The sequence below is a fragment of the Mesocricetus auratus genome, unplaced genomic scaffold, assembly GCF_017639785.1.
Source record: "Mesocricetus auratus isolate SY011 unplaced genomic scaffold, BCM_Maur_2.0 Super-Scaffold_100676, whole genome shotgun sequence".
In the NCBI taxonomy this organism is placed as follows: domain Eukaryota; kingdom Metazoa; phylum Chordata; class Mammalia; order Rodentia; family Cricetidae; genus Mesocricetus; species Mesocricetus auratus.
Genome location: NW_024429266.1, coordinates 172,575,936 through 172,836,910, shown reverse-complemented (window position 1 = coordinate 172,836,910; position 260,975 = coordinate 172,575,936). Strand labels below are relative to the sequence as shown.

Below are 260,975 nucleotides of genomic sequence, written 5' to 3'. Positions count from 1 at the left end.
TTTTCCTTAGATTAATGACTGGCTATGGTGGTCAAAACTGTGTATTTGTTGTTTCATTATTAAAAAATTTAAAATTACACACACACACTCTCTCTCTCTCCCTTTCTGTGCATGTGTGTGTGTACACGTAGGGTAGAGGACAACCCTAGGGAATCTGTTCTCTCCTGCCATGTGGGTCTTGGGGACTGAATTAAGGTCATCAGACTTGGTGGCAAGCACCTATACTTGCTGAATCATCTCACCAGACCATATATATATATATATATATATATATATATATATATATATTTCATCCTGGGGGACGGAGCGCAGGTCCTCACACTTGTACAGCAAGCCCTTTATAGACAAAGGCATCTCCCCGCTCCCAGTTCATCTTGATTGTCAGTTTAACTGGACTGAGACACTAAGGGGATTCTGAGAGCACTACCCTGGAACTGACAGTGAGGGCATTTCTACAGATGAAGCCACTGATGAATTCAAACGTGCAGCAGATGATCTGAAGGTGTTAGGACCATGGAGGGCGGGGTCTAGTTGCAGGAAGTGGGTCCCTGGGAGCTGTATGTCTTTGAAGGGCAGACCTTGTCCTGGGCCCTTCCTGTACTCACCTCTCCTGTGATGTGAGCTGCTTTGCTCTGCCATGATGATTTCTCATAGATTGGGAAATCCTCCTGCATTCCTCTAACCCCGACAGCCAAAACAATCTTGCTTTTTTGTGTGCTGGAAGGAGGAATTCACACCAGGTCACAGGTAGGACCAGCAGGTGATCAAGGTTGATTTTCAGCACCCTAGGTGCTAACAAAGATACGTGCACCCTGCAGAGTGGCAGGAGACTCTAGTGTCAGGACTTGTAAGTCTTGGCCTACCATTCCTCCTCCTCTTGCTTAGCCCTGGAGTGCTCCAGGTGGTTCCTTTCCCAGAATCTATGGAGGCTTTCTAGCTATTCTTACCCTCACTCCAACCTGTTACAGGGAAATCAGACTGTGTATAAAGGGGTAAGTGCCTGTATGGTTGAGAAGTCTACAAGGACATCAGTGTCTGTCACATGCTCCTCAGGGGAGGCGTTGAACACTGGCTGGAGCCTGCCTGAGGTCAGCTTGGTTTGTTTTCTCAGGGCCTCTTTCCTCTTCTTTAGTTAGCTTGGTCGCTGTGGACGTCTCCTTTATCGTCCCCAGTGTTCCTGCCCTTGCCATTGTAGCAGGCATTTTCACTCTAACATTTGCTTAAGTGTAACAGCAAGTTAACACTTATCTTTGCTACCCAAAGCTGTCTTTGTAGACAGTGACACAGAAGAGACTAACATCCCAGCCCTGGTCTTCATGCGCTGGAGCAGGCCTGTGGTTTTGTCTGAAAGGGGAGTCAATGGACTACAGGGTGGGGTGGGCTTGGGGATGAGACAGGAAGAGGAGAACACTGGATGGGGGTGTTGTTCAATTCTTTATGTGCCAGGATTGCCACCTTCACATGGCCCTGGTTCCAACCTCCATGCTCTCCATCCACCAGAGGGGTGCCGCTTTCCAACACTTTCTCATGCTATCTTGCTATTTAGCTGTTTCAAAACTCCAGCATGTGGAGGGCGACAATTTTGAATCCTGGAGGCCAAGGGCTATGTGTTTGTTTATCCAGTCATCTACAAGTTCATTCAGGGTTTTAGAGCTGGGGATAAAGTGGTAGATCAAGTTTTGACCCTACCTCAAGGGCTGGGTCTAGGACACAATGATTGGAAGCTGATGGACTCCTTGACAGCATGGCAAGTGATATGTTAGATGTGGTTTATAGACAAGTCTGTGGGAAGCAATGTTTGCCCTGTTGCCCCCTGGAAAGTCTTCCTGGCAGGTGGCTGTAGAGTTAGGCACTGGAAGATGAGTAGGAGTCCAACACAGGAAACCCTTTAAACAGAACAACCATAGCTTCAGAGGGGTGTGAGGTGGCACATTGAAAAGCATGGAGTGACTATATAACAGGATATTTGGGACCTGGGGTGGGTAGGGGATAGGGGATAGGGACAGGCTGTAGTCTTAGTGTGAAGCATCCCAGATGCCATGCAGAAGAACACACTTTTATCTAGAGGTGGATTACGGGTTGGATATGAATCAGCCCCTGTGAAAGTCCACGTGTAGAGGTCTGGTCCCCAACTGTTGGTTCTATTGGGAGACATTAGATCACAAGGGTTCTAGGTCCATTAATGGGTTCATCACTTGATGAATTCTTAAGCTACTAGTAGGTGGGGCTTGGTGAGAGGAAGTGGGCTACTGAGGGGGACATGCTTTTGAAAGGTACATCTTGCCCCTAGAGCTGGCCTCCCACTCTTTCTGCTTCCTGGCTGCCATGGAGTGAGCAGTGCTATTGCACAGAGCTCTTCCATCCTGATGTCTGTCTTATATGCAGGCCAAGAAGCAATGCAGTCAAGTGACCATGGGTTGAAACTAAATGAGTTGAAATAAATCTTCCCTCCCTTAAAATGTTCCCCTTTGGCATTTTGTCACAGCATTGAAAACTGACTGACACGGAGTGTTGGAAAACCACTAATGACACTGTGGTGGCAGAGGAATATTATCTGGCTTATGTGTGAGGAAGGTCACTGGTGCCCACATATAGGATAGGGTAGATGGGAACTGAGTGAGGTTTGAGGTAAGAGGATTGGTCAGATAGCTGGAATGGGGGGGCACTGAGGGTGTAGCTCACTGCATGGTGGCTCAGGCTGCAATTCAAGCGCTTAGGAGTTGGCAGGTGGACTATCAGGAGTTCAAGGTCATCTTTGCTACATAGGAAAAAAAATTGAGGTCAGCCTGGGTTACATGAGACTCTTGTTTTTAGAAAAGTAAAGAAAACAGTAAAACTAGAGACAGCAAGGCTCTATCTACTGCTAGTAATGAAGATGTGGAAATCATGTGGCTTCAACAACATAGGGATAGCTCTCTCCTTTACTACGATAGGTAGTTTAAGACTGCTTTGGCTGCTTCATGAATGAGATATCCAAATTGTCACTATTCTTTTCTGCTCCATCTCAAAGTTACCTCATAGGTAGAGGTGGAGGCTCTTCCTCCAGTCATCACATCTGGGTCTAGATAAGAAATGGCAAGGAGGAGGGGCATGTTGTCACTGGAGTTAGTCCCATTAGAGATTTTATTAGAAGCTCCACTCAGGGTTTTAATTTATTTTTTATGTCTACCATTGGTGATCTTTCTTGGCCACATAAGATGGGATTATAGATTTGAGCTTAGCACATTGTCACTTCCATAAAGACAAATGCTATATAATTAGAAGAACTCTATATCCTTTAGCAGTTAGTGGGGTCTTTTTCATGGCCCTGAATAAGATCTTCAGTCCTAGGAATGTACAGTTCATTTTGCAGAGGATTGGGAGAAAGAGAGAATGCTATAACTTATCTACATGTGGACTATGGCAGCCATCTGAGCCTAGCTTGGGTTATATTCACTGAATCATTGGTGAAAGTAACAGGCTCTACTAGCTGTGGATTGACACCTCTAAAGTGAGCCAAAACAAGCCTTTCCTCTTTTCAAGTCAATGACCTCAGGTAGTTTGCTGTAGTAGTGGAAAGCTGACTGACACAGACGTAACAAGATGATGATAGAGAGGGTGGAGCTTGCCTTTCCCAAGGATGGTTGTGTCTGTTCTCTTTCAGTGGGATGGACAGTCCTCCTACTAGGAGGTGGCTATTTCAAGGATTATGAGGCTGGAATTATTTTCAGGGAAGAAAGGCTTTTGTTTTTCATTGGATCATTAGAATGAGGCAAAGGCTTCTGATGTCTTCCCTGGCTTTGAGGTCTGTATTTCAAAAAGTAACCACAGTATTCAAGGGCTGGAGAGACTCAGCTTTCCCATTATGTAGATAAAGAAACCAAGGTCCTTAAAAGCCTTGGCTGGTGGAGAGAACATGGGATTTGGAGACACAACTTCTATGTGCTTATGAGCAGTTCCCAAACTCACTGGCGTCATGACTACTGAATATCCTACCTTCCTACCAAGAGAAAAACTGAAAACACTTGAATTGTTTTCCCAATAAGACAATGAAGTCCCTAGAGGCATCAACAGGAATCTACTGCTAAGACACTGAGTTCAGTCTTGCTCTGGAAGAATCCATTCTTCTATTAGAATCCCTTTTCAGCTTGGAGGACCAACTGTGAAACACCAGGTTCAGAAGGCGTCAAGGAGGAGTTGGCTTCTGGGAGGGCAATGCGGGTGAGCCTGCCTTTATTGCTCAGACTGAGACCAGCCTCCATCTCTAAGTAGCTAGTAGAGCACTGGCATTCAGCATGCCAGCAACGCACAGACACAGGGAGATGAAACCAAGAAAGGGTTCTGCAGATTTCTTGGAGAGCATAGTGGCTGACCCAGAACCCGTTAATTTCCTAAGGCTGTGCACTTGGTTATCCCCTGCTCTGGCCTGTCAGAAGCCTCATGCTGTCATGAGGAGTGAGGATGGGTGGGGGTGGCTGCCTACTTCTTCTGTCTATGTTCATCCAGATCCCTAAAGGGCCTTAGGCTCTGTTTAAAAAAATCAACAACATCAGTTTCACTCCACCAGACCTATGGGCAGGAACTACGCAGGGAGTCCCATGACTGAGTCCACCATCCATACAGCAGACCTTGTTCTGAGTCAGGCAGGAACTCCTCTGTGTGGAGGGAAGCATTGCCAGGGCCACATTCTCCTTCAGCTTTCTTTGACTTCATACTGGAATTTGTTCTCAGCTCTATGGGTGAGAAAGAAAAATGAATAATACATTATTTCAACAAACAATGGGGCCAAGGAGATAATTCTGTAGATTGCTTGTCTGCCATAACCCTTGGTTCCATTATCAGTGCTACATAAACCAGGCATGGTTGTGCTTGCCTGCAATTCTAGCACCCAGGAGGTAAGGGCAGGAGGACAAGGAGTTCAAAGTCACCCTCTTTGAGATCCTGTCTCAAAAAAAAGAACAAAAGAAAAGAGAATCAACAAAGATTTCCTGGATGTAGTATAGAGAAGGCACTGAGCATAACATGGTGAAGATGTAAAACCCAACTTGCTAGGCAGGGTAAAAGAAAGAGAGAGGGGGAGAGAGAGGGGCGTAGAGAGGGGGGGATAAGGAGGGAAGGAAGGAGGAATGAAAGAAGGAAGGAGGAAGGAAAGAAGGAAGAAAGGAAGATAAAGCTCCTGGAACACTGCATAAACAGAGAGGTTCAGTCCTTGGAAATCTGCCTCAGGATTCAGACAACCATGGCTCCTGCCTGAGGAACCTCATGGTCTTTTTTACCCCCTAGTTATGGAAAGCATTGGACCAATGTCCTCAAGCCTAAACTCTCTACCACTGAACTATTCTCCCAACCGTCTTTTCACTTATTTCATGACAGCATCTAACTAAGCAGTCCAGGCTAGCTTTGAATCCTCTCTGCAGTCGAGGCGCCTTGAACTTGCAATGCCCATGTTTCAGCCTCCTGAGTAGATGGGTCACAGGTGTGTGGCGGTAAGTGTGGTTACCTCACAGTTCTGTAGGGATAAGTGGGTCTTGCGGAATTAAGTCTCCGAAGAAAGTCCTGAAGTCCCAGTAAGCTAGTGAGAAGCAGCCTTCCCACAGCTTTGGACATTAGTTTCTTGGGCCCCTGGTAATGATGGGGAAGAGAGGGCAGGAGCAGATCACATGCTTCCCAGGGTTACTCTGTTCCCTAGGCTTTGTAAGGAAGACCAGCTATGAACAATGGCATGCTAGGGCTGGGGACTGAAACCCTAGTGCCTCTGAAGGAGATCTTATTGGAAAGGGTGATTTTTATATTAGAACAGTCAACAGGGTGGATTCTAGTCCAAAATGACTGGCACTAAAATATATAATACTTTCATTAATTATTTGAGAATAGTATGCATGCATACAATGTATGATCATATTCACGGCACACATCATAATTCCTCCAGTAGTAAAGGAGCTTCCTCCATGGCACCTTCAATGGCATCATGACCCTGTCTACACTCTATCCTCCGTCTTCACACCTCCTTAACTATGAGGTGCTAAAGGCCTCTTCTGGGCCTCACAAGCCCTAAAGTCAAAGTGTCAGCAATCCAGCATTGCTTTGGGGAGGAATTGCTTTCCTTGCTTCTTGCATCTTCTGGAAGCCTTCTGCATTCCTTGCTTCATGGCACCCCTTCCATCATCAAAGCACAACTTAGCTCTAAATCAAGGGCTGTGAGCCAGATGTTTGCCTCCTCTCTGTCCTTCCTTTTCTTGCCCAGGTCCACTGTTACGGTGCCCAAGGGTTCTCAGCCTTCTTTTCCATTTGCTTGTAAGCATTTAGCTTCTCCTCACTCATGGCTTCTGACTCTGGAGGGATTCCCAAGCCTCTCTAAGGTTAGCTTTCCCAATGGTCATGATGCCACCCAAGCAGAACCTGCTGGTCAGTCAAAGGTATATGGCTGTAGACTCTTTCCCTCCCTCTCTTCTTATGTGATGCTATAGGTGGATGAAGAGCCACGGGCTTCCTGCCAGGAGGGCCTTTCCAACTGCCAGAGCTGTGTGAATCAAACAGGGTGGGTACCTGGAGCTCACCCAGAGAAGGTAGTATCCTCCTCCCATGGCATCTAGACCTTGAAGGTTTGGGTTTCTGAGACAATCTTGACAATGAGCTTCAGTCTTGCCACCTGTGAAACATGACAGGTGACAGCAGGAATGGAGTGAGGTCTATGCAGGTTTGCAAGCAGCCATAAAGGAGTGAAGCAGGCCAGGTGAAAGAAAACCCTGGCCTTGATACCTATTGCTTTTGATAGACCTGGAGCCAAGGAACCCTCTCTTGTCAGCTACAACAGAATTCCTGGTTGAGAACTCAAACATTAGTAACCTTTAAAGCTCCTTCCACCATCATGATTGAGCTTTAGAGCCCTGTCTGGTAGTGTAGGGGTGAAGGTTGAGGCTATATGTCAGGTTTTCCTGGGGGATGGGGTGGATGGAGAGGAGTAGGGGTACAGATATGGGAGTGATAGTCCAGCTGCCATATAATGCAACCCTGATAAAAATCCCCTCATTATCTTTATAAAGCTTCACATATCTCAGCATGGCTGTTGTCACTGGATGTGACAAAGGGCTGAGTCTAGCATCAAAGTGATCCTCACTGGGGATAAATCCTGAGAGGTGTATTATGTCATGTAGAATTTGGTCAATGTGTGAGCATCATATATGACATTTAAACAGACTTTGAAGGCCCAGTCTACTCCACATCATGGCATGTGCTACTATCCTTGTGACCTGTCGTTGATAGAAATAACATGTGAAACATGATTGTATCTCTCCTGAGAAGTTAACCCGGCAGCTGGCAAGAGGAGAAATGGAACTGTGGGGAGTAAGTGACCAACATTAAGATTAGGTGTGGGGTCAGTCACTGCTAGGAACCAAAGGAAATAAAATATCCCAACCACCATGGAGAGCTTGGCAAACACTAGCTAAAACTGAACCTTGCCTCAAAGGAGAAGAGAGTGCTAGATGTGTAGGAAAGGACTGTTAGAAGTTTAATAATGTGTTAAAAAAATGGGACTTTGATCGTCTCCAGAAAAAATTCCCAAGACACTGAATGGGATCATTAAAAAGTCTGTGAGGAGGGCAATTAATCAGGCTGTGTTTATCTTGCAAACATGCTGCTCCTGTCAGGTTATTATAAATTCTTATTGCAGAGGGCTTTTGTAGTTTGTGATGGGCCACTGTTTTGTTCTGAGGCAGGAGCTCTTTATTTTACCCAACTGTACAAGGGTATCACTGTGCTACTTCATTTCAACATAGAAGGTTGGCATAAGATTGAGAGGAAAAACTTGAACTCTTGCCCACATATGTAACGAACACTCTTCCCTCCAGCCTGGTCCCACAGATGAATCAGCCCCAAATAAACACACAGTTGCTATATTAACTATAAAACTATTGGTCAGTAGCTTGGGCTTTTTATTGGCTAGCTCTAGCTTAATTATTAACCCACAAATACTAATCTATGTATTTCTACATAGTTTTATCTTACCTGAGAATGCCTGACTTGAGTTTTCTCGTCCCAGACTCACAACTCCTCTCTTCCTACATTTCCCAGGATTCTCCTTATCTGGTAGCCCCACCTATCCTTCCTGCCTGACCACTAGCCAAACAGTTTTATTCATCAACCAATTAGACAAACATATATACAGAATGACATCTCCCATCACATACAGCTTTGTTGCTATTGTATATTTATGGCCTCTAGCAAGCAAGTGTGTGTGTGTGTGTGTGTGTGTGTGTGTGTTTGCAGGTGCCAACGTGTGCACATACAGAGCTCAGAGGTTACCATAGGATGTCTTCCTCTATAATTCTCTAATCTTTTGGAGATAGGATTGCTTACTGAAGACCGAGCTTGCTGTTTTGGCTAGACTGTCTAGCCTGTGATCTCTGAGATCCTCCTGTCTCTGCCTTCCCCAGCAATGGTGCTACAGTCATGTGCCAACACCTAGTTTTTATATGGGTGTTATGGGATGTCAAGTCCTCATGCTGGTACAACTGCGACTTTACCCATTGATCACTCTTCCTAGGATCTCATTTTAAGATGCTGCATCTTTATGTTTGTGTAGATGTTAAGAGAAGCTTTTCCTTTGCTAGCCGCTTTGGTTTATCACCCGCCAGTCGCCTGGGCTCTGCCACGTTGTAGTCCCCAAATAACACACAAGACGCTGTATTAATTATGAAGCTGTTGGCCTTTGCTTGTTTCTTACTGGCTAGTTCTGACTTAAGTAATTACCCCATAATTGTTAATCTAAGTATGTCTCTTACCAGAGAAATTTCTGGGCCTTCTACCGCATGGCGTTACATCTCGAACTCTCTTGTGTTTCTCCTTCCCAGAATCCTCCTGGACTCCTAGCCCCACCTATCTAGATTCCTATTGGCCAGCAGTGCTTTATTGACATATACACAGGACTTCCCCAACATGTAGATATGTGTGTAGAGGTCACAGGATGATACTGGATATCTTCCCTAGTAACTCTCCCATAAATTTTGAGGGAACAAGGTCTCTTACTGTCTTAGTCAGTGTCCTATTGCTGTGAAAAGATGTCCCTACCAAGGCAGCTCTTACAAAGACAATAATTTAATTGGAGTTTGCATACATTTCAGAGGTCTGGTCACTTGCTGCCATGGCAGGAAACATTGCAGCATGCAGGTAGACATGGTGCTGGAGAAATAGCTGAGAGTTCTACATCTGGATCAACAGGCAGAGAGAGACACTGGGCTTGAACATTTGAAACCCCAAAGGCCACCCTCAATGACACACTTCCTCCAACAATCCTTGTCATGTGTGACTATTCCCTAATGACGAAACATGCAAATATAAGAGCCTATGAGGCCATTCCTATTCAAACCACTATGGTCACTGAACCTAGAACTTAATGATTCTGCTAGGTTAGCTGACCAACAAGTCCCAGGGATTCTTCTCATCCTGGGATTCTTGGCACACATGGTCACATTCAACTTTTATGTGGGTGCTGGGAACCAATAGGTCCTCATTCTTGCACTTTACTGTCTGAGTCATCTCTCCAGCCCCCAAGCATTCATTTTGTATTAAGGGAACTGGGCTGCTGTTCTGGGAGGCCTCTATTTTATCTTTTTTTGTGTGTGTACAAGGCAGAGTGGCCCACTGGTTGTTTTCCTGCAGTTCAGAAGGGTAGGGAGGGAGATAGCAGTGATGTGGGGAAAGGACCAAGTATTAAGCAGGTGCAGATATTGGAGGTTCCATAGCTACTGTTCCATTGTTGTGAAAAGACACCAAGGTAACTCTTTAAAAGAAAGAGAAAATTTAATTGGAGCTTGCTTGGAGTTTTAGGGCATTAGTCCATGATCATTATGATAGGGAGCAGGCATAGTGCTGGATCAGTAGCTCAGAACTTTACATCCTGATCCTCAGGCAGAGAGAGAGAGAGAGACAGAGACAGAGACAGACAGAGAGACAGAGAGACAGAGAGAGACAGCGACAGAGAGAGACAGAGACACAGAGAGACAGACACAGAGAGAGACAAATACAGAGAGAGAGACAGCAGAGACAGACAGACACGACCTGGCATGGGCTTTTGAAACCTCAAAGCCAACCCCCAGTTATATACAACAAGGCCACATCTCCCAATCCTTCCCAAACAGTTTCACTAGCTGGGGACCAAGCACTAAAAAGTTGAACTGGGGGGTGGGAATCCTTATATGAATTACCACAGGGGAAAAAAGCAGATTTAGAGTTGTGAAGGTTACTATTTTCATCTTGATACCGGTTCCTGCTTCTGTTCCTTCTTGATGTTCTGCCCTGACTTCCCTCAGTGATGGACTGTGGTTGGAGCATATAAACCAAACAATCCCTTCCCTTCTAAGTTGCTTTTGGTCACGGTGTTCACCATGGCAATAGAAAACAAACTAATAAGGGAGCTAGGCAGGAGACATGGATGTGAAAAGAAGAAAGCTTTGCAAACTGAGTCAGAGGGCAAGTGGTGCAGCCTTCAAATGCTGCCAGGCAGACATGGGGGAGGAGTGGGTGGGTTTGAATAACACAGCATAGGAACAGGACAGTCTCTCCCTTCATAAATGTCCCGTGAGTCTAAAAGATATTCAAGGTTTCTAGCTATATGTACAGAGGAATTATCTGTACTGGCCTTTCAGATCAGAAGGAACTCCCACTGGCTGATGGGAAACAGTGAGAAGTTCTGAAAGTTAGAATTGAGCTTCCTGGAGGACAGGTCCCCAGGAGCTGTAGTGTAACCAGTCTTTTTCTGTCCCACCAGCCAGCTCCCAGTTTAATGACATGGAGACTTATATTAATTATGAAACTAGTCTTTGTCTTAAGCTTGTCTCAACTAGTTCTTGCAACTTAAATTAACCCATATATATATACATATATATATATATATATTTGGCTTTACGAGACAGGGTTTCTCTGTATTGTTTTGGAGGCTGTTGGTCCAGCCTGGCCTTGAACTCACAGAGATCCGCCTGCCTCTGCCTCCCGAGTGCTGGAATTAAAGGCGTGCGCCACCACTGCCCGGCAATTAACCCATTTATATTAATCTACGTTCTATCCCATTACCTCTCTTCTATCCTTCTTCACCATTGCATTTCTGTGCCTCCTGGTTTCTCCTGCGCCTTGATTCCTCCTCCTCTTTCTTTCTCCCTAAACCTCCTGTCTAGTTATTGGTTGTTCAACTCTTTATTAAACCAACTACAGCAACGTATCTTCACACAGTGTACAAATATCTCACGACACTACAGGGACATATGGAGAGAATACATTCAGGCAACAGTGTGCAGAGGAAGCCAGAAAAATCTGTGAAAGAAGGAGTCTGAGGGAAAAACAAATCATGTGAATAGTACAGCATCCACGTGAGCTATTGAGCTAGGATGATAGTTTCTGTGCTTGTTTCCCATGACGCTTCAGCAGGGAACCTTTAGATAACGATGTCTATGTACAGACAGTAAGACATGTCAGAGCAAATTGAGAGTAGGGGCTGCTCCCAGCTGGACTCTGAATGCTCTTAAAGGACATTGATGGCTACCAAGCTTAGACCCAGAACATCCGGAGCCTTGTGGTTTTGAAAAGACAAAGTGTAAATGGTGTTGTATAAGCTCATATTCACCCTGGCTCCTCTGTGCACCTGGTGTGTATTTAGGCAAGTCACTGTCCCTCACTTTAGCCTCCTCTTCTGTACATGGGGTAGTCATTTCCTCTCTTGTAGTGTCGAGTGAGTAAAACCGTGATTTATGTGGGTAAAGCACACAATTCATGTCCCATGGAAACAGCTGGAAGTAATATTATTGCTATTATTAATCAATAACAAGAGCAGAGGGAGTAGTATAATATATATTACTGATGTTTGCTCAGTGAATGACTTTTGAAGATTGGATAGCAGGCAATACAGTAGGCATTCTGTAGTCACTTTTATTGGACCTCACAAGGTAGGTGCTCCTGAGGCTCAGGAAAGTGCAGTAACATCTCTCTCTCTCTCTCTCTTTCTCTCTCTCTCTCTCTCTCTCTCTCTCTCTCTCTCTCTCTCTCTCTCTCTCACACACACACACACACACACCACACCACACCACTCTACACATCACATGACTGCCAACTACCAAGTGTTTATGCTGGGATGGCTCTTAGTGGTGCCACTAATCTCAGAGCCCTGGGATGGTCCTTTCAGGGTTCAGGACGACCAGTGGTTCACAACTGAGGATGGCCTTTTGAACAGAGCTGGGGACCCACTTTTAGAGATGCCTCATCTGGATTCTAGAGCTATTGTTTTTCACAGGGTGCTGGAAGGTTTCTTGCTTGGTTTGAGATTGAGGATAGTGGGTCTACAAGCATGGGTCTAGACAAGCAGTTCTCAATCTGTGGCTCACAGCCTCTTTGGGGGTCAAATGACCCTTTCACAGGGGTTGTGTAAGACCCTCCTGTATATCAGATATTTACATTATAATTAATAATAGTAGCAATATTATAGTTATGAAGTTGCAATAAAAATAATTTTATGGTTGGAGGTCACCACAACATGAGGAACTGTATTAAAGGGTTGCTGTAATAGGAAGGTTAAAAACCACTGTTCTTTTTTTTTTTGTTTGTTTGTTTTTGTTTTTACGAGACAGGGTTTCTCTGTATTGTTTTGGAGGTTGTCGGTCCAGCCTGGCCTCGAACTCACAAAGATCCGCCTGCCTCTGCCTCCCGAGTGCTGGGATTAAAGGCATGCGCCACCACCGCCCAGCCCAAAACCACTGTTCTATAAGCTGCCTTGGTTGTAGTGTTTTATTACAACCACAGAAGTGCAACCAATACAACTTGCCTCCAGTCACTCTGGTAGGAGAGCCTGCTCCATTGAAGTCAAGCCCTGTTTTCTTTCCACCTCTCTTGAGTTGGCAGGAGGTGCCTTCAACTCAGATTCATGTGTGTATCCGAGAAGTGTGGAGGTGGTTCCTTATAAAATGGAGGGTTACAGTGTCACACACTGCTACGGTCTTCAGCAAGGCACCCGAGAGCTTCAGCAGGACAGGGAAGTGATATCTAGGACTCGGGAGATTGAATGCTCAAATCTTCCTTCTATCTCCCAAGGGGTAGTGAGGTACAGAGGGCACGTGGCTCCCCCACAGAAGTTCATGGCCTGGGTAACTTACAGACAGCAGACACTGATTTAGCTCATGGCTGTAGAGGCTTGCTAGGCCAGGGCTGTAGGGCAGGGCTATGTCTGATGAGGGTGGGCCTCAGGAAACATGGTGACATGGAGGGAAATTGGCAGAGTAAGGGTGTGTGTGAAGGAGACAGAAGGGAATTGCACAGAGCTGCTTGACACCCGTGTTTATTAAAGCACTATCCATAACAGTTAGCTACAGGACTAATGGAGTTATCCAACAGAGGAAGGGATGACAGAAATGCACTTTATATACACAATGGGACTCTTCTCAGCTATAACAAGGAAGGAAGTTATATTGTTTGTAGGAAAAACAGATGCATCTAGAGATAATTCTATCAAATGGATTAAGTCAGTCTCAGAAAACAAATATTGTGTATTTTCTCTCATTCATGGGTCCTAGACTTCACAGGTCCATGAAAGCATATATGTACTGATGACTGGGGAACAGGAGTGACTTATGGAGGAGGAGGAATAAGGAGGAAAAGACTGTAGGAGATAGGAGGGTATGCTCAAAATATGTATGTGCATGAAAATGGCTTTACACCTAACCCTTGTTTGACTATAAACCATTATGACTTTAGTAATCTTAATAATAATTTTTAGAAAAGCCGATTTTGATGATGATGACACCTATTTGTTGATGAGGGCAGAGTCTCCTGACCCAGTCATGTCTGTTCAGGTGAGGCTCAGGAATATGAAGAGTATTGGGCAGACTGGCCGGCAGGCACACTTGGATCAAGGGCTGACATCAGCACATTCCTCTCAGACAGGCTCTCCATTTCTCTAAATGATGGAAAGAACCAGCATATTCTTCCCAAGCCCAGAGGGAAGATAACACTCATCTCCCGGTGCAGTGTCTTCCAGCAGGGTATAAAGGCAGTCCCGACCAGCCTGTTTCACATCCTGGACCCTTCACAGTGACTGGGAGAAGAGGAAGATAAGAGAGATCAGTCTCCTGTAGTCCACACAACCAGTGACCCACGAGGAGGTTGGTTAATACAAAAGATGGGAGGGGGAGCACAGAAAACCCAGTTCACCAGTCTGGAGGGTTCTGGCAAGATGAGCTAGTGGTTGGAGTCTCTTGAGTGACAGACATGTTCAAGACCATGTAGCTCTCACCCACAGGAGCCACCCTGTCTGGAGGAAGAATTCCAGCCAGGGATGGGGTAGGGGGCAGACAGTCTTCAATTGAAGGAAAGGGTTCTAAGGCAAGCCAGAAAGGCCTACTGCCTACCTGGAGAGACTTGATGAATTAACTTGCAAGGCATTTGCCAGCAGCACAGCAGAAAGGATTTTTGCTGCAATCACTCTTCCTTGTGCTGAGTAACAAGATGAATGAACACTGGTCCTCGAAGCTCAGCTTCTGGAGGAGCGCACTATCATTTTCAAAGCAGGTAGCTGAATCTGGGCAAGGAGCCAGGTATGTTCACCACAGGTGGGATCCTGTTTAAGTACAAAGCTAGGTGAGATATCTGGGTCCCAATTTGCCTCATCTCAAGGTATCAGGCCCAATGTATTTGACCGTGAGGTCAAGGGTCAAGGGTCATAGGTTAGCAGGTGATTTAGCATTTGCAAACTTACTTCTGAGGAGCTCCAGAAGTTTAATAAGGTTGCCTATTGGTAGAGGGTGGGCTGAGGGGGCTCTGGTCATTCACCTCTGTTTCTTCTCTGCGGTCCCTTCAGTCATCCAGAATGACACTCCTCTATGCTTTATTAGGCATTGCACTTACTTTTAAGACTATGTTTAAAGAAACATTCCAACCTTAAGTTGAAGACCAAGGCAGTAAAGAACATCCATGGGAGATGAGACCTGGGCACTGACAGGTGTAAATAAATGTCAGGCCCAATAGGCCCAGAGAGCCGACATATTTGACAGCATCAAATACTGTGGTGCTCTGCCATGCCAAGGTGCACGGATGGTTGACTCCCTGTTCCTAGCTCTCTCCTTTCCTGCTGGAGGCATCCCTTGTCCCTGGGGTTTGCTTTGGGGAAACATCACCCCACATGAGTAGCCTGTAATCATTAGCTGATGGGAATTGGTGTGTAAATGCCCCTGCCCCTCAGGCTAGAGATAACTCTCAAGTGTGTGGTTTTCAATGCTGCTACCTTAAGGTTTCCATGAGCTTTATACTCTAGACATCAGCAATCAATGACTGGCTGACAGGATAACCCATGGCTGACAATGCCCTTTGCCTGCATCCATTCCTTCCCTGATGCAAACTTTCCTTGTACTTTCCATACAAGTAACATATTTAACATACTCTCAGAATCATCTCAGAACCCAAACTCAGACTCCCTCTATATCTCAGGACCTGGCCACAGATTCACGTCTATATTCTCTTTGAGACAGTAGGCATGCTGCAACTTCCCATGTCTGGCTTGGAGACTTGGGTCATTCATTCCTGAGCATTCCTGCTCCCAGGCCATGCTAGTTTCCTCTGGAAGTGTAGCAGGGGAGGCATCAGCCATACATCTAAATGGTGACTGTCACCCAGATACACCAGGGAAAGTTGGCTGTATCTAGGTCCTGGGGATGCTCTTGGCATCCAGATTGGTCAAGATGTCTTACTGCTGAACACTCTGGATGTTACAAAGGAAGGCCCAGCCATGAAGTCAGTAGTCTGAATGTGAGACTTCTGGCTAGATGGAGAAAGTCAGTCATCCCTGCATGGCTGATTGGCAGGAGTCCCATGCCCAAGGACACACTGCCCAGAGAAGAAACATGCCTGGAGACTCATCCACTGACACACTACAGGGCATCTCAGATCCATTTCTTGTTGAGGACATTCCAGCATCTTTAAGACAGTCCGTAGTGGGAAGCACCCTGAGAAAGATGCCATCAGAACCTGGGGTTTCTGGTGCCTGACTGTCCAGACTGAAGGAGGAAACTCATGGACTTACAAGGTATAGCAAGGGAACAGTGTTCTCACCAGCAGTGCAGGGAGTAAAGCAGAGTTGGAGCAGCACCAGCTGGGCTGGTCTAGCCCCAGCTCCATACACCAAGCACCTCCACCATTTGTGTGTTTTTTAGGGATTTGGCCATGCAAGTAGCCCTACACAGAAGGTTCCTAGCACTGTGTCTGTACTCTGGTCAAGAGTCAAGACAAGAAGCTGGGTTGCCAATCTGGAGAACTGGAATTTTAATGTTGTTTGATAGCAAACTGGTATTCATCTTGGTATTGGGGGCTTGGGTCACTAAGGGCAATGCTGTCCTAGTCTCCTTTGCGCTCAGGGAGTCTGGAAAGCCAGAATCTTCAGCATAAGGGTCCAGTCTAAGTTGGAGTGTGTGTATTGGTGGCAAGCACAGGAGAGAGATGTTACAAAGGGAAGATGGGGGTCCAAGTAGTCTGTGCTCAAGGCTGACTGGAAGCATGCCTTGTTAATAGATTTCAAAGGAGTAGAGAATTGGAGAAGTTTCTTGGCCCCAATGAATTCATTTCTAGGCTCCTGAGGCCTCTGTCACATGGAACATTATTTAGAGTCTTGCTTGAGATAATTTTGTAGCTGTGTGAAATGTAAAGCCATGTATTTTCATTGCCTGTTTGGGAGGTGCCAACAGCACATTCAAGTCATTAGGGGCAGTGGTTTGAAGCCCTGAGTCTAGACTTGACACTGGGCCTAAAATCAACTTCTGTCACTTAACAAGGGATGTGTGTTAGACTTTCTGTCACCATGATGAGCACCCAAGGAGAACCACCTAAAGGTTTTAGAGGTGTCAGTTCATCATTCCTGGGAGGGTGTGGTAGAGTAAAGGGGCTGCCATCATAGGGTGCAGGAAGCAGAGAGGCAGGAAGGGTCTGGGGATCAAGTACAACTTTCAAAGTACAATCTTAGGGATGTACTTCCTCCAACTAGAACCACCCCTAAAGTTTCCAGACCCTTCAAAAATAGTATCAACAGCTAGAGACCAAGAGAGTATTCAATACATGAATCCACGAGAGGCATTTCATATTCAAACTATTACAGCTATGCAAGCATTCCTTTATTTAAAAGAAGACCAACTGGATATTTAACTGTCAAACCCATTATGTATTGTCACTTATTTGAAGGAAGGCTGAGATATTCAGAGGGAATATATTGTAGGGGTGGGTGCTGTGGGAGAGAGGAGAGGAGCCACCACTCAGTAGTCTTCTTAGATGGACCCAGGGGGAGCATTTGGGTAGTAGAGGAGGAGGGCCTAGTTGTCCCTCTCTGTCTGGGTTTCTGTTGAGCCATATCTTCTCTAAAGCCCCCTAAGCATAAATGAGGTTAAGGGAGTCCTTGATATCTCTAGGGCAGTCCGAGGCTTTGTCATACCAGGGCCAGTCGCCTGGAGCAGCTCATGGTGTTGGATAGGGAGCGGGCATGGCAGTCTGCTCACACAGTAGGCCCAGCTCTGTGGCTGGCCTGTGTTCCATATATCCATAGGCTAAAGTTTTCTCAGTGTATTGAGACTGAAGTGGTAATTAAGGTTCAGTGAGACAGGAGGGTGGGACCTGACATACTAGGATCAGTGTCGTCCTAAGAAGAGGCACACACTCTCACCATTAACTCCTTTGTTACTGAACTTGGGGTTACAGTCTGTATCCCAAGAAGCTAGATTCAGTTATTCTCTCTAATGCACTTAAAATAGACAAATTGAGAATAAAAAGCAGTAAAAAGGGATTTATTCAATGTGACCACACTGGAAAGAGGGACAAACAGAGCCAGCGACTCTCTCAAGTCCATTGTTGGGGGTCCTGAAATGAGACTGACATTTAGGTAGCAATGCACAATTAAGCAGTCCTGGTCAAGGTGTGGTCCCACCCACCATTGACCCATCCTTGCTGCAAGGTATTAGAACTATGTGACATCTCTTTCTGGGAGACAAGTTCCCCCTTGGCTGATGCAAGGACTCTGCTCTTTCCTCCCCCATTAGGAGACTCCTGGGGAAAATGCAGTTTCTTGGAGTCCATGTTTCAACAGTCTGATAGTCAGGTGAGAGACACATCAATACCTTTAGAATACATTCATTCCCAAACTGGGGTGGTGGCACATACTTTCAATTCCAGCAGGTGAGAGGCAGAGGCAGGTGGATCTCTGAGTTTGAGGCCAGCCTGGTCTACATAGTAGATTTCAGACTAGCTGGGCCTAGTGAGACCCATCTCCAGAAAAAAATTAAGCATCATTTCTGCCGGGCTAGTTACACTTTCTTGCAGCATTTTTAGTTCAGGCAAGCCCAGGCCATGGAATACTGGTATGTGGAAGGCTGGGCAACGGGAGCTCACTAGGTGACCTGCAGTCTTCCCCCAACAGCGTTCCTGTGGTCCTTTTCCAATCTTTTGTACAAATCACAGGCAGCCTGTTAACCAGAACAGCTTTGAGGTGCTGGGTCTTCTGAGAAACATTTCTAAGTCAGAAACTACCGTGTGAACAGCACCCTCCCATGTTACCTAGAAGGAGACAGTTGTCCAGTCATACCTGGTCACAGTCCCCTGGAGCTCCGTGTGAAAGGAAAGGAGACATGGCTCAGCCCATTCCATGTAGGAGTTTCCCCTTGTATGTTATTTCATTTATAGCCTTAAACTGGGGAGGGAGGTTGATAGACGACAGACAGACAGACATATAGAGGCAGGCAGACAGACAAACAGTCAGACAGAGAGAAAGAATGATCCCACAGGCCCAGTTTGCTTGATAAGGAAACTAAGGCTGAAAACCACTGCCCTACAGCTCTGCATCCCCACAAATACCATTTATCCTTGTTCCTGTGCCTGTGAAATTTCCATCACTCTAAACTTTTCCTTTTCATTAGTCATATTAAAATATTTTCTAGTGCTGGTCATAGGGGTGCAGACCCATACTCCTAGTACCTCTCCAGCCTAAGGTTATGCGACTTTTTGTTAATTTAATAGCATTCACTTACTTACCACGTCCTTGCTTTCATATCTTGGTAGCTGGCAATGACACACATTTATTTTCTATAATATTTTGCTATTTTCTTTTTCTCCTGGAGAACTTTTCTTCTCTTCTCTTTTTCATACTGCCTGAAGGTTTTAATTGTTTGTCTAAGCTCTTTATATAGAGATGAGCTCTGACAGGTGTTCTTTCTTGCTGATTTATGGTTGCGTTTCTTCCCTTCTTCCTGTCAAGTCATTGTAGCTTTAAAACTGAGAGCTGCTCTCTCATCACCCTGTGTACGCCTAGCTTAGGAAGCCTGAGAAGTTCATGGTGTTGCTAGCGGCTGATCTCTTGGGATATTGAAGGTTTAATTTGCAATGAAATGAATTGGCTTAAGCTTCCGTCGGCTTTCTAGGCAGCAACAAGTTTTTGTGTACTTCCTGTCTCAAGCCCACTGCCAAGTGTGCAGTCTGGCATACTCTCCTCCTTCGCTCTGACTTCTCCCTTTCCTTTCCATCCCTCTGACTGAATTAGCTGAAGAGAAACCCTTCAGGTCAACGGGGAAACTGGCAGTGCCATCAGTCACTGCAAAAGAAATGGCCCTTGGGACTGGATTCCCTTCATCTGTTCAGCACCCTACCCTTGCCAAGGCATTCTTGGTTCTCCTGAGGACCAGGTAAGGCCAACTGTTTACAGCTTCCATTTGGGCCAAGGAACCGACTGAGTCCCAAAAATAGCTTGCAAACATTTGCTCATTGATTTCTACCTCTTACCTTTTTGTTAGTTTCCTTTTCCTCTCACATGGAAATGTCACTTGGGCGTCCCTTTCTTTCTATATGTCTGTACTAGAACAGAAAGAGCCCCAGATTTTGAGTTTATGGACACTGGTGAGGCCAAAGTGCCCAGGCTTTTCGGGATCATGGAGGGCTGAACAGAAAGTTTAGTGGAGAAAGTCCCTGCTGCACCAGCGTGAAGACTTGAGTTCAAGCCCATGAACTATGTAGAAGCTGGGCATGGGGGTGAGTGCTTGTAGTTTCAGTATTGGGAAGATTGAAACTGGGGCTTGCTGGCAGTCAGTCTGGCATAACTGGTAAGCCCCAGGTCCCAGTGAGAGACCCTGCTTCAAAGAAACAAAGCAAACACCGGAGGTTAACTTCTGGCTTCCACGTGTACCTACTGCACAGGCACCTCACCATCGATAACCCCCAAACACACACATAAAGGGTTGGGATTCTATTTAGCAGTCATGGTGTGTGCAGCTGGAGGGACTTGCCTTGTGTCATCCCCAGGGAGCTACAGAGAAGCCCGTGTTCTCTCTACATCTATGTCTCATAGTGGGTGACTCTGGTGTGTGAGGTTAAGGAGGTCCATCTGAATGGCAGAGTTTTGCACACTGTTTGGGTGCTGGCCATCCCTGCAAGTGACATGGTTACATTAGCAACTTGCAGAGTAGAGCCATTCTGGCCATTGGTTGCTGGACACCCTACATAGTTACAGCCTGCATGCTAGCTCAGGGCTTCATGAGAGGGAAGCAAGGTTCCCTTGTGGGCTTATCTGGCCATAGAGGTATAAGAGAAGCTCACAGGAGGATGGGACAGGCAGCCGAAGCAAGCAGGACAGGTGCTTTCCCTTTCTCCCTCTCCAAGTCTCCCCTCTCCATCTCTCAGACCCCTAACAGTTTCCAAAGGACTCTTCCTTCTAGCCATCAACAGACCTTATCATTGGCAGGAAAGTGGCTTCTCTCTTTCTAGCTTCCTTCATTTTCTTATGCACCAGGGCACAGCTTTAAGTTGTATACTCCCGAGGGAGGGCTTGACTAGCCTGGATTGGATCAGAGTGTGAGTTAGGGCAATGAAAGTCCATGGTTGGCCAAATTGGGGTCACATGCTTACTTTTTAGCAGATGGGCCATGAAGGGGCTAGAGGAAGATTAGGAAGGTTTTATGGTGAGTCCCACAATTCATCTCTTGTTGCTCATGGTGATATCTTCAGGAAGTTGGAATTAGAGACTCCAGGAAGAATTGTAAGGTGCAATGTATTTCTCAGGAAATGATTTTCTTTGTTTCTGAATCACTTTATCTATCCCAATGGAATGGGAAATGGCAGTGAGTTTTGGGCTCTTACTAACCTTGTTTTATTTAACTACAGCAGAGGTAGAGATCATCCATAAATGTTCTGTCTCATTCCTCTAGCCTTTGGAAAGACTGATAGACCACTGGAAAGAATCATGGCTTTGTGGCATTAAAAAACCCTGGTACTGCAGAACTCTACAATCTGGTATCTGCAAGAAAGCTTACGGGTTCACTTAACCTGTTGGGAAGGTCTCTGTTTCTTTTTCCTTTGAAGTCATTAGGATCTTTGACTTCTTTTGGAGACTATCTATGATGGTCATGGCATTCTGTCATGGGTACCTGCAAACTGAACTGCCTTCCTTGGTCTGATGCCTCATCCCCTACGTTAAGAATCAGAGCCCATCTCATACTGATCAGGTAGCTACCATGGTGTTCTTGGAACCTGGATGGGGTGCTTCTAGTATTTGGAACAGTCAGAATGAGTTGTATTCTATATTAATAATGTCAGTCGCTCACTTCTCAGCCTCCCTTGCAGCTAAGGGTGGTCATATGGCCCATTATCCTTCAGTAAAGTACAGATATACTTGATTCCAGAGGATGGTGACTGGAGGAGATGGAAGGGGCTTGTATAGTGTCTACTATCCCCTCACCTGTAGAAGACTCAGGATGCAGGAAAGTCACTCATCACAGGAGATGAAATCTAGTGTATGTTAGGTAAGAACTCTACTATAAGTTACATCCCCAACCCAAACCCTTTCTTTTTACTTATCACTTGAACACTGCAAACTTCGTGTCTACCAGGAGACAGAAGATTCTGGAGATTCAGCAACCCAGTGCTTCTTGTCACAACAAAACATCATGCTGCAAGTTGTCTATGGTGGCCCAAACCTGTCATCTCAGCACTTGAGGATTAGACAGGAAAAAAGAAAAGAAATAAGCTAAAAATTAGCCATCACCTGCATTTCTATGGTTGGATTTCATGTCTTTATGATATCCCCCAATTAAACATGCCACCCTGAGCTGTTTAGAATTACAAGTCTGACAAGTAACTATTCTAAAATCTTTTGTGAACTTGCTGCACATACCTTCTGAAGTGCATTGTTGAGAAGGCCATATTTTAGGTTTGTCCATTAGTGATTCACTGAACCTCAGTTGTACCATCCATGAGATATAGAGACACCTCCTTGATAAATGGGGTGAGGGAAGAATCAAAAGTAATGGGCAATAATATTAACGACCTGTTCTAGTTTTATTTCTCTTGTGGTTGTCAATTATCTTAACAAAAAGCAACTTGAGGAAGAAAGTTTCTTCTCTTCTCCTTCTTTTGCTTACAATTTCAGGTTACAGTCCATTGTTGTGGGGATTGCATAATTACAGTGCGGCCCTGATCATGATATTCTTTGTTGTAATATATTTACATAACACTGTAATCTGGAGTCAGACTTCTGGATTCAGATATTTGGTGTGAAACCTAGTGACAACATGACTTGAGTACTTCCCTCAGTTTTCTCATTTGCAAAATGGGAGTAATAATCATGATGCTGCTATTTTTGAACTGTTGGGGAACTCAAGAGAGAATGTACAGGACTTGTTTTCTTTGATTGTGTGTGTGTGTGTGTGTGTGTGTGTGTGTGTGTGTGTGCATGTGTGTGGAGGTCAGAGGGAAACCCATCAGAGTCAGATGCATGTGAATCCTAGGGATTAGACTGGTGTGGTCAGACTTAGCAACAGACACTTTAACCTGATGAGCCATTTTGCCAGTCCTATGGGACATTTTTTTAAGCAGTGAGTGTCACACATATGCATTCAGGCACCCTCATTGTCATCCTTCTCCATAATATTTTTTTAATTATTTATTTTTAAATTTAAATTTAGATTAGAAACAATGTTGCTTCACAAGTCAGTTCCAGGTCCCTCATATTTTTTATAAGCCCTGCTTGAGTATGTCACTTAACATCATATTATGTCTATACTTGGAACCATGGGAGACACTGAGAACAAAAGTTTAGGATTCTTTCCTTCCATTTTAGCTACCAAGTTGAGGCAAGCAGGCTGGGCAAGGTTTTCATATCTACAGCCCAACTGCTACCCCCGGGAAGGGACCCCCGACCCGCGGGGGTGAGGTGATGAGGGTCGCTACTAATTTGGTGGGCCTTCACGAGCAGATCCGATCTGGAAAGTGAACTTCAAGAGGTTAATGGAATCAGGCTCAAGACAACGTTCGCTGATCAAGAGCCTTTATTTTTTGGAGCGCCCTGGAACTTATAGAGGAAGGACCTCAGGGGGTGGTACAAGCATGTCAATCAAGTCTCAATTCAAATATACACCAAATACGGTAAAGACAAAGCTGTAATTTTCCATCAGTCATTAGTTGCATTCCACAAATGCTTGTCAGCGTAAGTCAGGTGCAGGAATTAGGGAGGGGTAGGGAGTGTTTAACAAAGACAATTACTCTGTAAGGATACTTCCCTCTGGTTAGGCGGGTGGGCTGCCCTGTGTAAATTTAACTTTTATGGTTAGCCTTTTCCTTTGTCTCAAGGGCATGTGTGCTCGTAGTCACATAGTCAGAAGGCCAAGAAACGGTTGACAGACTCCATTTTGTTCAAGGTTCTAGCAGTCCCCAACACCCAACTTCACTTTTGAATTTAGTATAGAGAGAGTAGATGTCTTTGTATGTATTTCATAGAAGAGAAAGCAGAAATCGAATAAGAACCCAGAAGTTGGTAGCTAACCAATATTGGTCTGGACCACATACTGATTATCCTAAAGTCTTTTTACTTTCTGCCTTAAGAAGCCCTGCTTCCATCGATCCTCTTTATGGAGGCTATGTAGTCACTAGCCCCAGGGATCTGGATGGTAAGATTCAATTTTCTTAGCTACCACTCTTAAATTTCTGTTCTTATTGATGGTATAATATTTATTTAGAATTGTTTTTCATTTATGGTCTTCAAACCATATGTGTCTGTCAAGGTGGCAAGCTAGAATCCAGGGTGGAGAACTTCTTAGAGGACAGTGCTTGCTCAACTGAAGAGGAGTCATGTTGTTTGGATGCCTGGGGAATGAAGGATGGCTAGGGAGATGATTGGACTTGGTCCTTTATGTGTTGGCTCATCCACTATATCTTGGAATCATCTAGAGATTTTTGTCATACCCTTTGCAATTGGCCTCATGCCCAGATGTGGAATGATGTCCTGGCTTTTGTCATGGAGACAATATTGACTTGGCATGACATTGCCTTTCTCTGAGGAAGTTTAAGTCCACCTCTCTGTCCCTGTTCTTATGCATTCCCAAGAGAGATTCTTCCCTGTGCTAATTTTTTATATATGTTCATATTTTATTTCTCCAGGGATGGTTTTTACAATTGAGCATAAGTTAAAGGCCTGCTTGCACACCAAATCCAGGTCCTTTGAGTGGTTCAGTATGTTTCATGACTCTGACATCACACTGAAGACCCTTCAGAGAAAGCTTGGTATAAAAGTTGGAGAGACTACATCTGACAAACTTTTCACTCTTATAGAAGTGGAATGTTGGTGGGTCTGTGTAAAAGCACCAATGGTTCAAATCAATGACAACTACTATGAGGACCTAACACCCAAGGATATTGAAGAAATTATTGATGAACTCAAAGCTGGGAAAGTTCCAAAACCTGGACCAAGAAGTAGGCGATTCAGTTGTGGCCCTGTGCTGATTTTTAACTTAGAGTTTATACTTTAACTCCGTCCAAAGTTTTCTCTGTCTTTCTCCTACATTCTAGATGCCAAGTTGGAGGCAAGTTGGCTGGGTATACTTTCTAAGCCTGCCTTGAAATGCCACCATTTCACACACAAGCTTCCTTCTTTCTCTAGTTGCTTTTGCTGGATGTGTGGTTAGTGTTACTCAAATTGACAAAATCTAGAATCATCTGTGAGCCAGGGCCTGGGCATACGTGTGAGAGATTATGACTGTGTTAGTTGAGGTGGGAAAACTCACCCACCATGGGTGGCATCATTCCCTGGCTGGGGTCCTGGACTGAGAAAGTGGAAAAAGGGATCAAGCAGCAGTGTGGTTTGTTCATTCCCTGCTTCTTGACTGCTGGTGCAATGTGCCCAGCACCTCAGGCTCCTGCCATTGCGATTTCCTCACCACGGTAAACTGTAACCAAAACTGTGAGTCAGAACAAACCCTTTCTCCCTTAAGTTGCTTTTGTCAAGGGTATTCTGTCATAGCAGCAAAACAGAGAATTGAAACAAAGCTTTCATTTTTCCCTGGATCAAAATCCCATTCACACGTGGCACTTAGTGAACATAGTTGACTTTCCCTGGTGAAGATGTAGAAGGAAAATAGTTTTAGCCCTGGTTTGCAACTGTGATTAGGCAGTAGGCATCCCCATGTGAGTCCTCATTACCCTCTCCAGGCCTCTTATGATGCAGCATGAACTGTCATTTGAGATTCCCCAATATCAGGCCATCTCTTTCCTATTTATTTCTTCCTTTCATCCTCCTTGGTGTCCTAGGGCAATTCCCATTAATATCAGCAGTTATGTTTTTTGTTTGTTTTTTATGTTTACCCTGAACTTTCCCCCCAAATCTCCTAGGACAGTGGTTCTCAACCTTCCTAATGCTGTGACCCTTTAACACAGTTCCCCATGTTGTGGTGACCCCCAACCAGAAAATTATTTCATTGCTACTTCATAATTGTAATTTTGCTTACTGTTATGAATTGTAATGTAAATATCTGATATGCTGGATATCTGACATGCAGTTCCCAAACGAGTCATGACCCACAGTTGAAAACCACTGTCCTAAGAGAATTTCCCCAAATAAAGATGATCCATTATCAAAAAGAGGACCTTTCCACCTGCTTCTGACATGCCCCAGTTTTCAGTTGTGACTTTTCACAGCCTGCTGTGGTTTGGTTAAGCATTGCTAAAGTGCTTGTATGTGGCACTTGTGGTCACCAGCCTGTGGTACTACTGGGGTGATGACTTAAGGGTTACTAGGAGTAGTTAGGCTATTGGGGGGCAGGTCATGAAGGGAACTGATGGGTCATCTCTCTTGCCTCTCCTTTTGCTTCCCAGCTGCCATAAAGTAAAGAGGTCCCTTTCCCCATATGCTCCCACCATGACATACTGTGGCCCCACAGGCCCAAACAAACATGGACCTCTGTGATCCTGGGCCAAAATTAACTGCTCCCTTTTGGTTATAGAGTGATTTCCCCTCAACTGAAATACTCCCTCCCAGAGGGAAGAGGTAGGCTCAGGAGACTCAGCGAACTACTGAAGCTCACATAGGAGGCTCGAGAACTCACAAAAGCTGCAAGAGTCTCAAGACCCCTCTCCAAGGCTATAAAAACAAATGATTTCTTGGGGGATAGAGGAGACTCTTTGGTGGGGCTGCCCGCATGTTGGGCTGGGAGCTTCAGGGATTCAGCCTGTGTGAGTCTTCACCCATTCTGGGCGGGACTTCCGGTGCCACTGCTAGCTTTTGAGTCACCCATGCTCTTGTGAGTGGCTTCTAACCAACCACGTTCTTCTAAGTAACCTGCCCACACCAAAGCCCCTGGTTCACTGAGCTACAATTGGGTACAACTGTATCTTTGATTTGCCTTTTGTGAAGTGATTAGACATTTCTTTACGTCTCCCCAGAAAAGGCCAACGAACACCTTTGAAGCCCATTCTCTCAGGTGTCCTGCTTCTGGGTCATAAGGAACACCTTCAGACATAAAGCCTTAGAAAGAAAGAGGTTTGAGTTTGAACTTTTGCCCCTCATTTGCCTGCTTGGTGTCTCCTCTGTGGCATTTGGACCTACCCAGTGTTCCTATTCAGTGAAGTTCCTGTCGACCTGCAGATAGGGTATGATTCACGGCTGATCTCAATTAGGATCCAGACAAAAGCTGCCTCAACAGGACACATTGACTTCACATAAGATAGGGGAGGGGGCGGGAGTCAACCAACTGCCAACAGATTTTCCAAGTGTAAAATAATAAAATCATATTATAAAAGTTACCTGACAAACAAAAATCTTTAACTTCAGGATTTCCTAGTTTGTGGGAGGAACCTGTTAGCACCTGAGTTCCATTCAAGTTTTTCTTTCACTCCATTTTAGAACAAAGCTTCTCTGACATAAATTGTCATCCAGAAAACTTTGCACATGATTTCATGAGCAGACAAGGTGGTTAGATGCAAGGCAGAGCATTGCCCTGTTTTTCAGCAGGCTTTCAGGTCCGCCCTCCCTTTCTCAGACAATCTCTCTTCCCACACAGCTATAACAGTTTCTATGCTTGCTCACTGAAAACGTTTAATCACAAAGGTTGCCAGCCTGGTGGGTAGGAGGATCATGAGCTCCAGTGTGTGGCTGGGCTGGGTGAGTGTCCCTGGATCATCCAGCTGCAGTGGGCACAGGACTGGCTGAGGAGGAGGAGTCCCTGGCTGCCTCACAGCCTTGGCCATGTTCTGTCCCTGTGGAAGCTCTCTGGCCCCAGGTCACAGAGTCATCCGACTTGAATATCATCTGCTGACCCCAGGTGTTTCTTTTTCTGGAGCTGTCCCAGCCCTTATGTATCCCAGAGCTCGTCATGCTCATGAGGTGGGGGAGGTATTGAGTCCTTCAGATGGTGGCTGAGAACTTAGGTCATTTTTTTCAGTCCTGGGTGGTTGAGGTTCAGGATTCTTAAGCTTAATGAAGAAGAGCTGTGGCTCCACTACTGGTGGCCTTCACCTCTTTTGACGTTTGTTCCATCCCGCCCCATCCAGATTTTTCCTGAGTTATCACTGCCCAAGCTTGCTGTGCCATTTGAATCTTACAGATGATTTAGATGCAACCCCCCACCCATATTTCTTCCCTGTCTGTCAACTGTTACTTTGCATTTCTATCAGCTGCTTCTTGACTCTCTGCCCTTCCCACATTTGTTTTTATTCATTATCTGCAGTGATTTAGGGTATCAGATAACCAACCTTGTTAAAATTCTGTCTGGAATGTGAGTCACAGCCATGAATGAGGACCTGGGCTCATGCACTGGGTCATGGCAATATATTTGACTTTGTCAAAGGTCCTTTGGCTTTTTCCTGTATTCTGAGTCATACTCTGAAAGGTGACATTCCCACATGAAGTGATGTCTGACCACAGTGGGTAGAATGTGAAAAGATGGAAGCATAGGTGGGTCACTGTGAGTGCCCTGCACTGGGGTGAGTGTGACAGGTGGGTAATCACAGCCCCAAGGGACAACTGTGGTTTTCTTGTGACTAGCTCTAGGTCTAGATGATTCCTCCTTGCATCCCTGGCAGCAAAGGAACACCTTGATCCTCGATACTGCACTGGGAATGGATCCGGAGAACAAGCATGATGATTTATAAAGAAGTAAATGTGGGCAAGATTATAGTTCAGTTCATGCATGAAACTGGAAGGGGCCATTGGGCGAGCCCAACACTGGGGACTCTAAAGGTTAATATTCCAATCATCTGAGGCTCACATATGTGAATAAAAGATCTAATAATCTAAAAGGCCACTGCAGTTTTACATATAGTTAAAAACCAGAAATAAGGGGAAATGCCATGGTTTAGGTCTCTTCAGAGGACCTGAGTTTGACTCTCAGAGTTCACATTGGGCAGCTCACAATAGCCTGTAACTCTAGCCTCTGGCCTCTGTAGACACTGCATTCATGTGCACCTCTCCCCATTCAGGCACATAATAAAAAAATACATCTTTAAAACAATAAAAAATTTGAAGATCCCCAATGGAAGGCCTCACCCTCCCTGGGAAACAGAAAGAGGATGGGATAGGGTGTTAGTGGGTGACAGGGGAGGAGGGGAGGGAGAGGGAACTGGATTGACATGTAAAACAAGCTTGTTTCTAATTTAAATAAAAAATAAGAAAAACAATAAAAATAAAAAGGAATAAGTCAAAATACACATTTGTTTGGACTGGAACATTATACAAAATATACAATATTCATAAAAATTTATTGAAATATGCAAGTCAAAAATTATTAACATCATGCTGTATGAAGTACATACAAATTATTTGCACAGATAAAGGACTGGGGTGGCATGATCAGTGATTCTAACTACAGGTTCAGATTTGGTGGTCAATACAAATGGCTTAGACTAGGTTGACACAATAGAGAGTGCTGAGGACTGCAGCAAATGTGGAAAACTTGCCTCATACAAAGGGGGCACCTCGCCAGTGACATTGAGGATGCACTGTTGCTTCATCAAAAAAGTCTGATGGGAAATGATAAATCATAATACTTATGTAAAATGTCACAACTATAAAATCTTGGTATTCATTCATTTGTTTGTTTGTTCCTTCCTTCCTGTATGTAGTAAATGTGTGCTTTAATGTGTAGAGACCAGATGTCCTGCTTGGTCACTTTCTACATTATTCTCTTTAGATAATGTCTGTCACTGAACCTATACATGTATTGGGGCTAGAGAGATGGTTAAGTGGGTAAGAGAGCTTTGTGTGTATGCATGAGAACCTGAGTTCAGATCATTGCCTTCCACATACAAACTTGGGTGTGCCTGGGTGCACCTGTAAGCTAAGTGCTGTGCATAGTGGAGACAGGAGGATTTCTGGGACTTGCTGACCATCAGCATACCTCCAGGAACACACAGATAATGAAGTACCACCGGGGATAAAGATGGATTTGGTGCTTAAAACGTAATTTCCATGTGAATGAAGGGACAAGGGGGTGAGTGTAGCAGGCTTTCTTTGGGCTGCCAGCTCATACAAAATGACATGGAGATTTATTATTAATTATGAAAGCTCAGCCTATGGCTTAGACATGTCCCACTAGCTCTCATGACTTAAATTAACCCTTTTATATTAATTTAAAAATTTGCCTCATTGCTTTTACCTCCCTTCCATCTTGAACCTCTTGTTTCCTCTCTGTATCCTCTGCCTTCTCTCTCACACCTAGATTCATCTCTTTTCTTCTCTCTCTCTTCCTGGAAGTCATGCCTAACTTCTCTCTGTCTAGCTATTTGTCATTAAGCTCTTTATTAAACCAGTCAGAAGGCACCCTTGCAAAGATACATCTTCACAGTATACAAAAAGAGTATTCCATAACATTTCTCCCTTTTTGTCTAAATAAATAAGATTTTAACTATAATACAGTGAAACTATATACAATAAGAACAATTGTCTAAATAAAAAGGGAAGGTTTTAATGCTATATACAATTATCAGATAAGAATTATATTCAAAATGTCCAGTCCATTTGCATTTGGAAAATTCAGAGAAAATACTCCATTATCTATCCTATCTTGGTGAGTCCAAAGTTTTGTACCTGATTCACCTTCTATCCTAACTTGTATTGCAAACACAAAACTATCTTTTTAAACCCAAAACATTTTCTTATATAAACAGTTTAAACATTTATGTCTCTCAACATTATACACTTTACACCCTTTTTATGAACTTCTTTTTTGAAGTTGGTAACAAGGAAAATTGTAACCATAACTACCTAGTCTTCAACTCCATCAGAGACCTGAGAAGGATATAATATTACCTGAATAAACAGGAAGTGCAAAGTAAACAACTTCCAAATGTAGAAATGACCAAAACAGCCAACTGCCTGGGCAGTCACCCATGGTTCCTCTGAAATATTGGGGCATCTATCTTCAGCCTACAAGCCTAGACTATCTATATTAACACAGTATGGGATATGCAGTGTACACAAGTCAGTTAAAGCTAATTTTTTGTTTTATGTTTGAGAAGGTAAAATATATGTCACCTGTCTTGTAGTTTTTCTAGGTATTTCTTTATGCCTGTAGATGGGATTTTCAGGGTGTCTCCAATTAATCCTGATCTCTTTTAACCTTGAATGAATCCACACCCTTTTGTTTTCTGTGGAAACAAAAGCATAACTTCTTCCCCAAAGCAGTACATTTTCTGACTTCCATTTTAAAGTTAAGTCATTCCTAAAGTATCTAGGCTGGTTTAATTCAACAGTCCCTCTTACAATCCCATGTCTCTCAGCAGCTGTCGATTTCTTATCAACAATCAAAAAATTCAAACTCAACAGGGCACCATACAGGATCCTGACTGCCTATGTATTTTCCATCTTTACATGGCTTATCCTCTTTTTTATAGTATTCTCTCTTTAAAAACTACTTATTTTTTTCTATGGCTGTCTGTACCCATCTTCTTTTCTTTTTTAATCCTATGCACATGTTTTTTCAAACACACTGTAACTGTTTAGAGGTTTTTTTTTTATCCCCCAGTGTGGATCTGTCTTTACTGAGCTTCTGCAGTGTTCTCTGACTGTGTGAGACAAATTTTAAACTGTCATGTCAACCACCTCAGGCTTAACTCAGCATGTGGTGCTGGCACATGATGCTGGTGGTGGCTGGTTCCAGGCTGCAGGCAGCTGCCCGTAGCTTGCCTCTGTATGCTGAACATTGCCCACCTGAGAGACTGCAGGGCTAGGAAGTCACATATGGTTCTTTGTCCAGAACTTTTCTTAGCTTTCTCAGGCCATGTGTCTGGATATTCAAGGCCCCACATTGGATTCCATATGTATATGGATTTTTTCTTTGTGCCACCAGCTCACAAAATATGACACAAGAACTTATTAATTATGAAAGCTAAGCCTATAGCTAAGGCTTGTCTCACTAGCTCTTATAACTTAAATTAATCCATTTGTATTAATCTATGTTTTGCCTTGTGGCTGTTTATCTCTCTTCCATCTTGTACCTCATGTTTCCTCTCTGTGCCCTCTGGCATCTCTCTCAATTCATCTCTATTCTTCTCTCTGCCTAGAAGTCCCACCTAACATCTTCCTGCCTAGCTATTGGCCATTTAGCTCTTCATTAAACCAATTAGAAGTCGCCTTGCCAAAGACATATCTTCACAGTATACAAAGAGATGATTCCACAACATTTTGCTCCTTCTGTCTGAATAAAAAAGAAAGGTTTTTAACTCTAACACAGCAAAACTATGTATGCCAAGAAGTCCCTGTGGTATTCTGGACAGCTGTGGGAGTCACCTGTGTGTCTTCACAGTATCCTAGCTCTCTGCCCTTCACTAGCTGTGGCACAGTGCTAAGTGGTGACAGATAATTATAACTGTCACTCTGCTATGCCACACGTTCCCTGGGTGCTAATACTCTGCTGAACACTTTGTATGCAGGTTGCCTCTCTGAGCCCCATTCCTCATAAAACCAGGATAATCACGATGTTTGTCTCAGAGTGTCCTTGTTCAGACACCAAGCCTCTGGAGAAAAAAGTGGAGACAGTCCAAGTCTACAACAGAACTCCCTTGCAGTTCTGACCAGCTGAACCATTGCAGATAGAAGCTACCTAATTTTCTCTGCTCTTCAGACTTGAGACAGGCCTGTGGGTGTGTAGCTAGAAAGGCAGCTGATGACTTATTCAAAATGTGTCATTCTTTCTCCCTTTTCCAGCACTTATGTAAAGCACACAATTTTTTGTTTTTGTCAGTTCCTTACACAAAATTGGCTGTTCTACTCAGTGGCTTCATAAACACAGACTAAATCTAATTCATAGTCTATCTTTGGAATGTTGATTAGGTGTATCTGGAGAACATTCCAGGCCCACCTGCAGCAGCTGTGAGAGCCTGCCTCACACTGACAGTGTTAGCTTGTTTATGTGGCAGAACTGGGTAAGAGTTGTCATGTCAATGACCTTGTCACAACACAAATCCACTCTGCTGCCAAAAATGCACTCACACTTGTATTGAAGTTAGACGCATTGTATCTTTGCTTTAGTTTGGAATGTTCTTCAGAGGCTTGGCTTGTTCAAGGCTTGGTTCAAGGCTTGGTACCTCTAGTGCTGTTTGCAGGTTGTAGAAACTAGGAGGTGGAGTCTATTAAGAGAAAGTTGAGTCATTACAAGTGTGCCCTTGGGAGGGGGCCCTGGCTTGTCTGTCTCCCTCCTTCCAACCTCTCTCTCACTCTCTGTCTCTCTATTTCTCTGTCTCTGTCTGTCTGTCTCTGTCTCTCTCTGTCTGTCTCTCTTTCTCTCTCTCATATCCTGGCTGTCAAGAAGTGACCATTTTACCCATCTACAGTCCCCCCCACAAAGTGACAGACCATCCCTGGGCTGAAACATAAGCAAAAGTCAATTTTTTCCTCTTTTAAGCTTGCCTTTCTCAGGTGTTTGGTCACCAGGACTGGAAGGAAGTTGATTAGCGTATATCATATTTATAGTTGCCTGTTAAATGATTTGTGCAATTTATCATTTTAGAATAGAGTTCATTTCTAAACTGTAGTTTATGATTTCTACTTTTTAATCTTTCATTATATACATTTATAAGGAACATTATGACATCATAATACCTGTATATAATGTGTGCTGACCAAATCAAAGTAGTTATCATTCCCATATCTTAACATTTCTTTATGTTTAAAGGCTTTAAACTCCATTGTTTTTGGCTGCAAGTGACAGGACATCATTCCTTTTATGGGTGTATAATATTTCACATTATCTTTGTCTGTCTACTGACTGATGAATATATAGGCTGATCTCACATCTTGGCTTTTCCACACATTATTGTGATAGTCAGGAACAAATGGGTGTCTCTTTGGGACTCTGATGTCGTTTTTGATGTATATATATATCTAGAACTGACACAGTTGGATCATGTAGTAATCCCATTTCTACCTTTACAGGGATTCTTTGGGCTATTCTTCACCATGGTTACACTAATTGACATCCCCACTATTTATAAGACTTCCCTACCCTCACTTCAAATTCTCACTTGCATTTGTTTTCTGCCCTTTTCTAAAATGCCAATCTGACCAGAGTGAGAGAATGTCCCAAGGTTTAATTGCAGTTCTCAGGCAAACATTTTTCATATAATTATTGGTCATTTGTATTTGTCCTGGTTGATTTTTACAGACTTGACATGAACCTAGACATGCCTAAGAGGATGGAATCTTAACTGAGAAAATGCCTCCATCAGATTAGCCTGCAAACAAGTGAGTATGCCATTTTATTGATTAATGATTGAGGTGGGAGGGCCCAGCCCCCTGTGGCCATTGCCACCCCTGGGAAGATGTTCTTGGATGATCCGAGAAACACGGCTGAAGAAGCCAAGAGGAGCAAGACAGTAAGCAGCATTGCTCTGTGGTTTCTGCTTCATTTTCTGTCTTGAGTTCCTGCCCTGACATCCCCTGGTGATGAAATGTGACCTGAGAGCTGTAAGCTGAAATAAACTCTTTCTCCCCAAATTACTTTTGGTCATGGGTGCTTTATCACAGCAACAAAAACCCTAACTTTAAAGATCTATTTCTTCTTTTGAGCAATCCAGTCAGACTATTTGTCCATTAAAAATGGGGTTTTGTCATTGAGTTTTTTTTTACTTTATTGTATAGTGTGGACGTCAGTGTTCTCTCTGTTGACGACTTTCTTTGCTGTAGAGGTAGAGGAGCTTAATGGCTTTGTGAAATCTCAATTGTCTCTTTTTTGCTTGTGTTGAACATGCTTTTTAGAGTCTTATCCAGAATACCATTGTCACTCTTGTTCCCTGTTTCCATATAGTCATTGAAGAGTGTCAGGCCATACAGTCAGACTTTGGGTTCACTTTGAATTGGTAGTTGTACAAGCTGAAAGGGCATGAATTCACTCTTCTGCATGTGGACATGCCCCTCGGTTTTTTGTGTTGCCTGTTGTCTTCTCATGATTTAGAGAACTGAGGTGTCAGACACATGGTAAGAGTGTTACACAGGTGACACACATGATGATGCTACATCTACTACTGGTGATGTTGGCCTTGGTCTCTTGGTGAAGGTCGTGTCTGTCTGCTTACCTACTGCCAAGCTTCTGTTTCTCTTTAGTAAATAATAAATACTGGAGAAGGAAATTCTTTGAAACCATCAAGTAGCATTTCTCCCTTAAGCTTTTCACTACTGAGTTTAGTCATTTTTGGTGGTTTCCACAGCAGTTATCTGTGTAGTGCTATTGGAGTGATTCCCAGTTTTCCCCATTTCTTCACCACTTGTTAATTGGAGTTCTTCTACAGAGAGGCTTTACCATATCCCTCTCAGTTATTATTTATTCAATCTTTTTAATGCCTGTATGGGCTTATGATTATTTATTTTATTCTCTGGGTTATAATTTGTTATTATTATTACTTGTTTTATTGCTTGGGTTGTTCCACTTTTCACCACTGGGGGCTCTTTCAGGTTGGTCCTTGGATTCTGTAGAGGTAATCCAAGTTTAAAAATACAACAAAGTACAGATAACTAAAATTGCTACTTTTCTTTTATCAGGCTGAGCTAGTATTTTCCTTTTAGTACATTTATTTATTATCTCTCTCTTTCTCCCCCCCCCCGTGTGTGTGCATATATATGCATGTATGTGCTGGGACCAGAGAGAGTCAGTCCTCTCCTTCCGTTATGTAGGTCACAGGGATTAAATGTAGCTCAACAGCAAATGCTGAGGTACTGCGCCTGCTTCTGGTATTTCACTTTGTCAGAGTGTATTGTCCCATTGAACAACTTGGATTTATTTGAGTTTCAGAAGCTTTCAATGGATAGTCTGTAGTTCTTTTCCTCCTTCCCTCCCTCCTGTCTTTTCTCCATTGTGCCTTCCTCCCTTTCTTTAATGAAGTGCAGTTGTCTTTTTATATGAGGCTGATAAAACTGGAAGAGTAAATGAAGAATGCACCTATGTCATGGCAACAGTCTGAAATAGTACTTTTATCAAAAAAATAATGAGAAATTGATGATGCTGAGGAGATTTGTGAAGTCCATGAACCTGTGTATTGCCAAACTTCAACTGAGGGGAAAATTATAAACATTGTGGGATCTCATTTCACAGCTAAGGACTGAAAAGATGACTTCACTGAAAATATCAAATTTCAAGGTTCATTTATCACCAGTGTGGGAAAATTGTGCTCATGGCTTGTGTTTATGTCTGCTGCATTGAAGGAGCAGCTGTGTCCCCAGAGTCCCAGAACCCACACCTGCTGAAGGGAAGCACTGTCAAAACCTCAAGAATAATGAGAAAGATTGGGTGGCTTCCAATTCTGTCTGATCAATGCTGGGTTCAAGATCAAAACTTTGAATAAAAAACTAAGAAAGGACACCTATGTCTTGTCTTCATCCAGCACTGGAGTGGAGAACAGCACCGGTGGTACCCTGTTCCTGTAGAGGTCATGTGTGGGAACCCCAGCCTGTTGATCCTGGATACTCAGGTGTCTTTATTGCTAGCAGAACTGCGAACCTGGCTGGAGCTGACAGAGGCCACAGTCACTTAAATTTTGGAGTATCCAGGTGTTTAAGTAAGTGACTTCTGGGGCTGGAGAGTTAAGAGCACACACTGCTCTTGCAGATAGCCAGAGTTCAGTTCCCAGCACCCATAACTACCTGCAACTCCAGCTCTAGGGGATCCTACCCACTCTGCCAGCTTCTAAGGATACTAAACTCTTGTGCACAAACCCATACTCATACCCACACTCATCTCTCTGTGCCTGTTGGCTTCACATCTACATATTCAACAAACTATTGATTGTAATTATTCCAAAAATTTTGCATCAGTGGTGAACATACATAGCCTATTTTCCTTGTCATTCCCCCCCATAAACAATGTAGTAGGGTGACTCTTCTAATGCACTTACACTGAAATAGGTGTGATAAATAATAAACAAGTGATTTAAAACTCAGCCTTTTATGCTATGGGTCACCACTCCATGTGGGTTAATAGAACTGAATGAGGGGGTTATGAAAAATTGGGTAACAGTGAAAGGTTTCTGAGTGTTCCATGATCTAACTTAGTTCAGAACCAAATGGGTAATAAGTTCCTGTTGCTTCTGGTGGTACTTGCTCATGCTGCATAATTGAGACTTGATTACACCTTGATTCTTTTCACACAACATGCACATTTTATGACACACACCATATATCACCAAGTAGCTCCTGATAACTTGGCTCAGAATCAGAACCATCATAACTCAAGAATTGCAGTGTTCTTACTATGCATACAAACATTTTGTCCTTATAAAACATGATGGTTTATTTATAGAAAAATCTTTAAAAAATTCATGTCTGAATCATTGGCTTGATTTCATGAATTTTGACCTAGGATTTTTCAAGAATTTGCAACAATTTCAATGGACTTCTACCAATTCCTGTCATTTAGTACTAATGCATTAAATTTTGGTTGTTCTGAATGAGAGATCTCCTGAACATAAACAAGCATTTCCTGTTTGTTTCTCCTTTTTGTCACTGTAAAACAAACTATCTGCAGCCTCATTGCTGAAGATGATCTTGAGGATACTTCTACTTTAAAAAAGAATTACTTATACTAGTTTTGTTTATGTGTTTCTTTGTCCCTTCCCTGTGTGTGTGTGTGTGTGTGTGTGTGAGAGAGAGAGAGAGAGAGAGAGAGAGAGAGAGAGAGAGAGAGAGAGAGAGAGAGAGAGAGAGAGAGAGAGAGAGAGAGAGAGCCAGTGTTTGTGGAAGCCAGAAGAGGTTATCTGAGCCCTTGGAGCTGGAGTTAGAGGTGGTTGTGAGCTGCCTTGTGTAGGTGCTGGCAACTGAACTCAGGTCTTCTGGAAGAGCATCTATTAACTGTCCTCTGTCTCTCAGGCATCCCCCACCCCCAGTGACCACTTTGACGAAAGAGAGCAAATCCTGGCACACACAAAGTTTCTCTTGTAAGGAGAACAAGTATTTTTCTTCTGGAATTGTCACAGCTTAGCATTTTGTTAACTGGTGACATTTTGTTTGCCTGAATTTTTCCAGTGACATTAAAAGAGGCAGGTGCTGTTTGTTTGGGCTTGATGATTCAGCAAGCGCCCTTTGTGATCTCTGCATTTTTCCCAGATCATATGGTCTTTGATAACGAGATTCATTTTATTTTCTTATTTAAGATTCATGTCTGAGTCAGACTGTCCTTTTCCTAATTAAGGAGGTTGAGATAACTGTGTTAAATTGGTTTCTCTACAGATGTTGATTTCAGCAGACTGTGCTACTATTGATCCTTAGGGTGGGGAAATGATAGATGACCCACAACCCTTTGTGGCCCAGCATTTTACTCTCCTCCCATCACTCCCTTCTTTCTTCCTTTCCCCCTTTTCTTTCTTTAGCTCTCCATTTCATTTTTTTTAAGGTTTTGAGATAGGTCCTCATGTATCTCAGGCTGGCCTCAAACTTTCTGTGTAGTGTGGAATAACTTTGAATTCCTGATCTTGCCTCTACTGAGTGCTGGGGTTTGAGTTAAGGTGTGCATCACGTCCTCCTGGTTTATGTAGTACTGAGGATCAAACCCAGGGCCTTGTGCATGTTAGGCAAGCCATTACCAACCAAGCTACATCTCCAGCCTTCATTTTTTGTGTGTTTTCTCTTCCTTTTCCCCATTCTCTTGTGGTATCTGAAACACACCAGCTCCAACTACTCCCAATCAGTGTCTCCCTTTATATACACTGCTCCAGCATGTGATTGTGTACAGTGCCTCCTGCAGAGCACCCTGCTCAGCAGACACTGCATTGACTTGGGCCAGGAGTCTTCACTGAAAGCCTTTAAGCCCATCCAAGAGACTCTGGAATTAAAAAAATAATCAAATACAAGGGAGAACTCTTGGAATCCCTGCTGATGGCTGGGAGGCCAGCATGGGACTGATCCAGACCCCCTGAACGTGGTTGTAAGCAAGGAGGCCTGGACAATCTATGGGGCCTTGGGCAGCAGATCAGTATTTATCCCTGGCATACAAATGAACTTTGTGTGCCCCTTCCACAATGAGGGATGCTCTCTCAGCCTGCACTCTTAAGGAAGGGCCTAGGTCCTGCCCTGAATGAAATGATAGACTCTTGATATTCCCAAGGAGAGCCTCACCCTCCCTGGGGAATGGAGTGGGGATTAGATGGGGGGATGGAGGTGGATAGGGGACTGGGGGGGGTAAGTGGGGCGGTGGGAGAGGAGGGGAGGGAGAGGAAGCTGGGATTGATAGGTGAAGCAAGCTTGTTGCTAATTTAAATAAAAAATAAGAAAATATGTAAGAGTAACAAAAAATAATCAAAGAATCCCTCCATCTATAACTAAGGAAAATATGTTTCTTCCTTGGGCAGAAAGCAAATCACTTATTTGTTCTAGAAAATGAAGAAAACAAAAATTTTAGATGATGTATTATTAATTTAAAGACATTAATAAGTTGATATGTGTGTTTCTTATTGGCACCATGTAGGTCCTCAGTGGTACTCTTGGAAACTGCTTACCTTGAGACCCTATGTGAGGAATGGATGACTTTGGATTGAGATGGCCTAATCGGTTAGTGACTTCCCAGCACCCCCTGGTGGACAGCACTGCTTGTATTTGATCATGGAATTCTTGGCCTTGATTGAAGTGGAAACCACATTCCCAGCCAGATATTATCTGTCTGGGACAGGTGGTTCCCATCCATGTCCTATTCCCAACCACAACTCCTTAATTTTCTTCTGTGTCTTCATGGAATTTTGTGTTTATTTCTCTCTATTGTGTGTACATGCATCTTCATGGGATGTATGCATGTGTGCCGCTGTGTGCATGTGTGTGGAGTCCTCAGGTCCACACTGGGATGTCTTTCTCTATTATGCTCCACCGTATTTTTGAGACAGGGTTTCTTACTCAATATGGAGTTCATACTAACTAGTTAGGTTAGCTAGCCAGAAAGCCCCAGGGATCCTCTTGCCTCTGCCTGCCCAGCTTAGGGATCATGACCCACACCACTACATGTTTACTTGGGTGCTGGGGATCCAAGCTCAAGTCCCCATGATTGTGTGGCAAATTCTTTACCCACTGAGCCATTGCCACAGCTCAGTAGTTCTAACAGAGTCCCACTGATGCTGTGATACAACAAAGACTGGGGGATGGCAGGCTGAGCTTAGTGTTAGGATTTTGGGTCCCAGGCTCTTCCTGGGACTGAGCACACACATTGTACTTCTCCCAGCCTCTGGCCCCTGGTGTGTCACCTGCCTGTGGAATGGGATGACTGGTGATTCCCAAGGTTCCTTGCAGCAGGATCATGTGGTGTTGGAATACTTGGTCTTTGGGTTAGAGTTGGCTTGACATCTGAGCTTAGAACTTGAGACAAAGTTGTTTTGCCTTTGTGAACTTCAGTTTTCAGTCTGTAAGACAGAGACAGTGCTTAACTGATGGTCTGTCCTTAAGGGGGATTAGGTAGGACTTCCTATGTAAAGTCCAGGCTCAGTGTCTGGCATGTGAACCGCCAAGCTAAGGCACTGGAGAGACTGCTTTATTTGTTTGTTTGTTTTGTGAGGATGCATCTCGGAGAGCCTCCCCCATTTCTACCCCGCAGCAGGAATCATAGTTTGACAATGACCCTGGTACTCATTTTACATTTGGAAAGAAAGAGTCCGACAGTGACTCATTCACCTCAGGTTTTAGTGGACAATGATTAATCCCAACTGGAGCCTTGGGCCATGTTCAGCCACATGGATGTCACCCCATCCCTTCTATGACTTGGCATGGGGACCAGAGTCAGTGGTGCAGAAAATGACATCGACCTATGTGGTCTATGGAACTGAGGAGAAGGCAATGATGCCATCTGACCTCACAGCTAGAATCCTGTTGGCCACCCCTGACAGGGCAGCCCCTCCTCATCTGTGCTCCAATTTTCCACTCTGCTCCCGGCATGGTTTCCTTCCTTCCTTCTTTTTTCTTCCTTCTCTGTTGCTCATGTGTGCAGTACTTGCCGTGTGCTTGCTCAAGTTACTCACCGGGGTGAACACAGTACACTTCCCTGATCACCTCATGCCAATGGCTCCTTCTATTGTCAGGGACAACAGTGCTACATCAGTGGGTGGCAACAGCCTCTGGAAGGCAGACCTTAGGAGGGACTTCCCCAGGGCATCCTTCATTCTCAGTGTTGATGCTGCATTGCAGGAGGGCGGAGCCAGACCCATGGTGTCTCTCAACAAGTTCTGTCAGGAGGACAGATCTCCAGGTATTTCATTTCTCATGAGTGAAGACACTTTCTGCCCTTTGTCCTACACTGTGCATCGAAAACGTCCTTAGGTGATGGGTTCAGATGGACTGACCTCCATTTAGGAACTATTTGGATCCCTGACACTCAGCATTGCTCTCCAGCAACAAGCGGCATTGTGCGTAAGTTGCTTCCTGGCCTTCTTCATGTGGTCCTGTGGACTCAGGGAACTGGCATCCAAATGCCGAAGATTTGGCTCCTGCTGTTTTCACGAGTGATGAAGTCCTCCATATTGGTTGGATGATCTTGGGTGTTTACACCCACGAACCTGGCTGGGGACTGTGTGAGCTTGTATTGGATGCAGGCACCTCTTCACAGTGCTGACAGGTTCTGTGACTGTGACTTAAAGGACACAGCTCCTCAGGCTTTTAAAGACGAATCAGCTGTATCCACACAGCCTTAAATTGCTGTAAGATGAGAGTAGAGAGATGGGAGTAAAGAGATGGGAGGAGAGGGGATGAAGGCAGAGAGGAGGTGAGGAAATACAGGGGCCACAGAGATCCGTGCTCTCTGGGCAGGGGAGGAAAGGGGAGGTTCCGAGTTTGGCTCTCAGATGCATGAGGCTGTGATGGATGGGAGGCTGGGCAAAGGAGATCCAGAGAGAAAGGGAACAAAGCACAGACACAGAAGTGTGGAGGCCAAGGGTAGATTCAGGGACAGTAGTTAGTCCAGGAACACAGGAGCCAGGGATGCATGGCAGCTGATCTGGACAGCTTGGCCTGCCCCTTCTTGAACCACCCCTCATCCTTCCTACCCTGACCTGCCTGGGATGTTCAGTGTGAGAAGCTCTTGGGAAGGCTGGAAGAAGGTGATGTCAGGGTAGGATGGGCCAAAGCGGAGCTGTCTGTCCTAGGACAGAAAGTCCCTCCTTCCTCCAGGGGCTTCCCCTGCTCTCCTGCTTTGTAATAATTCTCTTTCGCTCTTTCAGAGCCAGCGGCTCTATCGTAACCAGCCAGATAACTACAGTGTGTTGTATCCCTCCACTCCCTGTGTATGACTGTCCATATGAAAGCAGATGCTTTAAAAAAATAATTAAATTTTATTTATTTATTTTTGTGTGTGCATGCCCATGCACACATAGGAGCCCCTGTGCATACAAAAGCCAGAGCAGGGAGTCAGATCCCTGAGAACTGGAGTTACAGTCAGTAATTGTAGGTTACCCAGTGTGGGTGCTGGGATGCAGCCTTCGGTCCTCTGATAAAGCAGTAAACACCTCTGAAATACTTTGTTGACTGGATATCAACTTTCCTTGTGGCACCTGACCGGCCCAGACCTGATGCAGATGAGGAGGAGAGGGGGCAAGCCAGACCTTCGGGGGCTATCTTCCTACTTGAAGAATGTTTCCTACTGTCACCTGTTAGCCTCCATCCTGTCATTAAGACTGAGTGCTGATATTGCCTCTCTTGGGATGAAGCCTATGACCCCAGTACCTTTTCTTCCATACTGTTTATTGGCTGTTGTAAAAAAAAATCTCCCCTTCTTTTCCCTCTTCTGACTGCATGAATCTGTTTTTTATATGACTCTTTCCTCTGGACATAATATGATCATCTCATTGACCCCTTGGGGTAGAAATCACCTTGACTTGGTAGCCATGGCAACACAATAAAAAGGGAAGTGCATTGATAGCCAGGTCTATGGCAATGATAATGAGGATGTCAAGACTCTCTAAAGAAAGAAGGAAGGAGAGGCCACAGAACCTTCACTTGGGATTCCAGCCACGACTCCCTTCTGCCTTATACATGCCAGCTGCACGTTATCTTGGGAGAAGCTGGAGCATATAGGAACTGGAAGACTCTCTGAAAGGGGGAACTCCATGTCGTGGCTTCCATGAGGTCATCATAAGAGGATGAGGCTTACAGTAATGCCTTGGGGTTACCCACCTTGCTCTAAGTAAGCACTCATCTGTGCTATATAAGCAAGTCCTGTAAACTCATTGCTTTATCAGGTTGGACATGAGTGGACTTAGTTCATCACTGATACCCCATTTGGAGCAAAGACATGTTTTTTTCAAGTCTCCCCAGAAAAAGTAAATGCAACAGTGTCTGATCAACTTCTGTATCTCTTCACTGCAGAAACTTGTACGATAACTCAATATGCTGATGCATGGATGCGTAGCTCATGAGTAGACAGATGAATCCTGTGGCTAAGGGATGTGGAACAGAGAAGCCTGAAGAATGAATACAGAGGAGGCTGAGAGCAACCGTTGTCTCAGAAAGCATGGAACCATTAAACTGAGATGAGACAGCATCGACATCACCATCTCTGTCCCACAAGGTCACCTGTGCTGAGGTGTCCCATGTTCATGTACTCTGGGAATGACAGAAGGCTGGATAGGAGAGAACTACTCTACTTTGGGTAAGGGGAGATTGAAGAAAACTTGCTGGAGGAGGGATGTGTGGGTAGGGGGAGTTAGATGGGTAGAGAGGAGGTGGGAATGAAGGCTGAGGTACCAATGGACCAGAGCAAGAACAGATCGAGAAGCCCCGGCATGACATAAGGGATGAGGAGTTGTCAAGAGTGATGGGCCCCTGAGGCTGGAGTAGGGGCAGTAGGAAGTCAGTGAAAGTATCTCAGAACAATTTGTTATTGTTATTGTTACTATGACGACCCTGGCCTTTGTGGTTTTGTTTTACTTATGGGAATATGACATTTGAGTGTCCCGTCACGGGCATTGTCAGCTGAAATTGTGGGGGACACAAGGACTGGTCAGCCTTAGCATTCTGCTTCCTTTCTTTTCTTTCTGGTCAGAGAGAATGAGATAGTGGGTTATTAATACCACTCTCTGGGGGCCTGAGGTCGGGGCTTGGCGGAGGCTTGTTTTTGCAGCCAAAAATAACCCACCGTTTGCCTGTCCAGTGGGCATGCCGCCAGTCCAGTGAGTGTGTGTGAACAAAGAAAAGCTATTTTTACCCCGGGGAGCCCAAGAATGCGTCACAGAGTCTCAGAGCCTGCCCTACCCACTCCACACCCAGACTAGTGGCTAGTCCCAGTGGACATGGGTCTCCTGGAGGCGTCAGTGGGTGGAGAAGCCACATGTCCTCCTCTTTGTCTCCCAGCTGGAGACTTGGAGAGCATATAAACTGCTCAAGCAAGGATCAGGAAGGATTTAGTTTTATCCCCTAATATTACAAGGATAAAAGCTAACCTGCAATAGCCGTGGTCCCTGTTCACAGATGTCAGGCTCTGTGTTGACCAACTACTTTCCATTACTTGTCTCTTACCCTAAGATGTCTCTATGAGGGTCAACCCCACCTTCCACTTATGAAGCTGAAGCTCAGAGAGGTTAAGTGACTTGTCCAGGGTTACCCAGCTAAGGAGTGGTTTGGCCACTTACCACAGAGTCCATGCCATTCTTGCCACTTTTAGTGCCTTCCCTGAAGGGGGGGGGTGGAAGCGAGAAGTGGTCAGGAAGCCTCATAGCAGTGACCTTGACCCTAGCCATGACCTTGCCTCTTGAGGCTTCCGTATAGCTAAGTCATTATGGGGGTGTCTGGGTTTGTGGCCACCTCCTGTTGGCAGCTGGGAAGAGATGAGTAGAGCCCCCACAGTGTGAGGGTGACTGTAGGTAGTGCCAGGGTTCCCTAGGGTGAGGGAGGGTGTCACTGAACCTACCCTTTATGAAAAAGGGGAATGTAGAGTATCAGGAACCCGTAGAACAGAAGCATAAAGCCTGCCCTCACCTTGGTGGGATACACTGGGCAGATCATAGTCTTTGTGATTAGCTCCCCCACCCCCCACCCCACCCCTGCATTCATCTAATCCCTGCTATGCTTCAGTGTCTGCTCTAGCTGTAGCCTCTCTAGGCTGCCTCCCAACCTCTTTCCCCCCTAGCACATAGGGCCATCCTTCTATTTGGCATTTGTCACAGTCACAACCTGTCTGTATAAGTGACATTTCAGGACTAGGGATGTTTTATGTATCAAATGAAGTCACTTTTTGACTAGGCTGAGAGCTTCTTGAGGGATGGTCCTAGTCTGTGCTTCTTTATGGCACTCTGTGTCAGTCTCTTTCTTTCAAGTCTTCAGTGCTTTCTTATTGCCCATAGGGTTAATTATCTACCCATACATCTGTCCATCTGTCTGTCCATATGTCCATCCATATATTTACTCACCCACTCACCCATCTATCCATCCTTCTACATATATGTCCATCCCATCCACCTACCAGTCTACCTATCCATCCACCCTTCCATTTGTCCACCCACCTATATATGCCTATACAGTTATCTGTCTTCCCAGAAGTCCATTTATCCACCCTCCTATCCACCCATCTATCCAGCAGACATTGAGAGTAATGTGAGGGATAAAGGGGACCACTAGACACTTTCTTGGAGTTTAAAGGCAAGAAATGAAGAGGTACTTTATGGATTCTGTTATCATTAAGATGGTACATTCTGTGAAAGAGGAGTTGGAGAAATTGGGGAGGCCAAGGGAACACATACTCCAATCATGGTTCTACCATTTTTCTACTGGAAGATCTGGGTATAGTTATTTCCCTCCTGTGCCTCAGTCCTGACCTTTGAACTGAGCATGGCTTACAGTCTCATCCCAAGATGTAGTGAGAGTTGAATGAGATATGTGTGAAGCTTATAGTCCCTTCTCCTTCCTAACACAGTAAAGACCACATCTTCCTTGTTCTTCATGGTGTTTCATGGTCTCAAGGACTATTGTGGTATCAGGAATGGAATGGCTGTCTCTCATCCTTCTTCAGTTAGCCATGGACTGCTGGACCATCGAGCCCTGGTGCAAGCTCTGTCAGAACCAATCTTATGTCTCTCTAGGTCCATGTTTTGGGGTCTGGAGAAGAGAGTTTCTAGAACTCTCCCTTCCATGGCCTATTCTTAGTCTCATAATAAAAGCAGGAAAGCTGAATCCTGGAGGGAGTTTGAAATCACTGGAGTCATGCTTAAAGTTTAGATTCAAGTGGTTCACCATTTGCTTTTGCTGAAAGATGAGGGTGAAACTTCCAGAGGGTTCAACTGACTGCATTTCCATACCCTCATCCCAGTTTCCAAGAGGACACTGAACCCCATCATGGTCTGGACACACAGTCCACAGCTCCCGGATTTCTTTCCTATTCCTTGGGTAGTTTTATACTTGACAAATTATACTTGACAAATGAAGGGAAGGGAAATAAATTCCTTATGATCCTGGGGTCTAGGAGACGTGGAAGACTCAGCTCAGGCTACCGAGGAGACAGGGAATATCCAGTGGAAGGCTGCAGTATGACTCTGGAAGGTCACAGGTCCTGGAAAGTCCTCTTCTTAGGTTATCTTGCTCCTGGGAAGGCCAGATGCTTAGAAAGAAATGCAGCAGGGAGTGGGGACCATGGGGACCATCTGTCCATAGAGGTTGAAGTTTTTCCATTGCGAACTCAAACCTGAGTCATTTTGAGCTGTGTATTGTTTGAATATTGCACAAGCCTGATAGATCCCTCTCTTCTTGATCATTGTTAAAGTGGGGCATATGGTGTTAAAAACCAAAACAATGCAGGTCCTTGTTTTCTAGCAGCACAATCTTGTGTTTAATTGGAATAATCTTTTGAAAACCAATTTCCCCTGAGCCAAAGTTGCACATGGGCAAAGAAGAAAGAGCGTGGGAGTAGGGGCTTGTTCTTGAAAATTCTCCAGTACCCTGAAAAGAACAACATACAGTTTTAAAATCATCGTCTGTGTGTGTCTGCCCGGGCAGTCCCTGTTAACTAGAACCCAGGGGCCTCATGCTTCAAACCCACTGAGAGCTTTTGGGGGACTGAAGCTGAATGGTGATGAGACCACGTGATTAGGCTGCCAGACTTGCTGTAAACAGGTAGAATGGAGTGGCCTTTGCAGAAGCCGGCAGCTCCAATGCCTGTTAGAAACTGTCTGCACACATGCCTGGGGTTCCAAATGAAGATGTACATTTAATTCCAGGCTAGCATTTTCAATAGGACAGAGCAGAGAAGGGTGTGTGCATCAGACTGGCAGGGTTAGAAATCAGGGTCCTGTGTTGCCAGTACTGTGCTTTTGGGTGTGGCCTTGAGGAGTTTGCCCACTTAGTTTATCATATCCCCCTTGCTCCCCAGGCATCAGAATCTGTCTGTAAAATATGCCAGTTGTTCCTAACTTGTCTGCCCTAAGGAAAGGCACATATGTTCATGGTTTATTAAAAAGATCACAACACTAATTGGAAATAACAGGAAACAAGGTGGATATCCATCAAGAGGGGAAGAGCTAAATACATCATGGCACATTTCTAAGATTCATGAGGCCCATCTCAGAATACCAACTAACCAGTTAACCAATCAGCCAAGCAAACAATTAACCATCTTACCAACTAACAAACCAACTATCCAGCCAGCTAGCCAATCAACTAACCAAACAATCGAACAACCAAATGAAACAAATAAGAAGAAAGCAAGCAGAGACACTATAGAAGACTCTCACATTTATTAGGTCAAGGGCGTCACTCAGAGGTCCTGATAGAGCTGAATCTGTCTCCCAGTTCAAGCAGTGAAGCCCTAATCCTCAAGGTGTTGAGAGGCCATAAAGGTCTTCTGGTAGTATTAGTACCCTTAATCTGTGGCTGTGTATGTGTCTCTCTCTGCTTGGCTGGAGGACACAGCAAGCAGACAGCTTCTTGCATGCCAGAATTTTTGTCTAAACTAGACCCCACCCACACTGGTTCCTTATTTCTCACTGGTCTCCAAAGCTGAGAAAAAGAAAATCAGGAGAAAGTTATCCTTGGATAGGCAGGCTTTGGGAAGAGGCTTTTCTGTATCTGAGTGTTGGTCACACGAGTGTGAAGACTAATCAAGTTAAATTCTTAGGACTTGTTTGTTTTCAGGGTCTGTGTTATATATAATATAATATAATAAAGTTTTTGAAGAATAAAAAGTAAAAAGAATAGGAAACAATAATTATGAGTAAGAAATTGTTTGTAAACTAGATTTATTTATTTATTATTGGGATCTAACACAGGACTTTATGAAATTATGCGCTAGAGGTAAAAAAGGAACTGCTACAAAATCAACAAGCCTATGTATAATGCATATAGTATGGTATATTATTATATATTATAGACACTGATATAGAAACATGTTCATAACATATTTTGATTTTACAACAAATGATTCTGACCAGTATTTTTCATGTGACCTCATTTATGCTTTACAGAAATTCTAATTTACATAAAAATCTGCATATGGATTTATATGCATTGGAGGTTTGGTGGACAGAATTAGTGAGAAGCAGATTTGAGTTTCAGGTCACTAAATCTCCACTGTGGTTCTTTGGTATGTGTTACACATGCATGTATACATGTGGAGGTTGATGCTAATTGAATTCCTCAGTCCTTCATCTATTTTTATTTTTTGAGACACTGAATTTGAATTTGGAGCTACTGACTATTATTATTTGAGACAGAGTCTTACTATGTAGCCTTGATCCTCTACTTCTGCTCCTGGAGTGCTGGGATTGTAGGAGTTGAACACTGAGCAAGTTCCAGAGGTGAGGTGTCATAGACTGGCATAGCCACACAAGTAGCTGGTTCTCAAGAGAGGGAATCATCACTATCATAACCAGAGCAGGGAAGTAATGGAGGAAACTGTACTTTAGCTGGCTGTTCTCTGCCAGGTGACCAGGCAAGCCCTCCTCTTCTCTTATGTGCACAATAAGAAGGTAGGCTAGACTAGAGTTTTCTGAGATCCCCAGAGAATATGGTGAGTTTCTACTTTCGCACAGACATGATCTAAATACTGATTTTGAGACAGGAGATTTATTTTAGTCCATAATCTCAGATATTAAAGTCTATGATCTTTGGCTCTATTGATTTGGGGCCCTGTGGTGAGAAAAGGCAGCATGGTGGCAGAAGCATGTGGAGTGTGCATATTCACCCCATGACAGACAGGAAGCAGACAGAGGAAATACAAGAAGGGACCAGGGCAGGATGCAGTCCCCAAGGATGCACCCAGACATTTGAGTTCTGCCTCCCTAAGTTTCTACCATCCTACAAAAATAATGTCACCTTCTGTGGATGGGGCAGACATTCAACCAAGCTTGGTGGGGGGCATTTCATATTTAACCATCCCAGTGCACAGCAGCAATGGCTCCCCAGGTCAGAACTGAAGCTTTTATGTTGGAACCCCCTGTGCAGATTCAAGGCTGGCTGGTGATGTCTGTGAAGGTTGATGGCGCCTTGCAAAGCAAATTGAATTTGAGTTTGGAAATTTCAGCAATCAAATAGCCTGGCCTTTTAAAATTCTGAATTGGTTTTGGAGGAAAAAAATGGATCTGATTAGTAGGAAGGGAGAGAGAAATGGAGGGACAGGGGGACGTGGGTGGAATGACTGCCAGGAAGCCTTCTGCCTTATGAGATTAGCCTTTCTGACTTGCTGATGACAAGCACTCTGTCCTCTTCGCCACCATGAACCCCCACATGAGATCCTGTCCCATTTTATAGCGTAGAGAAGACCGTAGCCAGAGTTGTAGAAGCTAGATCCAGTGGGTTTAGCCTGGAGAACTCAGGCTGGATTTCTGCAGTGACCTGCTGGAAAGCCATGTGAGAAATGGCCATGGATGGAGCCAGAGCCATTGTGGTTATCTTTCAGACCATACAGGGAAGAGCTTGCACTATTCCCAGGTGAGCCTTGGCCATTCCTCACTTCCCCTGCCTCTCTGTACACGGCAACTCTGAGACCCCACTGCAGTGTTGAAAATGATAATCTCTAGAGACATCAATTTATGGATGCTTAGCATGATTGGTGGTCTTTCTTCTTTCCTTTGCTCTGTTGAAGTACAAAGCTTGTCCATGTAGAAGACAGCTCAGAAGTCCAGGGTGCCAAGAAGACACGGTCCCTGTATTATAATATTGAAAGTGTTCTTTGTTCATCACTGATTTGTAGAGTGGCTGATATTTGCTGGGTTCTGCTCAGGGTGCTAAATGTGCAATAAGAAACTAAGTGGATACACATAAAATCTGGTTCCATACAGATCGCAGGGTGTTGAGAGGTATTGAACAAAATAACAGTAAGATAGATAAATGTGTTCTGTGAATAAAAGTGAGATGAGGGAAGGGGGTAAGAGATGGGGTGGTGGGCAACTTTAAACACCATGGAGTTTGAGGGCATTCTGTGATGGGAAATAAGCTAGAAACAGGGAAATACTGCACACATTGTCATTATGTGGAAACTAAACATATTGACTTTCTTTTGTGAGGGAAAGAGAGGGAGACCCATGTAGTTGAGCTACAACTGGGACAGCAGACACTGAAATACCATTAAATGGGAGGGGGAATTCTGTCTCCACTGTTTACAATGATTTGTATATTTTATGATGATCTAGAAGAGACCAAAGCCTTGAAACACAAAGATGATAGAAGGGACAACACAGCCACCCTGGCTGGAGCAGGACATACTGTGTACATGCACTGAAATGTGTATACCATAGATAGCCCATACCATATGCACATGTGTATGTTGTATGCACCTCATAAATATGTACAAACGTTATCTATGAAATAAAAAGAAACCACGGAGCTAAAAGAAGGTAGGGGCAGCCCATTGGGCAGGTGATATCTGAACAATGACTTGCCTGAGGTGAGAGAGTGCCTTCTAGGTAAAGGCACTGTGGCTGCAGTGTGCTTGCTGCGGCCCAGGCACACAGGCTGCCAGCGATGAAGTCAAGAGTAGGAGAGAGATGAAGTCAGAGTTGCCATAGGGGAAGATGCAGCTTGTCCCTGGAGCCCACGACAAGAGCTTGACTTCCTTTCCCTGGAGGTGGCAGTCAGGCTGGGAGTGAGGCAGAGCACAGTCCCTACACAAGTTTTAGTGTTAAAGTGCTCAGTGCAGGGTTGTGTAGAGCAGGGAGCCTCTGGGATACCGTTGAGGACATCCCACAGTTATCCAGGGCAGACAGGGCACCCAGGGAACATCGTAGTCACTGTTCCGTTGCTGTGAAGCGACACGGTGACCACGGCAGTTATTAGAAAATATTTGCTTGAAATTTCAGAGGGTCAGCCCCTTATCACCACGGCAGGGGGCAAAGTAGCACGCATGGCCCTGAAGCAGTAACTGAGAGCCTCAACCTGATCTTCATCTCCAAAGAGAGCAACGTCTTCCTCACAGGGTTGTTGTGCTTAGATTAGAACCACCTCTGGGGGCATTTGCCTTTATCTCTGTCGCGTAGGGGACATGGGGAGGTCCCTGGCCCTCTTCCTCCTGTGCACTGACGAGCTTGCAACCTGGGCCTGCGGGATGTGCCAGGCTCCCTGGCTCCAGAGAGATGGGGTATTGAGAAGCCGTGTGGCAGGGATTCTCCACTTAGATCCACTTCTTATTTGTGCCAGAAGCATTTTCCTGCGTGCCAGCCTTGGTTCTGCCCCAGGCACTGTGGTCTCCATGCGCCAGCCTGCAGATAAGCCAACAACAATGTTATCGTGGATTCCAGGCCTAAGCAGAAATCATTTTATGGGCATTGTTGGCCCCTGTCTGGTTCTGGGTGGATCTAGGTTTAGATGGATGCCGAAAGGGTATGGGTCAGAGCCTAGACATTCAGTAACTGCCCCGGAAGAAGAGGTGTGTGGAGAGATGCGGGGATGGTGGTGTGTGGGAGTGGGTGTGAGACTGGTGTTCACAGCAAGTGGCCGAGTTACACCAGACCCCAGAGGCTCCATCTGGGCTTTTTGCTGTGTGACTCTGGGCAAGGTACCCAACCTCTCTGAGCTTTTTATATGTCAAGTGGACACAATGGGAATTTGTAAGTTGCAGGGTGCTATATAAACAGAAGGTAGTAAGGGATGGTGGCAATGCAGAAATGCTACTAACACTACCAGTGAGAATGTGCACTGCTGTTGAAGAAGACAGCATGTGCAAAAAAATCAACATGATGTTAGCGCATGACCTCCAGGATCACTTCTGGGTCCCTACCCTGGGGCATGGAAAACAGGACCTTAGAGATCTGTGGTGGACTTGTGTTCCTCATAGCTCCTCACAGTAGCCTGAAGGAGGAAGTCATGTGAGCATCCATCTGTGGGCAAGTGACCAAATAGCACAGTCCATGCCTTCAGTTGGATATTAGCCTTCAAAACAAGGAAATTCAGATACATGGATGAACTTCGAGATACATGGATGAACTTCGAGATACATGCTAGTGAACTAAACCAATCATAGGAGCGCAAATAGCAGACGATTCCATGCATATGAGGTCCTCAGAGTTCTTACACACATAGAGACAGAAGGTGGGCCAGAATGCCTGAGGTGGGATGGGGAGAGTTGGGGCTCATGGTTCAGAATCTCAGTTTTGCGTGTGTGTGCGTACACATGTGTGTGTGCGTGCATCTATGTGTGAGCTCACTGATTGTCTAGGCTGGCTGCTCAACAAGCCCTCCCTTTGTCTCCTTTCCAAATGCTGGAATTAAAAGCGTACTCTGCCGTGCCCACCTTTTCCTTGGGTGTTGGGGACTTGAACTTGGCTCCTCAGACTTGCACAGCACACACTTTGCCCTTTGAGCCATCTTCCTAGCCCCCAGAATGTTGGTTGGATACTAGATTGTATCCATAAAATTCTAAAATGGGAAATGTTACATGTGTTTTTAGTGACTTAAAAAAATAAACACATTTATGTAACCACAGTCACCATCTTCCTGTACACAGTTCATTGTTATAAGAATTGAGTCCTTCCCCTGTCCACACAGGAGGTCAACAACTGAACCCTGAGTAATGGAAATTCTAGGTAAATCCTCCGGTAGTCATGGAGACCACCATGGGGTCAGAAGAGATGAGGCAGAAAATGATGTGTCTTTGTTTGAAAGTCCTGGAATTGCTCAAGTTTCACCTGTCCCTGGCTGACACAGCAGTGGAGGAGATGTTCTATGATTGCAAAATGACCCATTCTCAGCCCTGCTGTAAAGATGATTGGCTTGTTGGATCTGTGCCTTTGGGGGGGTGTGGAAAGTGAGGATGAGCCCTGGGGCTGGAAGCTGGGGATCTCATTAAGCTCCTAGTTTTCTGTGAGTTTTCATCAGAGCAGAAGAAAGTCCCACTTAGAGTGAGCTAGCCTCCCATTTAGAGTGAGCTAGCCTCCCACTTAGAGTGAGTTAGCCTCAGGTAAAAGCTTCTGATTCCACTGACTCATTTTGTTTGTTGTGAGACAAGGTCTTTGCTTTGTAGACCTGACGAGTATAGAACTGAGTTGTAGACCAGGCTATCCTTGAACTTGTAGTGATCCTCCTACCTCAGTTTCTGGAGTGGTTATAGGCATGTGCTTATAGCTTATATAGTCAAGTGACTCTTTTAAGCAGTGAAAGACCAGTGAGTGCATTAGACCAGTCTGGCTGCTTGCATCTAGTGTTTTTAGTATAGATTACCCAAGCTGGAGTCACCTGCAGGCTTGTAAAACCATCTACACTCAGCGTTCTGCCTCATGTGGGCTTGATCCGGGCTCATGTGGGCTTGACTAGGGCTCCCTGGAAGGAGCTTGGATTCACATATTTGACACCTGTTCACCTGCAGAGAAATGAGAACCTGGGACCACCTCCAAGGAAGTGGATTAAGTGGGGATTCCAGGCAGATGTGGTGGCCACCACTTGAATGGAGAGAGCTAGTGCCTGTCGATTACCTGGAGAGGTTTTAGTTACAGGCAGGAAATGGGCAGTGGTGGCAGTGGTGGAGGAGAATGGTAAGTCAGCTCAGGCAGAAAGTGAAGCTGAACACGCATACTCTGTCCTTCAGGTCCTGCTCCCACACCAGTGTTCATAGCTGGACTGTGAGCACTGTCTGCCTGACTCTGAAGCCACAAGCTCCTGTGTTCTGCTACTGGGTTAGCAGTGCTGCATTAGACAGCTGGGGGCAGGAGGAGACAATGACCCCTTCAGATTACCTCCCATCAGCACGTCCCAAGATTCACTCTATCTCAGGACAGCCTTTAAAACACGTATAGCCGCCTTTAGATGGCCTCCCCTGTCCCCTGTGCTTCTGGGCATTCCCTTCCCATCATATTCAAAGACTGTCACATGAGATGGTTTCTAGGCTTATCCTAATACTCCCTGCCACCATGACATCCTGAGATCCACAGTTTGAGCAGAGGATGCTACACGGAGTTGATTTCTAGGAACAAGGTGCCCAGATGCCAGCCTGTGGGAGGAGGCAGCTCTTGAGGCTTGTTTTTCAGGTGCTTAGTGTGAGACATCAGGGAGAACTCAGCAGGGTCTGGGTACTTAGGGGGGTGTGGTACTGGAAGAATGGCAGCGCCTGGGCCTTGTGGAGGAGTTTTAAGGAGCTGCCTTAAATCCCAGGGATATGAAAAGAATGCAGATTGCCTGGTACCATGCTGGAAGAGATCTTCCCCACCCTGCCCACCCTGAGACACTGTCGGGAGACGGTACAGTTTTAACCTCACACTTGTCTGAGCTCTCGAATGGGTAGTATTTTCTTTTGCTCACAGCATAGAAACAACATGGTGATGGATGTGATCGATCCCAACTCACTCAGACATGCTATTGCACACAGTATCCTCTGTTAATGCCTAAGCAAGATTAGAAGGTTCTAGAAGCTTTTCCCCCTGTGCATGCTAGGCTAGAGGTTTACTACTGAGCTACATCCCTATTTGTCCATGTATTTTAAGAGCTATTATGAATTCTTAAATTTGACAGGGTTAGGGGGGCTATAGCAAAGGACCATTACTTTGGATGTCCAGTACTTCCTGGTTTCTGAGAGGCAGTGGTTACCATCAGATTTCTGTCACTCCTAATACTCAGCTCTACTTAATATTCTGTTCCTTCCTGCTTGCTGCTGAAATCACTCCCTACGGCTTCTTCTTTCAAATGCCAAAGGAGTTTGGGCAAGCATGGTTTGCCAAATGAAACACCCCAGATAAGTGGTGAGGCACTATAACTAAGCTCCTGCTATGCTGTTATTGATCCGTCTGTCATCAGTATACCTGTCTGTTGATCTGCCATTCATCAGGTTTAAAGGCAAACATGCTCACACACATACACAGAGATATAAGCACAAGCATCCATGGTCATTCTGTAACCATTGATGCCATTTCCCTGGCTCAGAACCCTGACCAGTGCATACAAGTACCCAAAGACTGAGTACCTTCCTCAGGGAGCTGTTCCTACTCCTGTGTCTGCAGAGATAAAGCACAGTGAGGAATTTCAGCACTGCCACCCATAATAAAAACCCATGTGAGAAGACTGAGTTGTCTGTAATTTCGTTTGTTTGTTTTTGTTTTCCAAGTCAGGGTTTCTCTGCATAGCCCTTGTTGTCCTGGAACTAACTCTATAGACCAGGATAGCCTTGAACTCAGAGATCCGCCTGCTTCTGCCTCCCAAGTTTTGGGATTAAAGGCGTGCACCACCACTTCTGGGCGAATTGTCTGCTTTTTAAGTCAAGCCTGTGTGGCATTTCTGCTTCGGATCCCTGGCATCCTCTTGAGGGTGGTGATGAGGAAGGAGGGCGAAGGCAGCAGAGAGAAGGCAGCTTGCACAGCAGGGAGCTGCCTCTTATGCACTGTGGCCACCCAGGGTAGGCTTTCCAGAGAGACCACAGCCCTGTCTTGGTTAAGGAGTGTCATGATACATCTCCTTGAGTACTGGTGGGCTAAGAAAGTCAGGTCCAACCTGAGCAGCATGACCTTAGTTAGGTACCCTCCCAGTCTCAGAGAAATCCCTGCCAAGGTCACTGGGGAGTATAGGACCAACTTGCAAGCCTTCTAAATTTATCAGTGGGAGACAAGCTTTGGTGGTCAGCATTTAAACTCGTCTGGCGGAGAGATGGGGGGTGAGGGATGAAGAATTTTCTGCCTCCCTGCCCAAGGCTTGTAGAGACCTTTCCATGTCTTCAGAGGCACTGGAGAGATGGCTCAGCCAGGAAAGCACTTGCTATGTAAGTTTGAAGACCAGAGTTCGATCCCCAGATGTGGTGGTATGGGCTTGTAACTCTAGTGATGGTGATTTGGGAGGCAGAGAGAGCATCCTTGGCCAGCCAGGCTATCCTGCATGGTGACATTCTAGGCCGATGACAAACAGTCTCAAGCAAAAGATGGAGCATGTGAGCATACATGCACATACGCACATACCTACACCCACCCACTCACAAACTTAGACATACGTACACAATTCAGAGAGACATAGGACTCAGTACAGTGGTAGACAATGCCTCAAAATGCTTGAGGTCCTTGCTTCCAACACCCCAGACTTCCACAAACAACCCCACAGGGGAGTGGTAGCAGGATGGGCCACACACCCTGGATGGGGTCCCAGTTTTGGCTGTGATATGCTCTGTTCTCTCCTGCTCCGAGCTTTTGAGGACACAAGAGACTGCTGACCAGACTTCAGGGATCCCAGCACCTATGTGATCTCTCCCATGAGGGGCAGTTCCCTTGTGCTCCCTTAGGACTTAGAAGCCTGCCCTGACTGGGGCATGACGTAGCATTGTGGTCTGGCACTTGGGTTTATGTCAGACAGAGGAGGGTTTGAGTCGTAGCTGGGGACAATGGCAGGATGTGAGTACCCTGCAGAGAATGCAGCAGGGACCCAGGTCTCTAGCTTGGCAAGTGAAAGGCTCTTGTGGGACACTCAAGGACCTGGGGCATAGGGCGGGGCTCTACTCTGATGGACATATGGTGGCTTTGCCTCTGTTATGTGTAGAATGGTAACAATGGGCTGGGAGGGGCCGAGGGTAGTCCCTCAGATTGGAACCTCAGCCCTCGGGAACTCAGACACCCACTTGGCTGGACGTCTTGACCATGGACAGGGACCCGAGTGAGGATGACAGTGAGTAGAGCCTGGGGTGGAATCTGCCCCCTCTGCAGCCAGCACTGAGCGAGGTCTGGCTCCACATTACCTGCCTTCTGTTAGCAATCTCTGTCCTGATCATCTCTTCCTTCGTTTTTTCTTTGCTCGGGAAAGACAGTTGGTGGCAAACAACATATTCTCTATTATGTGCTCTGGGGCAATGGACAGGACATCACAGCTACCTCTAGGGCATCTCCCTTCCTACTGTGCCCTGTCCATATTTGTCCTTTTTATCCTTTCCTTTCTCCATGTGGCAGTGACCCTCTCTCATCCAGCCTAATAGAAGCCTGAACCTCAGGATTCTTCTCTCTCATTCTTAGATGCAGCTAATGAACAGCGTCGCTGCCAAAATCTTCACAGCTTGCTTGTCACAGACCTGGTGACCCCAGTCTATCATTAGTAGGACAGAAATACAATGGGATCAAAGGACTTCTTAGAACCCAAGAAAGTAAACAGATCTCAGAGGAAATGAACTATGTTTACATAGAGGAAAGTTTTCTTCCTGAGTTGGAGTAGGCAATGCGGTGGTGGTTGGGGCAGCAGCAGATGGAAAACTGGGGTATATCATTCAAGTCCTGGCTCTGGTTTGGTTTGACTGTGTGGTCTTGGGCCAAGACACTTAATGCCTCTAAGCCTCCATTTTTCCATGTGTAAAAGGAAATTGGATCAGGAGGTAAGAATGTGAGAACCAGGAGGGTGTGGGTACAGTGTCATTGACATGCTTTCTAGGTGTGCAATGAGGGGCTTGCTACTTTTATAGGAATTCTAGAGACTTGTGAACCAAGCAGATCTTCATGGACCCTGGGACTGAAGGTCTTTGCATACCCAGTGTCATCCTTTCCCCTTAAGTTGTAACTCCTTAGAAGACTTGGAATTTACAGATGGCTCGTCCCTCCCCACTAGTTCGGCGGATAACTCAGATCTGGATTCAGATCCAAGCTCTGCCTCTGGATTGCTGGGCGACTCAACTCAGCTCACTCAAACTCTCTGGACTTCATTTTCTAAGGCTATATGGAGTGAAGCAGAGAGCTGCAGGGCCCAGAGGCAGGGGTTTGATGGGAGATCTGGAGGTAGAGAGGTCTGAATGTCTCTTGTATATGCAAAAGTAAGTTCTGGTCACACACACCCATGCACATATGGGGTGCTTTGCACACCTAACATGCATATGTGCCTACAGAATGCCTGCTCTTTCTCCCACAATCCCAGAGGAGCACTCATGCATTGAAAGGGATGAGGTGTGGAATGTGATGCAATGGGCTAATTGCATTGAGATCCTTGGCTCTGGAGAGGATCACACCAGGCTCCTGTTAAGACAGAGAAGGTCAGAGAGAATGGCATTGGGAAAGATAAAAGATAGAGGCCTTCTCTTTTAACTGTGCTTTGCTCCACAAGAACAATTCTTTTTGTACAAAAGAAAATTAGTTTGTGGCTGGCAAGCAGAGACCCCACCTCTCCATCTGTCTTTGCAAGGCAGATCTTGGCAGCAGATTACTTGGGGACTTGGAGACAGGTTCAGAGGCCCTGGGGACATGGAGGCAGGGTTTGAGCTATGAGCCCTTCTTTCTGTTATGCCTGTCTGGCCTGGTGACCTCGAGTTGAGTCTCTGGGCCTCATTTTGCTGTTGTATGAATGGGGAGGCTACTCCTGTGTGAGCTTAGATGGTACCATGTGTGACAGGGTGAGGTACTCAGTCAGACAGTCCCGAAAGTCCCGGAGGCAGTGTGATACAATGCAGGTGACCTTCATGGTCCTGTGCTCCTCCTGTGGCACAGGAAATGTGTGGGGGGTCGGCCTGGAGTCCTTTCTTGTTTGGGTAGAATGGCAACATAAATTTAGCACTGAGGTCCTGGGACTGCCCCAGAGGTCAGGGTAGCTCCAGGGTGATGGATGGGGCTCAGGTCACCTGCCTTCCATTATAACCATCATCCTGTCCCTTTTATTTGATCTCTAGGAGACTACTACAGTCACATGGCCTTCCTTTGTCATCCCTTCAAGGGATGGAGTTTGGTGCCCTAGCTGACCCAGGGCTGCCTAACAACCAGGGCTATCCCAGGAGAGAAAAGTGGCCTTTCTTTCCACACTTGACATTTTCATTGTTGGTTTTCTAGTTTAAAGGAACACACACAAGTTCAGCACAGGGAAGGAGTGGTTTTTTTTTATATGCCATGCTCAGGGCTGGAGGCTGTCACACATAGTCCCATTATGTGGGTACCAATAGGGTGGGGGATAAGTTGTACAGATCTGTGTGACACCTGGGAGGGCATGGCATGATGGAGATCCCAGACCCATAGCTACACACAGCCGTGATGACCCTTGATCCCTCTGACTCTGGAACTTGGATAGACTCAGCCCTGACCTTGACCTCTACTGAGGTCTTGGGAACTACAGTGGATGGATACATGTGGACCCTGGCTCAGAAAGACCCCCATTCCAGCCTCTACCTTCCTGGCTCCCCAGTCCTTCACTGCAGGTGAGCATTTCCCTGAACTGGGATGTGAGGGTCTGAGACAGGCAGCAAGATACAGCTTAGGAGTCAACCCCGACTCCCACTTCATTCCCTACAGAACACTGGAGTGGTACAAAATCACACTTATTCAGCAGGGTGTGGCTGCTTTCATGCCAGCAACGACACTCAGTAAGGGAGACTGGGATTGTTAAACCTACACAGTCCAAATACCTCTCACCTACCTCTTTACAGAAGACACTGGCTAGCCCTGGTAGCCAAGCATTTTAAATCAGCAAATGTGTTCAAAGCAAAACCATTGAGAGACCTTGGGACTCTGTCACTTTGTATCATAGTCATCCCTCTTCCCACTAAGAAGGGTGCCCCCTCTAACTACAAACCTACTCCTGTATGTTTTCTACCTTGAAAAAAAAAGAGGCTGACACCCACAGTTAAAACACTGAACTGAACTCCTGGAATCCAGTCACAGAAAGGGAAAACTGATGAGCAAAGGAGTTAAGACTGGGCTGGTTTAACCCACAGAAACAGTTGACCTGAACAAGGGGGAGCTCTTGGACTCCAAATTGATGGCTGTGTGGAAAGCATGGGACTGACTGAGATCTCTTGAATGTGGGTGTCAGTGAGGAGGCCTAGGTAATCTATGGGGCCTTGGGTAGTATTTATCCCTGGCGTACAAATAGACAATGAGGGAGGATCTCTCAGCCTGGACTCTTGTGGGAGGGCCTAGGCCCTGCCCTGAATGAAATGACAGACTCTGGAAATCCACCATGGAGGGCCTCACACTCCCTGGGGATCAGAGTGGAGACTGAATGGGGGAATGGGAGAGCTGGGAAGGAGGGGTGGGAGAGGGAGCTGAGATTGACATATGAAACAAGCTTGTTTCTAACTTAAATTTTAAAAAAAGGAAGAGAGAGAGAGAGAAATAAAGAAGTACAGGTAGCTCGTGTCACCGCTAGGGAAGGACATTCTAACTTGAGGGTGGCAGGGAGGAAGTGTCAGTCCTCATAACATTCACTTTCTCCCTCCACTGTCCCCAGCAGCACTTGGCAATCTTCAGCAACCCTCAGCCCTGTCTTCCATGTCAGCCTGGCTGTTCTCCTGGAGAGCAAGGCCTGCTTAGCATTCTGCTCACCTCTCATATTAACCTAGAAGGAATGGGCCATATAATTTAATTTTGATGTGAGTAAAAAATCTAGAAGGTTCTCTGACATTTGTCCTACAGTGGGGATCAGACTTGTGTGCACACAGGAAGATCTCTATCACTAGGCCATACCCTCAGCCCAGTCTAGGGGTTGGAAGAGGCGCTTTCCCCAAAGCACGAGGGGCTTCGTGTGTACCCAGCCTTGTTTTTCAGCTTCCTCTGAAGTCACTGCTGATTCTGCCCCATCTCCTTGGCTGCTGCAAAATTTGGCACTGCTCCTTTTGTGTCTTTATGGCAGGTGTGGCTGATCTCAGTTTTGAGGCTGAAAGTCCTGTGATGCCCCCCAATGAGCTCCTGGAGGAACTGCCAAGCTATGATTGGCTTCTTCAAGGGCGCGGTGAGTCCGAGTGGCCATGCTTCCCTCAGCTTCTTCCAGGGGCTCTTGCTGCTTGTGAGGGCAGGGGTGGATAGGTCGTGCTGAGATAGCTCCCTTTCCTCCTGGGATTTTGAGAAGTGGGAGGTGGGATGGGATAGAGAGTGGGCAGTGTTCTGTGGCCCTGAACATTCTGCTACCCAAGCGATGCTGGCCTTAACATCTCTATTCTGTTTGCTGGAGCTACATTAAGTACATCATTTTTAAAAATGTGATTTTGGCCTTCGGATGTACTGGGAATTAAATATAGGGTCTGGCGGATGTTAGGTGTAGCATGAATAATAAAAACCCAGAGACAGATACTGGGGTTCAAGCTGAAGATCAGATAAGAAAAGCAGCCTAGCCACCAGAGAGTTCTCTCCTCTATCAATGCTCAGACAGAAGAGGCCATCCACTGAACTTCAGATTGAGTCTCCAGTCTGCACTGCTCCTCACCAAATCTCAACTGCACTGAACTCCTTATATTCTCTCTAGTGCTGGGATTAAAGGTGTGAGCTCTGTTTCTCTTTAGACTGATTCACTCTCATGTAGCCTTGGGTGGTCTTGAACTCACAGAGATCCATCTGCCTCTGTCTCCTGAGCTCTGGGATTAGAAGTGTGTGCCACCACTGCCCAGCTTCTATGGATGTGGCTAGCTTTGCACTCTGATCTTCAGGCAAGATTTATTAGATCATAAGCAATGTATCAGCACAGTTAGGCAAGGCAAGTCCTCTACCACTGGGCTATAACCCCAGCCCTCCTTACTTTTCTTCCTCCTCCTCCTCCTCCTCCTCCTTTTTTCTCTTTAATAATACAAATTGGCCTTGAACTCACTCTGTAGTCCAGGCTGGCCTTGAACTAGCACCAGACCAGCCTTTCTTTCACTGCACCAGCACCTGCTTTTTTAAGCCAGGATGATAGCTTCCCTCTCTCTCCTCTAGGAAGGCGGGTCTTCTTTCCATCCTTGGAGGTCCTGGAAAGGCCCCAGGAGCCTGCATCTTGGTCCTCAGTCCTGGAGCACAGGTAAATGTGCATTTCCACATGTGCCTGTTACCCATGGGATCTCTCTTTGGGAGTGCTCAGCTCTGACACTGCCTCAACCACTGAAAAACCCTCTGGGAACACCCTCTCCATCTCAGACCCATTGAACCAGATCTCCCGGGAGAATGCGGCCTGGGAATCTTCAGGGTATCATGCTATCCAGTTATGGAGACCACAGACCATATCAGGGCTTTGCAAACTCTGGCTTTTGAGCCAAACCCAGCGTCTAGGCTGTTGCTGTAAATTCTGTGATACGGGTATCTGGCAGTAGTCGTGTGTGTGTGTGTGTGTGTGTGTGTGTGTGTGTGTGTGTGTGTGTATTGTCCATGGCAGCCCTTGCCCTGCCACTGTAGAGCTCAGTAGACACATTCTGTCTAGCTCATGCTGCTCAAACATTGACTCTGGTTCTCGGTTGCTGAAGTCCTTCACCCCCAAATTTCTATCTGGGGGGCATGTACACTCTCTTTGTTTTGAAAAGATTTGTCATAGAGCTCTGGGTTCCAGCCATCTCCGTGCAGAAGGGATATGGTAAGTTCCCTTCCTAAACACCCTTTGTGGCTGAGCATGTGGCCTGCCTAGAGGAGTCTCCCGAGGGTCCCTGTCACTCTGTGTGCATACACTTCTGTTCTGTGTCAGCTTACCGGTCCCGGCATGAACCCATGTGGCACTGGTTGGCTGGTTCTGTTGCCCACCTGGGACACTATACCAGGGCTGGCCATGTTGGTAGCCCCAGGATTTAGGAATGGGGGTGTATGGCCTTCTGGGCATTGGGGAAACTGTGCACATGGGGAGGAGGGAGGCAGAGGACAAAAGGTACCTTACTGAGGTGTTTTGGGGGAAAGGCATCAGCAAGGATTCACTTGAATGTCAGGGAGAAAGCTTTTCCAGAGAGGGGGCTGATGAGGACCTCCTCCATCACACTCAGCTGTGGCCACTGCAGCAGCCCCCAGCTAGTTATCTTTTATGCTCACAGTTCTTCTGGCCAAGATCCAGTTCCCCAAGGGAGCAGACCTCATCTAGTCTGCTTCTGTCTCCTTATGACAAAGTGACATCATCTCTAGACCTCGGGTTCCCCCACCTGTGGAAGCAGTGCCATTCATCTGCTACATTTTGGAGATGAGATAGCCTGGAGGATCCTGTGCCAGAGACTTGATCTTCCCCATTCCCTGTCACTGAAGGGTTTTGAGTAGTGATGGATCCTGAGGGCACCGACCTCATCATTGGATTCACCCTGGCTAGCCACAGCTGAATGGACTGTTGGGAGGGGGTGGAGACAGTTGAGGGTGGGTGTTGTTGGCAGAAGTAGGTCCCTGGCTCCTTCCTGTGTTCTCTGCTTTCTGATCTCTGGGGCAGCTTCTCTGCACCCCTACACGTCCCCACCATGGTGCTCTGCCTCACCCTGAACTCAGAAGGATGGAGTCAAGTGACCATGGAAACCGTCAGCCCTAACTCACCTGTGACCATGGAAACCATCATCCCTAACTCACCTGTGACCATGGAAACTGTCAGCCCTAACTCATCACCTTCCTCCCTTTAAGTTGTTTTTCTCATGAGATTACTTTTTTTTAAGCTCACAATTTAGCCCCTTTCCTTAGCTCCATACTTGGACTAATATTGGTTTCAAGCCTTCTAGAATGCCCTACCTGGGCATCCTGTCACATGGTCCCTTGCACTGACTCTTCAGCACAGTCAGACCTTGGATCCTTTCTTCTTTGGACCTCAGTGTCCCCTACACACTAAGGGACCAGTTGTGGTGAGCACACAGGTCCCTCCCAGACTTTGTTCCTTTGCCCTCTTCCCAGCAGAGTCCCTGTGGTGACCGAGGAGGTGGCCCGGGAGGCCCTGCTCAGCTTTGTCAACTCCCAGTGCTGTTATAGCAGTGCAGCCGCTGGCAACCTCATCATCCAGGAGCTGAGGCAGCAAACCCTCTGCAGGGTAGGGAGACCATACCTGGGACCTGGGGACGCTGGGCCATGGGAGCATTGGTCCTAGGGGTGCATGCAAGCAGTCTCTTCCATAACCTCCCTATTCTGTATCTAGTGATCTCATCATGATTGACAACCTCACATGCATTGTGGAAAGCAGATGACACCATGTCATACCCACCTTCCCACTGTCTATCACAATGCAGTATTGTCCAGAGTGTCTGGAACCAGTACTGGGGGGTCAGGATGGTTAGATGCAGTAGATCAAGTGTTCAAAGTCAGGTTTGTTGACCAGAGACCTGGGCCTCCTTACACCCTTCCATGAGTCACAGGCTGAGGAAGGGACCTCTGTTCCCCTGACCCTGGCTAGCTTCTGAGTCTTCCAAGCCATGTCCCCTTTGAATTGGGGGACTGTCACCTCTGACACTCAGACAGTAGAAGACGCTGCAGTCTCCTCCATCGACAGGGCCCAAGGACAGAATCTCAGGTCACACTTACTAGTGTCAAAATTTTCTTCAACAAGACACAATCAAATGGAAGTCAGCCCATGAGAGTGGATAGGTTTTGGGTATAGAGGAAGAAGAGGCCAGCTTGCAGATGTGTGACTTAGGCAAAGCAGCTGGCGACTGTAAGCCTTCATTTTCTCCCACATAAGAGAGAAGGGAGGTGAGAAGGGAGAAAGGAGGAGGGAGGGGAGGAGGGAGGGGGAGGGGAGAGGGGATAGTTTAGTTAGAAAACGTGTGTTACACATGCATGATGATGAGTTCAGTCCTCTGAACCCACATTAAAAACCCGAATGTGGTGTTGTTGTGTGTACCTGTAACTCCAGCACCGTTGAGGCAGAGACAGGAGGATCTTTGGGATTTGGTGGCTGGTCATCCCAGTACATTAGCAAGTTCCAGGACAGATGCTGCATCAAAACAAAACAAAACAAAACAAAACAAAAACAAGGTAGACAGTGCCTGAGGAACAACAACTAAAGCTGTCCTCTGACCTCCACAAGCACGCACATGCACACATGAACACATGCACACACACATAAAGAGAGAGAGATACTCAGGTGAGGACTGAGGTCCCTTCTCACCCTAGATCTGTGCATAAGGATTAAGAAGGGCCTTGTCATGAGTCAGGGGGCTTTTAGGTCAGGGAACCTGGGGCTTCCATGCACCATGGGCAAGCACCACCCTGAACAGGATTTGTCCTGTAGCTGATTCCCCTGTGGAACTTCATGGGGAGTTGGGATGGCAGGGGTAGTCACACTGTTATTCCCAGCAACCCATTCCGGTGGAAGTGTCATCCTTTTGTAGCATAATAGTGCCATCAGGAATGACACAGCTTGTGATGCAGTGGTGTTCTCATCTGCAGTATCGGCTGGAGACCTTCAGTGAATCCAGAGTCAGCGAGTGGACATTTCAACCAGTCACCAGTGAGTGAACTGTCTGGAGTCAGTTTGCCTGGAAGGGACAAGGCTGGGCTGGGGGGACCATCTCAGGACTGATGCTTGTCTTATGGGGAAGACAGTGGGCTGACTTCCATCTCAGAGACCCCCCAGTGCTGACCGTGGGAGGTGATCCTGCCTGGAAAGCAGCTTGCTTGGACTGAAAAGACAGCATTGTGCTTACACATTCACCCAACACCCCTAAATTTCTAGACCCTCAGATTACCCACCTACTGTGACACCCCACCTTCTCAGGAGTGCTCTAGAGGCTTCTTTTTGTCCTCTGCTGTCCATCTCTATCTAGTCCATTCTTCAAAACCCATCCTGGTGTCGCCTTCTCTATGAAGCTTCCTAGGATTTCTTTTTCTCCTCTCTCCCAAGCAGGATACACGAGACTTTTGAGTTTTCCAGGTCCTTTATGCTCACTTTCAGTGTGTGAGAGAGAGCATGCTGTCTGGGAGAGGAGGATGAGGGTACAGTGGTCATGGTTCCTGCTCATTGATCCTTCAGTGTAACCATCCTGTGCTGGACATCTGCTATACATTCTTCAATTTAATTGTCACTGCAATACTACATACTAGGTTCTCATTATTTATCCCCATGTTAGAGATGAGATGATTAAATTCCAGAAAGGTTAAATCACTTTCCTAGAGTCACACAGCTGGGAAGTAGAGGTGCCGGGATTCAAACCCAGGTCCAAAGTGTTTGTAGGGAAAGGGGGCCCTGTACACACTCTTCTGCAGCCCCAGCTCGGGATGTGAGCTGAGGAGGGTGACATGCTGTTTGGTAGATACACAAAAGTTTATGTCTGATGCCTTTTACTGCCCTCATGATGACCCCTTCTGTGTCAGACCACCAGGTAGATGGCCCTCAGAGAGGTACTTCTCCAAGACTTTGGGATATGAAGGTCCAGGTGCCTCCTATGTTTCAGGAAGACACCAGAAAGTTACAAGTGCCTCACTCTTCTCTGGTCAAGGTAATGGCTGATTAGATCATCTGTATTGCTCTCCAAGTCTTTTTCTCACGTTCTCCATGCTTCACCACACTTTCTCCCAAGTCCAGTCTGGTGGGTCATGCCTGCGGTAAAAATAAAACCCAACTTAAGAAAAGCATGCCTCTTAGGGAGGCACCATTCATACAGTAAGAGGACCATCATCAGCTGGAAATAGCAAGTGACAGCATTCCTAGGGCAGCTGTGTGCATGCATGCTGCCTTGCTTGGTTTTTGCTCGGGAGCAAGGTAGGTGGAGGACTCAATGAAATTGATGTAAACTAAAATCTGAAACACAATGGGTAACTAGCTTTCTGAGAAAGCCCAGGGCATGAGTTTTTCATCCCTAGCACATATATAAAAATCTGGGTGTGGGGGCTTGCACCTGTAACCCCATCATTGGGGAAACAGAGACAGGAGGACCTCTGGGGTTCACTGGCCATCCAGCCTAGCCAGATTGGTGAGATGCAGGTTCAAGAGAGATCTTGTCTAAAATAGTAAGGTCGGGAGTGACTGAAGAAGACACTTAATAAAGACACCCTGACACCCACACCCACTCCATTGAGCTTTTCCTTGGATGTGGTAAGAGAATAGGTTTGATGTCTATGTGTTGTATAGAAATCTGTCTTAGCAGGAAGTGTGGGAAACCTGGTGGTTTACTAACCCCCTCATTCTATTCTTATCTGACAATTGTCTATTTTCTCATTAACACTTGATCTAAGAATATAATTTGACTCGTGAATCCTCGTAGTTACCAGATGTGGAGGAGCTGAAGAGGTCACCAAAGCATATTTGGGGGGGGGGCTATGCAAAAACTGCTTTGATTCAATGACAGAGTCTAGCAGCTAGCTTCTTGCCTTTCACGAAAACATTGTCCTTTTTGTGTGTTCTCAAGGCCCCTATGAATGGGCTGCTGATGCAGCTGCCATCAGCCTTCCTGGTTTAGTCTGACAGGAGGCTATAGTGTGAGCTAGCTGAGGGCTGCAGAGTCCTTATTAGCATGTGGGAAAGCCTGAGCTGGGTTTTGGGGACATTCTAATATGAAACCTTGGAGTACATTCAAAGCCCGTCTGTGTCTCCAGCTCCCTAAAAGGACCATTTTCCCTTATATTTCCCCATGGTATTCTAGGGTTGGGAGAATGAGGACTTTTTTTTTTGGTTTTACGAGACAGGGTTTCTCTGTATTGTTTTGGAGGCTGTCGGTCCAGCCCGGCCTCGATTTCACAGAGGTCCACCTGCCTCTGCCTCCCGAGTGCTGGGATTAAAGGCATGCGCCACCACCGCCCAGCGAGAATGAGGACTTCTAGGATTTCTTTTCCTCCTCTCTCCCAAGCACGAGCCTTTTGCGTTTTTCCAGGCCCATTGTGTATATTTTCAGTGTGAGAGCATGAGGTCTGGATCTGCTCAGGAACCTCCACCCAAGGAGAACTCTTCCCTTTCAGGAATGTCACAAATGCCACGGGCGTGGCCGCTACAAGTGCAGTGGCTGTCATGGGGCCGGCGTGGTGAGTCATGGGTTGGTCTCATGAATAAGTAAGGGACCCTGTGTGAGTGTTGGGGTGGGCACAGGGATGGCAGGGTAGGTTAGGGCCTAGAGACTCCCTGCACCAACAGTGTCACCTCAGGTGGGCCACCTTCCCTTTCTAAGTCTCCAACTTCCTATCTGTGACTGGAACATTTAGAATGGATGCCCCCAGTGACCCTCACACTTTGATGGTTCAGTTTAGGAGTTTCTCACCTTCCTCCTCACAGGCATTGAGGATGGGTCCTAGGGCCACACTAAAATGCCTTCCCAAGGAAAGATGGAAACAATGTCTGTCCCTTCTCCTAAGGCCCCAACCACAGACCCAGGCACAGTTCCATCAAAGTTCATTCTGAAGAACCAATGGGTGTATTGGGGTTCTGGGGGTTACTTACAGGGGTGTGGATGCTCCTCCTTCAGCATGCTGGACCTGAAATGTGTTCCCCAGCAGGTGGCAACTGTCTGCATAGATGCAGTGCCCCTTCCCTACTCTTCCCAGACCTATGTACTCTAGTGCCTCCTTGAGGCAGAGTGGCATATAGCAGGTGGTGGAGAGTGGCTGGATGCTGAGGTGAGAATCTTGTGACTCTCCCCACCTCTCCATCAACAATCCCAGCTTGGATGAGCTTTTACAAGAGGGTGCCGCTGAATGCCCCAAGATGGTTGGTGGTTGTTGGACTGCCAGGCCAGCCACTCATGACAGACCCCTCGGTGGAGGATGGCCATGGGCCCAGGGAAATGGACACAGAGAGGTGGCGTTCAGAAGGCTTGGGAGGTGACATAGAAGTGGCTTGAGTTATCTGTCCAGGCTTCTGCAGCACACCAAGACATCCTGGGTTTGCAAAGGACAGAATCTGTTGGCTCTGGAGGCTAGAAGTTCAAGCCTAGGCTCCCAATTTGAGTCTGCTCAATTGTGATCACTGGCTGTCCCACCCCATGCCTCTCCCTCCATCCAGGGGCCTGCCGGGCACACACCTCTGACCTGCTCACTGTGAGGCCCAGTGGGATGTATTTGGTTCTGCTTTCCTCTCCACATCTCCTCCTGCCATTTGCCTTCTGTGGGCCTACAGCTCTCCTGCCCTGCCTCCCTGTGATCTCTGTGTTCTCCCCTCCTCCCTGGCTCCCCTCTCCTTCTCCCTGAGCTTGCTTTCAATGTCAGGAGTGCACCCCTTCACCTGCCCTCACCCTGGTCTTCAGTCACTATGCTCCTGGCTCTTTCCAGAGACTTGTTTGGAAGCAGGTCTTGGGGCTTTGGGGTGGGGTTAAATCTATAGACGTGAAGTCTTGGAACCCTGTGCCCAGTAGGGCACAAAGCCATCAATCCTCAATCCTCAAGCCACAAACCACAAACCACAAACCCAGGGGAGGAAGAGACCTGGGTCAGGGTCGTGGGCTGGAGGCTGGACTCAGGGTGACCTGGGAACTGCTTCTGGGAGATAGCTGATGAGTCTGGGTGTGTCCACAGGTGAGGTGCTCATCATGCAGTGGTACCAAGCGAAAGGCCAGGCAGCCCCGGAGATGCCACATGTGTTCTGGCTCTGGCAGGCGCAGGTAGGAGTGGGCGCACAGTGGGTCGGGGAAGGCTGTCTATTCTTCAGTTTCTTTTACTGTGCAGTCAAAAAGGGCATGAATCTAGGACTGTCTCACCGCCGTACCAGAGTCTGTGCATATCTAATGCTCTTGGGCTTTGTATGTGGGTGAGCTTGTCTCAAGGCTTGGCATGCTAGAGAGTGGGGCAGGTGTGAGGAGTGGGGCGGGGCTCCAAGAAACAAAACACCTGCAAGGGCAACTTTAAACTCCGAGCACAGGCTCTGGGTAAAGTCTTTTTGTTTATTTACTTTTTATTTAAATTAGAAACAAGCTTGTTTTATGTCAATCACAGTTCCCTCTCCCTTCCCTCCTCCCCTGCCCCCAACTAGCCCCCTATACCATTCCCTATCTGCTCCCCAGGGAGGGTGAGGCCTTCCATGGGGGATCTTCAAAGTCTGTCCTATCCTTTGGAGCAGGGCCTAGGCCCACCCCGGTGTGTCTAGGCTGAGAGAGTATCTCTTTATGTGGAATAGGCTCCCAAAGCCCATTCATACACTAGGGATAAATACTGATCCACTGCTGGAGGCCCCATAGATTGCCCAGGCCTCCTCACTGACATCCACGATCAGGGGGTCTGGATCTGTCCTATGTTGGTTTCCCAGCTATCATTCTGGGGTCCATGAGCTCCACTTGTTCAGGTCAGCAAAGCCTTCTTTATACAACTCAGAGCAGAACCTAGTTGGAGGAACTGCTTAGCAAGTTGGTTGACTGACTATACAACCCAAAACATGCCATCTCTGCTCTTGGGGCTTAGTGTGCAGTGGGCAGTGACATCTTGTGACTCACGTCTTCTCACTATAAGTCCTTAAAGGGAAGCAGAAAACTACAAGGAGTGAAAATGTTCTAAATTAGAGCCTTACTGTACCTTCTTCCATGACTAGTGAGGAATGTTTTTGGGTTAGAACATTAGTTTATTTTATTTTTCAAGTAAAAACACCAAATTCAAATTTGGCTGTGGCAAAAAAGTGTCTGTGCAACTGTACAATCTAAGAAGATATTTCTGTTATGGCATCAGGTCCCAATGGTCCCAGGTGCTTAAACAGTGTCACCAAGCTGGAGTGGTAGGGGGCCAGGTTAAGCAGCCTGGTGGGAAAGGACACTCTTCTGAGGAGTACCAAGGATGCCCTAAGGTGGTTCTTATTGCATGGATTTGGGTCCATGTTTGTGTTGGCTTATTGTTGCCAGAGACGCAGAGTGAGGTAACCAGCCAGGCTGAAATCCCAAGCTGGTCACAGAGGGTGGGAACAAAAAGCCAAGGAATCAAGAGGGCTGGGCATGGGAGGGTAGGCTCCTAAGGGGTACGGGATCCCAGCTGTCAGAGGAGGCAGGGTGACGGTGATCAGCTGATGTCACCACAGTAAGGGAGTTGTCTATTGAAGTGCGTTAGGGGCAGGGGTCTCTGAGAGCCGCAGGGATCCTGAGCCTTGTGTCCTGTGGCACAGGTGCAGCACGTGTTCTGGGAGGGGCAACAAGACGTGTGCCACCTGCAAGGGGGAAAGGAAGCTGGAGCACTTTGTCCAGCTGGTCATCATGTGGTAAGTGGCACCGAGGGGGCAGACCCACAGGAGGCGGGGGGGACGGGACGTTGAAGGTACTGAGAACCTCTTCCTCACAGGCTTCCGCCTGGTCCAGGAGGGGGCAACTATGAGGGCAGACAATGCAGACTGGCTTTGACTCTGAGTTTGTTTGTATTCTCATTTTTCAAGTGTTTTTTCCTTTGTGTGAGTGTGAGCAGGCTCAAATGGGAAGGTGCGTGTGTCCACGTGCAGGCCCTCGAGTGCTGTGGCCCTCGTGTGGAGTTCAGAGGACAACCTGTAGGAGTTGGCTCTCTTTCTACATATAGTATCCAGATATTGAACTCAGTTTGTCAGGCTTGGCAACAATCGCCTTCACCCCTGCGTCCTCACACCTGCTCTAGCTTTGGGTTTACATCCTGTCATCATCACCTGCCAGGGCAGCAGTCACTGGGTCCCTGAACACTGATGTCTGGGATAAAACTGTGTGTATGCACCCCCTCGGTCAGCCATGGATGTGTTCCTATCATGAAGCCCTTGACCTGTCCGTGGCCAGGATAAATGCTAGGCAAGCAAATGTATATGGGAACTGGTTCCTTCCAGGTCAGGGCACTGAGCTTCGAGAGGCTGCTCACTCATTCCAGCCGCCGCCCCCAGTCCCCACACGACTTAGATTGATGATCAATGATTTGAAGCTGGCGCTCTACTTCCCTCCTCCCAGGAAGAACAGCCTGTTTGAGTTCGTGTCTCCACACCACCTCCACTGCCCCGGAGAGCTGCTCGCCAAAGCCAGAGGGGAAAACCTCTTCAGAGACGAGAATGCCATGGTAAGGAGGTGCCTTCACACACAGGTGGCAAGGAAGTTGACGTCCTGAAGAGTAGATGGGCATGGTGGGGACAGGGATGCCCAGTCAGAGATGAGGCCCTGGGTTGTAATGAGATTCTTTCCGCCAGCCTGGTTCCAGAGCTGCGTCAGTCCCAGATGAACATGCAGGACGATGTATTAATCATGAAGCTGTTGGCCATTTGTTATGGTTTCTTGTTGGCTAGTTCTGACTTAATTAGTAGCCCATAACTGCTAATCTGAGTATTTCCACGTGGTGGCCTTCTCTTACTGGAGAAAGGGTCTGGACCTCTTACTCCTCTGGCATCCTACATGGTGACTGAAAGTGCCTCTCTTTCCCAGAATCCTCCTTGACTCCTAGTCCCACCTATCTTGCTTCCCTTTTGACCAAGAGTGCTTTATTTATCAACCAATAAGATAAACATATACACAGAAGGACTTCCCCATCACTGGGTGACTCTGAGTGGAGCTGGTGTCAGGGCCATGAGGTCATCAGCCCATGCCCAAGTGGATGGGATGCTGAGTGGACATGGGAAAGGGCATTGAGCTGCCAATGTTATGAGCTAAAGAGGGGCTTTCAGGGAGGCAGAGCTTGTCTCTACATGGGAGAAGATTTCATTTGGCAGTCCCAGGGACTGAGTTGATGCCCTCATGTCCAGGCTGTATGAAGCTACCAGCCTGCTACTTGGGGTTCTGTACCCTTCATTTTGTTCCTGCTGAACACACAGTGGGCATTTTCAACATTGGTATGATACATGACCCACTTGCTTTAGTCCTGGCTTTATCTCAGGACTTAGCATGATGCTCAGCACACAGTAGGACCACAGAAAGGGTCTCCTGGGAAGCGTGAGCTGCAGGTGGGAATGTAGGCTCTCTGCACCCTTCCCTTTTGTCCTGCACTCCCTGAGCCAATAAGGGGGGGGGGATAATGTCTAAAGGGCTTCTCTCTGCTTGCTGTATGGCCTCGAAGCCTTTTTCCCATCACTCTCTGGGCTTCCTCTTCAGTCTAATGGAGTCAGCCCTGGCATCTTCCATAGCCCTATGTGGGGGTGCTCTGCTTATCTCTCCCCAGGTGTACCCCATTGTGGACTTCCCGCTGCGGGATATCTCTCTGGCTTCTCAGAGGGGCATTGAGGAGCACAATACTGCTCTGGCCTCCCGTGCTCGCATCCTTCAGCAGGTGAGGCTGGGGAATTGAGGATGAGGGCTTGGCTTGGGGATGCTTGTCTTCTCCCTCAAATGGGGGTGAGGGTGGGAATGAGGCTTTATCTTAAGCAATGAGGGTGCAGGAGATCAAGGGCTTGGGAAATGCACAGCTCGGGAAGCTTCAGGGTTGAGGCAGTGTGACTGGAGTTGAGGGCCAGCATAAGACACTGAAGGGGGAGGAGGGACCATCGATCACTGGGAGAGAGGACTGGAGATTCATCCACAGGAAATGAGTCCTAGTGTGATTTTGACTCTAGCTCCTTCGTGTTCAGAGAACAGGAAGGAAATCCAGTCAGTACCCTTAGGCGGGTGCAGTGTTATATCTGGGGAGTTCCTCTGGTGGCCACCAGGTGGCAGTAGTATGTGACAGGGTACAAGCAGAGCTTTTTCTTTCTTTTTTAATTAGGGAAAAGGATCATATAAAGGGGAAAGGGGAGGGGGAAGACTGGCCTCCGGGGACAGGAGCAGCAGGAGAGAGGCAAGAGGAAAGAGAGGCACACACGCACACACATACACACACACACACACACACAGAGAAAGAGAGACAGAGACAGAGACAGAGACAGAGAGAGGGGGCAGAGAAAGAAAGAGAATGAAAGGTGGGCAGGACCCTTTTAAAAGGGAACATAGTGAATGTGTACAGCTGGTGCTCTTAGTGGCTGCAGCTGAGGGCATACCCTGTCAGAACCCCAAGGAGAGACCAGCACAGGTGCCTGAATACTAACATTTGGGGCTTGCTGCCTAGGTTATCTGACTCAGTGAGAAACTGTGTCTCAAAGAAAAAGAAATAAAAATCAGAGAGAGACAGAAAAAGATTCCCAGTATTGACTTCAGGGAGCAGCCTGTGCTTGAGGTGGTGGTGGGGAACCTGGGTCTTTCAGGTAAGGCTTAGATTCTGGGGCTCCTGCACCCTCATGCGACCTGGGGCAGCTGCTTCATATGCCTTGCTGGCTGGTTTCTTCCCTGACTGCTGTGAGGAGGAATGGTTTATGGGCGCTAACCTGTGGCACAACCTGCTTTCTTTCCTGTCTTTTCCAATGAGTCCTGCTCCCTTTTCTCTGAACGTCTCTCCTGGAAGGAGAGAGAAGGAAAGATGCCTGCTTTAAAATGAACTGGGACCATCTGGGATCCGGACGGGGCTTTAGGAAGTGAGCTGCAGATACTGCAAACTCCATTGCCTCCCAGGGTCACCCTGAAGGCTGTCTCCACTCAGCTCTGAGTCTGCACATAGCAGGGAGGCCTCAGACTTTCTAGCATCCAGACATTTACATGGAAGCTTTCAGCTTTTCTATAGCATAACAAAACTCTAGAAAGGCAACAATCTGGTCTGATAATCTCCATGCTGTGCCCTGGTCCATCCTGAGTCCCTGGGCTAGTCTCATAAATGGAAGCCCAGAGAGTGGAAGTAATTTATGAGGGGCAGCAGTTCTTTTGTTAGCAATTCTGGACATTAGTATAGGCTTTTGGAGTTCTGGGGTGTAGGACATGGGGCCTTGTCAGTAGTCCAGACACGGCAGAACATGCCTAGTTAGCACCTGTTTCTCAGTTCTGGCACTCGAGGTTTGGATGCAACACTGACCCCCACCCCTGCACTGAACCTCAGTGTTTGTAAAGTGGTGGGGTTAGTTTTAGCTCAGGTTGGGCTCTACAGAGCAGCCCCAAGAATGCCTATGTTAGTGTCACTTACTGAGGAAGGGGTGCTTGAAGGATTGGGGAAGGGCTGAGAGGGAAGCTAAGCCAGTTACACGCCAGCCTTAGTCTGATCCCAGAGTGGCTCTGAGCTCCCGTCATGCTCCAGTGACTGTAGGTGGGACAGGGAGGAAATTAAGCTAGGTGATATGTCAACCTCAGTCTGATCCCAGAGTGGCTCCCAGCTTCAGTCATGCCCCAGTGACCACCTACCTGGAAGCCAGGAGGCTGGGCTGCAGGCTTCTTGGTATCATCAGCCCTGGATATGGAAGGTAGGCGCTATAGCCCTCAGAGTTCTCTGCAGAGAATTGGGCTATGGGGGTTGGTGCTTTATCTGGCGTGGGGGCAGCAGCAGTCAGGAAATGGGACTGTGTGGGAACAGATCACCCGGGGAGCTGGCTTTGGCATGGGTGGAGTGTTACAGTTGTTACTGGAGTAGTTAGTGGTAGAACCTGGCCCCTGGCAGCCCAGTCTGGGCTTGGCCACCTGCTCCCAATATGTGAACTACGGAGATGAGGAATAGGCAAAAGCAACGAGAGCCACTGGAAGCACACTGAGAAGAGGCAATGTCCTATGTTCCTAGCTCCTCCTCCATGGCTCTGCTCTGCCCTGATTTTCCTGGAGAACTCACAGGCAGTTAGGAGAGAAATCTCAGTAGCCATCTGGTTTCGGTTGCTTCTTCTCTCAGGGCCTCTGGATGACCAAGTGCCACAAAAAGCTGGGATATTTCTGATGGGAAAGGCTTTCAACAAGTGAGGTGGCTTTGGCTCCTAACTATCATACCATTTTCTTGGGTTTGGGATCCTATGCCCAAGAGTGGGGTGTGGAACCAGCATGAGCAAAAGGCTCAGGGACATGTCATTCAGCATCAGGAGGAGTCACAATTGTGTACCAGATATGGGTTGCCCTTGCCAACAGCCAAATAGTACCAGGAACTAAAGGTGACAGGGAACCTTCCTCTCCCCACCCCAGGAGCCCCACTTCCTTCTTCAGCAGAACTGGGGCTTGGGAAGGTTTTGAACTAACTACTCAGAAAAGGGACTGGAGAGGAGGGACTGAGGCAGACTCTTTGGGAGATAGAGAATTCTACTTCCTCTTCTGGGGGAAGTTGTTTAGGAAGAGGAGATCTGAGCTTGACACAGGGACTGGTAAGGTGAGGAGTCCAGACTTGCAGTGTTTGCTGTTAAGAACCAGTAGTCTCGTGAACCTCTTGTTTTCACATCTGCAAAAAGGAGAGCATTTGAGAAAGACTCCTCTGAGGCCATGCTGACATACAACTGTGCTGGTGGCTGAGGGACATCTGAGCAGTTAAGCCTGATAGAATCCACCAAATGTTGGCATTTCTTTGACATTTATCTTAAAGCCAAAATCAAAATCAGTAAGCCACTCCAGACATGTCTGTGCTGTTTGGATATGAAAGTGTTGAAAACAGCTTTGCTCTTCACCCCATCCAGTACTTCATGGAGACATTTATGCTTCTGGAAGTGTCATGGAGCTTCTTTGAAGTCCCCCTGGGGTGCCCATGCCTCACTTCTACCATCAGACAGTGGCTGAAGATAAATTAGTTCTCCCCAGGACTGAGAGCATGGGAAAGAGCAGCGATGGGTCGTTGGTTGTGAACTTGACATACTCTAGGATCAGCTGGGAAGAGTCTCTTCCGATGAGGTTTTGTTTAGACCAGGTTGTCCTGTGGGCATGGCTGTGTTCGTTGAGGTGGTAGGACCCATCCACTGTAGGCAGCGCCATTCTGTAGGGTTGAGTCCTGGACTGTGTGATGTGGAGATAGTTGATGAAGATGAGGAGGCATGCATGCATTCCTTCTCTCTATGCTCTGGACTTTGGTCATGACAAGCTAGTTCAAGCTCCTGCATCAGCTTCCCTTAGAGATGGACAGTAACATGGAGTTATGAGCCCAAATAAACCCTCTTTTCCCTGACTTGTTTTTGGTCTGGATATTTTATCACAGCAACAGAAATAGGACTAACTCAGGGACATAGCAAGAGGTGCATTTGATGGTTAGATCCTGTGCACCCAGCTCTACACATTATCCCACAAGCCATGGGGAACTGATGCTGCTTTGTAAACAAATGAGTGACTTGAATGCAACTGTGTGTATGGCCATTTGTTTCCTCAGCGCCAGACCATCGAGCTGATCCCCATCACAGAAGTTCACTACTGGTACCAAGGAAAGACTTCCGTCTACTACATCTATGGCACCGACCACCAGGTGTACGTGGCTGACTACCCCAAGCGGTACTGCTGTGGATGCACCATCCTCTGATAGACACTGCTGTCCCCAGAGTCCACCAGTCACATTCGACAAGGGGACAGCAGTGTTCTTTGAGTTTAGTTATGTTGGCGATTTTGGATAATCCCTTGCAAACTCCAGAAGTCTTTCTGAACAATTGGTTAATCATCTGTCAAGACTCAACCCCATTGGGGCTCGTCTGGTAGGGCCCATGTTTAACTTATAGGAATTCTCCTAAGCAAGTTTCTGTAGAATATTAAGAGAGATGTGATATAAATGGTGGGGGTTCCACCTCCCCTCCAATCTAATGTCCCTGTTGTGTATGGGGTCTTGTATTGCTAATCCCTATTTTAGTCTGAATTCTGCTATGAACCTTGGTCGATGCTTAGCATTATAGGAGTGTTGAAAGATATTCACAGGTCGACTTCCACCCAGCATCTTTGCTTCCTAACCTCTGGGTTAGAAACACTGACTTCATCACTGATGGAATGGTTCAATTGTACTGTGCAAGGTTTAAAGCCTCACTTGGAGGTTAGAAGGCCGGGGTGGTTCAAGGATGGGCACTCTAGTCATCTTAAGGCTAGTTTTTAAAATGTCTGCTGGTTGATGGGAAGCTGCTCTCCAGGCTACCTGTATACAGTCTGGGTTTCCTCACTACATGGAGGCTGTAGTGGCTGCCATTCATGGGTACTGTGATGGCTAACGTTGATCATGAAGTTGCCAGGATGTAGAACCACCCAGGAACCAAACCTTTGTCTATGAGAGAGTTTCCAGATTAGGTAAATTTAGGTGACATATCCTGTCTTGACTGTGAACAGCACTATTTTACGGACTGGGGTCTTGCACTGAATGAAAAGAGAGAGTGAGCTGAGCACCAGCGTTCATCTCCTTCTGCTTCTGGACCACAGAGGCAATAAAACCAGCTGCATCATGCTCCTACTGCTATGCCTTCCTTACTGTGACAGACTGTACCCTTGAATTGTGAGTAAAAATCCAATAAACCCTTCCTTCCTTCAGTTGTTTATGTCTGGCATTTTGTTGCAGAGGACATGAAAAGTCAACAATACATGTGCTCAACTGGAAAACTTCCCAAACTTGAGAAATTCAAAAACCAAAACCAAACCAAACCAAACCAAACCAAAAAAAACCCCACAACTATGATGGAAGGATGGGGGTTGGGCTGTTGATCCCTGTTGTGGGCTCATGGGAGGGGTTTCACAGAGTGTTTTTGAGTAGATGTGGTTTGGGATCAGAGGATGTGAACCAGGTCCTACTGGAGAAGCTGGGCATGCAGAGGGAACTCCCTGTAGACCCAAATTCTGGCTCACCTCTGGGAAGGTGTTATTGGGTCCAGAAGGCCACCATGTTCTGGATGTGAGGAATCAGAGGACTGTTATCCTGTGATACCTGCCCTTGACTCAGGATATATGCTGTACAGAAACAGTGGCCACTGGACATGCTCTTATATGCACCGTCTGGAACTCTCTTGCAGTCTGTCTTACCTGTATCGTTTATCCCTGCTCTGCTCTTTTAGGATATGGACCTGGGAGGCTGGACTGGGAGGAGTGTGGAGGAGACAGATGCAGAGCATTTATGCTCTCTCTGCTACTGTTTGAGCTCTGGATTTCTCCACACGTGTTTGGCTATTTCTTTATTTCCTGGGCTTGGTGAGTCATACCTTGGGAGGTCTGGATAGACAACCTGGTAACGCTGATGAGAGCAGCAGAATTCACTGTGAGCTGGGTAAAGTGTCTCCAGTTCTCTCAGGACTGGGACTGCAGAGCCTAGGGGGACCTGGGCTGGGAAGTCAAGGCGACGGTAGTCTGGTGGCTGAGCTGAGATTGAATCCAATGCTTTCCACATCCAGACTTTGGCTCCTGCACTGGCTCCCTGCTGCCAAGTCTGTGGGCTCTACATGGCTGGAGGGACACACTCTTAGATTGAAGTGCAGCAGGGCATGGGCAGCAGCTGCTCCCTAGGGACAGAGCCTTGTGGTGGCATGGGAAAGAAAGAAGTCCCCAGGGCAGGTCTCACGTGTGTCTTCCGGAGTACCACTATGCTCTAGTGTGGAATGCAGTTGGCTTTTGGTAGGTGGAAGGCAGGCAAGCAAAACTTCAGTTGCTAATTCCCTGGCAAAGCCAGCCATACGTATGTCATACAGCTTTATGTCATATGTATCCCACTGATACTGAAGCTGAATATAAGTAAATGCAGAAATCTCACCAGCTAATTCTTTACAGAATACTCATTTGTACACAGTGCTCAGCTCTGTTCTCTTGATTTCCCTCATAACTTGTCTGAAATATCAGATCTTTTACCTCATTTCAAATATGTGCATGTCCATGGGTACAACTGATTTCATTCCTACACCCTCTGTTATGCCTAAGCATTTACATGCTAAAATGCATGTATGTTTATAAGGGGATATCCTCTAAGCTCTCCTTTGTATTCAACATTGCATGCAAGTGGGCTGTTGTGTTTCTTTTTTCCTTGCTCTGAGAAGATACCTAACAAGCTGCGTCTTCAGGGAAGAGAGAGTTATTCTGACTCCCAGTTTGAGAGGATACAGTCTACCACAGTGGGGAAGACATTGTGGCTGGAACAGCCAGAGGGTGATATGATTGGTTATATCATCTATTGGTCAGGAAGTAGAGGCAGCTCTAGCCTTTAAGATCCATTCCTGATTCCTACTTCCTCCAGTGAGAGCCCACATCCCTAAAAGTCCTACAACCTCCAAAACCAGCACCCCTAGCTGGGGACCAACACTTCAGACACACAATCCTGTGTGGGATGTTTCACACTCAAAGCATAATGGCTATGGGGGCATATTTGGGGGTTAGAAGGAAGCATCAGCTGTTTAAGGCTGATAGCCAGTGGTTCAACTATGCTGTTGGTGTGGGAACTCAATAAGAACATTTCATCTGGAAGGAAGTGGGTTCAGAGGGACACTCAGCTGGAGAGAGACAGAGAGAGAGAGAGAGACAGACAGACAGAGAGACAGAGAGAGACACTATAGACACACATACACACAGAGGGAGAGGGAGAGACATACAGAGACCACACACACACACACACACACACACACACACACACACAGAGGGAAAGACAGACAGACACAGCCTACACACACACACACATACACACACACACATACATACACACACACACAGCGAGCTAGTGAGTGAAAGAGAGAGAGAGGCAGAGAGACAGAAACAGAGACTACAGACACACATACAAAGGGAGAGACAGACAGAGACATACAGATACTATACACACACACACACACACACACACACACACAGACAGAGACTACACATCCACACACACACACACACAGAGGCCTAGCTTGCTACGAGGTCAGAAATGAAGGGATAGACCATCAAGCACATGTTGTGGAGCAGAAGCTGGTGTCTAGGCACAGGCAGAAGTTTCCAAAAGTCTATCAAAACACTGGGACCTCTTAGGGCGAGTGTCAATTACAGTTTGTCATAATGCAGCTCTGCTGCCCCCTGGTGGGTCATATTTCTAGATATTTTTTAGTGATAGTGGATGGAATTCTGTAGAGTTGGCCAGTGTCTTCGGGGGACTAATGTACTTTTAGTTTGCAATTAAACCAGGAAATTAGTTAAAGTTGTTGAGCTTTTAAACACACACACACACACACACACACACACATTTAATTTTGTTTCATTTTACATACCAATCCCAGTTTCCCCTTCTCCTACCCCTTACTTCCCCCATCAACTCCTCAGAGGGGTGAGGCCTCCCTTGGTGAGTCAACAATGTCTGGCATAACAAGTTGAGGTAGGACCAAGCCCCTCCCTGTTGTATCAAGGCTGAGCAAGGTATCTCACCATGGGGATTGGGCTCCAAAAAGCCAGTTCATGCACCTGGGTTAAGTCCTGATCCCACTGTCAGGGACCCCACTAACAGATCACTAACTGGGGCCCCACATAACTGTCACCCAAATTCAGAGGGCCTAGTTCAGTCCCATGCAGGTTCCCATGTCAGTCCAGAGTCCATGAGCTCCTACTAGCTTAGATTAGCTGTCTTTGTGGGTTTCCCCATTGTGATCTTGACCCCCCCCCTTACTTGATCCCTTCTTCCTCTCTTCAACTGAACTCCAGGAGCTCAGTCCAGTGCTTGGCTGTGGATCACTGCATCTGTTCCATCAGTTACTGGATGTAGGTTCTATGATGACAATTAGGGTAGTCACCAATCTGATTGTAGGGGAAGGCCTCTCCATTATTGCTAGGAATCTTAGCTGGGGTAATTGTTGTGGATTAAACATATATATGTATATATTTAAATTTATTTTTGACAGTTTCATATATGTGTGTAATGTTATCTTTGACCATATGTGTTCATTCCAACTCCCCCTCCCATTCCCTTCAGATACCCTCAACACATCCCTGTCACTTGTGTGTCTTCTCTTTTGTGTGTGTGTGTAACTTGCTGAGTTCAGTTAGTGCTGCCTGCTGGAATATTGACTGATTTGTTGACCTGATCTTGTGGAGGTCACAATAGCTGCTGTGAGTTCGAGAGTTCAATGGCCTTGTCATTTCCAGAAGACAGCATTTCATTCCAGGTTGACCTTGAACTTGTGTTGTGGAATATTAGTTGAAGTTGTTTAAACTGTGAAATATTTGCTTAATGATGCAAGGGTACATTGCATTCTTTTGTTTTGCATTTAACTCAGTAAAGCTGTGTTACTTTGCCTGACTAAAACTTCTTATTGGTCTAATAAGGAGCTGAATGGTCAATAGCTAGGCAGGAAAGAGAATAGGCAGGTCTGGCAGGCAGAGAGAATAAACAGGAGAAAAAGAGAAGAGAGATCAAGGAAGGAGAAAAGGAGGAGATGAGGACATCAGGGGCTAACCACCCAGCTGCATAGCCAGCCACAGAGTAAAAGGTAAACAAAGGTATATAGAGTAGAGAAATGTAAAGGCCCAGAGGCAAACGGTAGATGATATAATTTAAGTTAAGGAAAGCTGGCAAGAAACAAGCCAAGCTAAGGCCAGGCATTCATCAGAAAGACTAAGACTCGGTGTGATTTATTTGGGATCTGGGTAGTGGGACCCCACAAAGAACAAAGAGTTAAACAACCAACTACAAACTGGTACTGCCTCTGCCTCTTCAGCATGTTCTACCATCTTGCAACACCACAACTGTCTGTGTGCATGTTAAAATAACAACTCTCAGCTTGTCGTGGCTTTGTGTGACTGTAACAAAATATTGGAGGCAACTAACTTTGGAAGGAGATAGGTTTATTAATTTTCAGTTTGGAGATTCAAGGTTCAAGACTGGGTAGGAGGTTAGTGGTGCATTTATTTGGATACAGGGAGGGAGTAGCTTTATGACTTCAAAAGAAGGAGAAGGGGGGAGAAAGCAAAGTCCCACAATCCACTTCAAGGTTATACTTCTTTTTTATATTTTATTTTTAAATTTAAATTTAAATTAGTAACAAGGTTGCTTCACATGTCAATTCCAGGTACCTCTCCTTTTCCCTCCCCTACTCCTGCACCCACTCACCAACCCCCCCCAATATCCCCTCATTTCCCCAGGGAGAGTGAGGCCCTCCATGGGGGTGTCCATAGTCTGTCATTTCATCCAGGGCAGGGCCTAGACCCTCCCCCAAGAGTCCAGGGTGAGAGTGCATCTCACATTGTTGGATGGGAGCCCAAAGTCCATTTGTATACCCAGGATAAATACTGATCTACTACCCAAGGCTCAATAGATTACCTAGGCCTCCTCACTGACACCCACATTCAGGGGGTCTTGATCAGTCCCATGCTGGGTTCCCAGGCATCAGTCTGGGATTCAAGAGCTAACCCTTGTTAGGTCAGCTGTTTCTGGGGGTTAAACCAGCCCAGTCTTAACTCCTTTGGTCATCAGTCCTCCCTCTCTGTCACTGGATTTCTTGAGTTCAGCTCAGTGCTTAGCCGTAGGAGTCCGCCTCTGCTTCTATCAGCCACTGAATGAAGGTTATACTTCTAATGGCCTGAGAATCTCTACCTCCTAAAGGTCCTACAATGTCTGTGTAGCATCACCCTGGGGGTCAATCTTTTGGTGCTGGTTTTGTGCCACAATAGCACAGTGTTAAGCCTCAGTGCCAGCTCCTCATGTCCAGCCTCTCTAAGCCTCCCTCCCTCCCTCCCTCCCTCCCTCCCTCCCTCCCTCCCTCCCTCCCTCCCTCCCTACCCCCCTCCCTCCCTCCCTCCCTCCCTCCCTCTGTTCATCACTCCCTCCCTCCACAGTTTCCTATATGCCTACAAGTGGCTACACTGCCGAGACAAATGAGTCCTCTTCCTCCAGCAACTATCAACTATTAATAGTTGCTCAGGGAGGGACAGGGTCTCATGATCCCTTTCCTATCCATGATGACATCCCAGTTTTGTGCAGGTCTTGTGTGGGTAACCACAGAAACAGTGAGTTCATGGGTGCAATGGCTGTGTCCTGGACAGACACAGCTTCTGGTAGCACGTCTCCCATTGTCCTACTCTTACATTCTTCCCCTCTCATCTTCTGCGATGTTCCCTGAGCTGGAGGAGATGACATCGATGTCACTGTTTAGGGAGGAGCTCTTCACCATCATTTAGCCTTGGCACTTCAAATAGTCTGAGCTGCTGTCTTAAGCTGTTCATAGTAAGAAGTTCCTCTGGGGGAGGCTGACAGCAGCAGGGGTGTTTGGAAGGCAGCTGGATAACATGTCCATTTAGCGAAAACAATAGTATTAGGCTCCTTTCTATGGCTTATGACCTCCCCATTCATGAGCTCTTCACCAGATTTTAAGTACCAGGTATAGGTGTCTTCATGTAAAATGGGCTTCATGTCCAATTAGAAAGTAGTTGGTTTCTCCCATCATAGCCATGCCACTGGTCACCAGTGGGAGCGTCTTGCCTGGTGGGTCAGTATTGTTTCCTGAGGGTTGGGTAGGGCTGTTGTTGGCTTTCCTCCTTCAGCGGTGTGTGTAGTGCCTTCTGGCACTATGAAAGTCAGCCAGTGGGGAGGGAGCTCCTGGCTCAGTGCTGACTTGATGTCTTTGTGTTCTGTATTCAAAGAGTGTGACTAGTGTCTTCAGGAAAAGGATCTTATCATCAAGTTCTGGTGGGCTACTGAAATCAATTTCAATCAGTCTGCATCCTTTTAGGGGACACTGGTTCCTCCTTGACCAACAGAACTTAGAGAAGTGTTTTCATTAATGACCTATGGCTTCTTAGAGAAGTATTGTCCACCCATAAGAGCACTTCTTCTCAAATTATTGTTTTGCTTTTAAAATTACATTTTAAATAAAGGTATAAAATAGTGTGTTTCCAATGTTTCAGGCATCCCTCCCCTCCAGCCCTTCCACCCTGAGTCTTCCAGCCCTCTTCTTCCATATTATGTGCTTTTTCCAATCCATCCTCAGTTTCTTTGTCTGTGGAATAGGAAATGACTTTACTCTAGATGTCTATCAGGGTATTATTATTATTATTATTATTATTATTATTATTATTATTCAGGGAGACTCACACAAGACCTCAAAATCAGGACTGTAGGAAACATTGCAAATCCAAGCAGTGAGGCCACAAGTGAGGCCACAGCTTTGCCCACCAGGGGGCAGCAGATGCACACACATGAAATCCACCCAGTGCTTCTCCTGTTTTCATATTCCAGTGGATAAATATGACAAGTTTACTGTACCCACAGTCTCCCAAGTGCCACTAGGACCGTGGCACTTCAAGCTTTACCATGCCTTCTGGCTTCAGGGACGGTGTTATCCCCATTTCACAGAACAGAAGGAGGAAAATCCAAAATTTCCCTCCATTATGACCGAACTACTTCTAGCCAATAGCTGCCAGCCAAGGTCTCCTAACAACCACCACTGCTCCTAATGACCCCAGGGGAGACACACTTGTCTCTGCACATGCTTCACCCACCGAGCATTGGGTTGAAGTTGGGGCCTGGGTAAGTTTTCAAGACTCTCTGCCTCCACCCTCCTTCTGGAAGGTTATGGAAACTTTGGAAAGTATGACCCTGTTATCAGAAGTTGGTGACTGGGGGTAGGTCTTGAAATGCTACACTGGGCCCCTGATTCCCATTTCCTGTCACACTGTTTCCTGGTCTGCAGTGATGGGCACAGCCTGTACCACAAGCTCCCATCACCATGAACTAAAATTCTCTGCCATGCTTTCTTCACCATGATGGACTAAAACCCTCTGCAACAGTGAGCTTGAGTTTCTTTTTCCAGGTGTCCTATGTTGTGACAGTGCATAGTTAGTTCTTCTGGGAAAACATAGATGTTTTATCAAGTAAGGGAGGGGGGACACACAGCAAAACAACCAAATGCCATCCAGCATTTGTACACATTAGACTCTGGCTGTACTTTCTTTCACTAGAAGGCAGTTAAATCTACATTGGTTCAAGGTCACATATGAACTTGTTAAGATAGCACCAAGCTGGGCAAGTTTTGAAATTCATGGTATGGGCTAAAGACTTTTTGTCTACACTACCTGGAATACTGCCTAAAGTTTGTCAAGGATATCAGGGACTTGGCTTCTCTTCTTTACCAAGGCCTATACTATCTGTCACTGATCAACTTGTTCCTAGAAGGAGGATGCAGAGAAAGAGACACTGATGTTTCTATGGCACAGAGTGTTGTCTTCTTTAGTGCAGAGTGTAGTGTGTGTGTGTGTGTGTGTGTGTGTATGTGTGTGCGTGTGTGTATGTAGGCATGCATGTGCATGCATGCTTGTGTGCATACATGTGTGTGCATGTGTATATGTGTTTGTGTGTCTTCTTTGATCTTATTTTCTGAGACAGAGATTGTCACTGTCTTCATAAGTCACTGTTTGGTTAGACGGGTAGGCTGCCTACTGAGCTTCGGCATCTGCCTGTTCCTGCTTCCACTAGCGTTAGGTTTATAGGTTCTCAGCCATGCTGGACTTTTTTTAATTTTTATTTTTAAATTTAAATTAGAAACGAGGTTGCTTCACATGTCAATTCCAGGTACCTCTCCCTTTCCCTCTCCTCCTCCCATGCCCTCCCACTAACCCCTTCCTGATACCCCTCCTTTCCCCAGTGAGGGTGAGGCCTTCCATGGGGGTATCTATAGTCTATCGTTTCATCCAGGGCAGGGCCTTGACTCTCTCCAAAGAGTCCAGGGTGAGAGTGCATCTCTCATTGTTGGATGGGCACCCAAAGTCCATTTGTATGCCAGGGATAAATACTGATCTACTACCCAAGGCCCCATAGATTTCCTAGGCCTCCTCACTGATACCCACATTCAGAGGGTCTTGCTCAGTCCCATGCTGGATTCCCAGCCATCAATCTGGGATTCAAGAGCTAATCCTTGTTCAGGTCAGCTGTTTCTGGGGGTTAAAGCAACCCAGTCTTAACCCCTTTGTTCATCAGTCCTCCCTCTCTGTCATTGGGTTACTTGAGTTCAGCTCAGTGTTTAGCTGTGGGAGTCTGCCTCTGCTTCCATCAGCTATTGAATGAAGGTTCTGTTTCCAGACTCTCTGGCAATGGGATTGTAGGCTGGCACTCCCCAGATCTATGTCTAAAATCCATATATGAGTGAGTACATACCATGTTTATCTTTTTGTGACTGGGTTACCTCACTCAGGATGGTCTCTTCTAGTGCCATCCATTTGCCTGCAAATTTCAGGATTCCATTGTTTTTTTCTGTTGAATAGTACTCCATTGAGTAAATGTACCACATTTTCTCTATCCACTCTTCAGTTGAGGGGCATCTAGGTTGCTTCCAAGTTCTGGCTATTATAAATAATGCTGCTATGCACATAATGGAACAGATGTCCTTGTTGTATGAACATGCATCTTTTGGATATATTCCTGAGTGGAATTGCTGGGTCTTGTGGTAGGCTGATTCTCATTTTTTCTAAGGAATCTCCATACTGATTTCCAAAGTGACTGTATGAGTTAGCACTCCCACCAGCTGTGGAGCAGTGTTCCCCTTTCTCTACATCCTCTCCAGCATAAAATGTCTTTGTTGTTTTTGATTTTAGCCATTCTGACAGGCGTGAGATGGTATCTCAGAGTTGTTTTGATTTGCATTTCCCAGATGGCTAGGGATGTTGAACACTTTCTCAAGTGTCTTGCAGCCATTTGAGACTCCTCTATTGAGAATTCTCTGTTTAGTTCTGTACCCCAGTTTTTGATTGGATCCTTTGGTGTTTTGGAGACTTGCTTCTTAAGTTCTCTATAAATTTTGGAGATCAGCCCTCTGTCAGATGTGGGGGTTAGTCAATATCTTTTCCCAATCTGTGGGTTGCCTTTTTGTCTTGCTGACTGTGTCCTTTGCCTCACAGAAGCTTCTCAGTTTCAGGAGGTCCCATTTATTAATTGTAGATCTTAGTGTCTGTGCTACTGGTGTTGTGCTCAGGAAGCAGTCTCCTGTACCAATTCATTCAAGGGTGCCTCCCACTTTCTCTTCTAACAGGTTCAGCGTGTCTGGATATATGTTGAGGTCTTTGATCCGCTTGGAGTTAAGTTTTGTGCATGGCGATAGACATGGATCTATCTGCATTCTTCTACATGCCAGCATTCAGTAATGCCAGCACCATTTGTTGAAGATGCTTTTTTTCCATTGTATATTTTTAGCTTCTTTGTCGAAAACCAGATGTCCATACATGTATGGGTTAATATCAGGGTGTTCAGTTCAATTCCATTGGTCTACCTGTGCATTTTTGTGCCAATGCCAAGCTGTTTTCAGGACTACAGCTCTATAATAGAGCTTGAAGTCAGGGATGGTGATGCCTCCAGATGTTGCTTTGTTGAATAAGATTGTTTTGGCTATCCTGGGTCTTTTGTTTTCCATACAAAGTTGATTATTGTTCTTTCAAGGTCTGTGAAGAATTGTGCTGCTGGGATTTTAATGGGGTTTGCGTTAAATCTGTAGATTGCTTTCGGTAAGATTGCATTTTTACTACCTATCCAAGAGCATGGGAGATTTTTCCACCTTCTGGTGTCTTCTTTAATTTCTTTAAGACTCAAAGTTCTTGCAACACAGGTCTTTCACTTGCTTGGTTAGCATTACTCCAAGGTATTTTATGTTGTTTGTGGCTATTGTAAAGGGCGATGCTTCTCTGACTTCTTTCTCAGCCATTTTATTGTCTGTTTATAGTAGGGCTACTGATTTTCCTGAGTTGATCTTGTATCCTGCCACTTTGCTGAAAGTGTTTATCAGCTACAGGAATTACCTGGTGGAGTTTTTTGGGTCACTTATGTAAACTATCATATCATCTACAAATAGTGAAAGTGTGACCTCTTCCTTTCCAATTTGTATCCCCTTGATCTCCTTTTGTTGTTGTATTGCTCCAGCTAGAACTTCAAGTACAATATTGAAGAGGTATGGAGAGAGTGGACAGCCTTGTCTGGTTCCTTATCTTAGAGGAATTTCATTGAGTTTCTGCCCATTTAGTTTGATGTTGGCTGTTGGTTTGCTGTATACAGCTTTTATTATGTTGAGGTAAGTTCCTATTATCCCAGATCTCTCCAAGATCTTTATAATGAAGGGGTGTTGGATTTTGTCAAAGGCTTTTTCAGCATCCAGTGAGATGATCATGTGATTTTTTTCTCAGATTGTTTATATGGTGGATTACATTAATGGATTTTTGTATGTAGAACCATCCCTGCATGCCTGGGATGCAGCCTACTTGATCATAGTGGATGAGTTTTCTGATGTGCTCTTGGATCCGATTTGCCAGTATTTTATTGAGTATTTTTGCATTAATGTTCATGAGGGATATTGGGCTGAAGGTCTCTTTCTTAGTTGTGTCTTTGTGTGGTTTGGGTATCAAGGTTATTGAAGCCTTGTAGAAAGAGTTTGGCAAAGACCCTTCTGCTTCTATTGCATGGAATACTTTGAGAAGAATTGGTATAAGCTGTTCTTTGAATTTCTGGTAGAATTCTGTACTGAGGCCATCTGGCCCGGCTGTTTTTGGTTGGGAGACTTTTGATGAGTGCTTCTATTTCCTTAGAGGTCATAGGTTTATTTAAATTGGTTATCTGTTCTTGATTTAATTTTGGCAAGTTCATTTCCTTTAGATTTTCAATTGTGTGGAGTACAGGTTTTCAAAGTATGACTTGATGATTCCCTGGATTTCTTCAGTGTCCGTTGTTATGTCCCCCTTTTCATTTCTGATTTTGTTAAGTTGCATGTTCACACTCTGTTGTTTGGTAAGTTTGGATAAAGGTTTGTCTATCTTGTTGATTTTCTCAAAGAACCAACTCTTCATTGATTCTTTGTATTGTTTTTCTAGTCTCTGCTTTATTGATTTCAACCCTCAATTTGATTATTTCCTGGTGTTTACTCCACCTGGGTGAATTTGATTCCTTGTGTTCTAGAGCTTTCAGTTGTGCTGTTAATTCTCTAGTGTAACTATCCTCCAGTTTCTTCATGTGGGCACTTGTGCTATGAACTTTCCTCGTAGCACTGCTTTTAAAGTGTCCCATAAGTTTGGGTACATTGTCTCGTAATTCTCATTGAATTCTAGGAAGTCTTTAATTTCTTTTTTTATTTCTTCATTTACCCAGGAATGGGGTAATTGTGCATTATTTAACTTCCATGATTTTGTAGGGTTTCTGTAATTTGTGTTGTTGAATTCTAATTTTAACGCATGGTGGTCTGATAAGGAGCATGGAGTTATTCCAATTTTTTTGTACCTGTTGAGATTTGCTATGTTGCCAAGTATGTGGTCGATTTTTGAGAAGCTTCCATGTGGCAATGAGAAGAAGGTATATTCTTTTTTATTTGGTTGGAATGTTCTATAGATGTCTGTCAATCCCAATTGGGTCATAACTTCCATTAGTTCCTTTGCTTCTTTGTTAAGTTTCTGTCTGGTATTCCTGTTTAGAGGTGAGAGTGGGGTGTTGAAGTCTCCCACTATAAGGTGTGGGATTTGAGTTTTATTAATATTTCTTTTATGAATGTGGGTGCTTTGTATTTGGGGCATAGATGTTCAAAATTGAAACTTCATCTTGGTGGATTTCTCCTGTGATTAGTATGAGGTGCCCTCCTTCATCTCTTTTGATTGATTTTAATTTGAAATCTAATTTGTTAGATATTAGGATTGCTGACCCCACTTGTTTCTTGTGTTCATTTGATTGTAAAATCCTTTCCCAACCCTTAACTCTGAGGTAATATCTGTCTTTGAGGCTGAGGTGTGTTTCTTGTATGCTGCAGAAGAATGGGTTCTGTCTTCAAATCCATTCTGTTAGCCTGTGTTTCTTTATGGGTGAGTTAAGACCATTAATATTGAGGGATATTAATGAGCATTGATTGCTCATTCTTGTTTATTTTGGAATAGTTGATGGTGGTGGAATTATATGTGGATTTCCACTTCTTTTCTTTTGGCTGTTGGTAAGGTGTGATTATCTATTGCCTATGTTTTTCTGGTTGTAGTTAACTCCCTTGTGGTCTTCCTTGGGTTGGGGTTTTCCTTCCAGAACTTTCTGTAGGGCTGGGTTAGTGGATATGTATTGTTTAAATCTGGTTTTGTCATGGAGTATCTTGTTTTCTTCATCTATAGTGATGAAAATCTTTGCTGGGTATAGCAGTCTGGGCTGGCATCCGTGGTCTCTTAGAGTTGGTAGAATATCTATCCAGGATCTTCTGGCTTTCAGAGTTTTCATGGAGAAGTCAGGTGTGATTCTGATAAGCTTGCCTTTGTATGTTACTTGGCCTTTTTCCTTTGCTGCTCTTAGTATTCTTTCTTTTTTCTGTATGTTCAGGGTTTTTACTATTATGTGGCAAGGGAATTTCCTTTTGTGGTCCACTCTATTTGGTGTTCTGTAGGCTTCTTGTACTTTCATTGGCATATCTTTCTTTAAGTTGGGAAAGTTTTCTTCTATGATTTTGTTAAATATGTTTTCTGCCCCTTTGAGGTGGGTTTCTTCATCTTCTTCTATACCTATTATTCTTAGGTTTGGTCTTTTCATGTGTCCCATATTTCCTGGATATTTTGTGTTAGGGATCTGTTGGATTTAATGTTTTCCTTGGTCGATGAATCTATTTCCTGTAGTGTATCTTCAACACCTGAGATTCTGTCTTCCATCTCTTGTATTTTGTTGGTTATGCTTGTATCTGTAGTATCTGACCATTTGCCAAGCTTTTCTATTTCCAGCATTCCTTCAGACTGTGTTTTTTTTATTGTATCTATTTCAACCCTTGTATTTTTTGAATTGTTTCTTGTAATTTTTGCTTTGTCTTTTCCTCTCTTTCTTGTATTTGTTGAAGTTCTTTTGCTTGTCCTTTCTTCCACTTCTTGCATTTTTGGATTGTTTTTTCCTCCATTTCTTGCAATTCTTATATTTTTTGGTTCGTTTTTTCTTCCATGTCTTTAAGGGGTTTTCTCATATCTTCTTTGAGGGCCTCTATCATTTTCATGAAGTTGCTTTTAAAGTCTTTCTCATCTGCTTCTTCCGCAATGGACTCTTCAGGTCTTGCAGGTGTAGATTCTCTAGTTTCTGGTGGTGTCATATTGGTTTTTCTGTTTGTGGGTGTGTTTTTATATTTTCTCCTTCCCATCATTTCTTCCTGTGGGTGCAGAAGGAGCCTCTTCCTCCCCTGGTGGGTATGTGACCCCTTTCCAGTTGGTGGGAGCAGGTCCAATACCCTGGTGGCTTTCCTCTTGTGTGGATGGAGGCCGTCCTAGTATTGGGACCTTAGCAAACTCTGGGTAGGCTGGACCCTCACCTTGCCTGTCCTGTGGGTAGATACTGGGACTTGGAAGCTGGCAGTCTCTGGGCTGCCTGAATTCCGTCGGTGTGGGATTTGGATCCGCTGTGTGCAGTCCTCAGTTCTCTGGTGTTTCTCTTTACATTGATGTTGAAAATAGGATCCAGATACTCATGCTTGTGTGGCAAGTTCTTTACCAACCAAGCCACTTCTCCAGCCTCAGAATGCACTCAAGGCCAGCCAGGCTGCAGAAGCCTGTGTGATCTCCCCTCAGGCATTGGTGTATAGATGTGGGCAGGTGGCTTTGAGTCTGTGGCTGCTTGTGGGCACGAGGGAATCCAAACTCTCACTGGGAAACAGATCTGATCTGATTATAGAAACATGAAAATCCTCCTGGCTCCAAGCATCTGCTTATTTTTCTCATTCTCCAGCTTGGCTCAGAGAGCATTCTCTCAAAGAAAGATCTGCTCGGTGGCTGCCCCTCACAGTGACAGCAAAGCCACCTCTGCTCTGCCCTGGAGCTCATCTCTGTAAATGGAGCGAATGATCCATGAAGGGATGGGCTTTGTAATGACAGACACATGTTTTTTCAGATCAACTAGGGAAAATTATCATTGCAACACTCCCCATTCAGGGCTTTGCAGACAATAAGGGTTTTGAGCAGTGAAATGTGAATGGCAAACATGTAAAACGAGATGAGAAAGCTGCTTACCAGATGGCCTCCTGGGAGGGCACTGCACAGCCAGGAGACATGTTGAGGTGACCCCTTGGAACAGAGGGCAGGATGCTTTCTAAATGGTTCTGTATAATTAGGGAAGGAGACATTCAAAGTGAGAAGGGATCCAACTTAAGAAAAGGGGAATGCTGCGAGGTAGGACTAAGGAGTCCTTGAGGGGAACTCAGGGTGCTGGGTGCTGGGAGTCTGTACCCTGTCAGCAGAAACTATAGAGGAATTCTTGCATATATGGGGTGTGTTGATCTATTCTATTTGAATCCCCATCAGCTCTTTAGGGTTTTTCTAATTTGTTTGTGTGCTCTCAAGGTATCCTCTTTGGGTTTCCATTTCTTATGATTTCCTTTAGGTTTGGCCACTGAGCAGTATCTTTTATTTTTATCTTTTATTTAACCAATAAAAAGCTTCCTTTGGGTTTGACCAATGGGAAGTTTCCTTTGTGTTTGATCAATGAGAAACTTCCTTTGCATTTGACTAATGAGATGCTTTCTTTGTCTTTGATCCAAATGCTTTATTTGAATTTGTTTGGCAAGCTTGTTTGGCAAGCAGGGTGGTTGTACATTGAAATTTTGTATCTCTTCTTCCAGATTCATAGCTGATACCCTAACTCTGAATGTGGTGAATGTAGGTGTCAGTAGGTAACACCTTTCGGAAGTAACTAAGGTGGATGAGGATAGGTGTGCTATATGAAATTTGTTAGTGGCTCTCTTCAAGGTCTTGGCTCCAGGTCCTGGCTCCAGCTCTAGCTCCTGCTCCCACCCCAGATCCATTCTTCCATTGATCTCCAAGTCAAACCCAATGTTTGTTTGTGGTCATGTACAATGTGGGAGAGCTTCTTTGGCTCCACGTGTAGTATATATTTGCTTTCTGCTTTCCAGATGTTTTCCCCTCTGGGGCCCATTTCACCGCCCTTGGGAAAATGATATGATGACCTTGGACTTGAGGTCCAATAAGTGTAGGAGAGTTTTGGCAGCTCGATGGTGTGCTGGTGCCAAGCACTTAGCAAAGCCACTATGTCTTGAGCTCACACATCTGCCCCACAGCTTCCTTTGAGTGATGTCTGAGCAGCCAGCTCACTTTGGAGGAGAATGTACAGATGATTTTGGGGGGGGGTTGTGGTGAGTAGATGGAAGGAAAGGTGGGCACACACTAGATGTGAAGACCAGAAGCCCTGAATCTATACAGGCCATTCACATAAAACCACAGTCTAAAAACCAGACATTCAGCCTTTCTGAGTCTCAGTATTATCCTGCATGTTAGTTACTTCTGGGAAAGTTCTAGGACCTTTCCCACTGAGTACAGATTGATGAACACTCTTGTGTTCTAATGTCCACCAATATATCCCAATTTATGTCCATTGCACTGTCTATTTGCTGGGTGGTTAATTCCAGTTCTTACCTGTTTAATTTTCAACAACTTCCTTCTACTTATATCAGTGCTTGAAACATACTTAATAAATTATCAGTGGTAGCTGTTGAAACCTGGAGCTTCTTGCTGGGGCCATGACTCAGTGGCAGATCGCATGCTCACATAAAAGGTTCTGGGTCCTCTCAAACATGTTTTCTCTTTGTCATTGCCCTGGTGTCTTATCACTTATTACATATAGTTAAGTGTGGCTCATTTTGATATTAAGTCAAACATGTGAGTATGATATGCAGGAATTTAATTTGGATTTATACAGTGTTTATGGAACATGGTTCTTTTCTTGAGCACAGGGCAGTTTAAGTTCCTATAGGAACAGCCTGAGGGAGGAAGGCTACTGTGTCTTGTACTTGGAGATCGTGGAACTAGAAGTAGAAGAGGCTTGGACCCTGGGTGGTACATTCCTTATCTTATCTATGATTTGAAAGCAATGAAAACCTTTGAAAAATGAGCATTCTGGGAGTTCATTCACAAGCAGAGGAAGTAGAGGGGTGGAGAGTATGTGTGATTTAGAGCCTCGTGCACTTGGGGCATCTGAAACAACTGCTGAGATAGTGATGCTCAAAACCACCAATGCCCTCTAAGTATGAATACTCATTCCCTCACTCTCGCATTTATTTGTCATTCTTCTGCCCAGCAAATTAGTCAGGAGTATTTGCTATATCATTGTGCCCCCATACTTCAGCTCAGGGGTGCTCCACAGGGTTCTACTGTTGAACTGTCTGTTCTTTGAGTTTTCCTTTATTAGGTCACTCAGAATTGTCTGTGTCGTTGTCTATAGAAGAATCCCAATGAGTACAAGGAGATTATATAAATCTTTTGGATGGAGGGATACCTTTAAAAGACTTTGGTAGACAAATAAAGTGCTAGGATATATTCAAGCTCTGTGCAGACAATGCTGGTGGTTTAGAGATAATGGCTTAGTTTCCATGGGAGGAAAGGAAAACAGGAGGCAGGCAGATGACTAGGTAGTGTTGAGGCCTAGAGAAGAAACAGGAAAGGCTAAGCTGGGTCATTGGCTGAACCAATGACAGGGAAGTGCAATGATGAGGCACTTGAGATCCAACCATAGACTGTGCTCCACTTCTTACTTCATGTGGGAAAGTGGCTGGACCCTTCCAAGGCTGCCTCATCATCTGTGGCTGGATGACAGAACCGATGCCTGTGTGGTGTCTACTGAAACAACTGGAGAGATGCCAAACACAACATCTGACTCATGGTTTTGGGTAAATATGGTTAACTGTCGGAGGTAAAAAATGAAAATAATGGATTGTTGATGGTGATGGTGCTAGTAGTTATGACCATGATGAGAGTGATGATGATGATGTTAGTGGTGATGGTGATAATAGTGACAGTGGGTTATGATCATGATGAAAAGTGGATGGTAAATGTGGTAATGTAGTGATAGCTGATAATATTGATGGTTTAATGATAGTGATATTGATAAGGTGACTGTCAGGGTAGTAATGATGGCTGTGTAGGATGGTGATGATATGGATGATAGTGAGGATGATGCCACTGGTAGTTGTGGTGGTGGTGATGGTAAGGATGGTGATGGAGGTGGTGGAAGTATATTAGTGGTGGTGGTCATAGCAAGGATGGTGATGATGCTGGTAATGATGATGGTGGTTGTAGTGGTTTGAATAGAAATGCCCCCCATAGACTCATATATTTGAATGCTTGGTCACCAGGGAGTGGCACTATTAGGAGATATGGCCTTGTTGCTGTAGGTGTGACCTTGTTGGAGGAAGTGTGTGAAGTTTTCAGAAGCTCAATCCAGGTCCAGTGACTTTCTCTCTTCCTGCTGCCTGTGTATTAGGATGTAGAACTCTCAAGCTCCATTTCCAGCACCATGTCTGTTTGCACACCATCATACTGATAATGATCTAAACTGTAGGAGGAGACTTAGGACTTAGCCACGTGGCACGCCAGAGGCACATACAGATGTAGTAATGATAGGGCAGTGCTAGCCACACCCACTTTGGGCATGACTAGAGACAGGGTGGTGAACTACGCCACTAGCCAGGCCCACTTTTGGGTGTGGCTAGACGCGTGTACAAAGGTTCTTATAAAAGACAGTAGCAGAGCCGCATTTGCTCTCTTTACAGCTTCCGGTTCGGTGGCGGAAAGCTACTTGACTCATCTTTGTTGCCTGTTTTCTCTTTTAAGTAATTTCTATAATAAAAAGTTACCTATACCCTCAACAAGTATGCCATTTATCATTACAGCAACACTAAACCTCTGAACTGTAAACAAATTCTAATTAGATGTTTTCCCCTATAAGAGTTTCTGTGGTCATGGTATCTCTTCACAGCAATAGAAACCCTAATTGAAACAGTGGTGACAGTGCTTATCATGCTGACCATGGGGATGGTGCCGACAATGGGTGTGGCAGTGATAGTGAGACTAGTGATGCTGCCAAATTTGGTTGAACCTGTGCTCCAAGTTAGATCCAGCTATCCAGTTTTCCAATATAATATTTTTATCGATTATTTGTTAATTTCACATAATGTACACAAATCACACTCACTTTCCATTCCTCTCAGTTCTGCCCTCACCCTTGTGATCCCTCCCCTGCAAAAACTGATAAAGACAATGAGGAGGAGGAGGAAGAGGAGGAGGAGGAGGAGAGGAAGAGGAAGAGGAAGAAGAAGGAGAAGAAGAGGAAGAAGAAGAAGAAGAAGAAGAAGAAGAAGAAGAAGAAGAAGAAGAAGAAGAAGAAGAAGAAGAAAAGTCCAATTTGTTTTTCCCATATACTCACTGAAGCATGGTCAAACCCTCTGTTGCTGGCTCTTAAAGAAGACTGAGTCTTTTCCCACCCCCACAGCCATGAGCTGTGTGGAGCTACAGCCTGTGTCTCGTTGGAATATCTTCATTTCTGCAGGCTGGCTTGATCTCTGTGGTTGTAACTATGAGGAATGGACATGATAATTGAGATCGGAAGGAAGCCATAAGGATGACATCTAGAGTTCTTGGTGACTAAGGAAAGCCTTTAAACAACTACAAATTACGTTCATATGGTCCTGGGCTTTAGCTAAGGAAGAGCTAAGGAAGCTGGACCCATTGTCCCCATGGGCTTTTTCCACATGGAATGGCCCTGTGTGCTGTCTCAGTGTTGAGTGGTGCTAAGGAACTTCAAGCAGGATCCACAGCAGTGTCAGTAGTTCTGCCTTCGTCTTGTCTCTGTTTCTTCAAGATCTGCATGATAGAGTTGTCGTTAGGTGACTTTTCTTTCCGTAGTCTTATCCTGTACGTGAGAAATCCCTTCAATAGAAGGTAACTACAGAACTAGAAATGATGATGGTCAGACTAAATTATTTCATATTAGCTGGGCCTATTGTCTGTAGATTCTCTGAGCCTCAGGCTGCCTCTCTTTACATTAACCGGTGCTAGATAGGTATTAAACACAGGCTGTGTCAAAGTGAGACCCTGACACAGCCATCAGGATCTGAAGAGAACAGAGGATGTAATGTGGTAGATTTGTCTAATGCTCAATTTTTAGACCTTTCAAACTCATTTCCCATAGACCAATGATTCTTGCCACACTCACTGGACAGTCTGCCCCAAAGACAGGCTATGGTATCACACCCCATGCATCTGTACTACTCAAGACCCATGGAAACTGACATTGACAGGTGAGTCTAGGTAAAAATTAGCTTGTAACTCATCAGCTTGGACTCTCTGCCTGGCTTCTGCAGGCAACTGAAGGGCAGACACCATCAGACAAGGCTTCTATTTAGAGAAGACATGTGAGCGGCTGGGTGCAGGCTGGGGACATCACTGTCGCCTGGACATAGTAATCCAGCACGATGATCATCAAGTTATGAGAAACCTCTTCCATCTCTAAAGGCTTCCAGGGGAACTTCTTCCTACCAAGGAAATCAGTGAGGCAGCTGGTCTCCAGGAAGAGATGACAGCATCAATACTTTGTATGTGTTGTATGTGTATGTGCTTGCGTGTGTGTGTGTGTGTGTGTGTATGTGTTTGTGCCTGTACATGCATGCATGTTCATAAGTGCATGCATTTGTGCATGTGTGTGCATATGCATATGCACATGTGTGTGCATGGATTCATGTATGAGTACTTGTATATGGAGGCCACAAAACAACCACATGTGTCCTTACTCAGGACACTGTCTACCTTGATTTTGAGCTAGGGTCTTTCTCACTGGACTGAACTCATTGGTTTGGCTCAGTTGTCTGGACAGTGAGTCCAAGGGATCAGCCTGTCTTTGCCTCCCCAGTATTGGGATTACAAACATGCCTCACTTTTTTTGCTTTTGTTTTTGGTTTTTTGAGACAGCGTTTCTCTGTACTTTGTTTTGCTTTTAAAGAACATATTTTTGCCACATTCGTTAAGGAGAAATCTCCCCACTTCCTGTCCTGTTCAGTAGCAATTTTCCCAGATGCCTTCCAGGAAAACTCATACACGTGTAATCATGGATGACAACACTAACCTTTACTTTTTAAAAAAAACTTATTCTGTCCTCCTAAAGTTCTCCTTTTAGGCTGTGACATTAGTGATAATGCTCAGAGTACCCACAACATCTCCTTCTTTCAGCTTGAGCTATAGACAGTTTCAAACACACACCGGAGAGGGTTATCAGTACAAAGCACCTCTTAGCTCCAGTGCCACACTCCCAGAGGTTGATATCAAGTTGTCTCAGCGCTTACAACACCCCGTGTGGCACCTTGCTTATTTATTCTGTGTAGTTGTATCATTTAGTTGTAAGTACTTCAGAACAGATGAGGTTGAAGTCTAATATTCTGGTCGACTAATTCGTCTAAAAGTTGGCTTATTTTTTGAGGATCTGGACATAGTTCACTCATCTCATTTCTCCCCCATGTTTCCATGTTTTTGTTCTCACATCTCCTCGGTGCACATTTCCCCCAGAAGTGGATATTTGGGAAGGAGGTAATAGTATGCTTCCTTCAAGCATGCACGTTGTGCGTTTCTTCTTCTTAAGTAAATTTTGCTCTTATCACATTATAACCTATATAAAAGATGTCACAGAGGCAAGATGGGCAGAGAGCAGAGGGTTCAGGCGCTGACTTGGTGTTTCTGGGCCCATGGGGTGATGACATTTCTGAGAATGTTGTGTGTGGAAGGAAACCTGGTTCTCAATTTCAGCTTTGCTGTGATGCTTTTCTGGGGGAGACATACACAAATGTCTGTTCCTCCTGGAGAGGGAATTGAAGACCAACCAAAGTCGAGCTTGGTGAGCTAGTCATTTTGTTGAGTTTAATTTTAGTAGTGTGGGTGAGGGATTACTTACAGGAGAGCATATAGATTAAAAGGCAATGATATCACCAAAAAACAAAAAACAAAAAACAAACCCATCCCAGCATGGGAGACACTTCCAGAAGCTGGAAACCCAGAGCACACTGCAGAACTTGCAGACAGCTATGTAGGCTAATCCTTTTCATGGTCCTTATGTTAACTCCAAGGAGGAACTTGGTGAATTATAGGGACTTCCTGAGATTTGTGAGTTTACAGCTCAGCAGACTGAAGAGTCTCTTTTTCATAGTACTTATATCACCTTTAAGGAAGGACCTGGTGAATTCCTGAGATTTATGAGTTTTTTGCTTCCTGAGTTTCAAGGAGCTTCCCTTTAGAACTAACTGAATCTTATCAAGCTTCCATTAAGGATGGGAGGCTTCAATTCAGAGGAAATTACCATTCAGTACTGGTGTTCAATGATCCCAGCCAAGCCACACAACCTCTCCGGGCTCTGATGTCCTCAGATACCACAGGAGAAGAGTTGCTTTGTTATTCCATTTCTGCTGCCTGTCATAATGGAGACTACTGCTTCTCATGTGCCAATAACTTGCTAAGTAAGAGGAGCAGGTGCTTTCTGGAAGCACTTGTGCTCTGAGATCCTGCTCTTCAATCTTGTCCAAGACTTAGGCATAGACCTGCCTGCCTCTGTGGTGTGTCCCATCTCCTGCTCAGGTTTGGGTTTGCCTGTCATTACCAACTTTGTAAGGTTCAATTTAAAGACAGTGCCCTACAGCTTTCAGGAGAGACAGAGATTGCTAGGATTAGCAGAGACCAGTGACCTGTTTCCTTGACTAAGTGTCCCCTTTCTGGGACCTAGTGCACCATTCTACTTTGGTCATAATTTGGAATAGTTACTTTCTTGGAGCACAGACCCATGGAGACAAAGGTCCATAATCTGCCATTAGAATGGTAATTTGAAGAAACATGACCCTGCTTGGAGGTTTCTATGTGGCTGACATGGACTTAATTACCTTGAGGGCTCCCTCAAGCTGTTGTCTCTGGACTCCAGCTGATGTGAGGCCCTGGGGGCTGACTGGAGGAAAAGGAACCTGTGAGCTTCAGGTCCTGAACATGCGCAGCCTCCCTTCTTTAGCCAGAGAACTGAGACTTGGTTGCTTTCATTCAACTTCTCCAGAGGCAGACTCCTCTCATGGTTCCAAGGAAAAGACTCAATTCCTGGAGGTCAAAGGCCCTGGGAGTATGGTCTTTGCTAGCTTAGGCCCACTGGATGACTCCTTAGAGGTGGTTAACTGCCTGTCTTTGACTCTTCACAGTGATGGGCATCTCAGTCTCTCAAAGTAAAGACTGTCATCAGTAGATATTGGCTACATGTTAGCATCAGCATTTCTTCCCCAGAGGCCAGATCTGCCTCCACGTCGCCTGTCACCTGCGCAACTCTGGCTTCAACCTATGGCGCTAAGTGGAATGAGTTTCAATGCTCTTGTTTCCTGACAGTGTTTCAGATGTCTGAAGGTAGCTCTGCTGACCTGTTGAGCTGCTTCTCCAGGTTAAACATAACACTTTCCACTGCCACTCACATGGCATGGCTCCAGTTCCCTTTCTCCCACTGTCCTCAGAATTTTCCAATCTAAATAAAGAGTGAAGATCTCTGCTCCAAACAGGCAAACAGGGCAGCCACATCATTCTGACACTCCCCCATCTCCTATCCTATCCTGGCCTGCCAGATATCCCATATCCTGCATATATCCCCAACCCTCCCTGTTCCCCTGTCTTTTCTCACATGTATTATTGTCAAGCTATGGCACCAACCCTCGGATAGACAGCTATGTTTCAGGACCCGAGCACAGAGCTCGCCATCATCTGTCCCATTGGTTTTCTTGCTTTAGGATGTTTTGGGAAGATCCTAACTCTCTCATTCAATGTTTGGCAGCTCCTCTCAACAGCCATCTTCCATCCCCATCCAATGTCACCCTGTGTCATTGATGGCTCTCGGTGCATATGCCTCTTTCACATGGAGCCCTCCTTGAGCATATATAAGGGCAATGATCATCCAACATGTTACATCTCATTTCATCTCCCTATCACTGGTAGTAATTGCCTTTCTCTCTGTCTGTACAGGAACCCTGAGTGAAGAACCTTGTGGTGCTGTTACCAAGTCTGTGTGCATCTCTAACCTCTGCTACCTCTTAGTCATCTTGTCCAGCAGCAGAAAGCTCTCCCCAGAAGCAGAAAAGAGAAAGCTCCAGTAACCAGTTCTGGGCCAGGCAATTGCCTAAACTCTCCCAGAGACTCAATGACAGGCGTTAGAGACTCCGACTGAGGTCCCCTAAAGGTGGAGTCCTGGGCAGTGGTGTAGAGATAGGGGAGGGTAATTATCTTATAGAGACTGAGTTCATGGTTTTACAGCTAAAGGGATGACAGGACCCATTTTGTACCTTCCTTTTTCTATGCTTTCCTTTCTTACTCTTCCTACTCATGACACTTATTTTCTTCTCTGTCTCTGTGCTCATCTGGGTGCTTGGGGCACCAAACTGACTCAGCCCCTGTCCCTGTCCTTGGCTCACCAATCATCAGGTGAAGCCAGTGTTAATCAGCACCCTCTGTGCTCATGTTGAAAGTGCAGGTCCAAAGTGCACTCAGGGTTACATGGGAATATTATCTTCCTAATGCTCTGAGCATTAGCCCACAGTGTCCAAGACCCCCTGGTCTGTGCCTAGAATGGATACATGTTGGTAGCCAAATAACAATTTCTCAGCTTGATGTTCACACTTGAAGTCGAGTGAAGTTCCTCTGGGAAGACTCAGTAGTTTCTTTTACTCTTCAGGAAATATTACTCCATGATAGCTGGATCAGTCTGAGGTTCAAGATGCTGTTGAATTGGAGAAAAAAGTCTGTGAGGACTCTACCAATGTGGCTCAGTAGAATACAGAGGAGCCAGGGAAAGCTGAAGATTGAGGAAACCTATAGGTTGTGCCTCATACTAACCAGAGTGTACAGTAAGATGTCGTATCATGTGGTCCTCCCTGGCTGTGTTTGTTTGTTCCCTTTGTTTGCCATCTTTTTTTTTTTTAAGAAAGTCTGTGCAGAGGGAGACTGTAGCTGTGTTTCTCAAGTCAAAACTACCAGGTCTTCCCTTTGTTGGAGTTCTGAATTCCACAAAGTAAGAGTCTAGAGATGCATTTCGTTGGGTGGACAGATGGGTCTTGTTCTGTACACTGTGGCAGGGGATATATCAGGAAGCTATGGGGTACTGGGATGGGTATTCCTCAGTGCGGCTTGCACAAGAGGACAGATCAAGACTACAGAGTGACCTTTGTGAGGGGCACACGACCTTGTCACTGACTTAGATCGTGGTCAGGGCTCTGGACAGAGGATCCCTAAACAGGGAAGAAACAAAACCCTTCCTACTCCTCTGACTCCACTTTCCTCTCCTCATTTCCAAGGCTAAGCCCTGAGCTCCACCATCTTTACCTGGCACTGTCCCTGATGAACTTCTGATAGCATTCAGGGAACTTTGCTTGCTCACTGAAGGTCAACCTGGTCCTAGGCTGATGATCCCTTCTCTCTTGGACAGATTGCCCTTCCCTTTGCTTGCTTCTGACCCACAGTGTTGTGGTCTCATTGGGATTTCCCAACTCTGAATTCCTGTGACACAGCCAGTCCATACCAAGGAGTCAGCAGATTCTATCTTATTTATAGTCTCCTGTGTCCCTCAGACCTGGTGTCACATCTGCTAGCCTGGCAGCCTCAATAGATTTTGCTTCCTCTTGTCCTTTATTCTCTACATGCTTACAGATAATTAATTATTCTCATCATCAGCATGGAGATAGTATCATTAGCAAATAACAGAGAAATACAGAAAGGGTGTATGTATTCTACTTCATGCAATGCTGACTGCTAAGAATTTAGTTTGATTTATTCCACTTTTATTGTAGATGTAATTTTTTAAACTTTTATATTCATTTATTTATTTACTTGTGTGTTCATGTGTGTGTGTGTGAGCCAGAGTGCATCTTTCAGGAATTTGTTCAATCGTGTGGCTCCTGGGAAACAAACACAAGTCATCAGGCTTAGTGGCAAACTCCTTTACCCACTGAGCAATATCACTGACCACTTTTTTATTATTTATTTTTAAGTTTAAATTTAGGTTAGAAACAAGGTTGCTTCACAAGTCAGTTCCAGGTCCCTCTCCCTTTCCCTCCCTCCTCCCGTGCCCTCCCCCAACCCCCCCCATTATCCCCTCATTTCCCCAGAGAGGGTGAGGCCCTCCATGAGGGTGTCCATAGTCTGTCATTTCATCCAGGGCAGGGCCTAGACCCTCCCCCAAGAGTTCAGGGTGAGAGTGCATCTCACATTGTTGGATGGGAGTCCAAAATCTGTGTGTATACTCAGGATGAGTACTGATCTACTGCTCAAGGCTCAATAGATTACCTAGGCCTCCTCACTGACACCCACATTCAGGGGGTCTTGATCGGGCATGCTGGATTCCCAGGCTGATGCCTGGGATTCAAGAGTTAACCTTTGTCAGGTCAGCTGTTTCTGGGGGTTAAACCAGCCCAGTCTTAATCCCTTTGGTCATCAGTCCTCCCTCTCTGTTACTGGCTTTCTTGAGTTCAGCTCAGTGCTTAGCCATGGGAGTGTGCCTCTTCTTACATCAGCTACTGAATGAAGTTTCTGTTTCCCAGACTCTCTGGCCATGGGATTGTAGGCTGGCCCTCCCCAGATCTATGTCTAAAATCCATATATAAGAGAGTACATGCCATGTTTCTCTTTTTGTTACTGTGTTACCTCACTCAGGATGGTCTCTTCTAGTGTCATCCATTTGCCTGCAAATCTCAGGATTCCATTTTTTTTCTGCTGAATAGTACTCCATTGTGTAAATATACCACATTTTCTCTATCCACTCTTTGGTTGAGGGGCATCTAGGTTGCTTCCAAGTTCTGGATATTACAAATAATGCTATCACTGACCTCTTATATGTGAATTTATATATAGTTTATATTGCCTGTGTTAATACAAGTGCAGCTAGAATATGTATGTTGTAAAGGGTTTAGCCTTGCTCTAAAGGAAGTCTGGCCTTTATCCTTGATTGTTGGAAGGCAATTTTTGTTTGCTTGGTTCTTTGGTCTATTCAGAGAGTAACAATCCAATTTTGGTTGGCAATGAACATACAAGAAGAAACAGCTGTGGGCTTTGGAGTGTGGCTTTGGGATCTGCAGTCCCAGATGACCTATAAGCTGGATCAATCACTTATAATTCCATCATCTATCCATCTACTCTACCTACTCTCCAATTCATCCATCCATCCCAACATATACTTACATACATTTACTCACTCATCCATTCACTCAGATACTCATTTTCTCAACATCCATCTGTCTGTTGTCTATCCATCCATCCATCATACTTACATAATGCCTACATAAATACTTCACTGTTTGATGATGCTCTCTCTATACAGCTTGTAACAAATGCATGTTAAGAGTATGTGGGAAAAAGATAGTAGGAGATCTTATTCAAGTCTTCCCTGAACTCCATCTTGTGCACTCGGCTGATTTTCTTTTTTATTCATTCTCTGTAATGAACTGAGTGTTGAATATAAATTTTTAGAAAGGCCTTCATTAATTTTCTTTGTAGCTAAGTAAATAGTGGTTCCTGGAAAGATTTCTTCATTGTTCCAGGGCAGCCTAATTCTGCAGGGCAGCCTAATCTCTGTTGAGCAACATAGGAGAGGCCAAGGTGAACTTCGGGATGATCACATAGCAGTCAGAAGGTGATTTGGACTGCTCTTCTTTATTCCCTGAACAAAGACACCAACAGAGGGGCCGTGTTTTGACTTGACACATTGTTTATATAGGCATGTATTTTTCTGTGTGAATTTGAATTCATGAGACAGTTCATAGAGGTGTCCTTTTGGGCATTCCAGGGCTCAATGACAACCTCCTTTACAATGATAGCAATCTAGCAACCCATTTCTTCTCTATAGTTGTTGATTTCAAGAGACACTGGTCCCTTCTGGAATCTAGGATCCATTTTATTATTGGTGTCAAAGACAAATAGGAGTAGGGGTTAGTGACAACCACCTTCTCAAGTTCTTGTCCTGAGGATTGCAGGAGTTTGGAGGGTATTCAGGAAACTTTGCTGTGAAAAATTCCTGCTCAGTAAAAGCAATAATAATTCATTTGTCTGTCCTACATCCACCTATATTAATTGGGTACCTATGGTGTTCTAATCAAACAACAAGGACCCAAGAGCACTGTGATAAACAAAACAGTATTCACTACCCACCCCTAGGACATTTCTGGGTTAAAAGACTTGAATTATGATCAAGTGTTTCTATAGCCAACATTTTATCTGACTCATAACAAATTGTAGACAGGGAAGAGAGTGATTATCACCATCTTCTGGGTGAGGAAACAGGTAGGGAAACACAAAGTAGGTTCGATGGTCATAGGTGGTACTGGAACTGGAAAGATAAGTTCACATCTTTCTCCCAAAGCCTAGACTTCAAAACAATAAAGTGGTTATTGGTGAAATCACTGTACTTGGGTGGATTTGTGAGCGTCTTTCTGTAGATACAGAGAAGTAGGTGTCAACATGCCTAAGCATTTGGTAAAACTCTGGAAGATAGGAGAAAAACCCCATCACAATGAAACACTAGCTTCTCGTTGAATGATTCACTTTGTTCCTTATCAAACCTATTATCATTCTCATTCCACAACTGAGAAAGGTTCCTCTGGCAGGTGGGTCACTCACTAGTTCTAGCTGGTGTGGCTTTCTCCTTAGTGGCAGAAGTCCATTGGTAGGCAGAGCCCAACAGTGGGCTGGCAAGGAGTTGGACAGCTTGGGCCTTTTTGGAAGGACACCAGGAGGCAGATGCTAAGGATGGGTGCAGTTTCTCAGACAAGCGGGTCACCCACAGGTTCTGGCTGGTGTGGTCTGCTCCTGGGTGGTGGAAATTCACTGGGGTTGGGGACAGGGCCCAGCAGTGGGGCTGACAAGGAGGAGGAATGGCATGGGCCTGAGGAAGAGTCTTGGAGGACAGAATCCAGAGAGGGGTGCAGTTCCCCTGGCAGGCTGGTCACTCAGGGGTTCTGACTGTCTTTTCAAATGTTAAGTGCTGCCCATGGCTAGAATCCTCAATCTTTGTATGTCAAACTCAGAGGCCCACAGCATTTTTAAAAGTAAGCAATGCAACCATTTGATACAGAAGTAAATTCATCTACCAAATTGTAATCTCCAAAGAAGATATGTATTTGGGACTAGAAGACATCTTGCTGATTACAAGGAAAATTTCATGCAAATTATTTAATTAGGTATTGTTTTGTCAAATTTAAATTAAACATTGTCCGTTTAAGCTGCAAAAGCTGACTTTAATATGATATTTTAAAATGATTCATTCATCAGTCATCTTATTTCTCATTTTGCTTTTAATAGACCTGCCTCTTATCTTAAACTAATGGCTGGTGTTCCTGTACAGTGGCACACAATTCAAGGGGGGAAATGTAAGAGAAAATATAAATATCATATCTTAGGGAGTGAGAAAAACACAAATAATTTTTGCTGTGACAACATTTTTTTAGATGTGAGAGACTAAATTGCAGATAATTTCTTTTTGTGGATTTCATTGAATATTATTTCTCACTGTGAAACAATAAACACAATGTAGAGTTTTCCACTCTGACCACTGTTAAGTGTATGGCTTAGTGGTACCACACATCCACAGTACTGTTATGCAGTCACTAGCATCATTTTCCAGAATTTTAAATCAGCATTAAATTGTCCCTATTCAGAAACACCTTCCTATTGAATCTTCCCCCAAACCATGGTAACATCTATCCTACTTTCTGTCTCCATGGATTTGGTCACTGGTGTTTCAGAATGTATCTGTACTTTAGTGTCTAACTTGTTCTCTTAGCTTAAGTCTTCAAAGATCTGCCATGTTGTAGCAGTGCTGGACTGGACTGTGTCCTCTTCTCCCTAACAATTCATGTTGGATTCCAAGCCCCAGTACCTGTGATGTGATCACATTTGGGAGTGAAGTCTCACAGTGACAGTGGTCTTTGGATTAGAATGAGTGGTGAGGGTTGAATGTGAAATATATGCAGGCTTCTGCATTTGACACTTGGTCCACAACTAGCAGTGGTTTTCTGGAAGGCTGTAGAACCTTTGGGAAGTAGAGCCTTCCTGGAGGAAGTACATCACTGTGGGCAGTCCTTGGGGTTTATAGCCTGGCCCCACTTCCTGTCTGTTCTTGCTCTCTACTTTCTGTTCATTGAGATGTGAGTAGGTGAGGGCTCTCAGCTGAATGTTGTCTTCCATGGTGGACCATATATCCTCAAACCATGAGCTGTAATATACCATTCCTCCTTCAGTTGCTTCTTGTCAGGTATTTGGTCACAGAATCAAGAAAAATAAAGGCTACATGGGGTCGTTAGGATGTGTTCTGATCTAATCTGACCAACATATTTCTAAGAAGGGGGAACTTGACACAGACATTACATAGAGATGGGGGAGAAGGAAGCCATCTACAAGCCATGATTGAGGTCTAGGGCAGGTCTTGTCTTCATAGTCATGAGAAGACACCATCCCCAATTACATTCTAATGTAAGACTTTTGACCACCTCTGCTTAAAAGAATGTATTTCTATTGCTTGTGACACTTAGTCTGGGGTTATTTACTCAGAAGCAGACTTGCTTCATCATGTGCTAATTCTATGTTAACTTTTTTAGAAAATACTATTTTCCATGGTTGCTCACAATCTTCCTCAGGCAAAGCCCAAGGGACCCAATTTCTACATGTCATTGCTCACACTTAACGACTTTCCCCTTCTCCTTCTTTCTTTCTTTCTTTTTTTTTGAGATAGATTCTCACTTAGCCCAGGCTGGCCTTGAATGTAGTCAAGGAAGACTTTGGATTTCTGATCCTTTTGCCTCTGCCTCCTTCTGAATGCTGGGATTATAGGTGTTCACTACAATGTTTCGTTTATATGTGCTAGAGATTGAACCCAGAGCTTTGTGCATGCTAGTCAGGCTGTCTACCAACTGAGGTGCTTCTCCAATCCTCCATTTTTGTGTTTGATTTTAATAATTATTTAATCAGAGGGATCAAAATCAAACAAAGGAGTTTCATTTTTGAAATGATGGAGTGGGATCCTAAAAGGCTAATGTTTTCTCAGAGAACAACTAGTGACAGACTCTAGATAATATCCTCAACCCCCACGTATCATAAAACAAATAAGTAATATTTGAAATTCCTGAAAATAAATATACCAAAGCTAGAAGGGTTGGTGAAAGCAGACTTGAAGAAAGGATTGTACCAGTTAAGTGTCTTTTTTTTGTGTTTTTGCTTGAAGGTATGATGCTGTCATGGTAAAATGAACTCTAGATAAAAACTTCAATAGAAATCCTATCTTCCAGGGACTTCTATAGTCACTAAAGAGTGACGGTAGAACTCTGAATGGCAGTGAGCTAGAGAAAATGAGCCCCACCCACAGCCTTGACAGAACACATGTGGAGCACAGAAAGGCAGCATTCATTTAAGGACAAAACAATGAACAAGCAAAAAAAAACCAAAAACAAAAATCTAATTGTATTTTCAAAAAGAAATACATGTAACCAGAGATATTTAATACCTTTATAATGAGACAAGTAAAGCAGAATATAAATTATAAATAAATACAGCAATATACTATGTTAATGGATTAGAAAATACAATACTGCTGAGATTTCAATTCTTGTCAAATTTGTCCATTTTTACCCAGTTCTGGTGTGTCACAGCTTCCCCTCAGCTACTGTAATAAAACATACTGATGAAAAACAAACTAGGAGAGAAAAGCTTTGTTTTGTTTTGTTTTGTTTTGTTTTTTTGGTTCCTAATTTCAGGCTGTAGTTCATCGCTGCAGAGAAGTCAAGACAGGAGCTTAAGGCAGTATACTATTAGATGTAAGAGCATAGTGAGTAAATATATGCATGACTACTTTGCAGTTAGCTTTCTCTACTCTTGTATAGCCCATGGCTCCAACCTTTGATGCTGCCCGCTTTCAGGTTGGGCCTTTCCACATTAGTTAAGACAGTCAAGACAATCTCCTGTAGACATGATTGCAGGTCCAACTTGCTCTAGACCAGTGGTTTTCAACCTGTGAGTCATGACCCCTTTGGGGGTTCCATATTAGACACCCTATATAGCAGATGTTTACATTATAATTCATAACTGTAGAAAAATTATAGTTATGATGTAGCAATGAAATAATTTTATGGTGGGGGGTCACCACAGCATGAGGAACTGTATTAAAGGATCACAGCCTTAGAAAGGTTGAGCACTACTGCTGTAGACATTCCCTCACTGAGATCCTCTTCCCAGGTGATTCTATATTGATTCAAACTGATAATTAATATTAGCCATAATGCAATCAAAATTCTAGCTTGCTTGCTTATAGAAACTAGTGATACAAAGTTTCCGTGGAAATGAAAATGATAGTTTTGTGAAAAATACAACAACTTGGAAGATATGCCATCCTGTGTCTTAAGACAATATAAAATGAAAAGAAATTATGGTGGACTGGAAGAAAGTAGAATCAGCCTCCTCTTCTTATCAGCTGTCTTCAACAGAGAAGATGCTGAAATTATGTGGATAGTGCAGGCCATAGGGTCCTGATCTAAGGAATGGGCAAATAAAGTTCCCTCTCTTAATGTAGGGTCAGTCAAGCCATATTGCATGGTCATGGTAGAGGAGAATGTGAGGAACTCAATGCAGTTTAGAACTTACGACCCCAAGCAACCATGATGCACACTGAGAGGGGGTAAGTGACCATCAGACACCTCTTATTCACCAGTCTTAGTTCAGAGGCTACCTCCTCCAAGCAACCTTACTAGATCATTGAATCACAAGGTGACCTGTGATCACTTCTTGTCATACTGTCTGTCATGTTCATTCTTATCCCTTCTACATTTTTATTCCTATGTTCTTCCTTTTGTTTGTTTTGTGTCTCTCTCACTTATCATGGTCTGGTCTGTATTAGCCCCATGCTGCAGAGGCCATCTACAATGGACTGATGTCTTTGGGGATGCAATAAGAACCAGCCAAGCAACCCTGGGTCTGACCCTGAGTCAGGGAGTGTGGATGAGGGAAGGCTTTCCAGTGGTGCTAAGGATGAGGCAGAGACATCTGGTCACATAAGGAAGGCTCCCAGTTAATACTGAAGACCACAGTTTATTGAAGGAACATCTTAAGTAACCATCCAAAAGTGGAGGTAATGGCAGAAGACATCAATTATCATGTATAAAGGGCTGATAGAAAATATTTCCTTTAATTCTAGAGACATTCCTAAGTAGCACGTACTCAAGTCCTCAGGCACCCCAAACCAGTACATCTCATTAGCCCACCGGGTGATTGTAGACTCGCCCTGGTCCAAGTCTTTTGTTATACAGAAATAGGAGCCATTCCCCACCGGAGACCAGGCATGGGGGGCGTGTAATCAGCTGACATCTAAAAGACAATAGAAGTTCTGAGTTCTAAGAACTCGTGGTCCAGTGAAACATATTTCCGAAATATTGCATGGGCCCTGACACTCACTAGAATATGATTGCAGTTTAAGATGGTTTTGCAAGGAGTGAAAAAAATGAGGCTGAAATAGTAGCCAGAGAATAGACAGCCAAGTGTTGGAATGCCTCAATCTGAAGGTTGAACATTATGTTGTAGAAAGATAAAAAATATCTGCAGTTTAGAGCCAGGGTCTGACTTGCATGATGATATCAGTATTTAAGAGACCCCAGTACAAGAGCAGGGAATAGAATTCCCTGGGCTCCTCTGTAGTGAGAGGAGGTATACAGGGAGTATTGGAGAGCAGGGATAGAGTAGACTTCTGTCTGGGGCTGCTGTTATAGTTTGAGAAGGAATAGATGACTTGGCTACAGAGGCAGTAGGATTGGAGAAACAGGTCCCTAAAGGCTGGTGTGGCTGGATCAACACAGTTGGAATATTTAGATGCTCTGTCTAGATTTACATAATTCTTTGCACTTGTGGCAGCTAACAAAAAATGTTGAAGTTGTATTGTGGGGACAGCTGTGGCCTGATCCCTACTCAGCAGCTTTGTAATGCTAGCCAAGAATAATACCACTATGATTTCATAGGCATTAATTGTAGCTTCATTTGAATGCTTGGAATCCAGGCATCACGCTGAATGCTTTATGTGTTCAGTAAAAGATACAGCATCCCAGAGGCAAGACCACAACATATGGTGGGCAAGGAGATAGAAGAAATTGTGAGCCCCATGGGGAGAGAAAACCCTGTTCTTCTGCCCTTACTTGGGAAAACCTTGGATCCGGATACATGACTAACAATGGTCAAGACATGACTTTGCCAATTTCTGTGTGTGTGAGCTTGGTTAAACTACTTCTTGCCTTCTTGGAACCAGTTTCCTCCTCTTCATATTGGGAATAATAGTCCCTAGTTTTCAGAGTTTTTTGGTGGAGAAAATAATAAAATGTAATGGATCACATAGGATGACTGTGAAACATATTCTGTGCACTTGGCTTGAAAGATTTGACCCACATCCACAGCTGCTCTGTATGTTTGCTATTGAATTTTCCTTTCTCCTAGGGATAAGGTGATCAGTCTTGTAATTTGATGAGATTGAAAAATGCCTAGGAGATCCTGGTGTGGCTGTGAAGACATATCTAGAAATGATTCAACAGGACCCAATGGATGGTTTCATCTATTAACATATTCAACAGTTGAATAGAGTATTGGAAGGCCGTGGCAACTGGAAGGTGGGGCCTTGGAGGCAGTGAGTCATTGTGACTATGTCATTGGAGGGTGCATCATGTTCTGGCTCCTTCCCACTTCTGTTCCTCTTCCTAGCTTCTATGGGTATGTTCCTGTTTAATCCTCCATGGTGGATTAAACATCTTTACATAACTAAATATTCCACAATGGGTGGTCTATGCCTGTTGGGGTTGGCTGGGCTTGAAAATGGCTGCTCCTTTTTGGCAGCAAAGCCCTGGATACCAGGGCATCGAGGAGAAAGAAGTCACAAAGGTACAGTTCATTCACAAACACATTTGCTGACATTGAGAAGACATGGTGCTTCCTTCCTTAGGGAAACTTCAAGGCTAGTTGACAGGCCGGTCTAATGGGAAATAAGCAATAGTAGAGTTGATTATGAAGATTCTTTTCCCATTGACTCTTTTATTAAGCATTTCTTTGTTCATTCACTTGTCTATTGATTCATCCATCCATTCTTTCCTTCACTTGGCACTTACTTGTTGACAGCTTCCGTTGTGCCAGGCTTTGCCCATTACTAGTGGGGAAATCATAAGAAGTTTTCCTATAAGAGTCATAGATCGGCATGTGGAAGGAACCCAGGTTCCTGTGTCCTGGAGCAAGAACTGGACCAGAAACACATGGGTATCAATAGAACAAGAGGCTGTTTATGAAGGGAGAGAAGACCTCCCAAGACCGGAAGTGAGCTAGAGAGTAGGAACAGTTACTGGGGACTCAGAGGTCCCCAGCTACAAGAGCCACAGCCCTCTGATGGGTCATTTATACAGCTTGCACTCTCTCCTAGGTTTATTCAGCACTCACTTTTCTTGTTCATGCTCTGTCTCTGACACTCAGACCTTCAGGCTTTTTCTCCATGATGTTTTCTTTCCAGCATTAATATGGATGCCCCGCTCTCTCTAGATCCTACTTTGATTTCATAATCTGTTCCTTGAAGCTCATGTTCTTCTTGGGGATACAATAAGAAAACAGATGCACAAAAAAGGTAAGTTGCTACAGTTATCTGAGTGACAGCAAAGACAAAGCAGAGAGACGTTTGTGTAGTATATGAAGTGGTCAGAAATGACTTCCCAGAGTGGGTCATATCCTAGTTGACCCTGGATAGCAACATGGAGCCAATGAGGTAAGGACCTGGAGAAGGATGGGACATCTGGATAGAGGAATAGCAAGCACAGAGGTCCTGGGGTTGGGACAGGAGTTACCCATGCTATTTCAGACACAGTGGAAAGGTCCCTGTGCTGCAACAAAGTGAGTCAGGAAGGTAAAAATAGATGACGTTGGAGAGGTGTGCATGTGGCAGATCTTCCAGGCTAGGCTGAGGAGACTGGGTTTTATTCTGTATGATGTCACTGAGCTGTCAGGGGTGACCTGAAGTGCTGCTTGTTAGTCATGAGTTGATACAGGATGGATCATAAGAGCACAAGGCTGGAGACCAGTGGAGGTTGGCTAGGGGACAATGTTAAGTACTTCTGAATGTACAGTGTCCTGCCAGGTAGAGAGGGTACTGTGGTCCTGGTCCTCATGGAGTTATAGTGTACAGAGCTGACCTATAGAGCTGCAGGCCACACAAGCAGCATGCCTTCTCTCTGTACCCTGTGCCAGCTTTACAAGCCTCCTCTTCCCAACGAGGCTCTTGGGTCCTCCACGAGCACATTCAACTTTCCAGAAGAGCATAACAAACCCTTGTAAAGTGGCTCTTAGAGCCTCCTGAGCACTTGCAAATCCTCTCTGTCTTTACATGCCAGGGCCACCTCACTTTGGATGCACACAGACCAGAAGGTTCTGGGACTCTGGTGTTGCTCTGCACTGCCATCTGTGTAAAAGATGAACAAGACTCCAGGTCACTCAGAAAGTTAATCTCCATAGGCAAGATAGCTGCCTACAGAGTCACTTGTGCATTCTTCTACACTGAGGCCTCCTGGACCACCTGGGGTCTCTCTGTTACTTGCCAATCTAAATTTAAAAACCAGACATATAGGCCCAGTCAGATGGCACTGTGCCTTGACTACTAAAACAAATGATGTCAAAAGAGAAGCAGGGATTCAGAAGCCACACAAATGGCCACTGAGCGTCACACCTCCAGGATTTCGCTTCTCACAGTTAATAAGTAGCATCTCTGGAGTTGTTAACTGTGTGGTATGGTCATTCCAAAAATAAAGTATTTTCATTTTAGGTTGTGGGCATTCCCTCTAAACTTTGTGTTTTCTTTTAGCCCCCCTCCCCAATTTTACAAATGTGAATGTGTAGGTATGTATAATCATAGCTTCTCCTCTCAGCCTATCCTGTCACTTTGAACTTTGGGACTGTTCATCCTCTCTGGAGTTGATTGAGTAATACAGGCCACAGGTGCTGTTTAGCTTCTGAAAGGAAACAGCAGCTCTCTCCAACTTCCCTAAACCCAGGCAGCTCAGCAAAGCATGCTGGGATGCTTCTTCCACATGGAAAGGTGTTGGTGGCTGGGACTTTGAAATTCCACCTGTTATACTGTGAACTGAGGCCAAACAACATCCTGTCCCAGCCAGTTCTCTCAGGGGACAATTTCTTTTTGCTTGAAACAATTTTTAAAAAGATTTTAGTTTGGTTCTTATATATAAATAAATGAAGTAAATTTATATATTATTGTTTGTTTATTTATTATTCTGTGTGATTGGTGTGGTGATGGTGGTGGTGGTGGTGTGTGTGTGTGTGTGTGTGTGTGTGTGTGTGTGTGTGTGTGTAGTTCAGAGAAAGAACATTCAGGTGTCAGTTCTTTCCACTGTAGGTCTTTGGGGTTGAACTCAAGTCACAAGTTAACCTGCCTCACCAGCGTTTGGAGGCTGAATTTTGTACAACATGGTTTCTGGTTGTCCAGAGGTCACTTTATTTTCTAATTTCCATCAGCACCGACACACTACTCACTTAAGCAAAGACTGGGCATGGCATGGAGAGAAACTACTTGTCAACCTAAAAAAAGACTCTAAGGGACATCAGCCTTATTTCATCCTCTTTGTAACCAAGGAAACAAGACGGTTAACTTCTGTCTTCCCTTTATGAAGATGTACAAGAAGTAAGACCGACAGATCTTGAAAGAGTCTAGGTGTGTGTTGGTACACAGCAGTGTCTACTGTGCATGTTGTCAATCTCCTTTCACACTACAGCATCAGAGTTAGTGTTTGGGACACAGACCTGTGACCCAAAGTCTAGAATATTTCATTACCTGGATCTCTATCGAAAGACCTGCTGTTCTGGAGAAGTAACGATGCAAGGACTGGTATCCAGGAATGTTTTGTTGGAATCTGAAAAAGGGAGAAAGGGAGGTAGACACTGTGGCCTCAGCTGTTAGTATCAGGCCTTCCTGTGTTTACAAAACTGCCTAGTTCCTAGGGCATACAGAACCTTTCTGTGGCTTAGTAGATTCAAAAAGGGCTTTGGATTGGAAGTGATAACACCTAGGTTGTACCCTTGGCCCAGTCTTAAGCTTGTTGCGTGATGTTGACAAAGTTACTTTGGCTCTCAGAACCTCAACTACCATAAGAACACAAAAATCTGTGTTTCTCATCATGTTAGATCTGCATTGCCTGCCATACTGTGGTTGAGTTTCCATCTACCATGTTGGATCTTTGCTGCCCACTATGTTGTATCTACAGTGTTTACCATGTTGAATCTGTGCTTGCCACCGGCTACATTTGATCTGTGCCTCTCCTCATGGCAGATTTGTACCAACCACAATGTTGGGTCTGTGCTGTCTGCCATGTTGGGCCTATGCTACCCACTGTGTTGGAGCTGTGCTATTTGCCATATTTGAGGTGTACTGGTGAATGGGGAAGGCCAGGTTTATTCTTTCCCTCTGGGGTAAACTGCTTTGCTCAGTTTCTTGTGCATTTGCAAGGCTTGGCATCATGTTTAAGCCAAAGGAGATGTTGAGTAAGTGCTTGACAAGTAGATAAATAAAAGCATCACCCAACTAGTGAATGACTTGCCCACTGTTTTGGAGACAAACCATATGATAACTAGTGAGTACTGGCTAGTTAATAGCCATATCAGTCATATGGTTGGTTGGGAGTGTAAGAAGCTGACAGAACATCTCAAAAACCACTATAGTCTTCCTGGAGGAGGCAGTGCCTTCCAGTGCTGAGAGTTAAAGGCAGATGCAATAGTTGGGATGCATTTCAGGTATAAGCAAACAGAATATTCTGTGTTTGCATGCTGTGGCAGTCATGTTGCAGTCACCTCCTCTGAGGACAGGACTACACAAGAAATGTGTGGATCAGACATATATCTTCTTCCCTGGCCAAAGGAGCATGTCACTCATTCAGTCTTGGTACCCAGAGATCCCCAGGATGCTTGCTCATTCACTCCTTCCCCCTTCCTGTTATCCGCTGAAGATGAACTCCACACAGCTCTCTGTCAGCTGCAGCCCAAACCATTCCCTTGTAGGGCAAAGGCTCGTACTGCTTTGGAGCAATATTTCATAATTCATATATTTGATGAAGATCCAGAGCCTGTGCCAGCAGCCCACACAATCTAACATCCTGGGATCATTAGCTATGCATGTCACTTCTCTATTTAAAACTTTCCATATTTGAACTTGTGGAAGTCCATCTTTCCCATCTATTAGAGTTTTCCCACAAAACAGTTTAGTAAGTATCCATCATGTCTCAAAGAAAGGGGAGGGACATTATGAAATTTTTTTAGATATTTACTTCAGGGATTGCCATTTTATTTCGGCCTTTAAAAACATGCCTTATCTTGCCAGCAATTAAAATATCAAGACAAATGAGATTTTTAGTAGCATTCTAATTACTTCAAGATGAGCACTGGGACTTGGCTTCCAGCCTGGGTGCATGCTGCAGCTTCCCTAGGCCTCCTGTGAGCCTCATTCCTTGGTCCTGGGACTCACCCTCTGTTTTTTGGCTTCTTTGGGATGCTCTTCTCCCAGGGTCATTTGGTCTGACTTCAATGTGCCTTGTTCCTAGTGTTTTATTGATGTGGACAGCCTTCTGGTACTTTGGCAAGTACAGTTGGCTCTACCTCACCCAGGAGGTTTTTCTTTCTCATTATTGTCTCTAACAGAGCCTCTGTCTTCAAAAGGAACCCAGTTTCATGTCACTTGGATGGCAGATATTTTCTTTCTCTTCTCCCCCACCTTCTCCACTGGACCTCTCTTCTTGGTGATATCTTTTCCTTTCTCTCTTTACTGAATAAGGCTCTCATGAGGTTAGGCTAGCCTCAAAATCTTATGTAGATGAGGATGACTTTGGAGCCCTTCTGCCTCCACCTTTTGAGAGCTGGGGTTACAGGCATGTGCCATCACATCAGGTTTGTGTGGTATTGAGGACTGTATAACAGGCCTTTGTGCGTGCTAGGCCATCTCTCTACCAACTCAGCTTCATCCCCAACATCTGTAGTTGTCTTTATATTTACTAATCTTCCCCTCTCCCTCCCCTATAGAGGTTGGCCTCCAGGTGATGATGATATACTGTTAGTCAGAGTACTATAGGGCTTGAGCACAGGGATGGGTTGAGGGGGTAAACATATAACTCACATTAGCTGACAAAAGTCATTCATAAAAAGCAATATTCCATTTGCACTGGACTCATTGGAAGAAGGACTATGAGTCTATATGGTGATTGAAGCCATGTTTGCTATACTCTGTGTGAGCCTGATGTAGAAGATCAAAGGCAATGTGGAGGAAAACCATGATGGAGAGGTAGAAAAAAACAGTTGTATCTAAGTTTGAAACTTGAGCTCCTGGACCCAGTTGTTCCTAAAGCTAGACTTTCTCTTCAAGTCTGACTAGAAAATAGATTCTAGAGCATATATCCTCTCTAATCTTCTTTTGTCTGTCTGTTTATATTGAATTGAACTGGACGTCTTCTCTTTTAATAAGAGAGATGTAAATAATATTTCTTCTGTCCACAGATCCAAATCCTTTTTGTCTATGAAGAACCAACATTACCTCAAACAGAACAAAGAAATGTACTGGCAGTGTCTGAAGTTCCTATTTCAGAAAAGCCAAGAATTTGAGTACAGGATCACTTTCCATCTGGCTAATAGATCAGGACCCATTGTATACATTGGCTGAAACAAAACAAAGCAAAACAAGACAATACAAGACAAAACAAACAACCAAACCTACCTACCAACTAACAGCACCTGCAGTCTTGGCTTGTGAGAAGCAGAGCAAGTTGTGACTGGCCATGTCCATGGCACTAGATGACTTCATTATTCTCATAACTTCTCATTTTGGAAGTCAAGATTTTGGAGCACAAGTGAGATGACCCAGGGAGTCCATCTCTTGGTGGTACTATTGCTTGTGTGTCTATAGGGCAGATTTGATGAGAAATTTGGAGGACACTTACGACAGTGGATTTTAGACAATACTCCTGCCAGGAAATGGTATGTGATGTCACAGAAGCACTGAGTAACTTTCAGGAGCATACACTGTATGCATGCATAGTGGTACACTGTACCGTGAGATTTCAGGGACAAGAGGCCACATCTAGGACACTGTTCTCTTCAGATCATTTCGCCATTATAGGTGTTATTTTTGCCTTAGTGTCTGCTTTAATTTTTTGTTCAAGGACTTGCTCTGTGGTCCATCTGTTGTACCTTCCTGCCTTCCTTTTTCAAACCTCCAAGTGGTTAAGCATCAGGTATGTGCTACCACTCCAAGCACCCTCTGCATTTTGTTCTCTTTATGTTTTGGTGGTCTCCTACATATACATTTACCATCTATTACCTTTTCTCATATGCCGTTCTTGCCTGTTCTGTGAGGCATGTTTTCTTATCCAGTCCCTCTGTGGCTATGCCATTAGAGAAAAAGGCACCTCCTTTTCCAACCATGATTGACAGTCATTAGATGCTTGGGAAGGTCTTAGGCATCATGGGTACCTCATCCATTCATGGCAGAAAGTTAGAGGGTACAATTCTTAGCTGGTATCCAAGGTCTACATATATGCTGTGTGTTCTTGGCATCAGGAGTTGAAATATTCATCATCCCTAGTGATACCTCAATAGTCCAAAGTATCAAGCATTCCTGGTGAACCTGGTGTCAAAATCATATGTAAACTCACACTGTCTTCTGGCCCCCATGGGCACCTGCACCTATGTGCACATACTTGCATGCACACGCACACATGCGCACTATCAAAAATCCAACTAGTCATTAAAAAAATCACAGGCCTTTTGTACAGTACTGGATACCAGGTAATGATAATAAATAATGATAACAAATCACTGGTCTGTGAGTTTAGTGCACTGGACTTATGATCATTAGTGTGTATCTCTTCTACTGTAAAAAACCAAATTCATCATGAAGTAGTGGCCACTTACACTTGCAGCAGCCTCAACATTTGCTTAGCTGACTCTGGTTTGCAACGGGAAGCCACACTGAGTATGTGAAATGTAGCATCTAGGCCTGATGCATCAGTACTGTTACAGCACATTTCTGAGAATGTTTCCTGGTAACCAAGTGACTCATGCCTATATCAAAACCTCATGCTGAACATCATCAACATTTTAAAAATCTGTCAATCAAACAATTCAAATGAACTGGAAAATTATAATGGCTTCAGAAATGTGTAGCTGGGTAAATAAATTGATGTGTGACCCTGGACTGAACTTTTTGTTTTATAAGTCATTATAGTGACCATTGGTGACAGTGGATTAGGTCCGAGGATTCCAAGGTAGCAATTCTTGTGCATTTATTTCCTGATTTTGAAGGCTGTGCAGTGACTTGTGGATAAGAACTTCCTTGTCAGAAGTCATACACTAACAATTTCATGGGAGGCTGTGAGTGTGACTCAGTGGTTGGAAGCCCTGGCTCCATCCCTAGCATGGTGAAGAAGGTTCGGGTGTGGTGAAACCTGATGTCTGAAAAGCTCTCCAGCCCTTCTGTTCTTGGCACTTTCCAAGCAAGTTTGATGTTCTAGCAGCAGAGAAAGAAAGCAAAAGCAGAATTCCCCAAAGAGGCTCTCTGTTCATTAGGGAAGTTAAGAAGCACCTTGGTGGAGATGCTGCAGCCAGCACCAAGCCCTTTCTCTCCCTGGGAACAAGGCTATGAGAGGCCACTTATGTCACAGGAAGTACCCCACCCCAACCGAGTAGGAAGTGGTGCAGCCTGGGAATGGGTAATAGCCGGCAGTGTCTGCTTCAGTCTGAAATCTGTATCTGTGATCTTGATCATCAGGAACACAGTGCCATTAGCAAAGTGAATCACACCAGACACTGGACTATTTGCACTTTCCATTCCTTGCCAGACCTTGTACAGAGAGTGAGGGAAACCGTGATGGTGAGATTATTGTAAGGAGGATCATGGCTCATTCCACATTGCAAACATCTATCAAAATGTCACATTTTGTTCCCCATAAAAATGCACAATGACTATTTTTTCATTAAGAATAAAATAAGAAAGAAAGAAGTTTGTAAATGGAGCTTTCACCAACAAATAATTGCAGTATTATAAGAGTGCTGGAATGCTGTTAGCCTGGGGCTTAATGAGTACTTAGACCAAGGAGCCTAGAGAATGTAAGTGATGAAGTTGGCAGCCACTTGCTCTGCTGATTCAGAGATGACACCATTCAACAAGTGACATTGGACATTGAAAGATGTGTTGTCCTTCTGATGCTGGTACAGCCACTCAATTCCAGGTCCTGTGGTGCTATATTGTTTATGATCTAATAAAGCTTGCCTAGAGATCAAAATGCTAAGCTAGCCACAGCCATAGAAGCCAGGCAGTGGTGGTACACACCTTTAGTCCCAGCAGCCACAATAGTTCGCCATAGAGCTGGGTGGTTATGGTGCATGCCTTTAATACCAGCACTAGAGGCCTATATAAGATATGAGCAGGGTCTCAGAGCTGGCATTCAGTCTTGGGCAATTAGTCTGCAGCCAAGTTAAGGACAGAATTTCCCTAGCATTGGTAGATGTAATAACTCTCTGGTGGCTTGGCTGCTTTACTTTTCTGATCTTCAGCTTGAACCCCAATATTTGTTTCTGAGTTTTTATTATTAGTGCTACAAGGTCCTCCTGGAAGAGGCAGCAATTAAGTATAATTAAGAAACTTGATTGCAAGACAAAGAAATGTCAACTTCTATGTGAGAATCAGGGAGCTCCTTATTGTTCTTGAATAAGGGTGCACAGGGGAAGGGTGTGTGTGTGTGTGTGTGTGTGTGTGTGTGTGTGTGTGTGTGTGTGTGGTAGTAGCTTGTCTAGAAGCAGTGTAGAGATACTAAGGTCCTGTCTGGGAGATCATGAAAAAGCATTGTCTGACTGCTAGAATATGTGCCAGGCAGAATATCAGATGGGAAAGGATGATGAAATGGCCCTGGACTGAGTGGCCCACTGGAGGGCGATGGGAGTCCCTAACAGAGAACTCAAGACACTCCAAATGCAGTGGCAGGGCTATTGATGAGCAGGAGGACCAGGGGCATGCTCCAGGAAGGCATACCTGGTGGCCATCCAGTAGGCAGAGGCAATCTAATCCTGCTGGAGTTTCAACAGGACAGATCATATATCTGTCTGTCTGTGCTTCATATTCATCCCTGGATCTCTAACAACAGAAAATTGGGCATCCAATAAATGGACAAAGCTTCTTCCACAGGGCCTTTGTACATATTTGTGCATGCATCCTTAACCCTTGATCCTCCCCTCTTCGTCACATCAGGGTCTCTCTCGCCAGGTCAGATATCAGCGTCTCAGGGGCACTTTTTAAAAAACAATTCTGACTAGGTGCAGTCTCTTTTTTGTGACTCTTCCTTTTACAGCACCTACCGTAACTCTAGTTTCATACTCACCTGAAGATATGTTTACCTGAACCTGGTCTCCATAGTCTGTAAAACTCACGGAAGAAGTGACCATTGTTTTGGGGGAAGAGGTATCCTTGCACACAGCATAAGAACTGAAAACCATAGTGTGTTTCAAACATTTGTAGGCTGGCTGGCTGGCTGGCTGACTGAATAGATGGCTGACTGGATAGGCAGACAGATGAGTACACTCATAGACAGACATGTGACTACACTACTGGTACTATGGGGAAGTGCCCAGGAAATGAATGATGCCCCAGGAGCATCTTGTAGAGCATACAAACTTTCAATAGATAACAGACTGTACCTTCAGGTATCCAAGAGGGAGCAGAAGTATGGGGTAGTGGGTGGGGTTTGTACCTATGTAAGAGAAACAGTACTGCAAAGAGAAAAAGAAAGAGTACTGAACAGGAGAAAAAGTTCGGAGGCTAGAGACAGATGGGCCAGGTTTTGGAAGGTTTCAGATGCTAGAGTTGAAGTCTGGTTCCTAACTTGGCAGGCACTGGGGAGCTGTGGGAGTTGATTGAGGGCTAAAAGGTGCTTAGAGCTTGTATTTGAGACAGCCCAATAGTGGGCAAACCGAGGGGGGTGGGAGAGATGTGCCGGAGGCTGATTCCTGCCAGTGTAGGAGACATCACAACATTTTTGTCAGACTTGTTCAGCACATAAATGGGGCCTGGGGTAGGGTCAGGGCAACAGATGTGAAATTTTAAGAAGAGTACTGATGACTAGAACTTGCGCTCCTGGGACCAGTGTCTTTTTCATCCTTGCATATCTGGTGGAAAAAGAAACAGTTACTTAGAAATTGTGTGAAGGAAATAAATTTGAGGACTGAAAATACTCAGATCATAAAAGGGAGATAAAATCATGCACCCTCCAAATTTTATATTTGGCTTATAAAATGTTCACTTGGCAACATGTAAAAATTGAGAGATTTCTCATAAAAATGTCATAGTTTGGAAGATTTATGTTTCCGGGCACCGCGTCTCACCCTTTGGTTGATCATAGGTACCCTGGGCAACTCCCAGAACTGCCAGGTCTTGCTCCCAGGCAAGCTCACTTATGACCTGCCTAGATGCTAAGGACAGCTGGGTTGGGCCTTTGGCTCCAAGAAGATCATCAGCTCCAATAACGTGCATGCCTGAAAGGAATGTGAGTGTTCTACAAGCAATTCTTGTCTCTCTCTTTGTCTTTCAGACTATTAAACATGGCTTCCAGGGGATTGGAATTTCCTCCCAGGAATCTTACCCTGGGAGAAGGAAAAGGCTGAATGAAGCTTGATGCCAGCCAGAGAGGGAATCTGTCACCAGTCAAGATTTCACACGATGCGGACAAGATGGCTTGACCCATGGCAGAGTCAGTGATGATGCAACAATGGGTGGTGCCAAGACTGCTTAGTTATGCACACTTATATCCTATTTAAACCCAAGCCTCTTGTAAGTACCCCAAAGATGGATTTTTGTGGGGGGTGGGTTGCCAGATCTCATCAAGTTAAACAAATTTCCTTTTTATGTTTTCCACTATTAATTTGGCTCTTATAATTGGCTTATTGAGGATGGATGGCTGAGACTGACTTATTTGGGCTGCCAAGGGCACAGGCTCCAATCCTTAATTCTAGTAACATTTCTGCTTTTATGGTATTATGTGTTTCTATCAGATATCTGAGAGCATGGGGAGAGCAATGGCAGAAAGGAAGCAGGAGTCTATTGAAGTAACTTATTAGCATTTACTCATCTCCTGGCAGTACCAGCTGAGGGTCTTGGATATAACCACCTCTTGCAGAATCAGTGTCATGGGGTAAATAATTAGACAAAGGTATGAGTGTGAAATTAATAAACCTTTTATTGATATGTTTATCATGCGAGCATATTTACTGAAGATTCCATTTGAAAAAGAGACAAACAAATGAGAGTTGAGATCCCATCCTGCCCCCTGGAGGGATCCCCTGTCCATGGGGGGAGAAAGCACAGCCTACAGCTACTTGATTGGATCCCTCAGAAATGCACTCTGGGAAATTTCTGCTAGAGCTCCCTTGCAGGATACCAGTGTGTCTTTAGTTAGTTGCAGTTGGGAAACAATAAATTCATTTGAAGACTTCCTAGAATACCTCTGGTTTAAAAGCTACTGACCCTCAAGGATCTACCACCACTCAACCTAGAATATACGTTTTTTAGTTGGCTGTTGCATCTGCCCCAGAGGATGGCTTCAGTCTCCTGGTGGGATCCAATAAACTCTGGCTGTGGGTGGGCAGCCCTTCAGGAGCGTTTGGTCTTGCTACAAGTGGGGCACAGAAGCTGACCCTTGGTGACGATGTATGCTCGGCCACTCAGCAGCTGTTCACAGCCCTCACAAATGAAGTGCTTCCTATGCCAGGCCAGGTCTTCCACGCGCTGGTAGTCTTCTGAGAAGATGATCTAGGAAGAAAGACAGAGGAAGGCATGACTGAGGTTCTGCTCATAATTAGAGGCAGTGTGTAGAGGATAAATTATGGGATGGTAGCTTATCCCTTCCTGTTTGTGTTGTGACCTTTAAATGCCTCTACAAAGCATTCTGACATAATCTGAGGGTCATGGTTGTGTCTCGGCTTTTCAGACATGAAAAAGAAAATACTCTGCTACAGGCAGGTTTTTATTTATCTGTCTGTGAAACTTTTTGGGCATGTCCAGAGACCAGTTATTTTTGAGTTGGGATTACATAACTTCAGTGACCCTGGAAGACAGTTAACATTGGAGGAGCAGACAGTGGCCATTTTCTAAGAACAAGAAACCAAGGGGTAGTCTGTTGGATCTAGAATAAAGAGACATCCTAGACTCATTTCAGGAGCTGAGGAAAGACAGAATGGAAACTGGTCCAATGGGCCTTCTGATTTTGGAGCACAGTAGGACACGAGTGTGTGTTGTCATTTGCTAGCCTTGTGACCTGGTGAATTATATCACCTCTCTGTCCTTCCAGTTACACATAGCCCGGCTTTTAAAGCAAATGCTGATGTCTAGGCTTTAAACTTGACTCTTCATACTTGCAGGGCAAACAGTTTACTAGCTGAGCTATCCGGGTGATCCTCCTACATCCAACCTCCAGAGTTCTGGGGTTGTAAGCATGTGTCACTATTCTTAGTTCAGGCACATTTTGTAGATGAGAAAATAGAGGCTGGGAGTACCTAGTGAAGCCTAGCTCAGTTTTCTTAGGTGAAGAATACACCATCAGCAGAGCCACACCTACTGGCCTTGGGGTTGCACTATCTAGCACAGCCACACCCACTTGCTCTCATCAGCCTACTGATTCTCACCTCATCACAGCCTGAGCACCGGGGTCTCAAGCTCTCACAGTAGTGGCGGCCACACCAGGGTGCACCATCCTTCCAGAAGTAGATGAGGTCCACCAGTGGCTCTGAGCACTTGATACACACAAAACATGTGGGGTGCCACTGCTTGCTGTAGCCAGCCCTATCAGCATAGACCACGGGGCTGTCAGCAGGGGCCACTCCCTTGCAGAGCTCACAGACCTGGAAAGGATATGAGAAAGAGGGACATGTGATGTAGGTGAGTCCCAGTTCCACCTTCTCTATACTTCCTGTGTGGCTTTGCACAAGTTAAAAGACTTATCTGCTCTTTGGTTTTGCCATTTACAAAGTGGAATAAGTTTATGGTCTATCTTTTGAGGACTAAATAATGTGACTTATCGATCCTTATGAGTCTCAGTTTGATTAACCTCAACACCCTTCGTGTCTTTGTAGCTATTCAGATTTCCACAAAGCTTCTGATATGTGAAACAGTAATTGATAGTCACCTTAAGAAAAATTAAAACAACATTTAAACTACTTACTCCCTCATAATGATAGGAATGAACTTATATGATGTGTTAGCATATGTGTTTTATGCCTGAAAACTACTGTATTTTCTAAAACAAAAGAAATCGGTGAGAGGAACAATTGAATATGTTCTATTTCAAATTATACAGTTTGAAAATCTTTTAAATAACTCCCTTAAGACGGGTGGATTCTCTTAACTACTCATATGTCTGTATTTTGGTTGAAATATGTAGAGGAACTCTGGCCTCACTCTGATAAGCTGGACTAGGAAGGGAGGAGTATTTTAATAGTCATCCAAGAAAACAGGATGTGCGTCTTTGACTCTACATCAAAATATAACAAGTGGATGTTTCTCAGAAGTTAGTTATGGGCCTGAGGTGGCTCAGTGGGTAAGGGTGCTTGCTGCCAAGTCTAATGACCTGAGTTTGACCCTGTGATCCACCCCGTGGAAGGAAAGAACTCATTCTAGCAAATTGTCCTCTGACTTCCACATATGTGCTGAAAAAATATCTTCAGAAAATGTCACCACATACAGTATGAGGTTACAGGAACCCTTCTTTTGCTCAACTTTAAATAGATTTCTTGCTCTGCATTGTCTTCTGTCTATTCTTGAATACTTTGAGATTTACAGAAAAAAACAGTGAATTCCCACATACCATATTCTGTTTTCTTTGCTTTTAATTGCTTGTATTAACTAGGTGCCTTTGCCAGTGACTAGTAGTAACAGGTCATTGGGAAAGCTTTTTCAGGTACCCTCAGATTATCATTTGACCTCTTTCCTCTATTCTGGTACACACTTAGGACCTACATTTAGTCTTCTGCTTTTGAAGGCTCCCCTTTTGTAGAAGGGATTGACAGTTTCTTAACATGTTTCTGTTTGTGGGACCTTGATAATCTGGGGGAAGTCATGATCACATTTGGTAAGATGTATGCCAGTTGGAATATGCCTGATGTCACCGTCAGGGGGGCTAACACTTAGGTGAGGACCCCAGAGGCCAACCTGCTCTTGTCACCTGCTACCAGGGGCATATGCTGTCACTATGCCTCCTAAGGAGGTGTGTTGACCTTGGCTGGACAAGGATGCTGATCTTGATCTTCTGGCTGAGATGCGGTTGTCACATTTCTCCACAGGGAAGATTTCTTCCTCTTTACACTGTCTTCTTTGCAAGAAGTTTACTTCTTGTTTCTCATTAAAGAGCCTTCTACTTTCTCAGGGTTCAAGTAACTACATATACTATGTAGAATCATACTAAACCTTGACCTCGAAGGTTCCCCTAAAGGTACTTTGAGAACCATGTATCCAACCTATTCATCCATCTACCCATTCATCTATTTACCCACCCACCAAACCACCCACCCATCCATCCATCCATCCACCCACAAATCTATCCACCCACCTACCTATCTAGCCATCTATTAATCTACCCATCTATCTAGCCATCCACCCATTCATCCTTCCATACCTACCTCTCTTCCTTCCATATTTATAAACTTATGTTTTTCATTCTCTCAGGAATTTGACAGTCTTACAACATAAACACCTTGAGCCATTTTAAATCCTCTTCTGCTTCTCAAAGACCCAGAATGATGATGGCTCTCATGTCCTTAGGGCTTGTCTGTACCCTACAGTGTGCTTGAGGTAGTGTACACATTATGAATAAACTCACAAGTACCTGCCAGTTGTTTCTGTGTTATGAAAACAATTGTCTTCCCTTCTAGAGACAGCCATGCCTCTGAGAGACTTGGTGACATGCTCAGTGATGCACAAGACAAAGCTGGAATGAGAACCTGGCCAGGCTCCTCCACACCAGCTCTCTGGACTACATGCTATGCCTTTTATAGCTGGGGTCAGCAAACAACTGCCTGGGACTGTTCCAGTTTAGCAAATATTATATCCTCAAAAAGAACTCCATTTTCTTTATTATCAGACTAGATTTTTAAAAAGAACCATGTTTAAGGACTACATTTTCAATTGCATGAATAAAAATGTTATGGGAATTTGTTTTCTCTCTTGTTATGTGAAATGCTCACAGGCTGCTATCCATTTTGGCTGTTGGCTCAGGTTACCAGAAATGTTTACCATCTGACCCTCTAATGTTTGCTGTCTTTGGTCTTTTCTTTGAATGCAAATTTTAACTTACTAGGTTCTGTTAGCCCACCCCCAAATATTTACATTTTGCCATGTTGGGTGGAGAGGTGTATGTTAAAAGTCTACTATCGGGACTGAAGTAAGAATGCTTACTGCTCTTTCAGAGGACCCAAGCATGGCTCCTAGCATCCAGGACAGTTGGCTCACAACTACCAGTAACTCCAGCTCCAGCCCTCTTCTGGCCTCTGCAGGCATGCACACACACACACACACATATATGTAAAGTTAAAAAATTACAAGACTACTATGATTTGGAGTCAGAATATTCCAGACAGGCCCTGTGTTAATGATTTGGTAGCATTAGTGACGAGAAGTAGGACCTGATAAGAGGTCGTAGGGATGTGGCCTTGAAGGGAATGGTGGGATGCTCATCTCTTAATCCCTTTGCTCTCTGGTCACCATGTGGTGAGCAGTTTTGTTCCACTACACAGTCACCATGATTTCATCGCCTTACTATACGCCCAAGGTGACAAAGGCAACTCACCATAAGGAGAAACCTAGGAAATTGTGATCTTAATGAACCTTTTCCCCTTATTGATTCTCTCAAATATTGCTACAGTAACAGAAAGCTGAGTAGCAGGAACAATATTCCTATCAACTCTTTTATCAATATACTTAATATACTCTTACACACTGAAGAGGAAATAAAAAGTAAAATGATCACAATTAGGACAAGGAGAGGCTCCATGTAACATAGCTTCCTGGAGCACAGTAGACACTGAGTTAATATCTGGACACGGAAGGCATTTCGATATCTGTATGGATCTGAACTAGACCCTCACTGCCTGGTAATGGACTTTAAGACATTCTAGTTTTCCAGATTCACTTTGCCCCCTTGAATAAAAAGGGGGAACCCCTCAGTTAACTGAAAACTCTGTGCTTCTTCCCATGCCTGGGTACCACAACCTGTGACTCAGCAGAGGGTCAAAAGCATACGTGACAGTAAGCTGCATTCTTACACACTGCCTGCTTTCTCACTTGGGCATTGTAAACTATGAGGACAGGGCTGCTGGAACACACGGTACATCTTCTGTCTGGCTTCTAAGTTTTGTAGAATGAAATTTCCAGTCCTTTCCTCCCACACAGAAGGCACTGAAGGGACTTACTGTTGGCCAACCACACCCCAGATTCCCAGATGTTGCTTAAGATGGAAGCAGAGGACAGGGGTAAAGAAATGGCCTAGGGGTGCTGGCAAGCACCTCGGTGACACATGGAAGGGAGCCGGGGATATGAGCTTTTGAGAAAGGCTGTCTGAGTGGGTGCTCAAAGGTAACCCTGGAGTCACATGATGGGCTGAGACTTTATTCCAGAGGCAATAGGGAACCATTGCAGGTTCTGGAGGCCAGAAGTGTGGGGGGTGTGATTTGAGCTGTGGGGTAATAACCAGGGCAGGGAGGAGGAAGGAAAAGAGTACTTTCACAGAACTTGGTGTCAGCCTGCCCATCTGTCTAAGAGTGTTTTTCAGGTCCTTGCTCTAGGAACATGCTTTCCCCCATGGTTCTTTGGGTGACAGTTAGTACCCTTCACCAGCTCCTTTTAGCAAACAATGTCATTGTCAGTTTATAAAAACACATAATGTAATGAGCCCCTTCAACATGTCTCAGTACCGTTTGCTCTTTTGCTCTGTGTGGCCTCCTCCTCCTCACCTCTTCCTCCTCCTCCTCCTCTTGTCGTCTTGGTCATCTCAAGGGATGAGGACTCTGGGGTTGTCCTGGGTCTGTCAGCCTCATGGGCTCTCAGCCACCAGGAACAGGTTGGCAATGAATGATCAGACCCTACTCCCACCTTGGTGCTGTGATTCTGGCCTCTCCTCATCTACCCCCATTCTTGGTGAAGCTCCCAGCTTCTCAGCTGTACAGGGTGGCAGGGAGCCAAGCCCTGGAGTCAGACTGCTCGCATGATTGCTGTGTGACCTCCGGCAAGCTAACTTCTTTATGTTTAGATATTGTCGTCTGTCAAATGGGCACTCTTAGCAGTAGCAGCATTTTGGGGTTATTGGGCGAGCTCAGTGGATTTACTGGGGAGTTTGAAGGGCTCATTTGTTATCCAGACCTCTTCCCTCGTAGGATGGAAAGCTGAGGCTCAGAGGGGTTAAATCACCGCATAAGTTGACCATATCATGCTGAGGTCAGGATTGGAGCTGGCTCTCCAGTCCCATGATGCCATACCATGTGGACTCGCCCTGGGCATTCCTCCCATGCTTTGCATTTCCTGTGTCCCTTCTTTCCAGCTGAGCAAGGTCAGAACATCAGTTGGCTTCCACCAGTCTGACTGCCTTAGGCCTGGGCTTGTGGCCCCTGCTCTTTTTCTCTAATCCTGCCTGCTTGGAGACCCTGTTCTCAGGTTTACCCTGCTTCTGGTGCCCTGGAGGGCTTGTGGAAGGGTCCTCCTTCATTTCCTTTCCATAGAGCATTTGCTACAGCAGGCCAAGAATTTGCAAGGTCTAAGGAGATATGGGTACTGGTGGAGGCTGCACTCTGAGAAACCACCTTGGAATGCTAATACTTGAGTGAGCTTTGTGTGAAGGCCTCCCTGTGGCTTGGGGACTACAAGCTAATTTGAATTCATAGAGAGTTTACATTTTAACACTTCCCAAGGAAGCCCAAGTGGCCACTCTTGGACTTTTTGGTAAACGAGGTGGTACAGCAGGCAGAATTTCCTTGGGACCAGATAAAAGGCGTTTAGGAAGTCATTTGTCTTGAGCACCTCAGCTATATTTTACTCCTGTTCCCAAGTGCCCAAATTCAAGCAGGGCGTTGGTGGCACACACCTTTAATCCCAGCACTAGGGAGGCAGAGGCAGGCGGATCTCTGTGAGTTCAAGGCCAGCTTGGTCTACAAAGCAAGTTCCAGGACAGCCTCCAAAACAATACAGAGAAACCCAGTCTTGAAAAACCAAAAAAACAAACAAATAAACAAACCAAAAACCAAAACCAAAACCAAAAATAACAACAACAACAACAAAAAAAAACAAGTACCCAAATTCAGTTTGCTCATGAAGATGTTCCCAGTAGCTGCCAGAAAACCTTGTCTGCACAGCACTTTCCCCTGGGACAGGGATACGGGACAGAACCTTTGAGAGGTGGAATAATGAATAGGAGGCTTTTGTCCATGCCCACGACTCTCTATGACTCTCTCACATATTCTAAGGTGCTTAATTAAATAGTCAAAAGCAAGGGTTCATGTTTATAATCCCAGCACCCAGGAGACTGAGGCAGGAGAATCTCCACAACAAGCGGGAGACTAGCCAGGACAGCAGAACAAGCAAACAAACAAATAAATAAATAAACAAAAACGCAATTAGTCAAAATGAGCAATTTTGAATATTTTGTGCTTGAACCTAGGCAGTGTTTAAATATCTGATTTGAGAAAGACAAGGATGATCAAACCTTGGTAGCTGAGTCTCTGTGGGGCCATGGGCTCCCTGCTTTGAGGTGTGCTCAGATCCAACTGGCATTGTCTTAGATAACTCTTCCAATCAGCATGACATCCCTTTCCCTGAGGAATCATGTTCCAGTTTAATGAAACAGAATGTGCAGAGTACCACGGTATGACACAAAGCAGGAGGATGGCCCTCTGCTTATGACAGGCTTAGGTCATCAGAAGTGGAAAATATAAGTTGCCATGTACCTAGCACTGCCAATTGTCAGCCTTCTGACTCAACAGCATTGTTCAGCAGAGTCTTGATGTTCATTCTTACAATGGAGCGGCTGACCAGCAGCTGTGTCTACTGCAGTGCCCATGCCATGAAAGAGAACAGTACCCTTGGCTCATCTGGGAAAATATCAAACTTCAATACTCAGTGTCTCCCAAATCTCTACCCCGTTTTTTTTCTGACAATGTAAATTTGAGCAATCTTAAGCAGAGCTGTGATAAGTTAGGGATCATGTGTGTAGTTTTTCCTAGACTCTTGTTTCTAAAGACACACCCCTGGGGAACTCTTGAGAAGAAAGAAGCTACAGCATCCAGAAGCTTCTATACCAAGGTGATCATCACATGGAGAGAGAAGAGGAGGAGTCCCCAAGAGACCCTGCCCAACCAACCCAGCTCTGTGTTTTCCCCAGACCAGTCCCCAGACCCCAGCCCATGTAAAGCTGAGTGGCTACAGCCAAGATGCCCCTATGGAGCTTTGATCAAATGGCTGATCTAAGAACAAAAGGAACTTCATTGACATAAGCCACTTGGCCAGGATGGCTTGCTCCACAGCATAATAAAAGAACTACATTGAACAGGGACATATGGGGTCATGTGGTTGTAACACAACACAAAGTATTTCAGGTCATAGCAGGTTCAGGACAGTGGTTAGGCCAATGGCCATGTAGCTATAGAACTATATCTAAAAACCAAGGTTCAGAGGGACTCAAGGACACAGAAAGAGCTCTGTAGCTACAATACTCTCTGCCTTGGGCTTGCCAGAAGCACATCCCAATCACGTTGTTTTTCTCCTGGAAGGCTCTTATCCGAAGGCCTACCCAGTCTAAATCCAGAGTGTCTCGTGAAAATCTCACCATTGCACTCCAGTAAATATTAACACAAGGACATGAATCCAGGCACTGGCTTCACTCCCATGCAAACACTCAACAACTTATTTATAAACAGCATCTCCTATGTCCTCTTATGGTGCTTAGGCCCCAGCTCTGCCTCTTAGCCTTGTGTCCTACAGAAAGTCCCCCACCCCCATTTTCTGGCCTGGAATCATCTCTGCAGGCTTAGCTGTCTTGAGTTCTGTTTTCTTAAACTCTAGTTGTTCTGAGGCCCCAGAGGGCAGATGGAGCACACTGGGGACACAGTAGTTAGGGTCCCAGGCCTGGAATGTGGCCATTACAATGGCTTCATCCTTAGGGAAACACAGGGGAAACTGGAGCTTGTTCAAGCCTCCATAATGGTGGTCTCTAGCTTATAGGAAACTCATTGCCCATGGTGGCCACTCCTGCTAACAGCCTTTTTACCGTATGTGTTTTCTTGGAGCAGGTTGCATCTATGGGGCCTTTGCTCAGTGAAGCTAAATATCATGTGCTTTTAATTGGATCCCCTTGCTTGTTCAGAACCGAGATGGGCATGCAGCACATAAACTACTCTCACGAGAGAAAACAGTAGCCTGCGTTGATTCTCACCATGAGCTCAAGGACCAGCTAGGTACAGAAAGTAAGCCATCTGCTTCACAGGTGAGCAGGGTAGTAGTTCAGTGTGTTCTCTGTCGCAGGTGCCATGCACAATGTCTAGACCCAGGGACAGGGAATACCTGCAATATCATATGCTCTTATACAGCCTGTGTGGATGCCGAAAAAGAAAGAGGCTGGAGAGATGGATCAGTAGTTAAAAGCACTGACTGCTTTTGTAGAGTTCAGTTTCCAGCACCCATATGGTGACTCTAGACACATACATGGTGCATATATATGTATATATACGTATATATATGCATGTGTGTGTATGTGTGTAGTGTATGTGTATGTGAGCAGCTATACATATAAAAGTTTAAGAATAAAATGTTTTTAAAATTGGAAATATATATATATGTATGTATATATGTATGTATATATAGAGATGTATGTAATTTTTAGAGTTAGGTAAAATGACATGGAAATTTCTTGGCATGGTACGTGACATAACTTAGGTAAAGAATGGAAGCTCACAACATTGTCAAATGTTAATTATTGTCATCAACATTATGACCATTATCATTTCATCATCATCACTAGGACCATCACTGATGTCCAGATCAATATCACCATCACTAGGACCATCACCATCATCCCTATCATCATCACTGGCACCATTATTATCATCATTACTATGATCATCACTATCATCTACACCACCATCATCATAATTACTATGACCATCCTTACCATCATCACCAACACCATCATTAACACCACCATCACAATCAACATCATTGATTAATATACAAAAGTAAAAAGCAAAAGAAAGAGAGAAAACCTAAGTAATTAGGAAAAAGCTGAAGATGGATTTTCTTGCTCAGGGATCAGCAAACCACACTTCTCCATGGATTAACTCCAGACCATCACCTCTTTTTATAAGCCAAGTTTTATTGGCTCACAGCCCGTTACTTGTTTAGATAGAGCAGTTGCTACAGGGGATGAGGTGACAGGGACTGTAGGGACTACCAACTTTTATATATTTACCCTATGTTCTTTATTGAAAATAGCTTGCCAGTGGCTATTTTAGTCAATGGAATATTATGCAGCCCACTCAAAAGAAGGAAGAAAAATTACTGCAAAATTCACATGGCCGCATGGGAAAGTATTTATAGTACAAAAAGTGGAATAAAGGGATTTTTTTTGAAAAATGATCTTTTTGAATGCCATTAAAATATCCCCAGTGAGAAGGAAGAAGGCAGAGGCTGAGGAGCCTGGTTACCATGGTGATTTTTAAGGCTTCTTCCAAGTTCCCACCAATGGGTACCTGGGTCAGGGAAGCTGAAGAGACCAGGACTAACTGTGGCTTGGTGGTCTTACATTGGTCTCCACACCTTTTACTCCAGCTCAGAAAGAAGTGCCCACAGAGGGGCTAGGGTAGCTTCAAGTCCCCAAGTAGGGCTGGCAGAAAAGGCAGCCAGCCTGCACAGCCCACAAGCCAAACATCTGCTCTGACAAAAACTTGGAAGTCCCTTGCCCACAAATATGTCGCTTCTGGGATGGGCCTCAGCCTGAGCCGCCAGCTGCTGTAAGTTTCCATCTGAGAGGCTGTCCTATGGAGGAGGGTGGGGTCCAAGGCTGTCTGAACCTCTCTTTGCATTTTTGTGGGGAGGCGGGGGAAAACGAATTGGCTTACTTCTGGCATCCCACTGGGTATCTTGAGATCTTAGGAATACTTTCTCAGGATTGTGGGGAGCCTCACTCCTCTTCGTCGACTCTCTGTTGCTTGCTGTTTGGGGGTGATCACTTGGCCCGAGGAAGGGGCAAGGTGATGGAGGGAGTTATGGGGGCATGTGGTAAGAACGATCATTCCCAGGGCAGGGAGTACATTTTATGCTCTGTTCTGGCATTATGTTCCCTTTATTGGGTTTCCAGTGTGGAGTGGTGGAAAAGGCGGAAATGCCTGGGCACAGTGACCATGCCTGGGAACCCTGTATATTCAGTTTCCGAGGGAACATCCAAAGGCAGAGAAACCGCCTGTGGAACTGTGAGCAGTTAGAGCCTGTACACTGTGTCTCACATAACACAGGCATCCATAAATTCTCTCCAGGGGGGAATAAGTGGGGGATGGAGGTTTAGAGAGTGGGCCAGGGACTTTTAGCAGACTGGTGGGGTCCAGTGATGCTCTTGAGACCCAGAAGTAGAGATTTGGGCTGTGGTAGCGTGTCCTTCTGGTCTTCCCAGCATAGAGAAAAGGGTCTTATTCTCCAGCAGGCAGGCCCTTTGAGAAATATCAGGTGCTGGGGCTCACTCCTGACCTTATCACCCAAATATATACACCTTCTAGGGGTTCCTCTAAGGACTGCTCACACTACATTGTTAGTGATGACAAGACCTGGGTTCGAATTAGCCTACCACTCCTTAGCAAGTTGCCATGTTTTTCATGTGGGAAATTTGTCTCATGGTCATCACAAAGACTTAAAGACATTTTATTTACCTTGTAGATTTGGAAAGCCAGTCCTCTTTTTCTTTTCAGTGGTGATGGCAGATGGGTGGGTGTCTGGGACCAGGGTGTTTCTACCTTGGAATTTTCTTGTGCAATGCCCTGCTGAAGTCTCTATGGCTGAACGTGTTTCCAAAGTGCTTTTGTCTCTATTGTCAAAGTGATGATGGTGATTTTTGATCTGTTCTGAGGTCGGTGTAGACAGCCACACTGCTTAGTTCATTGCCCAAGTAGACAGACATGCATCTTCTGATTTAGGTCAACATGTTCTGTTGGGGGTCTGCTTGACATACTGGGCTTTGAAATCTAGGACTGGGGTCTGAATATGTGAACTGAACTCATTCTCATTAGAGGACAGCTGTAGCCATTGGATAGGTGGGATTCAGGCAGAGCTGTGTCCCACATCCTGGATGGTTTCCAGTATCGGGATTCCCATGAATCACAACCTCTTGGTGAGAGTTCCCCAGAGGCAGTTTAGAAATGACTCTGGCAAGACACTCCTCTGTGAGAGTGGCATGTTGGGGATGGGGAGTACTAAGCAGCCTAATGGCCATTGATGCTATAATGAGATTTTAGAGGAAGGACATAGCTTAGCTTAAGAATCCTTTGGGGCAATGATGGGTGTGTAGCAGCATGCAACACTGCATGATGGGAGATCTTGGGTGGCAGAGGACCATGATTTAGTGTCAAGGGCAGGAGTGGATGGTAGGAGGATCAAAAACAGTGTTAAATTGTATGCTTGTGTTTCTAGAACATAATGCAAAGAACCCCAAGAGTACTTGGTAGTATTTTTTTAAACAGGGTTCCTTTAAGGTCAACCACCCACCCACCCATCCATCCATGCATCCATCCATCTACCCACTGGCTTCAGAAAGTGGTTCAGGGCCATACTTGGCATTGAGGCTGCTGGGGGCACAGCTTTACGGCTTGTTTTGTTCCTGAGCTGTTTTTACTGGGACTCTTTCTCCTGGTTTGAGGAGATGGATAGAGAACCCAGCTGTTTTGTTCTGGAACAAATAGCAAGCAGGATGCTTTAACTCAGCATACTATTATGGAAATGGGGTCTTGGACAATCTACCTATTGTTTGTGCACCTGGGAGTCTACACCTCACTCGACTCATGAAATCACTCTATCAGGCAACTATGAGTATTTAAAGAGATCCTGAAAGTCTGAGTGAAGCTTTGTGTTTAGGCAATGTGAGAAGGGAATGCCACTATCTTAGGCAAAATGCTATCCAAATTGTTCCTATTTTCCAGAGCCCCTGTAGTTTGAACATTGATTTTCTTGTGGATCATGTTTGTTGAGTACCAGCTGTCTACATAAAAGATACCCACTGTAGATGCAGATATGAACAAGCTCTCAGAATTTACAGATAGTGTCAGATGTGATCCTACTTATGACAGTGAGTTACAAGTTAAATTGTGGTTGGGACAGGACAGCTAACTGCATCTTTCACAGGCATTAGAAAAATTCATCCTAACAGTTTCCTCCTTATCCCCTGCTCATTTCTGACTGTGGGATATGCCACTTAATGGCCAGTGTTGTTACTTAAATGCTTTCAAAATATCACAAATATTCCCCAGAGTTAAGTAGAGGCAAGGCCCCAGAATCTCAGTGCATCTTTGCTCTAGTTCCTTGTTGAACAAATATGCTGGGTTTAGTCAAGGACAAGATATGCTCTCAGACAGCATCTCTCCCTTGGGAATGGCAATTCAGAGAAGTCACAATGACATAAAGGAATTCTTTTCCAAGTTAGAATTCTTTAAAACTTACTCTAAAGTATAAACAACTATTCAAGGGTAGATAGTGGGCAGGATTGGAGTGGTGTGGGGAGAACAGTTTATAAAACTAGTAATTACTATGGTAACTAGATTTAGTTTCTTTAAAACATCTTTCACACATCTATCCATCCCAACAAGTGAGTCTTTTAAGTATTACTGACAAGGCTTGGAGAGATGGCTCAGTGCCCAAGTTTGGTTCCCAGCACCTACATCTGTCAGCTCACAACCATCTGTAATTCTAACTCCAGTGAATCAAACCTTTTCTTCTGGATTCCATAGGCACCTGCATTCACACATGTACATACTCACAGAGAGACACAAACACATGACTGAAAAACAAGACTCACTATTAAATAATAAGGAAAAAACCCAAATCTTGGAATTCTCAGCTAAAAACTTGTGAGACCAAGGTTGGGGTAGAATTGAGAGGTACTTAAGGAACCTGGAGCCAGGAACAACAGGGTGACCAGGTTCTTGAGCCATTTTTCTGTGCGCTGCCTGGCTTACTAGAGACTGCTAGTCTCTTCCCTGCAAGACATACTTCAGGGCCATGTTGGCTAATCTTGGGTGTCCATTTGGCTGAATTGAGAACTGTTCAGGGGATTAATAAAGTGGTCCTCTGGAGGTGTTTGCAAGGGCATTTCTGAAGACTATCACATCATGAAGGCCTTGACCTAATGAATATGATGACATTGTAGGGAGGTTACAAAAGACTTAGCTAGATCTGGGAAGTATGTCACTGAGAACCTGTCCCTAGAGGCTATATCTTGCCTTGGCCGCTTTCTCCATTTCCTCTCTCCACTTTCTGTCTATTGGGTGCTTCTCCTACATCTACATGATCCCTCCCGTGTGATGTTCTGCTCAAGCACATTAGGACCACTGACTAAATCCTCAAAAAAACCACAAGGCATAACAGAACCTTCCTTTCTTCAGTTGCTTATGTTAGATAATCTGGCCACAGTGATGATGACATAGCAAAGATCCCTGGAACTTTTATAATCAAATGTTAAGTAGGGGCAAAAAAAAGGCCACCTGACTGAAGGGGAGGGATAAGACCCTCGGGGTAGAAACATAGAGGCCATCAGCCCCATGGTTCCACTCTGGCCTGTGGAGCAGCAACTACATCCATGAGAATTTCCCCTCCGAAACAACGGATTCTCTTTTGTGTTTTCTCAACCTGCCCCTCCCACCCTCAGGTATGGGCATCTTCCATACTGTTGCTAGGGAAAACTGGCAACCACACATCTGGAACCATGTATTTCATCTGACGCACAGCTTGCTCCCTTAGATCAAGTCTGCAGCCCAAAGTTCCCACCAAAATGGAGCGGTGACCTTTCCTTGATTGACTTCCTGAGACCCAACAGATGATGCCATAATGAACTCAAGAAGAGTATGAAACTCACTCCTCCTGGCTCCCCCAGTTTGTCATACCATCATGCACAGGGAACTACCATTAGTATACCAATTGTACCTTGTTTTCTTGAACAAGTCATGTGTGTTTTTAAATGCTCACTCCTTAAGAGGGTACAAGGCTCCTCCTCACAGTCTGTGGTTTGAGTGTTCCTGACTTATTTCAAACATGTCAGGTTGAACCTTATCACATTCCCAGAGCCTGTCCCTACCCAAGGGAGGCTAGATGCCTTTTCCCTGAGCTGTGACCATTTGTTCAATGGCAGCATTATCCTAAAGCAGCGGTTCTCACCCTTCCTAATGATGAGACCCTTTAATACAGTTCTTCATGTTGTGGCAACCCCTAACCACAAAATCATTTCATTTGCTACTTCATAACTGTAATTTTACTACTGTTATGAATCATAATGTAAATATTTTTGGAGACAGAGGTTTGCCAGGGGGACTGTGATCCACAGGTGGCGAACCACTGTCCTAGACTATTATCCTTTCCATGACAGTAACCTGGTGATACTTCCCAGGAGTGATGTTTGATACAGAGTAGCAAGTACCTGCCTTCTTCACTGGACATGTATAAACACGTGAATGAGAGGAGAGTATGGAAAACGGGACCCTGATAATGTAGCCCTGGCCTGGGCAGCTTCAGCCAGACCAGAGACAAGGGACACTCACATATTCCACTTCCTTGGATGGGTCACCCAGGCTGCCATTGGTGGTTGGGGCAGTGGTCTCTGTGCCTTCTGGCTTTTCCTGTGTCTTGCCTTCCTCCTTGGGCAAGCCTCCCTGGCCTGGGAGGGCCACTTCGCCCACCCCAAGGGCCTCGCTTTTGTACTGCTTGACAAATTCTTCCATTGCTTTCAGCTCACTTTCCACAAGTCCTCGGCAGCGAGAGGGGTCCTGGTCATAGATAGGGAGCTGATGCATAAGCTGGCGTCGGCGGTAGAGGGCACCCTCAGTACCTGTCACCGGCTGCTTCTCCTTGGGGATGAGTTCCATGTACTGTAGGCCCTAGGGGGATGGAGTGGAAGAGACAATGTCGCAAGGCAGTAGTTCATGGTCATAGAAGCTAAGGCACAATCTACTTAAAACAAAAATGCTGATCTGCTGTTCCCAGTGATAGAAATATAAGTATGTCTTCCCTGTCTCCCTTCCTTTCTTTGTGTGTTGTATGTATGTGTATGTGTTCCCATGTGTGGATATGCATGCAGAGGCCAGAAGCCCATCTTGGCTGCTGCTGTTCTTCAAGTGCCATTGTCCTAGTTGGCATTAGCCGTCAACTTGACACAGCCTAGAATCACCCCAAAGAATCAGTTGAGTGTTTTTATCAGATGGTTTGTGGGCACTGAGGGATTGTCTTGACTGCTAATTGATGTAGGAGGGCCCAGCCCAGTGAGGGAAATACCATTTCTTGGGTACTCAGATGCCTAAGCAAGCTGAACAAGCAATGGTTCGCCACAGGTTCTGCTAGGAAATCCTACTTAAGTTCCTGCCTTAATTTCCTTTAATTGTGAACTATGACCTAGATGTGCAAGCTAAATAAACACTTTACTCCCCTGAGTTACTCTTGGTTAGAGTGTTTTATATCATCAATGGAAGGTAAACAAGGAGCCCATCTACCTTTTGTTTGAGGCAAGGTCTCTCATTGGCCTTGAACTCACCACATAGGCTAGATTGACTGGGCATCAAGTCCCAGGAAGGCCCTTGTCTCTGCCTTTCCAGAACTGGGGCTCCATGTGACACCATGCCTGCTTTTTTTTTAAATGGGTTCTGGAGGCTTGAACTCACACTATATCCTTAAAAGGTATGCTCTTAGCTATAGAACTCTCACCTCAGCCTGGTTGTGTGTGTGTGTGTTTTTTTTACTTTAGCTTTTCTTTTACAAGCAATACCTGTCCCATATCTCAAATAAAGATACATAGGTGAGAGAGAGAATGCAAAGGGGAAATGCATGCCCTGTAGTTTGCATGTACTGAGCCTCTTCTGTATCTTTTCCTTGATGTTAGAGGCAAGGATGTGAACCTGTGTCTGAATTCATCAAGCTGTAGCCCCAGGGGTTCCCTGCTCTATATGATGCCATCCTCTGATCGACAAAGCATTTAAGAACTCTTCCCGGAGGTTTACCCAAGCCAGCACACATGCTAGGCTGGTGCTCTACCACTGTGCTACCAGTTTTGACAGGTGAGAAAGAAACACTGACTTACACCTGTCAGCTGGCTCTCCGTTTGTTCACCGACTAGTCATGGCAGTGCTAGCTGATGACTGAGTTAGTTGGTTGTTCATTCCCCATGAGCTACTGTGATTTTTCACTTTGCAATGACATTAGGAAGAGAAAGGGTATCTATATGCTCATTTCAGTTTCCATCAGAATGGAAATGAAGATCAATTTGCTTTGTTGTCTAACGTGAAATGAATGTGATGACAAGTGAGATGGTTAATATGCATTGTCAGCTTGACTGGCTTTCAGGTCACCAGGGAAACACAATTTGGGGTGTGTCTATCAGAGTGTTTCTAGGGAGGTTTACTGAGTAAAGAAGATCCACCCTGAATGTGGTCAGCACCATCACGTGGGCTGTGGGTCTCAGAGGGAATAAAAAGTTCGCTGGGCGTTGGCATTCTCCTTCCTTTCTGCTTCTTGACTGCAGATGTTATGTGACCAGACACTTAGAGTTCCTGCTGCCATCACTTTCTCACTATGATGGCCCGTGTATGTTTCTCAGTTGCAAAGATGAGCACCATGCAAGCCCAGCAGGCTCTGGGATTTGGTGACAGGCCTATAGGACCTACGGCACGATACTGACTGCTCAGTTTCCTTTCCCCTTGCTTTCCTATCAGTGACTTTCCTCCTTTTGAAATACACCTGCACTTGGCTGCCATGTTTGTTAACTGATGTAGTGTGCGACAAGCTTTTGGAAGACTTGCTAAAATGTTGATTCACAGGGCAGTTGTGGCACCCAAGGGACTGAGAATCTCAGTCACTGATGCACAAAGTTGCTTCAAACTACTGTCATAGTTTGACTGTGGAATATCTCTCATAGCTCAAAAACTGGTTTCCCTGCTGGTGGTGTTCTTTTGGGGGGAGTTGTGAAACCTTTGGGAGGTGGGTCACTTGGGGAGGGGGAATGCCTTGGGATTTATAGCCACTTCTAGATCCAGCATTCTCTTTCTGCTTCCTGTTCTACTGTGAATAATCACTGGTCATATACTCCCTCGGCTACAGCCAGGGGCCACTCCTGTCACCATGACTTCCCCACCTCGATGGGTACACTCTTTCAAAATGTGAGTCATAAAAAATCCTCCTCCTTAAGTTATTTCTGCTATTTGTTCTGTCACAGCAACAAGGGGGAATGACTAATATAACTGCTTTTCAGTGAAACACTAGCAAGAAACAAATGTATGAGATCAATCAACTGCAACCCCAAGCACCTATCAGGGGAACTGAGGCAAGTTCCTCATGCTTTGGGAGTTTAAAACTCACGGATTCTCCAAGAAGAGGTGCTGAGACTATTGGTAACACCCAAGAGGCACTTGAGTGAGTTTTAACTTGTCTGAGGCATCACCACAGATTCTCATTTTGGGGGGGAAAACAAAGCTCATTTTAGATTCGCCAGCTTCGTAGCGTGGATTTTGTTCCTTTCCAAATGGAACATTTTTATTTCATTTACCTCATGGGCAAGCCCCCTGATTAAAAGAAAAATCAATCTAGTTTAAAATTACTTTTCTTAGAAAAGTATAATTAGATCATTATGGGAATAAGCTATTTCATGGTTTATTAATTTTAAAATACGTGTCAGCACCTCTAAGAGTAGAATCGATAGGGTCTAAAGTCAATAGCACCCTTCCATATGGCTGGTAATTGTCGGAATATTAATGTGTTTAGAGATAACTATTGTTTCCTTCACAGCCAGAGGTCTCAGGGATGGGAGGTCAGAGGGGTGACAAAGGTCAAGGTCACAGTACAAGAAATTGAGAGGCAAGTTGCTTATTCTGGGTGGCTTTTTCATCTCTGCCCTGTATCTCATCGCCAGCTTGCCTGGTTCCTACTGTCCATCCTCTGTGAACCCAGCTGGCCTGACTTTTGCCACTCAGAGCTAGACTCCCTTAGAAATATGAAGACTAACATGTAAAGGTCCACTAAAAACCACAGTGAGCAGCCAAAGCTGCTGTCGGATACTAGTAAGCAGGGGTGCCATAACGCGAGTGGTGACTGTCCCCCAAGATTCATGAGTTAACAATTTGGTTTCCTGCTTTGCTATTGGGGGTGGTGGACATGTAAAAGAGGTGGAGTGTAGTGGGATTTTTAGATCACTTTGGGACAAGCCTTTGAAGGGGTAGAGAGGGACCCTGGTCCCTTCTTTCTTGCTTCCTGGCTGTAAAGTGAACAGCTTTCCTCGTGTTCCTACTGTAGTGTCACATGGACCCACTCCATCACAGACCCAGACCTCTAAAACCAGGAGCCCAAACAACCCCTTCCTCGTTATGAGTAGTCTATCCATGCATTTGTCATAGCAACGGGAAGCTGAATAACATGTGGGAAGAAGTTGGGTTGTCATGTCCCAGGCCTGGCAGTCACTGTTTCTTTCTTTTTTTTTCAAATAACTAAATTCTGGGGAGGACAAGTGCCATGTGGCCAGCTTCTGCTGAAGTCAGATTGACATCTGACTGGGGATTCCTTCATGTTGAGTGTGTCCTAGATCCCTGGAACCCCCATCTGAGTCTTTGCTGGCACAAAATTCTCATGGTGCACTTGGTCAACTCCAGGTCCATCTGCACATGCGCAGTTGTTTTCCAAGTGCTTTCCCAGAAATAGGAGGTGGCCAGAGTCCTGGGATGGTGGGGTAGAGACTCAGCAAATAACTCATTTCCCCAACTGCCTGACCCCTGTGGACTTCAGTTTTGTCATCTGTCAAGTTCAAGGAAGGCTGCATGACCTCTATGAGAGGACCAAGACAACCTTGCTAGACCATCCTCACAACAGAGTGAGAAGCTGATAGTTTACTCCAGTTAATGGCTTGAAGAGGGCCAAAGGGGACAACAGATTCCACCTGGCCAGGGAGGCTGAGATCCTCTGAGAAGGGAAGGGATTCTTCTCTACCCTGTATTAAGAGGCAATGGGTGTAGTTTTTTTGTTTTGTTTTTGTTTTTTGGTTAATGAGAAGTAACAGGTGGATTGTAGCATGACTGTATTACCTTGGTGGCTCTCAAGAACCAAGGTTCAGTCCTTTGGGTGTGTAGGAATCATTTGGAAGCAGTGAAGTGATTTTAATGCATTACCACCTTGCAATCAGAGGGGAATTAGCTGTGTCTGAAAGGGAGCCCTCAGAGAGGTTCTTTTGTGTGCACAGATGAAGCGGACATCTAGGGTCAGTCTCTCTGGGGGCAATGAGGGGTGGCAGGGAAGGGGCAGTGGCCATCAAAAGACAGTGAGAAATTGTTGCTGAATATGCCAATGTCTAGGTCAGGGTATAGGGCCTTGGGGATGGATTAGGACACAGCTTTGGGTGGTCAAGTCACCCACACAGCCCTCCCAGGGACTGTGCTTACCCCATTATCCAAAGAACGAGTTTGGGAAGGCAGAGATAAGAATTTGCTATTCTGGCAACAACTTACTATTCCAGTTGTTGAAGAAGACCAGTCGCAAAGTTCATCTCTTGGGGAGTAATTGCTTTTCTTGATAGGGAACTAGATTCCCCCAAGTTCAGTGGTTTAACAATGGTGGGGATAGCCTGCCATATGGTGGATCTTACCATGTTCTGGAAACTCTTATCATTAAAGCTCTTATATATCTGCTGACCCCTTTAATTCTCATGGAAGCCTAGGAGGAATGCACTGATATAATCTGAGAAACGGGCACAGAAGGCTCATACAGATAATATGCAGTGGCAACAGCTTTGGACCCAGTAGCATGGGTCTCAAGTTCTTTTCTTCCCTGTCACCTAGTATTTGGGTCTCCTGTCACTTGGGTGCATCTGTTTTTCTGGCCTTCAATATTTGCCCTATCCTTTGCCAGGAATCAAATAGCGTTGATACTTATCTTTGCACCCATAGTGTTCCTTAACAACTTTGCATTAATCATGGGCATGTGTAGTTGCAAATGGATTCTTGACTAGGCCTTGGGGAATGGGAGATTTCCTCCCTCAGGACCCAGCGTTTCTGTTGCAACTGTGTCGTTGGCTCCATCTTTGCACCATCAAGAACCCTGCATATTCACTTGCCAAAAGTGTATGGCGTGAGGCTCAGAGGTCTAGCCTTGCGTGTTTGCCATCACTCCTCTAGCCATGCTCATGACAGACATTGCTAGTTGATCCTTGATGATCCTGCTTGTGATCCTGCTCAGCCCAGGCCTCCAGGCACTCACTATGGATTAATACAGTATAGAATAAGATGGCAGTTAGAAGTCTAGGTCCCAGTGATGTCTGACACTGGTCTGGCTTTTGTAGGACAATCTTGCAAGTGTCTCTCTAAAATGGTGGTTAAAATCACATTACCCAGACCTTTAGGGAGAGGTAGCCCAGCTGGAAAGACTCATTTAATATTTATGAATTTCCTAGGGGGCCAGGGTAATGCTCTACTCTGCATCTGATGGGGACATCTCAGGTGGAGAGCCTTCTAGATTCCATAAACACCAGGAGATCTCTTATGCTGAGAGCTAAGGCACAGGCAAAGGGGTCTCCTGGGTTTTGCAGGAGAATACACCTGGGCTCTGGAGTCAGAACATGCAGCCCTCACTCCAATGTCTCTCTTCTTGAGTTTCCTCTTGCTGTTAGTTAAGGATTATAAATGTGTTCCATCTCACATGTCAAACCCAGGTGACAGCACCCAGAGTCTTTATTAAGTAGGATGCTGAGGTATGATGGGCTCAGTGGGAGGCAGATCACTGCTGACTGTCAGTGTTCATCTTGGATGTGACAGCAGATCATGAGGCATGAGACTCACAAGCTTGGGTGTGCTACCCCTAAGATGGACTGTGACATGCTCAGCCACAGAGTAGCTGTGACAGAAGGAGTGGCAGACATTCAGAAGACATACATGTAGACTGCTTAGTAGATGCTGGTTACCTCCACTTTCTTTTCTGCCTCCTTTCCTGGCTAGTGGCCAAAGCCTACTCCAGCTTCTTTCCCTTCTTGGAAGCCTGCTTTAAAATAAGCTAACCCTCCTGCTTGCCTCCTCTCCCACATGGCCTGGGGTGGGCTTGGGCTTGAAGGAATATAGGCATTGATGGGAGTGGGTATGGCGGTCTGAGATCAAGGGTTGGCTCCACCTAAATCAACTGGGCATCTGGCTAGTTGCAGGCCCTTGCTGAGCCTCAGTTTCTCTTTAGGTACCTGATTGCAATAACAGTATATGTCTAACACATTGGGAAATCAAACAAGGCTATGGGTGAAATACTTAGTTTGGTGACCTGTGCACAGCAGTTCTTGATACACAGGCACAGGCAGGCTGATGGGCACCAGCCTGGAAGACTGATAGAGTTCTCTAGCTTTCATTCTGGTAGGGAAGGATGATGGACAGCCAGATTCTGTCCCTCTTCCAAAATTCAATCAGGCTCGACCACTTGGTAATGAAAACCAAGAAGGGAGGGTGAACAAGAAGAGAGTGTTGATTAGTGCCAGAACTGAGACCAGCCAGCTGTGAGGCAGACAGGAAGGCTTTGTAGTCAGGCAGTTTTACAAGGCCGCATTCACCACGACCCTCTGATGGCTGCCCCTGATTAGATGGGAAACATATCCAGGGCTTTCACCAGCCTCTTCCTAATACCCCAAGCCAGCTCTTTATGACTTGATGGATGTGTCCCACTGACTTTGTGAGCCCCAACTGATGATTTGCACACCTTGGGGGCTGAGAGAAGACCAGATTTCTGGATACCCTGGCATATCCTGGTTCTGCCACTGCTCCCTCTGTGGCCAGCCATCAGCTCTTGATTTACCTGGACCACTTGCAAAAGCCAGTCTTTGTTTCTTGTCGTGTAAGGTAATCTGTCCCTTGCACGGTGGTGGAGTTCATGAAAGCTTAAGAGCTATTCATTGATTTATTCATCTAAGATCAAGAGGCTTCCGTGCCTGAGGAGGGAGGACTGCTACTCTGTTTTCCTATAGGGTTGTTGAGGATTCCGGACAGTTTCATATGAAAATGAACCTCTTGCAGAGAAACAAGAGCATTCAGAGAACTGTGATAAGCCATGTCCCTGGACAGAAGTGAGGAATCCCAAAGACACAATGAATGCCCCTGTATAGAATTGAAAAGCCCTGAAGTGTTCATATGAGCACTTCTCTATTCTGTGGATGAAAAAACTGAGGCCCAGACTGTGTTCATGTCATTACCTGGTGCAGGAGGAGAGCTGAAACTATGGCCATTTCTACCTCATTGCTGAGTTTCGGGGATTCATGAACTAGGTCATACTTAATGGGGGCAGGAAGAAGCCATTCTTACCAGTTTCTGGGTGACTCCTGGAGGAGCCCACTCATAGGTTATGGTGTCAAAGGTGGGGTCTTTGCCGGTGGCAATGGGGTTCGTCATGATCATGCGGTTCCTCTTATAGATCCGGATGCCATCTCCACCTTTTACCCGGGCAGTGAGGGTGGCATACTTGGAGTCCATCAGCAGGCGCCCGATTTTCCGATCGTCGTCCAGGTCAGAGCTCAGGCAGTGCTCCTCCTGGCTGCATTTACAAGACTTGCATATTTTCCTGGGGGACAGTGGAAAGAAGTGAGGTCATCCTCCATAGAAGGCATTCTTTGGCTGTAGCAGCATCATGTACTCTTTTGTACCCAAGCACAGACTTTTACTTTATTAACCTGAAAAGATTAGCAGTAGACAGACAAGGTCTTTGGGACTGGGAATAGCATTGGGGCAGCACACCTGTCTCTCTTTCTGTCTAGCTCTGGGGAGCTCAGAATGCAAATATTATCTGAGAAGGTCGTATTCCATGTTGGTTGTAAACAAGAGCTGCAGTTTCCTCTTGGTGATTACCACAGCAAAAGCAAATTTATTCAAAATGTGTGGGGATTGTGGTCTGAACCTGACCCCTGACTTTCTTTTTACAAATAAAGTTTTATTGAAACACAGCATGCTCATTTATTTGTGTGCCTACCCTTTGTTGCTTTGGGGCTAGAATGGCACAGTTGAATAGTTGCAACAGAGATCCTCTGACCCTCAAAGCCTAAAATATTACTTGGCCCTTTACAAAACAAAAGTATGATAAGTTTGCTGCTCTTAAGAATCATTAAAATTGTCTCCTATGATTCATGAGCTGCATAAGTTCTGGTTGAAATTCTGCAGCATGCCCACTGAAGTGAGATCTGGTGGGAATTTTCTTCAGATTTGTGGACAGAAGCCAGGGGGATGGGAGTGAACTGAGTAAAACCTTCCAGCTCGGGAGATTGATGTCTCTGGAGGGTGGCTCTGTCAGGGGCCCAGGAGGAGGAAATACATTCTGGGGAAGTTTCAAGTTCACTTGAAAGCCCTGGTGCCTCTCTCTCTGCCAATTAATAAAAGAAAGTGTTTGACTGTTTTGTGTCATGCTGTTAAGGTTTAGAACTCCAGAGAGTTCCATGGTGTGAGAAGAAAAGTGTTCTCCCCTCCCTTCACAGGCCTGTCACCATAGGTTTGCTGTGCAGTGTCTCAGACACCCCAGTGCATGCAATTTAAGAGACTGTTAAAAAAAAGTGAGCAATGTTAAGACCAACCACAGGGACTAGGGCAAGGCAAGGGGGCTTGGCTGTAGATGCATTATGGATCAAAACAACCCCAAATGGCTGTCAAAGGTATCCTTGGATAGTCTTAGAGTGGTGGTCACTCAACTCAGATCATGTCCCTCACTGGGAAGTTAGCAATTTTGGCAGTTTTCATAGCTAGGAGAAGGCTGAACTGCAATAGAATTGTGGGGCATAGGATACTTCTGCTTGACTCACTCCCAAATGTAGGTAGGTGGGACACAGATGAGAGTTCAGTTCTTTGTGCTCTGGAGTCTGGAAATTGTTGAGTTAAGGAAGGCTAAAAAATCCCAATTTTTGTTTAGTGTCAGGCTGCATCACATCTGGTGGCATGATGGACAGAATGTTTACATCTGGTTTACTGTTCTGTGACAAGAGTTAAATCTATGACCTGAAGGATTTATCCCAGCACCATAGGAGACAGTGAACCTTAAGGATACTGCAGGGTAACACATAAGAAGTCTTTTTTTTTTTGGTCCCACAGAAGAGTCTTTGTGTAAGAAGAGTTGTTATGTGTAAGTGGGCATCTTACTCACAGTCTATTGGATTCTCTTAGCTGGAAGGCTAGTGATGGACAGTGATAGTTATTTTCACTTGAGAGCAGAAGTGGAAAGAAAAATTTCAGTTTGTTGGGATGCAGGAAAGCCCCAACTGTAAGCCTTTTGTGTTCCCCTTGACCCTTTGACCTCCCTGTACCCTGTATGTGAAACTGTATATAGAGCTGCTCTGTGCTGTTTTGATTAATATGGGATCCCAGAATGCTACCTGAGCCACAGGGAATGCAAACCATTGAAGACAGGGAAACTTTAGCAGGCGTGAGGATCGTGTTCATGTTACTTCCTCTGGTAGTCATGTTCTTCTTACTGCTGGGCACACTGCTGCACTGTGACAGTTGAGGGAGACAACAAATACCCCACTCTGTTTTACCTTTTGTTAGGAACCCATACTGTGAGGGACACATACACATCCCCAAAGAACCTAGGTAGCATTATGTGGCCAATTCTCCCCTCTTTTTGGATAGGTGCAGGCTCTCCCTTCAAACCAGTCTGACTGACATTCAGTCATTTATATATCTGTTGTGATTTGAATATGAAGTATCCTGCATGGTCTCACATGTTTGGATAATTGGCCCCCAGTTAATGGTGATGTTTGTGTGGTTATAAAACTTTTGGAAGTAGAGCTTTGCTGAAGGAAGAATACCAGTTGGGGCGGGCTTTGAAATTTTATAGACTGACCCCACTTCCTATTTTCTCTCTCTTCTGAGCTGCTGAAGCAACATGAGGGCCCAGCCTCATGTCCTGCTGTCATGCTTTCTCCACCAAGATAGACTATCTATGTTTTCTATAACTGTGAGCCCAAGTACATTCTTTCTCTTAACGTTGCTTTTCTTGGGGCATTTATCACAGCAACAGAAATTAAACTAATACAGCATCTTCATCAACAGACTGTGAAAACTGGAACATGAAGATGTGTGCAAGTGTTTCCTTCCTGAGATGCTGTGACATCACTGTATCCACATGGGTTGAATTTAAGTTCCTCATATGGTCATTCCAATGCAAGATGACATGTCCCATGTAGGACCTCCAAATTAAATCTACGCTTCTCAAAAAATTCATTTGCTAGTCAACCCATAGGCAGGATGACAAGGAAACATAGGGATTAAAGCAATGCAACGAGACTTCTGTTCCTAGGAAGCATGAGGGATAGGGCCAGATTGTTCTGCCTTCATAAACAACTGGACGACCAAACCACATACACCAAAGGACCATTTTTTTAGGATGCTAGTTTAGTGGCAGCCCAGGATTGACCCTTACGCATCAAGTGAACATTTACTCCCTGTCTCAGGAAGTTTACAGAGACCATCTAGCTGTCCACAAAGAGTTCAAGAGATTCCTCAATATTGTCTGAGACCCTGATGGAAGGACTATAGAACTGACACAATGGATAAGTTAACGTCCCCCCCAGGCTACAGTCTGCTCAAACGGCTAAAACAGGAATGGATGGAATCCTTGCTGCTGTGATCATGTCAGCTGAAGGAGGAAGTTAGGTAGGGGATAGAGGCCTGGGTGATATGACGTCCAATGTCCCATCCATATGGGAGACCATGTGCACTCCTCTGAAGGCAAGACCTATCAGGAAGTGGAGTAAAGGAATGGGCAGTGCTTTAAAAGCTCACAACCTGCCATAGTGTAAATGCTTAAGAGCAAGAGACTGTTTCATTCACAGCTAAGTTCAAAACACATCAGTTAGTAAATCTTTCCCAATTACCAACTTTTCTTGTACATGCAAAAAGAAGAAACACTATCTAATATATAATGTTGATTAACATTTCAATATAGAAGAATAGGCTATTTTCTTTTGAGACAGGGTCTCATGAATAACAGATATTTTTCAACTGTAATCTCACCATGGATGTCAGCATCTTAGGAAACACCTGGGGATTTTGATCCCCATTGAATGTCCAAGCTATAATAAGACACTGAGAACAAAAGCTTTTGGTTTGCTATGGTGTTCTATAGAGTGTGGCCTCTCTCTCTGTGGCAGCAGAGATAGTCATCCAGTTTGTGCCCTGCACAGCTCTAGAGCTACTGTCCACACAGATGCTGACATGAAGATTGCTGGGCCATTATGTTTGTTGGCAGCCTCAACATTGTTTCAGAGCCCTCATAGATAAAAGAAGAAAGACAAATTCCAGAACTGTAGCCAGACCTGACACTCCTCATGTAAAGATATTAAGATATTAATCACATGATCTGGTTTCCCAGTACTGTGGACAGAATGTCTTTGACCGTGTGTGTGTGTGTGTGTGTGTGTGTGTGTGTGTGTCTGTGTGTGAAGTCAGGGGACAACTTTGGGTGCTGTCTTTCCTTATCTCAAATACATAAGGTCTCTCATTACTTTAGAAGTTGCAAAGTTACACTGGAATTTGCCAAGAAGGCTAGCTGGGTGGTTAGGAAGCACCAGGGAGCCTCCTGTCTTTGCCTCCTTGAGGACATTTGAGTTTTGGGAAGGGAGATCAAGTCCTCAGGATTGTAGGGGAAGCACTTTACTGGCAGAACTCTCTCCTTGGCCTCTATTTCAGGAGACACATCTAGATTAAAATCAGCCCCAGAGATGTTGCTTCAGTGAGGTAAGAGAAAGTCCATCTTCAGACCTAAGAGGTGACAGTCCTTCTCCAAAGGCATCCCCAATCCATCTTCCCATAGTCATCTGTTGTGGCTTGTATGTAGAATCTCTCCACTAGCCTCATGTGTTTGACTACTTAGTTCCAGCTGTTAGCTGTTTTATAAGGTTATAGAAATGTTAAAAGATGGAATCTTGCATGAGGGAGTGACTCCATGGGAGTGGGACCTTGGGGTTTTCATAACCCAGTTCTACTTCCTGTCTGGTCCTCAGTTCCACTAAAATATGAGGACTACCAACTGCACACTCCTGCCACCATGCCTTCCTTTTCCATGGTAGATGGTGGCCCCTTCAACTGTGAGCCAAAAGAAACTCTTCCTTCCTTAACAAGTGGTTCTTGTCAGATGTTTGGTCACAGCAAGAAAAAAAATTCTTGCTGGACAAGACTTTAGAGTATCTACCTTGAAATGGTTTATGAAGCCCAAAGCAACTTTCCTTTATCTTTGCAACTCCCCAAGATCTTTACAACATTCACTCATTCCTGAGTTAGGACAAGCAGGAGGCTCTAATTTTCCATTTGCCCTTCCTAGCCTGCTTCCTCCTACCCCAAGCCAGCAGAGGTAACCACCCACATTTTTGGAAATGATAGTCAAGAAACAAAAGCAGACATTGTTCTCTTGACCCAATCCATTACCTCCACGAATGAGGCTCGAAGCCCGAGCACGTTCCCTTGCATCGCAGACAAGACACTCCTCTTGCAGACTGCTGCTGGCTCAGAGACATCTGGAAAAGGAGACACAGAGAGGGTGTTTTCCTTCACATTGACCTCTGGTAGACTTGGCATTACAGCAAAGGGACTGTGTGGGGTTCAAAAGACTCCTGATCAATATGCTGCCACTCACTGTTTACTGGGAAAGAGAAGAACATCCGGGAATGAGGCCATAGGCTACAAGTGTTGAAGGGTGGGGCCCTTCCTAATAAAAGCTCTACTGGGGCTCACTGCCAGGATCCAGGGCTGTCTCTGAATGCCTGGGCAGTCTGGAAAGACTGCTATGAGGGGCCATCTGCTTCTCTTCCCACCTTCCTTAATCTGTCTATCACTGGAACAGAATCTTCCAGGGTGTCTCTCCTTCCTTGCCTTCTGATTCATCAATAGGATGTGACTGAACCAATGCTACAGGCACAAGCAAAGGAACACGCCCCCAGCTGTTTATGGCTCAGGGAAGGACTTAAATATTTTCCTAATGCACCAAAACCAATCTCATGAGCATTTGAAAATCTCCTCTGGAGGGAGGGTAACACATAAGGCAGGCTTTGTTATTCCTTGCTAGCCCAAGAAACCAGAAATGCCTTTGGCTGCCATTGCTGCTGTGGTTACATCCATTGGCTCTCCTGGGGTCCTCAAACCAGGAGCTTTACCCACAAACTCACCAGAAATGCAAAATCCCTGGCCCCCTTTCATCACATTGCCTTTTAACAGAATTTCAAGAAATGTATTACATTAGAATTGGAGAGGTGGTGGGTTAGTGACGGATCTGCAGGCTGAGAAACTTACCCCAGCTTTCTCCTGGGGGTGGGAGAGGGGAAGGCTTAGTAGAGGTGTGTATACCATCTTGGTCTTATCAGAAGCAGGCTGGGCTCAACCCATGAGAACTGTAAAGGAATAAGCTCCTCATTTTAACAAATGCACAGTGTCATAGTATTTACTTAGTGTCTACTCCCTGCTGTGTGTGGGGGCTTTAATGTTAGATGCTGTATGCCCTAAAGGGATACATAAGTCAGGGACTATAGAGAGGGAAGCTCATAATTCTCACTCAATTTTGCAAACTGCTGCTGAGTAACAGCAAGGGTTATGCTGTGGTGCCAGATTGCAAGTCTAGCAATGGTAAGAGCTATGATCTGGACATAAACATCAGATGTACGGAAGAAGGCATCTGTCAATAAACCCATGTGTGGCGACTGGGGAGACTTCTTCAACTAGGTCACTTGGGAATTTAGACTGTGCAGGTTGTAGGGACAGAAAATGGAGGGAAGGGAAGCCTGGCAGTGGAAAGGGACTGTGAAAAGAACAAATGGTAGAATGTGTATTGTGGGGTGACAATCTGAGTGTGCTTCTGGGGACATTTGTGCTCAGGCACAATCCACATGAAAGAGTCTTACATTGTCCTGAACTCATAGTGCAGGGACAGGCTAGATTTGCTGTCTAGTGAGCCCAGGATATCTCCTTGTTTCTGCCTCTACAGCTCTGGTATTGCCAGAATGTACCAACTACCACACTGATTTTTGTTTATGTGGGGTATAGGGATAAAATTCAGGTCCTCATGTTTATAAGGTAAGAATTTTCATGACTTTTCTATAGCCCTCTGTTTGGTTTTAAAAGACATGTGTGGATGTGGGGGCCAGGAGGGTATCTAGTGAAGTTTGTAAGTAAATCTACCCTCATTGCCAGTGTTAGGATTCAGCACAGTGATCCTCTACAATCTCCATCTCCTGCACCCAAACCTCCCAACAACTAGACCAGCAGTCTACTTGTAGGCATTCAAGGGACAGTGTGCTATATTTGTGTCTGATTAGTATTAAAATCATGTTATACTTTTTTTTCCTGAAATGGGCCTTATCATGTGATCTATTCTGGCCCCAAATGTGAGATGCTCCTGCCTTAGCCCCTTGGGGGTTACGATTACAGATCTGTGCTAAGTGTGAGCACTGAGATGGCTCAGATCACTAACCATCTATCTTCCTCAGGTGGGGGCCGTGTTCCATGACAGAACTTTGCTCCTTAAAGCTATTGGCCTTTATCTGTGCTTGCAACCACCTCCTCCCCTCCTCCCTCACACCTTGAATTATACTAACTGAAATACAGCAATCTTTCCACGCTATTCATGTGCTTCCAAGTTTACTTAATTCATGAATAAGGCTTCATTGTTGGAGTGTTTCAGGTATACCCAGGGGCCTGGAAACAAGACATTCACAGAAGCATTTCCTAAGTGTCACAGCAGGCCTGAGCAGAGCTCATCTTCTATTGAGGGGCTATTCAACAGTCCTCCCAGAAGAGAAGTAGTTTTGAGGACGGATCTGGACTTGAGCCTCAATGTGGCTGCTAACTCCTGTTCGGTTGAGAAACAGTGATGTAAGACAGTGCTGTTCCTCAGCGTGTCAGCCTGTGATGTGGGGACCAGCCTCACTGTGCTGGGTCTGGCATTTATCAGCTATGTGTGTGACTGGATGCAAGCCTAGATTAGATTTCTACTTTGTAAAACTAGAAAACCCCATGGGTGGGGCTACCTGGCTTTTGTTCCCCACAGTACTCATTTGTGAGATGTTACAGAGTAGTTCCTAGTAGCAGGGTGGAAGTGAGGACCACGTGACTGAATACAAATGGTGGGCACTGGACGTGCAAGGCTTCCAACCTTTGAGATGTACTAGCTGCAACAAGAGAGTGTGGGTAGTTAGCCCCTCTTTCAGGGAGGAGGGCCCTGATGAGGGCTCAGGCTGGGTTGGGTTTTAGTACCACTTTTGTCCCTCTCTCTTATTCTACAGGACCAGTGGCTGGGCTTGTTGAGTCTTACTCTTCCTGATTCACCGGGATAATCAACATGCCTCATGGAGTCACCAAGAAGGTTAAGTGAGAAACTGGGAAGGATGTAGCACACACTTATTATGCACCGAGTATTTGATGTTGTTGTTAGATCTTATAAAAGACAGTTTGATAGACCCTGAACTGGTTGTTCTGGAACTTTCTTTCAAGCGTTCACTTCCTTAGGGACTTCTGGTGAACTATTTTTGAAGGGCAGACCCCATATGTTTTAAATTCTCTACTTTCTTTCTTATGTATTTGTTGCCTCTATGATTAGATTTAAAAAGTAAAAACAAACAAACAATCAAACCAAAACCCAAGGCCAACACAGGCTCCATACTTTGTGATTAACTCAGTAAGCAAGGCTGATTTTAGCCTTTGTCCTTGAGAAAGTCTTCTGTTTTTGTTCTGTTTTCTATTAATTAAATTTGTTTGTTGACAATTTCATACATGTACAATAAATACATTCTCATAATCTCATCCCATCTTCTCTTATCTCTCTTCCCATCAGGTCAACCTCCCCCACTATAAATCTGTTTCTCACATCATGTCATTTTTTTGATTCGTGACCTACTGAGTTTTAACCAGAACTGTACACTTGTAAACATGGTTTGGAGCTATCCATTGGAACCTGGTGGGTACACAAAAGAAAAGATTGACAAATCACTTCCTAGACTCTCTCAGTAGTTGTTATTTCAGCAAGAGGGTCAGGGCTCTATGAGCTCCTCTCCCATCTATGACTGGCTGCCGACAGGCCAAGATCATGCAGGCCCAATATAGGTAGTCCAAATGGCTGTGTTGTACCCAATAATCTCTTTCAGTGAAGCTGTTCCTAACCAAGAAAGGGCATTATTTTTTAAGCAAGTGATGATGGAGGAAGTCTATCCTTGGGCCAAGTAGGCATAGCTATGTAGGTACAGGAAGCAGAACTTAGTCTCCAGTCTGCCAGTGGGCCAGTTTCCATGACAACAAAAGTTTTAGGAAAGAAAAATAATGGCCTTGCAAGGAAGACTTACATTTGGGCAGTTGAGCCATGCATGTAACTAGTTTTCTGGCTGACTATTCAATACAATAAACAGTCATTTTCTCACTGCATGCTGTTCACTGGAGACAGGCAGACCCAAGAATCTTCAACACACAGGAATTGGTGACCTTGCTGATTGAGGAGAGGGAGGGGCATTAGCCATAAGCAGAGCTCTGAACAAGAGCCTCTGGTTTATAAACAGTGCACTTCTCTGATGGAGATGTTGTTGACCAACAGACAACACTGTGTCTCCAGCCTCTCCCAGTAGCTGAGAATAGATACTTAAGGGAACCATCCTCTTAGCAAAGGTTTCTTAGAACATGGGTTCTAGTCCCTGTTTTCTCTTGAAGGCTCTGGTTTGGTAGGATGTGGGATCATGTAATATAATGCCTCAGAACTGAATCGTTCTTTCTTTTAAAAATGTATTTTCTACTTTCTTGTTTTTATATCCAAACCAAAGTTTCCCTTCCCTCTTCCCAGCCCACCCCACACCCTTTAAAGACTTAGATCTTCAAATGTCTTAGGTAGCTCCTGGAGGTGTGGGGAGCAAGAGACAGTCAGGGGACTCTAGTGTCCTCTGAGCACTTGCTTTCTGGTAAACTTGTAGGGGAAGTCTCTGTCCCTCTCTCTCTCTCTTTCTCTCTCTCTCTCTCTCTCTCTCTCTCTCTCTCTCTCTGTGTGTGTGTGTGTGTGTGTGTGTGCGTGCGCGCACATGTACATGCATGTGATATGCATGTGATGCATGTGGAGGCCAGAGGTTAACAATGAGTGCCTTCCTCTGTTGTTCTCCGCCTTATGCTCTGAGACACTGTCTTTGAGGTCACTGAACCAGTAGTTCATTCTTTTAGCTAGGGTGTCTGGCCACTGAATTCTGGGAATCCTCTTGTCTCCACACTGGGATTACAGGTATGCATCCCCACTCCTCACTGTCTGGCTTGTATGCAAGTGCTGACGATGCAAACTTGGGCCCTCACACTTGGCACTTTATGGGCAAGACCATCTCCCCCACTCCCCAGGAACTGTCCTACTAACAAAATGTCACCACAAACAATATAGGGCTGAGATGAAGAGGAATTTAAAAGGGAGAGTACAATGCGGAGTCCAGGATGAACATGGGAATTAGATAAGAGGTGTACATTCAGTTTCTTTCCCCTTGTGGAACTCACATAAATTGGAAAAAATGCTTGTAAAATGAGATATGTATAGCCCATTGTTTACCATATTGTTCAAATTTTGGTAATAGGGCATGGAGATAGCTGACATAGTCTTTCAGTGCTATACAATGGCAGGAGGCACTGCTATGGGTTCCCCCGACTCTTGCAGTCTTCATTCAGTGACATCTATGTCACCCAGCTCTAAGACTTAGTTACCCTTCATGCTGACTTACAGTCACTGGTCCTGAGAGACACAATCTGTTTTTGATATTTTCACCCCTAAGATTGTGGTTTATATCCCTGGAAGTAATTAACCAGTGTTGTAATTAGTCATCCATCTTGTCCTAACTAAATCACCTACAAAGACTTGGTTTTTTAAAGGATTTTGAGGTGGTCCCAACATCATACAGGTTCTTTCATTTATGAGTAGGAGGATCTCTTGAGTATATGAAAGTCATGGTCTTACCCTTGGAAAATGATCTATTAGTGCTGTCACATGCCCTGTGACTATCCTGAGTGTATCCTGAGGTAATATTTTTCAAATGGATGCTGGATTCTACCTGACAAGGACTCTTACAAGTAAGTTCTATAAATATAGGCCATTGAGGATTACTGCTTAACCTACTAGGTTACTTAAATTGAACTCATAGGAATTCTAGTAGCAAACAGGGAGTGGGAGAGGAGAGAGGTGGAACAGGCTGAAGTTATGAGAGGGTCCAGAAAGAGCCAACATTACATTCAGACAAACCAGTCCTAAAGCTATCCTACTTCTATAAACATCCCAACAATAAAAGCTTTATAGTTCACCAGGTTACTCCATTTCCTTAATTATCCTTTTTTAACAATTAGGGTCAGCCTTTGAAGGTGGCCATTATTCATAGTCAACAGATGAAGAACTTGCCCATTCAGAATGGTATGGAATATAGTCCTCTGGAGGATGGGGGACTTCTAAATCTACTCCTGCGTGATGCTGTCTTTCCTGATCATGGATGTAGCTAACATTTGTTGACTACTCCTTTGTGCTAGGTAAATGCCTAGCATTTCCATACTATATTTCATGTAAGCATTTTGCCAATCCTACGAAAGAAGTCTAGTGAGAGATTTTGTCTCAAAAAATAAGGAGTCTGAAGCAGGAGGATCAGAAGTTCAGTTATTCTCAGACACATAAGAAGTTTGAGACAACCTTGAACTAGGGACCTTCTCTCAAAAATAATAAAATAACATTTGGGAATGCAAGAATTCCCCTACTGAACTGTAGCTGGTCCACAGGATAATTACAACACACAATTGAAAAAGAAGGAAAGCAGTAGTATTTTACCCTGGAGTCCAGGTCAGGCATGGCAACCATCAGTTCCTCACCCACCAATGGTGATCCTAATCTGTTGCTTCAAAGACGTTTTTAACAAACATCATACAAAGTTTTCCACCCCTAGAATTCTAAGCAGTAGATCAACAGAGCTAGTCTCAGTTTGTTTAGTCTGAATTTTCAAATTCACTACACAGTTCAGTGAAAAGATATTGGAATTGAAGGGACTTATTCTCTTCTGTGATTAGATGGGAGCCCAAAATGCCATGCTCACACATAGGGGAGGGGAGAGAGGGAAAGGGAGGGAAGGATAGAGGGATGCAGGCAGGGAGGGATGGAGAAGGAGAGAGAGAGACAGAGACAGAGACAGAGAGAGAGAGACAGAGATATTCAAAGAACCAAGAATGCCTGTTATAGGTCCCATAATAAAGACAAGGTCTTTGCCAATGTATACTGGGACTCTGTGCAGTCATTACCATGGTTGACTTTCCTGTCATGGTGGAGAAAGACATTTCTATGCCACCCCTTACCTGTTGTCATGTTATGGACCAGTTACCTTGAAACCTGCTGAAGTGGCTGTTGAAACTCTCTAGTCTCTAGAATAAAGCCTACACTCACTCATCCCATATTTGGGATTCTTTTTGGCCATGGCCTAAAGTTTTTACTTGGGGATTTTCCAAAACCTGGGAAGGTGGGTGAGGAACAAACCGGAAGATGAATAGAGAGTAACAGTTCTTAAGAGTGGAAAAGGCAAGAGTGGGAGAATTAATTTTGCAGTCCTTTAAGGGAAAACTTCTAGATACAAAGGAACACCATCATGTATCCTGGTCAGTACCCCAACCTTGGTCAGCTTCCACTGGGGCACAGGATTTGCCCCAGGGAGCAGGGACTGGCCAGTGGGCATCCATATAGAAAAGAGCAAGTGCAGACTTAGATTACAGTGTTCTGTGACTAGTATCATTATTATCATTAGTACCTATTATTATTATTATTGTTGTTGTGATTATTATTACTTTGCTAAGGCCTTGCATTTTGTGGGAAACTTACTTCTTTTTCAGCTGTTGGGAAATTTCACTGAGTGGAAGTCTAGACCTTTGTCAAGACCTCAGAGGTTCTTAGGTAGAAGAATAAGAGAAGCCTTCTCAGCCTGACCACTTCCTCCAAGCACTGCACCTCTTAAGAAAGTAATATAAAGGAGTGACTCTCCATGCAGCTCACAAACATGGAGCCCAGGTTGGATACTGCCTTCTAGAAGAGTCCCTCAACTCCTTCAGCCTAAAGCTGGGGGAATATGTGGGCCACCATCAATCTCAGAAGGACAGAGGGTCTCAGTCAGTGGCAGCCTGGAGAGGAGGCAGCTAGCCAGCAGCATTCCAGGGAAGAGCAAAGGCTATAATTTCCCTGTGTCCGGTTAGGAGGACAATTACTGCTTTTGGTATTTAAACTCCCAAACTATATCCATGCCAGGGAAAGTGTGAGCATCATGATATGACAGCAAACAAAGTCAGATTTCCTGAAAACGCTCCTCTCTAGGAAGGGAAGTCTGTGTACTGTGAGAGATTTAGTTTCCACGTGAGTGACAAGAAGAACTTAGTTTCAGCCTCCATGAGGTAGAACTGGCAGACATAAATTGTATGTACATCTACTAGTAACTGATGTCTGCCTCCCCACATAAGCCCAGGGCTATAACAGAACAAGTGCTTGCTTGGCCAAAATAGGAGGTTACCTACTCCCTTTTCTTTCTTTCCACTGTCCTTTCAAAAATAATTTCATTACTTTGTACTCTTAGCTCTTACATTTTAAAAGACAGGGGAAATGGTAAGACCCTTATCCAAGGCTTTACAGGTCTTCGAGTCTTACCTTGAGATGAGTCTTGAGATGAGAGACACTGAGAAAGGAGAGAGCTATCAAAATTCTATGAAATGATCTGGACTAACAAGTTCTCTCTATTAGGCCCTGGCAACAGCCCAAAAGACCCATGCATCTTCCAAAGGTCAAGATATTGGGGTCACTTTGACAAAGGCATTAGGGCAAGGTGCAAATTCCATCTCTTATAGTAAGAGGTTTGTTGCTGAGTGACCAGCTGTGTGTGACAGCACATGGAAAATCAAGGGACTCAGTGATCCAAACCTTGAACACAGTTTTGTTTAATTTTCTACTGGCAGGGTTGAACTATAGTGATGGAGGGATAAAGGAAGCCAGCCTCTTTGGCAGCCAGCAGCTTGCTGATAGTTCATGTTTACACACTGCAGTGTCCAAGGATGGTCCACAAGTCTTATTTCTGAGACACCCCCACTGGATTGATCAGGCTAGGATTTTAATACTGAACTCAGATTTTCCTTTGGCATCAGCTGCCTTTGAACTAGCTATCAATGTTGCATGGGCTAATATGAAAAGTGAAATGTACAAAGTACAGGGCCCTCTCATTGGTTCCCTCCTCATCTTATCTCTAGAGGGGGTTGCAAGTGCAATGCAGCCCAGGTTATCCCCAAATTCCTTGCGTGGTAGAGGATGGCTTTGAACTAACCTTGCCTGCACCTCCTGAGTGTTGGGATTATAGGTCTATACCACCATTCATGGTATATGTTGTGCTTGGGGTTGAACCCAGGGCTTTCAGAATGCTAGGCAAGCACTTTACCAACTGAGCTACATCTCCACCTCCCAGAGGACTTTTTTTTTTTAAAGACAGGATCTCACACTGTAGCCCAGTCTGTAGCCAAGCTGGCCTTGAATTTATGCTAATCTTCCAGTTTCAGTTGTCTCATGAACTCTAAGAGTACAGGCATGCACTCTACCATACCCCCTTGGGTGTTGGCTGTTGTTTTAGGAAGTGCTGAAGAATTGAACTCAGGGTGTCATGCAAGCTAGACAAGCCATCTACCATAGATCTACACTCCTAATCTGCATCCTGGTGTTTTCTAATGGATCTTATGAGGTACTTTTCATTCTCACAGCATGAAGTGGAATCCTAGAAGTGGTAGCTGACCTGGGACCTCTGACCACTCCCCTGGTACTTCTTCATCCAACATAGCCCTTTCCAACGAGCTTCTCCTTACTTGGCTATGACCCACAGCTTTGCGGACAATAGAGCATGGCTATGTGATCCTCGCTATGAACCAGAAGTTTATGGGACAGACTCCCTTGAGAAGCTTATCCAAGTAGCTTGGGGGAAGTAAAGATAAGAAAAAAATAAGATCCTTTTATGGGATCCCTTCCTCCTCAATACCCACACTTCCTAAATGACAACAAGCTGCTGGTGTTCCTGGGCTTGATGTCTTCAGGTTACACTCAGAAGCTAATTCATTGTTCAACTCTTCATAAACTTTGTTCCCAGTGTAAACTTTAATATCTAGTTTGGTGAAACACTTGTGAATTTTATATTGGCCTTAGCTTAGGAAAGGGGGAGCTGGAGAAAATCAAGAAAGAAGGTTTTAAATCTCTTCTGTCTCAATCTTAATACCTTGAAAGGAAACATGCTGTCTAAATGTGTTTTGTGGCTCAGTTTTTAAAAGTCTGCAGGTTTCAGTATGCAAATACCTCCTGCTAGGAGCCTCAAGCTTAAATTGTCAGTTAGCTTCTTGACAATGGAAGCTTTGCACACACACACATACACACACACACACACACACACACACACACACACACACACACACTTGCTTAAACCAACATCAGCGCCTCCTTGACAAAATACCACTGTGTTTCAGTCTGCTGCTTTTAGTGAGATGTTTTTCTGGCTTTAAAGGGCACTCTTCTTATAAATCACTCCTCTCCTTTTTGCTGATTTTTTTTAAAAAATGACCATTAAAATACAACTTCTGAGCCCAAATATTTCATCCTTTCCTTGACTTCTCCACTTCATAAGGACCTAATTGTACACTAGGTGTAGTTGGCTTCTGTATGTGAGAAAGCCTTAGATCCTTAGAGTTGAGAGGATCTTAAGGAGTCCATAGGTCAATTGTTTTCTATGCCAAGTTTTATAAAGCAAAAATTAGACATAAGCATGGTGACTTATGCCTATAAATCCTGCACTGAGAAGGCAGAGGCAGGTGGATCTATGTGAGTTTGAGGCCAGCCTGGTCTATATAGGAGGACAATGCTTCCAATAAACAAAAGCCAAAGATATGGTTAAGGTGGTAAAAGCATTTGCCATACAGACTTTACAACCTGAGTTAGATTTCTGGAATCCCTGGTGGAAGGAGAAACCAACTCTCAAAATTATCCTCTGACTCCCACGTGTGTGCTGAAACATGTGCACACCTCTACTTATACACACATGCATTATACACATCACACACGTATGCACACACACCACACACTAATAATGAAAAATAAAAATAAAGAAAAAACCCTACCAACTAACTAACCAAACAAGAAACAGATATTAGAGGTGGCCATTCACTTACAAATAACTCACTGTCAGGGTCTCACCTTTGAAACTCACTAGATACAATTCAAAAAAAAATCCAAACTGTAGAACCCAAGATAGTTTGCAGAAACTTTCATGTATCCCTGTCATGTGCCCTTGGAGCGCTGGTACCTTTCACTTTTTTGTGGTACCCATTGCAGTGGGCATAATCTCCTGCCCACTGTGATGATCCTTGGTAACTCTTCCTGCTAGATTGCAAATTCTAAGAGGGTAGAGTCCCTAGAGTCCAGTTGATTGTTCTACTGCCAGTCCCCAGAACAATGTCTTGCTCATGGTAGGTCCTTAGAAACACTTTGGTTTAGAAAGCTCCTTTGATAGTACTCTAAGTTTTACCTTCTGTCTATGCTTCTTGGCAACAAAAGCTAATACATTATATGGCCCTTTTCCTTGCAGTTAGAATCCTTCTGAGCCCTGCTTAGCTGTCCCCTCTCCTCCCAGGTTTTAGCATTAGCTCTTCTCTCCTGTTGGACTCCACCAAGCAGTTTCATCTCTCCCTTGTAGCTCTCATCTCTAACTTCCTCAGCTACTGGAGACAAATACAACTATCCCTTATCTTCTTCAGTCCCTGATCCCCATCTATGGAGACTTAGACAGGTCTTCATCTGTCTAGGCGTCTGGGTCTAGTGCCAAATCTGAGCAATTCTCTCAAGGCCAGTCAACTTGAAAAGAACTGTTCTCCTTATTTCAGAGCTGAACATTGCCTTACAGAGTGGTTCATTTATCCTTCATGCCATGGCTTAAATGCCAGTACTCAGCATGTAAGAGACATTGCCTGGACAGGAAAACTCATTCTATCACTGTCTGCTGGAAAGTGACTCCTAAGAGAGGGAAGAGCACAGGACATTTCTGTAGAGTGACTCTGTTCCAGGCTTTTCCATGAAATAGAATATACACAAGTACCAGGAAATCATAAAAAGCCAGGCCAATCCAAGAGCTTTGTGTAGCTGTGCAGACCTTTCATGGTTTTTCTGGTCTTGGCTCGTCACCTCAGAATTATCTCTTAAACCACTCCTGCTGTGGGTTGCTCACAGAGTGTTGGAGAAGTTCTGTGCATGTTGGAGCTTGTGGTGTTTGAACTTGTGGTGTTCAATGTAAACTCTGAATACTATTCATGCTACCTATGTAACTCTGGAGAACACTTTCTGCCCTTTCAATGTCAGACTTTCCATTTTAATTTTCCTCTTTCCTTTTTGGGCACAGGATTTCATGTATCATTGACTGGCATTGAACTGGCTATGTAGCTGCAGATGGCCTTGGACTTTAGACCCTCTTCACTTCCTGGATGCTGGGATTACAGGTTTGGACCCCCACTTTCAACTTTATTATACTTTTTGTGTAATAGTGTTGAGAATGAAACCTAGGCTCCCAAGTATGATAGGCATACAACTCTACCACTGACCTAATCCCCAGTGCTTTTTGTCTTTGAACATGAATTATAGCCTTTGGCAGCTCCATGGCATGGTTGTGAAAATCACACATGATAATACATATAAGATGTTTTGGGAAAACACAAAGTGTTTTGGAGATTGAGAGAAATCAAACACCAGCTGTTTACAGAACCCTGTCTTCCTTCTTCATGGACTTTGTCCTCTACATGCCATCTGTGTGACTATCTACTTATTTATAGTTATACAAATCACTTTTTGAGAATTTGTTTCTTGAAAAATAATTTTACCCCTGAAATGTTTTTAAAATAGAAAGCAACCCTAAGACATAGCAAATGGGACTGGAGAAAAGGCTCAGTGGTTAAGAGCACTGGAGGCTCTTGTAGCCTGGATTTGGTTCCTAGAACCCACATGATGGCTCATAATCATTTGTAACTCTAGTTGCAGGGATTCAACTCTCTATTCTGACGTCTGTGGGCACCAAACATGCAATGATATTCAGACATGCAGGTAGATAAAATAGTCATATTAAAAATAAAAATAGATACATCTTTTAAAAATGAAGTGAATAGTGAAACAGCTTCATTAAATTCTAATTACATGAAATTTCCTTCTAAGCACTTTGGGTCAGCTTATGTGACCTTAACATGAATCTGGGTATGTGTTTGAGATGTGAGACATGTCAGGACTGGAAGGAGATGTTCTCCCTGATACAATCAGAAGGATTTGAGATCTGAAATGGGAGGTAGATTCTGGCAAATGTTCATGTCTGTATATTGACCAAATTTAACCCATGACCACATTTATGACCTAGACATCAGAGCATTGAAAACATACTAGGGAAGGAGGGAAGAGCTGGGGTTGAATTTCCTATCTTTATCAACGATCGAGTCTGCAACTGGAACAATTCATTTCATGCTTCTGAGCCCAAATTTAACTTCTTGTAAAAGCAGGTTCTTGTAAACATATGAGAAACTATGATCTGGTGCAAAGCACAGCCCATTGCCTATGCTTCACAAGACAAGTCAATACACTTCATGCAAAAACAAGGATTCTAGTTTAGCCTTTCATATGGAGAGGAAGGAGGGCAAGGTTGAGGAGCCTGGGCTCTGAGGAGTAGGGGATGGCTAATAGTAAACTAAGAAAATAGTTTGTGGGACATTTCTTTACCAGTAAAGACAAAAGGGCTGTGGCCTAGAATGCAGGAGGTTTGAAGTATGATGGGTAGAAAAAAAAGGGGATAATGAAAACAATTAATTGTAGCATTTGGTATGTATGTATAGCAGTTGTTTATGGATGTGCAGGTGTGTATGTAGGAGAGAGAGGGGGAGGAAGAGGGAGAGGGAGAAGGAGAAGAAGAAGAAGGAGGAGGAGGAGGATAAGGAGAAGAAGAAAGAGAAAGAGAGAGAGAGACAGAGACAGAGAGACAGAGAGAGACAGAGAGACAGAGAGAGAGAACACAGAGGACAGAGGATATAGAGCCTCTTACTGACCTTCATCTTGCCAAGAAGGCCAGGCTAGCTAGTCAACAAGCCCTAGAGATTCACCTGTCTCTACCTCCTCAGTACTGGAATTATAAGAGTACAACACCATGCCTAGTCTTTTGAAAAAAAAAAAACATTGGGTTCTGGGGACTGAACTCAGGCCTTTATGTTTGCATTGCACGCACTGAACTGTCTCCCCACTCCCACACTTTTTAAAGTAATATTTTAAGACATCAACTAACTGAGCAATTTCACTCAGAAAAACTTCTAATAGAGTTATCCTTGCTTTCAAAATACTATTCCCCATGGTCAGTGTGGTATTGAAGGTTTGGCTAAAATTATAAAGCACTAAGCCACATTGATACTAAGCATTTAAAAAAAGGTGGAATGCCAACTCAGAGTCTTCAAGATAAGAAGAAACACTGTGGTCCAGGGCCTTCTCAGCATCCCAGCACTTCAAAGACTCCACAGTTGGCAGAGACTCCACTGTTTGCCTAAGCTTGGTCAAGGTGGCTGCAGAAAGGCAAACCTCTGCAAATCCTCACAGATGGAACGTTTCCACTGGCCTATTTTGGTATAAATATTCATCAAGGGCTAGAAAATTAAACTAGATATGGGTCTGAGCTAGAAGCAGTTTGGCCTCGAATTCAGCCAGCTTTCAGTCATTCTTCTGGAGAGCCAACTCTGCTGAGATGGGGCTGCTGTTGTTTGGAGATCAGGGCCAACTGTCTCCCCAGCCCATGGAAATGCCTCGAGTCTGTTCTTAGGGGTCCTTTGGCTGGAAAGCAAGGGCTGCTGGATTCACAGGAAGGCCCGAGTTAGTTCTTTGGAAACTGGAAATATAGCAAGGTGTGGCTCTTCTGTATCCTGTGGCCATCGCTTTCATAGATAAGAGAAGATAATCTGACTCATGACATCTTCCTCAAAAATTCTGAGTCTGGTTTGGCATGCCTCTCACCAGTTTCCCGTTGGTCTAACGATGTCTCCTGGATACCACCAAGGACAGACATCAAGGTGCCTGCTTTCCCTCTATCCATGCATCCCCCTCTTCCTTTGCCAGCTCTGGTTTTGGCTCATCAATATAAAGGCCAGAGAGTCAGCTGCACAGCCCGCACGAGGTCCCACTGAAGGAGAGGGGAGTGTTTTCTTTCTTTCTTCCACTTCTGTGTCATACCCTCCACCCTCTTGTTCTCTTTTCCTCTTTTTTAAATTTTTTTTATATTTTATTTTCCAGTTTAAATTTAGATAAGAAACAAGGTTGCTTCACAAGTCAGTTCCAGGTCCCTCTCCCTTTCCCTCCCCTCCTCCCGTGCCTTCCCCCCAACCCTCCCACTTGTTATCCCCTCATTCCCCCAGGGAGGGTGAGGCCCTCCATGGGGGTGTCCATAGTCTGTCATTTCATATAGGGCAGGGCCTAGACCCTTCCCCAAGAGTTCAGGGTGAGAGTGCACCTCACATTGTTCTATGGGAGTCCAAAGTCCGTGTGTATGCTTGGGATGGGTACTGATCTGCTACCCAAGGCTCAATAGATTACCTAGGCCTCCTCACTGACACCCAGATTCAGGGGGTCTTGATCAGTCCCATGCTGGATTCCCAGGCTGATGCCTGGGATTCAAGAGTTAACCTTTGTCTGGTCAGCTGTTTCTGGGGGTTAAACCAGCCCAGTCTTAATCTCTTTGATCATCAGTCCTCCCTCTCTGTTATCTCTTTTCCTCTTTTACCCTCTCAGGAGTGACCATCTCTGTCAGGAGAGGGGGCAGCGCTCCTGTGATCTCACTCCATGCATCTACTTGTAGCCTTTCTTTCTCTGTTCCCCCGGCCATACTACTGAGCCCTGTCTGCCTCACACACAGAGGGGAGCGAGGCCAGGTGGGGGTTCCAGCACAAAAAGGATATTGCAGTGCAGAAAGTAAAGCAAGCGGGGCAAGGACGGCAGATGTCCCTGGACTGTTCTGAAGGTGACACGTGTGGTCCCCAGGAAAGCAGATGAGTGTTAGGGGTTCAGAAAAGAGAGGGCCTGGCCTGAATGGCTGATCCCATGAAAGATGAGTGCAGGGAGAATGAGGCCCTCTCACCAAGCAGGTGTGTGCACAAGAAAGTCTCTTTGGGAACCTGTGGCAGACCATTCAGGGCCAGCTGGCTGTTGTCAGGTCCGTGACCAAAGAGGGACCATCACTGAAATGTTAATTCCAGACTAATGGAAGGGAGATCTGAAAGTCCCAGCAGCATCTTCTTGAGAATGGATTTCTTCCTTAATGTGGTATCCACCAGGCTACTGCAAGAACTCAGCCCTCAGCCCTAGGGTCCCCAATCATCTACTCACAGATCCATCCCCTGGGTTCTTAAACATTGTCTCTTAAAACCTTTAGCGGCACTTTGTGCATGCATGATGTTGCCTGGGTGCATGATGTATGTACATATGAGTACACGTATGTTTGTCATGGGGCTCATGTGGCCATCAGAGGACAGCCTTGGGTATTGGTCTTTCCGTTTCATCTTCTTCTTTTTTTTTTTTTTTTTTTTTGGTTTTATGAGACAGGGTTTCTCTGTGTTGTCTTGGAGGTTGTTGGTCCAGCCCAGCCTCGAACTCACAGCAATCTGCCTGCCTCTGCCTCCCGAGTGCTGGGATTAAAGGCGTGCACCACCACCACCAGGTCCGTTTCATCTTCTTTGACAGACAGTATCTCTTGTTCACTGTTGCACATGCCACACTAACTGGATGGCAAACTTCTGTTTCTTCTGGACCCAACTTCATTTTCCAGAAGGATCCTGGGGATTGCAGATGGGTATGCTACTGTGCCTGGCTTTAGAGTTTAAAAATCTTAAGTATTCACTTGACTACTTTATATGTATATTCCCTAAGACCACTAGCCAGATAAAATACAGAAAAACCTACATTCTAGAAAGTTCCAACGTGCCCCTTTCTTGGCTTAGAAAGATAGCTAGTATTCTTCTCCCTGTTTTGAACATTATACAAGAGAAATTCTACGATACTGTATTATTTTGTTTCTTACTTCTTCTTTAAGATTACCCATGAGATTGCATACATTGGATTAAAACATATTTAGTAGTTTCTGTTATTAAGTATCCATTCTCATGTTAATGGGGATTTGAATTGTTTTTAATCAAGAACTATTGTATGTAAAAATCATTCCAGATACTCTTGTCTAAGTGTTTATGGTGGAAACCCATGGTCCTTTCTCTTGGACATACACTTAAAAGGGCAGACTAATGTTAAACCCCATGAGAAGCTACCAGCAGCTTCTTGCTGTAGTATCATTTTCTTTTCTATTTTCCCTGGCAACATCATGTGACTTCTAATTGCTCCACTTGTTTCCCAGACTTGGTAATGTCTGACTTAATTTCAGTCTTCCACGGAATATCCAACTTAATTTCATTATGCTTTTAATCTATATTTCTAGGAGAAAGAAAGATGTCAGGCCCTGTTGTCTGCACACACAAGCTATTTAGACCTCTTCTTGATGTACCTCATCCAGGCTGGAAAGATGGGTTAGTGATTAAGAAGAGTACTTGCTCTTCTTGCAGTTGACCAGGTTCATTTCTCAGCACCCACATGGCAACTCTCAACTGCCTGGAACTTGAGACTTGGGGGATATGATGCCCTCTTATGGCCTCTACAAGCACCGGCATGCACATGGCACAATACTGATGCAGGCATCTACACACATGTTTATCATTTAAATAAAATGATATTTTAAGTTGAACATTTAGAATCAGTTTGTGGAAGTTATGTATATATTCTGGGTACAACTCTTTGTCAAACACATCCATGTGTATAACACGTGGACTTTTTTCTCTTTGGGCATTACCTTTTACCTTTTGGTGATGTCTTTTAGTGAAAGCAAGGTAATTTTGGTGGACAGCTCTCTCATTTATTTGTTTCATATTCCCTCCAGATGAGAAGTCACAGAGGTACACTTTTGAGCATGGTGTCAGTATTCTAGCATTCCACATGACAATAAACTATGAACACTCTGTAATTAATAAATATAATAACCAGGGGCTTGAGCAATGGCTTACTTGGGATGGTATTTACTGTGAAAGCATGAAGGTTTGATTCCCAGCACACATGTAAAAGCTGGCCTTGATGCTCCATTTTCTCATCCCTGGGAAAATAGAGATCCCTATGGCTTACTGACCGACATGTATATGCACATGTATATTCACACACACACACACACACACACACACACACACACACACACACCTGAAAAACTCCGTGCTATTACTTTGTTTATAGTAATTATTCTTTTCTTCCTTATTCTTCTCAAGTTTTATGTACACAACTTCCCTACTTTTTTGCTAAACTGGGAACAACAGTGATAAAAGTTTTCTTAAGCATTATCCAGGAGCGTGGGAGGGTTCCACTTAGTAATTCATTAATACTTATTATTGCCTGTCTGGCTTTTCCATTTTAAAAGTCCTTTCCCAAGAACAGGATTGTTTGTGGCACAGAAGTGCATGAGGATGGATGAGGAGACTATCCTTCCCAGACAGAGAAATGATATAACTCATACAAGCTGTCTCCAGACCAAACTTAAAGGAAGTCTGTGGCCCATCTCCCTCAACTGAAGGCTTATGCTAGGTCTTCTGGAGCTGGAAAGTGACCCTGGAAACGAGAGCCTGAGCTTTCAGCCTGACCAGTGTGAAAGACTTGGCAGAGGAAATGGAAATAGAATTTCAGGAAACAACTGGCCATTCAGCTTTGAGCTGACCCTGGAAGCAAAAAAAGCTGCTGGAGAGAAGCTGTGGAGACCGAAGTTTTAGTTCAAGAGAAGGAAGAGCTCTCTAAGGATTAGAGAAGCTGAAAGAACAAACAAACAACCTGGGTATTTTCAGGAGGCAGAGATATTCTCATTGCTGCCTACTTCATCCTGCATTGATGATTCTGGCTATGGGAGCTAGGCAAAACAGTGTTTGATTTGGTTTGGTTTGAGGCAGGGTCTCATGTAGCTGAGGTGAACCTCAAACTTATTTAGTTGAACTTCTAATTCTTCTGTCTCTACCAGCTGAGCCATCATACCTGGTTAATGCAGTGCTAGGAATGGAGCCCAGGGCTTCCTGCATTCTAGGCAAGCACTTCACAAACTGAGCCACATGCCCAGATACTATGGTGCCTTCATTTCTCTTTTTCTTCTTCCTCCTCCTTGTCTCCATGGGATGGAACTTAGGGACTTGTCCATGCTTGACAAATATTCTCCCACTGAGCTACATTCCTGACCTATCATCAGCGCTTCTACAAACTAGCCTTGGGACCTTGAACAAGTCACGTGGCCGTGCTGGGTCTGTGGCCTCGCCCATTCAGCAAGAAAATGGAGACTCTCTGAGGTATTTCCCACCCTTTAAAAATTAATTTTAATTTGTTAAATGCAGAGCACAAGCCCCAGGAAAGGTGGAGGTGGTGAATGACAAGACTAATTAGCTACAAGTCTTATTGTGGGGCTGTTTTCCTTCTGAGCTGTTGGGGCCTGTCGGCTGTGTAGGAGGACAGACGTGAGTTTCCCCATTAAATCTTACCCTTTCTTCAAGCCCTGGAAATATAACTATGATGACTGCTTTTTCATTCACCTCCCCCCAAAAAAACTTGGCAGCAAATCACCTGAAAGTTTTCCTTAGGTCATATACTCACATACACCACACGTAGCTAGCAAAAACCAAGAACAGTCAACCTAGTGACTTTTTTTTTTGCTATTCAGCCCTTGTACATTTCATTGTGTTATATCATCTGCTCTGAAATGCTTTAAGAAAGAATCCAAATTTTCAGACCCAGCTAGAAGTCTGAAGAAGGAACTATGTGAAAGAAATCACTGTGATGTAAGATTCTGGGTCTTCATGACCAAGGATCTGCCTTTTAGAAGACTGATTGTCATCTGTAGGGTACATCAAGACATTTTTTCCATTGCTATTGTTACCAACCCAGAGGATCTTCATTGAGAAAAAGCAACATGTTTTCAGACAGGAAAATAAAAGACTCACAGCTGCAATGGAGGACTGCACTGGAATGCATTTCTCTACAGTTGGAGATATCTGATATCCCTAAGTTAGACAGCAAGTGTGATGGGGAATATTAGTGTCAGATCTAGAAGGTACAAAGTGTGTCCATCCTCATCTTTCAACACGCAGTCCAAATTGCCTTCTTGGGGAGGCTTCCCTGACTTCCCTGAGGGAGATAACTACTTCTCATCTTCCTCAGCCTCGCTTGTGTACCTCCAGTTAAGACACTGCTGGGATTCTCAGATGGTTCCTCTTTAGAAACCACCAAGTTTGTGAGTCCTTTTCTTTCATTTCTCTACTTCCCAGCCCATCAAATAATGACTATGTAATACACATGTGAGCAAACTAAATGCTCACTCCTTCATCTTCCTTCCTTCCTTCCTTCCTTCCTCCCTTCCTTCCTTCCTGACAAGGTCTGAATATGTAGCCCCAGCTAAACTAGTACTTGTTATAGAGCCTAGCCTGGCCTTCAATTTGTGACAATTCTCATCAGCTTCCTGAATGCTAGGATTGTAGGAGTGTACAATCATGCTTAGCTTAAAAAAAGAGTAAAGTTTTATACTTGAGCAAATAAAATGTGGGTAAGAGACTTTCACTGGCAAAATATTTTGTTTAAGACTTCACTCTTGTAGTGTCTTCTAATAATGATGATGGCTACATTTAACACTACTGTTATATGTCAAGTGCTATCAAAAGATTATTGTAATGAAATGGGTTTCAGGTCTATTTACTGATGAAGAAACTGAGGCTCCTTTCAAAAATGGCTTACTCTAGGCAATAGAAAATGAGTAACAGGGATCAATCTTGTTTGTCTAGTCCAGCAGTCTCAGCTCTCTATCTCCATACATATATTAATATATGCTTTTACATATGTTTATCTCTGTGTGTATGTATTTAATACTGTTAATGCTTTACTTGTGATGGGAAGGGACCTCCTGTCTGTCTAATTGGAAAGTATCTCTTCTCAGAATACTGTTTTAAATGCATAAATTAAAATCCCAAAGAAATCAAGTATTGAAATTACATAAGCACATAAATTCAGAGCTATGATTTATTAATCTTTGAGCCATTTAAAATATTATTAGTAAATATTGGTGACTATCATCACTTTCTTTTCAAAGTAAGGATAAATATAAATTGTATGTTCAAATTCCACCTAGCTAAATAATTACTGATATTCATTGGTATATAAGGCCCAGGGCTCATAAACTTACAGGGCCTTTGCTTTCATTCCTAATAGAAGGAAGTTCTATCTTTCAATGAGATAGTAGATATATAAAGATGCAATTGTTTTGCTCATTAAGTTGCTTGGTACCTCCAGTGGTAGTCACAAATCTCTTATTAAAAACACACCTCTGTAATGATTGAGGAATATAGTTAAGTGGTAGAAAGCTTGTCTAGAAATCTCAGGGTCCTGAATATGATCCTTAGTACTAAAAAAATAAAAGTAAAATGATTAGATCCAGGATAGTGGCACACACCTGAAAACCTGGAACTTGGAAGGCTGAAGTAAGCAAATATGAGTTAAGACTAGCCTCAGCTACACAATAAGGCCCCATTTCAATAAGAAAAGGAAAAGCAAAGCACCCCTGCCTTTATCTGCCAGCAAGATTCCAAAAGAATTTACCTTATATAATTCCCTACCTACTGTCCCTCTCATGAGAGCCATGTACTCTTAAGTAGGACTCTAGATGGTCCTATAGCCATCTGAGGTGGAGAACATAGGCATGCCTTGGTAGGTATGTGGCTGTCTTCCAGGATGGGGACAAAACTGGGATCTTCTTACCTTCTACCTCCTGTAGCCATATTACTTGGACTAGTCAACTTGATGGTTAGCCTCATGAATCAGTAGCTAGAAATGCCACTTAGTCATGTGGCCCAGATAGATGTCTTCCTAAGGACAAGTTTCTTAAAGGGCACTCAGCCCTATAACATATAAATACAAATACTTGCACAGAAAGAAATAATATTAGCATTGCTTAGCCAGTAGCTCCTTTCCTGTTCTTTTATCCTTTTGTGTCCCCGAAATCATCATCATCAACAACAACCCTCAAAGCAATCTTTGAGGACATGTGCTTAGACAGACAACTGGTCTACCTCTCTATCAGTATGAATGCTAAAGCCAGGAACTGATGGGACCCAGGAGCTCCTTTTTAACTCTGTTTCTAATGGTTACTTTCCTAAGAGACCTGCCTAGGACATAAAAAGTGGTGAAAGAATTGCTACTGTTAGAGTGAGGCAGCATATCTGGTGTTTCTCTGAAGGGATGCAGTACGGGGAGATGTGAAGATGGGAAGAAAAAGAGGATTAGGGTGTGTGTGTGTGTGTGTGTGTGTGTGTGTGTGTGTGTGTGTGTAAGGCAAGAGTACATAAAATCTAGGACATTGACATTGTTGGGCCTTTCTTTTACCATATGAAAAACGAACTCCACCAGATTCAAGTCAGCATTGTAGGAATCTCACAGCTTTTGTATTCATTGTATAGTGTGACAAGATAGTGGATAGAACCTAGTAAATATTAAATAAATATTTGCACAGGAAGACATAAGAGGATCTCACTCTATTTAATAGACAGATATGTAAGGGTGAGTGCCTGTGCAAGATCACAAGGGCAAGGTTGGGCAAGGTGAAGGCTGCTGTTGAAAGGTTGGCAATGAGAGATTAAGATGAGCTGCTGCTATTCCCATGCTTTTTCATATGGTGTGACCTGAACATATTTATGGCTGGATCAAGTTTAGCTACAAAGAGAAGGTCCTGGAATCTGATATCTTAGAAGCCGCCACATGTGATGTAGGCAAACTGAACTTGCTCTTCCAACATTCCAGTTATTAATGACCTAGGAGATTTTTGCTTTGTGCTGATGAGAGGTAATGCCAATAACAGCAAGGGGAGCATGTTTATTGCTTACTTACCTCATTAAAGCATCTTTCAAGTGTAGAACTACTATTAGCCTATGTTCTAAAATGAGGGATTAGAGGTTCAGCAAGGATAAGTAACTTGGCAAAAATTGTGGACCTGGTAAATAACAGAATTAGGTTTTATCTCTAGATCACTATGGTTGCAATATGTGGATCTCCCCCTCACCCCATGTGTGTGTGCATATATATGCACTCTCTATATAGGTACACATTTATAGAGAGGCAAGAGGTAAATAACAAGTGTTTTCTTTAATCACTCTCCATCATATTTTATGAGACAAGAACTCTCATTGTGGCCCAAGGGCTTACCAAGTAGTCTAGACTGGCTGGTCAGTAATTCCCAGAGATCCTCTTGTCTGTGCCTAGGACAGTTCTAGGATTACAGGAGTGACTACCATTCAAGTCTGTCTGTTCAGCCCCTTGGCATGATGATTCATTTGCATTTGTCTTGATTGATAGTTGCTACACAGGATCAAACGTTTTAAAATAATGGAGAAAAAAGTCAATCCATGAACAAACTACCAAAATTTGCAAAAGCTGCCTGGGACTGGACATCCATAATCTTTGTCCTTTAAAATAGAGAGTGGCTAAATAGAACTTCTAATTTTTTCCCCTTTAGCAAGGTTACTTCCTTTTAAAGCATGTCTTTGTGGGAGCCTGGTCTGTGGTTTTCTTGTCCCGATTCACATATTACTAGGCAAAGCATGAGTCAAGCTTACCAAGCATGTTGAGATGTACATTCCCCAGGGAAGCTTATCCTCATATTAATACAGCCTGGGATCTTTGAGTCTAGTATCTCCAGGATTTATTTTAAGAATCAGGATAAAAGGGTAATAATGTGATTCTTTGAATGGTTCCTGTACAAGATTCTTCATGGTAGGATATCATCAGCCTTCTAGAAAATCAGGAAAAATATAGAAAGTTTATGTTGCATCCCTGGAAATGACTTTGAATTGATGAGGATGACAATATACTCCTGGTGGTGCTCACATATATCACAGTAGAACAGATGCTCTGTGACATTGGACAAATTCTGGGAAGTTGTCCTCCAGACTAAGTTTTGTGAGTTTGAAGAACTTAACCTATGTATGAAACTTATAGTAATAGTCACCCTCTTTCTTTGGATAGATGAGCTTAGGCTTTGTGATCTGGGAGATCTGGTTTTGAGTTCTTAGCCTGTTCATGTTGGGCAAGCCATTTAAACTTTTAGTCTAAATTTACTCATATGTGGAAAGGACACTAATGTATTCACTTGGTGGTTCTGATTGCAATGGTGTCAGAGCACATTTCAGGCATCCTGAGCATCCTAGAGGGGAGTCTACCCTTTTTCTCATTTACTTTTCTCCAAAGTTGTCTGTCTTAACAGAGAACAGACAAGTCTTCTGGGAGGAAGGAATCCAAACAGTTGATAACAGTAAGAACAAACACAGCCTTTTGGGGGGGGGGGGGAAGTGAACAGAATCATTTCTAAGAGCAGTCTCCAGCTACAGAGTTGACGTGAGAATTTTGTACTTTGTGATTACCTTATCATTTTTGGTTTTGTAAAAGTTGATAAAGTGGCTCAGAAGGTAAAGGCACTTGCCATTAAGCCAGAGTCTGGTACCCAGAATCTACACAGTAGAAAAAGAGAAACAACTCTTGAAAGTTGTCCTCTGATATGTGCACCATAGCATAAAACACACACACACACACACACACACACACACACACACACACACACCAAATAATAAGTAAATGTAATAAAAAATAACAAATGTCTGCCTCAAGTATCTAAACTTAGATACCAAGTATGTGTCAACTATTACTAAGAATCTAAGTGTTCACAGGCCTCTACTTTACCGTTAACTCCTAGAGAAATCCCACAGATGGTGTTTTCTAAAGCTCCAAGAAATTTACACTCTTGACATATATGACAGCAAGAATGTTCAGGACACCAAAAATGTCCCAAGTTCAGTCAAGGAAGACCCCTGATCTTGAAGGAATCTCGTAGAAGTGGCTTTTGGCCCTACACCTGTCAAGGCTGTGGCAGCTGCTGATCAGATCCTCTTCCTGTAATAAAATGGAAGAAGAGGAATAGTTTCAAAGGAAAGCAGTGAAGAGCAACAGTTGTCTGTTCCTCTAGGATGTTCTAGAAGGCCACTGGTTGATCCTGCTTTCCTGAGAATAGAGTGTTAGGTAGGCCTATTTTGCCACAATCACTTGTTGTTTAGGAGATCATCTGGCATAAAAGGTACCAGAATGAAGGTAGAAGGAAATTGGATTTTATCCAACTTCTGCCATTTCTTAGGAAAATGATCTGTATATAGTCCTCCAGTGAGTAAATGCCTGGAATAGCAATACTGATTATTTGTTAATTAGTTCATTGATTTTGTAGTGATTGGGATGGTATCCAGGGCCTCAAGCTAGCCACATGATTTACCTCTGAGGTTCATCCCAAGCCCATCTCATGCCTATATTAACTGCAATGATTCAACCACCTGCTAGAAAAATGGATGTTGAAATGGTGTTGGGTAAGTGGTGTTGAGATAAGAGAATTCCAGGCCGGCTGTGAATCATGGCAAATCTCTGCTTTATTATACATAGGCTATTTTGAATATGTGAGTAGGAAAGATAAAGTTATTCTCCCACCCTGATCCAGTCCTGTGCCTCTTCTGGAACCCAGTTGGCTCACTGTCATCTCCTCCTGAAAGGGCCCAGAGCACAGGCATGAAAGAGACATGTAGGAGCTGGGTGGTCTGGCTTTCTTCTCTGCTGAGTTCAGTTTGTTCTTGCCCTGCCTCAGAACCCTGCGGTGCACATGACTAGAAGATCCCACGCCCACCCCTGCAGGCAGCTGATACATGCTGCAGGTTACCTGTGACCCCCCCCCCCCCACTGACTCTTCAGACGTGCCTGCTTGTCAGAATGAGTGTCTGCCATCTGCAGAGTAATGCTACTCTAAAAAACGACGTAGAGAGGGCTGGCAAAATGACTCAGCTGGTGAAAGCATTTACCTACCCCACCAGCCTCACCACCTGAGTTTGATCCTTTGAACTCACAGTGGAAGGGGAGAACTGGCTCCTAAGGGTCATCCTCTAACTTCTACGTGTGTGCTGTGGTGCCCGTATACACACACGCACACACACACACACACACACACACACACACACACACAAATAAATAAATAAAACAACCACCTTGGGTAATCTCTCCCTTTCAGCTCTTTTGGGGGACAAGTTGCTTTCTTTATACACCTATGGGCATGCCTCCAATGTGTTGGCTGTTAAGACCTTCAAGCAACAGCTTAGTATGTTTTTAAGACTGAGGGAGCCAATGACGACTCTTGAGGAGTCCTGTTTATGTTGGACTGGCCTGCCCAAGCCATGTGCCAGAAATTTTGCATACAGCAGGAATTAGAGGCAAAAACAGGAAGGGCTTTGGACATAGCTGAGGACTAACAGGGAGTGCAGGATAGCCAGGAAGCATGTAATATGGAGACATGTGGAGAGAGATGCCTACTTGAACCTGGACATAAACTTGGACATCCCATCTCATATTGCTCCGTGGGTGTCTCACTGGAATCCGGAACTTGTCATGTAGGCTAGACTGGGTGACCAGAAAGTCCCAGGGATCTGTCTGTCTCTACCTTTCCAGTTCTGAGATTACACATATATGCCATGACTCTGTATATGGACACTAAAGGTTAAACTCAGGTCCTTATGATTATGTGGCAAACACTTTACCAAATTAAGTATCTTCCAAGTTCCACTAATGGGTGATTTCCACTGGGTGCTTGGATGCTGAGCCTTTAATATACATCACCTCACTAATTATCATAGTCACTATGAGAAGTCAATGCCGTTATTACCTCTAGGACACTAACGCAAAAATTAATTACCTTGCTCTAGTGCACAGCTAGTAGGTGGTGGAGGTGAGATTTGAACTCACATCTGATACCAAAGCCTGTGGCAGTAAGCAGCATTCTTAATAAGTACCAGGAGAACAAATTTATCCTAGTGATTGGTTCCACCTAGAGACAGACATTTGGACTTCTAGGCTCTTCTTTTTGCCAAGGAATGTTGGCAGTTTCAGCATGCCCAAGGACCTGTCTGTCCTGGGGGAATATCTTCTTTCCCAAGAGAAAAGCAAATGATGACTCAAGAGCCAGTGGCTTAGGACTGCTCCCCAGCTTCTGCATCTCACAGCTAGAGAGGCCGACAGCCTGTCTGGGCTCAGTCTCATGATCTCCAAGGCTGCTCCAGTTTGGGATTTTATATTTTGTCTTGAAAACCTTTTTTATGACTTCCCAGCTGCTGGGGATTCCCACCCCTCCCAATCCTTGGGGGACAGGGCAATGGGGACACTGCAATCCATGTTAAGCCCTTCCACGTTTTGTAAATAAGTCCTTTTCAACTCTGAGTCTGAAATTGGTTCACAATGTCTAAGTGTGATTATGCTTCCCAAAGCCAAGTGTTATACCCCCACATTGCAGCGTTTAAAGTAAATATGCAATAAACTCTTTTCAGCATGCTGTTGATAGCACACAGTATTTAGTCACTGCTGCCTTGCTCAGCAAGGCCTCTTACCCCAGGTTCCCTTCCCTCTACTCTTGAGGTTGAAGACATTGGCCAATCCAACCCCTGGTGATCTTCCCCAATGGTTGAAATTCCAAGAGGTAAAAAATACCAGCCCTTTCATCTCTGCCCACTTCATTCTTTCTCTAAGCCTGTAATTGGATCTAAATGGAAAATAAAACCTTTGCAGGCCAAGGAAGTTGGCACTAGACAGTGACACGAAGAGGAACATGTTCCATCTCTAATCCAGAGAATCACACTCTCCTATGCAAAGGACAATAAAAGCAAGGCTTTCTTCAATCATAGCCTGGGCTTTTGATGAAGGGAGGGGGGTGTCTTTATAGACTTTATCTCACATTCTACAATGTCAACCAGCCGATAGCAACCCACTCCCAAATCATTCGACCTCTGTGAGGACAACAAAATTCTGTCACCACTCCCTGAGTTCTGGTACTTTGACCAAATTTGGGGCAGCAATCCAAACATACCATACTACAGTGCTACAAGTAGAAAGATGATCCCACACGTACCCTAAGCAACCACTGTGGGATATTCTGCACTTCAGTTGTTATTTTTTTTTGAGTCTCACTGTAGGCAATGTAGATGCTGGATTGGAACAGAGGTGAGAAAGAGTGAGGTCTATCCTCAAACCTTGAGAAAATATAACACAGCGCAGTAATAGGGGAGCCTGGATACAGCTAGAAATCAGCAGGCATCTCCCTCACTCAGGTCTCAGTGCTCTGTGAATTCAGGAGGAGAGATGACACTTGATTCTGCAAATAGTCCGGTGAATGCATCAGGGAGATGCTTGGGTTGAGTCTGATTTAATGCCATGTGTGGAAGCAGTCTCTAAGCTCAGGAGTGGGAGGGCAGGAGGTCTGGGGATTCCTCTCTCCCTCTCTTCTTCCTGTCCTCTACTCATGTCCTCTTTCTTTCTTTTGCCTCTGTACTTCCTACAAAAATGTCAGCAAAGGACAACTTTGTCCTGCAAGATGAAATACTCTGAAAGCAGTGCTCAATAATTACTGCTTTGGAGATTAAGCTACACTATCAACATTGCTATTAACACTGTTGGTGTGTCTCTCCTCCCTGTAGTATAAATAGGAAAAAATGACACTTTGTCACTATTATACAGCTAAAATGTGCCAGACCCAGGGCCAGGGTTTGAACACCTCTGCCCCCTGGGGATACCTTTCTGTGACCCTGTACCTCCTATTTTTCCATGTGGGAAGCATAGGTTTGTCACTGCAGCCTTCCTGTCCCCCATGTCTCATAGTCCAGCCCACAGCCTTCAGAGTGCCTCAGGTAAGCAGACAACCAGTTTGGAGCTGTAGGCACAGCTGCTGGCCCCTCCTGCAGCAATTTACCCGTGACCTTCTGGGCTCCTGGCCAGTCCTTCTTGAAAGGGAAACGTGCAGACCCTGGGGACAGAAATTAGTTTCCCTGTGCTAGAATGGCTACCACTGCCAACAGTACCAAAAGAAACTGTTCTGTGTGCTGAGGAAACCACACAGCTCTGGGCGGGTAGCAAAGGGGAGGGTTTGTATCACAGACTCTCAACCTTCACTGAAGTCGAATGAGGGAGGCAGAGAAGGGGAGGGGAAGGGGAGGGGAAATCCAGGGAATTTCCTGATCACAAACAAGTGCCTATCCCTTCCTCCTAAATTCACCTTTAATTCAGTTTAATTCACCTTTAACGGCATCAATAAAGCCCTAAGACTCAGTGTAAATACTTTTCTTAACAATGACTTAAAGAGTGGATTTGAGGGATGCGCCTATCAACTCAAGTAAATATTACCACCTAGTTCTGTTTTCTTTGCATCCTGTGGGTTTGATGCATCCCTTAGGGAGTCTCTAGGTACTCTAGGTGCTTTTGGAAGTTAAGAGGAACTGGAGTATACATCAATACAGAGAGATTTCCGCTCACCTTCTGGACTCTGGGGTTGAGATCCTTGGCCACCTTCGCCATCCTGGGGATGCAGAAGCAGCTCCTGGCTTCTCAGGCAGGGGTGCGAGGGTGTGCAGAAGGCACAGTGCGGATGATGGGCCAAGTTCAGGTTTGCGCGCTCTGCCAGCAGCTCTGGGCTCAGCACAGAGCCGCCGTCCGCTTTAATTGGAGAGCGGGACTCCCTCTAAAACGTCGCCAGCCAATGCGCGTGGGCACTCATTCGGGGCCAGCCAATCAGAGCAAAAGGCTGCTACCCTCCCTCAGGATGGCCTGTGCTGGGAGGCTGAGAAGGCGGCTAAGCTCTACCCTGACGTCAGTGCAGCCGGCTGCCACCTAGGGCTCACATCTGTCCCCTAGGCGGCAGGAATCCCTCCCCACACCCTTCGCCTTTAAAGGGCAAGGAGCAGAGGGAGGGGCGGACAAGACCCAGGCAGATCCATTCAGGTCAAAAGAGAGAGAGCAAATAGGAGAGCCAAGGTATTTTTAGAGAGCTGGCTCCAAAAATAAATGCTGAGCAGTGCTCTCTGCCCACCCTCTTCCCCCTTGCCCCAAGGGTGTGCGAGGCAGGTGGTCTGCGGAAGCCTGGACCTACCCTAACTTGGGAGACAGACTCTAGTAAATTAAAATTTCTTAAAAAACTATAATAACAAAAAGTTTAATATAACTTTTTATAACTTGTTCTTCCCTTCTCAGAGGAAGTGAATAAAATCTTTATGTTTTTAAGTGTGTGTGTGTGTGTGTGTGTGTGTGTGTGTGTGTGTGTGTGTGTGTGACAGCACTTGAGTGGAGGCTGGAGAATGAGTTGTGGAAATCAGTTCTCTCTTTCTGTCATGTGAGATCCCAGTATCGAACTCAAATTGTCAGACTTGGCAGCAAACACCGTTACTCAGGGATCATGTAATATTATTGTGACTCCAACAAGGAAAATGAGGAGAGATCAAAGCTGCGATCCTCAACAAGACCTGATTTAACTTGGAGGTGACTAAAGAGCCAGCCCCAGGGGAAGGGGCTCGAGACTGTAAAAGATACACTATGAAAATTAGCAATTTTTATACAAATTGAGTCTTGCAGGTCTGGGTGAGCAAGAGTCTCTCTGATTTTTCTCATCCTTCAAATGATATGTCCATGTAACTAACATCTGGCAATGATCTCCGTAATTTGGTCAGGCTTGCTTAGCTATGCCAGGATGTTTGCTCCGGAGACCACCTTGCTCTCTGAGGAAACCCCTCTGACTTGGATTCCCCTGCCTCTAAGAGAATACAGCATAAGCACCTTTTTATTCAAGACAGTCCTGCTTCATCTGTCACGAGGTGGGGTGGTCTTTCTACAACCCACATTGGCAAGATCTCCCACCAGAAACCAGAGCTCTGGTGTGCTAAGAGAAAAAGATTGGTTGTAGGAGGCCCAATACTGACTTTAAAGTATATGCTTTAGTGTTGACTCATTGGGGATTGGGACTGTTGGTCACATCCTGAAACTTCTTTATCAGATGCTTTCTGTTGCTGAGATTTAATTCTTCATCTTCTTCAGGAGACTCAGCCCCTTCTGACTCAAGCTGTGAGTCTCCCCTCACATTCCTGGAGAAGACTATCCATTGGTGATTTTTGCCTTTGTTCCTCCTAAGATTATGGAGAACCTATTTCTTTCTTACAGGTTTCTGCTATAACTAGTTTTGTTTGCTCCTACCTCTAACTACAACTATCAAGCATGTAAGGGAAGTTCAGGGCACATTAGCTGGATAGTTGGATGGATGCATGGATGGATGGACGGATGGATGAATAAAGATCTAGTTCTGGGGTGTGTGTGTGTGTGTGTGTGTGTGTGTGTGTGTGTGTGTGTGTGTGTGTGTGTGTTCATGAGGAGGCCAGAGGACATCATTGTCTTTGTTGTCAAGGGCTGGCCACCTTTGACAAGGTCACTCACTGACCTGGAACTTGCTAAGTAGGCTTGGCTGACTGGCTAGTGAGCTCTTCTTTCTACCTCCCCTTGTTTTACATAGGTTTTGGGGATTGAGCCCAGGCCCTTGTGTTATCAACTAAACAGTCTTCCTAGCTAGGATTCTGACTTTTCATTAGCACTAATCAGACCAGATGAGGCAAGCAGAGTGGGCATGAGCATATACTTTGTCCATTTTGTTCAAACTTCTGAGGTGGGCTGCATTTGAAATGTCAGACACCCACAGTGGTCAACAAAAGCCTGGCCCTGGCTAAAAGCTTTCCCATGAGCAGCTCTTTCAGTAGCAAATCCTTAGAACAACAGTGCTAAAGAGAGACATCATGCCAGAAGCTTTCATGTCTCAGAGCAATGAGAACAGAAGCCAGAAGTACAACAAAGGCCAGCTTTATCCCTTTCCGACCCGGCAGAGGCCTTCCCAGTGAAGTCACTGCTCACTCCCTTCCAGACACTCTGCTTGCCTCATCTTGAGGAATCATTGTCCTGGGGATCACGGTACTTGCATTAACTTCACACTGTGTAGTTTCAGCTAGATCATTTCCTCTTCTCCTTCCCTCTACCCCTGTCTCCAGGTACATTGAAGGACGTAGATGTCATAGCATCTTCGTGGGCATCCTACCCACTGTTCCTAGAGAACTACTTACCATGTTGTCCTCTGGAGTCTGTCCTCATCCCAGCTCAGGAGGCCAATTCCTATCCATCAAATCCTTCTCCAGAACCATGCACTAAAGGAGGTACTATAACCAAGGACCTGACTGACTGCCAAACTATTACAGCTTATATTACATCTGCTCAGTTGCTTGAGGGAATGTGGCCACTGTACCTCAGCTTCATTGCAGCTTTGAGATATCCCTCTCTTCTTCCTCTTCTTCCTTCTCCTCCCCATCCTCCTACTTCTTCTCCCCCTTTTCTGTGTATGGTGTTTGTGGGCACATATATGATATGCATGTGGAGGTCATGATCAAACTCTGGTATGCCATACCTTTTCTTGTTTTTGAGATAGAGTCTCTCATTGAAACTGGATCTTGCCAATTGGGCTAGGTTGGTGAATAGTGAGCTCCAGAGATCCTCTGTATCCACAGCCCTGCCCCCAGGGCTGGGATTACAAGCATGTATGCCTCCACACTTGGTTTTTTACATGAGCATAGAGAATTGAATTCTGACTCTTTTGCTTACGTAGCTTCATGTCTTTGTGTAATTTGTGGACCAAATTCTCTATTTCTTTGGGGAAGAAAATAGAAATCTGGAAATATTTTTCTGGGGGTTGGAACAGTAGTGAGGTGTGGTTTTCTTAAGGTTCATGTTTTTTGAGGTGCTGGGAATGTCCATTACAAGGGTGTCGCAGGAACCTTCCTTAACGAAGCCCTGGCCTAGGTGCTGGAGATATTTCATATACTAAACAAAAAATTAATTCTGCTTGGAGATTGTTGGTTCAATAACTAACACTGGGTCTCTCTACCTGGTAAAGCTCTTATCTTACTAGATCTTGGCTACTTAGAAAATGACAGTTCAAGGGCTTTCTTTATCAAAGATCACAGAACTAGAAATTGCCAGCACTGAAATTCAAATTCACAATTTCAACTTTTAGATTGTGTGTTTTCGCCTGTTCCATGATACCTTCTCCTGACCCTGGTCATTTTCACAGAGGAGTGAGTAATTGTCATGGAAAGACTGAGTATTTGGTTGGAAACAATGCTGCTGATACCCTCACCATCCATCCCTTTATGTTACATGGGAGTTTGGAATGACTCTCACATTCATTCATGAATGAATCAACTAATTGTGCAAACACTGTATTGGGAACTAGTATGAGTTCAGTACTGAGGTGTGCGCACAATAGAGAACACAGCAGGGAGGAGGCTTGTCCTCACAGATTGCTATCCCATGGATGGAGATGATACTCAGCCAGTGACTAGATATTTAGTTAAAGAAATTGCGGATTTCTCAGGGTGTCTAGGGCAAGAAACATGAAAGAGAAAGCCCCTGGATATTGTTCCTTTGTGTCACAGGGTCCACAAAAGCCTGACAGAAGTGGCAGCATGCCAGCTGAGACACGAAACTGTCAAGTGATGTCAACACGGAGAGTACTCCAGGAGCTCAGAGCTATATAAGAGCAAAGGACCCAAGGTGGTCATTGGCTTGGTGAGGGAGGGGCAGAAGGGTTAGTGTGTCCAAAGGGCACTAACAGCTGGAAGGGACAAGAAGCAGCAGGGCTGGATTGCTCTGATAAGAACACCAAGGAATTAAAATTCTCCTCTGAGAACACAGAGGCGTTACCTATTCCTGCTTTCCAACTGGAATATAGAGCATGCCACGTGTGACACTTAAAACTTCCTGATAGCCGTATTTACATAAAGCAAAAAAGAAACAGATGAGATCTTTATAATGAATTTTATCCAGCATGATATCAGCAAGGGATTGCCATCTCCAGCTGTACTTGCTATATGACCCACTGAGATGTTTCCTGATTTTTTAATTAGTTCATTTCATGTCGATGGGTCTTTTGCTTGCACAATGTGCAGGTGGTGAACCATGTGTATCCAGTCCCCTGAGATGAGTTATGGACAGTAGTGAGCCTCCATGTGGGTGCTGGAAATTAAACCTGGGTCCTTTGGAAGAGCAGCCAGTGCTCTTAACAACTGAGCCATCTCTTCAGCCCCTTCTATTATTTTTTTGTGCTACACCTTTGAAACATCTTATCCTCTTAAAACATCTCCCTAAAGATTAGCAATACTACAAAATTCAGTGGCATCACATGCCTAGGGGCTACCATATTAGACAGAGCAGGGCTTCACTGCAGACTAAACAAACCCATGGCCAGCACATAGAAATTTAGTTGATAACTAACATTTCCCTATTACTACTTGAAGTAATTATGGGGCTGTGAAGTAAGTTACTGACTGGTCTCCTATGGTCTGCTGTGGAGCCTGTACTAAGAGGGACAAGTGATTTTTGCCAATGTTACAAAGGCAGAGAGAAGTAGAAGCAAGATTTCCTGGCTTCACACCAGATATTTTCATGCATCCCCACTGATCACAGCTTACAAGTGCTTTTGTTATTAGGTTATAGCAGTCACAGTCCCCGTTGTCTCCATGTGTGAACATGAATAATGACTTTTATTTGGTTGTGATTTTTAAGAACATCCTGTATTCATTAAAGTGCCTAACACTTAAGGATTAGTAGATATAAATAATCCACAGACCACATCGTCCATTTTAATTAGCTGTTATAAATATGCATGAGTGACATACTGTAGCTTAATTTGTGTTAATTTCAATCCACATTTGTGCCATATATTTTATGATTTGTCCACAGCTTAAAATATTTGGTTTCTTTCCTGCTATTTTCCTTTTACAGGAACTTTAATTTTAGAATAAAGATCTAATTTTCTCCAGATTTTTGGATAGTCTCCCAGATTCAGAAAGGCTTTGCCTATAGGGTCAAAATATCTGGATTAAAAACCACAGTTGTTGGATCCAACAAGCATTCTGCTTCAGTCTTTGACAGGGGTGGAGAAAGACTTGAGGAGACTCTGCCTGTTCCAAAAGTACAATATGCTAGGAACTAGCATCTTGAATGTTGAGCCCAATTCTGCTAATATCACTGTGGCTGACCCCACCTTGCAACTCAAGTTTTCTGTAAGTTACTAGAAGTGACTAGTAAGTTTACCATTAGTGTCAGCTTTGCAATCTACCTTTAAGTAGAATAGTAACCATTTCCCATTTAATCTGGTAAAGGCAGTATAGGATGCATACCTAAAAATAACTCAAAGAGAGAAAGAGAGAGAGAGAGAGAGAGAGAGAGAGAGAGAGAGAGAGAGAGAGAGAATGTACACATGTTCATTTCAACTCTACTATGGATGAAGAGATTTGAAGACACCTAAAAATCTCATTGTCTCTAAAAAATTAAGGAAATGCTGCTTGTTACCCTCTTATTGCAAATGCACCCACATTTTTCTTGCTCCATTTTCAGCACACAGAATTTTAAAGTGATTTCCCATGCTTCTAATGAACACAAGATAGTGAAGTTGCTGGAGATCACGCCATGATTATTCTGTGTCTTCTGGCAAAGATGAAGGGATCTTGCAGATATAATTAATATCTAGAATAAGCTACTGAGGGGAGATGTTCCTGTGTGCACCCAACATGGTCTGAGCCTATGAACAGGGAGTCTATTGGTGACAGAATAATAGTCCTTATCTGTCTTATTGGATCTAAGGAATCAGCCACTGTCAGTTCTGCATCTGCAAGAAAAAGAATTCTTCCAGCAACAGATGAGCTTGGAGGAGAACTGGAGCCTGTCTCAGAGGAGGTCTCATAGAATACCTCATGCCAGGCTGACAGCTGGAACTCAGTCTTGTGAGGCCCTGAGCCAGAGAAACAATTAACCAGTTAAGTATGCCTGAACCCCCAAACCATTGTAACAATGATTGATTTAGACTTCTTTTTCACTCTTTCTCCTGTGTGTGTGTGTGCTAGGCAGGAACCTATAGTACTTGGTCAGTCACACAATCTCAAGAGTGAATGCATATCTGGTACTCCAAAGTGGCTGTATGGCTGAGCTAGGGTATTTGTTTAGGGTATTTGATGCATTTTGGATTTAAGGTATTTTCAGTTTAGTATAGATTTGTTGTTATTGAGACATTTGATATGGTCAACTTGATAGAATCCAGAGACATCTAGGAGACAGGTCTCTAGACATGTTTGTTAGGGATTGTCTAGATTAAGTTAAATAAAATGGGAAGATGCGCCCTAAATGAGGATGACACCATGTCTTGGACTGGGCTCTTAAGCGGTATAAAAAGGAGATGGCCCGCTGAGCACTGACAGTCAGTACTCCCTGCTTCCTGACTGCAAATACAATGTGAGCAGCTGACTGAAGCTCCTGCCACCAAACCTTCCCTGCCATGATGGACTATATCCCGTCAAACCATAAAGTAGAACAAACCTGCCTTCCCTTAGGCTGATTCTTGTCAAAACATTTGCTTACATCAATGAGCAGTTACTAACACAGGGATCTACCCCATGAAAGCCGAAGGATGTCTTGAAGCGAGAAGAACATTAAGGTGCTAGATTTTTGCTTATTTGTTACACCAAAGAGAAGATCCAAGCAGCATTATCCCATAATGATTGAATGTGTGTTAAAGCTTTAGCTTACTGTTACTTCTTAGGATGAAAAAGTTTGCTCTGTCCCTTTAAAAGTGGCACTTCTCTGAGGTTCTATAACTTCCTTGGGTGGAAAATCATGTGAATGTAGTACCCATCCTTTCAGTTGACTTAGTTTTTCTTTTTTCAGGGCTAGGGACAGAATCTCAAGGTGTTACTCCACTGAGCCACATGCCCAACTCCATATATCTCCTTAAATAGCTTCATTTGTCCTTGCGTTACTCTGTCAGTTACTTTTCTCATTGGTGTAATGAAATACCCAGGAAAGGAATCTTAAGGAGCTAGGGAGATAGTTCAGTTCATAAACTCGATTGAGATGGGGTGGTTTGTTTTCAGGCTAGCTAGTCTGCAAGTGTCTGGAGATTTCTCCTGTCTCTGCCATCTACCTCACTGTTATGAGTACCGGAGTTCATATTCTGGGCAATGCATTCCTATAACCTCAATACTAGGGAGGCAGATACAAAGAGATCCCTGGAGCTTATTGGCCATCCAGTCTAGTTAGCTTTTGAGCTTCAAGGTCAGACAGAGACCACATTTCAAAGAATAAAGTGGAGAATAATTGATAAAGACACCAACATTGACCTCAGATCACCCTACACATGTCCACACACCTGCATGAACACTCATGCACCTGCCCTTTCCAAGCATGCTTGAGTTCCATCTCCTATACTACAATAAGCAAACACACAGATTCATAAACTGTGCTTATTCTAAAACAGAAAATCTAAAGGACATACAAGCCTGAGAGACGCAGGCTGTCATCCTCACTAGTGATAGCTTTGTCCCTTGTCCCACACGTAAATGCAGATCCATATTACATATATATATATATATATAGAGAGAGAGAGACACGAGGGAGAAGCATGGCAGTAGGATTAGCTTTCATCAGTTGCAGTAGGAGCGTGATGTTGCTTGCACACATCTTTGTGCATCAAGAAGCAAAAAGTGGGCCGGGCAGTCGTGGCACACGCCTTTAATCCTAGCACTTGGGAGGCAGAGGCAGGCGGATTTCAAGGCCGGGCTGGACCGACAGCCTCCAAAACAATACAGAGAAACCATGTCTCGTAAAAACCAAAAAAAAAAAAAAAAAAAAAAAGAAGAAGAAGCAGAAGCAAAAAGTGGGGAATGCTGGTACTTATCTGGCATCCTTCTCTCCTCCCTGCACAGGATGTTGTCACCCACATTCAGAGTGGCTCTTCCTGCCTCAGTTAATCTTCTCTGAAAATGCCCTCAAAGGTGATTCTAAATCTAGTCAAATTGACAATGAAGATTATCCATCACACAATTCAGCACCGTGGAGAAAATTTTAGCTACAGTCTTGGAAGATCCAACCAAGTCACACATTAAATTTAACTAAATGTGCTTTCAGTTTTGACAGTTTAATGGCTGTCAGCATACCTGTTCCCCCCTCCTCTGTGTGTGTGTGTCCATTCATGTGTGCTTTATCTGTTCCATCTTGTTTCTAAAGCAAACCTGGATAACAGGAAGGAAGTAAACACATGCCTACCTTGCTTTGCATCTTTGGTGTTTTATGAGTGAAATCACCAAAGGTTGTCATTTGTATTTCCAGATGAAAATCTAGAGTTCAGCTTTGTCAGTTTAGCTGCTTAAGACCTCCCAGCTAGTGCGGATACAAGGTCACACTGGGGCTACTCAGGGGCTCCCTGGCATCTGGGCGAGGACCTCCTGGGCAAAGATGGGCCCCTCAGCCTTTGGTGTAGATGTTTCTTACATGGCCTATGGCGCTCTTCTTCCTCTAGCTCTGTGTCCAGAGGCAGATCCTCAGACTCCATTCATGTGTACTTTTCTGTCTTCTCATTGGATCCAGTCAGTGGTAGGTTAGATGTGCATGTGTTTATTCTCCTCTTTTACTTCCTTGGCAGGATTTTGTGCTGGCAATTGCCTCCCACTCTGATGGCTAATTCTACTTGTCTACTTGTCTACTTGACATAGTGCAGAATCGCTTAGTAAGAGAGTTTTGGAGTTTTAATTGTGAGCCATTAACAGCTGAGCTATTTTCCTCAGCCTGGGAAAGAGTATTAGTATTAGTATTAGTATTAGTATTAGTATTAGTATTAGTATTAGTATTTGTGAAGAATTGTCTACATCAGGTCGGCTGTTGTTCATGTCTATGGGAGATTTTCTTATTTATGTTCATTCATGTGGGCAAATCTAGTCCACTTTGGACAGCATCATCCCCTAAGCAGCATAAGCAGCAGATCCTGAACTATGTAAGCATAGAAAGCTAGCTGACCACTAAGTATGCATGCATTTCCTTCTGCTTTTGACTGTGGACATGATGTGATTAGCTGCTTCAGGTTCCCACCTCCTTGACTTTTCAGAGACATAGACTCTAACCTGGAATTGTGAACTAAAATAAACCCTTTCTCCCATAACCTGATTTTTGTTTCGGTGTATAAACACAGTGACAAAAATGAAAGTGGAACACCTGCATACCTCACAGTTCCCATGGAAGAGTGACAGCTCTCCCTTTGCCACCTCGGTTTTCTGCTTCTAGTTATTGCTGGCTTTGAGTGCTTCCATTTCCTTTAAGAAACTCCCAGTCCATCCCTGTTTTCTTCTTTGTAAGACACCCCTTAGCAATTGGTTCCCAATCCCTTCCAGGATTTCTAACTGTAACTCTGACCCACAATGCAATTCTCCTTGAGTGGATTGGTATCTGCTAGCTCACTGACAGACTCCTGTGGTCTCTCTTAGTTTCTTTGGTTCTCTGTTATATGTGAGTCAGTTTAAGGATATGAGGCTTGGTGATCAGTTAGGACATGAAAACAAGTTTTAAAATTCTGGGAAGCTGAGGTGGAAAACAAGATTGGCTTGCTGGATGCTTTGAGGTCACAAGGAAACCAGCTGTGAAGTTATCAGCCATGGAGTGTGGCTTCAAGCATGTAAGTCCTTTGTGCCACAGTCTCTCCGTGTTAAACATAATGTAGCTGGGTCCAGCATATGGCAAGTGGTGGAGCATTTGCCTAGGATGCTAGAGGCCCAAGGTCATGAGAAAAAAGTAATTAATTTGTAAACAAGGCATATACTAGTGTGCAGACTGTATTAAAGGAATGTGAAGAGAGTGGGGAATGCGGGCAGTTATCACCCTTAGTGTTTTCAGGAGGCATGGCAAGTGGCAACAGGGCACTTCAGGGTACCACTAGGTACCACAGGCGGTAGCTCCAGGGTGATAAGGCCACAGGTGTACAAAGCCTTCTTGCTCGTGAGGAGTTTCCTTCTTCCTTTATAGTTTTCTATAAAGACTATTTTAATCCTAGGCAATCAGCCTTATGCTCAGGAATGCCTACACACAGAACTGCTGTGTACACTCTGCAGAGGCTGAGCAAGGAGAGAGTTATTAAAAATACTGTCAATAAATTTTGTCTGCTTTGAGGAGTAGATGTGGGAGTGTGGAGCTTAGATAAAAGCTTGGTGTCACTGTCCATTTTCTGTTGCTATAACAAAATACCTGAAACAAGGTAAATTCTAAAGAACAGACTTATTTTGACTGATGGTTCTTGGGGCTGGAAATCCAGGGGCAGGAGACTGCAATGTGTTAGGCACATAGTAGGGGTGCGGGATTTGGGGATACATGATTACATTTTGGAAGGCATTAAACATCCCAGCTCTGTCCCCTTTCTCTTCTCTCTCTTCCTCTTTTCTTCTCCCTTTTACTTCCCCCTTTATTTCTCTTCCTTCTCCTTCTCTTCATCTGCTTTCTTTTTAATTATACTTAATTATTTAGTCTATATGTGGAGACAACTTGCAAGAGTTGGTTTCCTCCTTCTACACATGCATCCTGGATGTAAAGACTTGACAGCAAATGCCTTTATGCACAGTTCAACATCATTGACCCTCCCTTCTTCCTCTTGTATAATGCCATCACTGGGGGGGTCCCATCCTTCCAACTTCATCTAATCCTAATTTTCCCTCAAAGGCACTACCTCCACGCCCCATCAACATATGATTTGGGGGTCTTAAATTTCATCATAGGAACCTAAAAAATGTAGTAAAACCATAGTCCATGATTTAAAGGAATACGGCCCCTATCTCTGCATGTATAGTCCTCCTTACTGAGGAGTTTGCTGATATCAATCTCATCTTGATTCTTTGGGCATTAGGTTTGGGTATGAGACACTGGGGCTATTGGAGAAGTGTTCTGGACTGACTTGAATCACCCTGTGATTAGCTGGCATGCAGTTTGCAAACAACATGTAGAAAATACTTGTTTGTGTTCTATGTGACCCAGTGGAAGGGAGATGTCGCCATGACTCATTAAAGTTCAGTGGTAGAGATCCAAATTCCTAGCCTAGGAATCATGAACCTTGGGGGTTGGGGAGGGTGATTGTAGAAATGGACTAACTTAGAAGGGACTGCCTCATAGATTTACAGTGGCTTGGTAAATAGAGGACCTCCCAACTTTAAAAGACATACTCAAGATAGTTGGTCCCAAGTGTGATTTCTGGGCTGATACTGAAATGGCGCAGCGGGCTTTTATCCATGTAAAGTTTCCTTGAGGAAAGTGACCTTGTTCCCATTTCATTGAGCCCTGGTATTCTAGCTTGATTTTTCTTGCTATAAAACACTGATCAAAAAACAAAACAAAACAACTTGGGGAGAAAGAATTTATTTGGATTATACTTTCAAGTCATGGCCCATTTGAGGGGTAGTTAAGGCAGAAACTGGAGGCAGGAACCATGGAGGAACACTGCTTGCTGGATTTCTCTTCTGTCTCACTGTCTGATAAACCTGTATAAACAATAACACAACCTACAGTAGGCTGGCCCCTCCTCCATCCACTAACATTATCATGACAGTTCCCCACAGACATGTTTATAGATCAACCTGGTAAAGATGATTACTCTATAGAGATGCATTTCAGGTGTTTTTTGTGTATGCTGAATAGACAGTTAATGCTAACTAGGACACCTGGAGACACTAAGCAATTTTCCCATGTGTCAAGATTCCAATGTTAATACTGATTAAGACCGTAAGCTATAGCTTAAAACATCAGCAGCCCCTAGTACTGAGGTATTGACCATGTGCCAAGTGGAATGATCCCTGGTTTAGAAATGAAAATTGTTCTATCTCTCTCCTTTTCACCACTTGACACCTGTGGGCTGATCCTATGTCCCTCAATTACCTAATTATGGATACCATTTATTAATTATTGTGCATGTGTACATTTATATGTATGGGTGTGCATGTGTGTGTAAATATATGTGGAGACCAGAAGTTGACCTCAGTCATCATTCTTCAGGACACCATCCACATTGTTTTTCTAAGGCAGGATCTCTCACTGGCCTGAGACTTGCTGGTTTGGCTAGGCAGGGTGCCCAGGGATCTGCCTGTCTCTCAGCCTGTCTCCAGTGCTGGGGTTACTAGTACCCACCACCACACATGGATTTGATTTGAATGTAAGTACTGGGGATTGATAATATTTCTGTGTGCTTTCACAGCAAGCAGTTTATGGACTGAGCTATCTATTCAGCTCTAGGGGACTGATTAAAATAACATTGTATTTTTAAATAATCTGAACCCAGGTAATGGAGAAAATCCAGCCTTGTCAGCATCTCAGGAGATCTCTCATCAGTGAGAGGTAGAGGTAAATATTATGACATTCTTCATTCTGGGGGTGAACTGAAAAGGCAGAAGATATGAAAATCAGTATGCTGACACCTTCGTTAATAGCTTTCTCCATGACTACACTTTCTACCCTGTTAACCCTATTGGTATTTTAACTTTCCAAGGCATTCTGAAACTGTAATACCTGATCACATCTCCCTGTGGGATGCTGATTAAAAGGCCCCAAGAATGACAAACACATGCTCTGTGGTTATCAGAATTGGTGAGGTCTCACCCAGGAACTGGCATCATTTATGGCTTAGATTCATTTCTATGGCTGGGTTTGAGGTCCAAATTCGACTCTGTTTTAAATGAGGGGCTGTCTGATTTGGTCGACATTTGTGGCTTGGCTCTGGATGTCCCCCCCAAAACAGCAGGTGGTGCTGTTTTAGGAGAATGTGGGGCCTGGCAGGCAGAGGTGGATCTTTGAGGGTGCACTTTTGTGGGTTATGGCCAGCCCCACTTCCAGCCTGAGTGCTCTGCTCCTCAGGCTGAGGTTAATACCCTAACTTCCTTCAGTGATGGACTGTGACCAGGAAGTTATATGATGAAATAATTCCTTTCTTCCCTTAAGTATCTTCTGGTCAGTGCTTTATCACATTCACAGAAGTCAAACTAAGTCACACAGTGATGAGACAAGCACCTAATCCAGTCATTTCCTGTTTCCCAACTCTCTTTGGGGGTTAGAGCCCCAACATTAGTCTAGTCCTTTGTGACCTGCTCCATGCTTCAGCTTTGCTTTACCCTTTAGACTATCCCGAGGAGTGCTACCCCAGGTCCTCTGCAGTCTCCCTCCCACTGGGTCTGACAGCCACTGGTAAGGGAAGTATGGCTTTTCAGTCAGGAATGTCTGAGGCTGAATTTCATGCTTTTCTGCTTCTCAGCTATACAATTGTGGGCACGTTTCACTTTATCCTGATTTTTCTAGTCGTGAAGTGGGACTGTGAGCCTGACCTAGAGAGGACGGGCCCACTGAAAGGAGGAGGGTGGGTGTACAAAGTACCCCAACACCGTTGGCATACAGTGGCACCATAATGTACTCCTTTCCCTCAGATCCCTTCCTTTATAATGTCCACCTAGTTGTTCTTAGAATACAAAAGTTTCAGAATAGTGGTTACCTCTGTTGTTATCTTGCTCCTTTGTAGCCGGCACTGCAGCCTTGGCCTGACTCCTGTACGTACAGGTATAATAATCAGTGGCTGTGTGGAAGTCATTGCTTTTACAGTGCAGAGTACATTGTCTTGAATGCTTAATGTTGAAAGAAGAGACAGAGCTGGCAGAACCTCTCGGGAATCCTGTCCCCTACATCTGTGTCTCCTTGATAACATCTGCCACTCTCTACGTGATGCTGTCTGTGGGAACTCTTCTGCTCACTAGCCTGTTTCAGGTATTCATGGTCTCTCACTATTGCTGGAGAATTGTTTGCCCTGACACTCTGCTGTGCCAATAAAGGCCCCTTGAATCAACAACGGAGTCAGCAACTGACTGACCAGGATTAGCCATAGAGATATCGGAGGACTGAGGAAGTCAGATAGAGAGGGACAGGAAGAGAAAGGGAGGGGGTGAGGGAGACTTTCTGGCCTTTTGGAATCAGGAAAATGTGGAGCATAGGGTCAGCCAATTGTCTCTTTACTGTCCTTGGGTTTTTCAGGTTGTTAATCTCAATTTCTGATTCCCAAGTTTTTATTAAATACTAGAACAATTTAGGTAAACGCGATATATGATTATTATTAGTTTCCCTTTTAGCATGAGCAGACATCTGCTATACCAGGCTATCTTTTGGGCTACCAATAAGCTCCTAAATCACAACACAGAGACTTATTGGTTATGAATGTTCAACCTTATCTTATCCTAGTCCCAGTAGCTCTTATAACTTAACCTTTTTTTCTTCATCTACATTTTGCCTTGGGGCTTCTTAACCTTTCTTACTTCTGTATACTTTATTTTCACTGCTTCTCATGTCTGTCTGTCTGGCAGCTACCTAGCTTTTGGCATCCCTGGGTCCCCTGTCTTTCTCCCTCATTCTATTCTCCTTCTTCTCTTTCTTTTCAAGCCTAGATTTATCCTATTTATTTTCTCTGCCTGCCAGCCCTGCCTATTCTTTCTCTTCCTCAATACTGGCCATTTAGCCCTTTGTTTAGACCAAACAGGTGGTTCCTTAGGCAGACAAGGTGAAACACCATCACATCTTTACATAATTAATTACATATCCTTACATTGTTAAACTAATGCAGCACAAACAAATGTACCATACCTTTACACAAAGTATTATCCCATAGCATAGACAAATGTAGCATATCTTTGCCTAGTTAAACAGTGTGTCTTTATGAAAATGTCACTCATCTGTCCTTTTCCTGCCTTCAGGTTGTATCTGGAAGGCTTTGCCATTATGCACGTGAAGATTGTGAATCTATTAGAAGACTATGATCAGGGCTGGGGAGACAGCTGTACTCACTTTGCAATCACAAGGACATGGGCTCAATTCCCAGAACTCAACATATAAAATAGTTAGGCATGGGGGACTTATGTGTAAGCCCAGTGATGGTGAGATAGAAGGCAGAGAGAGATAGACGCCTGAGACTCACTTCCTGGTCAGAGATAAACCCTGTTTTAAAAGAAAAACAAGATGGAAGGCATCCAAAAAAATAGTACCTGAGGTTGTCCTTTGTTCACCACACACATGCACACATATTTGCACATGTACTTGCACACTCATAAATATGCACACATATGCATGAAAACTGTGATTGTATCTTCAAGAGGTCTTTCCTCCTATTTTCCTCCAGATATTGAAATAGTTTTCTTTTTTTGCTGTCAAGAAGTTTCTTCACCATTTCCTTCCAGGTATAGTCACAGTTTTCTTTCTCTTAGGTGTGTTCTATGATATATCCCACTTTGTGAGATGTCACCCTTGTTTTCTGTTTTGGTGGGTCATGGTATAATGTGCAGAGCAGTAAGAACACCTGCTTATAAGCCTGGCAGGCTTGGTTCAAATCTCTGCTGGCCACCTGTTCAGTTCACCTATCTGTAAAATAAAGGCAGCCTAACCAAGCTCTGGGTATTGGGCATGTGGGTCCCATGTACAGATGTCTGTAGAATATGCACTCCAATGCCTAGCTTGGGAAAGGCAAGTCATGGCTAGTTTGCTAATTATCAGGTAGGAAGTAGTCATTCTGTTTTTTTACTTTAGAAAAATCTTAGTGACCTTTAAGGCTGTTCTCAGCATGAATGTGGAGTCTTTCTTCCTTTGTGATAATAAAGTGGTATTAATTAGTTATCCCTCTTACCCCATTACAGTCACAGACATTTTGAGGTTGGGATAGTTCAGTGGTCACTTTAAAAACATCAGATTAAGGAAGGTTGCCACTTAAAAATCGCCATTCAGACCTCCTTTGGCTAACCCTGGGCATTGTAGAGACCTCTGGGGAAGAGGTGGAATGCCCAGACAGCCATGGGCAGTCCTCCAGAGCAGCTGAAAGATGAGTGTGTCCATGGCTGATGCACAGGCTATGTAGACACCAAATCCCCCTGACAAAGTCCAGCAATACTTCGTTGATGATCATCCTGCTGGAAAGACCAGATGAGCTCACCAAGAAGAAGAGGTGGGTGAGGGATTTCAGGAAAGATTCTTAGTTATCAGAAATCAAGTCGTAAGAACTCTGGGGGTGGGAGCCTCCTGTTGATGTCCCCACTTGTCACAACCCTAGAGACATGGCTTGGGGGTGATGTCATATGACATGAATAGATGTGCCAAGGCCAGAAGCTGCCAGATAGATCCTGGATTGTGATGGAAGGTGAGAGGGACGTGCAATTTGTGTACCACGTGAGCATGGAGTGAGTCATGCTTTCCAGTAGGGCATTATCACCCTACACCCTACAGTGATATTCCAGCAGTGACTCCAACTCCTCAAGATATTCAAAAATAACCATCATCTATCCCCGAAGAACTCACTCTTTCCAAGCTAAGATCTAACACTTAGTTAGCCTCATCTTGTGTGATGAATGCAAAATACCTTCATCTGACTCAGTTACATACAAATGACCAACCTCAATCTCTTAGTTCATTTATTAGTTGCTTCCATCAATGGAAACAGCTATTAATTCATCCAGATTCATCTAGTCTATTCTAACTTCCTGCTTCATTCTGTTAGTCATTCCATGGGCCAGTCCACTAATTGTACAGTCTTTCACTAACTGTTATGCTTTCTTTCTGTGCATCTTCCTGTGCTGGGCATTGGGCAGGCAGCAGTAATATAAGACATACACACACAGGATCAGCTATTCTGGGGAAGACAGACCCTGTAAACAAGTAATTACAACAAAAGGTGATGAATGGGGAGCATCGTGGGGAGGGTAAGAGCCTTGCAGCAAAAAGTCACTTTGGCTAAAGCTTTGAAAGTTTTCTGTTACCCCAAAGTTGAGATTCCAGTGGCTTAGCTTTTAGAGTGTCTACATAAATAACCACGAGCACTCCTACATTAGAAAGAAGAGCGAACATTTGTGCAGTTTGTGCCAGGTGGCTGGGCATAGAGCCAAGCCCTCTACAAAGATAGTCACACTTAATCCTCCCAACAATCCCGAGTCTCCCCATTTCACAGATGAGGAAGCTGAAGCTCAGAGAGAGCAGGCAGCTTGTCCACTAGAAGTGAAGGCCTGATCAGTCTGATTTCATACTCTTTGTCATCCCAGTTCCCTGAACCAGAAAAGCTTGACAAAGGATGTCAAGACCTCAGAGTAGGAAGCATCTTTGGACTTTCTTAATTTACTCATAATAAGGCCCCCACTCCACGGAAACAAATAAGAGAATTTAGGGTGAGTAGACCAGAGTGTATTTTGGGGGTAAGCCACACTTCTGCCTCCCAGAAAGCATGAGAAAGCTTTTCGGGAAGTTCCTAGCAATCATGGATAGGCCTTAAGCAATCCAGCCCAAAAACCAATCAATCTTAGACTCATGTGCACATTTTGGATGTCGCTAGGATAATATAAACCAAACTAAAGAGCTTAATGTCCACATGACATCTTCATTTTGTTGTAAAGCAATCTATTACACATGTTCTCTTTCCTTTACAATGACAAAAAAAGAAGTGAGTCAGTCATTTTTACAAAAATAGCCGTGTATTGCAAAAGAAAACAAACTTTTTTTTTCAAAGAATGTAGGCTTCTATTTTTTCCCCCTTAATTCCTTATGTCTCCTTCCTTCAACTTAGTGATATGGTCCATCAGTCCAGATGTTCGATCATTTTTGAGCTAATTTGGTGATGTGCACATTTAATTTAGAAATGACTCATGCACAACTTGAGTAGTTGCCTAGGTCTGGCCAGAGTTGGGGACAGTCACTGAAGGTGATAGCGTCTAGGGCTTGCCCGTGAGTGACCTGCCTTTTCGTTACTTGAGAGGGGACTAAATGGCTGCCTGCAATGACTCCAGTGGCATTAGTGTGACTGTGAATGCTGTGGTTACCTCCATTCATGGCTGTTCTTGTGTGTCCCACGTAGTCTGAGATATATCTGTGCTCATGGGCACTGCTCATCCAGTACTGCATATTTCAAGGAAGACTTGAACAATCTGTGCTTCCAAGCATCTCCCTGTGGGTTCTTCTTGGTCATTCTGCAGTTATTAAAGACTTAGTTTATCAACTCTGTCTTCAGGGGGTGGTTCTTTTTGTGTGTGTATATTTATGTGTAGGTTGTGTGTGCACTAGAAATCAACCATGAATGTCATTCTTCAGAATCTATTCATTTTGGATATTAGACAGGGTCTCTCTTGGGGACCTATAGCATGCTAATTTGGCTAGGGTGAATGGCCAGGCAGCCCTAGGGAGCCCCTGCCTCCACCTCCCCAAGCTAAAATTACAGAGGTGAAAATGATTCCAGGCTTTTTACATGAGCTCTGGAGATCAAATTTGGGTCTTTGTGTTTGCAAGGCAAGTCCTTTACAAACAGCTGTTTCGTCAGTGGTCTAGCAGGGTTTCTTTACCTGGCATCTTAGGCATCGTTGAAGAGGTCTCTCCTTAACAGAGAGTCTCAGAGTTAGTTAATCTGTTTCACAGCACTATGACTATAGCGTGCCATGGTGGTTATAACTGCTCTGCTAGTGTAGTTCTCCAGTAACAGCCACCAGCATGCCTATTACTATGAAGATGTAGGATTTGAAAACTGGTGCCATAGGCACTGGTTATGTCCTTTATCTGTTCCATCACTGCCCATCTTCCCTCCAATTCTGTGTAGTATATGCTGTTTAAGAAGAAATCAAGGATCATGTAAGCAATGAAACTCACCTAGGGTTATACTGGTGACAAATTTCGGAGGCAATTTCTAAAACTACCTTCCCCGATTCCATGCTATTCATCTTCATATCCTTATTTCTTGTCTTCACCATCTATCCTGGCTGGATTTTTGTTTGTTTTTTAAATCAACTTGACATAAGCTAGAGTCATCTAAGAAAAGGGAACCACAATTCAGAAATGACTTAATAGGATTTCATAGGATTGACCTATAGGCAAGCCTGTGGGACATTTATTTGACTAGTGGTTGATGAGGGAGGATCCAGCCCATTGCAGATGGTACCACTTCTGAACAGGTGGTCCTGGATGCATAAAAAATGTGAGGAGCAATCCATGGTGTCTGCTTTATTTCCTGTCTCCAGGTTTTTGCTTTGGCTGTCTCTGATAATGGACTGTGATACAGAAGTATACGCCAAATAAATATCATTTGTTCCCCCAATTTGCTTTTGGTCATGATTTTTTATCATAGTAATAGAAACTATATGAAATCATCTTTTTTTAACCACCTTGTATCTATCAGCTATGTGCTTGTTTCTTTAATTTTATTAACTCATATGGGCAAGGCTATAGGAGCAGACCAGATACTTTGATCATGTGGCCTTTTTGCCTGTCAGTGCTAGCCATAGTCTAAGTAATCCAGTAAAATAAATTCCATGAAGTAAAACAGATATGTTATCATTTGTGTGGACTCAGAACAAAGAATAGGGGAAAGTTCTGGACGCTTCATGGAAAACTTTTTCCTATGAATTTCAAGGGAGTGGGGATCATTTTCATTTAATTCTTCTTGATGGCTATGTGACTTTTTCTTGACTCTTATCATAACTTCATTTGTTCTAAAAAAGTTCTTTCTAGGAATAGCCTGAGGGCTACTGTAAGACTTTTGCAGGATTCATTTTATTAGTTGAATAACTGTGACCTCAGGGTGTGGGGGAGCTGATGGCTGATGGTACATTTGGGAATTAGAAGTCACCATGGTTTCCAGTTATGTGCATCCTCCAGTGAGTAGTGCTTACCAGTATGACCAAGAGACTTAGGAGGGATTGCTGCAATCCTGGGGACCACAATCTGACTCTCTGCCTCTCCTTAGCCAGACTTTCAGAACTTTGGACTCTAGAATCCCTGTGTGATGGATATAATCCCACTTCAGAGCTGACTAAGTCTCTTTTATAAGACTGCCACAGTTTGCCCTGGGACCAAGGAATAACCAAGAGCTGGCTGTTCTAGTGTGTGTAGAAGAAGTTTGGATATCACCACCTATGTAATACTCTGTAAGGTATAGGCCAGAACTATGAGTATGAAGAAAAAGTGAAAATTCACCTAGAACTAGAGAGACACTCATGAGCTTGAAATTCAAACTTGACTTCTCATGTTGTTTTGAGACTATTGGTCATGGGTAGGAGGAGAAAGCATATTTTTATTCCACAGTATGTTAGCTTGATTTATAGTGTGTACATATTTAGACATACATCATGTGGCCCCCACTTCTATCCATTTGCTTCACCCTCAAGTGGTAGGGATAGGCCTGTAAGCCACCACTATGTAACCAGCTGTCCTGGCTTATTTGGGACTAAGGGGTTTTCCCTGGGATGCAGGATTTAAATTGCTGACAGAGAAAGTTTCAGACAAACCAGAGGGAGTTTAGTTGTTCTCTCTAGATTTGTTTATAATCTAATAACTGCTACTAACTTGTAGATCTAGACATATTAGAATTCTTATTTTGGGAACAATAGCAATAAAACCACAACAACTTTTGTTTGTGCTTTTATCTTGGTATCTTAATACAATTTCACTGATGATAATCCTGCTGTCAGAGTCAGAAAGAAATTCAAGGTCATTTGGCTACAGTCAGGCATCTGTCTTCAGGGTAGAATGAAGCCCATGAACAGTGGTGCTTGGTAAAGGAACCACCGGTGTCTGCTGTTAGTATTCGCAGACCACTGGGCAAAGCCCCATCACAGCCACTGCTGGATGTCCAAGAAGAGGGCTTTTCTGCTGCACGAACAAAGTCAAGGTGCTATACAACATCAGTCACATCAGTCCTCAGTTCAGGCTGCATCACAATGACAGAATGTGGCTCCTTTCGAGCCAGCCTGCACATAGCTAAGACTTATGGGTGTTTAGAAGTGTCTGATGACTGGAAAAATGACTAGGTGGAAAGGTTTTTATTCATACTGAGAAAAACTAAGAAATAGATGAAGCTAGTTCATGAGGCTGCATATATATATGTATATATATATGTATATATATATATATAATATATTTGGGACTAAGGCATTCACTCATGCATTCATTAATTCATGTATTCTTTCAGGAAATGATACCAAAAGTGTAATATCCCAAGCAATGAATCTATCTATAAGATCAAAGTCTATGGCAGGCACATACTTGTTTGAAGATCTGAAAGCAGACCTGAGGAATGGGTTGCAAGAGAGAAAAGGTAGGATAAGATGAGTTTAGAAGTGGGTAGGAGTCATGTCACCTTAGTGGCTACAGTAAATAAAGAGTTTAGGCTTTGGTAAGTGCATTGGGATGACTGTGCAGTAGATGAAAAATGCCCCTTCCCTGAAGACACCCGCATCCCATCCCTGGAACTGTAAATGTCAGAAGACAAGACAAAATCGGGCTTTGGAGTCATGATGGTTAACCATGTGGGCCCTAAAGGTAATCATGTACACGCATTCCTGTTAGATTGAGAGAGAGGAAGATATGATGAGAACAGAGGGGAAGGCCATGCAATGATGGAGGCCAGGAGTGGGGGTAATGGTAGCTTCTAGAAGCTGGAATAGGTCAGTAACAGGCTCTGGATTATCCAAAGGACATTTTTAGCCTGATGAGATTGATTTTGGATTTCCAGCCTCCAGACCTGGAAGATAATAAATTTTTGTTGTCTTGATCCACTTGTATTTGTAGTCATTTCTTACAGCAGTTGCAGAAACCTGGACCAGGCTGGTCTCAGCTTTCAGCTGGATTTAAAGTATCTTTGATTTATGTTCTTTGGTGACCTCTTGATTGCTTCATGAAGCAGAGAGCAGAGGGATAGGCATAGCAGTAGGGGGAACAGTTGGGGGGCTTGTAGGTGTGCAGGCAAGGTGTGAAGGGTAGTGAAGATGGAAGAAAACAGCCATCAGGATTTTCTATTGGCTCTCAGCTGTCATCAAGAAAAACAGACTCAGGGATGGAGAAATGGCTCAGTTGGTGAATGGCATGTTGTGTAAACATGAGGACTAAGCTCAGATCTCCAGAGCCCACATAAGAAAATGAAGTATGGTGTATTTGTCTGAAACCCTAGAGTTGGGGAGATCAGGAGAATCTGCATGCTTACCAGCTACCAATCTAGCCAAATCAGCTAACTTCAGATTTAGTGAAAGACCGTGACTCAAAAACTTAGGTGGACAGGCATTGAGGGAGACACTTGATGTTGATCCCTGACCTCCACATGCATGTGTACACATGTGCACACATACACATGTACCTATATATTGCACATGTGTGCACATACATGAACACGCACACACACACACACAGAGACAAGACTCTGGAGTCACCAGTGATTTAGTTTGTTATGCCTAGTTTTACGTCAACCTGACACAGGTTAGAGTCATTTGGGTGACAGAATATGAGCTGAGAAAATTGTTCACTGGATTGACCAGCTGACAAGCTTGTGGGACATTTGTTTGCTTGATTATTGATGTGAGAGGGGCCAGCTCATTGCAGGTGGTTCTACTTCTGGGCAGGTGTTTCTGGGAGCTGTAATAAAGCAGGCTGAGGAAGTCATGAAGAGCAAGTCAGTAAACAGTACTCCTTCTTGACCTCTGCAGTAGTTCCTGACTCTAGGTCCCTACCCTGCATGAGTTCCTACCTGACTTCCTTCAATGATGGACTGTTACCTCTAAATATAAGATGAATAAAACCTTTCTTTTCAAAGTTGCTTTGGTCATGGTGTCTCACCACAGTAATAAAAAAGCATAACTAAGATACTGAGTTTTAGGGTAAGTATGCCTTTTCATCCAGAAAAAATTCAAAACAACAATTTTGAACTAATTTGAAAAAAAATTTCTTTTTAATTATGTGTGTACATGTGTTGCGATAACTCTTCCTGCCAGCCTTGTTCCAGTGTCGGATCAACCCCAAATAACACACAGAGGCTCTATTAGTTACAATGCTGTCAGCCAATATCCAGGGCTTCTCACTGGGCAGTTCTGTCTTAAGTATTAACCAATAACTACTAATATGTATATTTCTATAAGGTCTTATCTTACCAAGGACACCAGCCTCATATGTCCTCTCTTCCCAGGATCACATGGTGACCCTCTACTCTTGACTACATTTCCCAGAATCCTCCTCGACCTAGCCCCACCTATCTTGCTTCCCTATTGGCCAACGGTGCTTTATTTATCAACCAATAAGACAAACATATACACAGAAGCACTTCCCCCACCATGTTTGTGTATCTGTATGTGTACAGGTGTCTGCCGAGGCTAGAACTGGCAGATCTCCTAGAATTGGAGTTAGCATCCAGAACTGGTGCTGGGAACCAAACTCAGGTCCTCTGCAAGAGCAGAGCAGCACACACTCTTAACCACTGAGTTACCTCTCCAGACCCCACAACTCATTTTTTTTGTTTGTTTTCTTTTTTTTTTCTTCCGAGACAGAGTTTCTCTGTGTAGCTTTGGAGCCTGTCCTGGAACTAGCTATTATAGACCAGGCAGGCCTCAAACTCATACAGATCCACCTGCCTCTGCCTCCAGAGTGCTGGGCTTAAAGGCGTATGCCACCACCACCCGGCCCACAACTCATTTTTAAAAGGAATCACAGAAGTAACCTGTTGGAAGATGGCGTGCTCTCTTCCTACCAGAGTGGTTCCATGGGCAATGGAACTTTGGACTTGCTCAGGACATCTTTATTCATCTCCTCATCAGGCCACCCACTCTGCAGTCTCAAAGCCTTGACATGGGTCAAACAGGTTGAAACTCATCTGATGATGTTTTCACACACCTTCAAAGGGAATTTTTGCAGCGCTGTTGACTGTGGGAGGCATCCATAAGATATTGCTTAACTGTAGCATTATTGGTCTTTTACGGTTGTTGTCTCAAAGGTTTCCTGTGCTGGTAACCAAACTCCGCTGTACATCACAGTCTCAGACAGCACACAGATTGGATAAGTACAGCTTCAGGAAGTGTGGCTTATCTGATCAGGGCCTGGGCAAGGACAGCATGTCTAAACTTTCTTCATTTGGGGAGCTTGGTAAAGCTTGTTTGGATTCAGTGAGTCTGTGTGAGCCCAGAGTCTGCACTCCTTTTCTTTCTTTTTAAATTTATCTGTGAGTGTGTGTGTGGCAGGGAGGCTCACATGTGTGATGATGATGATGATGATGTGGGGGGCAGGGGGCTACATGTGTGATGGTGTGTGTGTGTGTGTGTGGTGTGGGGGAGGGGGCTCACATGTGTGATGGTGTGTGTGTATGTGTGTGCATGTGTGTGGCAGGGGGCTCACATGCGTGATGGTGTGTGAGTGTGTGTGTGTGTCAGAGGGGCTCACATATGTGATGGTGTGACAGGGGTTTACGTGTTTGATGGTGCATGTGATGGTGTATGTGTGTTTGTATGTGTGGGGGGGCTCACATGTGTGATGGTGCATTATGGTGTGTGTATGTATGTGTGTGTGTGGTAGGGAAACTCACATGAATGTCTGTGTGTGTGTATGTGTGTGTGCATGTGTGTATGACAGAGGGGCTCACATATGTGATAGTGTGTGTGTGGGGCTCACATGTGTGATGGTGTATGTGATGGTATGTGTGTATGTGTGTGTGTGTGGTGGGGAACTCACATGTGTGACTGTGTGTGTGTGTGTGTGTGTGTGTGGTGGGGAGCTCACATGTGTGATGGTATGTGTGTATATGTGTGTGTGTGGCCACATGTGTGATGATGATGTGTGTGTGTGTGTGTGTGTGTGTGTGTGTGTGTGTGTGTGTGTGTGTGTGGTGGGGAGCTCACATGTGCGATGGTATGTGTGTATATGTGTGTGTGTGTGTGTGTGTGGCCACATGTGTGATGGTGTGTGTGTATATGTGTGCGTGGCCACATGTGTGATGATGTGTGTGTGTATGTGTGTGTGTGTGTGTGTGTGTGTAGGTCAGAGGACAACCTCAGGCGCTAACACTCACCTTGCTTATTTCTGAAGCAGTCTTGTTCTCCACTGTGTGCACTGGGTTAGCTGGCCTTCAAGCTCCTGTGGCGTCTCCTGTCTTCAGTTGCCCCCATCTTGCCATAGGAGTGCTGGGATTGCAGGTGCATGAAACCATGCCCGACTTCCTACAGGTTCTGGGAATCAGGTCTTGGTCCACAGCTTGCAGCTCTTGAAGCCATTAAGCCATCTCACCAGCTTAGGAATCTGAATTTCTGATGAATGACAGGAGATGCTCATGTGATTGGTACCCAGATCACATGTGGAATACCAAGGTTCCCAGGGATCATGCTCAGAGTTTTAGGACCCTGTGTGGCAAGGATGAGCCTGACTTCCACTCATCCATTACCACATGTGTGAGAAAAACACAGGCGGTCCTGGACGCCTTCCCAAGTCCCCATACGATGGCCCAGCTGTGGTCCCGATTGAGCAGAGCCTTTAACACTGGAAAGCAGTGACACTCTGCATTCTCTGCTGCTGAGCTCATCAAGGGCTCACTGCCAAATTCAACAGAAGCCAGCTTTCCAGACTGGATTATGAGGAGGCCATGGTTTGCCAGGCAGGCCCCTTCCGACAATGCCAATTGTGGGCGAGACAACTTCCTCAGCCTAGCAGTGTGTGTCTTGCTTGGGACACCAGGAGGCCTGGCATGCCACTTTGGGCATGTTATTTCTAACACACAGGTCTGGTTGTGCCCTGCTACCATCTGAACCCTGCTCTGGTCCCTGTAGCCCTGTAGTCAAGCTCATTTGCCCATCACCAAACTCCACTTCTGGCTGCAGCCTTTGCCATCTTCTGCTTCCTGGATGGAAGCTGTAAGAAGGAGGGTCTTCATCCAGCCCTTTCTTGCGTCTTTTCTCCAGGCCCAAGATCTGACTGTTTAATTAAGAAACCACCCTCATACTCAGGGAAAGGAATGCTATGATACCAGGAAGGGGAACAAGCCCGGAGAGGCAGCATTACCTAGTGGTTAAGGCTTTGGCTTCAAGGCATATGCTGGTTCTCATCTCAGCTGTGTGCTCTTGGACCATCTCTGGATCTTGGTTTTCTTATGTGTAAAGTGGAGAAAATGAAACGTTTGTCTTGGGCCTATTGAAAGGATTCAGTGAAACTTCTTATTTGCAATATTAACTTTGCTCCAGTGTTCAGTGTTTGCAAGGCTTACACAAGGTCCAAAGTTCAATACCCAATCCCCAGTAACACACACAGAGAGAGAGAGAGAGAGAGAGAGAGAGAGAGAGAGAGAGAGAGAGAGAGAGAGAGAGCGCTTTGGCTCCACTGATGAAATGCTTCGCAACCAGGTTTGAATAGCCATTATCTGCATAAAAAGTCAGCCACAGCTGTATAAGTCTGTTACCCCACCTGCAGGGGGGAGGGTGGGGACCAGGTGGATCCCTGAAGCTCACTGGCTAGCCAGGCTAGCCAATCAGTGAGAGCCAGGCTCAGTGAGAGACCCTGTCTTAAAAACTAAGGTGGAAAGCAACTGAGGAGGACACCTGGTCTGGACTTCTTGCTCCTGTTTCTACACACATGTGCACACACATGGCATACACATATACACATTATATAAATAAAAACTATAAATGAAAACTTTATAATGGATCAGTAACTCCTAACCACCATACTGTTTCCTCCTTCATGTCCCCTATTTCTTCCTGGGACTATTGGGGCCCTGGAGAGACATAGCTCCTGGTGTTTCTTTGTAAGTGTAATTCCATGAGACTGGGAGTCCTAATTGTATGACTCAGCCTGATTTTTGAAAAGGACCAATAGTTTGGGACTGTCCCCTTTGCTGCATATCAAGAGCCCTTTAAAAGGAAGAGAATGGAACCATTCAGGATTCCAGCCATTAGGCCAAACTGGAAACAAACAGGAATCTTCAGGTCCAAACATTTCCTCCACACACTCTTATTTACCTTGGAGACCAAGGTCAACACAATTAGGTTTCAATGTCAATAACAGAAAGGATGCAAGCCCAGGACTGGGCAAGCCTTTTATAAAGCTGGCTTTCAGAGCCACACTTACCCCTTCCTTTCTACACTGGGGAAGGTGGTCTTGCTGTGATTCCTGACATGATTATCAGAATGTGGAATGGAGGTTAACCATCAGCTCAGTACAGATGTGATCGAATATATGAAGACACTGGATTCCTGACATGATTATCAGAATGTGGAATGGAGGTTAACCATTAGCTCAGTACAGATGTGATCTGAAAATGTGGCTCCTAAACTCCTGCATAGCAGATCTGTGGGTCACACCAACTCACATTAAAAAAAAAAAGCAAATAAAAAATCAGGCTCTGGCTAGAGATGTTCTTCTACTTTATAAATGGTTTCCTAAGTACCTAGTATGTGTTAAGACATACAGACGGTGAATAGAACAGACTTACCCTCTTCGCTGGGCCTCCCTTCTTGGTAGAGTGTATCTTTAAGTCATATAAAATACTTGCTTTCCTGAACCTGAATTAAGTGACACACAGGAGAGCTTGTGGGCAAGGGTTGGGGGACAGAAACTGTGAAGATACTCTATCTTCTACAGCTTATTGTCTCTCTTCCAGATGATCACAGAAACTCTGTGTGTACCCACACTTGAGCTGGGCAGGCTTTCCTCCTCTTTTTTTGGACTCTATGTTCCCTGACACCCCAGCTCCTGAGGAGCTAAACACAAAGCAAGGGTCTGACTTCCTATTCCTTTGTAAGGAGTGGGACTTTCTAGTGCTCTCAAAGACCACCACACTCCAGAACTCAGACTGGGCTTCCATCAATTTCTTTTCTCCCATTTTCCCCCAAGACAGTGTTTCTCTTTGTAGACCTGGATGTCTTGTAACTCACTCTGTAAGACCGGGTTGGCCTGGAACTCCTGGAACTCAGCTTGCCTTGCTGGGATTAAAGGTGTGAGCCACCACTGCCTGGCTTTGGATATATTTCCTTTCTCACCCTGTTCCTTGTCTCTACGATCTGAGGGTGAGATATGCTACAACTGTGTCTTCCAGCCTGTCCTCGGGTGTCCTCATTTTTTATTCTTGAAAGTACAGAGAGGAGTACCCACTTAACCCTCCCCTAATTCTCCCAGCTTTGGGGGCTCTAATGGGCTCTTTCCTTTTCCCCCAAAGGAAACAGCTTGGGTAGTGTTTCTTCTCTTTCTCTCTCTGTAAAGACTTGAGTAGTATTTCTTCTTTTTATTTCTCTATAAAGACACTGTCCTTGTTAGGACGCCTTAATCCCCTCCACCCACTGTTTACCTTCTTATCTGAAAATATTACGGGATCTGCCAATCTGCCAAAGGAAACAGAGACATGTTTTTGAGGCTGGAGACTTACTTTTTAAGCCTGCCAGTATTTATAAGGCTTAAATGGCTTCTCTGTTCCTGGGGTCACGTGGGAGGAGCAAGAAAACTTTTACCAACAGCTGGGTGGAAGCCAGAGGCCAGTCCAGGTCAAATCCCACAGAAGACCAGAGCAGAGAGCAGGCTGGGCATGTGGGAGGAAGGAAAGAGGAGGTCCCACACATCTAGGTAGCTTCACTCACTCCCTATTCAAACATCCTGCTCCCAAAGCAACTGGGCCTTGTTATCCACCAGACAAGAGAATATATACCCCCAAGAACAGAGAAACTGCATTTATTCATAAACTCAGGGGACCCACGGGCAGAAGGGGAGCTATGTCAAGAGAGTTCCTTGCTTTTTAAATTTTTAACATTCTAGTTATTGAATTTTATGAGTGTTCTGCTTGTATGCATGTATGTATGTATGTATGTGTTCCTGTGCATGCCCAGTGCTTGTGGACATCAGAAGAGGGCATCCGATCCCTGGGACCTGGAGATACAGATTGTTGTAAGTCACCATATGTGTGCTGGGATCTAGACCTGGGTCCTCTGAAAGAGCAGCCAGTGCTGTTAACCACTGAGTCTTCTCTCCAATTCTCACATTGGTCATTTCCCAGTTTACCATCCAGCGACATTAAGTATACTTAGAGTTATGTAGCACGATTCATATCAAGTATATCCCTTATCTTCCCAACCCAAGCCTACATGTGCATTATTCACTAGCTTTCCAGTCCTTTCCTTCCCTCCAGTCCCTGCCAATCACTATCCTGGGTCATGCTGATGAACATAACTCTTTCAGAGACTTTGAAATAGACTTTTTAAAATTGTTTCTCAGCTAAAGAGTGACTTGTTTTTTTTTTGTTTGTTTGTTTATTTTTCCTGGAGTAGAATCTAGCACCTTGCATTTGGCAGGCAGGCACTCAACCACTGAGCTGTGTCCCCAGCTCATGCTTTACCCAGACAGGATCTCTGTCCATTTCAAGCTGGCTTTGAACTGTCTGGCTGTGGTTTGTTTCACAGAGGGTCATTCTGGTGCCCTGACATTTCCAACGGAAGCAATTCCTCAACTGAGGTTCTCTTTCTCCAGGTAACTCTAGCTTGTGTCAAGTTGACCAAAAGTGTGTTACCATGTACCCTAAGACTATAAAATTGCTAAATGGGAGACCATGGTGGAACCCAGACACACTCAGAAACCCTGATTTTTCCATGATTGATGTTTCCAGAAGTAAGCTCTGATGCTGGTTCAGTATAGTTATATTTGGGACAGAGTTCATTCCCAAAGTATATTCAGTGCTTCCAGATTGCTATAGATACAAATGTTATCAGACTCACATGCCTCTATGAGATTTTTGGTGTGTATTGAATCTCCATGAAAGCCACATTTTTCAGAGTACTCTTCTCATGACTCATAATTACTTTTGGATGAATGCCATTGAACCATAGCATGTGGACACTTGTAGTGAGCAGTCCCCCATTTTAGCAGCCATTACAGGCTAACATGCGCTTGCATGAACTTGCCGCTCCTGTCTTGGTCACTAAGAGGTCAGATGCCCTCCTTGTGGTAAGGAACCAATCAGAAGTTAGCTGGAGGGGATGTGCTTTATGGCTCTGGGTGTGCTTTATGGACAAGTATGCAACAGTGCAGAGCATAGCAACTGCCCTGGGAGGGCCTATGGGCCATAACAACCAGTTGACCAATCAACACACGGCAGGTTGTCCAAACCTGGAAGCACACCACAACAGTCTGAGACTGTTTCATACCCCCTAGACACTCCCCTTACACTGCCCTTTAAGATCCCTGCCTCAAGGTTGCTCGGGGTTTTTCTCCAGCCATTCGCCATGGTGTCGGGGTGAAGGGCCCAAGCTAATGGGGTTAGCTCATTAAACATCTACAATAAAAGACTCTTTGCTTTTGCATCGAAATGGGCCTCTTGGTGATTTTGGGGCTCAGAATTTGGGTACAACACACTGACAACATGAAGGATAGCTTCCTGATTAGGGATATGGGTTCTGAAATGAGATAGGTTCCAATCTTGACTCTGTTGTTTATTGTATGCCTTAGCTAGGGTTTCTATTGCTGTGAACATAATGACAACATTTAATTGAGGTGGCAGCTTATAGTTTCAGAGGTTTAGTCCATTGTCATCATGGCAGGGAGCATGGTAGTATTCAGTTAGACGTGGTGCTGGTTACATCTTGATCAGAAGGCAAAAGGAAGTGGATTGAGTGTCTCACTGAGAGAAGCATGAGCAAAAGAGACCTCAAAGCCTGCCCAACAGTGACATACTTCCTCCAGCAAGGCACACCTACTTCAACAAAGCCACACCTCCTGAATGCCATTCTTTTTGAGGGTCATTTTCTTTCAATCCACCACATTACGTATGTTGGGTCAGTCATTCAGCCTCCCTTAGATTTATTACTTTCCATGTATGAAATGAGGATGACACCAGCTATGAGATGACACTTGAGATGGTGTTTATAAAACTTAACCCAGGAGAGATTAGAGTTACCCTGTTATCCTAAGGAATCAGCACTAAAATAATTAAGAATAAAATGAAGAAACTATTGTCATGGATTATAGCACCAGTGTGAACCTTGGCTTCTGGGTGAGCCTGGGTTCTACTTTGGGCTCCCTGTTCAGCAGTTGTACAGACTAGTTAGTGCTAGTTAGGTTTTTTTTTTGTTAATTTGACACAAACTAAAGTTGTCAGGGAAGAAGGAACCTCAACTGAGGATTTTCCTCCATCAGAATGGTCTATTGGTATATCTATAGGAAATTTTCTTGATTAATGGTTGATGGGGGAGGATTCAGCCCACTGTGGGAGGTGCTACCTCTGGGAAGATGGTCCTGGGATGTAATAGAAAGCAGGCCAAGCAAACTATGGGGAGCAAGCCAGAATCAGGGTTCCTCTACAGCCTCTGCTTCAGTTCCTGCTTCTAGGTTCCTGCTTGAGTTTCTGCCCAGTTCAGCGATGAACTGTGGCATAGAAGTGCAAGCCAGATAAACTTTTTCCTCCTCTAAGTTGCTTTTGTTCAGTGTTTTTTCACAACAGAAACTAGTACAGGGCAGTTGCTTTACCTTCCTGAGTTTTAAGATTCCTATTTGTAAACTGAATGCAAATATACAACATCAGAAATACCATTAAGGTGACTTATGTAAACCACTAGCCATGTACAGCAAGCCCTCAGACAATAGGGCTCTCTCTCCCTCATTCCATTCTTTCCTTCTTATCTCATAGTTAGGTATCCCCTGATTTCAGCACTGAATGTGAGGTATATAGTGCTGGTATGTCCCAGACAAGTCAGGTTAATTGGGACTGAGAATGAAAGGTGTATTGCAGTATGACTAAGACGGTCCCATCAATACTGAAAATATATATGTACCTACCTCTGGCTATCCAGACATTTCCTTAATTTCTTCTTTCAAGAGCATTCAATCTAGAAGAACCATGCCTCTGGGATGTCAATGGGAGGCCAAGTGCCAGATGACCAGGAGTAGCCTCTGCCTTCCCTATGGCCATGTAGCATGTAACTCCCCATGCGTTGTCTCACCATTCAGTCCCCAGACAGCTGTTTGGAAGTACACTTGGCACTTTACTGACATCTAAGAAATTGTTCATGGAGTAACCCACAGCAAAACTGGGTGGATGATCTGGGTCTAAAGCACATCATTCCCTTCAGGCAAACAATGCGATTTCCCCAAAATATATTTCCCTTCCTCTAATTGCAAAGTTTTGAAAATCCTCTTTGGGAAGCTGACTTTGTGGGTCTGCAGTCAGAGCCAGCTGCTCACAGTTGGGACCTGAGAAGGGGAGTGTGAATGAGAGAAGGGCTAGCTAAAGGGCTTAAGAATCCAGACAGAGACACAGAATAGCTGTTGGGAGGGCCATTCAATCCATACTGAATGTGCCCTTAGTTTTTTCTCTCAAGATCTCACGTATTCAACCAACAGTGGGGACAAATTGCAGAAGACTTCTATTATCATGTATCAAGGGAAAAGAGGCTTACTTCCCTTAATCCTCCAGGTATTTGACAGCCACATCTACCATCCAGCCATCAGGGTCGAAAGTAAACACACCTGGGCCCAAGTCTATTGTTATTCAGATAAGAGACATCCATTACCAAGGCCAAGACACCCTGCAGTCGCCAAGCTATAGACTTGAGGACATAAGGACATTTTTAGACTCTCTGACAATTAGTCAAAATGAAATGAACTCCTTTTCATGGATCCTGACAATACTCCTGCACCATAAAGCTCGAGGCTTATGTTGTAGGCTTAGTCCACTCAGGCAATCAAAACCCATGGATATTCAATGCACCAGGCTGTTATTACTGGGTAACAAATAAACCCAGAGTCTTATGGTTTGCAACAGTGTTTCACTCACTAGGGATTGTACCTCAGTTTAAGTAGGCAAGTTGGGTCTCTTCCACCTGGGTTCATTCTGGGACCACGCTAAAGGGAATCATGCCAGCGTAAGTGTAATTACATCTCAAGGCCTTGCTCAAGGCACATCTGCTAGTATAGTTTTGGCCAAAGCAATTAACACAGAGGAGGGTAGCATTACCCAGTCTGCCTTTTGTGGAAGAACTTCATGACTTCATGAAAAAGGGCTCTGGAAATAGGGAGGGCCAAAGAACTAGGGTCAATAATTCACTTGACTACCATTAACATGTAAGCATCAATTAGATAGCTCAGTCCAGGCACAGCAGGGATGAAGGGGCCTAATAAACAGGACTCATAAGATTCATGAAGGGAGACAGGAGCAATATAGGTAAAGGCAATATTTCTCTAGATAGGACTGTAAGCTGGACACTTGGAGACTATGAGAGGTTACTAGAGACAGGAACGGTATTCCTCAAACTTGGTCAAGCACCAGGGTCCCCTGCATGGCTTCTTTGCATGGAATAGTGAACTGCACTATGGTGGTTTGAATGAAATGTCTCCCATTGTATCATATATTTTAATATTTGGTCCCCAATTGGTGATACTCTTGTGTAGTGTTAGAAGGTGTAGCCTTGCAGGAATAATTATTTCATGGATGGGGGAGGGGCATTGAGAGTTTAATGACTTTCATAATTTCCAGTTCTCTGTCTGTTTCCTGCTTGTCGATCAGCTTCCTGGTCTAAGCTCCATGCTTCCACTCTTGGATCTTAGCTGGGGAGCCATAAGCCCCAGTGAACTCTTCTGGAAGTTGCCATGGTCACGGTGTTTCATCAGTGCAATAGAAAAGTAGCCAATACACTACTTTCTGGTGTTATCATGCAGTAGGTTTGCAGTGGTGTTTGGGAATTTGTACTTGCAACAGATTTGTAGGTAGGACTAGAGTTGTTCATGCAGAAACCATGCATGGTGGTGCAATTTGCAGGAAAGGTGATCGCTAATGGAGAGAGACTATGGGCCCTGCCCAAGTGCCTGATTGCAATGCCCCCTTTCATTTCATCTTTACCCTGTTCCAACACATGCTCCTCCATTTTCACAGTTTTCTTGCTTCTATAAATATCAACATTTCTACATCTTGTCCCAAGAAACCCTCTCTTCCTGTCTTGGTTTCCCTTCTTGCTCTCAGAAGGCATTAGAAACCAGAGTGTGATTGGGGTGCACCCAAAAGATGCTCATCTTCTATGCTCAGGGTGGAGAAGAGTGACCATGTAAAAAGATGACTTCTAGGAAGGATGTGGCTCACCTGAGTATTCCTGATGGTTTATCTTGTCTTGGATCTGTCCTTGTAACTTTCATTTAAAAAGTATGTGTAGTGCCTGCAGGCAGCCATCACAAGACACTAGTTTGAATGACTTATGCAAAATAAAAATGTTCCTTGAGGACCATTGTAAGAGTGTCATTAAATTTAACCAGGAGTTTGATGAATGGCAGCTTCAAAACCAGTTTGTTCTTAGAGTTTGACTCAGGATTAGCATGATCTAGGACCACAGTGGGACTTTCAGGGAGCTCAGCTCAACTCATTGAGCTGGGACACCAGTGAATACCCTGTTCATGCCCTAAGTTCCTGCCCTAAGCAGCTGGTGCTGTGGAGATACTTATAGCTCATTCCAAGAGAGGCACAGAAATAAGGTCACCTGCTGCACAGAAGAGTATCAGTGGCTTCTTTTTGCCAAATACCCCTTTCACTCTGGGGGCACACAGTGCAAAAATAAGGGAGTATTGCTTCCTTTTCTTACAAGTCCCAGGGTTGGAATCTTCCTTATTTTTCCTCTTCCTCTACTTCATTCTCTTGCTTTTTAGTTTTTTTGAGACAAAGTCTCCCTATGCAGTTCAGACTGGCCTGAAGCTCTCTATGTATCCCAGGCTGACCTCAGATCCATAATTCTGTTATTGCCTTTTGTTTTAGTCTCCCAAGTCCTAGAGTTACATGTGTATACCATCACATGGGCTGTGTATTGGATTCCTATCAGTCATTAGTTCATTCAGCACACATTAACTGACACGCTGAGAAGACAACTTGTGAGCCCCACAAAGTCACTACTCTCCTGGAATTTATATTCTAGAAGGTAATAGAGACAATAAATAACTGAACAAAGAAATGCACGAAGTAATCGGCTAGTGCTGTGCAGTTCTGAATTATGGATGGAACAGGAAGAGGAGGGCCTTAAATGGGGTGATCCAGGAAGTCTCCCTGAAAATAGGGAAGTAGGAAGTGCAAATGCCCCAAGGCAGGAAAATAACTTGTTTTGTCTGAGAAGCCAGAACTTGGATGTTTAATGGGCTGGATACCTGAAACTAAAGAGAGATGATGGAAAAGGATGTTGAGAACACATGTGAGAGTTTATCTCACAAGCTTTATGGGCTACATGAAAGAGCATGGATTTTTTTTTTTTTGCCATTGAAAAGTCACTCAGGGTTTTCAGCTGGGTATTATTTATATGTAGTTAAGCCTACTGTGGCTACTTTGTGGGGAACAGAATTTAGGGCACATGTGCAAAAGCTTGAAGCTCCTCAAATACTAGATAGGTCTCTGATGTGCTATGGACTAGGGTTCAGGACTGGAGAAGTATTTGGAATCAGATTGTATGTGGTCTTATCTCATTTCTTCCTAACTTTGTGAGCTGAAAACTCTCAGGTTTCAGTCTTTAGTTGTGTCTATAATTCAAGCTTTGAGAGGCTGAGGCAGAAGGACTATGACCAGCATCTGCTACATAGTATTTAACAACTAGTTTCTTGGAAAATAGCAAACAAGGAAAATAAAAAAGAAGAGAAGTAAGAACCTGGCTCTTAAGTTAATAATGACCAGTTTATTCAATGTGCAAATGCCTGAAGATTCACAAAGCTAAAGCCACTCTGTAGATCTTTCCCACACACCAGGCTAGGGGGGCTGTCCCTTTGAGAATTCAGCTATCAACACCCAGCTCCTCTGAAAGAGAGTCCCAGGAGATGATCAGAATTTCAGAGACTGAATAACTCCACATGCTGGATCCATGTGCAAACTTGCTTCTGCTCCCATGGTGAAGTTTTAGGCTGTCCATAAATATTTGGAAAAAGTGCCACTAAATTCCTAAGGCCAAGGAGGGGTCAGATCTTGTGTTGAGAGTTGGAACAAATAGCGGCTATCATGGAGACATGGTCTCTGACCACAACTGAGAATGTAGTGACTGGAGTTAGAAACCATCTAGACTTGACTTTTCTGTGCTGGATGATGATGTAACTTCCATTAGTCTCAGTTTGTCACATCTTCAAAGTGGGACAATCATGAAAGCTCCTCCTAGGAAGTCATTAGGATTAAACAAGTTAACACTGGAAAAGCACCATGTGAGAGTGAAAGAAAATGTTATTATCAAGGGATCTGGCAATATCAGAACAAAGGTCAGACGTGTTGATTCTTTCTGAGATCCTTATAAGATGTAAGGAAACTGTTAGGCTTTTCTCTTCTGTTGTGTGACACTGTTCCTAGGGAGACATAAACAAATACATACTCATTTCAGGTAGGGAACCAATGACAGACCAAAGTACGGATACCACCAAAGTCCAGTTTGGTAAACCAATGACTATTCTTGGGGTTACTTACTTAAATGAGCAGAAATGACTCAGACAGCTGCATTATCAAAGCCTACCCCAACATAGGTTATGGTTCATGAAAACTGGAACCCTGGAACATATTGTACAGTCTGTAGGCAGCCCAATGGGTTATAGAGTATTATTTCCATATAACTCTGGTCTGAGTCCCTTCTAGGCATGTCAGTTCTTCTAGGCAGCTCAGCCGTCCTTACTGCTAATATACTAATATATGCTTGAAGTGGAGACACATAGTGAATCTGGTCAGTTTCAGGGACTTCCTGAAGTATTTGAGTTGTTTACTTCCTGCGTTTAAGGAGCTTCCTTGAAGGGTGGAATGCTTCATCTTCTTTTAGAACATCTAAACATTTCACATCTCATTAAGTTTCTTTCCAAGATGGAAGGTTTTGATTTTTAAATTAACTGATACAAAATCTGGCAAAGTAGCTAACATAACATAAAGAGGGAAAGACACATTTTGGATCACAATTCTGGAGATTCTGGTCTATGTTCTTCATCTTTCTTCATTCTGGGCCTGTGGGGGAGGTAGAGCATCATGGATGTAGGAAGCTAAGGAGGAGGAAGCTGTTTATCTAAGAGTAAACAAGAAACAGACGATGAGGAAGGGTCTAGGGACCACAGATAGACTTACTTCTTCCACCTAGGCCCCATATCCTAACATTCCCAGAAACTCCCAAAACACCTATACTCAGTGGAGACTGAATGTTCACACATGAGTCTGGGGGAACATTTCATATCTAGACCATAATACACATTCATCATGCAAGTTACTTCTTTGTCCTTTCCTGTAATCTAATGGGTGAGGCTATAGGGGACATCTCATGCAAACCACCATACCTTTTTCTCAAAAAATAAGGTGAATGACTCCTGAGGAATGATACCCAAGGTTGATCTCTGGCATCTAATTGCACACATGCACACACACAAACAAACACAAAGGCACACAGACACAGAAACAGACACACAAACACACACTAAAATGATAAAGATATCACTATGCCTATTACAGCAGTTATAAAGATAAACGTCTTACTAAGGTGATACTGCCAACAGGAGTGTAAATTATGTACTCTAGAACCTGGTATCTGGGAGATGCACTTGTAGAGGTGGTCATTGATTAATATTTGGCCATTTATACCATGTTATATTGATTTTCATTGAGTTCACTTCTAACTGTCATACTTACAAAGAATCTAAACACTTATCACTTCTGCTAAAGCATGGATGAAAAGGCTGACTCATGCTCTGTCATGGTTAGTTTTTATTGTTAATTTGACACAACCTGGGTCACCTGGTAAGAAGGAACCTTAATTGGAGAATTGATTCAATTAGATAGGCCTGTAGGCATGCCTGCCTTGATTTCCAAATGTGGTAGGAGGGCCTGGTCCACTGTGGGCAGCACCATCCCTAGGTAGGTGGGTCTAGGCTATACAAGAAAGCCACTGACCATGAGCCAAAAGGCAAGGCAGTAAGCAGAATTCCTCTATTGTTTCTGCTTCAGTTCCTTCTTGAGTTTCTTTTCTGGCTTGCCTTGATTATGGACTGTGACCTGGAAGTGTAAGCTGAAATAAGCACTGTACTTCCCAAGTTTATTTTGATGTTTTTTTCATCTCAACGGAATGAAACTAGAATACCCTGTTAGTTATTGAGACATAGGCTGAGGATTTGAGTCCACTGCCTGATTAAAAGAAGGATTAGGAATAGTTTATGGTTTAAGTCTGGATGTCTTTGGATCTTTAGGAGGTGGAGTCTGGCTAGCTGAAGTGGGTTGCTGGAGACAGGCCTTGAAGATTATATCATTTCTTAGTGAACTCTCTGCTTCCTGATCTACCAAGCTTTAACACAGACATCCCATGCTCATGTCACCATGGACAGATCCACTATGCTACCATGACTTCTTTACTATGATGGACTATTCCTTCTGAAACCAAGGGCCAGAATCTTATCTCCTTTAAGTTGTTCCTATTAGCCATAAGAAAAGTCACAAACACAAGTGGAGAGATGTGGTCTATCATGAAGAGCCTGGTACATGGTAGGTACTTCCTAAACATCTCATCACTTAATATGCTTGCAAGTAGGAAGGATTTTTGCTTACCTTTGTGTGTGTGTGTGTGTGTGTGTGTGTGTGTGTGATATTCATCTAGTGTAATTTCCTCAGGAGCCAGGTGTCTTGAGTTTGGCTAGACTGGCTGGTAGTGAATCCAGGGATTTCCCAGTCTTCCTAATGTCGTGATTACAAATTCAAGCTACCATTCCTGGCTGTTTATCCATAGGCTCTGAGAACTGAAGTCAGGTCCTCATGTTTCAGGCAAGCACTTTACTGACTGAGCCGTCTCCCCAGTCCTCTCACCTCCTGTTTGAAGATAATATGACTGTGAGAAGTGTGGTGACTTGCCCAACTTTACCTCACTAGTCATTGGCTATGCTGGATTTGAACCCAAAGAACAGAGAGAATACGGTCCCTTGGTAGTACCATCTTATCTCACCTGGACTCCTCTTTCCTGTGGCTTTTGATGAGGCTATTCTTTAGGACTCTGCTGAGAGCCCTGTAAAACAACAAGTAGAGGCTTGCTGATCACAGCATATCTCGTGGCAGCTGGCCCAGCCCTTGCCCTCTAACCCCTGACCACAAGAACAGTGGCACAGCCAATGTCTTAACCAGTGGCCTAAAAAAACAGAGGGGTCCTGCTCTGGGCCTCTGGGGTTGTTTATATGGAACTGCTCAGACCATACCCCTGGAATGCCTAAAGCCATAGTCGGCTGTGCAGGGAAAAATAGCATCCACTACTCCATTTTTGGTCACCATCCGGACACATTCCAAAACACAAACAGTCCATTTTAGCTCATGAGTGTGTTAGCTGTGAGCTGTGGAAAACCAGCGCTGCTTGTCGAGTGTTCACATTCCTCTTACAAGCATTTGGTTCAGAGCCTGTATTCAACGAAGTTCTGAATTTTACTTCTTTATCTGCATGACCAGAAGGCCTAAGTGCATGAGGTGACATTCGAGGTACCTGTATAAATAGTGACAGTAATAAAGTCACCTGAGTTTTAAGGCCTAACAGATTGAACAAGGAGAGTTTTCTGAATTCTTGCTAAATGGTAGCAGCAACTTTATTTCTCAAGTCTTCCAAGGAGCCAAAGACTAGAAAAAGACTCATTCCTTCATCCATAAAGTACCATGGATATCTACAATGTTTCAGCAACTGGCTGTCTAAGTTGTAGGATAAATGCTATGTGATTCTCATTGCCAGGAAACATAGTCTAGCTGGGGAAGTGGTTGCATTAAACAACTCTATAAACATATCTAATATTGCAAATTATTATAAAAGAAAATACATGCTTCAAAGAACAAACCTAATAAGTGATGCTGACCATAATTTTCACTGGGGGGTGCCAAATGGCTTCCACAAAGAGGTGCCATTTGACTAATACAATGAAGAATGAAGGTACAAGCATAGGCAAACCTGAAGATTAAAAATAACATGGCTTGTTTGAGAGTGAGGTCAGCATTGTGTACTGTTGAATGAAAAGGAGAAGGTGGGACAGGAAGCAATTGAAGAGGAAGCCACAGCCAGGTCCTGTGAAACCAAGTTAGAACATTTGGGAGGCATTAATCACTTTTAAACACCATAATAATGTGAATGGTGCTATAATGTTTTAATGCTTGTATGAAGAGATAAATGTTAATCTTTTTGCTTGACATTTGGGCATTACAAAAGACCAGATGAGTATTAGAGTTCATTAGTCTGCTTAGACTACATTATACCAATATAATATTCTAACCTCATTTCTATTATTGGGGCAAAGAGGCTTTGGGGAATAAAATTTTATTTCACTTACAATTCCAGGTCATAGTCCATTATTGAGGGAAGCCAAGATAGGAACTGGAAGGCAGGCCTGCTTGCTATCCCACACATCATTACTTCTGACCAAGGAATTCAATTCACAGCCAAAGACACAAAGACAAGGTAAGAAACTATGGAGGGTGTTGCACAGAGGCTGGAAGGAAGGCTTATGCCAACACAGGTTTCTTACACAGTTCAGGAACATTTACCTAGGGAATGGTACTACCCACAGTGGGCCTGGTCCTTTTACATCAATTAATAATCAAAGCAAACACCTCACATATTTCCACTGATATAGGGGGAAACTTAGGACTCTGCCATTAGCCACATGGCACTCTAGGGACACATAGGGATGTGGTAACAAAAGGGTGGAACTGTGCCGCTAACCACACCCACTTTGGGCATGACTAGGGACAGGGCAGTGAATAAAAGAGCAAGCAGCAGAGCCTTTTGCCCTTTTTTCTGCTTCCGGTTTGGTAGCAGAAAACTGCTTGACTCTTCTGGGTTGCCCGTTTTCTTTTGTGAGTAACTTCTACAGTAAACAGTTACCTACACCCTCAATAAGTGTGCGTTTATCGTTGCAGCATCACACTGACCAACCCAATCTAGGCGATTCTTCAACTGTGATTCTCTTCCCACATGATTCTAGGTTGTGTCAAATTGCCAATTAAGTTAACTGAGATGGGTATTACATAACTTTGAAACCTCAGTGGCTTACAGAATAGAGCACTATACAGCTCTCCAGCCCCTGTCCATGTTACCATGTCTATTATTATTATCTGTATTCAGCTCATGTTTAGGCAGTCATGTTGGTGAGACTTTATGTGTGTGTACTGTCTGACATTCCTAGGAGGCACAGTCTCACAGCAAACTTACTGTTCTTCAGGCTCTTACCATCTTTCTGCCCATTCTTCAGCAATGACCCCTGAGTCTTAGTAACAAGCATTGTGTTGTAAGTGTATCCTCTACGACTGTGATCTGTGAATATGCATTTTTATTGGCTGTGAATTTTATGGTGATTTCTACCTGCCACAAAGAGAAGTTTGATAAGCAGTGATTCTTTTTTTTTTTTAATAAAAGATGTATTTGTATGTGGGCTAGAGTGTGTATGTGTGTGTGTGTTATGTAAATATCAAACAGTGTACCACAGAGGGATCAACATTCTACTGCCATTGCCCCTTTGAACAACAACAAAGTATCTGAAATGCCCAAATTTTCTCAGCAGTGTTTTGCTTTTCTGCTTGGTTCTTGAAACCTTAAACGTTACATCACTTAGGCTGTGTAGAAGACTATTCCAGAAAGAGGGAACTAGCTTGTTCCCTCATGCAGCCAATAGTGCTGGGTACATTTGTAAAATACCTGTTCTGATGAACTGAGATCAGTGTCTACCTTTCCCTGATCTTGAGCTGATGAACTGTCAGAATTTGCCCAATGATCCAGTGTCATGGAAAGTTCTCAACTGAGTCCCTAGATTTCATTCTGTTCAGTGGGCTATGGGACTGGGCATAAGGAGGAAGAGTTGACATCAGCCAGACAGCGGTTTTGCATAAGGAGGAAAGAGATACATGAGGTATCCTGTGAATTCTGAGGAACTGATGAATTATTTTAAGAGAAATTTGTAAAGTACATTTGACAAGTGATATTCTCTTGTCAGTATTCTTTCCCTAGGTCCTCAGTAAAATTGGACTTTATTGTCCAGCTGCTTGTGAAAGGAGGTATATGTATCTGTGTAGTTCTGCATATGCATGTGCCAGCTTATGGATGCAGGGATGGAGTTGGATTGAACTTGATTGTAATAAAACAGCAGGTTGCCATGACAGTGATGAAGTCAGATTGAACTTGATTGTAATAAAACAGCAGGTTGCCATGACAGTCCAACACATTTAGGTGCCTGTGTTAAACAGCTCTGTAGGGTTAGCACAGAGGGTAAGATGTGAGCTATTGAAGGATATGAAGAAAAAGAGGGGGGTGCAACATTGGTGAGGAGCCATGAACAGAAAGCTGAGGACTTGGCCTTGAGTACCCAACACTGAAAATATTTTCAAGTGTTCAAAACCAGTATAATATGGGAGGGGGTGGCTGAAGAAGGATTACCAAAATCTTCAGGTAAAGCTACCTAAGCAACCTCACATGCCCTTGAGAGAACCTGCCAATACTGGTGAGACCCTGGATGAGAGAAAAGGGGAGAGAGTCTGGTTTAGATTCAAGATAAACAGCATGGATTTTCCTTTCTTTTCTTTTTAAGAAAACTTGCCATATCTCTACATGGTGTTGCCATGGAAAGCACTATTTTCATCTGTTGCAAGAGCACAAAGCTGCATCAAACAGAAAGAAATGGTCAAAATGCAGGCTTGAACTATCTTTGGGCTGTCCTAACTTAGCAGCCTTTTAATTTCTTCATGTTTATATGAGAGGAATGAGAAAAATGAAAGGTCTCAATGACCTATTTCTTCCATTTCCCCATTGAATGTGCAAACATGCCTAAAATCCACGGAATGGAGGACACTGGCCAAGTAAACAAGCACTTGTTGAATGAGGAGTGGTCCTTGGGTGGCACATTCACAACCAAGGGACTGTTGCCACTTTCCCTTCCCACTCTGTTACCATTTTGCTTGACTTTGTTCATCTCATTTCCTGCCTGTCAAGTATATCCATTGCAGGTATATTTCATTAGTTGCCATTGACTTTTTAAGGGGCCTCCTTAGGTGCCAGTAAATTCTGGAAGACTTCAACGAGGACATACAGAGCTTTCCAACCAAAACACAGTTTTAAAAAGAAACACATTCATAATGTCGGAATAAGGAAAGCAAAGTCAGAACTCGGACAGCAAGGCTGGACCCAAAAGAGGTGTCTAATAAAATGATTAGTTCCGGGGTGCTAGTGATGTTATGGGCTGGAACAAGGACTAATTAGAACCTTTGGCCTCTGGGAACTGAAGGCCCCGGCTGAACGCCCCAGAAACAAGGGAAACAAACAGTATTTGTTAGGATGTCTGGCTCCTCTATGGCGCATGGTCATGACCTTAAACTTGACATAGTCATTGAGCATAAGGAAGGGAGGCATTGGCGGTTCTAGGCAGCAAAAGGCTAAGGCATTAGGTCTTGTGTTTTCTGAACAACTTAAGAAGTTCAGCCCGGGAAGTGCCCATCTGAGAGAGTGAGGGATTCCATCCTAGGATTACTTCCTGCCGTCTTTTGTAGTTGCTCTTGATGGTTTACACTAACAAGCACTGGCCTGAAGGGCAGAGGGCACAGGCTAGATGTCAATGGAAAACAATTCATTTCATGGTGGGAACGTGGGGTGTATTATATTCTCATGGCTGGTGATGTGTCTTAGATTTTTGTGGAAGACATGAGCCACATGGAGATGCCTTCTTGGGATAGCTGTAGACAAGAAGATATGTAGAATGCAACTGAAAGCTTTCACAGTTCTAGAATGGCATCCAGTATAATTTAGTGCTCACTTGTTGAGTACCTGTTATGTGTTAGGCAAAGTGAATGTCTGGGACTGTAAAGAGAAGCCTCTTTAAACTGCCACCTTAACCGTGATGCTGTAGATATAGATTGCCATTAATGTCAAAATCTTGCCATGTTGCAGGTACTGGGCTGAATACTCTGTCTCATTTAGTTCTCATAGAACTGCCATCGGCTGATGTTATTATCCCACATGAAGAAATAGGTCCTGAAAGTCTAAAGACTCTCCTTTGTTGTCAGGTGTTGGAGCAGAGGTTGAACATGGACTGTCTGTATTATCATTTACTCTTGTAGAAGAGCTAAGGGTCCAGGTAGGCTATAGAAACAAGGACACAGTGGCCTTGGAGAAGGAATGCGACTTACCAGGTAGTCCAGACATGTGACAGTGGAGAGCACATCTGCCTTTCATAGAGAAACAGCCTCTGCAAGGTTTGGAACCTATGCAAAGACCCTATTATAGGGGGCTGGTAGGATGGCTTAGTAGTTAAGAGAACTTCCTATTTTTCTGGAGAACTGTAGTTTGGTCCCCAGCACTCATAGTGGGTGGCTCACAACTGCCTATAACTCTAACTCTAGTGGTTTCACATATGTTCCATGCACACATATATGTAAATAAAAAGTAAAAGTAAGTATTTAAAAAAAGAGTCTGGTGTAACTCAAGCATCTGTGAGAAGAGTCCAGGGCAAATGATTATGTTTACAACAAATATTTGAGGGCTTGTTGCTGCTAAAGACCATCTCTTGCTGGTCATCTCTTGATAACTAAGACTAGACCAGGGCCCTGACCTTATTTATGGAGTAACTTTTGAACTAGGTTGTGCACATGTCATTAGGGATATATCAAATGGCAGTATTATGAGAAATCAGATGGATAAATGTTCCTTATAGTCTGGTATTTGCATAGTTGGTGCCTGGCTGGTGCTATTTGGGGAGACTTAGGAGGTGTAGCCTTGCTGGAGGAAATATTCATCTCGGAAAGACTATTCCCAGTTTTTTTCTCTGTTCCTGTCTGTCGACAGAGTGTGCACTCTCAGTTACTGTTCCAGCTTCCTGTTCCCATGCCTTTGCTTTGTCATTGTGGATTCTAATCCTCTGGAACCATAAGCCTAGTCAAACCCTTCCTTCTATAGGTTTCGTTGGTCTTGATGTTTTATCACAGCAATAGAAAAGAAACTAATACACAAGACCTTATGAAATCCATGATGGGCCTGGCCTCTCTGACAAAATAGAGACCAAGACAACTGTGCAAGAATCGGGTGTGTTGAGCAGCAAGGGCAAAGGACAGACAGAGGGAGCATGGGGTCACAGACTAGTCCCTATGTGTTCCTATGTCTATCATAGGTGTGATATGTCTCCTATAGACTTGTGCAGGAGACTCATAATTGGGTTCTTCCACAAAACCATTCAGGCACTCAGCCCTGCACTTTCCCATGTTCTCCATCTTCTTGGCACGCTTGATGATACTAGTCTTTGTTGCAATGTTCCTGTTGCATTAATTCCACTGTGGTCCCATGACAACCTGCCCAATCTGCATTGGGACATTCTAACCAAAGGATGTCATTTCATGCTGCTGCTTTGTTTTCACTGGATCCATGAAAAGTAAAACTTCATTAACAGTCTCTGTAGGTTGGGGGAAGTTTTCTCTACTGAGATCATCTCAGTGCTGTCAGCCCTCATTAACAAAACATGATGTCTTTTTGCATCCACCCACCCTGCTCCTGTTCTGCCATTCTTGGAATGGGTTCTTGTTTAGTAGAGAAAGGAGACAACAGAATTTCATAGACTTCTCAGTTGACTCCTACCTGCCAAAGAAAAAACAGGAATCAAGAGCCAAGTCACAGCTCACTCTCAGCTCCTCCATGTCCTAGGCCTTGTGGTGGGACCCCTTCTGCCTTTCCTTTCATTAACTCTCCTCTTCTCTGTCATTGGAGGTCATATAAGCCAGACCTGATGAATATGTGACCTATTGCTGACCAATACTACCTTACTAGCCTTAGTCTGTGTAGCAGGCAAGGACAGGTAATCTGGGAGAGGCTGTAGAGCCTTGGGTGGGATCTTGTGTTAGAAGATGGAAGAAGAAAACCTGTTTCTATTGAGGTTGATGAGCTGGGAAGGATGTAGGCTGCAGTTGACTTGGCCAAACTTTATTCCCCATGGTAGACTGTATCAGATTAACCCTAGTTTCCCTGTGTTTCTTTTTTTCCCCGTTCTTTTTGTTTTGTATCTTTTTAAAAACATGTTTTAGCTAATTAAAAGAGGCATCTTTTCACTTTTTCCCCAATGGAGTGTGAGGAAAAAGGTTCTGGAGTGAGGGTAGGAGTGTTATCAGAAACAAAAACAAGACAGGAAAAAAATACCAGCTTTGTGTATCCCAGAACCACAGCAAGGCACTGGCAGAGTGAAAAATGTGGGAATCCAGGCTTGGTAATATAAACTTGTAATCCTAGCTACTAGGGAAAGAGAGGCAGGAGGATCACAAATTTTAGAGAGTTCCTGGATTACAGAGCAATCCAGAGATAGGAGGATAATGTATAAAGACCTATCTCAAAAACAAAACAGAACAAAAAAGAGCAACAAAAAAGACATGAAATAAGTAGAAGGCTTGCTTAGTGTGACTGGGGCTACCACTGTCTCAAAAATGAAAAAAGAAATAGTTGAGGGAAAGTCTGGCAGCTTTGGTATCACTGAATGACTGAGTTTTACTACTGTCATATAGTACAGGTCCTCTGCACCCCAGTTTCCTAAATTGTGTGTTGCAACCTTGAGTTGGGGTTGCATAGCTGAGTGGGTGGGTCACAACAAGTTTGACAAATTTCAGGGTTTTATACTATACCTAAAAAGTTTTCCGAGATTACAGAAACTTGATGGTTTAATTGTAGAAAACAAAGGATTTAAAAATATTTTCTTCCATAATCTTTACCATGTAAGAATTAACTTAGTGTATCTTTGGATTTTATTGTGCTAAAAATGTTAACTTTAAAAGTTATTGTTTAAGTCACTGAGTTGAATCGCCCCCTCCCCCCAAATAACTAAATGAATTTTGGCTTGGGATTAAAATAGAATTTCCAACAATGTCTGAAGTGGCCCTATGCATGCTTCAGCTATTGCATAATATGTTTTTATGCAAAGATGAATTGACAGTTATAAAATAGAGATGTTGATCAACTATGAAAACACAGATGAGTCTCCCTGTCCTGCAATTTCAAATATTCAGCCAAAATTTAATTCTTTATCTAAAAATTGAATAAGCACATCCTTCTCACTAGACTGAAAATTCTTCTCAACATGCCACAACTAGACATATCTACATGAGTTTTTACTGTCTTGTCTGCAACCATTACACTTTTTATTTTATTTCAATTAAAAATTTCTTCCCAAATTTACTCAAGCTCTCCATTTCCTAAACTTATAGAATCACAAAAAACCCCATGAAACTCAAAAAGAATGAAATTTATTTGCCTCTTTCATTACCTCTACAATAATAGGACTTCCAAGAATTGTTATCATTATATTTCCTTCTATCTTATCCCCTTACAAATGTCTCATCACTAACTAATTTCACCCATGCCAACAATGACTAATTAACTTATTATAACACAAGCAGTAATTATCCATTCCCCTAAAAGAATAACATGATCTTAAATACTGATTCGCCTTATAATATTCATTGGATCAACAAACCTTCTAGGTCTTCTACCTCATACCACTCTACTGTACATAACCTATCTTTAATAAATGCTAAAATTGTATATATTTCAAAATATGGTTTTAAAATAAAATTCTCTATGATTTATTATTGGTAATTGATCTTCATATTTATTTTATATGCTTGTACATTTAGGGCTGTGTAAAAATTTCTCAGATGAGGAGCTGGAGAGGTAGCTCAGCAGTTTGGAATACCTATTGCTTTTGCAGAGGACCAGAGTTTGGTTCCTAGCACCTGCATGATAACTAAAATTGCCTGTCTCTCTAGTTCCAGAGGATCTGATGCCCTCTTCTGGTCACCTCAGGCTCCTGCATACATGTGGTTCTTTTAGCAAGTGATTTCCAGCTACCCCTAGTCAGTCCTTGTTTAGATTCACACAGAACTATGTTTAAAATTCTTTTGCATTCACTTACTCGGTGTCAGAGCTCATTTTCTGGTGCTATAAAAAAAGATACCTGGGACACAGCTGTGTATGGAGCATAGAAGTTCATGTGGTTCTCAGTTCTGGAGGTTGGACAGTCTAAGGGAATAGAGTCATCATGCCCTCTGCATCTGGGGAGGGCCTTCCGACCTTAACATCTTAGCAGTGTTGGCTTCATGTGGTGATAGAGAACAAGAGAGCTATACAGCATTTTTTTAAACACAACTGTTCTGTCAAGAACCCATTCATCCATGCATTCATGAATGGATAAGTCCATTCATAATTCATAAGGGCAGAGTCCTCCTGACCTACTTACCTCTGTAAAATATGATTAATGTATGACTTGAGTCATAAGGTAATAGTGAAATTTCAATACACAGTGCATGGGGAATGCTTTGCGTAGTGCTCTCCACCCTTCATCATGTTCTAACCGTCTACTCCGTGCTTTCACATATCATTATGAGCATTTGTGAGGTCTTTAGGGCCAGGAGGAGAAAGAAGCTACTTCGAGGATTACGGAGGGCTGACATTTGATGCCTTCATCACAGAGAGAAAGAGTTCTGGGCTTCCACCTAGTGTTTCTAATAATCATGGAGGATATTTTTTGCCATAAATAGTTCAAAAAAGAAAGCAAAATGTAAGAATGTTTGAGTCCTGCCCAAGAATGTATGCTATGTTCTTTAAAAAGGAAATGTCAACAGAGAGTTGGGTGACAACCAGTCTCACACCGACCTTTCCAATAAAGCAGAGGCCATTCCTTGGAAACTATTTATAAAGGCTCTTATCTGAGGGAAGTTAATTCTAGGTTTTCTTCTAATTCAGAGGACAGGAGGGCCAACTCATTAGATACAGCATGCTTGTTGGAAAGGCATTGCAAAAGTTGGAAGGGCATGGTCATTCCCATGGGAGCGCTGTATGGTTGGCTATAGTGAGGCAGCTGGGAGTGTGAGATGCCACAGTTTACACTCTACAACCTCTTGGCACAGGGTGATAGTTCAGAGTTCAGCCCTCAGTTTGCTTACCTGCAAAATGGGTATAATTGTTTAGAGTTCCTACAAGACACACTCTTGCTTCACAGGAGGTCATCCTTGTGTGCTGGGGATTTTTTATCTATCTCCTCTCCTTCCTTCTCTCCCTTCTCTCCTTCCCCCCTTTTCTTACCCCTTACTCCTCCCTGTTTTCTCCCCCTCCTTTTAAGTGACCCTCCAGTCTTCAGTGACTGTTTCAATCATTGCGTCTAATCTTGCTGCTTCTCTATATCTCTGTATTGTATTGTGACTTCTATCTCTGGCACTGTACTTCCAGGATCATCTATCATCATGGCTGTCCTAATCCTACAAGTAGTGCTTCAGTTAATATTATCAGCTCATTCTAAAAAGGAGAAAAGGACTTACCTAATGATGATGCCATCCTGGTGCAAACACCTGCAAGAAGGAGGTATTACATGGCAAAATCAGAAGCCAAAGCAAGGGGGCAGTAGGCAGAGGCTTGGCCCATCTTTAAAACCCATCTTGAGATAATTACCCTAGGAATTTCCTGAACTCTACCTCTAGGTGAATACCTGATGGGAGATGTAATTCTGTAAATCTGTCTCTTATTGGTTGTTGAATAAAGCACTGTTGGCCAATAGGGAAGCAAGATAGGTGGGACTAGGAGTCGAGGAGGACTCTGGGAAGGAGAAACACAGAGAGCCACGATGTAGCCACTATAGGGGTAAGAAGTCTGGACCCTTTCTCTGTAAGAGAAATACTTAGATTAACAATTATGGAGTAAATACTTAAGTCAGACATAGCCAGTAAGAAACCAAGCAAACTGCCAACAGCTTCATAATTAATACAGTGTCTTGTGTATTATTTGGGGACTGCAATTGTGTCAGGGCCTGGGCAGATGGGGGAAAAACCAAAGCAGCTGGTGGAGGAAAAGGCTTCACCCTACAAATATCCCTAATGATGTAAGAACCTCTTACTAGGTCCCACTTCTCAACACGCTACCTCTAGGACCAAACTTTCCACATATAAAGCCTGGGTGACAAACTCAAACCACTTGCAAAAGATGGCAGAGCTGGTAAGCACTCATATCGGAGCCTTCTAGGTGACCATCTTTGTGGCCTTGGGGAAGTGACTCTACCTCTCTGAGCCTCCACCATGGGGTTCAATGATTGCCTAAGCATCCGATGCCTGGCTAATCATAAATGCAAAGTTAGGGAGAGTAGCTCTTTGTGTGTTGGAGGAGGCACTGAGGTAGAGAGCTTGGAATGTCTTCTTCCTGCTCCCAAAGAGCATGAAGCAGGGTTAGAACCTCCTTCAGAGTCCTCCATCTTTCTTCCTGTAAAGCCAGACCAGAATGGCACAAAGATTTCCAGGCATGGTAACAAGAGTGACCTCTGAGTTCACGGTCTGATCCGTTTACTCACTCTGTTAGTATGAATACAATGAACAAGAACACCTAACCATGACTTTGGAGAGCTCTAGGGGTTATCCTATCCAAGCATCACATAAAAAAAGAAGCTGAAGCCTAGTGAGATACTCACTTCAAACTAACAGGGTAGTGGTGGTGTGAATGGGTACACAAGAAGGAATGTAGACTCTGAAGCCAGACTCCAAATATCTGGGTCTTATTTATACTGTGCACATCTGAGACTTCAGGTCAGTTGCTCAAGATGTCTATGCCTGTTTCCTTACCTGTATTCATGGTCCCAGAAACACTGAGTACTGTGGGCTTTCCAATGAGTTAATGCCCATGTTGCCACATCCCAAATGTGGTTAGTATCCTCTAATTTCCAGCCAATAGTATCACTATTAATTGACATAAATTTGCAATCAAATCTTTACAGCATCATTTTGTTCTGCCTGCCATGCTTTATCAAGTTCTTGGGGCACCAGGCTGTCATAGTGTGGGCTTTCTAGAAGCAGATCCTGAGATGGGTGTTTTTGCTTTGTTCCATTGTTAGGCATCATCTCCACTAAAACAGTAGGTAGGAATGTGGGCTGAGCTTTTTTACAAGACCAACAAAGACTCCTTATTGTAGTAGGAGGGTCAGAAAGCAATGGAGGGGCTCAATGTCTGCTGAATGTGCATGCAGATACAAGCAAGTTTGGGTCAGAAATAAGAGAATTACTGCAACGACTTGGAATGTATAAATCCATGTTTCCTTATCATGATTCTCTAAGCAACATAGTGAAACATAACATTTGCATTGTATTAAGTATTCTAAGTCAGCTAGAGATGATTTGATGTGTATGGGAAGACATGCAGGTTTTATGCAAATATCTCCTATTTCATATGAGGGATTTAAATATGCTAGGAATCAGTCTCCCAGGACTACCAAGAAACAGCTGTGCTGTCTACAATACAGAAGTAACCAGGCCTGTCTTGTTATAGGTTGATCTCCAAGGGTCATGACTATTACTGTGATAACTCTGCAGCTCAAGCAGACCCGAAGACCTGGAGGCAGAAGCCTTCTCCTCTGATGGAATATATGGGTTAGCACAGACCCACTGAAACATGTGACTGCCTATGCAGCTGTTGAACCTGAAGGCTCCTTTGAAGGTTGCCCTAGAGTTGTTCTTTCTATACCATGGAACAAAGACTCCCAGAGCTGGAAGAACCCACATATTTATCAACAGAGACCTGGAGGTCTAGGTGATTTGGGCTTCCCTACTTAAGTCACTGAGTTTCAAGTAGAACCCAGTGTGTTTTAAGTTGTCTTTTATTTTAAGTAATTTAACTGTAAATATCCAGGCTGGGAAGACAGGTAAGTAAGTTCACAAAGTGTTTGCCTTGAAAACATGAAAAAGATGCTTGAAGTATTTGGCTTTCTCTCTCTCTCTCTCTCTCTCTCTCTCTCTCTCTCTCTCTCTCTCTCTCTTTCTCTCTCTCCTTCCTTATTTCTTTCCTTCTCTCTTTCTTTCTGTCTCCCTTTCTTTTCTTTGAAGAAATATTTATTTATGTATTTAGTATACATTAGGGCTTTTGCCTGCATGTAGGTTTGTATGAGGGTGTCAGATTTCCTGGAAATGGAATTACAGATAGTTGTGAACTGCCACGTGGATGCTGGAAATTGAAACTGGGTCCTTCAGAAAAGCAGCCAGTGCACTTAGACACTGAGTCATCTCTCCAGCCTGGCTCCAAGCATTTGGAAGGTGGCTTCAGAGGTGCTTTGCCCAGCCAGCCTAGCCTTCCTGGTGACTTCCAGGCTGGTGAAAGATCCTGCCTCAAAAAATAAAGTTGGTGGCAGGGGAGGACAGTAGTCGATGTGCATATGCATGCAGGCACACACACTCATACATCAGAACAATTAAATATCTACACCTAATCAATGAAGTAAATAATCTCTTGGTCTTAGAAGAATGCACTCTCAATCATCTAAACAGCCCTTATCTCATTACCATGCAGGCATGAGAGAAGGTAGTGTGAACACAGCATTTAAAACCTTCTCTTCCCCTTTCACAGCCAGACAAATTATCTGAGTGATCCACTCTTGGTCCCTTTAAGTATCTTTGGTTTCACCCCATGTGGAGGAATTTGTTCACTGACTGATGAAGGTGGCTTAGTCTCCTTTGCTGGTCTTTGCTGCTTGCCCACATCTAACTCCTTATCCACAGAGCAGTCTCCTCTCAATTTCATTCCTGAAGTTGTCATCGAAACCTTCTGGTACTGTTCTATTTCACTGGGGAACTCCAGTCTGCCTCACCAGGTCTGTCTCCTGCTTTTCTTTGCCTCTCTTGAGACTTGAGGCATAATTCCTTCTCTGCGTCATCTTTGCTTCTCCCTGGGTGAATTCACTGTAACCATTTGAATGACTGAAGTGGGCTTCATGGCTTCTGTGATCATACTGATGATCAGAAACCATTGACTTGTTTTGAATGTTAAGAAAGCATTTCTTTGCCTGGGCAGTGGTGCTCCACACCTTTAATCCCCAGCACTCAGAAGGCAGAGGCCGGCCTGTCTGCAGAGGGAATTCCTGGACGGTCAGGGCTATTAAACAGAGAAACCCTGTCTCTAAATCCCCCACCCCACCCTGCCACAAAAAAGCATTTTTTTTCTGACTTCTGTTGTGGGGCCCCATGTCTGGGTCTAGTGAAGGTCTGGCTCTGGGGAGTAGCTGTTAAGGGCATTTGATTATAGAGCCAGGGGAGAACTGAAAACCAAGGCAGGAAAGTACATATGGTAGGTGTCTGCTGTTTTACCTGTCAATCATCCCACATTCCATTTTTGGTGATAACTTCTTGTCCCAGGCCAAATCCCCTAAAGGTACATGTTGAGAAGAGACTAAGGTACAGATGAACCATATAGAAAGTATTAGGAGGGTGGGAATGTGGCTCAGTTGGTAGAGTATTTGCCCAGGGCAAACTAAACCCTGGGTTCAGTCCCCAACATCACATAAAGTGGTCATGGTGGTTTGTTTGAAACAAAATAGCTTCCATAGGGAATAGCACTATTAGGAGGCATGGCTTTGTTGGAGGTGGTGTGGACTCGATGGAGGAAGTGTGTCACTGGGGGGTGGACTTTAAGGTGCTTAAGCTATACCCAGTGTAGTACATAGTTCTCCTTCAACTGCCTACAGATTAAGGTGAAGAACTCTAAGCTCCCTCTCTAGTAACATGTCTGCCTGTACTCTGCTATGTTTGTCTCTATGAAGATAATGAACTAAATCTCTGAAACTGTAAACCAAACTTAATTAAATGTTTTCCTTATAAGAGTTGCCATGGTCATGGTGTCTCTTCACAGCAATGGAAACCTAAATAATACAGAAGGTAGTACAAGGGACTGGGCTATTGCTGTGATAGGCTAGATAATGTTTTTGTTTGGAGGAATATGGTATTGCAGGGGATGTGAACTGTGGGGGCCTGGCTCAAGAAGTTTTAGAGGAAAAGAATTTTAGTATTTTGTCTAGAGGTCATTCTTGTGATATTTTGTTGAAGAATGTGACTACTTTTTGCCAATGTATGAAAAGTCTGTCTGAGGTTAAAGTGAAGAGTTTTGGATTAATTCCATTGGCAGATGAAATCCCCAAACAGCCTAGTATAGACTCTGTTGTGTGGTTATTTAGTGTTAACTCTACTGAAGATTTATAATGAAACGGAACAAGCTGAGAAAGTAAAAATACAAAATGTACAATTTGAGGAGAAAAGGAGTATCAGGAAGTAGAATGGAGCTAAATAGTGTGTTCAAGGAGATAAAAAGACTAAGAAAGGGACTAAATGGAGTGGTAACCTCAGGGCACAATCTCATCCAGCTAAGTTTCCAAGTTGTGAAAGTTATTAAAGGAAAGTTCAGAGTGTGTTTGGTAGTGCACAACTTTAATCCCAGCACTTAGGAGGCAGAGACAGGGATCTCTGAGTTTGAGGCCAGCCTGGTCTACAGAATGAGTTTTAGGACAGTCAAGCTTAGGTAGTGAAGGAAACCATCAAAACCAGAAAGTTGGTAAAGATATAATTGAACAAGGGGGCTATGTTCTAGCCCCAGCAAGCAGCAGAACTCAGTAGCTTTAGTTATGTGGTTCTGGATTTAGAGTCAAAGACAGAAGGAAAGGGCTATGGAATCTTTCTTTGTGATTAAGGAAAGCTGTGAAGGTGAAGGGTTGATTGCCTTGGAAACCCCAAGATGTTTGAGACAATAGAGCCAAGGGATACCTGCTGAGGAGAGCTGCTAACAGGGAGTAGAACCAACACAAGAGAAAGAAGTGAGTTGCAATCAACAAAGTTAAAGGAGTTGGAGATCTGAAGAGTGTTTTGACATCAGACATGGAGATGCAGAGCTTGGAGTTTGCCCAGCTGGTTTTGGTCTTGCTTTGGTCCAGTATCTTCTCACTATCCCCCCTTTTCTCCATTTTGGAACCATGGTATATATTCTGTGCCATTATATGTTGGAAGTATGTGATTTGCTCTTTGATTTTGATTTTATAGGGGCTTATTAAGATATTGCATGAATCTCAAAACTTTAGATTTTTAACTAAGTTTGAGACATTGAACCAAATGTATTTTCTTGTATTAATATATATCTATAAGCCTATGGGATCTTGGGAGTGGAATGTGGTGTTTTGAAAAAAAAAAGCTTGTCACAGGGACTAGCACTATTAAGAGTTGTGGCTTTGCATGAGAGGGTTGTCCCCATTACCCATCTATTTGGTGGTAGCATGGATGAAAGAGAGCTGGTCTACAAACCCCTCTTGCCCAGGAACATCTGGGGCAGGTGAAAAAGCTGGCCCTGTGGTCTAAGAGTGGGAGAGTCATCCATGACCTCTACCACCTGCAATATTCAGCAGAGAAGGCTCTGTACTTTGCCAGGGCAGTACAATAGAGACAACCCTATTAATGCAAGTGTGGGTGAGCCAGCTCTGAAGTTGTAAGCATGGGAGAGCTGTCCCCATTTCACATCTGGTAGACCAACCCTACAGCTTCCCAGGCCAAGACCCAGGGTTATGACTTGGCCTGTCCCATTATCCAAACCATCTATGATCTGCTGGAGCACATGAAGTGACCTGATCCACAGATCCAAAACTGCAGGATTTCCACAACACAGGGCGACAACAACATATTCAAGAGGAGCCCAGCATCTATAGTGTAGCAGAAACCAGAGGACCCGAACCAGACCAATGAACACTTGCAGGAAAGATATATGGACAAAGGGGTTCGTGGTGTGACTCATTGTATCATACTGAAGCTTTCGTGATGAGATTTTTATGTTTTTTCCCATTTTGTTTTCCTTTTCTCCCCTTTTTTCTAAATTTTATTTTATTTGGGGAGTATGTAGGGTCAGAGAGCAGATGCAAAGGGACAGGGAAATGCATAGGGTTAAGATACATGATGTCAAGGACACATAAAATAAATAAATTTAAAAAAGAGTTTTGGCTTTGTTGGAGTAGTTGTGGTTTTGTCAGAGAAGTGTGTCTCTGTGGGGGTGGGATTTGAAGTCTTTGCTGAAGCTATGCTAAGTGTGACATACAGACTCCTTCTGCTGCCTTCTCCAGCAACATGTCTGGCTGCATACTGCCATGTTCCACTGTGATGATAATGGACTAAACCTCTGAAACTGTAAGCTACCCCAATTAAATGTTTTCCTTTATAAGAGTTGTCATGGTCATGGTGTCTCTTCACAGCAATAGAAACCCCAACGGATACAGGGGTAGATGTCTACAATTCAGCATTTGGGAGGCAGAGGAAGGATAATCAGAAATTCAAGGTCATCCTTGGATGCATAGCTAGTTGAAGGCCATCCTGGACTACATGATACTATCTTAAAGTATGTAAGGAAAGAAGGAAGGAAAGGAGGAAAGGAGGGAGAGAGGGAGGGAGGGAAGGAGGAAGGAAGAAAGGAAGGCTGGTAGAAGGAACCAGCAAGTAAAGTAGCAAACATGGATATCATTTTGGTCAAGTCCCAGCCTCAGCTGGAGGGGCTTTGGCATGCACACTGTGCCTAGATTGAGGAAAGACAAAGTAGGCTTCCTGCTTTTGCACTAGCTCACCATGTAGGCGTGAACTCCTGGCAAACTCAGCTTTGTAGGCTCTCCTGTAGCTCTAGTGGTTCAGGATTGTCCTCTGAAGAAAGCAGTGGATGATGACTGGTGGAAGCAATATGACTAAAAGCTAAGTGGAGGAGGGAAAAGTGACTCCAAGGTCACAGGGATTCCAGGGAGCCTGGAGTGGGAGAGCATAGGTATGTCTATTGCAAACCTTGGCTTTCTAGTACATAGATGCCTCTTGTATGCTTGGTTGGGGTTAGCATCAAGGTTTCAATCTTCACAGTGTTGCTACCATAGGAAAGGAGTGTATATCCTGTGTACTGTAGGATATTTAACAGTATTTCTGGTGGTGACAACCTGTTTATGTCCCTCAAGTATGATGAGCAAAGATGTCTTCAGGTAGTACCAGGGGTCTCCTGGCAGGCAAATCATCCCACTAAAAACCACAGTGAGGGTGATCAGCCTTTCCACCACAGGGTGAACTTCGAAGCCACACTGGACTATCAAGCATGAGTGCTGTAGAGTTTTATTTGAGTTGAGAGATCCATGGTTGCTGATTGGCTGCGGAGGCTGAATCTTGAAGACAGTGGCTGTGAACTTGCTTCAAAACATAGACATCCTGGTCTCTGCCTCTTTAGTCCTTTTTATTTAATTTAGTTTTCTTCTGGCCCTCAGACTCAGCCATAGTATGTCCTTTAATAAATCCCTTCCCTGCTTTGTTAACTCAAATCTGTTTCTGTTGTCTCCTATGAAAGCACCTCACAGACATAATGATTAATCTGTCCAGTTTTATGGCTTGGTAACAGTCATCCAAGACTGGAAAAGCTTCCAGACACAGAATAGAGGGGAGAATTCCACTTGACCATGGTTGCTTTTCCTTGTATCTAAGTTTCTAGTCTTCCTATTTTGCACATTTGTATATATTCTTTAGTCAATTTCTTGTCATTCCAGGGGGAGCTGAGTAAGTTAAATAAATTACTCACCCACCTCTTTGCATATGTGTGTGATGTATGTGTGTGCATGCAAGTTTGTGTGTACACATGTGCATGTGTGTTTAGAGATCAACATGGGGTGTCTTCTGTGATTACTCTTTACCTCAGTTTTTGAGTGAAAGCCTTTCACTGAAATCAGACCTCATTTGTTTGGCTGAACAGGCTAGCCAGAAAGCCCCAAGGTTCCATCTGCCTCTGTCTACCAGGGATGGATTACAGGTGCACACCACCATGCCTGACTTGTGAGTGCTGGGACTTGAACTCTGACCCTCCTGCTTGTGTATCAAATACCAAGCCCTCTTCTGGCCCCTCAGTGATCCTTTTGAGGACAGCTCCTTGCTTTGTGACTTCGCTTTGGGTTGGTCTTTGGACCACCTATTGCCTTAGGTGTCATCAATTCATAAGGAGACACAGATCTGCATTTCTCCATTTCACATTCGTGTGGCTCTTCCTCTCCAAAAAAGGAATTGTTCTTTTTTTTTCCTGGGTCTTGGAGAGCTTCCATTCTGTTTTTCCTGGAAAGCTATCTACAACTCTGGAATTGTTCCGCTCTCAGGGATGTGTAGCAGCGACCATTATTGATGTTGGTGATGGCTCTATCAGAGTGTTTGGAAGCCTAAAGGCCCAGTGCCCACATCCTTTCCAGCACAGTCCTAATGTACCCCTTTCTCCTAACTGTGATGCATAGCTTTTCCAGCTTCTTATGGGACTTCTTGTCTGTCAAAACAGAAGAGGCAGCTTGTCAGTCTTCAGAGAAACATCAAATCCTTATGTTGAAATTGCTAGGAGACATTTGAGTTCCTTGAAAATGGTCTCTGAAAATCTTTTATTAGAAACGTCCTTTTTAAAAAATAATGTAAGAATGTTTATGTCTATTTCTGAAACTAAGAATTTTATAGTGTGTTTTTTTTCTCTACCTGACTGCTAGGAAGTTCTTTGGTAGATTTGTTGATAATCATAGATTCTGGGCTGTCTATTCCACTATATGTCATATTTCTTAATTCCTATTCCTTGTGTGAATTCATTGGTACAGCATTTATTTATTAATAACATCATGTTCTTTTAAAAATACAAGCTATTTCAGAGCTCTTTTGGGGAGGAATAGGGCATGGATTACAAAAACAATATTTAACATGCTGCTCTTACCAAGACAATGCTGTTCACCAGCTGTCTCGGGCATTCTTTTAGCTGATTCTGCTCTCCTACTTCCTAACCCTTGAGCTTGGCAACTGGACCAGCCGCAGGCACATGGCAGACACTCACTCACCACGTGATCATGGTTGCTAAGTTTTTTCATACTTGGTTCTTTGGATTAGAAATGATCATGAAACAAGATACTTGATTCGTTTAGAATAAGGGAAGGAGCAATTGAAGCAGGAACCCCAAATTGGTAGCATAGGCAAGGGCTGTCACAAGCCATGGTGTGTTGTATTTCTGCTTTGTTTGGCTGACCTAGTGTTTTAGGTGGTGATATAACAAGTCAGGGGTTATAATTGGTTACAGATCCAGTAGCTTAGCCCTCTCATTGTTCTCTCTTTCAGAATCAACATTTCCTCCTTCGGTTATTTATGCTAGAGCACTTGGCTATTTGGTTATTTGTCTACTCCATCAGTAGGTAATGGATGCTTAAAAATAAAATGCATTTCCCAATTATTGGAAATGCCAAATACCAGAGCCATTCGAGCCCTCTAACGGGAAGTACTTATTTTACTTATTCTTTTCATGCTGGGATGGGAGAATTTTTATTGTTTGCTTGTTTTTTTTGTGTTGTTTTTTGAGACAGGGTTTCTTTGTATAACAGCTCTGACTGTTCTGGAACTTGCTCTTTTGACCAAGTTGGCCTTGAATTCACAGAGATTCATTTGCCTCTGCCTCCCTAGTGCTGGGATTAAAAGGAATGCACCACCACCACCTGGCAAGGAATGGGAGAATTTTAATAGGAAATTATCCAGTTGAATACTCCAAAGTCAGACTCCAAGTTTAACACTGAGTTCCTTGAACTCTGTAGATGCACAGCATCTTGACTATTGAAAAGAGTCAAATTTCTTTTAATTTGTTTTTATTTTAAATCAGTGTGTGCATGTATTCTGGTGAGTGTGTGTGTGTGTGTATACAAAGTGCAACTGCCATTATAGGCCAGAAGAGGGCAACAGAATACCTGGAACTGGAGTTACAGTTGGTTGTAGTCAGCCATGTAGGTGCTGGGAACTGGATTCTACTCTTTTGCAAGACCAGCAAGTGCTGATAAACCACCGAGAGATCGCTCCTGTCCCAGAGGCGAACTTTAACAAACTCCCCAGGGTGTTAACAGGCATACCACATGCAGAAGTATAGCTCATCAGGGCAGCAGCTCTCTTCTCCAAGTGTGACCAGGAATTACCTGCATGATTTGTTCTCCCCTTCATCCCCTAGTCCAGAGTTTACAACACTTTAAATGAGGTTAGCCTCTATCTAGGAGATTCTGACACAGGTGAGACCTGTCTCCAACCAAGGCAAACCTTGCCAGACTAGAGCAGTAGCATCAGCTTTGATGGACTGCAATGATTGGTATGTGCGGTGTTTATGCCTGGGCTGTCAATTCCAGAGGCAGAGGATGCACAGAGCCTATAAGACTACATACTACAGGATCCCCAGTGTAATGTAGTACCTCTACATCTTAAGGTGGTCCTCCATCCTATTGGACAATGCCCCCGGGAACCTGGGATCCAAGCTTCGTAGTTTCCCGGTGTCACATGCCCCACCCCACCCCGCTCTCTTAGCCCCGGAGCCAAACCAGCACAGCTTCTGTATGACATACTGTTTGCTGCGTGTCTCTGGTATGCGCCTGGTGTAATATTTACCAACTGGTTCACTCAGTGGACAGAACAGGCAGTGAGGCTGTCTGTGTTTGCTTCACTTTGCTTCCTGGCTGGGCCCATTTCCATGGTAACGGCCCTTCCTGTCAGCTGGCTTGCAGGAGGGCACAAAGGACTGCACTGTTAGGGACTGCTGCCCGTGGGCCAATGGGCTTGAGTTTTCCTCTTGGCTCTTTAACAAGAGGAGTAAGGCCTCCTCTGGAGCTCTTCCTCTTAGCTTTCCTGGACCCCGAAAGCGATCTGTTTGGCTTTGTGTTTTACATCCTGCAGAACGCTTAGATTCTGTGATTTACTGGTGGCGAGGAAGGGTGGGGAGATAGAGTAGTGGGTTTGACCCTCACAGGGATGTCGTGGCATCCTGTGGTTTTGTTTGGTTTGGTTTACAGTGCAGCAAAGCAAGTTTGACCTGCTAGGTGTTTTTCTCTTCGGAAAGCTCTCTCACCTACCCTTCCTGTTTGTGATTTAGAAAGTTCCGCTGGCCTGGAATAGCCCCTCGTCACCCACACCTCTCCCCTTCCAGGCTGTTCTCAAACCCACAGGGAACAAAACAGCCCCTCTCTTGGCAGAAATTCTGCTGTCTCTCTTATCCCAGGCTAAGCCCCGAGCCCCTTATGGAGTCACTGGTTTCCCACACACCAACAGTGGCCAGTGGAGATCAAATACCAGCCACCTATGTGGCCCTCCATCATCCGGTAGCCACTTTCACATAGTAAAAACAAACAGCCGACATTAATTTTAACAGTATATTTTATTGAGCTAAATATATCCCAAATATTATCATCTCTACAGGCAAACAATATAAAAACATTTAGCTTTCTCTCTTCCCACTGAGTCTTCAAAATCTGGAAGGCATTTTATGCTTGGCACACATCTTTGTCCAGACTAGCGACATCAGCAAGTGGCTCCTGGCACTGGGGCTAGTCCACCCTGCAATACCTTTCCAGCTTCCTCCTGGTCCAGTGTCCCAATTTCCCAGGTACTAGGCACCCCAAGTGCTGTAGGAATGCCCATGCCTCAGTCCTTACCATTTCCGTTGCTTGGCATCCATTTCTTCAAATGGCCTCTATTCATCTTTCAAATGCTGTGATGTACATTTTCTCCCCTGGACTCTCTTCTTCATTCCCCCACTATCCTTTTCCTCTGGGATACAGCCCTAAGCCTGCTGGTCATGACTCATTTGCAAGGTCTTTCCTGTTGCAGCAATGGGCATAAAAGCAAGCACACGCCTCACGTCTTGGCTGTTTCTGAGTCTCCCGAGAGTGTCTGCCTGAGTGCGTGAGGTGGGAGCTGATCTTCAGTTTTCCTTCTGGAATCTGGATTCTGCTCTGTCACCCACACTATTGCTGTCCTCCCTCTTCCTGCACCTCAGTGACCAAGTGTGGCCCTAGGCAGGCATTCTATGTCTCTTCATGTTTTCTTTGTGCCCTAATTTTTTTCTTAGTTCCTGAATTAGACAACATGCACACAGAACTTCTCCTGGGGCAATGTGAAGGAGCCTCTGTTTACTCCAGATGGGGCACAGACAGCTGACCACAGCAAGGATTTACCCAAGTCTAGTGCACTGAAACAGTGGATTTATTGGGGGGGGGTAACTTAGGAACATGGATGAGGGGTTACTTGCATGAGTATGAGTGATGAAGTCATCTGTGTCACCAAAAGCCCACCCTGCTTTGATGAGGACTCAAAAACTGCATCTCTGGAGCTCCCTGCCCAACTCTTAGGCTGCTCCGCAGAATAGAGGAGAGGCTCCTCTGCCCCAGAAACTGTTTCAGCCTGTATAATCTTGGGATGTGGCATGTGGCCGAGCCTTGTAAATCCCAAGAGTTCCCTGAGCCTTGAGTTTAGTGAGCTTCTTCTATTCTAAAAAGTATCCATTTTTATACTTCTCTGTGTGTCCTGCTTGTCTGTATGTGTATCACATGTGTGCAGTGCATGCCAGTGACCAGAAGAGGGCACTAGAACCCCTAGAACTGGAATTACAGGCAGTGTGAGCAGTCATGTGGGTGCTGGGACCTGAACCCAGACCCTTTGGAAGAACAGCCAGTGCTCTGAACTGATGAGCCATCTCTCTGGTACCATCTTCTTGCAAGCTTCCTTAGCTCATTGAGTCTTATGAACCTCCCAACTCCCTCTAGGTGGGGATATTTCAATTTGTAAGAAATAACTACACAACGGAGAATCGTGGTATCTGATGAGAAGTGACATTGGGAAGTGAAATACATTGATGAAAACTACATGAACAACCCCTTTAATAGAGCATAGCCTATAAAATGTAAGTCGAAGTAATCAGACAAACATGACCCAGCATTTACCCACAGAATCTGAAACTAGTGTGTTGGTGAGATGTCTGTGCTCTCCCGTTCATTGGCACACCATTCTCACGAAGACCAGGAGCGGGCACAGCAGAGGGGCTCATCAGCGCACAGATGGATAGAGCAAATGTGCCACCCATGCATGGTGGATTGCTGCTTAGCCTTGAAGAGCAGGGGCTCTGGTTGTTTATGATAATACCAGAACAACTGGACAGCATCATGCTAAGTGATACAGGCACAGCAGACAGGCACCGTGTGTTCTCACTTCTGTCTGGAGTCTGAAACAATAGAACTCAGGTGCATAGAATAGAACAATGGCTGCAGAAGCGGGATTGGGTGGGGGGCATGGCAGTCAAAAAGTGCAAAATCTTGGGGCTGAAGAGATGTTCCGTGATTAAAAGCATTTGCTGCTCTTGTAGAGGACCTGGGTTCAGTTCCCAGCGCCCACACAGCAGCTCACAACCATCTGTAACTACAGTTCCAGGGCATCAGGTCCCCTTTACTGAATGCCTCTTTGCTTCTTTGGGAAGTACATGCTACCATACTTCCATTAGTGTTAGAATTCGCTGTTGCAAAAGTGATGGTTAGAATAACAGGAATAAGGATGCAAAGAGATGTTTGTATCCGTTAGAGCTCTGTCATGGTGACTTATGGACACAGTTGCCTCAGCCACATCCCTGGGGTGTGTATATATACGTCATGATGTAGAGGAGAGTGATGTGGGCTCAATCCAAGGTCAGCCACTTCCTACCTGAGCAGGAAACAGTCTTTCAGACCTCAGTGTTCTTAGCTGTAAAGTGGAAGTAGCTATCAGGTTGTTCTGGGGAGATGTTGGAGATACCAGTGTTTGGACACCAGGGTTGCATTTGAATAGCCAACACATGGCTGAAACTCACCATCTACTACATGCTTCTTTTCAATGTCCTCTTTTTGTAGTAATTGCAAAACACTTTTATTTTAGTGGCAGCCAAAAACAAAAAACAAAACAATACAAAAACAAACAAAAAGCTGCTTTTCTTGGGTTACAGTAATCTCCATACAGCTTTGTTTTAAAGCCTTTTCAGAATTTTGTAGCATTAAGACTCCCCAGCTTCCTCTTGGTATCCAGGACAGTTTGTGTTTGGCGCCATCTAGTGGTTGGATGAGGTAGTTGTTAGGGCTGATGGCAAAGCCCCACTTTTGCTGTCTCCCTGTCCCTGGTTCCGTCCACCTTTTGAATTTGAACAGCCAACACACGGTCAGAACTCGCAATCTCCTAAGTGATTCTTTTTGACATCCTCTTTTTAGTACTAAATACAGAAAGTCCATAGATGAGGGAAACTATGACTTTTCAAAAGTTTGTGATAGGTAGTACTTCTGGTAGCTGGAATTGACCCAGTACCTTTCAAATTTCACCTCAGGCAGCTGCGCGTGTGATCAGCTAATGTAATGGATGCCATCTTGTGGCTAGTTCAATTTAAAATCATGTGGCAAGATAGAGAGTCACATAATTGGACCAAAAGCTATTGTCCCCTCAAGGAGCCATCCAGCTTAGTTTTTGAGATAGGGTTTTTTATTGGCCCAAATCTCACTCAGCAAGCCAGGCTGGTTCAAATGCAGAGGTTCCTGTGTGAAATGGATGCTAGAGAAAGGAACAAGATGGCCACTTTTCCAACAGGCTGCTCATTCTTGCAGCTGATACTGAAAACTTACTCTGTGCCGGGCACCAAACATGCCCTCTCCCCAAACAAGCTCTCCCAGGTTGCCAGCCTGCAGGACTGTCTTGGATGTGTAGAGGAGTGGCAGTTGGGTAAAGTGTGAAGTCAGTGGGCCTGCTTGTCATCGTTTGATTGGATGAAGCCTGGGCCTGGGATCTAGAGATGCCTTGGTTTCCGTCTTGTGAAAATGGCAAACGGGCTGTGAAATGTCCACGGGCCCGCGTCTCCTCCCAATCAATGCCTGCTGCGTAGGACTGTTGTGAGATCGCTGGAAATGGTGGAAGTGGGGTCAATAACAGAGACAGCTCTACTCAGGCTACTCTTGTTCATGGATTTCAGCCTGGAAAGCCTTGCATCTGAGGAAGCTAGAAAGTTCCAGGCAGCCCTGGATGGTAGTCCTCACACGTTTGATTGATGGACACTCCATCAACACTGGAGTCTCTCTCCTGACTCACTCTTAGGAGTTCTGCTTCCTTCCATCCTCGACTCCTCTGCCTTTTCCCCACCCCTTCCCCCATGTTAAGAGAGGCATGTCCTGCCATCCCTAGAGAGGATGACTTCCTGGGGTAGGTAGGTGTCTTCTCCTGGAAGCTGTACAATTTACTAGAAGGCTTTGTATCTAGATCCTAGGGAATACGTTCATAATGTTAAGATTTCTGACCCTGAGGCTGTGGGAAAGCTTTGCCAGCCCAGGCACGGTGTCCTATGAATGAGGGCTCCTATTGTACAGTCATCACCGGTGACTGACAACTCTGAAGGCATTGGCACAGTGCCAGCTGTGTGGCACATACATTGGCGGTATGGCTATTCTAGATTCTATGTATGTTGGCTTGTTGTCTGTAAAAACGGGACAAGAAACCTACTGGGCTTGTCCGTACAACTGGGAGCAAAGCACCATGTGGGCATGTGTGCCTCAGTCCTTGTTGCATGTTTAGCAAACTGTTAGCTGACCGTATCGTGCTCTTTTCTGTTACTGTGATCAAATCCCATGCCCCACAGCAGCTTACAGCAAAAGAACCTATTTTGACTTACAGTCCAATAGGCAAAGTCCATCGTGTTGAGGGAGGCATGACAACAGACACCCGGAGCAGGAAGCTGAGAGGCCGCAGCTTAACGTGCACATAGGAAGCAGGAAGTGGAGCGAGGCTACAAAGCCCTGTAGCCCGTCTCTCTAATTCTATTCTTTCTCCTGCAAAGTGGGCCCATAACCTCCCCAAACAGAGCCACCAAACTGAGAGCCAAATGGTTAAATACCAGAGCCTGTGGGCGACATTTCTCACGGAAACCACCACACTGACTCCTTCCTGTCTTCTACAGTGTCTTGCTCAGGGTCTTATGGAAGACCTTGGTTGTTGACACACTCCTAGTACTGTTAAGTACTGGAATGAATATGTGAATGAGAGTGAGCCTTGCGTCACCCCATGGCAGAGATATGTTCTGAAAGATGCGTTGCCAGGCTTCTTTGTCACTGAGCAGACATGGTTTGTGTTTAGACAAATCTAGATGAAAAGGCTTACTGTGTGCCTAGGCTCCGTTATCGCCCAGACTATACACCCATGGGAGGAAATGGCAGCACAGTGCTACGTGCCATATCAGTAGGCAACAGGGCTTTTGCAGGTCTGTTATGGTCACCATAGTTAGTATATGTGGTCATACATTTTCCTGTTTTACACAATATGCAATCCTAGCCCACGGGATGGAGTTGCCCACATCCAGGATGCCTCATTCCTCAACTACGTGTTTCTGAAAATATATTACAGGCATACCCAGATGTGTGTCCTTGAGAGTTCTAAATCTAATCAAATTTACCACGAGGATTAACTGTCATGTAGGTGTGTGTGTGTGTGTGTGTGTGTGTGTGTGAGTGTGTGATAACATCATGTGCTTGGTGTCCTCACAAAAGACATCCAATAGAGAGCCTTTGGCCCTTCTGTCATGTGGGAACATAGAGGGAAGAGGAAGGGGACATTTGTGGACCATGAAATGGGAACTCTCTAGACACTGAAAAATACACTTTCTGGATTTTAAGTGCTCTGCCCTGAGAGCAGTGTATTTTTGCTGTTATAAGCGTCCAGCCTAGAGCAATTTGTCATACAGAAATTGGGTACAACAATACACACTGGGACTAGAGAATCCAGCTGCTGGGACCTGTAAACTATGAGGGGGTCAGCCTATCGAGAGGGAGCCATGATTGATCGAACACTGGCTTTAATTTGCTTCTGAGACACTGCGGATGCTGCATCTGAAGCCTTAGAGTAAGGACTTGGTGCTATTGGCCCTGGTCTGTGTCACTGGTGGGACAGGATCTCTCTAGCCTTGCTGAGCTGCCCTTCTGGTGTGTGTGTGTGTGTGTGTGTGTGTGTGTGTGTGTGTGTGTGTAGGTGCACATGTCTTCCTATACGTGGGTCAGATGATAACCTCAGCTGCTGTTGTCTAGGCAGTGTCAACCTTCTTTTGGAGACAGGGTCTCACATTCACTGGACTAGAACTTGTCAAGTAGGCTAGGCATGCTGGCCAGTGAGCCTTGGCAACCTGCCTATCTCTGCCTGCCTAGTGCTAGAATTCCAGTAGCATACCACCACTTTGGGCTTTAAAAAAATAAAAGAAAGCATGGCTTCTAGGGTGTGAACTCAGGCCTAGTACCTTTCCAATTGAGCTGTCAACTCAGCCCTGCCCTCTTGCTCTTAATGGCTGTTCTTAGAATCACTTTATCTATTTAGACCCAAGTCCTAGATTTTCCTACTGTAGCCCATCCTGTATGGAAAACAGTGACCATACAGGCTGCCTAGCTGCTCAACAAACAGTGAGAAAGACAGGTCACCCTATAGCCACATGAACCTTTGGATTCCTGTGGGTTCAGCGGTCTGCATCCTCAGCTGCCTGCCTTCACCAGCCTCTCTTCCTGACCCTCCCATCCTGCCCAGACTCAGCATCTGCTTTACCTTCCCTCTTCTTCCTCCATGTGCGAGCATATGCGGGCAGGTGCCTAGGTGTGGACATGCACATGGAGACCTTCTTCTCTTCTTCCTCTTGTTTTCTTCCCTTTCTGCCCCACCCCATGCTCTTCTTATGCTCAGTGAGACTGCAGCACCCCAAAGACAGTTCTTAGGCACATTGCCCTCACCTCTTCTGGTGGTCAACACACCCCAGGATTTTTCTATTACTTTGCTGCTTGTGGGACTATGTTAGTGTTCCTTAAACGTTCTTTGGGCTTTGGAGAATCTATCATAATACTTACACACTCCCGCCCTTATTACCTCTTCAATATTTCCCTGTCTTAAGCCTGGGGGGTGTGGAAGCTTCCAAGATCCCCAGAAAAGATGTCTCACACCCTCACACAGCTCTACCTCCTACAGAGTTAAGCCACACTCCTGGAGGGATTGTTTAGTTAGGTGCTGAGGAATTATGAACACTCAAAGGCCCTGTTGGCAGGCATGGGTACCACTTCTCCTTGAAGCCTCTTTGAAATGCAAACTTGTTCTCTCAGAGGAGCTTAGGCATCTCAGCTTGGAAGATAAATGCTTCAAACAGCGGCAAGTTCCCAGCCTGCCTTTGGACACATTCATTATATCGATTGCTGGCTGTTTGTTTGCCTTTGTGGCCACCTCTCTCTAATTGGCTCCTCTTTGCTTTTCCTGCCCTCACAGAAACCTGAGCTCTGTCTGGAAACAAACTGCAATTCAACAAACCAGCAACACTGTGGGAGAGGGGCCCAGCAGCTTGTCTGTTTCCTTAGGGAGTGGCCCGAGGATGGGCTTGCAAAAGGAGTCTGAAATTCCAAGTTCCTTCCTTCTGGAGGGTTTTGGAGTTCCTGTGGGTTCAGGGGCTGCACTGTGTTTGGGTGTGAGCAGTTAGCTAAGCTAGTCACATGTGGCAAAATGAATCCAAACCTGCTCTGACTAAGTCTGCTAAGGACAGGGGAAGATGCATGCTTTCACAGGTATGTCCAACTTCCAGCTCTTAGTCATGCACAACCATGCGCATAGGCCAGCACGAAACTGGAAAGGCACTTAAAACGTTGATGTTCGTTTTGCAATTTGTTCAGAGTGCATGCATGTATGTAAGCGTGCATGTCTATGTGTGCACATGTGTATGGAGGTCAGAGGACAACCCCAAGTGTCACCTTAGGAAGACTATCTATATCCTTTGAGACAGGGTCTCTTATTGGTCTGAAGCACACCAGTTAGGTTAGACTGGCTGGCTAGTGAGTCCCAGGGATCCTCCTGCCTCTGCCTCCCTAGTGCTTGGATATCAAGTACATGCCACTGAACCTGGGTATTTTCACATAGTTCCGGGGACCGAACTCACATCCTCATGCTTGCAATGTGAGTAATTTCCCAGCTGAGCTATCCCTGCAGCTCTGCCTATAAGTTCTCTCCCTCCCTCTTTCTTCCCTCCCTCTCTTTCCCTCTTTTTTTGTAACTACTTGTGCTGTTCTCTGTTTTGAAGTATTTGTGTACTCTGTGTGAAGATGTGTCGCTGTGATACATTTAATAAAGAGCTGAATGGACAATAGCTAGACAGGAGAGAACAGGTAGGATTTCTGGGGAGAGAGAGAACACTGGGAAGAAGAAGGAGGAGTCTCCAGGAAGACTGGAATCAAGTTGGACATACAGTACAGAGAGGTAACTGAGTCACGTGATAGAAGGTAGCTTAATAGGAGCAATTTAATTTGAGTTATAAGAGCTAGTTGGGAAAAAACCTAAGCTAAGGTCAAGCTTTTATAATTAATAATAAGTCTCTGGGTCATTATTTGAGGGCTGGCAATCCAAAGACAGTCCGACAAGAAAGCTTGCTACAGTTCTCAATTGCAAACTTTAAGATGACAGAGTCATGTCACATTGTTGAACATGGGTCATGCCTGCTTCTAAGTCCCTGTCTGGACACTAGGGAACCTTTTGTGTGCCTTCCTTTCAATGTTTTGTCTGCAGACTGGTGATAGTCATGGTGGCAGATGTGTGTGGAGCTTCAGATGCACTGGGAACCAGTCAAGTTCAAGATCAAGAGCTGCTTGGGCTGAGAAGGTCCAAGGCTGAGCCTGGCAGGGAGGTTGTGCTCAGGCTGGCCAACAGGGTTGCTCAGACTTGGGGTTGCTCAGACTTGATGCTGTGAGATGATGGGGTCTGGGTTTTACTGGTGAGAGCACTTTTCCAGGTGTAGTAGGAACTTCTAAACACAGCTTGCAGCCCAAGTTAGTGACTATGTGAACAGATACTGCCGTCAGCCACCCTGTGTCGAGTCCTGGTATACCCCTGACCAACTGGGTTACCTTTGACAAGGAACTTGACGTTCTGTGCTTTGTTTCCTTATCTTTAAGCTGTAGCTACAAAAGACAACACAAGGCCAGTCTCTCTGTCCAGGAAATTGGAAGTCTGAGCTACTCCAAAGATACCTTTTATCTCCAAGGGAGCACCAGGGATTCATGTCCTGTGATTCACCATGCCTTTCTTATCCTGTCATTGAGAACAAATTCATAATATATAGTGAAACGTTTTTCACTAATAATTAAGTTTTTCATAATAAATAGCAAAGTAGTTAAAACCTAAGGTATACCATTTTTGTCAATAAGAATGCTCTCATTTTAGAAAAAATCAGTACATTTTGATTTGAATGAGAAATGCCACCCATGGGCTCTGGTATTCGAACCCTGTATGCCCAGTTAGTGCTCCAATTTGGGGAGCAGCGTACGGGTCCTTGTTGGAGGAAGTACATCAGTAGGGGCTGACTTAGGGGTTACTAGCTTGTCCTCGATACCGATTTCCTCTCTCTGTTTCATGCTTGTGGCTGAAGATGTGGTCTCTCAGCTTCCTGTTTCTGGCCCAGCTGCCATGTCTCTCTGCTATTTTGGACTCTCTCCCTAGAATTGTGATCCCAAATAGAATCTTTTTATTTTCTTTTGGAAATTGCATTGGTCAGGGCATTTTATCACAACAATGGAGAGTAATGAATACAAGCTAATTTGTCTTTTGTGCACAGTGGTTCCTCCTTTGCTGGGTTTACATGACACACATGGACAGGCTGGGCTTCCTCTGGTGGGTCCCCATTCCCAGGGTGATGTTGGCACAGGCCTGGCATGAAACACTAGCTTACAGAGCAGGCCCAAACACAGCAATCTTGAGAAAACTGGATGGAGTTCCTTTAGGTGCCAGTAGGCAAAGAAGTCTTAGGCCTGCTTTTACTTTCTTTGGGAACTGCCCCAGGCCAGAAAGATGTCTGCAGCACAATGAAGACATCAGTTCTGCCTGAACTTCATCCGCAGAAACCTTCCCAAGCCTGTGCATCTGTGTTCCCACCCCAGGACATACATACTCCTTTCCATGGGGCTCCCAGCCTGGCTCAGGATGCTTCCCAGTGATTTCTGGGCTATTTCCTGGCCAGCTGTCCCGAGGAGGACTCCAGCCTCCAGCACTTCCTTTTCTGCTCTGCTTGCTGTCAGTTGGATGTGGTATTTGGATACTCTTCGGTGACCACAATGGCTTGCTTTTTATAGTGTCGAAGCATCCAGAAGTAGATTAGAGATTTGCAGATCCACTGTGAAGAGCTTGTCTACCCATGAAGACTAGGGAAGAATGCTGACTGGCAGATTAGGCAAAGTGACTAGGGAGGATTGAAAGGATGCTGAAGGGGACCGTGTTTGAAGTGCTGTCCTGGATGCTCTCTACCGTTCTTCCTAGAAGCCTGTTGCCCTCGTTTTTGCAGGCTAAGAAACTGAAGCTGAAGGGATCCTCGACCTGGCCTTTCTGACTCAAGATTCATCCGTACATTTTGAATGTGAAGTTACAAGGTGAGTGCTGATGACAGTGGGGGTAAAGGTAGTGCGGAGAAAGGGAAGGGGAGCTCGGGCAATGGACAACAGCAATGGTACCAAGAGGGCCAGAAAGACCCCGCAGAAGGCAAAGGTACTAGCCACCGGTGCCTGAGGGCCCAAGTTCCATTTCTAAAACCCACTTGGAAAGCCAGGCAGGTATCCTGCACCTGCAACCCCAGCGCTTCCACTGAGAGGTGGGAGGAGGAGGAAGATGAAGCAATGGGAAGCTCCCAGGCCAGCTAGGATGGAGTTCATAATGCATAGTGCGGCTGCGGGAACTCGAGGGAAACCATGCTTCCACTGGGTGGAGAGGGGCAGCCAAATCCAGAAAGATCTCTACTGATCTCCACACATGTGTGTTGGTTTGTGTGTGTCCACTCACAGACACACACAACATGCATGTACACATGAGGAAATCCTACCTGGTTTAGTCTGGGGAGCCCCACCCACCTATGAAGTTGTAAGAGAAGACTCAGAAATGTGCGAAAGGTCTGTCTCAGTCTTTCTGGCTCCACTGTGGTCCCCACAGGCCTCTGGCGTGGGAAACCTGCTTTCCCCTGGGGCCCCAGCTGAGTTCTGGAGGTCTGTGGAGCTTGGTCTGAGCCCACCTATCCCCTTTCTAGATGGTTCTGTCACCCTTGAAGGTCCCAGAGCAGACATACAGCTGACACAGTGTAGTCCCTGTGTTTTTGGTACCCCCAGTCACCTTAGTCAGAGCTTCAGTAGCTTTCAGCAGAGCTTCCCAGTAAACCCCACCCCCACCAACCAGTGACAGTGAGTACTGAAGAATCTTCTGGCCCATGTTGCTTGTCAGTCCTCCAGACCAAGGGTTCATGTTGCCTCTCACAGCAATCCATGAGCAGAGAGAGGAATACTCAGGTTGTACTCTACTTAGACCTGGTTGGAGAAGGTAATGGATCAACACACTCACATTGTTCCCTCTCATCTCCAGCCTACGGGGAAAGCGAAGGTGGGCAGTCTATTCAGGAACACAGGCCTGGACATCTCAATGTCAGCTGGGCTCTCTCACTTTCCACGAGGGCTGGTGCCTGGTCCCAGCGATTCCTTAATGGATCTTGCTGTGGTTCTTTCTGCCTTTTGGAGTGTGAAGCTAATGCCTCACTGTTCCCATGTGAGCTGACCTGGCAGAGACATTAATAGGATGGGAGTCATTCTGTCTACATTGGGTTAATTTATTCTACATCACTGGGGTGACCTCAGATGGTGCCCTAGAGGCTTTAATAATCATCCAGGGAGAAGAGAAACGTTTTACAATTAAAAATACAAGTTTAGGAAGGCAATAGCCAAGTTTTCCCACAAAGTGGAGTTTGCATCCTAAAGCTTGGGGGTTTGATAGGCTGATAGGTTGATGTCTACAGAACCACATTGCTTTGGGCTTCTTCGCTAAAGGAAGTAAAACGTTTGCTTGGCAGACATCAGGAGCTGCAGAAAGTGCTTTTGTCTGCTCTCAGTGAGTGTTTCCTGAGCCACCTTGGGAGGGGAGATCTGAGAAGATTGATGCATCCTCCAGGCTCTCCTGCTGCTGGTAAGGAACTGTAAACAGGACGTGCGCGCGCGCGCGCACACACACACACACACACACACACACACACACACACACACACACGCATACCCCACACAGACGGGGAGGAGGAGCATGGGCACATATAGCGTCTCTCTGGCGCCCTCTACTGGCAAAGCAGCACCCCTCCCCCTTCAGATCGGAGCTGCACAGGTCAGGTAAAGCAAAGTGGATTTGCAGCCAGCATGGACTGCTTAGGGGCATGGCTTCATACTGTACTCAGAACTCTTTCTTTAGTATCCCACGTTGCACAGCTCTGGAACTCATTGGATACAACATTGATGTTAACATGATGATTGAATGAATGGGTTTTTTTTTTCTCGGTATCTGTATTAGAGAACTCAATTTTCTCAGGTTTAAAATTATCTATACAATCCCCAGCGATATCTCTTACTCCCTGAATCCCATCTTTGCACTAAAATTAAACCTAATGGAATTATCCCATTATATCTTCTGAACTTTATACAACTGATCAATTTGATAAAAATCCGCTAAAGAGTAGAGCAATTTGGTGGAAAAATTAATTAAAGCAGTTTGAATTGATCAAGTGTTGATTAAATACCCCAGTTGAGCTTTGATCTGATAGGCAGGAAAATACAAGATTGGTATCAGGTTTAAGCCTGAAGCGTTAACCAGAGGACTCCTGGCTCACAAGCTCAGCACCATTATAGTGAAGGGAAAAATGCGAATGTCATAGGAACAAGCAGTGCTTTTGACTTCAATATCAGATGTTCAGTTGCTGACAGCAGCATGGTAATCAGTGGTGGTCAAGGCCCAAACAACGCTGAGGACTGTGGGCAGGTTATTGAATTGACTTTGAGTACTTTACCCAGTAACCTGCAGAAGTCACTTAGCCTGTTTGGGCCTCCCTCCCCCATTTAATACAAAAACATCACCCATCATGTGTGGTGTGGTCTGGTGGTGTGGAGAAGAGAGAGCAGAAGGAAAAGGAAACGCCACCTATGTGAGTGCAGACGCCCATGGAGACCAAAGCTGTCAGTCTCTCTGGGTCTGGAATTAAAGGCATTCAGGAGCCACTGAATGTGGGTGCTAGGGACTCAGTTAGGGTCTGGAGGCTCTTTTTAAAAATAGTTCTTTTACATTGGGGCTTGTTTCAGTAAGTAAACAGGGGTTTTCTATGATAAAAGGTTTACTTTATGCTAGTGAATGAGTGAAGTAAGTTATGAAATAGTTGCAATGTTGCAAAAATTGTCTTAAGTACACACAGTGGAGAAAGGACTATAGAAAATACAAGATCCCCTGCTAAGACAGTGGGTCAAACCATGGTCTACATCATGAGGAGACTTACTATGTGTTTGGGTAGGTGATGAGGAGTGGGAAGAAACTGGAGAAAGAATTTCAAATTTCAGCCCCTTTAACTGTACTTTAAAATATTTATTCATATTCATTTTTTAAATTAAAAATTTTTATGTGTTAGATATAGCTATGATATTTTCAAACAAAGTGTGTTTTTGTGGTTTCCCATCCCGTATCCCCCTACACTCCTTAACCCCTGATCCCTCCTTATAATCCCTCCCCAATCCTCCTTCATTTCTCTCCTGGGTCCTTTTACCGACTGCTATTCTTCCTCCTCATCAAAAACTACCCCTCTTCTGGTCTCCTTCCTAAAACTGAACACTTTACACACACACACACACACACACACACACACACACACGCTAGGGTCTACATATGGGGGAGAACACGTGTTCTTTGTCTTTGTGAGTCTAAGCATTCCTAGATAACCTTGAGTCCACTGGGCAATGGGTGGAAGTGACGAGAACTTACAACCATCTCTCACACCAAGGCCATGCAGGTACCGCAATCTGAGGCCATTCGGAACCATCATTTAACAAGGCATAGTGTTTGTGTACAGCCCTCAGTACATTCTCCCAAGCACTGCGAACATCTGTAGATTACTTGTACACCTAATGGAGTGTGCTGCTGTGAAGTTCCCAGAGAGAAAAAGCCAAACCTCTGCTGAGGATTTACAAGACTCGATTGGAACATCATGATTATGGAAAGTTGGAGTGTTGCAGATTACCTTCAGTTTTTGTTAGTCTCTCTAATAACCTGCCTGATGTTCCCACCAACACATTTGGGAAACATCTTGATTTACGACTCTCTTTTGTCCTGTGACTAGAAAAGCTCATGGAACTGCCTTAACAGTGGAACATGTTATTTGGGGGCAACCTGAGTCCACATTCCCAGGCCATCCTCACTCATATGTGACCCAGAATAAACTCTCTTGCCCTCTTTGAGATGAGGGATGTGCTTTGCAGAGACAATGCCATGTAAATGTCTGTCATCTTGTATAATTTATGGAATAATGGTGAACAGACAAAACCAACTGTGAAATGTTCCTTTTGGATGCATGTTCCTCAACCATTTTCAGTATAGAGTTGATAGAATCCAAGGATGTGGAACCATGAACATGGAGGTGGATGACTGACTCCATGGCCATTTCCTTAGGTAAGGCAGAACCCAGGACGGTGGATGAGTACAATGTGTTATGTCTTTCTTAGTTACTAAGGCTGAACCCAGGACGGTGGATGAGTACAATGTGTTATGTCTTTCTTAGTTACTAAGGCAGAACCCAGGACAGTGGGCAGCTGTACACGATTACAATGTGTTGTGTCTGTATTCACTTCTCCTATCACATTTGGAATCCTTCTTCCTTTCCTCCCAAACCCCTTCATCCGGCCCAGGTTTCCAGTGGTGATATCAGCAGAGAAATGACTCCTCTTCCTGCTGTGTGCTCGAGATTTTAACAATCATGTCATATCTGGATGGTAGTGTTTAATGACCCTTCTCACTGTCTTCTGAGTGTTAATTCCCGTCTGCCATCTCTTCTGCAGTGTTCCCTGGGCTTTGGGTAGTAAGCTGGGAAAGACAGTAAGACACATGGTCATTTTTTGATTTCTGGTTTATTGGTTCTTTATATATTTTGGATATTAGCCCTCTGTCAGAGGTGGGGGTGGTGAATATCTTTTCCCATTCTGCAGGCTGCTTTGTCCAATGATGGTGTCCTTTGCCTTACAGAAAATTTTCAGTTTCCCGCAGTCCCATTTATTAATTGTTGATCTTAGAGCCTTGTGCTCACAGCATTCTGTTAGAAAATCATCTCCTGTGGCATTCAAGGCTGCCCCTGGCTTTCTTTTCTACCAAGTTCAGTGTAACTGGCTTTATGTTGATGTCTTTAATCAACTTGGACCTGAGTTTTGTTCAGGATGATAAACATGAATCTATTTGCATTTTTCTACATGCAGATATCCACTTTGATCAGCAACAGTTGTTAAAGATGCTGTCTTGTTTCCATTGTGTATCTCTGGCTTCAGATTTCAAGTCTTAAATGAAAAAATTCACAAGAGTTGTACCATCCAAGTATTGGACTTTGGTTTATGTTCGTCAGTCCTTTCTCATCCCCAGGCCCCCATGACACCGAGGATCATAACATTACCTGCTTCAGAATTGTAGACTCTCAAATAGGATTATTTATGCCCTACACTTTGGAATTTGAATTGCAGAATCAGTATTAGCCACAAGGGGGCAGTGTGGTAACAGCTTTGCTATCAGGGATCTAACCTAATCTAACTTTGGAGCACCTTTCAACTGAGGCTTGAGGTGGGGAAAGTGGGTTGGATTTGTGAGGAGAGCCTTGCTGTATCATGGTGTAATGTCTATTGTAAATGATATTTTAATGTCCAGGGTCTTACTCAGGAGAACCGGAAAGGGGATTTAAAAAACATTCATTTATACTCTTACACAGAAATGAGACCTCCTAAGAACTGGAAAAATGAGAGATAAAAGCCTTTCCTGGCTCTATTATAGCGGCCTTAGAAGAATTTATAACTTTTTTTTCTCTTGAAGATCGATTTCTGTTTCACCAAGTGTTCTGGAAAGTTCTGCTTATAGCTTTTGGCTTCTAAGAGAGATTTCTGATAAGGACCTTATTTATCAAGTCCCGAGTTCCGCCAGGCAGTACTTCTCAGTTGGGCTAGGAACAGGAGACACATTGCCAACCAGAAAAACAGTAACTCACACAAAGGTCTGATTGGGAAGCGGGGTAAAATGCGACTCAGGAGCCTTTTGTTGGGAGCTACTTTCATGAAGGGACCCCAGAAAGACTTTCCAAGCTGGAGGGGTTTGACCAACAACCTGAATGGCTGGAGGGGTCTGCCCACGGTCCCAGTGGCCTGCCTTAGAAGCAAGGTAGGCAGATGTCTGGTGTCAGGTGGTCTGTGCTAGCCCTCGGTTGCTGCGGTGTGGGCTGTTTCCAAATGAAACCGTTTGAAAAACCCACAGGAGCCGTTTTGTCACGGTCTGGACTGAAGCGGTTTCTTTTGATCTTCTTGGCACTGATGAGGGCAGCTGAGGCTGGAGGGTCCGTTGACAGGGCGGTCCTTCCTTTACACCCCTGAAAGTCTCTGATGGTCGTTGTCTCTATTCTCCACGCGGAGACTCCTCCTCAGTCTTGCCTGGTGTTTTGGCATTTAAGTTCTTGATGCCATAGAGGTCTCTGAGTACAAGAATGTCCCACTTTTGAAGCTGTTGACTTCCAAAAGATCAGGGTAGAAGCTTCAGGGCTCCTGAATGCCTAGACCAAGAAATGATACATTGTCACTGTCATCCTATTGACCAGCCAAGAATAGTTCTGTTTCTTCTTCAACAGAGGAATAAGTAGAGAGTAATGGGGGCTGAATATGTTCAAAATTCAACTTATTTACTTATTTGTTTTTGAGACAAGGTCTTACTATATAGCCCTGCCAGACCAGGCTGGCTTTGAACTCTATTTCACAAGCATTGGTTTTAAAGGCATGCTTCACCCAGTAAAATACATTTTATATATTTATGAGAATATCATAATGGAACTTGTTATTATGTATAATTAACACACCCTAACGACAAACAAAACAAAAAGAATTAGATGCCTTCCTCTGAGTGATAGGACATTGAAGAATTTGTAGCCTTTTTCAACTTACAACAGATCCTAAAAACCTTTGTATAATTCTCTGTGACTTACTGGGAACCTGACTTCTACTTTCCAAGAGATCTAGTTTCTCTGTAGCATCAATACCAGCCACCAGCTGGGCAGACTTTTTCTTGGGATTTATATCTGTAACTGGGCATGTTTGCCATGCGCATAATCCATTCCGTTGTTCTTTGCCAAAGGCGTGGTGCACACCCTAAAGGCAGCATACTGGGGACTTTTTGTCTCTTATCTGTGGACTTGCCCCTGGAAATTAGAGTGGGATACCAAAGGAGATTTCAGCTCGTGTGTGTGTGTGTGTGTGTGTGTGTGTGTGTGTGTGTGTGTGTGTGACTTTTCTGGTGCAGAACAGTGCTGGGACAACTTTAAAAACTGGGAATGAGAGAAAATGGGTGCATTCAGAGACAAAACTGAGCTCCAGCCACAACTGTAACCCTCCTCCAGGCAGCAGACAATTGGCTGGAAGAGGGTCTGCTGTGTTTAATTAATGGAGGAAGGGTTTACTCTGGCTCGTGATTTCAGATGACTGTCTATTGTGGCAGGGAATGGAGATGACCTCCCCACTTCTGCCATCCTGGTTATTGGGCCTGGGAGAGAGATCGGTGGGGACTTGGGATTGTTCTCATATGCAGGATTTTGGAGATGGGGTGACAGAGAATGAAGTAAGTAGACTCTCTGACATACTTAAGCTGGAGAAGGCTCTTCTTTGCCCATTGAAAATCAATACAGCACATCGTTTTTGACTGACACACGCCCCCAATACAATGCTTGCCTAATGATGGCAGCTGGCTTTCTCAGGAGGCAATTCAATTTAAAAAATGCCCCTTAATGATTGTGGTTGCTAAGTCACAGTAAAATTGGACTTGAAAATATGCAAGTTGGGTATACATTTACAGTTCTCACATAGTTACCAGTAAGGCTTCATTATTTCTGTGGATGTTTTCTTGATGGACTGAGGCTCTGGACCAGTGGTTCTTAACCTTCCTAATGCTGCAACCCTTTAATACAGTTCCTTGTGTTATGATGACCCCCAACCCTACTTTATGAAGTAGCAATGAAAATATCTGACATGTGACCCCCAAAGGGGTTCAACCCACAGGTTGAGAACCAGTTCTCTAGATGATGCTACTAGATGTGTTGCTCTTGACAGGCAAATGGATGAGTGAGCTCACACAAGGTTTCCATCTTGCCTCTCACCCTTAGCCACTAACAAGGGCCCTCACAAACCCTAATTGTTCTCTTATTGCATTTATCACTGTTTGTTATTTACTATTATGGGATGCAGGCTTCAGATGAGCGAGTTCTTCTGGATGAAGAATTGTATTGATTCTATAGCAATTAATTAGAAAGTTAACTTATGGCCGTGTGTCACTGAGATAGGAAGTGACCATTTAACCATAGCCTCACTAGTTGCATGGGTTAAATAGGAAACCCATTGGAAGGGCTTGACTAGATGGGGGAAGCACTAGTTAAGTGAATTGTTTTCAAACGAGGGAGCATCCAGAATCTTTCTTATGGAGTGGAACTGGCTTGGAGTTCTGTACGAGCCCAGCATTACCAACCTGCAGGTTCCTACTTGTAGCATCTGAAATTTGCCCCGGCCTTCATCCTTACTCTCAGAGCTCCTAAACCAACCAACCAACCAACCAACCAACCAAGCAACCAAAATAACAACAGCAGCAACCCCCAAGTGTCTTGTCAGGAAGCTTGGGTGAGCTCATGAGCAACCTTGGAGACCAGAAGATGGAGGGCTTTGTGGAAGCTCCTCTTGTGTTCTGTTATGGCTGCTGGTGGGTCTGTGTAGCACTGCCAGGTATAGTGGTTGTGTCTGAAACTGGATCTCTCTTCCTCTGAAGCTCAGTGCCAGCTATTATAACCATGCTTATGGTCTGCCTCTCCCAGTGTCAGCCGAGAGTGCCTGGAGTGAGCCCAGGCAAGGCATACTATCAGGCTACTTGCTCCAGGGAGACAGACCCTGCTGTTCTGAATATGCTATCCTTGCTGGGACATGGCTGTCCCCTGGAGTGGGCAGAGTTTGGAATTAAGCTGGGGTGTCCTGCTCCTCTTTCCCAATGTACTTTGCAACAAACAGTCCTTGGGTGAGATTCCCCTTGTTATATTCTCTCTCTTTCCCATACTCTCTCCTCTCTTTCATTCCTTCAACAAATAGTTAAGTGACTCTTACATACAAAGTTTTGGTCTCAAGGAATATGGAAGGTAACTCCAAATATTGATTTGTCTGGAAGAGTCTATTAAAAATAAACAAATAAGTAAGAATACATGCCAGACAGCAGTAAGTAAAAGAGGACAAGAGAGAGTAGCATGTGCCAGGATCAGGATTATGGCTGTTTCCAAGAAGAAAAGAAGTCAGTAGGTATCGGGGAAGAAGCCTTTCAAGTAGAGAAACAGCATGAGTAAAGGTCCTGGGGCAAGTGCAGGCAGGTGTGCTGGAAAAAGATCAAGAAGGTCAGTGGGCAGCAA

General features: G+C 44.4%; 2 protein-coding genes and 1 long non-coding RNA gene across 5 annotated transcripts; 2 read left to right on the top strand and 1 right to left on the bottom strand.

The window, feature by feature from the left end:
• The first annotated feature begins 56,591 nt into the window (after positions 1–56,591).
• Ssuh2 (ssu-2 homolog) lies at positions 56,592–117,746 on the top strand. 3 transcript variants are annotated; one of them, XM_021224853.2, is made up of 13 exons: positions 56,592–56,731; positions 60,656–60,754; positions 61,711–61,792; positions 63,613–63,745; positions 65,101–65,161; positions 66,025–66,149; positions 67,606–67,668; positions 69,151–69,236; positions 70,718–70,810; positions 71,511–71,616; positions 72,706–72,813; positions 76,663–76,757; positions 117,534–117,746. In XM_021224853.2, the coding sequence occupies exons 1-13, from the start codon at positions 56,704–56,706 to the stop codon at positions 117,694–117,696; spliced, it is 1,242 nt and encodes a 413-aa protein (XP_021080512.1). In that variant the 5' UTR covers positions 56,592–56,703; the 3' UTR covers positions 117,697–117,746. The 3 variants fall into 3 exon arrangements, with proteins under 3 accessions (XP_021080512.1, XP_040594793.1, XP_040594792.1); XM_040738859.1 differs by lacking the exon at positions 117,534–117,746 and adding an exon at positions 77,595–77,792 and having other exon boundaries at positions 56,593–56,731; XM_040738858.1 differs by lacking the exon at positions 117,534–117,746 and having other exon boundaries at positions 56,593–56,731; positions 63,616–63,745; positions 76,663–77,792.
• Positions 117,747–122,583: 4,837 nt separating this feature from the next.
• Positions 122,584–127,223, top strand: LOC121136819. The gene is made up of 2 exons (XR_005873969.1): positions 122,584–122,853; positions 126,945–127,223. It is a non-coding gene; the product is annotated as an uncharacterized LOC121136819 (long non-coding RNA).
• Lmcd1 (LIM and cysteine rich domains 1) lies at positions 123,242–180,939 on the bottom strand. Its single transcript, XM_005066167.4, has 6 exons — positions 180,769–180,939; positions 151,695–151,783; positions 146,595–146,850; positions 138,840–139,175; positions 124,704–124,919; positions 123,242–123,831 (listed from the first exon to the last, which is right to left on the bottom strand). The coding sequence occupies exons 1-6, from the start codon at positions 180,808–180,810 to the stop codon at positions 123,673–123,675; spliced, it is 1,098 nt and encodes a 365-aa protein (XP_005066224.1). The 5' UTR covers positions 180,811–180,939; the 3' UTR covers positions 123,242–123,672.
• Between the last annotated feature and the right edge of the window lie 80,036 nt (positions 180,940–260,975).

What these genes read in the sequence shown, in the direction of transcription:
- Ssuh2 (XM_021224853.2), top strand. Translation starts at nt 56,704, where the DNA reads ATGGACAGGGACCCGAGTGAGGATGACA. An exon ending in TCCTCAGTCCTGGAGCACAG is followed by an intron (nt 61,793 to 63,612) that starts GTAAATGTGCAT and finishes CCCTCTTCCCAG; the next exon opens with CAGAGTCCCTGTGGTGACCG. An exon ending in GGCAGCAAACCCTCTGCAGG is followed by an intron (nt 63,746 to 65,100) that starts GTAGGGAGACCA and finishes TCTCATCTGCAG; the next exon opens with TATCGGCTGGAGACCTTCAG.
- Lmcd1 (XM_005066167.4), bottom strand. Translation starts at nt 180,810, where the DNA reads ATGGCGAAGGTGGCCAAGGATCTCAACCCCAGAGTCCAGAAG. An exon ending in CATCCAAGGAAGTGGAATAT is followed by an intron (nt 124,920 to 138,839) that starts GTGAGTGTCCCT and finishes TATCCTTTCCAG; the next exon opens with GTCTGTGAGCTCTGCAAGGG. An exon ending in GGTGCTCAGGCTGTGATGAG is followed by an intron (nt 123,832 to 124,703) that starts GTGAGAATCAGT and finishes CTTTCTTCCTAG; the next exon opens with ATCATCTTCTCAGAAGACTA.